Here is a 288,358-nt window from a genome sequence, read left to right as displayed (position 1 = left end):
TGATGTGAACATGAACTGAAACTCTTGACCTGTATCTGCATAATTTTATGCATTGTGCTGATGGTCTGTGACTGGCTGATTGAACAGCTGCATAAATGAGCAGATGTAAAGGTGGGTCCACTTAAAGGGACTGGTGACATTCATTAAAATACTTCAAAAATTTTATTAAATTTCCATTAATGTCTGAATTCAATTTAACACTGTTTTCAACAAACTTTTTGATTATAGGCTATGGAAGATGTACAGTTTAGGTCACTGAACCCTGTTACCTGAATAAATTCAACCCTATTAAAATATTTCAAATATCCTACCATTTTCAATATGAAGTTTCATCCTATGATAATGTGAAGTTTTCTTATTCCTTGCTTTGTTTAAAATTTTCACTTATATTGTGATACAAAATAATCACAATATAATTTTTGATACTGAATATCAATAAGGTACTGTTGTCTGAGATGGGTTAATACATTCTAAATAGTTAAATGTCTTCTTTCCTAGATTCAGTCTTTAAATTTATTTTTAAAAAGGCTTACAGTTGAAGAGTTATAAGGGCTAAATGACATTCCAGTTGTGGAATTACACATAAATTCTTCCAACCTCTTTTGTACTGTCTGAGAATGTTTTGGATCCTTTCAGCTGTAATACCATCCATTGATGCTCATTCAATTTGACATATTTATTCTAACTGCCAGATGTCATATCCTGGCTTTTTCATATCAGGATTAGTTTCATGGGTTTTTCTTGTTGTTGTTCCCAACAGTCCTCTGCTGAGTTTGCCTTATCCTGTCAGGTGCCAGAAACAGTGACAGATGCAAGTTGTGTTTTATTAAAACAACAAGCAAATAAATCCAAAATGTCAGGTAAGAACAAAGTCAGGATACAGGCAGTAATCAGGCAATGTGCTATTGGAGTAACTGAGGCAAATACAAAAGCCCCTTTCACATATGAAATCCATTAATGTATGAGGTAAACACAACACAGAAAAGATAGCAAATTTTCATTCCCACTCAGTCTTCCAGAACAGAAAAGTTACCGATAGTGTCTATTCCCACCTGACTGTATTTAATGGAATGCTACAGAGCACCAACCATACGAGACATGAGAACACTCTTGATTGATGATGTAGCCAAGAAATGATGTTGTGGTAGCATGTAACTCACATTTCTCCGTTTTTACAAATAGCTGGTTCTCCATGAGCCATGGAAGAACCATCCTGAGGTGAGTGACATGTTCCTTGCTGGAAGGGGTGTAGATGAGGATGTCATTGATATAGGTGTTGATAAACTTTCTGAGCATGTCCCAGAGGACATTATTTATGAGGCACTGGAACACTGTAGATGCACAAGATACCTCATACGGCGTAATGCAGTACTTCAAGTGGCCAGAGGCCATGCTGAGGACAGTTTTCCACTCATCCCCTTCCCAGATCCAGACAACATTGTATGCTCTCTGCAAATCAAGCTTTGTGAAGATCTTGGCTTCCTTGAGTTGTTCCAGTACTGCTGGGACTAAGGGTAGTGGATAACAATAATTGACTGTGACCTGGTTTAATCCATGATAGTCAATGCATAGTCAGAGTCCTTCTCCTTTTATTCACAAAGAAAAACATGCTGGTGCTGGTCATGTGGAATCATTGTTTCAAGGCTTCTGTGATATATTCATCCATGACTTTGGTTTCCTTAATTGTGTGAGTGTGCATTAGCCATGAGTTCAAAGATGCAGTCATAAGGTTGATAAGGAGGGAGGCTGCTAGCTTTGGTCTTGCTGTGGACTTCCTTAAAGCATATATGCAGAGCCATGGCCTCACTTTCGTTTATAAATGCCTTGAGACCTCAAGAATGGCACAGGAATAGTTTTAAGCATTAACAATAAATCTAATATAGTAATTTTTACAATTAAAGTAATTTATATAGGTAGCGGTCTGAGTGAATGACCTTGACATCCGTAACGTCACAGCAGAAGTCTATTGGTCTCATCGCCATTTCCGCTATACTAAAACACAGAAATGACTGCAACTCCAATCCTCCATTTTGAGCTAATTTATCACCATGCCACATAGATGTGTTGCTGGCTGGTGCAGCAACATGACAGAAGGTGGATTTACGTTGCATTCATGGCCCAAGAATGTTCAAACTGCAAAGATTTAGATGCATTTTGCAAGAAGTTCACAGGCACATTGAAGTGGTCTCTCCTCTGCTCTGCACATTTTACTGAAGACTCGTACGAAACCTCTGATCTGTTGAGGAGCGTTGGCTATAAGCCTGTATTGAAAGAGGGTGCAGTACCAATAATTTAAAGGAAAATAAACCAAGAAAAGGAAAGTATTTACTTTTATTTATTTATTTTTAAAAAGGAAAGTTCAGTTGCACCAGTCCTCCCGGAGTGAGCCGAGGGTTGTTGCTAAAACCCGGAATGGAACGGGACGTGACTTATCGCACGGGCAGTGACCTCCCCGCGGTTGTTGCTAAAACTGGTGATGTCCCGTTCCATCCCGGGTTTTAGTAATTGCCTGAGCCGAGCAGTAATGGCGGAGTACTCCATATGGGCAAAATAGAGAATAAGTGGAGCAGCCATCTTATTTCTAAACTGGATATTGCTGACATCTCGCCCTTATGTGGAAGAAGTTAATGAACAGAGAACTGAACGAAAAACTGAAAGTCAGATTGTTTCAAAACAATCGGCCACAAGGTCGGCCTTCAAGAAGCAAGAACGCAGACGGGTAAGCTCTGACTCTCATTTGGATATAAAACAACAAAAACACATTGTTTACCTGCATTTAGATTAATACATGTAACTTGTAGTGTGTGTTTAAGTTACCAGTATAAGATTATTTAATTTGCTTCAGAATGTGATTGTCTCAGTTCATCTGATTATTTAATTAGCCTTTTATGTTTTATAAGTGAAAATGCATGCATGTACATGTATGGTGCATAAGTTATAACACCTATCCTGTTTTAATGAGAGTCAACCCACAATCAATGAAGTCAAATCAGTCTTAGTTGAGCAAGTCGGTAATGGTATTTCTTACTTTCACCATAAATTTTTATTTATATGACTTTGGTCTATAGCTGTCAAAGGCCTCGGCCTTAAAACCAGTTACTGCAGTGACGTCATGCACTCAGGCATGGCTAGCTCAGCAGGGCAGCTCAAATGCCAACTTTGCGGTCGATTTTAACTCTCAAAAGTATATATTTTTTAATTCCCATTTATGCAGCCTACAAAAGTCAAGGATGGAGATACGATCCACTCAAAAATTTATTGAAAAATAAAGGTTCTGTGTATCTGCTTTAAGGTCCTGATGCTCTGGTGGTATTTCCGTGTTAGAGTCGGCTTCAGGATTCTCAACTGAAGTTGCTGCTACCAGGAGTGCAGAGGTATGTATCAAATCAAATCAAATCAAATCAAATCAAGTTTATTTGTACAGTGCTTTTAACAATAAACATTGTCGCAAAGCAGCTTTACAGAATTTGAACGACTTAAAACATGAGCTAATTTTATCCCTAATCTATCCCCAATGAGCAAGCCTGTGGCGACGGTGGCAAGGAAAAACTCCCTCAGACGACATGAGGAAGAAACCTCGAGAGGAACCAGACTCAAAAGGGAACCCATCCTCATTTGGGCAACAACAGACAGCCTGACTATAATATTAACAGTTTTAACAGGTATAACCCTCAACTGTCCTCATGGGGCCGTCCTTCACAGGAGTGGGGCGATAAAACTCCGACCAGACACAGGGCACCAGGATGGATCAAGCAGGTCCGAGGGGCAGAAGAGGCCAGCATCTCAATCCCAGGATCAACATGTAACTCAGAGGGACAGATGGGGGGGGGGGAAGAGAGAGAGAGAGAAAGAAAACACGTTGTTAGGTATGCCCTAAAAATGACAAGTATTAAATCTGTGTGGTAGGCTCGCAGAGACGAGAGTCTTTACATCAGGCATAACACACAATGGCATGTTAATATGGTAAAAAATATATCATGACCTGCTCTGGCTGGATGCTTGATTGGGTGATGGGAGCACACTCCTCAGCAATGATGAGATGCAGATGGGACCCTTAGGCCTGGCCAAGACAATTCAGTTACATTTCACCGGGTCTGGGACATGCGACAGAATGTCTGACGGCCGATTCCCTGCAGGCTACGATAGCCAGTCGAGGTCCCCACCGTCTCCACCAAAAGATTTCCTGTTGACTCCATGTAATTCAGAGGGACAGATTTGGGGTGGGGGGGAGAGAAAGAAAACACAGGTGGTTAGGTATGCCCAATGTCACCTGAATAAGTAGGAACAGTATACATATTGCACCGAGTACAAGCAGGGACTCCGGCAACTAACTATGACAGCATAACTAAAAGGAGAGAGCCAGAAGGTAACACAGGCATGAGGGAGCCCCGGGACATAAAGCAGCCAGCCACTACACCGTCAACAAACTCGAGTGAGCAAGCGAGTGGGGACTGACAGCATCCATACATCCTAGTTTACCAAAACACTCTATGTCTGAGGACCCTCCAGATCTACACCTTTACCTCATAAACACCATTAACAAAAGGCTTGACTAAACAGATATGTTTTCAGCCTAGACTTAAATGCTGAGACTGTGTCTGATTCCCGAACATTACTTGGAAGGCTGTTCCATAACAGTGGGGCTTTGTAAGAAAAGGCTCTGCCCCCTGATGTAGCCTTCACTATACGAGGTACCAGCAGATAGCCTGCACCTTTTGATCTAAGTAGGCGTGGTGGGTCATAGAGGAGCAGAAGTTCACTCAGGTACTGTGGTGCGAGACCATTTAGTGCTTTATAGGTCAATAGTAGTATTTTATAATCAATACGAAATTTGATTGGGAGCCAATGCAGTGTGGATAAGACAGGCGTGATGTGGTCACATTTTCTAGTTCTAGTAAGGACTCTTGCTGCGGCATTTTGAACTAACTGGAGCTTGTTTATGCACTTATTGGAACATCCAGACAGTAAGGCATTACAATAATCCAACCTGGAGGTAACGAAAGCATGGACTAGTTTTTCTGCATCATGCAATGACATTAAATTTCTTATCTTTGCAATATTTCTGAGATGAAAGAAAGCTATCCGGGTGATGTTATCAATGTGAGTTTCGAATGAAAGACTGGGGTCAATAATCACTCCGAGGTCTTTTACTGCTGCACGTGAAGAAACAGAAAGGCCATCCAGAGTTACTGTGTAATCAGAAAACTTACTTCTAGCTGTATGTGGTCCTAGCAAAAGTACTTCAGTCTTGTCAGAGTTAAGCAGAAGGAAATTAATAAGCATCCAGTGTCTAATGTCCTTAACACATTCCTCAATTTTATTAAGCTGGTGTCTCTCATCAGGTTTTGCAGAGACATACAACTGTGTGTCATCAGCATAACAGTGGAAACTAATACAATGTTTACAAATAATATCGCCCAGAGGTAACATATATAGAGAAAAAAGCAGTGGACCCAAGACAGAACCTTGTGGAACACCAAACTTTACCTCGGTACGTCTAGAAATATCACCATTTATATCAACATACTGATAACGATCAGTTAGATAAGACCTGAGCCAGGAGAGGGCCATTCCCTTAACTCCCACAACATTTTCTAGTCTATCCAGAAGAATGGAATGATCAATGGTATCAAATGCTGCACTAAGGTCAAGCAACACAAGTAGCGAGACACAGCCCTGATCAGACGCCAACAGTAGGTCGTTTACTACTTTAACCAGTGCTGTCTCTGTGCTATGATGAGGTCTAAATCCTGACTGATACATTTCATGGATGTTATTCCTATGTAAATATGAGCATAACTGCTGTGCCACAGCTTTTTCAAGGATCTTGGAGATAAAGGGGAGGTTTGATATTGGCCGATAATTGGACAGCTGACAGGGATCAAGGTCAGGTTTTTTTAATCAGGGGTTTGATAACTGCTAGTTTAAAGGATTTGGGTACATAGCCAATCATAAGAGAAGAATTTATTATTTTTAGAAGCGGTTCAATTACTCCAGGCATTATCTGTTTGAATAGATGTGTCGGTAAGGGATCTAGTATGCAAGTTGAGGCTTTTGATGTAGAGATTAATGAAAGTAATTCAGTTTCTTTTAGGGGAGGAAAACATTCTAACTGATGATCTGATACAGTTATATTGTTAACTACAAGGTCACTTTCATTGTCTAACCTTAAATTAGTAGTTTGAATTTTTTGTCGGATATTCTCAATTTTGTCATTAAAAAAATTCATGAAGTCGTTGCTACTACATACTGCAGGTGTGCATGTGTTGATAGTGGACTTATTCCTGGTTAATTTTGCTACAGTATTAAATAGGAATCTAGGATTATTTTTGTTATCTTCTATTAGGGAGGAGAAATATGTTGATCTCGCAGCACTAAGAGCTTTTCTATACTTCAGGAAGCTCTCCTTCCAAGCTAATTTGAACACTACCAATTTTGTTTGACGCCATTTACGTTCCAATTTTCGAGTGGTCTGTTTTAATGTGCGAGTGTCATCATTATACCAGGGTGCTAATTTTTTGTCTCTGACCATTTTCCTTTTTAGAGGAGCTACATTATCTAAAGTATGGCGGAATGTTGACTCTAAGCATTCAGTTGCCTGATCAAGTTCTGCAGGGGCTGACAGTGACCCAATCAAAGTTGACAGCTCTGGGAGATCATTTATAAAGCTCTGTGCAGTAGTTGATGTGAAAGTACGTCTAATACAGTAGCGTGGTGAGGTGCATATATTATTACTCAGACATATTTTGAATGAGATGAGACAATGATCTGAGATAACTTCAGACTGTGGAAGTATGACTATATTGTCTACGTTTAATCTGAATGTTAGTATTAGATCAAGGGTGTGACCACCATTATGGGTCGGTCCTATGACATTCTGCTTAATCCTGACTGAATCTAAGATGGACACAAACGCTGTTTTTAAAGGGTCTTCTGGGTTATCGAAGTGAATATTAAAATCTCCGACAACTAAAGCTTTGTCTAAGGAAATAACCAAATCTGAGATAAAATCTGCAAATTCAGAAAGAAACTCAGAATATGGCCCCGGGGGCCTGTAAATAATAAGCAATGGAATTAACTGGGTAGACTTATTTTTCGAGGCTACATACATTATATGAGTATGAAGAACTTCAAATGTATTAAATTTATAACCAGGTTTGTGTGTTACACCTAGATAATCGTTATAAATAACCGCGACGCCTCCTCCTCTGCCAGTTAGACGAGGCTGGTGTATATAACTGTATCCAGGAGGACTCGCTTCATTTAATGCTATATATTCATTTGGCTTAATCCATGTTTCTGTTAAACACAGTACATTAAACTCCTGATCAGTAATGAGTTCATTAACCATTAGCGCTTTAGATGTAAGAGATCTAATATTTAATAGCCCCACCTTTAGATCAAAGGTGCTGGCAGCAGCTGTACAGTCAGTCTGATCTAATTTTATATTGATTAGGTTACTGGAACAAACTCTCTGAAAATTTCTACCTTTTTGTTGAGCTCGGGGAACAGACACAGTCTCGATGTAGTGGGCCCTGAGTGACGACTCTGTGCAGCTAGCAGACAGTCAGTTTAGCCTGTTCGTCTGCTCCCTGGCCTTGGCTCTGGATTGTCAGAAATTAACTAGGCCTGTTCTGAGACTATGACCTATGCTGCAGGAAATGAGAGCAGCACCTTCCCGAGTGGGATGGATACCGTCCCGCCCTAACAGGCCAGCAGTGCCCTCAAAATTAGCCCAATTATCTATAAAGCCCACACTGTTTTCAGAGCACCACCTGGACAGCCAGCAGTTCAGCGACCATAACCTGCTGTAAGCTACATCGCCACGCCGCCACACATATGCAGACAGTGGTTAGTGTGGAGAGCAGTGGAGGATTTCTCTCTCAGACCAAGAGATTTGTGGGTCATGGGTGTGCATCCAGGGGAACCCCAGCATGATATGAAAGTTCTTGGTAACTGTGACATGGAGAGTGTAATGGAGGGTGCTGACTCTGAGAAGAAGGGGTGTAGTAAAATTGGTTATGGAACACCCAGGGCCACTGACAGCTTTGGCTGGGCCCGGGACAAAATGCTCTGAATGGGGCCCCCCCCCGGGTCAACCCACACACACACCCACCTCTCTTATCCCAGTCTCTACTCACGCGATTGGGGTGCTCTTGAAGGAGCAGCGATGGACAGGGGATTTCGGGCAGGGCTGGGGGCGAACATAGTATACTGTGCGTGCGTACTGTCCAGTGTGAAAAGCAGAGAAGAACACACCGCTCGAGAAACGGCGGGATATGATTGTGGGCTAATGTGAATATTCTTAGCTTCAATCAGATATATGAAACACAATGTTATTAAGCCGTTGTGGTTATGAAATGATTCAATGCCCTGTGTGTTTGATATGGTGTTCAGTGTGACTTGCTCTCCCCTCGTTTGTAACATGAATTGCGTGCCGCGCGTGCCTTGGTTGGGGTTACTTTACGGGGCTGGAAAAAGTTGGCTGTGTCTTACCTGGCTCAGCTGCCCCACTGCCTTTGCTAGTACCTGCTGCATCATCTGAATCTTTTTTAAAATATTTATGCAGTGAGCCCCTGAGTCTCTTGGTTTCTTCCTCTCTTTTTCTCTTTTCTTTTCTGTGCTCCTGACTTGTGCATGTTGGCAAATGGCATGCACGCTGATTGTCGAAGTGCTATGATCAAACGATGTCTTTTTTTTCCCCTTAAAGGTGGAGTATGAGATTTTGGAATAACAGTTCCCGCAAGCCATATTTTGAAAAGAAACACGCCCGCCCTCGCCATGCCCCCCCCCCCGCGTCTCCACCCCTCCTCCCCCTTATAAAGCCTGAGAAAGTCAGCCTTTATAATGGGTGTCTATTACGTTACACATCAGTGGAGCTCGTTAAGTTAGAGTGTAGAGAGCTTGGAAAAATAGCTCAAACTTTCTCATTTAAACTGTGTTTTCAGCCCCAATTTTCACTCTACACACATAATATTCTCAAAAGTAGTAGCCACACTTGTCCTGATTCACACAATGCATCTACCTACATGATAGGATTTACAGTTTTTGAATGAGAAGCCTGAAAGTAAGGAGAGGACAGGCGCGCAGCCCCATAGACTGCCATTATAAACTTGGCAGAAAAGTCACTTGTTTTTAACTCGCTCTAGTGACCTCATTTTTTACACTACAGACAATAAAATTACATCAGTGTGTTCAGGAGAGCCTTGTGGCGCTCACTGTGAAATAATTTTGTGAATATCTCCTTCCATTTTCGTGTAAATCCCCGTTGTTTGGAGGGAGCGCACTGAGAAAATCCTGTGACACTGTGCTCGCAGCGCGCGGGTTGGGGGAGGGGCTGCTCGCTCTCTCTCACACACACAGAAGGGACGGGCTGAAAGAGTCAGACCAAATCATTTTTGCATTGGGGTGGTAGGGGGTTCTTGATGCCTTTTTCAAAGGCAATAAAGGCAAAAGATCTAGAAATCATTTATTGAATGCAAATATAGCACATTTCTCCCCCAAATCAACACATTTTGAAATGAAATAAAATAATCGCAATTTCATGAGAGCCCAGTTCTGCCCCCTCCCCCCTTCCTGGGCCCGGGACAACATACCCGTTTGTCCCCCCCTGTCGGCGGGCCTGGGAACACCCTCTGATGGTCCCCCATGAAGGGCTTGGACATGCACGGGATTGTGGAATGGTTGGGTAGGCAGGTTTAGTTTCATGACAAGAGAGCTGTCAATGAAGTTGGCAGCTGATCCAGAGTCAGTCACCACTGAAACAGTAGCAAAAGTCTTGTAGTATGCTATCTGCACAGGTACAGCAAAAAATTTTGGTGAGTAATTATTGTTGGGGGTCACTCACCATGCTGGAACAAGAAGGATTTTTTTCTTGCTCTGTACAGTTAGGAGATGGCCTGGATTTGGGTTGGACTAGACATCAAGACACTGAGTGAGGACAGCTGCAGTAAAAACACAAATTGAGTTTGTGATGTCTTTGGCATTTCACATCTGTCAATTTAGCTTGTCTGAGTTGTCCAGGAGTTCAAGCTTGGAGATTTCTGTCACAGAAATTATTTGCGGCTTGCTCCTCTGGTTTCTTTAGTAAGTGAATGGAGTTCGCCTGGTCCACGACATTGAGTCCGCATTCCAACGAAAGAAGTTTGGCGTCATGTACATTGACTTAACAACCACATACGATACTGTTTGGCATCGCGGCTTGTACTTGAAGCTGCTCCAACTCATTCCTGACGTGAAGCTTGTGAGGTTCATCATCATTATGCTTCAAAACCGCACCTTCTACATAACAACCTCAAGCGGCGAATGTAGTAGGAAACAGAAGCACCGCAATAGCCTACCTCAGGGGTTTGTCCTGGCCCCTATACTCTTTAACATCTATATAGCAGATTATCCATCTACTATATCAAGCAAGTACCTGTACGCGGATGACCGCGCTATTGGCTACTCTGCCCAAACCTATGAAGAGATACAATCTACCCTGGAAGCTGATCTTACTTCACTTTGTAGATACCTTGCTCTCTGGCACCTCAAATTAAGTGACACCAAAACGGTATGCTCCATATACCATTTGGCCAATCGATTGGCAAAGATGGCACTAGAGATAAAGCTGGATGGTAAGAAGCTTAGGTTCAACCCTGTGCTGGTTTACCTTGGAGTCTCCCTGGAACGCAGTCTGACCTTCGGCCCCCACCTGAAGAGTATGGTGGAGAAGGCTTCAAAATGGGTCAACATCATCAGGAAGCTTGTCAGAGTCGAGTGGGGTGCCAAGTTCACTACCCTACGCACTTAAACCCTGGCCCTGGTTTATTCCATAGCAGAATATGCTGCCGCTGTCTGGTCACACAGTACACACACCAAGGCTGTTGATACAGTCCTTAACGGTGCAATGAGGCTGATTTCAGGAACGCTAAAGTCCACCCCCACGGTTATGCTAACTGTGGTGTCTGGCATCTCTCCTCCAGGTGCTTAAACTGGCCAAGAAGGCTAAAGAGGGGGGTAGCCTGGTACCCCTACCCGACCCTACAGCAGCCCCACAACACATCCAGAGACAACACTTTGCTACTAGAGCTGTAAAGCTTCAAGAACATCTACCGCTGTCTGCGTCCTGGGTGGAGAACAGGTGGCAAGAGGAGTGGAGTACTCTAGACACAAGATTCCACATGTTCATCAAGACTCCCACCGCCAAGCCCAGTGGCCATCAGCTGGATTGTAAGGCCTGGGCGCACCTGAATCGTATACGCCCATACGTATATGGCTGTTGCAGGACTTGCGCATTCCTTAAATCCACTGGTGCATGCGATAACGATACCTGCGAATGTGATTTGCCACAGACATTGCAGCACCTCATCCATGCCTGCCCAACCTTGCGACCCCCAAACGGCCTGGAAGGCCTAATAGAACTTGACACCGATACAGCGGAATGGCTCAAGAGCATCCCCGTTTGACAAGAGGTTAAACGAACAACAATGATGGAGAGCTTGAGGAGGGAGTTGAAGGATGATTGATTATCATGGTAAGCCAGTTCCGTTAGAATGTCCGGGTTCAATCCCTGATGATAGGCTGCACTGGCTCATTCCAGCCTCTGCCAGCAGTGAGGGTGCAGAACACTAATACGAACTTGGTGGCGCTCTGGTTGCCTTGTTGGCGCATGAGGAGTTGCTCTCCTACTTCCTTTTCCTCAGGGAAGGGTCAAATACTCAATGAAAGAGCTCCGGGAACTGCTCATGGGAGGTGGTATGCTCTCCTCCTTGGAGCCAGACAACTGCAGCCCAGGAGAGGGCCTTATCTGTGAGCAAGTTGATGAACTAAGCAATTTTAGTCTTCTCTGTCACTCCCTCTTAACTGGAGAAATACAAGGAACATGCCATTCCTTCTAAAAACACTTAAAAGATATTTAAGGACTGAAGACACCAAGTGATGAAGTGTTTCAGGTGTTATTTTGTCCCTTTATTCCTGCAAACCGGTCTTAAGGTGTGCAACAGTCTAGGGCTGTTACTGCCATTTTTTTTGTTTCAAAATTCACTAAACATTCTCTGTTGGGGTTGGGGGGAGGACAGGGACCCTCTTCTTCCTCATCCATGCCTTTGTAATGTGTGCAGAATGTGGTTTTGCATTGTCTTGTTGAAATATCCCTGGAAAAGATGTCATCTTGAAGGCAGCATATGTTGCTCCAAAACCTCAATGGTTTAATCCAGGGGTTTTCAAAGTGTGGGAGAGTCAGCCCCCCCTCGGAGAGCAAATAAACAACAGCGCCCCCCCACACAATTTTTGTTGTTGCTATACTTAATGTTCCATTCGTATTTTTAAAAAATGGTTGTTGTACACATTATTTTTTTCTTTTTCACATTTTAAACATCTGTGCTTTTTAAAACATCTTGTTTTACACATTTTAAACATCCCATAGCATCGTTAGCTAGCACCTCTTGGCAGACAACACACTGTGGCAGTGGAGCATCTTCAGATCCAGTCCATGAAAATCCAAACTTTAAATAATCGTGGTCATACTTCCTTCGTTTTCCAGTCCCCCAGGATTCTGCGGGCCTTTTTTGTGATTGTTGCGGGCTAAAATGTCTGATGTTGCGGGGGGTTTTCCAAAAAAATTGCGATGAAAGTTGCGGTGTTTTTTAGGTTTTTGTTGTGATTACATTGCGGGAGGAAGTGAAAGTTGCGAGAAATTGTTGCGATTTTCTCTTTTTGTGATTAAAACAGTGATATGTTAAATATTAAGTTATTACTGAAAAACTATTGATTAAAAAAACAAAGAGAAATGGTCCTATAAACAACTTTACCAATATAAAAGATTACCAGGACTACAAAAATGCAGAAAAATAGGCTTTACTTATCCAAATGCACCTGTTGGTTCAAAAGTTAAAGTGCATAGAACCTCACAGCACAACATGAAGTTACCTTAAAATATAATATAAATGCCTCAGCTTTTATGTAAGAAAAAAAACTATTAATACTAGTTCTGTGTGCAGGCAGTCTCTCCTGAAGACTAAATTAAACAATAATTATAAACTAATAAAATAAATGGCTCAGGCTTCATAGAAGAAAAAAACAATTTGAACAGAATCTCACAGTATGATGCTGAAGCTGCCTAAACAATGGAAAATAAAATACCATTTTGGCAAAAATGTTGGCATCCATTAATTTCTTGTATTAAGTAAAAAAAAAATAAAGTGCACAGTCCTTCAGTGTAAACATAACACACTTTCAGTGTTGCTAGATACTGCTGACGTTTTCCAGTCCAAAATATGTTCAAAACCCGCCAAAATGCACTTGAAATCGCCCAATCTGGCAACATGACGCGCATGCTGCTTCTCTTGAACACATGGAAGTAAGGTGGAAGGTAGTTTGTCGATGTCACCTCAAGACAACGCCAACAATTGGTCAAATTTGCGGGAAAGTTGCGGTGATTGGATATAATTGCAACACCGCCCTGAATTTGCGGGGATTGGTTGAATTTGCGCTGAAGTTGCAAATCGCAACATCCTGGAGGCTCTGTTTTTTTGCTTGGCCCAGACTTTGTCTCCTCACTCACTGTAGCTTTAGGTACTAAAAACCGATCCATTTTGTCTCTCACGTTGCGCCCCCCCTGAAGAACTCTGGCACCCCCCGGGGGGGGGGGGGGGGGGGGGGGGGCGCCCCACACTTTGAAAAGCCCTGGTTTAATCCATGTAGTGTATTTATCTTGTTGCAAGGATACACTTACATTTTAACATCTTGCCATTCTTCAATTTTTTAAGTTACATTTTCACCTTTTCTCCATTAATGCTGCCATTACAGAAGTGTAAGTTACCTTTGCCAAGGGCATTGACACAACCTCATACTATGACAGACCCTGGCTTTTGGACTTGTTACTGGTAACAGTTTGGATGGTCCTTTTCGTCTTTGGTCCAGAGCACATGGTGTCGGTTTCTTCCCAAAGAAAACTGGAATACTGATTTGTCTGAACACAATACATGTCTCCACTGTGTGATGGTCCATCCCAGATGCCTCAGAGCCCAGAGAAGTCAACAGCACTTCTGGACACAGTTAATATAAGGTTTCTTTTTGCACAGTAAAGTTGTAAATGGCATTTGTGAATGCAATTCTCATCCTTAGGCCCTTAGAAGAATAGGTCAGGTGTTAATTTCAGTTTGAATGAATTAATGATTTTTAAAAATTAATATCAATTTGAGTTATGTTGGGGTTATGCCTTTGGCTTTGCTTTGAAGCATTTGCAAATATGACACTAGGTGGCTGAAATCAGTGATGACCAAGGACTAACGGATGAGATAGTCGATTTAATGTGCAACAAGTCTTGACAAGTTTTTTTTCTTTCTCCAGAACACCCTAATACCTATTACTTTATTTTCATTATGGCATAAGTCATATGGTTATGGGACAGAAACAGCTGGGTCTGTGAGCCAAATTTACTGGCAGTGCTGCCACCTCATGGCATAATATCACGAGAGACCAGAGAATGGAGGCATAGGTTCATATTTATTTTATTTAGTTACTATAATCAAATTAAATTTCATGCAAGTCTAAGGAAAACCAGATTCATACAAAAGTCAATGTGTTGTAGATTTTGTTCTGCACCTGTTTAAGGCACTAATGACTCCAGAAATGCATCCAATCAGAGACGAGCTTGCTAGCTTGTCCAAATCGAAAACAAAATAGCGATGGCATGCACATTTCATGTGTTTTATTCTCGATGGTATTTCAAGGATTTTACATAACAATGAGGCAACGATCTGCAACTAACCAAAATAAAGGTAATACAGATCTTAGAATAGTCCTAGAATTTGAGATGGGAAAACGTAAGGTTGCATCAGCCTGTTACATTTTTTGGTTTTGGGTAAATCCAGGTAATTTAACTTTGATAATACAGGCGAGTGTAAAAAAAAGGTATCCTTAATCAATGTTTAATGTTATCAGACCTTATTTTTCACATATTCCTAGTATAATGCACAAAAATGTTTCTGTGGCAGCGGGGGCGTGGTCAAGCATCGGTCTGTGAATGGAGGGTGGAGTCAGGGAAGGTAAGTGGTGGAATCACTGCACTTGACGGGAATTAACCTGTGTTTGTGTGTCTTCCCCAGTGGCCGTGCCCTATAAGAGGAGAGGGAGAGTGGAGGAAGCTAGCTACTCCCCAACCTGGAGACTTGTGTGCGTGCGTGTGTGTATATGTGTAGTTAAGGCTGAAAAGCTATAATAAATGGGTTTTTGAGAACTCAGTTCTGGCCTGCTGTGCTTCTGTGCTCCACCCACCTAGAACACTTGCCACAGTGGTGCCGAAACCCAGGACGGAGCGCAGGAGAGAACAGCCCCATGGAGTCCTCCCCCTTCAAGGACCTGATCCATGCCCTTGCCACGGCCCAGCACAGCCAGCACCAGGTGCTGGTCGCCCTCCGGAAGGAACAGGAGCAAAGGTTCAAGGCCCTGGTGCTGGCGCAACAGGAAGATCACCAGGCATTCCGGCACCTACTCGTGTCGGCGGGGTCCACCTCCTCCACCACCGCGGGCCCTCCCCACCTCACCCAAATGAAGATGGGCCCGCACAACGACCCCGAGGCCTTCCTCACTCTCTTTGAGCAGGCAGCAGAGGCGTGGGGTTGGCCAGTGGAACAGCGCATGGCATGCCTCCTCCCCCTGCTCATGGGCGAGGCGCAGCTGGCTGCGCTACAGCTCCCCTCCGACAGCCGGCTGGTCTACGCGGACCTCCGCAGGGCCATCCTCCAGCACGTGGGTTGCACTCCGGAGCAGCAGCGGCAGCGCTTCCGCGCGCTGCGCCTGGAGGAAGTCAGCCGGCCGTTCGCGTTTGGCCAGCAACTCCGGGATGCCTGCCACTGGTGGCTGAGGGCCGACAACCGCGACGCCGAGGAAATCATCGATCTGGTGGCGCTGGAGCAGTTCGTCGCTCGACTTCCGGAAGGAACCACGGAGTGGGTCTGGTGCCCTTGCCCGGCGTCGCTGGATCAGGCCATTGAGCTGGCGGAGGACCAGATGGTGGCCGTTCCAATGGCAGGACAGCGTGTCTCCCCTTCTCCCCTCTCCTCTCTCCTTCTGTTCCTCGCCCTCACCCCATTCCCCCACCACGGAGGCGGGGGCCGGCTCCACCCCAGCCGGCCCACCGCACCCACGGTGTCCTACCATTTCCTACTTCCATGTCTGTGTCTTCCCCCCCTCAGGTGAGTGATATCTGGAACACCGGTGCAGAGAGAGAGCCTGGGCCAGTGTGCTGGCGCTGCGGGGAGCCGGGGTACCTCCAGCATCAGTGCTCGGCGATGGAGGTGGGCGCAGTGGTCCGGATCCCCGATGCGCCAGGAACCGCCCTCGATCGGGCTGGAGCGTATCGCATACCAGTGAGTATCCAAGGGGATATGTATCAGGCTTTGGTGGACTCCGGCTGTAATCAGACCTCAATCCACCAAAGCCTGGTGCAAGACGAGGCATTGGGAAGAGCACAGTTGGTGAAGGTGTTGTGTTTGCACGGGGATGTTCACAACTACCCTTTAGTGTTGGTCCACATTCTGTTTCGAGGGGAGAAATTTAGAGTACAGGCGGCGGTTAATCCTCGCCTTACCCACTCTATAATTTTGGGGACTGATTGGCCGGGATTTCGGGATTTAATGACGCACTTAGTGAAGAGTGGGTCCTGCCGTAGTTCAGCGGGGGGAGGTCCTGGTGTGGCATTGGCGGGAGCAGCTGTCACAGAGCCGTCTACATCATCACCACGTCAGAGTGAAGAGCAGCAGGCTCCTCCTCCCTCTCTCAGGGAATCCCTCACGGATTTTCCGTTAGAGCAATCGCGAGACGAGTCTCTGCGGCATGCATTTGACCAAGTGAGAGTAATCGATGGTTAAACGCTCCAGCCAAACGCCACCCCATCCTTCCCCTATTTTTCCATTATTAAGGATAGGTTATACCGAGTGACGCAGGACACTCAGACTAAGGAACAAATAACCCAACTTTTGATCCCAAAGAGCCACCGGGAATTGGTATTTCAGGCGGCTCACTTTAATCCCATGGCTGGACACTTAGGGCAGGATAAGACACTAGCCCAAATAATGGCTCGGTTCTATTGGCCAGGGATTTGCGGCGATGTCCGTAGGTGGTGTACGGCATGCCGCAAATGCCAGTTAGTAAATCCAGCGGCCATCCCAAAAGCGCCTTTGCGCCCTCTACCATTAATTGAGACCCCGTTCGAAAGAATTGGGATGGATCTCGTCGGGCCATTAGATCGGTCAACACGAGGGTATCGCTTTATTTTAGTTCTGGTGGACTATGCAATGCGATATCCGGAAGCAGTGCCGCTTCGCAACATCTCCGCACATAGTATTGCGGAGGCGCTCTTCCATGTCATCTCCCGAGTCAGATTCCCCAAAGAGATTCTGACTGATCAGGGCACTGCGTTTATGTCACGCACACTGCGCAAACTGTATGGGTCACTGGGAATCAAGCCGATCCACACCAGCATTTATCACCCACAAATGGACGGCTTAGTCGAACGGTTTAATCGCACCCTCAAAAACATAATTAAAAAATTTGTAAGCGAGGATGCACGTAACTGGGATAAATGGCTCGAGCCCCTGCTTTTCGCAGTGCAGAGGTCCCACAAGCCTCCACGGGGTTCTCCCCATTCTAATTATTATATGGGCGTAAGCCACGTGGCATCCTAGATGTGCTGCGGGAAAATTGGGAGGAGGGACCTTCCCCGAGCAAAAATGAAATTCAATACGTTATTGACCTGCGCGCAAAACTCCACACACTCACACACCTAACCCAGGAGAATTTGCAGCAGGCTCAAGAACGTCAAGTACGCCTATACAACAGGGGCACGCGCCTTAGGGAATTCACACTGGGAGACAAAGTACTTGTGTTGTTGCCCACGTCGAGCTCTAAGTTAATTGCCAGGTGGCAAGGACCCTTTGAGGTCACACGGCGAGTCGGGGACATCGACTATGAGGTGAGGTGAACGGACAGGGGTGGGGCATTACAGATATACCACCTCAATCTGTTAAAACGTTGGAGCGAGGAGGTCCCCATGGCACTGGTGTCAGTGGTTCTAGAGAAGGCAGAGCTGGGGCCGGAGGTTCAAAAGGGAAAATCGGCATCACCCACCACTCTGGTCCCCTGTGGAGCCTACCTCTCCCCAACCCAACTCGTGGAGGTCGCCCGGTTGCAAACAGAATTTTCTGACGTGTTCTCGCCCCTGCCCGGCTGCACCCACCTCATAGAACACCACCTTGAGATGCCCCCGGGGGTAGTAGTGAGCAGCCACCCTTACAGATTGCCTGAACACAAGAAAAAGGTGGTTTGGGAAGAACTCGAGGCCATGCTCGAAATGGGCATCGTCGAGGAGTCCCACAGTGACTGGAGCAGTCCGGTGGTCTTGGTTCCCAAGGCCGATGGGTCGGTCCGGTTCTGTGTGGACTATAGAAAAGTCAACGTGGTGTCTAAATTTGATGCGTACCCAATGCCTCATATTGATGAGTTGCTCGATTGACTAGGCACAGCTCGTTTTTATTTGACACTGGATTTGACAAAGGGATATTGGCAGATCCCCTTGACTCCACTATCCCATGAGAAAACAGCCTTTTCCACACCGTTTGACTTACACCAGTTCGTCACACTTCCGTTTGGGTTGTTTGGGGTGCCCGCTACATTCCAGCGGTTTATGGATAGGGTCCTCCGCCCCCATGCCACCTATGCAGCCGCATACCTAGATGACATTATTATTTATAGTAATGACTGGCCGTGGCACCTAAAACACCTGAGGGCCATCCTGGGGTTGCTGAGGCGAGCGGGGCTCACAGCCAACCCGAAGAAGTGTGTGATTGGGCAGGTGGAAGTACGGTATCTGGGCTTCCACTTGGGCAATGGGCAGGTGCGTCCCCAAATCAATAAAATGGCAGCGATTGCAGCCTGCCTGAGGTCCAAGACCAAAAAGGGGGTGAGACAGTTCCTGGGGCTGGCTGGCTACTATCGTAGGTTTATACCTAATTATTTGGACGTCACCAGCCCGCTGACTGATCTCACTAAAAAGAGGGCACCAGATCCAGTCCAGTGGATGGAGCAATGCCAGCAGGCTTTCTCTAAGGTAAAGGCTGCACTGTGTGGGGAGGCACTGTTACACTCCCCTGACTTTTCTCTCCCCTTTGTTTTACAGATGGACGCATAGGGTTGGGGGCTGTTCTGTCCCAGGAGGTGGAGGGGGAGGACCATCCAGTGCTGTACATCAGCCACAAGCTGTCGGTGTGCAAGGGCAGGTACAGTACAGCACCATAGAGAAGGAATGCCTCGCCATCAAGTGGGCAGTCATCACCCTCTGCTACTATCTGCTGGGGCGCCCTTTCACCCTCTGGTCAGACCATGCGCCCCTGCAGTGGCTCCACCATATGAAGGACACCAACGCACAGATCACCCGTTGGGATCTGGCACTCCAGCCGTTTAAGTTCGAGGTGGTCCACAGGACAGAGGCACAGATGGTTGTGGCGGACTTCCTCTCCCATCAAGGGGGGGGGAGTCAGCTGCAGGCTGGACAGCTCTCTGGCCTGAGTCGGGCGGTGGGGGTATGTAGCAGCGGGGGCGTGGTCAAGCGTCGGCCTCTGAATGGAGGGCGGATTCAGGGAAGGTAAGTGGCGGAATCACTGCACCTGATGGGAATTAACCTGTGTTTGTGTGTCTTCCCCAGTGACCGTGCTCTATAAGAGGAGAGGGAGAGCAGAGGAAGCTAGCTACTCCCCAACCTGGAGACTTGTGTGCGTGCGTGTGTGTATGTGTGTAGTTAAGGCTGAAAAGCTATAATAAACGGGTTTTTGAGAACTCAGTTCTGGCCTGCCGTGCTTCTGTGCTCCACCCACCTAGAACACTTGCCACAATTTCATTAGTGAAAAAACTACATACAATGATGCACAGTTTGTCAGGAGAAACAGACGAGGACCCAAGAGCGCAAGTTAAATGTTTGAGTTTTATTGATAACAGGGGAAAGGGAGTTGGGAGGATGTGCATAGTTCAGTGGCAGGAGGACTGAGAGGCAGGGATGGCTGGTGGGAGCATGGTAGTGATGTCTGCAGTCTCCCATCCAAGCACTGACCAGACTCAACCCTGCTTAGCTTCAGAGATCAGATGGGATCAGGCATAGTCAGAGTAGTGAGGCTGTAAGCTGACAGCACTAGGTGTTCAGGCAGTCTCCCAGAGAGCAGTTCCTCAGCAGACAGACAAGACAGCACAACAGGCAGGAGTAGGGAACAGGCTGGAACACAGAGTCACAGATCAGGTAGCAAGATAAGGGACAGAAATGCAGGGTCAGGTTACGAGGACTGAAGAGTTGACGGAGTCGACGTCTAGAAGACGATCTGACACTGAAGCTAGGGAGGACAGCAGCTTAAATACACACAGAGGAGGAGCAGGTGATGGGCAACAGCCAATGACAGCCACTGAGAGTTAATAAGAGGAAGTGTATGCGGGCGTGGCCGGTAATGCTGAGTGGAAAGGAGTGGAGATGTTACCTGACGAGAGGAAACCCACAGGTAGGACCATGACAGAACCCCCCCCCAAGGGACGGCTCCAGAAGTCCCTAGCCACAGATCCACCAAGATGGGCGGGAGGAGGGGGAATACCGGTGGAGGGTCAGAATTCCTCTGACCGGTCAGTGTCCATAGCCTCCGCACCCTCTTTACTGTTGGAAGACTCATCATCCAAGGGCCCCCGCCTAGGATTCGGTTCAGTGTCAGGCTCGGGCACTGGAGCAGGGGCAGGGTCCGGAAGTGGAGCCGCACGGTGAGAACCCCTACGTCGACCCCGTCGGATGGAGGGCTGGTCAGGGTGTAGTCGATGGAAGTCGGCGATAAGGGCCGGATCCAGAATCCTTCCAGAAGGGACCCATGCCCTCTCCTCAGGACCATAACCCTCCCAGTCTACCAAGTATTGGATGCCCCTACCCCTATGTCGCAAGCGGAGCAGTTGCCGGACCGTGTAGACTGGCCCACCATCAATGAAGCATGGAGGAGGAGGCGGCGGTGTTGCCAGGACCAGGGGGCTCTCGTGCACCGGTTTGAGTTTGGAGACATGGAAGGTGGGATGTATCCTCATGGTCTTGGGCAGCAGCAGCCGAACTGCCGTGGGACCTTCTGTACGGGAAAGGGTCCGATGTAGCGAGGCGCCAATTTGCGTGACTCCACCCGTAGTGGTAGATCTCGAGCCGACAACCATACCTTCTGGCCGACATGGTAAATGGGTGCCGGGGTCCTCCGCCGGTTAGCCCCAATAGCATAGCTGGTACTGGACTTCAGGAGTGCGGTGCGGGCCTGGGCCCACATGCGGCAGCAGTGGCGGGCGTAGGTGAGAGCAGACGGGCAGGTGGCTTCTCCCTCCTGGCTGGTAAACAGAGGTGGTTGATACCCATACACACACTGGAAGGGGGAGAGTGTGGTGGCAGAGCTGGTGAGGGAGTTGTGGGCATATTCCACCCAGAGCAGATGTTGAGCCCAGGCATGGGGGTTGCGCAAAGCCACACACCTAAGTGCCTTCTCCAGTTCCTGATTCATGTGCTCCATTTGGCCATTTGACTGTGGGTGAAATCCGGACGACAGACTGGCAGTGGCCCTGAGGAGGTGGCAGAATTCCCTCCAGAAACTGGCGGAGAACTGTGGGCCCCGGTCAGAAACGATATCCCTGGGCAGGCCGTGGACCCGAAAGACGTGTTCTAAGATGACCCGGGCAGTCTCCTTAGCAGTTGGCAGTTTAGGGAGAGGCACAAAGTGGGTCATCTTACTGAAGCGGTCCACAATGGTGAGGATGACCGTATTACCTTCCGATGGAGGAAGACCAGTAACAAAGTCCAGGGAGACATGGGACCAGGGACGCATGGGTACTGGCAGGGGCTGGAGTAACCCGGCGGGGGCTGACTGGGGGACTTGTGCTGGTTGCAAGTGGGGCAGGCTCTCACAAAATCTTGGATGTCCCTCCTCATCGATGGCCACCAGAATAGCTGAGACAGCAGATGGAGAGAGCGTGTGACCCCGGGGTGACAGGCCAGGTGGGAGTCGTGTCCCCATTGAATCACCTGAGACCTCAGGTTGGCTGGGACATAGAGACGGTTGGAGGGGCAAGCGCTGGGGCCTGGCTGGTCCCTGATGGCCTCTCGAACCTGCTCCTCGATGTCCCAGGTCAGGGCAGCAACGACACAGGGGCTTGGGAGGATGGGTGTTAATTCCTCCTTGGAAGCCTCATCCCTCTGAAACATCCAGGAGAGTGCATCCGGTTTGATGTTGCGGGAGCCAGGATGGTAGGAAAGGACAAAGTTGAAGCAGGTGAAGAATAGTGACCACCGGCGCTGGCGGGAGTTTAGCCTCCTGGCTGTCCGGATATATTCTAGGTTTTTGTGGTCTGTTCAGACCACAAACGGAACCTTAGACCCCTCCAACCAGTGGCGCCACTCCTCGAGGGCGAGCTTGACCGCCAGTAGCTCGCGATTGCTGATGTCGTAATTGCTCTCTGCTGGGGTCAGTCTTTGGGAGTAGAAGGCGCAGGGGTGCATTTTTCCATCCTCAGCTGCCCGCTGGGAAAGCACAGCCCCGACTCCCACATCCGAAGCATCTACCTCCACCACAAACTGCCGCTCGGCGTCAGGCATCCGGAGGATGGGAGCTGAAGTGAAATGGACCTTGAGGGTTTCGAAGGCTTTGTTAGCTGCTGCCGTCCATTGGAAGGGCTGTTTGATGCTGGTCAGTGCGGTGAGTGGGGCTGCCACAGTGCTGTAGCCCCGGATGAACCTCCTATAGAAGTTGGCGAACCCCAGGAACTGCTGCAGCTTCTTACGGCTCTCTGGAACCGGCCACGACGTCACTGCTGACACCTTCGCAGGGTCCATTTGTATGCTGCCCTCGGTAACCACATATCCCAGGAACAAGACAGACCGAGTGTGGAACTCGCACTTCTCTGCTTTCACAAACAACGAATTCTCAAGCAGGCGGCGCAGGACCAACTGGATGTGGTGGGTGTGTTCAGACAGGGTCTTAGAGAAGATCAAAATGTCGTCCAAGTAAATGAAAACGAACTTGTTGAGCATGTCTCTGAGGATGTCGTTTACCAGCGCCTGGAACACTGCTGGGGCATTGGTGAGACCGAATGGCATTCATAGTGTCCCGTCAGGGTGTTGAACGCAGTCTTCCATTCGTCGTCTTCTCTCACTCGCACCAGATGGTAAGAGTTCCAGAGATCTAGCTTGGTGAACACTGTGGCCCCTTGCAGTAGTTCAAAGGCGGAGGAGAGAAGTGGCAGAGGGTAGCGGTTCTTAACCGTAATGTCGTTCAAGCCCCGGTAATCTATGCATGGGCGAAGAGAACCATCCTTCTTCCCCACGAAGAAAAATCCAGCTCCGGCAGGAGAGGACGATGGACGGATTAGGCCGGCAGCCAGAGAGTCGTTTATGTAGTCTTCCATGGCCTTTCTTTCCGGGGCTGACAGGGAGTAGAGACGGCCCTTAGGGGGTGCAGTGCCTGGCAGGAGGTCGATGGCACAATCGTATGGTCGGTCTGGGGGCAACGACGTGGCCTTGGACTTGTTGAAAACCTCCCTCAGGTGGTGATAGCAGACAGGAACCTTGGATATGTCGGGGGTGGAGCTGGTGGTCTCCTGGTTGGTTGGCGGGACGGCTCCCTTCAAGCAGGTCTGATGGCAGCCCCTTCCCCACTCTCGTATGGTGCCAGTCTCCCAGTTGAGTTGGGGGTTGTGTAAGGCAAGGCAAGGCAAGGCAAGTTTATTTATATAGCACATTTCATACACAATGGCAGTTCAATGTGCTTTACAGAAGTAAAAACAAAAACAGTAAACAATAGAGAAATAAAATTACATAAAATAATTTTATTTTTATTCTAAAACAATTAATTAAATGAATTAAAAGAATTAAAAGAAAATAATAAGAATTAAACAATAGTAGAAATAAAATAATAAAATGAAGTAGTAGTTCAAATAGGAGGAGAAAAAAGAAACCAGCAGAATAGAATAAAGAATAAAATAGAATAAAGTTAAAGTTAAAGTAAATTTAAAACATACAGAGAAAGTAAAGATTATAAAAAATGTAAAGAAGACAATATTAATTATTTAACAGAAAGCATCTGAAAACAGCTTGGTCTTTAACCTAGATTTGAAGCTGCCAACAGCAGGAGCATTTTTAATGTCCTCTGGCAGTTGGTTCCATAGATGTACTGCATAGTAGCTAAAAGCTGCTTCACCATACTTTGTTTTAACAACTGGTTTTAATAGTAAATTTTTCTGTTTCGATCTAGTAGATCTGATTGGGTTAGGCCGCTGCAACATATCAGAGAGGCAATTGGGCCCTGTACCATTTAGAGATTTGTATACCAGCAGCAATGCTTTAAAGTCAATTCTGTAGCTTACTGGAAGCCAGTGAAGGGACCTTAGAATTGGAGTAATGTGCTCTGTTCTTTTTGTTCGTGTGAGAACCCTAGCCACTGCATTTTGAACCAGCTGAAGTCATTTGATGGTCTTTTTTGGCAGGCCTGTGAAAAGGCCATTGCAGTAATCAACCCTAGTAGAGATGAAGGCATGTATTAGTTTTTCCAGATCATTTTTTGACATAAGTCCTCTTAGTTTGGAAATGTTTTTTAGGTGATAAAATGCCATTTTAGTGATTGCTTTCATGTGACTGTCAAAGTTTAGCTCGCTGTCAATGAAAACACCAAGATTTTTAACCATTTCTTTAGTTTTAATCCCTTTTGTGTCAAGAATAGTGGTAATCCTGAGTCTTTCATCTTTTTTTCCAAATAGAATTACTTCTGTTTTATCTGTGTTCAGCTGAAGACAATTTTGTGACATCCAGCTATTGATTTGATCGATACACTGGTAGAGACATTCAAGGGGGGCATAATCATTAGGTGATAGAGCAAAATAAATTTGGGTGTCATCTGCATAGCAGTGATACAAAATTGAATTGTTATTGATAATTTGCCCAAGTGGGAGCATATAAAGGTTGAAAAGTAATGGTCCAAGAATCGACCCCTGGGGGACACCACAGGTCAAGGATATTGACGTTGAGGAACAATTTCCCAGGGTAACAAAGAAGCTTCTATCTTTTAAGTATGAATTTAACCAATTGATAACTTTACCAGTCAATCCAACCCAGTGTTCAAGTCGATATAGCAGTATGTTGTGATCAACAGTATCAAAAGCTGCACTGAGGTCCAGTAATACCAGGACCGATGTTTTGCCTGCATCAGTATTAAGACGTATGTCATTTATAACTTTAATCAGCACTGTTTCAGTGCTATGATTGGCACGAAATCCTGACTGAAAATTATCAAAACGGCTGTTTGATATCAAGAAGGCAGTTAATTGATTGAAGACAATTTTTTCAAGGATTTTCCCGATGAATGGTAAATTTGATATTGGCCTGTAGTTATTTAATACTGAAGGATCCAGATTATTTTTTTTTAAGTAGGGGCTTTACAACGGCTTTTTTTAGGGACACAGGAACAACGCCAGTCTCCAGGGATGTATTTATAATTTGAAGCACATCTGTAATTATAAGATGAAGAACAGACTTAAAAAAGTTGGTGGGCAGAATGTCCAATTCAGATGTTGAGGAACTGAGATTTTGTACAGTTTTTTCAAGAGTCTCATAATCAATTAAACAAAATTCTGACATTGTGTTGAAGTTATCTATCTGTGTCATTGGTGATTGCAGTTTTTCAATTTTTTGCAACTGAGATATATTATGAGGAATATTCTGCCATATTTTATCAATTTTACCTTTGAAAAAGGATGCAAACTCATTGCATTTATTAACTGAGAGAAGTTCAGGTGCTAATTGTGGTGGGGGATTAGTTAGCTTCTCTACTGTTGAAAATAGCACATGGGCATTGTTCATATTCCTGCTGATGATGTTGGAGAAGAAAGACTGTCTTGCTTTACGAATTTCATAATTATAATTACAAAGCATCACTTTATGGATTTGATAATGGATGTGAAGTTTAGATTTGCGCCATTTTCTTTCAGTCTTTCTACATTCTCTCTTTAGCAGTTTAACAGCCGGGTACTGCTTCCATGGTGCTTTCTGCTTATCATTGACTCTTTTGATTTTGAATGGAGCAATATCATCCATAATTTGGGTCATATTTAAATTAAAAATTTCCAGTAAATCATCTACAGAGTCTGACATTTTGGTTGAGTTCTGAGAGAGAGCTTGCTCAAAGAGAGCACATGTGTTTTCTTTTATGACTCTCCTACCTATAGTCATTGAGCTGTTCTGAATGTGATGAGACATAGAAACATCAAAGAAAACACAGAAATGATCAGATAAGGCCATGTCAACAACAGTATTAGAAACAGTAAGACCCTTTGTGATGACGAGGTCAAGAGTATGACCACGAGAGTGGGTCGGCCCCTGTACATGTTGTACTAGGTTGAAGTTGTCAATTATTGCAAGTAGTTCTTTGGCATAAATGTTATCAGTATTATCTACATGCAAGTTAAAATCCCCAGATATAATAAGACAATCAAACTCTAAGCAAATGACTGATAACAGTTCACCAAACTCTTCAAGAAAGACTTTGGCTGAATGTCTCGGAGGCCTATAAATAGTTATTAATAATATGTTAGGAGAGCATGTAACAAGTGCACATAAGTGTTCAAAGGACGTAAAATCACCAAGTGAGGATTGTTTACATTGAAAAGAGACTTTGAATATATTTGCGATCCCTCCACCTTTCCCTTGTCGGGTAACATTCAAAAAATTAAAATTTGGGGGAGCTGCTTCAATAAGGGTGGTAGCACTATTTGCTTGATCCAGCCAGGTTTCAGTTAGAAGCAAAAAATCAAGATTGTGTTTGCAAATAAGATCATTAATTAAAAATGACTTGGTTAAAAGTGATCTAACGTTCAGAAGAGCTAGCTTTACAGAAAGTCTAGAAGTAATATCTGCTTGTGCACTCTGATGCTGTTTTAAAACAGGAAGGAGATTAGATTGGTTCACCCCCAGGGTTAAATGTGCTCTATGTTTTCTGTTTCTTATCAACACAGGAATAGAGAATGGCATAGGCACATTGGGTCCCAGCTGGTTTTCAACACTACACCCATTTGCAGGGACCCAGAGTACATCAAACAAGACTTTCTAAATGTTCCATTTGGTTTGAGGGTGAAAGGATTGGAGATGACATGTATCTTTTGGATGGTGAAAAAGATTTGTAGCCAGCTGAAAGTCCTGGGTGAACACAATTTTGATGAACTGGGTACACTGCTTGTCGTGACAGATTTGGGCTGGAAAAAGAGAGTGTAGCCATTGGGAGCAATTTTTTCATGCTATTTGGGAAATCCATCCGAGGGGAAGTGGAGTCCTCTGTCTTTGAATGTTGGGAGTCTTGCAGGTCAGATGTCTGTGTGTTCTTGATGACGACTTGCAAAGATGATTGTTTAGGCTTTGTAACTATGTCAGTCTGTGACATCTTATCAACTGTTTTCCTCAATGCTGGCTGAGAAAAGATTGCAAGTCTGTAATGGTCTACTAAGACTTTGGCTCCAATCCAGCTGAGTTCAGTGCTATTTGGCTTGTAAAATTCTCTGCGATTCCAGAAAAGGTTAAAATTGTCTATGAAGTTCATACCAAATGAAAAACAAGTTTTTCCAAGCCAGGTGTTAAGACTGAAGAGTCGAGAAAATGCAAAACTTCCTCTCGCTGGAAGTGGGCCACTGATAAAAGATTGAATTCCAGTCTTATAGAGCTCAGAAAAAAGTTTTCTGAAATCATCTTGGACAAACAGCTGTTCTCTGAAAACATCATTTGCTCCCACATGCACAACAATATGTTTAATAGTTTTATGCTCGGACATGAGTTTCAAAATGCTGTCTTTGGTGTCAGAGATGGATACATTTGGAAGGCAACAAATAATCATCCCATAAACTTTTAATTGTCTTACAGTGGAATCACCAAGAACAAGGGTTGTGGGATCAGGTGGTGTTACGAGCTGCTTTTTGCCTCTTCCCACAGCATTTCGATCTTGGTGCGATCTCTTTTTACTATGTGTTTGTCCGCTTGAAAAATCCTCTTCCACATCCCTGAGGCATTCAAATTTGTTCCGAAGCCTTATGGGCTGTGGATTTTCCATAGGATTGTAGATCCTATTGTAATTTGTAGAACAAGCTGGTGTTGAAGTAATTACTCTTCTGTTTTTATTTTTGGGCTTACCACCCATTGTTTGCCAGTTTTCTGTACTCACATTTTGCCCAGCTTGATTGATGAATTCTTCCACTTGATCTGCAATGTCCTCGGTCTGTTGGAGTGCAATCTCTGCATTCTCAGCCACTGTTTCTGTACTCCTTTCCTGAGATATCGCTTTTAATTCATCCGTCTTTGGCAGAGCATCAATCTTTGATTCCAGAATAGAAATCCTCTGTTCTAGTTCCATGCATTTTCTGCAGGATTTTTTGCTCCCTGGCATTTTGTTTTAAAAACTAACTTATCTTATAAAGATGAAAAAAAAAAAAAAAAAAAATAGTGGAAATTAAATTAACCTCCTAAGACCCAAGCTGTTTTTTTTACATGCATTTTTTATTTCTTTTTGCTATTTGGGCTTATTAGAACCTGATTAGAATAAAAACTAAGCATCATCTTTGATAAGATGTACTTTTTGAGAAAAAGTATGTCCACATATGTGGATTCTTGTTCTGAATTTCTAAAAAGTGCTGTCCACGTATGTGACCGCTAGGCCCTAGGAGGTTAAAATTAAATTAAAAGCTTATAAAGATGAAAAATAAAATGAGAAAAAAAATAGTGGAAATTAAATGAGAAAGTAAAGTATAGAAATAAAGATCAAGAAAGCAGGAGCAAAGCAAATAAGCATCCTACTCGCTTGAGTAGGAGGAGCAGAAAAAAAAATGGAGCCACGTGTAGACGGAGCCACGGGTATCCTAGGATGAGTGGTTGGCCGGGTGAGTGTAGGAGGTGGAATTGGATGGACTCCTGGTGGTTACCTGGCAGCAGCATTGTCACGGGGGCTGTGATGTGTGTAACAGTGCCGAGACGATGTCCACCCAGCGCTCGTACAGGAACGGGTGGAGTAAGATGGTGGCACCCCACACCCAGCTGCCGTGCGAGCTCAGTGTCCATGATGTTAGCTTCGGCTCCAGAGTCCACCAGGGTGGCCAGGGCACAAGTGGTGTCGGGAAGCTGAAGGCGGAGCTGAAGCAGGGGTTTACGGATGGAGGTTAGGCGGCGCTGTCGCTCCTCGGGGGTGAGGGAGGTACGGCCGATCTCCATGGGCTCAGACTGATTATGTCGGCTTAGGGGAGTGACCGGCGGGAACTGGGCAGCGGAAGACTCACCCCGAGTGCGGGTGGCAGGTTGACTAGGACGCCCCTTCTCTCGTCTGCGGATCTGGATACGGTGATCGATGTGTACGGCGAGGGCAATGGCCTCATCGAGTGTCGGGGGTTGCTCATGGGAAACGAGCTTGTCCTTGACGTAGTCCGCCAAACTGTGGAGGAAGGCGTCCACCAGCGCCGCCATGTTCCACGAACGGCGCCTTGCCAGGGTGCGGAAGTCGATGGAGTAGTCCGCCACCGTCCGGTTGCCCTGACGGATACTCATCAGTGCTCATGACGCCTCTGTTCTTGACGAGCCCAGGTCGAACACCTTTAACATCTCTTCGGCGAAGGCACTGAAGGAGGCACAGGCCGGGGTCTGCCGGTCGAATTCAGCTGTCCCCCACAGCCGAGCCCGGCCGGTCAGGTGAGTGATGACATACCCCACCTTGGCTCCCTCCGTCGAGAAGGTCCTGGGCTGCAGAGAGAACTGGATATGGCAGCTGGCCAGGAATGGCTGGACCTGGTTTGGGTCACCATTGAAACGTTCCGGATTACATTTCAATGGTGAAGTCCATGAGTGAAGTTCTCTTGTAAAAGTCTCCTTCACTTTTCCTCACCTCCAAGTACAACTTTATATTTCCGCTATTGCTCTCTTTTCCAGTTTTTCAATGTCTGTTGGTATATTTTTCTCTTGTAAATATGTGTGAGGGCGTCACGGTGGTGTAGTGGTTAGCGCTGTCACCTCACAGCAAGAAGGTCTGGGTTCGAGCCCCGTGGCTGGCGAGGGCCTTTCTGTGCGGAGTTTGCATATTCTCCCTGTGTCCGCGTGGGTTTCCTCCGGGTGCTCCGGTTTCCCCCACAGTCCAAAGACATGCAGATTAGGTTAACTGGTGACTCTAAATTGACCGTAGGTGTGAATGTGAGTGTGAATGGTTGTCTGTGTCTATGTGTCAGCCCTGTGATGACCTGGCCTTTCGCCCGTACCCCGCCTTTCGCCCGTAGTCAGCTGGGATAGGCTCCAGCTTGCCTGCGACCCTGTAGAACAGGATAAAGTGGCTAGAGATAATGAGATGAGACTTATCTCAGTGGTTAATAAATGAGAATAGCCCAACATGTAGTCTGAGTAGACTGCTATCAATCTTGAGCAAGTCTCTTCCCTTCCTCCCTAAAGACCCTTGTGCACTGACGAGTGGATGTGACAGAAGTTGCTGGGGGAGAGTATGTTTACCTTGGAATTGCACCCGGTCTCATATGATACATCAAGAGCAATAATGATAATGTTGAAACATTGACCCTGACAGTGAACATAGATGGAATACCCTTGTTTGAAAGCAAATCTTCAACTCTCTGGCCGATCCTGGCATCTGTTAATGGGAGTTGTCCATTTGCAATCGCACAGTGGCTAGGACCTACAAAACCAAACAACGTAGCAGATTTCTTGACTGACTTCATAAAGGAAACAGAAAACCAAAGCACCAACAATTTCACCTACCAAGACAGGGTTTACAGAGTCAGGATAAAAGCCTTTGTGTGTGATGCACCTGCTCTGTCTTTCCTTAAGTGCATAACTGGCCACACCGGTTACAATTCTTGTGAGAAGTGTAAAGCACATGGGCAATACTTTGGATCTGTGCAACTGCTAGAAACAGATGCCCTGCTAAGAACAGACATAAAATTTGCTGCTCAAGATTATGAAGACCATCAACAGGGGTTATTGCCTCTTGCAGTCCAATTTCTTGGAATTCCAATGGTCAGTGCTTTTGTACTAGACTATATGCACCTTGTTTGCCTTGGTGTAATGAGACAGATGCTGTTGAATTGGAAGAAAGGTAAACAGAGCATAAAACTAGGCACTCCTAGTTTGGATAGTCTCAGCAAACCTGAAAAAAATGAGGGACAATGTACCATCACTATTCCAATGACGGCCACGTGGGCTTGATGAACTGGAGTACTGGAAAGCAACTGAGTTACGTGGGGGTTTTTTGCATGGAGGAGTTGTAGCCCTGAAGAACAACATACCAGAAGCACAATACCACCATTTCTTGGCACTTAGCATGGCCATGAGGATTCTCCTGTCAGAAGTGGCAATTACAAATTCTGAGAAGGTGGCATATGCCCGCAACCTGCTGGAATAGTTTGTGAGGGAATCGGTGAAGATATATGGCCCCGAGTTTATCACCTACAACGTCCACAGTCTGATCCACATCGCAGATGATGTCACATATCATGGTGTGCCACTCGACAAAATAAGTGCTTTCCCTTTTGAGAGCTATCTGGGTACACTAAAGTCCCTCGTCCATGGTGCAGTCAATCCAATTAGACAGGTGGTCAAGCGTCGAGATGAACAAGACCAAAGGAACAATTCAGACCTTGGACATCAGGAATCACCAGGAGTCTTGAGCAAACTGAGAGACTGAGTTTATCTGCTAGATGAAGGGAACTATGCATTAGTTCAAGAAGTGCTCAATAATGGAAGTGCTACCTGCCAAATTCTGAAAAGAGAAAGGTCTACCAGCCTCTTTGAATTCCCTGCACCATCTACACAATTTGGCATATGCCACTTCACGTCAGTCGCACATACTCATTTAAAGAGAGTTCCACTTACATGACTAAAATGCAGAGGACTTATGCTACCAGTTGGTGATGATGAAGGGGGATTTTACATTGTTGCCAATGATACATCAAGACAATTGAACCAACCGTAAGAGAGGGTTTTTTATTTATTTATTTTCAGAAGTGACAAATATTTGTTTTTATAATTAAAAAAAGCTGTGCAAACAATTTATTTTATTTATTTATTTTTGGCCAGATAGTTACTTAATACTGACCTATGGCTCCTAGTTGTGACTTATTCAGTATATGATAGGTAATATTTCCAATTCTGGCATTGTTTACTCTGATTACAATGTGATAAGGAAATGAATTATATATATATATATATATATATATATATATATATATATATATATATATATATATATATATATATATCACCTCATGATGCAATGAGGTGATAACAAATGATATACATGGGGCTTTCAAATATTGGGTTCACAGACTTTGAAAGGCATTTTAAAGTTATTTTAATGCATGTAACTGACGGACCATATAGCATGAGCAGTAATTTAAGAGTTAAATGTATATTAAGGTTGAGATAAGCTTGATAAGCATATTTTGTCTGCTAGGTTGAAGTTCTGGCAAGAGAAAAAAAAAAAGTGTCCAGTCTCCTCAGATTTGTACCCGAATTCACATGACGGGTCATCAATAGACCCTTTTCTGAAAAGATGTGCATTAAGACAGCTAAACCCAATACGCATTTATGCAAAATATAATTTGTGGTTTCCTCTGTGGTCATTTGGAAGAAACTTTTTTCTATTATGCACAAGGATTTTTGGCTTGTAAGAATATTTGGTCTGTCTCACATCTGTGGGTAGATAGTTCCAGGCTTTTATGGTGGCAAAAGAAAAGGTTTATAAAATTGTTTTTTCTGTGGAGATGGGTTATTTTAGCTAAAGCTATTACATCTATTTCAGAAGTCGAAAGCTAAGTTAAAAATCATTCATGTCTTTTTTTTTCTTTACAGAATGTCTACCTTGCCATACCAGAAGGTGGTATGGAAAGAGCGGGGTACACCTGTATCCAGGATTGTACCAGTTAACTGGATTGTGGAATCGCATGACAAAACATTCATCTCATGGTCAAATAAAGTGAATGCACAGAAGGATATCAAAAGACGAACAAAACCTGGGAACGATTGGCAGTTCTTCAAAGTGCTGAAACGGAAGCAGTTTTATGGTATGCTTTTGCTGTATTATAATGTGTTTTAAAATAAATAGGTTAATTATGTTGGTTAATATATGTAGATGATGTAATGAATTGAATAATAATAATAATAATAATAATAATAATAATAATAATAATAATAATATCCATCTCATGAATGGTTTCTTAAAGGTGTATATAAATGTTTAACAGTTCCCCCAAATAGTTAAATGTATTAGACTTAGACAACCTTTATTGTCATTCAGTATGCAACAAGTGTACACCAAACAAAATTTCGTTGCAAATTGGCTCAGCACAGAAATAAATATGAAGTGTATTAAATTCAATTATGCAGCAGCAGAAATATTATAAAGTGCAATAGTATAAAGCGACCTATGGAATTTGGAATGTTCAAGTTATAAATAGAAGTTTGGAGTTCAGCAGTCTGGTGGCCTGGGGGAAAAAGCTGTTACAGAACCTGGTGGTCCTCCACCTAATGCTGCGGAACCTCTTTCCAGAGGCCAGAGGGGAGAACAGTCCATAATGAGGGTATGAGGGGTCACTGATGATGTTTCTGGCTCAAGACATGCAACGCCTTGGTGCAATGTCCTGAATGGAGGGAAGAGAAGTCCCAATGATTTTCTCTGCTGTCCTCACCACTCTCCTCACATTCTTCCAGTCAGAGGCACTGCAGCCTCCACACCACACAGAGATGCAGCTGGTTAAAACACTCTCTATGGTGCTTCTGTAGAATGTAGTGAGGATGGGCGGGGGCAGGTGGGCTCTTCTCATCCTACGCAGGAAGTGCAGATGTTGCTGTGCCTTCTTGACCAGTGATGTGGTGTTCACAGACCAGGTGAAGTTGTCTGTGATGTGTACCCCCAGGAACTTGGTGCTATTGACCACCTCCATGGCCGTGTTGTTGAGGAGAAGTGGAGTGTGGCTGGGTTGGTTTTTCCTGAAGTCAACAATGATCTCTTTAGTTTTGTCCATGTTCAGGATCAGGTTGTTTTCCCTGCACCAGCCCACCAACTGCTCCACCTCCTCTCTATAGGCCAGGTCATTATCGTCCCTGATGAGGCCCACCGCTGTTGTATCATCCGCAAACTTCACAATGTGGTTGCTGGTAGCCTTGGGGACACAGTCATGTGTCATCAGAGTGAACAGCAGAGGGGTCAGAACACAGCCCTGAGGGGAGCCTGTGCTGAGGGTGATGACACTGGAGATGTTCTGTCCGACCAGCACTGACTGTGGTCTTTCAGTGAGGAAGTCCAGCAGCCAGTTGCATAGGTGGGTGCTGAAGCCCAGGGGACCCAGTTTGTTCACCAGATGCTGTGGAATGATGGTATTGAACACTGAACTGAAGTCCAGGAACAGCATCCGCACATGAGCGCTCTTCTCCTCCAGGTGTGCAAGGCTCAGGTGAAGAGCGGAGGAGATGGTGTCTTCAGTGGAGCGGTTTGGCCAGTAGGCAAACTGGAAGGGGTCGAACGTGGGAGGGAGCTTGGAGGTGATGTACTCCTTTACCAGCCTCTCAAAGCACTTCATCATAATAGGAGTGAGTGCGACAGGCTGGTAGTCATTGAGTGATGTGATATGAGGTTTTTTTGGCACTGGGATGATGGTGGCAGACTTGAAACATGATGGGACTTTGGCTTGATCCAGTGAGGTGTTGAAGATGTCTGTTAGAACATGAGCCAGCTGGTATGCACATTCCCTGAGCACCCGACCAGGAATATTATCAGAGCCCGGGGCCTTTCGTGTGTTGACTCTCTTCAGAGTCCTCCGCACCTCCGCTGTATCAAGACAAAGTGCCTTTTCATCTTGATGGGGAACAGCTTTCACTGCAGGAGTGTTATTTAGTGCCTCAAACCTCCCAAAGAAGTTATTGAATTTATTTAGGAAGTCCGTGTCATCATCGCACTCGTGAGGGGCTATCCTGTAGTTTGTGATAGCCCACATGCCTTTCCACATATCCCTGGTGTTGGTGGTGTCGTGGAAAAAGTCCTGGATTTTTTGACTATGAGCACACTTTGCTAATCTGATGGCACGGTTCAAATTAGCTCTCGCTGTTCTCAGCTCTCAGGATAAATGGTCAGAAGAGCCAAGGTGGGAGTGGGGGGCTGCTTTGAATGCATCCTTCATGTTGGTGTAGGCCATGTCTAATGTGTTCGCTAATGTGTTAATAATATTAAACTAATTATACTCTTGATTATGTTATGCGTACATTATGCTGGTGTGTTCTTGTATGTTTGTTTTATGACTCTTGTGATTGCCTGCTATGTTTGCATTTTATTGTTTGTGTTTTCTAGTCATGTGTACAAAAAAAGCTGTGTACGACTTGATAATATATAAATAAATTTGATTTACAAAAGTGGGATGAGGAGAGTGACAGCAGTGAATTTATGACCACTGAACCAGAAGGGAACCAATCTGGAGGGAAACAGCAGAGAAGCCACCGAAAGAAAAAAGGAGCTGACAGTTGCAATGGTAATTATAATTGAAAATGATTTAAATATTTAGTGTACATCAGTGAACCGAAATCAAAGTTTGTGCCGATTGTGTCAATATTTCACAGGGCAAACTAGTACTTAGAGCACAAAATAAGAATGACACCTTGTTGCTTTCCATTCATTAACTGTGTTTTATGGTATGGTTACCTTTCAGTCATTTTTTTTCACAATTTCCACATTACAGAGGAGGCAGTCAGTCACCTGCGGAGGCAGCTGGCCAGGTCCAAGGCAGATAAATGAGGTACATTGATTTATTGATTTGAAAGGCCATTCTTACCCTGGAATTTTATTAAAATCTTCTTCAAACACATACTTGGAGCATTTTATCTTGAAACAATAAATTAATATGGTATTTAACCTGAAAGAGCCCTTTGAAATTTTTCAGGTGAAAATGATAGCATTGAAAATTATACTGTTCTCACAAAGCATTGAAATCAGGCAAGCTAAAGTTGTGGCAAACATTCTTGCAGCTGTTTGACAGATTCTTATCTTAAGAAGTGCAACATTCATACAGTGGAAGTGGCGAACCCATTATTTTTAAGGAAGGAAGAGGGCCATAGATACCAAACCAGACAGTGTGTGTTGTTCAATGATAGATGATGATGATGACAGAGAAAAGGTGGTGTCTGAGAGTGAACTCTCAGACATGGAGGAAGCAGAGAGGCTCAAACAACTTGAGGGGGACATCTCATCCTCCGATTTGGAGATTGACCAGCCAATAAAGAGGCGCAAAATGAACAAAGGAGGAGATTGGGACAGATCTGCACTAAAGTCAAGTCAAGTTTGTTTGTATAGTGCTTTTAACAACAGACATTGTCCCAAAGCAGCTTTACAGAATCTGAATGACCCAAGACATGAAACAATTTTATCCCTAATCTATCTCCAATAAGCAAGCCTGTGGCGATGGTGGCAAGGAAAACTCCCCCAGATGACACGAGGAAGAAACCTCGAGAGGAACCAGACCCAAAAGGGAACCAATCCTCACCTGGACAACAACAGACACCATGACTATAACATTAACAGCTTTAACATGAAGTCAGTTTCGTTGATGTTATAGCTCTTCATTAATGGAAACTTGAGTGCAAAACTGTTCATGACAACCGCAGTCCCAAAGTTAGCAAGCCAACTGTAGTCCTCAGCCAGAAAAGCATTACTGTAAGTGTCCAGAGTGTCTTCCAAGTGTGACTTTCAACTGTCCATATGGGGCCGTCCTCCACAGGAGCGATGTGATGAGATTCCAACCAGACACAGGGCATCAGGATGGCTCAGGCAGGTCCGAGGAGCAGAAGAGGTCAGCACCTCGATCCCAGGATTGACATGTAACTCAGATGGGGGGGGGGAGAGAAAACACAGATTGTTAGGTATGCCCAATGTCACCTGAATAAGTAGGTACAGTATACATTTTGTGCTGAGTACAAGCAGGGACTCCGGCAAAACTAACTATGACAGCATAATTAAAAGGAGAGAACCAGAAGGTAACACAGGCATGAGGGAGCCCCAGGACATAAAGCAGCCAGCCACTACACCGTCAACAAACTCAAGTGAGCAAGCGAGTGGGGGGGACTGACAGCATCCACACATCCCAGTTTACCAAAACACTCTATGTCTGAGGACCCTCCAGATCCTCAGACATACAGTAGACCCTTTACCTCATAAACACCATTAACAAAAGGCTTGACTAAACAGATATGTTTTCAGCCTAGACTTAAATGCTGAGACTGTGTCTGATTCCCGGACACTACTTGGAAGGCTGTTCCATAACTGTGGGGCTTTGTAAGAAAAGGCTCTGCCCCCTGATGTAGCCTTCACTAGATCAAAGGTGCTGGCAGTGGCTGTACAGTCAGTATGATCTAATTTTATATTGATTAGGTTACTGGAACAAACTCTCTGAATATTTCTACTTTTTTGTTGAGCTTGGGGAACAGACACAGTCTCGACATAGTGGACCCTGAGTGATGACTCTGTGCAGCTAGCAGACAGTCAGTTTAGCCTGTTCGTCTGCTCCCTGGCCTTGGTTCTGGATTGTCAGAAATGAACTAGGCCTGTTCTGAGACTATGACCTATGCTGCAAGAAATGAGAGCAGCACCTTCCCGAGTGGGATGGATACCATCCCGCCCTAACAGGCCAGCAGTGCTCTCAAAATTAGCCCAATTATCTATAAAGCCCACACTGTTTTCAGAGCACCACCTGGACAACCAGCAGTTCAGCGACCATAACCTGCTGTCAGCTACACTGCCACATCGCATTGGGATGGGGCCAGAGCATACTACAGCATCGGACATCACCTTTGCTAATTTAAACACCTCTACAAGACTTCCGGTATAGTCTTTTGCTCCATTTCAGTCACTATCAAAAATACCCCCAAACTCGAAAACTTTAATGAGAAAACTTTGAAAGGCAAGACATGAGTGGGGGGAAACAAAAAAAGAGAAGAGAAGAGAATATACGGAAAGGGAGGGTAACGGAACAATTAAAGCCCAACAAAAAACAAATGGAGCTGACTGATGAGAAAAATGGTGAACTGCTAGCTAGCAGAGATGGTGATGAATCTAAAGACAAGCTGTTTCGGGAACTGTCAATTATCTCAAATAATATCCGTGACTTTAAAAATTATATTCACTCAGTTATTTCCAACCTCAAGGGAGAGTTAAAGAAAGACTTCAAGGACGAGCTAGCGACGCTGAGACACGAGCTAAACCAGAAGCTAACTGAATTCGGGACTAGGCTCCAGGGTCACGACCAGGCGATCACCGAGGCAGAGGAGCGCATTTCAGATATGGAAACAAGCAGCGCTGCAACTAAAGAGGCCCTGCTGAGTCTGCTGAAAGAGCAATGCAAGCTGCAAGAAAAAGTCACCGATTTGGAAAGCAGGTCCAGAAGGAACAATATCCGAGTTTACAGGTTATCAGAGGGCTCGGAAGGTGACTCGATGATAAAGTTTATGGAAAACCTGCTGACCATGGAGCTGGCTCTCCCTGATGGTATGTCCCTGCAGATTCAGCGGGCTCATAGAGCTTTGACCCAGAAACCGGGACCTGACGCTACACCTCGGTCCATTGTGATAAACTTTCAGCAGTATGATGTCAAAAAAACGGTATTGAAGTTGGTGTGGAAAAAGAAAATTCATTATAACAACAAACTGATTTTCTTTGACCATGATTATGCATACGAAGTGATGGAAAAACTCAGACCTTACAGGGGGAATTAAAAAAGTGCTGAAAGAAAAGGGCATTCATTTCCAAACCCCATTCATGAGGATCCGGATCCACTGGAGCACCGGCCCATGGACCTACGAGGATGCGCATCAAGCTGCACGGGAGCTGCGGGTACGGGGAATGGAGGTGCCCGCTGTCAGAGTGGATCCAGCCTCCAACTTGGAGGAGAGGATACTGGAGGCGTTCCCGTGGCAACGAGGGACCGACAGAGGAAAACAAATTGAGGCACGCGTGAAAGAAAAGCTCCAAGAGTTTAGGAGATCATCCCAGTGTGAAAAGTATTACAAACCTTGCAGAACAACATGTGAATGTCTCATTATCTCATCTCATTATCTCTAGCCGCTTTATCCTTCTACAGGGTCGCAGGCAAGCTGGAGCCTATCCCAGCTGACTATGGGCGAAAGGCGGGGTACACCCTGGACAAGTCGCCAGGTCATCACAGGGCTGACACATAGACACAGACAACCATTCACACTCACATTCACACCTACGGTCAATTTAGAGTCACCACTTAACCTAACCTGCATGTCTTTGGACTGTGGGGGAAACCGGAGCACCCAGAGGAAACCCACGCGGACACGGGGAGAACATGCAAACTCCACACAGAAAGGCCCTCGCCGGCCCCGGGGCTCGAACCCAGGACCTTCTTGCTGTGAGGCGACAGCGCTAACCACTACACCACCGTGCCGCCCCACATGTGAATGTGAGCTGAGAAATAAGGGAGGTGAGCTATTCCTCTTTTACTCTCTCTCTCACTACTTTAAAATATAATTTGTTGGAACTACAGTAAATCAACAACTGAACAGAATGATTAGTGTTGGACTCATTAGTGGACATGGAGCGCACCAGAAGGTCAGCCACTACACCACTAGGGGGGCCCCCAACCTTCCAGGAGGGGCTTCCCCCACCAACAGGGACCATAGAGGGACAGAGGTTCCTCAGTTACAGGAAGTTCTCATGTTTATTATGTTTGTTAAGATGAAGGTAAAAGCTTGTTCTTGTTTCATGTTCAAAACAGGGGAGGATTATTTTTTTCTGCAAGGGAAATCTTTTTTTAATAATAATAATAATAATAATAATAATAATAATAATAATAATAAATAAGTTAAATTTATATAGCGCCTTTCAAGAAACCCAAGGACGCTTTACAAATTATAGACAAAGAAAAATAAAATAAAAGTAAAAAGTCCACCAAGTAGGGGTCAAGATGTAATTCCAGTGGTGTAGCAGCCACAGTCCCACCAAAAAGGCGCATGAAAAAGAGTCCCACATCTCCAGCACAGCCGCCGCGACGCCGCCAGCAACATCGCTCGAACACCACGCAGTGGATCCACAAAGCGAGCAGAGAAGCTCCGCCACGCAGAGCGCTGGTGTGTCCCAAACCGCCTGCACAGCCGCCGCGACGCCACCGAGCAACATCGCTCGGAACATCACGCCAAGCGTTAAAGCGCAGAGCGCTGAACAACCACGATGTAAAATGAGCAGCAAGCTCACTGCAGTCCACAGCTGGGAGCGCAGGCATCGCCCACGGCGAACCAAGGCCTGGAGGGAACCAATGCCCAAACTGGGTCCGGAGCTACACCACAACCGGCGGACAAAACACTCAAACAAACATCAAACTACACAAACACACACACAAAAACAAAAAATAAAATGAAAATTGAAAAAGAAAGAATATATATATTCTTTCTTTTTCAATTTTCATTTTATTTTTTGTTTTTGTGTGTGTGTTTGTGTAGTTTGATGTTTGTTTGAGTGTTTTGTCCGCCGGTTGTGGTGTAGCTCCGGACCCAGTTTGGGCATTGGTTCCCTCCAGGCCTTGGTTCGCCGTGGGCGATGCCTGCGCTCCCAGCTGTGGACTGCAGTGAGCTTGCTGCTCATTTTACATCGTGGTTGTTCAGCGCTCTGCGCTTTAACGCTTGGCGTGATGTTCCGAGCGATGTTGCTCGGAACATATATATATATATATATATATATATATATATATATATATATATATATATATATATAAAGCCTCTGGTGAGAAGCGGCAGCCAGAATGCGCACGACGTACTCTCAACCGGAAACGGAAACGAGAAAAAAAAGTGGTTGTGAATAGTGTTTTTTGTTGAGGATAAAGCATCATACAACTCTAGATGTAATGGGATACATACAGGGACAAAACAATGAAAGTAGTGTCTTTAAATGTGAACGGGCTTCGTAGCCCAGTCAAACAGAGCAAAATCCTTCTCAAACTTAAGGCCCGGTCCCACTGCACTTACGGATGCAAAGAGGATGTAAAACGTAAAAAAATCTTTGCCATCCGTTGGAAAACGCTATGCATCCGTTGTGTACTCATTGCATACGTGCTTCATACGCTCTATCCATCGAGCATCCGTCCACTGTGATTTCATCCAAGCAAAAAATTTTGAGCTGCACAAAACTTTTAGAACGGATGAACTTTCCGCCGTGTACGATGTAAATCCGCGACATATACGAGCAACAAACGTTCTATGTCCGTTATCATCCGTTACACGTCTGCTGTATCCTCTCTGCATCCTCTGGGCATCCTCGCAACTCACATCCGCTGCAGCTGAAAACGGAAAGAGGGAGGAAAGATAAGGTACATGAAACGTCTATTCATCGTTAGTAGCACGGAAATAGAAAGGATGTAAGCGTATGCATCTCGTATATAAAGTATTCAAAACGGACAAAGCGTTTATATCTGGGATGTATCTCGTATATTTAGGATGTCTGGAGTATGTCTAGAGTATGTAGAAGGACACCTAGCGGACAATCGATATTTTGTATAAAAAGGGGGAGAAAATCATCTAGTAGTAGAGATGTATCGATGTAGCCGCCAGCACGTCTTTCCGCTTTATGCTGACAGCGTGCGTGCTGCATCCCTTTATATCCGCGGAGCAGACGCAATTCATACCCCCCGCATGCGCAGTGAACGGTCTGCATCCGATATACATCCGCGCAACATCCCCTTTGTTTCCGTTAGGCGTACGTGATGCATCCTCTTCATCCGCTATGCATCCGCTCTTTCTGCTATGCGTCCGCTTCTCAGTTATCACCGGTAACCCCTTCGGAGCTGTCATCCACTTCCATCCGCTTTCACCCGCTAGGCTTCCTATGAACATGCGTTTAACATCCCCGCTATATACTACCCACGACCGTTCTTTTCCTTTCTGTTTTCGCAAATTTTCGCCATTTTTGTCCATTTCTGGAGCGGATGAAAACGGATAGAGCCACCCCCGAAATTTTGCTCGTCCGCTGTGTCCTTTTTGCATACGTTTTGTGTCCATCGGCCAGTGGGACCGAGCCTTTAAAAGAGAAAATATAGATATTGCATTTCTGCAGGAAACTCACCTAATGGAAGCTGAGCACGAAAAACTCAAAAGACAGGGGTACTGTAAATGTCTTCTCCTCCTCAAATAGATCTAAACACACCAGAGGAGTAGCAATACTAATTTCAGGAAGGGTGATATACGAACATATGTCTACTATTAAAGATAAGGAAGGTAGATTAATGATCCGTGGAAAAGTTGATGGAAACTTGTTTACCCTCTACAACCTGTATATACCTCCTGGTTCAGAACCAAATTTCTATACCCAAGTAATTGAGAGGATAGCAACTGAAGCACAGGGGACTCTAATATGTGCAGGTGACTTAAATACTATGCTTAACCCAAATCTTGACTCAACTGGGAGAAGAATACCTCGCCCCCCAAAAATAACAAAAATTAATTTATTATTATCAGAAATAGGACTAATTGATATTTGGAGACACCTAAACCCATTAGCCAAAGACTATACCTTCTACTCATCCCCACACTCAACATATTCTAGAATTGACTATTTTTTGATATTTGAAACAGACAGTAGCAAAGTACAAGACTGCCATATTGGAGCAATGGACCTTTCAGATCACTGCCCACTCTATCTGTCCCTAAAAATGACCTATAGAAGGAAGCTTACACATTGGAAACTAAATCCCAGTGTATCCAATAACAATAGGACAGAACAGTTTGCAAAAGAAATTCAAGAATACTTGGAATTTAATGATAATGGAGAGGTCTCTCCGCCAATACTCTGGGATGCCTGTAAGGCAGTAATGAGAGGCAGAATGATTACAGTGGCATCTTTTCTTAAGAAACAAAGAGAAGTAAAACTTAAGACATTACAGACTGAACTCAAAAACCTGGAATCTGAAGATAAAGAATCAACAGACCCAAAGGTTAAAATAGAAATAAAAAAGAAAAAAAATCAGATTGAAGAGTTATACTCTCAAGAGATTCAAAAGAAATTGTTATACACAAAACAAAAATACTACGAAGGGGGCCGCAGATATTCAAAACTATTTGCATACAAACTAAGAAAACAACAGGCAGACAATGTAATATACAAGATAAGGAACCCAAAAACCAAGGTTATTCATCACCAAATTCAGGAAATAAAAGACTGTTTTAAAACGGTCCGTGTATCATCCGATCATTCAAGTATTCCATTCAATCTGGAAAACGAAAAACAAAAAAACACTCAATATTTCGTTTTCCTGTTTTTCTGTATGACCAAAAAATGAGGGATTGGTGTTTGTTTTCCTTTTTCCAACTCAAAACAGAACAAATAATAAACAGGGAAACCAAAACGAAATAATAACTCTAATTTACGATTATTGATTTTCTCTATTCCCCACGCTACATTAGCTTTCCCATGAGCCTCAGCGACAGTCCATCATCATCTCTGCGTCTATGAAACAGAAAAATTGCATGTGCATGTATATATCAAGTAATTTATTCATACATCATATATATATATATAAAATATATTAAGCTGATGATCTCTTAATTAGGGCGGCACGGTGGTGTAGTGGTTAGCGCTGTCGCCTCACAGCAAGAAGGTCCTGGGTTCGAGCCCCGGGGCCAGCGAGGGCCTTTCTGTGTGGAGTTTGCATGTTCTCCCCGTGTCCGCGTGGGTTTCCTCCGGGTGCTCCGGTTTCCCCCACAGTCCAAAGACATGCAGGTTAGGTTAACTGGTGACTCTAAATTGACCGTAGGTGTGAATGTGAGTGTGAATGGTTGTCTGTGTCTATGTGTCAGCCCTGTGATGACCTGGCGACTTGTCCAGGGTGTACCCCGCCTTTCGCCCGTAGTCAGCTGGGATAGGCTCCAGCTTGCCTGCGACCCTGTAGAAGGATAAAGCGGCTAGAGATGATGAGATGAGATGAGATGAGATCTCTTAATTATTATTATCTCAATATAATGGTAATCTGTACTCGAGTTGAGGGGGGATGGGGGGATACCATCCCCCCGGAATAAAAAATGGTCAAAATCATCCCCCCTCTAAAACGGGCATCCCCCCTCCCTTCCCTTGAGCAATTTTATCAATAAATGTGGACATTACTTCTATTTAACATTGGAATTAGAAATGCCATTCCACGTAGCTCTGCTGAAACTGAGCATACAATAAGCTACCGCGAGAGAGGGCACGCGCAAGCGAAGCGTTTGAGGAGGTGACATTCAGTTGGGGTTCCGTTATTTTTGATTTCATTCGGCATCAGTGACAGCAGCGGATTGCAGCATCATGGCCAAGCGGAGTGGACAGCAAGACCTAAGCAAGTTCGGATTTAAGATCGCAAGAAAAAACATTTCAGGAGGTAAGTCAAGAGTTACGAATATCAGTCCCACTTTCTGTGAGCCCACTATCATGCTGTAAAGTTCCCGATATGGAGCCTAATTTGTGGGCGGCGGATAACAACACAGCTATCATAATGAATGTTAGTTTGGAGTCTAGCCAGCTATCGATAGCTTACTCAGGTTCATGTTAGCTTTGATTTCTTGTATAAGGCCATTAATTTAATCAGCCTGGACGTTCGTTTGTTATTCTTCAGGCAACAAATTCTATTGACTTGATATAAAAAGATTCAGTTGTTCATTTACATTGCCTGCTGATGTTTTAATAAATTATTTACCAAACGATTTAAAAGGAGCCTACCATGACTATGAAGTTACACTTCAGATTGCACTAGTCATGGTAGGCTCCTTTTAAATCGTTTGGTAAATAATTTATTAAAACCTCAGCAGGCAATGTAAATGAACAACTGAATCTTTTCATATCAAGTCAATAGAATTTTTATTCAAAGCTGAACATTGGGAACATTGAATTAAATACAGAGGTAGGTAGGGAACCAATAAGCTAAAACAAGCAACAGTAAATTGTAAATCTTCACCTCTTCAGCTGTTGGTTCTCCTGCTTGCTCCTGCTCCTGTATTGTCTCCCACTCCGGGTCCTCCAGCTCCTGCCGCACTGTGTTGCAGTTGCTGCTGACTGTCATCTGGAATAAAGAGCAGTGGATAAGATAATTTAATTAAATATAATTATAATGTTATTTCTGATTTATTTATTATCTGAACGAGGATTTGAGCTTTGAAAAATGACCGGATTCTTTCTGTAACGTTGATTCCCGCTGTTATCTAGGTCACGTGACACCTTAACGTTGACGGTTACCAAGGAGCTGCCTTGGATACTTTGCTTCGATACATACCAGCACTTTGATACATACTGGATACAAGCTAGCAAAATGAGTTAAAAGCAGGCATCTTTGGAAAGTTTCTTTGGAAAGGGGAAAAGGGCCATTGAGGAGACAGAAGAAGAGCCTATGACGAAGAAAAAGAAAGCTGCATTTTAGCAGACACTGTCGAGTCCTACACCAATCCTGCTCTGCCTTACATGTTGTGACCGGCTCTCTAATGAGGCAATGAAGCCTTCAAAACTGCTAGTGTCGTTAATTTTAGCCTTCCTGTCTTGAATAACACTTTTTGTTGCCTGAAGAATAACAAACGAACGTCCAGGCTGATTAAATTAATGGCCTTATACAAGAAATCAAAGCTAACATGAACCTGAGTAAGCTATCGATAGCTGGCTAGACTCCAAACTAACATTCATTTTGATAGCTGTGTTGTTATCCGCCGCCCACAAATTAGGCTACATATCGGTAACTTTACAGCATGATAGTGGGCTCACAGAAAGTGGGACTGATATTCGTAACTCTTGACTTACCTCCTGAAATGTTTTTTCTTGCGATCTTAAATCCGAACTTGCTTAGGTCTTGCTGTCCACTCCGCTTGGCCATGATGCTGCAATCCGCTGCTGTCACTGACGCCGAATGAAATAAAAAAATAACGGAACCCCAACTGAATGTCACCTCCTCAAACGCTTCGCTTGCGCGCGCCCTCTCTCGCAGTAGCTTACTGTATGCTCAGTTTCAGCAGAGCTACGTGGAATGGCATTTCTAATTCCAATGTTAAATAGAAGTAATGTCCACATTTATTGATAAAATTGCTCAAGGGAAGGGAGGGGGGATGCCCGTTTTAGAGGGGGGATGATTTTGACCATTTTTTATTCGGGGGGGATGGCATCCCCCCCATCCCCCCTCAACTCGAGTATAGATTACTATTATATTGAGATAATAATAATTAAGAGATCATCAGCTTAATATATTAAATGAATAGGATGTATGAATAAATTACTTGATATATACATGCACATGCAATTTTTCTGTTTCATAGACGCAGAGATGATGATGGACTGTCGCTGAGGATCATGGGAAGGCTAATGTAGCGTGGGGAATAGAGAAAATCAATAATCATAAATTAGAGTTATTATTTCGTTTTGGTTTCCCTGTTTATTATTTGTTCTGTTTTGAGTTGGAAAAAGGAAAACAAACACCAATCCCTCATTTTTTGGTCATACAGAAGAACAGGAAAACGAAATATTGAGTGTTTTTTTTTGTTTTTCGTTTTCCAGATTAAATGGAATACTTGAATGATCGGATGATACACGGACCTAAAACCTATTATGAAAAATTATATTCACAACCTCAAGTCAGTACCGACCAGGAAATGGAGTCACTACTCGAATATTTAAATCTTCCAAAACTCACGGAAGAAGAAAATAAAATATTAGCTTCACAAATTTCAAAAGAAGAAATTTACTCGGCAATCTCAAGACTCAAAGCTAATAAATCCCCAGGCGCGGATCGATTCAGTTCAGAGTGGTATAAGAAACTGAAGGAGGTTTTGACACCTATTTTAATAAAAACATTCAACTGGGCCCTGACTAAAGGGGAAACCCCTCCGTCATGGAAAGAAGCGATTACATCAGTTATACCCAAGGGAAGTAAAGTCAAGTTAGACTGTGCAAACTACAGACCAATCAGTGTGCTTAATTTGGACTATAAATTATTTACTTCAATTATCACAAAGAGACTTGAAAAAATTCTACCCCGAATAATCAATATGGATCAAACAGGTTTTGTTCTTGTGCGTCAGACATATGATAATATTAGAAGATACCTACAAATTACCCCTCCTAGAACTGCCACCTTATTGTGGTGGAGGGGTTTGTGTGCTTGAATGATCCTAGGAGCTATGTTGTCGGGGGCATTATGCCCCTGTCAGGGTTTCCCAAGGCAGACAGGTCCTAGGTGACAGGCCAGACTAAGAGCAGTTCACCAAAAACCCTATGGAGAAAAATCCGAGGACCGTGACGTCGCCCGGGATGACGCAGCCGGGGCCCCACCCTGGAGCCAGGCCCGGGGTTGGGGCTCGTATGCGAGCGCTTGGTGGCCGGGCCTTTGCCCATGGGGCCCGGCCGGGCTCAGCCCGAAGAGGTGACGTGGGCCCGACCTCCTGTGGGTTCACCACCCACAGAGGTAGCAGTAGGGGACTGGTGCAATGTGGATTGGGTGGCAGTCGAAGGCAGGGGCCTCGACGACCTGATCCCCGGACACAGCGGCTGGCTGTTGGGACATGGAATGTCACTTCGCTGGGGGGGAAAGAGCCTGAGCTTGTGCGGGAGGTTGAGAGGTACCGGCTAGAGATAGTCGGGCTCACCTCCACGCACAGCTTGGGCTCTGGAACCCAGCTCCTCGAGAGGGGCTGGACTCTCCACTTCTCTGGAGTCGCCCGTGGTGAGCGGCGGCGGGCTGGTGTGGGCTTGCTTATAGCTCCCCAGCTCAGCCGCCATGTGTTGGAGTTTACCCCAGTGAACGAGAGGGTCGCCTCTCTGCACCTTCGGATTGGGGAGAGGGCTCTTGCTGTTGTATGTGCCGACGGCCCAAATAGCAGTATAGAGTATCCGGCCTTCTTGGAGTCCCTGGGAGAGGTACTGAGGAGTGCTCAGACTGGGGACTCCATTGTGTTACTGGGGGACTTCAATGCTCACGTGGGAGATGACAGTGACACCTGGAGGGGCGTGGTTGGGAGGAACGGCCTCCCCGATCTGAACCCGAGTGGTGTTTTGTTATTGGACTTCTGTGCTAGTCACGGTTTGTCCATAACAAACACCATGTTTGAGCATAGGGGTGTCCATAAGTGCACGTGGCACCAGGACACCTTAGGTCGGAGGTCAATGATAGACTTTGTAGTCGTTTCATCTGATCTCCGGCCCTATGTCTTGGACACTCGGGTGAAGAGAGGGGCTGAGCTGTCAACTGATCACCACCTGGTGGTGAGTTGGATCCGCTGGCGGAGGAGGAAGCTGGACAGACCTGGCAGGCCCAAACGTATGGTGAGGGTCTGCTGGGAACGTCTGGCCGAGCACTCTGTTGGGGAGCTCTTTAACTCCCACCTCCGGGAGAGCTTTTCCCAGCTTCCGAGGGAGGCGGGGGACATGGAGTCTGAGTGGACCATGTTCTCTACCTCCATTGTGGACGCAGCTGTTCAGAGCTGTGGCCGCAAGGTCTCCGGTGCCTGTCGTGGCGGCAATCCCCGAACCCGGTGGTGGACACCAGAAGTAAGGGATGCCGTCAAGCTGAAGAAGGAGTCCTATCGGGCCATGTTAACCTCCAGAACTCCCGAGGCAGCTGACGGGTATCGGCAGGCCAGGCGTGCTGCAGCTCGGGCAGTTGCGGAGGCAAAAACTCGGAACTGGGAGGAGTTCGGGGAGGCCATGGAGAAGGACTATCGGTTGGCCTCGAAGAAATTCTGGCAAACCATCCGGCGCCTCAGGAGGGGGAAGCAGTACTCTGCCAACACTGTTTACAGTGCGGGTGGGGAGCTGTTGACCTCGACTGGGGACATTGTCAGGCGGTGGAAGGAATACTTTGAGGATCTCCTCAATCCCACCATCATGTCTTCCACTGAGGAGACTGAGGCTGATGACTCAGAGGTGGACTCGTCCATTACCCAAGCCGAAGTCACTGAGGTGGTTTGCAAGCTCCTCGGTGGCAAGGCACCGGGGGTGGATGAGATCCGCCCTGAGTATCTCAAGTCTCTGGATGTTGTGGGGCTGTCTTGGTTGACACGCCTCTGCAACATCGCGTGGCGGTCAGGGACAGTGCCTCTGGAGTGGCAGACTGGGGTGGTGGTCCCTCTTTTTAAGAAAGGGGACCGGAGAGTGTGCTCCAATTATAGGGGAATCACACTTCTCAGCCTCCCAGGGAAGGTTTACTCCAGGGTACTGGAGAGGAGAATTCGACCAATAGTCGAACCTCGGATCCAGGAGGAACAATGCGGTTTTCGTCCTGGTCGCGGAACACTGGACCAGCTCTATACCCTTCATAGGGTGCTCGAGGGTTCATGGGAGTTTGCCCAACCAGTCCACATGTGCTTTGTGGATCTGGAGAAGGCATTCGACCGTGTCCCCCATAGTATTCTGTGGGGGGTGCTTTGGGAGTATGGGGTTCGGGGCTCTTTGCTAAGGGCTGTCCGGTCCCTGTACGAATGGAGCAGGAGTCTGGTTCGCATTGCCGGCAGTAAGTCAGACCTGTTCCCAGTACATGTTGGACTCCGACAGGGCTACCCTTTGTCACCGGTTCTGTTCATAATTTTTATGGACAGAATTTCTAGGCGCAGCCAGGGGCCAGAAGGAATCCTGTTTGGGAACCACAGGATTTCATCTCTGCTTTTTGCGGATGATGTTGTCCTGTTGGCTTCTTCAAACCAGGACCTTCAGCATGCACTGGGGCGGTTTGCAGTCGAGTGTGAAGCGGCTGGGATGAGAATCAGCACCTCCAAGTCCGAGGCCATGGTTCTCGACCGGAAAAGGGTGGCTTGCCCTCTCCAGGTTGGTGGAGAAGTTCTGCCTCAAGTGGAGGAGTTTAAGTATCTCGGGATCTTGTTCACGAGTGAGGGAAGGATGGAGCATGAGATCGACAGGCGGATCGGTGCAGCCTCCGCAGTGATGCGGTCGCTTTACCGGTCCGTCGTGGTGAAGAAGGAGCTGAGCCAAAAGGCGAAGCTCTCAATTTACCGGTTGATCTACGTTCCGACTCTTACCTATGGTCATGAGCTTTGGGTAATGACCGGAAGGACAAGATCGCGGATACAAGCGGCCGAAATGAGTTTCCTTTGCAGGGTGGCTGGGCGCTCCCTTAGAGATAGGGTGAGAAGCACAGTCACTCGGGAGGAGCTCGGAGTAGAGCCGCTGCTGCTCCACATCGAGAGGAATCAGCTGAGGTGGCTCGGGCATCTTTTTCGGATGCCTCCTGGACGCCTCCCTGGGGAGGTGTTCCAGGCATGTCCCCCCAGGAGGAGGCCCCGGGGAAGACCCAGGACACGCTGGAGGGAATATGTCTCTCGGCTGGCCTGGGAATGCCTCGGTGTTCTTCCCGAGGAGCTGGCCGAGGTGTCTGGGGAAAGGGAAGTTTGGGCTTCCCTGCTTAGACTGCTGCCTCCGCGACCCGGTCCCGGATAAAGTGGAAGAAGACGAGACGAGACGAGACCTACAAATTATTAGACATATAAATCAAAATAAAATACAGGCCATGTTTGTTAGTCCAGATGCGGAAAAGGAATTCGACTCTGTCAGATGGAAATTCCTATTCAACACTATGGAGAAATTCGGCTTTAATCAAGTAATTATTAACACGTTAAAAGCCCTTTATGATAAACCATCAGCTAAGCTAAAAATCAACGGGGAGCTCACAGACTCATTTTTGCTGGAAAGATCAACAAGACAGGGCTGCCCCCTAAGTCCAATCCTATTTGCAATTTTTATTGAGCCATTGGCACAATGGATCAGGCAGAACAACAAGATCGCAGATATAAACATGGCAGCAGGTGAACAAAAACTGGCCCTGTTTTCAGATGACATGCTTGTTAGTCTTTAAAACCCAGTAGAATCTCTGTCAGCGTTGATGTCTATTTTAGATGAGTATGGGTCATACTCAGGGTATAAATTAAATAAAAAAAAAAAACCAGGTCCTTAGCTTTCATTTTAATCCCCCTCAATGTCTCCGCGTCATGTACCATCTAGACTGGGACAAAAACTATATTGAATATTTGGGAATTCTCCTGCCTTTAGACATATCAGAACTAGAAGAAATTAACTATGGCCCCCTCAAAAAAGAAATTATAGGAGATATCAATAGATGGAAGATAAATCCTTACCTAAATATCAGTTCTCGTATAGATTCAGTTAAAATGAACATTTTACCAAGACTTTTATATCTATTTCACTCAATACCAATAGAAAAACCAGAATTATATTTTCGAGAGTGGGATAAAATTCTTTCCAGAGTCATATGGGCAGGGAAGAAGCCAAGAATAAAATATAAAACTCTACAATTACCAAAGGAGAAAGGTGGATTAGCACTCCCCTGTTTGAGAAATTATTATACAACCCCGATTCCAAAAAAGTTGGGACAAAGTATAAATTGTAAATAAAAACGGAATGCAATAATTTACAAATCTCAAAAACTGATATTGTATTCACAATAGAACATAGACAACATATCAAATGTCAAAAGTGAGACATTTTGAAATTTCATGCCAAATATTGGCTCATTTGAAATTTCATGACAGCAACACATCTCAAAAAAGTTGGGACAAGGGCAATAAGAGGCTGGAAAAGTTAAAGGTACAAAAAAGGAACAGCTGGAGGACCAAATTGCAACTCATTAGGTCAATTGGCAATAGGTCATTAACATGACTGGGTATAAAAAGAGCATCTTGGAGTGGCAGCGGCTCTCAGAAGTAAAGATGGGAAGAGGATCACCAATTCCCCTAATTCTGCGCCGACAAATAGTGAAGCAATATCAGAAAGGAGTTCGACAGTGTAAAATTGCAAAGAGTTTGAATATATCATCATCTACAGTGCATAATATCATCAAAAGATTCAGAGAATCTGGAAGAATCTCTGTGTGTAAGGGTCAAGGCCTGAAAACCATACTGGGTGCCCGCGATCTTCGGGCCCTTAGACGGCACTGCATCACATACAGGCATGCTTCTGTATTGGAAATCACAAAATGGGCTCAGGAATATTTCCAGAGAATATTATCTGTGAACACAATTCACCATGCCATCCACCGTTGCCAGCTAAAACTCTATAGTTTAAAGAAGAAGCCGTATCTAAACATGATCCAGAAGCGCAGATGTCTTCTCTGAGCCAAGGATCATTTAAAATGGACTGTGGCAAAGTGGAAAACTGTTCTGTGGTCAGACGAATCAAAATTTGAAGTTCTTTATGGAAATCAGGGACGCCGTGTCATTCGGACTAAAGAGGAGAAGGACGACCCAAGTTGTTATCAGCGCTCAGTTCAGAAGCCTGTATCTCTGATGGTATGGGGTTGCATTAGTGCATGTTGCATGGGCAGCTTACACATCTGGAAAGACACCATCAATGCTGAAAGGTACAGTATATCCAGGTTCTAGAGCAACATATGCTCCCATCCAGACGACGTCTCTTTCAGGGAAGACCTTGCATTTTCCAACAGGACAATGCCAAACCACATACTGCATCAATTACAGCATCATGGCTGCGTAGAAGAAGGGTCCGGGTACTGAACTGGCCAGCCTGCAGTCCAGATCTTTCACCCATAGAAAACATTTGGCGCATCATAAAATGGAAGATACGACAAAAAAGACCCAAGACAGTTGAGCAACTAGAATCCTACATTAGACAAGAATGGGTTAACATTCCTATCCCTAATCTTGAGCAACTTGTCTCCTCAGTCCCCAGACGTTTACAGACTGTTGTAAAGAGAAAAGGGGATGTCTCACAGTGGTAAACATGGCCTTGTCCCAACTTTTTTGAGATGTGTTGTTGTCATGAAATTTAAAATCACCTAATTTTTCTTTAAATGATACATTTTCTCAGTTTAAACATTTGATATGTCATCTATGTTCTATTCTGAATAAAATATGGAATTTTGAAACTTCCACATCATTGCATTCTGTTTTTATTTACAATTTGTACTTTGTCCCAACTTTTTTGGAATCGGGGTTGTAGAGCAGCTCAAATTCGGCCACTGGTGGAATGGTGTACTCCAAATTATAGATCGAAATGGAAAGAAATAGAAATGGCAATGGGAAAGGGACTAGCAGTTAATAATTTAGTTGGAGAGCCTTCATTAACTAATCATCTCTCGGACCCCAATAACCCATTGATAATGGGCTCTGTGAAAACATGGGGGGAAGTAATTAAAAAAATATCATTTGAGGAGAGGAACTGAAATGTTTAAATGGCTTGCATATGACCCAGATTTTGTATCAAACAATTATGACACAAGGTTCAAAAACTGGACAGAAAACGGACTTCCAGCATACTGCACTCTCTTAGATCAGGACAAAGTCATGAGTTTCCAGGACCTAAAAGGAAAATTTGGTCTTCAAAATCAAGATCACTTTAGATATTTACAAATTAGGGATTTCATGAGTAAGAAATTCCCAAGGGACGTTATTTCAGGGAGGGAAGAAATTCTCAACATTTTTCAAAGAGCCTACAGGAATGTCAACTTCCAAAAGATAATATCCAAATTATACTCAGCCCTTCAAAATCTCAAAAGTGATCATACTTTGGATATTAAGGAAAGATGGGAAGCAGAGGGAGGCCTCACAGTCTCACAAGAAGAGTGGGACAGGACTTGCAGACAGCAGTGGTCAGTGACAAGCTCCCCCTCCTGGAGGGAATTCAGTTGGAAAAATGTGACTCGATTCTTTCGTTCTCCGGCACAAATGACCAACTATTCTAATCAGACTGCCTGCTGGAGGTCCTGTGGGAATACCTCAGCAAATCATTTTCACATTTTCTGGGGCTGTCCCTCTGTGGCTCCATTTTGGAGAGAGATTCTAGGGGTCCTGGAGGCTGTTTTTAAAAGGAAAATGTTTTTAAATTTCAAAGTCATGTACCTGTGTGATCTGGAAGGACTTGAATATACAAAGCGGGACAAATGCCTTTTGAGAGTGTTGTTAGTGGGGTGTAAAAAGGCTTTAACCAGAAAATGGCTTAAAAAAGACAGACCAACAATAAACGAGTGGACGGATATAATTTATAATATATATGTTATGGAGAGAATTACATTTAGACTAAGGAACCAAACTCTTTTTTTTGAAGAGAACTGGTCAAAATGGCTCAGTCAAGTGTAAGACCTGATTTCATAAAGAATGCAAAGATAAGGTCAAACCCTTTAATAAGAGATTTATTTTCCCTATGTATGATGTGCTTAAGCCCTGTGATGATCTGGCGACTTGTCCAGGGTGTACCCCGCCTTTCGCCCATAGTCAGCTGGGATAGGCTCCAGCTTGCCTGCGACCCTGTAGAACAGGATAAAGTGGCTAGAGATAATGAGATGAGATGAGATGATGTGCTTATGTTGACTTTGCTGTTTTACTTAATGCATAAATCCTCCCCTTGTCATGTTATGTTGCTTGTTTTGTGCCTCGCTGGCACAAGTGTGTGTGTGTTATTTATAGAAAATGAATAAACAGTAAATTAAAAAAATAAACACCTCTACAAAGTTACTCTTAGTAACCTCAGACTGATGAAGGCATATATCATTAGCTCCTGCATAGATAACTATCTTTGAGAACCTGTGCTTGCCTAAGAACCTAAGATTACCTGCTATGTCTGGCACCCTGGCTCCCGGTATACACCTGACTAAAGTTGCTGGTGCCCCTAAAGGCTGAGCTCATTTCACATGCCGTGTGATAGAGTCCCCTATACCAGAGCTCTTTTAGGTTTCTCAGTGGGTGCATCACTAAGGAGAGCAAACCTGTTCGACACGTGACGCGGAGAGGAGTGGTGCTCCTGTGGGCAAGCCTCAGCTGTAGCTTTGGCTCTATGCTTATGCTGTCGAGTCGTCACCCATTCGCCCCGCTGTAAGGGCTCTAATGCCGGAGTTGGGGGATTACTAACTCCACCTAGGGCATCCAGACTTTCCCCTACAGAAACTACACTGTTCTCATTCTTACTGGCCTTCTCTAAAGCCTGGATACGCACTTCTAGAACTGCAATCTTCTCCATCAGAGAGCTAACTAATCTGCACTTATCACAGATAAAGCTATCACTAGTGACAGAGGAAGAATGACTAAACATCCTGCACTCAGCACACTGAACAAGCTGAAGGTGTGCCATGATGAAAAATATTCATGTACCTTTATCGAAGATTTGTTGATATTAAAGCAGATTCAATGTGGATGGCCTCCGCTTGTGGTCTTTACGTAGGAGGAGAAAAAAGAAAGCTTCCGGTATTGGCATTCTTCTGAAAAAAAGGGAGAAAAAAACGGAAAAGGAAAGCGAAAGTACAATAAAAAATGAAGAGGATTCCTGAAAATTATTTGTAGAAAAAATAAAGATTAGTGATTAACGCCAACACTCGCGGAAAAAAGACTCGTCGCAAACAACTCAGAAACCAGGAAGTGCGTAGCACAGAAAGAAAACAACTGAGCAGACGTGTCAGATGTGCCTATGAGGAAAGTCCCGGCAAGCTACATCACTCCTCAGCCCAAACCCAGTAGTATGGGTCCAACCCACACAACACCAAAGTCTGGGACGTCCAGGAGGATAGAATACACAACAACAGCGAAGACGTCAGAATGGTCACAGAAGAAGGACCAAACACCACAAAGAGAGATGGATATTGCCAGTAAGTAAAAAAAAAAGAATGGTTACATTAAGGTGTGACATAGTAATATTTATTCTTTGTATATTACATTATATTTAATTTGTATCATACAGGTTTTGAATTTAAGAATTTTAACTTTGGATCTGGTCATTTCTCTCTCAGATTATGCTAAAGTACATTGGATATGTTCATAACATTTGGGATCAATCTCAGAATATATGATCCTTTGAAGCTATAAGATATCTCATCTCATTATCTCTAGCTACTTTATCCTGTTCTACAGGGTCGCAGGCAAGCTGGAGCCTATCCCAGCTAACTACGGGCGAAAGGCGGGGTACACCCTGGACAAGTCGCCAGGTCATCACAGGGCTGACAGATAGACACAGACAACCATTCACACTCACACCTATGGTCAATTTAGAGTCACCAGTTAACCTAACCTGCATGTCTTTGGACTGTGGGGGAAACCGGAGCACCCGGAGGAAACCCACGCGGACAACATGCAAACTCCGCACAGAAAGGCCCTCGCCGGCCACGGGGCTCGAACCCAGACCTTCTTGCTGTGAGGCGACAGCGCTAACCACTACATCACCGTGCCGCCCGCTATAAGATCTCATCTCATCTCATTATCTCTTGCCGCTTTATCCTTCTACAGGGTCGCAGGCAAGCTGGAGCCTATCCCAGCTGACTACGGGCGAAAGGCGGGGTACACCCTGGACAAGTCGCCAGGTCATCACAGGGCTGACAGATAGACACAGACAACCATTCACACTCACACCTACGGTCAATTTAGAGTCACCAGTTAACCTAACCTGCATGTCTTTGGACTGTGGGGGAAACCGGAGCACCCGGAGGAAACCCACGCGGACAACATGCAAACTCCACACAGAAAGGCCCTCGCCGGCCACGGGGCTCGAACCCAGACCTTCTTGCTGTGAGGCGACAGCGCTAACCACTACACCACCGTGCCGCCCGCTATAAGATATGTAAAAGAAAATATTTGACACATTCCTGACTAGGTCAGTGTATGAGGATACTTTGTATAGAACCATATATTATAATAAATATTTGTTTATTTATGGTATTCTTTATATTTCTTTCAGCATTGGGAAGGACACTTCTTGGACAAATGTCAGAGATCAAAGATATGTTGCAGTCACTATCAACACGCCTGTCCAATTTGGAGAAGAAAGGGAAGGGTACTAGCATATCTGATGCTTTGAGAATTCTGCCACAACCACTGGAAACAAAGGAGGAGGTTGATGCCTTGGAAGAGACTGTCTCCAACAGCGAGGCAAGCCGGAGTGCAGTGGTGTGTAATTGTACTTTTATTATTCAGGAAAGAGGCATGTGAAATCTCATGAGAATATGAATCTAATGGTCACTTTAAACACATTGGAAGAGACAGAAACAAGCCACCGTCCTGTGGTCTGTAATTATATCACTATTCAGGGTCATCACATATTACACTCACATAATGTAACATTTAGTTAGAGTAAGAGTAAATAAAAGAACATGACGACCGTACATAAAAGAATTATATTCAGGTGGATATTATGTTTCAGGCTCATATGCTGTCCCAGGTTGGAGGACCAACTCCTGCCTGCCTGGCTGTCAACATCGTGAACCAAATGATGAAATGTACAGCACAACTACATTTCAACATTAGAGGGACGGGCCAGAAGGTGACATTTAAGAGTTACCGGCTCTACACGATGATCTTTGGTGAGTTGGCGCTAAACCCTTATTCGAATATTTTATCATATATAACATTTATTTCTGTTTTAGCACACACTGCAAGAATATAGTATCATAATATATATTATAATGGATGTAAGATATTTACATGAGTTAATACATGAAGAACAGGTTGATCTATTTAGTCAGCAATGAAGAATATGATTTGATGACTTTTTATGTGTTAAAGATTTATAAGATGGCAATATTAATCATGGGCATTACTTTTCAGAAGCAATCAAATTGGCCTTCCCAACAGAGAGGGCCAATTTAGATAAAGTCGTCCACACGGCCATCATGGACACACTACATTCAGCTGGAGCAAAAGTGAAGAGGCTCAAGACGGTGGTTCCTCAGAACGCAACTGCAAAGGCTGATGGCCACATAGAGACAATAAATGATGATGATCAGTGACTGAATTTTCCTTTTCAGCCATACCGCTTAGCCTTTGGAGGATACCTGCATACTTGACATTTATTTTGGAAATTGATGTGTTTATCCCAAGATATTCAGTGTAAACCCCAAAAACTGACGATGCTGTTTTATGAATGGAATGAAAGTTTGGTATGTTTTCTGTTATGTTGTTAAGAAATAAAACATTTATAAACTTATTCCATGCCTTTGAGTTCTATTTCATTAAAAGCAGATGCAGTGAAGGATGTATAAATGCCATATACAATAGTATATAAGCGCTACATAAGTGAGATATAAGAGCTATATAAGTGCTATAAAATAGCTAAGTAAGCGCAATAGAAATGCAAAAGAGGTGCTATATTTACTGTGATGAAAGTGCTATATCTGACTGCTACGAAAGTGCTACACAAGTGCAATGTTTGAGCGCTGAAAGTGGTTACACCTGTAGCTATTCTATAGCGCTATAAAAGCACCCATGAAAAGTGCTTTTATCTTGAGTTGTAAGTGCTGTTGTGCACATAGTTTTACCTCATTCCTAGCCCTAAATTGCCCCTGTTCCAACTTTTTTTTTTGGAATGTGTTGCAGGCCTGAAAGGCAGGAATGGATGTACAGTATATTAACAAATTAAATGAAGCTGATCAGACAAAACATGAAATATCTTGGGTTCATACTATCTGCAATGAAATGCAAGTAAAAGTAAATTTAGAAATCACTGCTTTCTTTTTTAATTTGCATTTTCTATACTGTTCCAACTTTTTCTGATTTGGGGTTGCACATATGGGGTGATGGTAGGTGTCCACAAACCTTTTGGCCATGTAGTATATTTATCTTGTTGCAAGGATACACTTACATTTTAACATCTTGCCATTCTTCAATTTTTAAGTTACATTTTCACCCAAAGGCCCCTAACCGTATCCAATCACCATTTACCTTACTTAAAGAAGAAAAAATTCCAGAAAAGAAACTCAGAAGTCACAATTAATACACAGAATGACTATAATTTATTTAACATATTAAATATATTATCTATGATTGTTACAAGTCAGTTATGACATACGGTACATGGCAGTCTTTAATGTGAGTAAAAAAAACAACAGATAAATATTTTTGGAATGTATAATTTTTCTATTTCAAAATAAAAAAAATGTTCAGTATCAAAAATGTGATCTATAAACACTGGCATGAGAAAAGGTGATTTGGAGCTGGTAGATTGACATAAAGATGATTCCATGTACATGCTGGCACACAATATAGGCTACTGACTGCTAATTTGTTTGTGATGCCAGTCTATTTCCCTAGTTTACACATGACATTCTAAAACACTGAAATACTACTTAGGGCTTAAAATATTTTTTTTAACCTATTTTTGTTTGTTAGTGTTTTTAGCAGCGAGCCACAGACAGAGAGACCATGACAATTCAGGCTGTCCCTTATGGCTTCTTATGCTTTATGAGCCTTTTTTTTTATTTTAAATCATGGCAAAATGTAAAGCAAGACAGTGTGTGCACAGTAACCTCAGTGCCTGTTAACAGTCTTTGTACTGGCTTTGGTTACATCTTCAGGAAATTGAAATTCTATGAGATTACAAATGCAGTAGCTTACACACAAAATTAAAACTGCACAGAGGTTACTGAGCCTTAGGGCTACAACTAGAAACCTAAAAGCTCTTGCATTTTATTTTGAAAATTGTATGGGTAAAAAGAAAAGCACAAACGCTGATTTCTCCATTATTCTCGCATAAAAACGGGCCATTTCATAGGTCATTCCTAAGTGTGAATTTAGCCATTCATTTCATAAGCACAGTGAATTAGGAGTCCCACAGTTTGCTTGGAAAAAAATACCAGTTTGGATGATGTGATCAACAGATTAAAATAATCATGAACTCAAGCATTTTAAAGAGGTTTAAACATGCATTGTTGACATTAAACCATATTTAAATATACTGCAGCAGTAATATCTTTGGTCCATGGACTTTCCTTACATCATTAAATGCTATTGTTTTATTTGAATGCTTTAACGCTCTACACTTGTGTGATGTATACAGATTACTTTTGGTTTTTGGCTTACATTAAAGGATGAACAGTCCATTTTCTGGTAGCAGCAAGTTGTTAGGTTTTTACAAAGAGAACACTTTACATTAAGGTGCACTAAACTCATATTATTTTCTGAATTATTGAACATTAACATTCCATAGACTTCAGCACTGATCTTAAGCATGTAATTTTAACCATGCCACATGTGCCACATTATTATTGCCACAGACGAAACAAAATGAAACAGAATGCAAATTAAATACAGAAAGCTAAACCTTCGCGTAATTAATCTCTCAGATCCCAATGGAACTCTCAATGAGTGTTTCATTAAAGTCCAGATAAATCAGCATCAATTAAATGGCACTGTTACTAAATGTTAACAATCAAGTTAGTAGTTGGTGTTAATATTGGCACCTAGCATTCATCCTTACTAATGAATTTGCTAAATAACTACTACAAACATTAATTAGTACATTAGTTCATATCGGTGTTTACTGTATGGGCGATGGGTTTTTTACTAATAGATGGAATGAAAACATCACAGATGTTCATTATTTAAAAAAAAATACAGTAAATACAAGTAGTGGTTGCAATATTTATGATGTATTAATGCTGAAGTTTATGGTTTGTTTAGTTTAAATAATGCAGCAAATAGTGTAGCTTAAAACTCTACAGGGCATATGGTTTCAAAAAATATATAACTATATGGTCAGGGAAGAAAACATACTTTATAAAATTATGTTTCTCAGCTGCTGCGAGTCTCCCTGACAACCCTGTAATGTGACAGTCAGTGCTATATCAGGGGACTCGGGTTGGAATTGGCGGGATATTCGTACGTATATGTAACACCCCAGGTCAGATGCATCAAACATATTCACTCCTCATTTTAGACATGAAAGAAGTCTGATCCTAATGGGGAACCTAGTGAATGACAGTGAGCTGATTTATCCTTGCTGTAGAATTTGTATTATTGAGAAGTTGTTGAGTTAGAAAACTCATGATTGGTGGCTAGTAACTAATGGGATGTGTTGGTGAGTTTCTTCATATTTTTGTATTTTAACTATGTTTAAATATATAGGGCAAGAGTGAGTGATTCAGGCCCACTGCCCACCTGATGTGTGCCTCTTTATACACTGGCTTGTATTAACTAGCCAGTTATTGCCAAGCTATTTTGGCAGGCTGGAAAACAAAACACATTAAATAACAAAATACACAGCAAACACAGATCAGGTGAAAAATGAAACAGAACCAACCACTCTCCACACTATACTTTAGCCAGATTGCTAAAATTAGCAGTAGTTGTGCCAAACAGCCTGTAGTCACAGTGACGGTGAAGCGGCTGATGACTGAGATCGATGTGTATAGTCAGAGAAAATTGGAACACAACCCAAATTATGAAATGTCCTGAAAGTAGATTGTAATAGGACTTTTTTTTTTAATCAGAGGAGGCTGAAAAAGTGAAATTCCAAAATCTCACATCTAGTTACTTTAATGTACCTTGATGTAAATTGTTACCAAAAAACCCCAACAACAAACAAACACTTTTAGCCCAACAGATTCCTGCTACCAGCACCTTTTTAAATGGAAATTCCCTATATAATAATCTGTTATTACTAGTTTACGCACTCCTGTGATTCAGCAAGTTAATTTCTCAGTGACTGTGTTCATTTCCAGGGGTCACTTATTAAATGACTGATATTTGCACAGCAGGCTCCTTTAACATGAACAACTTGGCAAAATAAATGCATTAAGAATGTGTGTGTTGTTGACCAGTACTCTCTAAAAGGCATTCTGAGTAAATTAGAAGTCTACTTCTATATCTAAGACATTCAATATGTCAGAAACCTTGAGATATCCCAGGACCTATTTTGAAATTTGATCCAATGCAAAGTATACAGGTAAATATGGAAAGCCCTAAGGCTAAGATCAACACGATGAAGCAATACGTCTAAAGGTAAATGACAAAGTGAAAGAAACGCAAAGGGAAAAACTGCATCTGTTGTGCTGTGAATGGCTTCAGCGACACAAAAGAGGTATAAAGAACAAACAGCGTACAGCTCTATTCAAGTTTGAAAACAAGGAAGTTCAGACAGCAGCTTTTCTCCATCGTAAATAAAAACACTAGCAGCTCTATAAATATGTTTATCACTACTTTTGGTAGTGAAGCACAGCTTTGCATTTGCATGAGAAGCTCAAAAGTAGGCCTCGTACAGAAGCATCAGAAACTAAGTGTACTCTGCACTTGAATTAATTATTAAGATTTTGAGTCTTTAAGGTAACCAAGGCAAAGAAAGGTAAAGATTCTAGACTGACACTGATGTACTTACAACATGATGCCTTTTCAGACAGAGGCACTTTGCTCTGGGTCTACTTCATCAAGCACTATCAATTACATCTAAGGTGGAAATTATTCTGTGAAAGGGACAATAGGAAATCACATAAAATTATTATTCTCATTTCATTAACAATGTTATATAAAATAACAACTCAGGGAACAAAAACTAAAACAATAACAAGATCAAAAACCATGAGCTTCATCTGGACTAAACACCAGGATGAATCTGGGAAGGTTGATTTTGCAATATGGATATAAATATAAAATAAATCTTGAAACTAAAGATTTAAAATCCCATTTGTGTCATGTGCAGTCCTTTGAAGGAGGGAAAGAAGAAAGGAGGGATGGGTACTCCTGCTACATTCCTAAGCACCAACCAAGACACTGCAAACTTAGGAGCAGCTTCACTGGCACTGGAGATGGTGTGTACCAGCATTTATCCCCAAATCTCTAACTTTTGGATGAGATAACTACAAGAATTCATCACAAATTAACTGAGGAGATGTAGTGTTAAACGAAACTTGTACAATAAAATAAAACTCTTCACCAAAAGCAGAAATCAGAAAGGGACTACATTGCTCAGTTTGAGCTAAATAGAGACATTTATAACAAATGCATATCCATATAGGCTATCTAAGCAATGCTGCCATATCTGTATGTACATGAACATAGCTAGAATGTATGTATAGTCTATCATATGCACACTGGTGACAGCAAAACATAAAAATCGAGCTTTCCCAATGTCTCAGATAAATGAATGAATGAATGAATGAATGAATGATTACATATAATATGGTTATGACATTATGAATTCTTAAACATAAAAATAGTTCTTGTCTGCAAATGAGAGTACAATAGACTCCAGTCATGTATGAGTATGCACTTTTCTATGTCTATGAACGCTTTGGCACTGTTTCCCTTTTAAAATTTATATTGAAAAACATGATACTGAGGAAAAAAAAAACCTGGAATACTGCCTACATGATATATGCGCAAAAAAATCCCCATAGGCAGTAAAAAGCACTCAGTCCATAAGACTTCATTTTTATAAAGCAACATAAACTCACTGATGTAACAATCCTCAAGGGTGTTTCAGGAGAACCTCATGACTTCCAAACTGAGAATGAGGTCCTTTAATGTTCAGATAAGGCTGCTGTGTACCAAATACCAGCCAAGCTCACCAAACCACTGAGTGATCAGCCTTGCCTAGAGAAACTTCTGTTATTTAAAAGTAATCTGAATTCATATGAAACAATAATAATAATAATAATAATAATAATAATAAATCTGGCCAAACCTGTGAAGTAACCTTCTAAAAAGTACACAAACAGCACACTGAAGTCCCATTCGTCACAGTTTACACAACAAAGTACCTACTGATGCCATGTAAATTTCTTTCTTCCATGCATGAATAGTCGTTACAAAATAATAATAATAATAATAATAATAATAATAGGGCTTTGACCATTTCAAAATGCTCTGTGCTAGCCAGGGCGGCTATGTGCTACGAGGCCTGCTCTGCTCTAACACGCCACTTTTTCTTTCTCCATCTTTCTCCATCTTATTCCTTGTTTCCCTTCCTGCACTTAAACCCTTTTCTCTTCCTTCATTGCACTTCGATGATAAAGTACTGGATGAGTACGGCAAACAGAATGGCCAATATGACAAAGCCGAGGAGCAGAACAGTTGCAAAGCGCTCATCGGCAAGAGACCAACTCTTCTTGGGCTGGGGATTGTGGGAGCTTGAGATTCTGGGTGGCTCAGTCGCAGGGAGGGCTGTGCTGAGGCTGCACTGACCCCATAGCTCTCCACCATCTGTGCTCCGACGACCAGCACATACACGCAGGCGATACATGCTACTCACTGTGGAGTTATGCCATGTGTATGAGGTTCCAGAACCCTTATACAGCTAGAAAAGATAAAGGAGTGTTACTCATGATATTTCTATAACCAGAAAATCCTGATTGTCTTTGAGGAAAATAGTGAAATGTAACCTGTTTATTCATATAAAGTTATAATGGGAGTCGAAGAGCATTTGGTTAATATGTTTTATGTCGAAGAGCATTTGGTTTTATAAATCCATCCATCCATCCATTCATACAGACAGCAACCTTTCCTTTTTATTTATTTTTTTAATTTCCCCTCAGTTTTCTCCCTAACTTAGTCATGGCCAGTTCTTACCCATCAGGCAGCTCTCCCCTATCACATGACAGCTACCAACCAGGGAGGGTGAAGGCTATCACATGCTTCCTCTGAGACACATGAGGCCAGCACACTGTACCATTTCGAACTGCTGCTCATGCAACTGGTGTAACACAATGGGAGGAAAGTGCTATTCTCCCACTCCCGTATACATGAACTCACAGATGCCCATGATTGGCTAGTGTCACTGTGACTGATCAGGGAGAGAGAGTATGTCACCCCTCCCACCTTGAGAGTGAGCATATCCAATTTTGCCCTCTTGGGCTCCTGGCCACGGATGGCTGTGGCATCATTGGCTGCCTTTCTTCCTGTAATACTATATTTAAATAGCAACAATACTAATATATTTTATTTTCTATATTTTCTTTCATGTTTTCTCACCATAGCATTTTATTGTTAGACTGTAATAGCATCTTTAATATTGACAGAATTAAACAACTTGTTAGAACTCCATTTTAAGTGAGTTTTGAGTAAACAAGTCTTCCATTCTTCTTGGTACAGTGAAGCACTGACATTTACAGTTTGGTCCATAAATATTTGGACAGAGACAACATTTTTCTAATTTTGGTTCTGTACATAACCACAATGAATTTTGAACAAAACAATTCAGATGCAGTTGAAGTTCAGACTTTCAGCTTTAATTCAGTGGGTTGAACAAAATGATTGCATAAAAATGTGAGGAACTAAAGCATTTTTTAAACACAATCCCTTCATTTCAGGGGCTCAAAAGTAATTGGACAAATTAAATAATTGTAAATAAAATGTTCATTTCTAATACTTGGTTGAAAACCCTTTGTTGGCAATGACTGCCTGAAGTCTTGAACTCATGGACATCACCAGATGCTGTGTTTCCTCCTTTTTAATGCTCTGCCAGGCCTTTACTGCAGCGGTTTTCAGTTGCTGTCTGTTTGTGGGCCTTTCTGTCTGAAGTTTAGTCTTTAACAAGTGAAATGCATGCTCAATTGGGTTGAGATCAGGTGACTGACTTGGCCATTCAAGAATATTCCACTTCTTTGCTTTAATAAACTCCTGGGTTGCTTTGGCTTTATGTTTTGGGTCATTGTCCATCTGTATTATGAAACGCCGACCAATCAGTTTGGCTGCATTTGGCTGGATTTGAGCACACACTGACTACGTTTACATGCACGTCCAAATCGAGCTGCTGTTGGTAATCGAGCAAAGGGTCCCAGCAGGGGTGCCAGAGAAATCCAATCCTACATGCACAAGTGAAATCGGGCTATTGTGCAAGGTGCATTGTGCACCCGAGCCACACGTGGCGCTACACGCCCCATCGTGTTGGTACACTTCCGGTTGTCATCATGAAGAAGAGCTATAGTGTTGCCAGATACTGCTGACGTTTTCCAGCCCAAAACATGTTCAAATCCGCTAAAATGCACTTAAAACCCCCAATCTGGCAACACTAGCAGTTCCGTGTTCAAGCTGTTAGGCTTGCTCTAACAGACTATGGCTACAAACTGTCCGGCGCAGACCACTGTTTTGTAAGAAAACTTATTTTGCACAATAATATTTTTCTAAAATCCATTTTTTGCTTACAAAAAAATAATTTTTTTTGCTTACAATTTAACTTATGTCTTAATAAACACACAAAAAGTTCAGTTGTTTTGTTTTTATTGACATTCTTCAGATGTTGGACATATATACACATATATACACACACAAATACAATGACTTGTTTATGTACACAATTCACAGCTATGCAACAGCTGTACAGATGTATTTGGTGATACAGTAAGTGAGCTAAATTTTAACAGTGCAAACAATGCCACAAAAAGAAAAGATTCATGCCGTTGTCATGATTCGTTGTCATGCCGACCGAGGCTGTTGTGTTTCCCGCTTGTGGTCTCATCACTCGTCACTTCCGGAAGCAGCTCGACAACTAGCTCGATAGGGTATACATGCGCAAAATAGCTCGGCAGAAATCGCTTAAACTAGGTCGTGTAGCTCGATTCCGAGAAATCAAGTTCGGTTCAATTTCAGCCGAATTAAGGTGTATACATGGCATTTTGAACTTCGATTTCAGTCGAGCAACGGCAGAAATTCGATTCTCTCTATGTGCATGTAAACGTAGTGAGTATGTCTCTCAATACCTCAGAATTGATCCAGCTGCTTCTGTCCTGTGTCACATCATCAATAAACACTAGTGACCCAGTGCCACTGGCAGCCATGCATGCCCAAGCCATCACACTGCCTCTGCCGTGTTTTACAGATGATGTGGTATGCTTTGGATCATGAGCTGTACCATGCCTTCACCATACTTTTTTCTTTCCATCATTCTGGTAGAGGTTGATCTTGGTTTCATCTGTCCAAAGAAATGTTCTTCCAGAACTGTGCTGGCTTTTTTAGATGTTGTTTAGCAAAGTCCAATCTAGCATTTTTATTCTTGAGGCTTATGAGTGGCTTGCACCGTGCAGTGAACCCTCTATATTTACTTTCATACAGTCTTCTCTTTATGGTAGATTTGGATATTGATAGGCCTACCTCCTGGAAAGTGTTGTTCACTTGGTTGGCTGTTGTGAAGGGGTTTCTCTTCACCATGGAAATTATTCTGCAATCATCCACCACTGTTGTCTTCTGTGGGCGTCCAGGTCTTTTTGCATTAATGAGTTCACCAGTGCTTTCTTTCTTTCTCAGGATGTACCAAACTGTAGATTTTGCCACTCCTAATATTGTAACAATTTCTCAGATGGGTTTTTTCTGTTTTCGCAGCTTAAGGATGGCTTGTTTCACCTGCATGGAGAGCTCCTTTGACCGCATGTTTTCTTCACAGCAAAATCTTCCAAATGCAAGCACCACACCTCAAATCAACTCCAGGCGTTTTATCTGCTTAATTGAGAATGACATAACGAAGGAATTGCCCACACCTGCCCATGAAATAGCCTTTGAGTCAATTGTCCAATTACTTTTGGTCCCTTTAAAAACAGGGTGGCACATGTTAAGGAGCTGAAACTCCTAAACCCTTCATCCAATTTTAATGTGGATACCCTCAAATGAAAGCTGAAAGTCTGGACTTTATGTCCATGTCCATTATATAACTATAACCTGAATATGTTTCAGTAAAAAGGTAAAAAAACAAAATTTGTGTCAGTGTCCAATATATATGGACCTAACTGTATATCCATGGTATACACACACTGACTACAGATGCAGTGGGTAAAGATTACATTGGAAAAAAAAAAACACGGATTGCATTAAATATGTTTATTTTGTCTGTAAATTTGTTACACTAAGGTTAGATGCTCCTGTTCATACCTGCTCCACTTCACGGCCCCTCAGCAGTTGCAGTGCATAAACAATTGGGTCTCCTCTCATTGCCTGAAGTGCCTCCCATGTGACTGTATACCTATTCCACTCGACCAGTTCAACCTTTGGAGCTATGAAATACACATAACAAGCAGAAAAGCATCTAATTCAGAAATATGTGTCAGCATACACTATGTGTTTTTCCCCACTGTGCTCTGACTTGCAAGTGACATCAAAGCAAAATAGAAACCAGGATGTCAGCCATGTTGGTGGATATACAAATGCGGGGTCAAGCAACATTCCATATAAAACAGTCACGCGTGCGAAACTCTCTTTGTTTTTCCACTGCTTTAAGCGTTCTTTTAGCTATGCCATATCTTTGTGCTGTATATGGTTGTAGTCACAACAGTACTCGTGACCATGGCACGTTCCGATTTTTTAGAATTCCGTCTGCGATTCGGAAAGACAGCAAGGAAACTCTGAGGCTTAGTATGGAGAGGAGACAAGCATGGCTGAACAACATCGGCAGGGCTGATCTAACAGAGGCTAATACCAAAACAGCTCGCGTTTGCAGTAATCACTTCATCTCAGTTGAGAGTCAAAAGCTTTCTCAATATCACTGAAGAATTTTATTTCGTGTTGCTAGAATTTTGCTATAAAATGAGCATCCTCTTGTTGTGGTTCACTCGGTCTTTGTTATAATTTTAACATATGTATTAACATTTCGCTTCTAGGAGCACCAGCAAAATTATACGATAAAAACATTCCAGACTGGGCACCCACTCAGAACATGGGCTATGTTTCATCCAAGGTCAGACTTGATTCTTCGGCAGCCAAACCAGATAGAACGTGATATCTGGGTACTTGATGGTTGGTAGAAGCATCTTATCTTCAGAAAAGTCTGACTTTTTAAAATAATATGGGTCAAAACCACACATATCTATCTTCTCTTTGTATTGAATCTTCGCTCGACCATTCAAATCGTGGTAATACTGAGAAAAATCAGCATTGATTACAGACACGCTTCCATCGGCTGCCATCCTAGTTGCTTGTATATCCACCATCATCGTGGACGCTCATGACATAGCACATTTTGATCACGTAGTTGCAAGTCATCTACAGTGGTGCTTGAAAGTTTGTGAACCCTTTAGAATTTTCTATATTTCTGCATAAATATGACCTAAAACATCATCAGATTTTCGCACAAGTCCTAAAAGTAGATAAAGAGAACCCAGTTAAACAAATGAGACAAAAATATTATACTTGGTCATTTATTTATTGAGGAAAATGATCCAATATTACATATCTGTGAGTGGCAAAAGTATGTGAACCTCTAGGATTAGCAGTTAATTTGAAGGTGAAGTTAGAGTCAGGTGTTTTCAATTAATGGGATGACAATCAGGTGTGAGTGGGCACCCTGTTTTATTTAAAGAACAGGGATCTATCAAAGTCTGACCTTCACAACACATGTTTGTGGAAGTGTATCATGGCATGAACAAAGGAGATTTCTGAGGACCTCAGAAAAAGCGTTGTTGATGCTCATCAGGCTGGAAAAGGCTATAAAATCATCTCTAAAGAGTTTGGACTCCACCAATCCATAGTCAGACAGATTGTGTACAAATGAAGGAAATTCAAGACCATTGTTACCCTCCCCAGGAGTGGCCGACCAACAAAGATCACTCCAAGAGCAAGGTATGTAATAGTCGGCGAGGTCACAAAGGACCCTAGGGTAACTTCTAAGCAACTGAAGGCCTCTCTTTCATTGGCTAATGTTAATGTTCATGAGTCCACCATCAGGAGAACACTGAACAACAATGGCGTGCGTGTCAGGGTTATAAGGAGAAAGCCACTGCTCTCCAAAAAGAACATTGCTGCTCGTCTGCAGTTTGCTAAAGATCATGTGGACAAGCCAGAAGGCAATTGGAAAAATGTTTTGAGGACGGATGAGACCAAAATAGAACTTTTTGGTTTAAATGAGAAGCGTTACGTTTGGAGAAAGGAAAACACTGCATTCCAGCATAAGAACCTTATCCCATCTGTGAAACATGGTGGTGGTAGTATCATGGTTTGGGCCTGTTTTGCTGCATCTGGGCTAGGACAGCTTGCCGTCATTGATGGAACAATGAATTCTGAAATATACCAGCAAATTCTAAAGGAAAATATCAGGACATCTGTCCATGAACTGAATCTCAAGAGAAGGTGGGTCATGCAGCGAGACAACGACCCTAGGCACAAGTCATTCTACCAAAGAATGGTTAAAGAATAAAGTTAATGTTTTGGAATGGCCAAGTCAAAGTCCTGACCTTAATCCAATGGAAATGTTGTGGAAGGACCTGAAGCGAGCAGTTCATGTGAGGAAACCCACCAATATCCCAGAGTTGAAGCTGTTCTGTATGGAGGAATGGGCTAAAATTCCTCCAAGCCAGTGTGCAGGACTGATCAACAGTTACTGGAAACGTTTAGTTGCAGTTATTGCTGCACAAGGGGGTCACACCAGATACTGAAAGCAAAGGTTCACATACTTTTGCCACTCACAGATATGTAATATTGGATCATTTTCCTCAATCAATAAATGACCAACTATAATATTTTTGTCTCGTTTGTTTAACTGGGTTCTCTTTATCTACTTTTAGGACTTGTGTGAAAATCTGATGATGTTTTAGGTCATATTAATGCAGAAATATAGAAAATTCTAAAGGGTTCACAAACTTTCAAGCACCACTGTATACAAGACATTTTAACACCAGAAAACTTGAACTGTCTTTTTGTTCATTAACTACAGGTCCACTACCAAAGATCTGGTACCAAGAGGGACTAATTGCACTTGAAGTGGGGGTTGGGGCTAGCAACACAGCGATGACACTGACATCAAAGTCTATGCATCGTACTGGCCTTTCCTCCCCCAACTTCAGAACACTGCTGAAGGTATATCCTTTGGATGAATGACGTTCATCCTTCCAGTGTCCTCCAGAGACTTGTAGAATCGACGTCAAGGTCTGCTGGAGCTGTTAGGTTCATGGTGGCCGAACCTCTTACTAACACATTTTATATCATTTTTTTCCTTTGTAACCTGTCTATATATCTTCTTTAAGCCAAGCTCTTCTTCCATGTTGTAAAGGTGCCTACATTATTATGGTGTCAAATTATGGCATTGCTTCAAACTAGAATTCAAAGCACCACTGGCTCCTGTTGGGGCCTTTTCTTGTTTTTGAATGTACAGTTGAAAAAAATTACCCTAAGGCACACAAGTATAACAAGGTAAAACAGAAAGTCAAGGCTTACGTTTGAGTTGAGGAGGTGGAGAACGGGTGGTGCTGAAAATGTAAGGCGGAGAGAGGGGGCCCACGCCTGCTGCACTGTGAGCCTGAATGCTGAACTGGTACTCGGTAGCCTCACAAAGTCGCTGCACTTTAAATGTATGACAGGGGCCACTGTAGATGCAAACCAACCTACAACACAGAAACACACATATTCTCACCATCAAAATTTGTGTTTTTCTTCATGCAAAGAAATGTGTTTCTATTGTTTTCCTTTGGCTCTAGTTATTCTGTGCATGCTCCTTCCCTTTGCAGGACAACTCGGTGTCATTAGGCATCTCAAAGACATCTTAATGTGAATTCTGAACCACCACCAACAACTCAACTAAGAATACTCAAGCTGTCACAACACAATAATCCCATCAAGCCAGGATTTTCCATCAAGGTATACCAGGAATTTTGCCGTTACAACCAAGTAGGTTAATCCTTGCGTATGATCAGACCATTACCTCACTGTGGAAAATACCAATCAGTAATGAGTAATTTCCATCTACCCATCCAGATTTATTTACCTGATCAAGTGTCCTGTTGTGACTCCCCAAAAGTTTCTCAATCCCCTCTCTCTGGACTCCCCCCACAATCATACTACAGTAACCTCTGTTTCTCTGTACAGGTGACACAACTACACTGAAAACTCTTTGGCTGTGTAATCCACTCCTGTTGCATGTTTCCTTGCTACCTCTGCTGCCACTCCTGCCATGTTTGTACCTTTGTAATACATGACAGCTATCAAACACGCAGAGCAACATTGTTGACCAGATCTAAATTAAACAACAAGTACCTATATTTGGCTATACAGCACTGCACACTGCCATGCTAGTTAGACTTTTTTTGTGCTTAGTGCACATCCTTTCCTTGCAGCCTCTCTCATCCTACAAAGACAATGAGATAAATACTGACAGTGTAAGGCTACGTTTACACTAGACCGTATCTATCTCGTTTTCTTCGCGGATGCACTGTCCGTTTACATTAAACCGCCTGGAAACGCCTGGAAACGGGAATCCGCCAGCGTCCACGTATTCAATCCAGATCGTGTCAGCTCCGGTGCTGTGTAAACATTCAAAATACGCGGATACGCTGTGCTGAGCTCTAGCTGGCGTCCTCATTGGACAACGTCACTGTGACATCCACCTTCCTGATTCGCTGGCGTTGGTCATGTGACGCGACTGCTGAAAAACGGCGCGGACTTCCGCCTTGTATCATCTTTCATTAAAGAGTATAAAAGTATGAAAATACTGCAAATACTGATGCAAATACTGCCCATTGTGTAGTTATGATTGTCTTTAGGCTTGCCATCCTTCCACTTGCAAGTAGTAAGTGATATGCACTGGGATCACACACACAGCGGCTCAGTCCCGAATCGTGGCTTGTGCACTTCACTCGCGCGCTCTGTGAGCTGCGCAGGGCCGGAGTGCGCACCCTCCAGAGGGCACTCGCTGTTCAGGGCGGAGTGATTTGGAGCGCAGGATGCCTGCGGAGCCGAGCGTATCCGCGTATTGGCGTTGCTGTGTGCACGGCTAACGGTTTTAGTGTAAACGCGAATCGTTTTAAGAACATTAATCTGATGATCCGCTGATTCGACGTAATGTAAACGTAGCCTAAGAGATTTTATGGAACAGACTCTCAAAAACAGCTTTCTAAGAAAGAAAAAACAGTAGGGCATTTGATTTTTTTTTATATATATAGAGGATATTACACGGTTGCGTGAAGATATTAAGTTTATCTTTGAGTGGTGAATGCATACATCACGAGTAAGTGAAGCGAACAAGTGATATATTTTTTAACACGAGAAGACAAACTTCATATCTTCACACCACCGTGTAATGTTCTTTATATTATATGCACACATCCACAAAAAAAGAAAAAAAACTGCGCAAGTTAATCAATCAAAGAATTTTAATTGTAAACTGGTTCGGCATTTTGACAACATGCATCAAGTCAGCGGGAAAACAATGGGAGTGACGTCACTGGAGTGAAATATTGGAAATTATTATGCATATGGGCCACTTTTTCCATGGAATAAAACCATGCATTTTCTTCCCTTCTAGTGGGTTTATTGATGGCATGCAATAATGTTATCATATCGATTATCCTCCATGTATTACGCCACTCTCCCCAATGGAGAATGAGCATGCAATATTGTTATAATATTGCACGTTGTCAAGACAACATGACATCACACATCGGAGCTCATGTGAAGATCCAGTGACAAAACTTTTCTGCTGCGCATGCACACAATCATTTCTTTGTCAGCCGGGAAAGAGAGAAGATCCAGTGCTAGGTTTAAGCACTAAATAAATAAACTGAAAACTGAAACTAAAGACGCGCTGAATATCCGAAAGGCTACCAAAACTTCATTATATATTCTTCATGCATATTTACAAGAGAAAAACATACCAGCAGACATTGAAAAACTGGAAAAGAGAAACGTCAGAGATGTAAAACTTCCGCGCTAGCGAGTGACTGTGAAAGTTTGTATACAAACATGGCTGCAAGGTTTGCTTCATTAAAAGCAGAAGATTTAGAGACAATTTTGAAAGAGAAAGACATGCTGAACACTCGAAAGGCTACTAAAACTTCACTCGATATTCTTCATGCATTTAATCTTCCACATTAAATATATGGAAAAGCTGGAAAAGAGACACATCAAAGATGTGAAACTTTTGAGCTAGCAAGTGACTGTGACAGTTTGTTCACAAACATGGCTGCAAGGTTTGCTTTGTTAAAAGTGGAAGATTTAAAGAGAAAGATGTGCTGAACACCCGAAAGGCTACCAAAACTTCCCTGGATATTCTTCACACATATTTCATCTCATCTCAACTCATTATCTCTAGCCGCTTTATCCTATTCTACAGGGTCGCAGGCAAGCTGGAGCCTATCCCAGCTGACTACGGGCGAAAGGCGGGGTACACCCTGGACAAGTCGCCAGGTCATCACAGGGCTGACACATAGACACAGACAACCATTCACACTCACATTTACACCTACGGTCAATTTAGAGTCACCAGTTAACCTAACCTGCATGTCTTTGGACTGTGGGGGAAACCGGAGCACCCGGAGGAAACCCACGCGGACACAGGGAGAATATGCAAACTCCGCACAGAAAGGCCCTCGCCAGCCACGGGGCTCGAACCCGGACCTTCTTGCTGTGAGGCGACAGCGCTAACCACTACACCACCGTGACGCCCTCACACATATTTACAAGAGAAAAATATACCAACAGACACTGAAAAACTGGAAAAGAGAGCAATAGCGGAAATACAAAGTTGTACTTGGAGGTGAGGAAAAGTGACGGAGACTTTTACAAGAGAACTTCACTCATGGACTTCACTCAGCAAAGCCCTTTTGTTTGGAACAAATGCAATATAACAATTAACTCCTACCAAAAGTAACTTTAAACTTGAACTGCCTACCTGGATATAGCTTGTAAATAAGTGTGGTTGTTGTTCAGACTTTTTGGACTTGTACCATTTTTATTGTTAGAACTTTGACTTTGTACATGTACATTCGATTGACAGAACATTTAATTACATTCGATCAGAATCAGCGTTCTTAACTTTTTGTAAAATCTATAATTGTTCCATCAAATGTGTATGTATAACAATTATAGTGGCTGTCTTTTTTTTGTGGTATATCAGATATTCAGCTACCCGTCTTCGACTCATTCAATATCATGCTAGCTGAATGAAATATATTTGATATACCACTCAAGGCCAGCCAATATATGTCACTAAATATGTCACTCAGATTCACGATGTTTTTTGTATGAAAAATGTAAGTTTTTCAACATGAGAAGTTAAACTTCATATCTTCAAGCCAACATGTGACTTTCTTTTTTATTATATAAACACATTCACAAACAAAAAGTACCCAAATCTATCAAAACAATTCATCAATATGCTCATGAGTGACGTATAGAGATTCATTTCCCAGTAAAACACTGATGGCCACACACACACACACATATATATATATATATATATATATATATATATATATATATATATATACAGTTGAACTCAAAATTATTAGCCCCCCTTAAATTTTGGAACATTTTCCCAAATATCCTCCAAATGTTTAAAGCATTGATAAAAATTGATATACACAAACAATCACCAGTACTATTCAGATGTTTGTGGTGCATTTTGGAATATGAAATTAGTTTTAGGCTGTCTTTATATGAAATATGGTAAAAATGAGTTGGTCAAAAATATTAGCCCCCATGTAGATTCTTGCTTTTAAAACACAGTTAATTAACCAATCAGCTTTTAAACAACACCTGTGCAATCAATTGGCTTCCTAGCAACACCTGTAGTCAATTGGCTCCATTCAACAGTTTAAAAGGACTCCAAGGAACAGGGCATTTGAATGAATGAGGAGGATTACTATTTGTCACAATGCCGAAGACTAAAGAAATAAGTCTTGAACTCCGACAAAAGATTGTGGAGGCTCATGACAAGGGCCAAGGCTACACTGCCATTTCGAAGAGGTTTACAGTCTCCAGAACTGCAGTTCGGTGCATCATTGCCAAGTACAAGGAGACAAATTCGGTCAAGAACAAACCTGGTCGTGGACGCAAGTGTAAGATCTCAAGAACTCTGGAAAGAAAAATTGTCAGAGATGTCCGTAAAGAGCCCCGTACATCTGCAAAGGAAATTGTTGCTGACCTGGCCTCTTCTGGAGTTTGTGTGTCAAGGCACACTGTTGTGAGGGCTCTTCATCGGAATGGGCTTCGGGGCTATCGTCCCAGAAGAACCCCCTTACTAAAACATCGTCACATCAAAGCCCGACTAAAGTTTGCCCGTGAGTACTTGAAGAAGAAAGATGAGTTTTGGAAGTCTGTGCTTTGGTCAGATGAGATGAAATTGGAGCTGTTTGGGCATATGGACATTGCCTATGTATGGCGAAGAAAGGGAGAGGCCTTCAACCCTGTGAACACAGTTCCCACAGTTAAACATGGTGGTGGCAGCATCATGCTGTGGGGCTGTTTTGCAGCCTCCGGTACAGGCAGTCTGGTTCGGGTGCATGGCACCATGAAAAAGGAAGATTACCTAAAAATACTGAAGGAAAACATGCAGAAGTCTGCTCTCACTTTGCGCTTAGGTCATCGTTGGGTCTTCCAGCAAGATAACGACCCAAAGCATACATCTAAAATAGTCCAGCAATACTTCAAGGATACCAAGACCAACGTCATACAGTGGCCTGCACAGAACCCAGATCTCAATCCAATAGAAAACCTGTGGCAAGTGCTGAAAAAGAACGTCCATGCACGAAAACCATCCAATTTGGGCCAGTTGGAACAGTTTGCAATGGAGGAATGGGCCAAAATTCCTCAGGAGACCTGTGCCAACCTAGTGAAAAACTATTCCAAGAGGTTGTTGTCAGTTGTGGGTCAAAAAGGGTACACAATTGACTACTAATGGTCAGGGGGCTAATAATTTTGAACATCTCACTTTTGCTGTTTTTGGTTGAAACTCAGTGTGATAATAAGATATCGTAATGAAACTTGTTGGACAATGTCTTCATAGTGCATTTATTTCAAGAATAAAAACATTTGTTGTCAATGGTCATTTTCATGGAGAAATCAAGAATTATGTTCAATTCCACAAGGGGGGCTAATAATTTTGAGTTCAACTGTATATATATATATATATACACAGTGGTGCTTGAAAGTTTGTGAACCCTTTAGAATTTTCTATATTTCTGTATTAATATGACCTAAAACATCATCAGATTTTCACACAAGTCCTAAAAGTAGATAAAGAGAACCCAGTTAAACAAACGTGACAAAAATATTATAGTTGGTCATTTATTGATTGAGGAAAATGATCCAATATTACATATCTGTGAGTGGCAAAAGTATGTGAACCTTTGCTTTCAGTATCTGGTGTGACCCCCTTGTGCAGCAATAACTGCAACTAAACGTTTCCAGTAACTGTTGATCAGTCCTGCACACTGGCTTGGAGGAATTTTAGCCCATTCCTCCATACAGAACAGCTTCAACTCTGGGATATTGGTGGGTTTCCTCACATGAACTGCTCGCTTCAGGTCCTTCCACAACATTTCCATTGGATTAAGGTCAGGACTTTGACTTGGCCATTCCAAAACATTAACTTTATTCTTTAACCATTCTTTGGTAGAATGACTTGTGTGCCTAGGGTCGTTGTCTCGCTGCATGACCCACCTTCTCTTGAGATTCAGTTCATGGACAGATGTCCTGATATTTTCCTTTAGAATTTGCTGGTATATTTCAGAATTCATTGTTCCATCAATGACGGCAAGCTGTCCTAGCCCAGATGCAGCAAAACAGGCCCAAACCATGATACTACCACCACCATGTTTCACAGATGGGATAAGGTTCTTATGCTGGAATGCAGTGTTTTCCTTTCTCCAAACGTAACGCTTCTCATTTAAACCAAAAAGTTCTATTTTGGTCTCATCCGTCCTCAAAACATTTTTCCAATTGCCTTCTGGCTTGTCCACATGATCTTTAGCAAACTGCAGACGAGCAGCAATGTTCTTTTTGGAGAGCAGTGGCTTTCTCCTTATAACCCTGACACGCACGCCATTGTTGTTCAGTGTTCTCCTGATGGTGGACTCATGAACATTAACATTAGCCAATGAAAGAGAGGCCTTCAGTTGCTTAGAAGTTACCCTAGGGTCCTTTGTGACCTCGCCGACTATTACATACCTTGCTCTTGGAGTGATCTTTGTTGGTCGACCACTCCTGGGGAGGGTAACAATGGTCTTGAATTTCCTTCATTTGTACACAATCTGTCTGACTATGGATTGGTGGAGTCCAAACTCTTTAGAGATGATTTTATAGCCTTTTCCAGCCTGATGAGCATCAACAACGCTTTTTCTGAGGTCCTCAGAAATCTCCTTTGTTCATGCCATGATACACTTCCACAAACATGTGTTGTGAAGGTCAGACTTTGATAGATCCCTGTTCTTTAAATAAAACAGGGTGCCCACTCGCACCTGATTGTCATCCCATTAATTGAAAACAGTTGACTCTAATTTCACCTTCAAATTAACTGCTAATCCTAGAGGTTCACATACTTTTGCCACTCACAGATATGTAATATTGGATCATTTTCCTCAATAAATAAATGACCAAGTATAATATTTTTGTCTCATTTGTTTAACTGGGTTCTCTTTATCTACTTTTAGGACTTGTGCGAAAATCTGATGATGTTTTAGGTCATATTTATGCAGAAATATAGAAAATTCTAAAGGGTTCACAAACTTTCAAGCACCACTGTGTGTATGTATATATATATATATATATATATATATATATATATATATATATATATAAGGATGTGTGGAGATACTTCTATAAAAAGCTTTTCTTGATTAAATTCCTTTTTTACCTTGGCTGAGTGGATTGGTGAGGCCATCTGAGACAGTGATATTTTAAAATCTAGGTTTACCATGAAAATTTTGGTAATATTGTAATGCCATAAAATGTCATTTCAAAGATGGTAATGAACCCCCTCAAACAAGGTAGCCTTGATGGTCCAATCAAGGTGATCACCCAGTCATGTAGGTTGCTCTGTAGCACATCATAGCATCTACAGTGCCTTGCAAAAGTATTCATACCCCTTGAACTTTTTCACATTTTTCCACCTTACAACCACAAACTTAAAAGTTTTTTATTGAGATTTTATGTGATAGACCAACACAGAGTAGCACATAATTGTGAAGTGAAACGGAAATGATAAATGGTCTTCAAAATTTTAAACAAATAAAAATCTGAAAAATGTGGTGTGCATTAATATTCAGCCCCGTTCACTGATACCTCTAAATACAATCCAGTGCAATCAATTGCCTTCAGAAGTCATCTAATTAGTTAATAGAGTCCTACTGTGTGTAATTTACTCTCAGCATAAATACACTTGTTCTGTGAAGGCCTCAAGGCTACGTTCACACTGCAGGCTGAAGTGACTCAAATCCGATCTTTTCGCCCATATGTGACCTGTATCCGATCTTTTATTGACAATATGAACAACACAGATCCGATTTTTTCAAATCCGACCCAGGCCGTTTGGATATGTGGTCCTAATTCCGATTCCTATCCGCTCTTTTCATATGCGACTTCAGTCTGAACCGCCAGGTCGCATTCATCCGACTTACACGTCATCAACAAGCCACAAACGTCACTATTCTGCGCTGAAGTAGGCGGCGGGTCTCTCAAAAAAGTTACAACAACATGGCGCATAATCACGGGCGCAGATAGAGGGTGGGACTCGTCCCACCCAGATTTAAATTCACCTCGTTCGGTCCCCCCCACTTATAGGGAGGAAAAAACGTCTATGCTGTCTTTCTTTGCATAAGGCAAACCTCACGGAAAAATCAAAAGACTAATTACCATTCGGTTTATTGAGGTGCACGGCAGTGTATACATAGTTGCAACAACTCACATAAAACAAAACAAAGACTGATATTCGGTTGGTTGAGCTGCGCAGACTGCACAGGTTGCGAGCTCGAGCTTGGTTGCTATGGTTACTAACAACAAGTTTGACAGGCATATCGGGGTTGGGGTTGGTTTGCTGGCAGCTTTGTCCCCCCCAGTTTTTTGTCCCTCCCAGTTCAAAAAAACGTATCTGCGCCCCTGCGCATGACATCAATGCGAGGGACGCTTCGGGCTGTGAAGGTTCTGAATCTTCTCAATGGAAGGACGCAGAGGTTAGGGAGCTGATTTCCATTTGGGGGGATGCAGCTATTCAAGCTAGATTGGATGAGTCATACTGCAACCGGGTGGTTTTACTTCCGTAAACACTGGCCATGCTCACTGCGTGTGACGTCGTCGTATCCTGCAATGCGCATGCGGAACACTTTTAGGTCGCTTTTCGTTCATACTGAGGATCACATACAAGTCGCATATATTTGTTAATGTGAACGACCTCACAAAAAAATCGGATTTCACAAAAAAATCGGAATTGAGCATTAAGCCTTGCAGTGTGAATGTAGCGTTAGAGAACACTGAAGAACAAACAGCTGTTAGGACTGGGGACTGTCTTGGACTGTCTTGGCCTCTAGAGGCCGCTGTTATGTTTTTCTTGTTATGTTCGTTTTGGCCTCTAGAGGCCGCCACTGCTTCTGTGTTCTGTGTTTGTTTTGACTACCATGTGCCTTTTGTTTTCATGTGTCTTGTGCCCCGCCTAGTCCTCATTATCGTCACCTGTGTTCAATTTATTTTGTGTATATATACTCCCTCAGTTCAGTCCCTAGTCACGGAGTCTTTATGCTATGCTGTCTAGTGCTAGTTTCCTCTGTCCCATGTACCTTGCCTGTGCCCTTGTGTTTTTGATATTTTTTGCTTTCTCCCTTGTACTTTTGGATCTTCTGAGCGTTTTGCATTTTTGCCTTTTCTTTTTTTTTGGACTTTGTACTATTGGATATTTTATTTTTCCCTTTGTCTTCTCAGCGTTGGATTATACTTTTTGTTTTTTTTGCCCTGGATTGTATATAGTGTAAATAAACTGTTTTTTTATATACTCTACTTTCGCCTCACGCCTCTGCACTTGAGTCATTCCCCTGGTGGCCTAGTGGGGGTTTGCTGGATCACTACACCAGCAACCTGGGTTCGATTCCCAGCAAAACCCTAACAACAGCATCATGAAGACCAAAGAACTCACCAGACAGGTCAGGGATAAAGTTCTGGAGAAGTTTAAAGCAGGGTTGGGTTATAAAAAAATATCCCAAGCTCTGAACATCTCAAGAAGCACTGTTCAATCCATCATTCAAAAATGGAAAAAGTATGGCACAACTGCAAACCTACCAAGACATGGCCGTCCACCTAAACTGACAGAGTGAGCAGGGAGAGCACTGGTGAGAGAAGCAGCCAAGAGCTCCATGATCATTCTGGAGGAGCTGCAGAAATCCACAGCTCAGGTGGGAGAATTTGTGCACAGGACAACTATAAGTTGTACACTCCACAAATCTGGCCTTTTTGGAAGAGTGGCAAGAAGAAAGCCATTGTTGAAAGACAGGCATAAGAAGCCATGTAGGGGACACAGCAAACATGTGGAAGAAGGTGCTTTGGTCAGATGAGACCATGGTTGAACTTTTTGGCCTAAATGCAAAGCGCTATGTGTGGCAGAAAACTAACACTGCTCATCACCCTGCACACACCATCCCCACTGTGAAACATGGTGGTGGCAGCATCATGCTACAGTATGGGGATGCTTTTCTTCAGCAGGGACAGGGAAGCTGGTCAGAGTTGATGGGAAGATGGATGTAGCTAAATACAGGGCAATCCTGGAAGAAAACCTGTTGGAGGCTGCAAAAGACTTGAGACTGGGAAGGAAATTCACCTTCCATCAAGACAATGACCCTAAACATACAGCCAGAGCTACAATGGAATGGTTTAGATCAAAGAATATTCATGTGTTAGAATGGCCCAGTCAAAGTCCAGACCTAAATCCCATTGAGCATCTGTGGCAAGACTTGAAAATTGCTGTTCACAGACGCTCTCCATCCAATCTGGCTGAGCTCGAGCTATTTTGCAAAGAAGAATGGGCAAAAATTTTAGTGTCTAGATGTGCAAAGCTGGTAGAGACATACCACAAAAGACTTGCAGCTGTAATTGCAGCAAAAGGTGGCTCTACAAAGTATTGACGCAGGGGGGCTGAATACTAATGCACATCACATTTTTCAGATTTTTATTTGTTTAAAATTTTGAAGACCATTTATCATTTTCATTTCACAATTATGTGCTACTCTGTGTTGGTCTATCACATAAAATCTCAATAAAAACTTTTAAGTTCATGGTTGTGAGGTGGAAAAATGTGAAAAAGTTCAAGGGGTATAAATACTTTTGCAAGGCACTGTATAACCTAAAATACACTGGTATAGTCTGCTGGTCAATAAAACAAATGGTGCTGCATGCTACATTTTACTGACTATGAAGCTGCAAGCTACCAGAGAAGCTAACATTTGACCACTGTATTAATGATTTCTCATGCATTCTACTCAGATTAGAGTCTGTAACTAGGCCAGCACCTGTCCGTGGCAGCTTGCATGTGCAAACAGTAGTGTGTGCCATGACTGTTCTGAAGCCTGTCTCCCCATTTCAGCTTCAGACTCTGAGGTCCAGCCACCACACACTCCAGCACTGGGGGTTCAGGAGGCAAAGGTTGTGTCCTGAGCTTTAGGACTGTGCTAAAGGGACCAGCACCCATGCTATTCACTGCTTGCACTCGTATCCTGGAACACAGCAAAATCATTTGGAATTGATCGAGGAAAATATTATCATCAACTATATAGTTTATACATTTATATTTTCAAATCAGTTATACCTATACGTAGTGTCCGAATGAAGATTTTCCAGTATGTGGTAGTTAGTGTTCCCTACAGACAGAGGGTGCTCCTCTCCAAAGTCTATGTTGTATCCAGAAATCTCTGCTCCATGACACTTGGGTTCTGTCCACCTTAGAGCTAAACTGGTCGAGGTACTGTGAGCTATACCAGTACCCTGGAAGTCTGTCCCAATTTCCTCCACATGCTCCACGGTTGCTGGGACTGACGCTGGGGTCTTTATTGTGGCAACATCACTGAAGAGGCCTGCCCCAACAGCATTGACTGCCTGTGTGTTGGATAAGAGAAACATAACAGGAAATTAGCTTATTACGTTCAAGTCTTTCATTCTAACACTTTTTTTCTGTTCCTAGCTATGTATTGCTATAAATATTTATACCTGTTCTGACCTCATCAAATCTCTAATTAACAATCTGAGAAATATTTATGGATAGAGTCACTCAATGTAGCTTTTAGTCCATTGAATCAAAACCTGAAACATTTTATTTTGGCAAAGAACGCCTCACTGTGGACCAAAACAACTGGTCTGAGACTGTTCAAGCCAGAGTGTCTTGGTGTGATTCCAAGCAAACTGTTCGACTGCAGTGAGAAAGCAATTTGATCCTGAATTGACCCAAATGAAAGAAGTAGACCAAACTTTTGGTGTATTTTGGGTTGCAAGCAGCATTTTTCTGTAGATACGGCATGCTTAACCAAGCCATGAGGCACAAATACCCCTTTTCCACCAAATCAGTTCCAGGGCTGGTTCGGGGGCAGTGCTTAGTTTGGAACCAGGTTTTCTGTTTCCACTGACAAAGAACTGGCTCTGGGCCAGAAAAACCGGTTCCAGGGTAGCACCAGCTCTTTGCTGGGCTAGAGGAAAGAACTGCTTATGTCAGCGGGGGGGGGGGGGGGGGGGAGTTGTTAAGACCAACAACAATAGCAAGACCGCGAGAGGGCGCCATTTTTAAATAAGCGACGAGATATCATGGATGCAGTTAAAGCAGCAGTCATCCATTATTGTTGTTGTTGTTGCTGCTTCTTCTTCTTCTCCGTGTTGTTGTTGCTTCGATGTTCGCGCCAAGGTTGATGCAAACACAGCAACGTAACTGACGTATACAGTGACGTAATGACATGGCTCCCCTTAGCACCCCGAGCTATGGAAAAGCAAACTGGTTCTCAGCTGGTTCGCAAGTTGAACGAGTTGTGAACCAGCACCGGCCCTGAACCAGCCCTGGAACTGATTTGGTGGAAAAGGGGTAAAACTGAGCTAAAGGACAGCTATACCACTGTAGAAATGTGATGTGTCCTGGATATTAGAACAAAAAAGAAAGAGAAAATAAACTGTGTATGTAATACACAAAATGTTTTAAGCTAGTTATTTATAGACCTAATCATTTATTTCGTGTCAGCTCCATGTTCTCTGTGCTTGAGTGATTTCTACATTCGCTTGGCAAAGATTTGTTTTCTTCTCTTGTTTCTGATCTGTCAGTCCTGCGCACTATGGTGCATGCACCCGAAGAGCTCTCTGGCGCATTCCGGACTGCACATGCTTCGAGTGGACTCTAGCACGCGCGCCGTTAATGTCGCGTGCCTGAACTTAATTAAGGAGCTAGATGTGCACCTATTTAAGGACTGTTCAGATGCAGTATCACTTCGAAGTATTACGCTACGTTAGTATGCATTACCGAGCCTTGTTACCTGTTTCTGATTTCCTGTTTCCTGTGCCTGTTTCTTGTTCTCGCTTTGTCTTTGATATCTTATAGTCGTTATGTTGCGAAGGAAACGCAGGACCAAACTAATAAATATTGGTGATCAGTGAGCACCTCGATATGATCAGCTGTTCGTTTAGCGACAGAATGATGTAACTGTCAGTGCATGGTCAAGGTAAACCTGTAGATGGCAGTAATGCAACACTGTGGATGCCAGCTGCTGTAAAACCCAAAAGATGAAGAAGATAACGACGATTAAGGTAAGCGTGTGCATGCGCACATGGACTTCCTCTGTCTGCTTGACTGCGCGAAGCGAGCGATCTCATGCACATCAGTTGCTAGGGAATCCCCTCAAATTAAATAACTTCCCAGCCACAGAATGGCCTGTTTTTTTTTAAGATATTACAAAAATAAACATATCACAATGGCCAAATTTCAGAGGGAACTAAATTTCACAGATTTTATGAAATCGAAAGGCCGTCTACTTTTAATTATGTGCCGTGTGAAACTTAATCCAACCAAACAGCAAATAAAGCAAAAGTATCAGTTTCGTTCTGATTTAGACCAGGCAAGCAAACTAATACAATCAGAGTGAAATGTTTGCTTGTTTAAATATGTTGAGAAAAATCTACAATTTCCATGGGATGTACTTATTTTTTCATGACTGTATGTGTGAAAGCGTACTTATGCCGCTTTTCCACTACAAACGCGGCTGAGCCGTGCCGTGCTGAGTTGGGCTGAGTCGAGCTGAGCGGGGCTGTTGGAGTTGCATTTCGACTACAACCGCGCTGAACCGTGCTGGCTGGAAGTGGGTGGACACATTGGGTGGAGTTAGCGAAAGTGGGTGGACGTCAGGTGATGTCGTTAAGCAGCGCAAACAGTGACATCAGTGAGCTTTTAAGCGGTAGTCTCACGACCAGAATAGTAAACAATAAACATGGAGGACATGGAGTCGTTAGTGTTGCTGGTCTTGGTTCTGTGGCTTGTTGTCACCGACAACGCGAACAGATGCTGGCAAGAGCGTATAGATGAGGCGAGGCGCATAAGGCTTCAGAAATTCTCGTAATTCTTCTCCTTCCGGGTTTGCGATGTTTACAGATCCCAGCGTGCTCACGGGGCGTGTGTGGGCATGTGAGGACACTCCTCCTCACCAATCAGTGCACAGGGGAGTGTCTGCTCACGCCCCCAGCCTCACTCGGCTCGCTTTGGCTCGCTTCAGCCCCACTCCAAAACGGTGCGAGTTTTAGGGGCTAAGCAGGGCTGAAGCGAGCTGAGTCGTGCTGTTTTTTGGTAGTCGAAACGCGAGCCGTGTCGGGCTGAAGTGAGCTGAAAAAGGGTAGTGGAAAAGGGCCATTAGTGTTCTTTGCAACAGACCTACCTATTGCTAGCTATTCAGTTCAACACAATTTAAAAAATTTTTATTTTTACTGGTAAAATGTAACAGTAATCTTGTGCTTATAAACACATACATTTTCTGTTTCTTCAAGACCAAGGCTGATCACTGAACAAAGCTCACTAAATAACTACTACAACTCAGGCACAGGTATGAGTGCACCTTAAACGTGGTAAAGTGAGGGGGCCCATAGTAATATTTCTGTTTAATATTTCTTTTGACATTCATTTTTCAACACTTACTTGACCTGGTTAGCTTCAGGTCCAAATGACTATTACAGTACAAATTTATATCGTAAATATGTAATATAAATGCAAACACTGTATAAATATTAGCATACTCTGTAATTGAAAAAAGTAAATATAATTGGCATGATTCGATTTGAGCCATGATACTGGGCTCATGATTCGATTTTCCCATGATTTTTTTTTTTTATAAAAAGTTAAATAAAGAAAATCTTATTACTAAAAAACCCCCCAAAAAACCAAACAAATGTATTTTCCTATTCTTTATCAGCTTAAATATTTATTTTGTTTCATTTTCTTAATAACCAACAGTAGTTATTTACTCACATTTATAAAGGTTGGAATAAAATATAACAGCCTATTAACTAAAATATTCCTTTTATTCAAAATGAAAATGTTAATAACAAATAAGGCATTTACTAACAAACTTTTATGAACATTTTTACTACCTCCATTTTTCTTCTTTTTTATTTATCTTTCAGCGGTCTGTAAAAACAGATCTCCGTTTTTTTTTGTTAAATCTATTTGTACAGTCAGTCACACAACATTCATCCATTATCTGTAACCACTTATCCTGTGCAGGGTCGCAGGCAAGCTGGAGCCTATCCCAGCTGACAATGGGTGAGAGGCGGGGTACACTCTGGACAAGTCACCAGGTCATCACAGGGCTGACACATGGAGACAAACAACCATTCACACCTACAGTCAATTCAGAGCCACCAATTAGCCTAACCTGCATGTCTTTGGGGGAAACCGGAGCACCCGGAGGAAACCCACACAGAACATGCAAATTCCACACAGAAAGGCCCCCGTCAGCCACTGGGCTCAAACCCAGAACCTTCTCGCTGTAAGGCGATATTGCAAACCACTTTCCCATTTCAGATCTACGTGTTTGTTTTCACAGCATTAGCACGATGAGTGAAGAAATGTGAATTTCCGCTATTGTACATTATTGCACCCTCTGCTTTCTAAACAACATAGTTACACCTAAGAAAAACCCAGAGATTACGCAACCTGATAATGATTGTGATTCATTTTTCATTCTATCAGTTCAATTTGTCATAAATTTGTATAGTGATTTATCATCACATGATATATTATTATATACCTAATATATCACTATTAACAAGAGTGCTCTGAGAGCACAATATCCCCTGCTGGCAACTCTGCCATAACTCTGGTAAAATGCGACTGAATTTAACTAAATTGTAATATGTGTATTACCGACATATAACAAAAAATCCTGTCAAGTTGTGTGAAATTCCTCCAAAAATTGTGAGAGGAGTTGATTTCAGAAGGTGAGTATCCTTCCCGGGACGGACGGATGGACATCGCCACGACATAATCCCCCTTTGGGCCTTTCGGCCAGCGGGGGATAATAAAAATTGTGACGGAAGTTGATTTCACACAGCAAGCACCACCTGATGAAATTGCCAAAGTACAAGTTTGTTAATAATCAAGGGCATAATTCTGGTACAGTTTGCCCAAATTAAACAAAATTTCAGTATGTGTATAACTGTCATATAACAAGGCCTTTTGCCAAGTTTGGTGAAATTCCTCCAGAAATTGTGAGAGGAGTTGATTTCAGAAGAACGTACACCCTCATGAAATTGTCAAAGTACAAGTTATTTAATCAAGGGTCAAAACTCTGGTAAAATTTTCACAAATGAAATTAAATCGCAATATGCATATTACCGTCATATAACAAGGCCTTTTGCCAAGCTTCAAGAAACTCGTCCAAAAATTGTGAGAGGAGTTGATGTCAGAAGGCGAGCACACCTTCATGAAATTGTGAAAGTACAAGGCTGTTAATCAAGGACTGTAACTCTGGTAAAATACGACCGAATTGAACAAAATAATAATATGCGTAGTACCAACATGTAACAATGCCTTTTGCCACGTTTGGTGAAATTCCTCCAAAAATTGTGAGAGGAGTTGATTTCAGAAGGAAAACACACTCTCATGAAATTGTCAAAGTAGAATTTTATTAATCAAGGGCTGTAACTCTGGTAAAATATGACCGAATTGAACAAAATTACAATATGCGTACTACTGACATATAACAAAGAATCCTGCCAAGTTTTGTGAAATTCCTCAAAAAATTGTGAGAGGAGTTGATTTCAGAAGTTTAGCACCTTTCCCGGGACGGACAGACAGACATCGCCACGACATAATTCCCCTTCAGGCTTTGCGGCCAGCGGGGGATAAAAAAATACCCAAGGACATTATGTTCTATGTTGAAATGGTAATTTTTAGTGTTGTTCCACTTTCGCAAAATATTTAAATGGGTCGTTTTGTCCAGAAGAACATACAAATTAAAGGCATTATTGTTTTTTTCTTTTTGCTGCAATAATTAGTGTAGTTCCTACCTGAACTCTGCAGTAGTAATGTGTGGCTGGCTCCAAGTCTCTCACTTCATACTGAGATGAAGAACCAGAGTACAGTAACTCCAGAGTACTTTCCTCCAGACCCCACTCCATCTGAAACTCGTACACCTCTGACCCATTACAGGCTGGGCTCTGTAGTAAGAATGATTAAAAAAAAAATCAGACTTCTACCAGTCAAAAGAAAAAACTGAAGCAGTAAGGCTACTCACCTCCCAGGTGGCCAGTACACTATTGCAAGTGCTGAGTGTAAGATTTGGGACACTGCACTGCTCTGGGGCTCCTGGTGTTGTGGAAGCCTGGCACATGTCTGACAGGGGACCCCACTGTGGGGAAAATAAATCACAGCAATAACTGATATGAAATAATCGAAAAAAAAAGAAAAATCAAACCTGCATCTTTGACCCTGATCCATGCCCTATTTAATACCAACTGGATATTTATTTAATTAATTTATTTCATTTGAATTTGTTTAAAGCGTGACTGCCTTTTGATTTCATAAAATCGGTGACATTTACTTCTCTCTGAAATTTGCTCATTGTGATAGATGTTTATTTCTGTAATATCTCACAAAATATCAGGCCATTTTGTGGCTGGGAAGTTTGAGGGGATTCCCTAGCAAATAATGTGCATGAAATCGCCCACTTCACGCAGTCAAGCAGACAAAGTCCATGTGCACGTTTACTTTGACTGTGCACTGACAAAGTTACATCATTCTGTCATGAAACGACCTGCTGATCACACTGAGATGCTTGCTGACCGCCGATATTTATTAGCTTGCGTTTCCTTTCTTTTGCAACATAATGTCTTTTCTTCTCACTTTCCGTTACTGTAGTCGGTCTTTCATGTTTCATTCGCACACTCACGTCCTGCATTTTTCTCTCCCGTTTTGAATTTGTATCCCACAATGCTTTACAAGGCGGCACGGTGGTGTAGTGGTTAGCGCTGTCGCCTCACAGCAAGAAGGTCCTGGGTTCGAGCCCCGTGGCCGGCGAGGACCTTTCTGTGTGGAGTTTGCATGTTCTCCCCGTGTCCGCGTGGGTTTCCTCCGGGTGCTCCGGTTTCCCCCACAGTCCAAAGACATGCAGGTTAGGTTAACTGGTGACTCTAAATTGACCGTAGGTGTGAATGTGAGTGTGAATGGTTGTCTGTGTCTATGTGTCAGCCCTGTGATGACCTGGCGACTTGTCCAGGGTGTACCCCGCCTTTCGCCCGTAGTCAGCTGGGATAGGCTCCAGCTTGCCTGCGACCCTGTAGAAGGATAAAGCGGCTAGAGATAATGAGATGAGATGAGACAATGCTTTACACGAATGGGGAAAGCCCACCACGTGATACATGATGTAGTATCTTGAATTGAGTCATGGTGAAGCAGGTAAAAATAGCGGAGAATTTCGGGCCATGTAGCCCTAAATTCATTAATTGTTCTATTAAAAAAACTAATAAAATTGGAAGTCTGTGATTTGAATTCAGCAGCTTTCGGTCCACTAAACGAAAATAATTGGGTGTCAGGGAAAATTCTTTTTATGACTTACACTTGAAAAATCTGAGAGGCAGTCTACCTTTAATTGCATAAAAATGAGATGGGATTCAAGAGCAGAGAATAATGTACAAATGAACAAATCAAAACAAGTAGGAATTAGTGCAGTTGAACCAGCCTCAGCTCCCTCTCACTAGTCCCATATTTAAATGTCATAAGCATATTACACCTCAGTTTCCTTGATATACATATTACTTATATGAAACACAACCTAATTTATGCAAATGTTGTGACTGACTCATGAAATGCAAAGTATTTAACAGGCTACATTCATTCTTCAGTTACTGGCAGTGGTGGCTCAGTAGACTGAGGATCTAGGTTACTGATCAGAAGCTCAGGTGTTCAAGACCCAGCACAGTTTCAGGAGACGTGAAGAAGTGGAAATACATTGTGTCATGTAGGTTTGCTGTTTTCCATTTTCTGGTAGTTCTTTGAACTCTATTTCTGGATGTTTATTCAAGTAATAACTCATATAGGTCAGTTGTCTGAGAGTGCGTCCTTGCATAGCCCAAGCGTGTGATTTACCTGGAGGCTCCTCAGCTCAGTGCAGCATCTCATGGGGTCTGCTGTACCCAAATGTGACTATTAATCAACTGAAGGACTAAATGAGCAAATAAAGAAAATAAATATCCAAATGGTGGGTAATATTCTGAAGGGAAAAAATCCTCAGAATTTCCGAGATTAAAGTTGCGCTTTTTTTAACGAGAAAATACTCAAATATTCTCTGAGATTATAAAGCCATAAATTTGAGAAAAAAAAAAACTCAGAAATTCTGAGAAAAAAACCTCAGAAATTCCAAGATTAAGAAATCACAAATTTATGAGGAAAAAAAATAAACAAACCAAAAACTATCATGCGTCCCAGATACAATGCATTCTGGGAAATGCAGTTGAAAATCTCTTAGTATTTTATTCTTTTATATTATGTGATCACAGTGGAAAGACTGTATTTCCTATAACTCTCAGCTCAGCCGTGGTGTCTGTGGTGTGATGACTTTGATCCAACCTTGCACAGTGAAGTGATCTGGTTCCCTGACACAAAAAACAAAACCCTATTTTTCCAAGTTTTTTTCTTGTAAATTTGTGACCTTTTAATCTCTGAATTTCTGAGGAGTTTTTTTCTCCTCATAAATTTGTGAGTTTTTAATCTTGGAATGACTGATCCCCCCCCCGCAAATTTATGACTTTATAATCTCAGAAAATAGCAGAGTTTTTTTTTTTTGTAAATATACTACTTTAATCTCAAATTCTGATGGTTTTTTTCCCCTCAGAATATACCCCCCCCGTTTTTTTTTCCTTCTTTTTTTTGGCAAATATAAAACTTCAGTCTCGGAAATTCTGAGGTTTTCCCCCCCTAGTAAATATACAACTACATTTTAGTAGACTATTAGATTCTCATGTGCACAATTACAGTAATCATAATTATCAATGTTATTTTCTATTTTAATTGTTGTTAGTTTCTCTGACATTCTTGATATAATCATTAATGATACTGATATTAACACTTAAAGAAAGTTTGATATTCCAAATATGATATTGCTGAATAAGGGAACTGTCAGAGGAATAATTTGCATATGACCATTTTACAATCAGATCTGACCATCCTCGACATGATGAATAAAGACAGTATTTTTACAATTCCTACTTCCTAATCGCAGATTCACACAGGGATTTATTTTTCACAATTTTACTCACAGGTAACCATGTAGTACTGCAGTAATATTGCTATACCCATATCACGCAACTCTCTAGTAATGAACCTACCCCTGCTGCATTGTAGGCTTTCACCCAGAACAGGTAAGATGTGCCAGGTAGAAGTTGGCCCACAGTGCAGTAGGGATCTGAGCCATGGAACACCTGCTGCTGAGGGTCTCCCACTGACTGAGCCATTTCCACACAGTACTGAGACACTGCTGCGCCTCCGTCACACACTGGAGGATCTGGAACAAATAAAGAGGAGTCTATTTAAATGCATAAAATTAAATGAAAGGAATATATCTAAAATGAACAGTGAGTTAAAAAAAAAGTAAATTAAATAAATAAATCAATCAACAGAAGGTAAAAACCTGCATAAATACTAAGTTAATAAAACCAAAAATGTAGATTAAACTATTTAAACTGTTTTATTTGCTAATAAAACATGGGTAACAGATAGAAGCATAAAAACACACAGATATATACATCCTGTTCCAGAGGAACTTTAGCAATGATACCCAAACACATTTGACTTAACAATTACTTCACAAATTAATTAAGGTAAAGAATAAAATTGTATCCCAAATAATAAATTTTGTAGCCAGTGTTTAACTGTCTCATGGGTTGTTTTAGTCGTTTGTGTACTGTACTTAACACAGAAGTTAAACACGAAAAGTGGACAGCAATAAAAACTAAAGAGCTCTTTTCTGATGTTTGTGAAGTCCTAAAAATCTAATGCCGCTTTTCCACTACAAACGCGGCTGAGTTGGGCTGAGCCGTGCCGTGCTGAGTCGAGCTGAGTGGGGCTGTTGGAGTTGCATTTCGACTACAACCGCGCTGAACCGTGCTGGCTGGAAGTGGGTGGACACATTGGGTGGAGTTAGCGAAAGTGGGTGGACGTCACGTGATGTCGTTAAGTGGCGCAAACAGTGACATCAGTGATCTTTTAAGCGGTAGTCTCACAACCCGGATAGTAAACAATAAACATGGAGGACATGGAGTCGTTAGTGTTGCTGGTCTTGGTTCTGTGGCTTGTTGTCACCGACAACGCCAACAGATACTGGCAAGAGCGTATAGATGAGGCGAGGCGCATAAGGCTTCAGAAATTCTCGTAATTCTTCTTCTTCCGGGTTTACGGTGTTTACAGATCCCAGCATGCTCGCGGGGCGTGTGGGCATGTGAGGACACTCCTCCTCGCCAATCAGTGCACAGGGGAGTGTCTGCTCACACCCCCAGCCTCACTCAGCTCGGTTTGGCTCGCTTCAGCCCCACTCCAAAACCGTGTGAGTTTTGGGGGCTAAGCAGGGCTGAAGCGAGCTGAGTCGTGCTGTTTTGAGGTAGTCGAAACGCGAGCCGTGTCAGGCTGAAGTGAGCTGAAGCGAGCTGAAGTGAGCTGAAAAAGGGTAGTGGAAAAGGGCCATAAGAGGCTTCACCCCAAGATAGTGAAATCTCTGAGGATGTGGCTCCCTCTGCAGGACATAAAGCTTGGCACGGTCCTGGAGGCAGAGGAGCCATCTGCACACAGAGACTCTCCGACACCTGAAGGGAACAAAGACATGCTCTTTAGTCAGGACACAAACAAATGTCCCATAAAACTCATAATTCCAAAATAGTGGAATACCCTTACCTGACTCTGACCTCCCAGACTCTCACAGTACACCCGCAGTTTGTACCATCTCCCTTCCTGCAAGCCCTCACACACATGCTGTCTGAGAGGCCCACGGTACACTACATCCCACTGGTGGTCTACACACACACAAACACACATGTGTATGAATTAGAAACATCAACCATCTGATCAGTTTTTATTTGCTAAATACTTTCTGGGTCTAATATGATAACTTGATGACTTGATGTTGGTATGATTTAAGGTCAGAAGCTTCTCTCACCACTCTGACTGAGTTCCAGTATATATAAAGTGATTGGTGAACCTCCGTCATCCTCTGGGGTCTCTGATGCGCAAGTAAGGAAAGAAAACACAACAAATAAGCAGTCAATATACAGTATCTTGCTGGGGTGGCATGATGGTTTAGTGGTTAGCACTATCGCCTTACAGCAAGAAGGTTCTGGGTTTGAGCCCAGTGGCTGGCAGGGGCCTTTCTGTGTGGAGTTTGCATGTTCTCTCTGTGTGGGTTTCTTTCAGGTGCTCTGGTTTCCCCCATATTTCAAAGACATGCAATTAGTTTAACAGGCTGCACTAAATTGTCCATGACCAAAAGCAATACAGCAGAGGAGTGGCTAGCTGGTTGTACTTGTTTAGCCAAGAAACCCTAGGAAAGGACCCAACCCAGAACACACTGAATGGGCAAAGAAGAATTAACAAGTTAGTTCAGTTCCATTATAGCCTCTGACCAGCCTCTCTTTTTTTATCCAGGCTTGTAGTACTCGAGTCCAAGACTCAGATTCGAGTCTGACTTATGCCCCAATTTTAAGGACTCGACTTGGACTTGAGCACTGATGACTCGGTCTTGGACTTGGACTCCTACATTAACTACATTCGGACTCGTAAATTGGAGATGAGGACTCAGATTTTTTTCTTTATTTTTTGTAACATGTCATAATAACGGGCGGCATGGTGGTGTAGTGGTTAGCGCTGTCGCCTCACAGCAAGAAGGTCCTGGGTTCGAGCCCCGGGGCCGGCGAGGGCCTTTCTGTGCGGAGTTTGCATGTTCTCCCCGTGTCTGCGTGGGTTTCCTCCGGGTGCTCCGGTTTCCCCCACAGTCCAAAGACATGCAGGTTAGGTTAACTGGTGACTCTAAATTGACCGTAGGTGTGAATGTGAGTGTGAATGGTTGTCTGTGTCTATGTGTCAGCCCTGTGATGACCTGGCGACTTGTCCAGGGTGTACCCCGCCTTTCGCCCGTAGTCAGCTGGGATAGGCTCCAGCTTGCCTGCGACCCTGTAGAAGGATAAAGTGGCTAGAGATAATGAGATGAGATGTCATAATAACTTGGCATAAGATATTTATATCTATATTAATTTTTATACTAATTTTGTGCAAATGTCACACCTGCGTGCCTTGGTGTGTGCATCAGATAGACTCTTGGGCACGCTCTGGATGGTGCAAACAGAAAGCAGACTCTCACGCACACGCCATAAACAACTTGCACCTGCGCAGGATTAAGGCGCAATCAGCGCGCCAATATAAAAACTGTGAAAACACACTTACTTTGCGAAGTATTGAGCTGCGTTGCTGACACATTACCGAGCCTTACTTCCTTGTTTGGTTTCCTGATCCCTGATTTCCTGTTTCTCCTCTTTGATTCTGCTGAGTCTATGATAGCCTGTTTGTACTTCACTTGACCTATTGCCTGCTTCACTGTTTTATGATTTTGCCTGCCGTTCTGGATTGTTTACCTGTCTTCACTTGTATTAATAAACACACCTTCTGCCCTTACATCCATCTCCCAAACAGCTCTGACAGAATACTTCGCACTCCCTGACAAAGAGAATGCACATTCACCTGTTCATACGTCATGTTCAGGAACAAACTAATGTTAATGGCGCTAAAACAGCCACCGTCAAAGGGTGTGGTTGGAGTATTGCTCTCGGACCCCGACTCGGATCAATAGTGGACTCAACTTGGACTCGACTTGGATCAATAGTGGACTCGACTCGGACTCGACTCAAAAATTTAATGACTTGGACTTGACTCGGACTTGAACACTGGGGACTTGGACTCAAGGTTTAGTGACTCGACTACAACACTGTTTTTATCTTTCAAAGTTCAAACAGACAAAAAAAAAAACGCAGCTTGTCTTGTAACAAGGTCAGTTCCGTGGACCAGCAGGAAAATGTGTCGGTGAATGAACAGCACTTTCCCCTCCCTGTGCATCCATAACTGAAGTGCCCTTGAGCAAGGCACCTAACCCTCAACTGCTCCCTGGGCCTGGGCTCCCACTGCTCTGGGTATGTGTGTGTTCTCTGCTCCAGATGGGTTAAATGCAGAGAAAGAATTTCTCTGTGCTCAAATGTATATGTGACAAATGAAGACTGCTGCTTCTTCTTACCCCCTAAAAGTGGAAAAGACCCCCGTTTCCTCCAGTGGAGGAAAAGCTGCTGACTTTCAAATGCACTGACACCCAAGACTCCTTCCATAAATGTTAAATAAACATCTAATTACTCAAAACTTCACCTTATCAATGATTATAGTGATGACAATTATTGTTAAACAACATTTTTATTGATTTATCATTATAATTATAGATATTATAATTAGCCTTAGATTATTTGGAGTGCGGGTGGCACCAGTAGCGAACAGTTACTATTAGAGTTATATATCAGCCAAAACTTAGGTAGACACACCAAAAAAGCAACAGAGCAAAGGATTTTGCAAGGGATTAGAGGCAGGCTGCCAGATAGCTCCGTTATGTGTAGTTGTCGATGTTGATTTTAAAAGTAGCTAAGTAAATTACATAGGGAAATGAATACTGAAGTCTGAGTAAAAAATACTGTAGCGAGTGTGCATGGAAGAAGAGTCTGGAGAGAGAAATCTTAGTTTCTCGGTCGTCAGCCTGTGCTACTTGCTCTCTGACTCGTGGTTAAAATAGCGTTGGCCTTCGAGAAGGCCTAGGGTGATAAATTTTTGGTCCCTCCCACTATAAATCAAAATCTGATTGGTTAATTCATCTGTCACTTCCTACATAAACATACACTGCCAGGGTCTTCTGTCCCAGCAATGAAGTCCAAACCAATGAGTGAGCCAGCTTTAAACCCTTCACAGCCTAGAGACAACAAACAAAAAAATCTCATTATATAACTCTGTTTTAATGTTTTCAGGACAGTAACCCTTTCATTTCTGAAGCAAATTTGATTGAAAATGAGGCCAAATTAGAAGAGAAAAATTATAATGAAATTAAGAAGGAATGAAAACAATTAAGGGGCGGCACAGTGGTGTAGTGATTAGCACTGTCACCTCACAGCAAGAAGGTCCTGGGTTTGAGCTCAGTGGCTGGCGAGGGCCTTTCTCTGTGGAGTTCGCACGTTCTCCCCTTGTCTGCCCAGGTTTCCTCCGGGTGCTCCGGTTTCCCCCACAGTCCAAAGACATGCAGGCTAGGTTAACTGGTGACTCTAAATTGACCATAGGTGTGAATGTGAATGGTTGTGTGTCTCTATATGCCAGCCCTGCGATGACCTGGCGACTTGTCCAGGGTGTACCCCGCGTCTCGCCCATAGTCAGCTGGGATAAGCTTCAGCTTGCCTGCGACCCTGCACAGGATAAGCGGCTACAGATAATGAATGGATGAAAACAATTAAAGAAACATTTGAAGTGCTGATATGTTTGGGCCTTCTCTGAAGGCCTAGAAGGCCCTGACAGTTCCCCTCTGGGTAGCACAGTGATCAGCACTGTCATCTCACAGCAAGAAGGTTCTGGGTTTGAACCTCATGGCCAACTGGGGCCTTTCTGTGTGGAGTTTGCATGTTATCCCATTGCCTGTGTGGGTTTCCTCCAGGTGCTCCAGTTTGCTCCCACAGTCCAAAGACATGTGGATTATGTCAACTGGCTACTCTAAATTGCTCAATGAGCACTTTCACATTACCCATAATGCTTTGCGCCTCAGGGGGTAACCAAAATATAAACAAACTAAAACAACATGGCATCACACACTGACAGTAACCTTTCAAATGTAAATTTCCCTAAAACCTTCGAATAAGTGTCAAAACTAACTAAACCAAAGCTTAAAGAAATCTGCAAAGCTTTTTCTGTGGACTTCGAGAAATCAATCGGTAAAAAAGCATTTGTAAATATCGTATCAAATGCTTTGAATATCTTTACTTCGGGTGACCATCAGCAGTCTTCTCCCTCTGCCAACATGGGGGTTCCAACAATGGCTTACCTGCCTTAGTAAAAAGATTGGCAGAAGAGCTGAGAAAGATCAACACTGATCATAGAAGAATCCACAGTGAAATAGTTTTTGCTGGGTGCTGGTTATAACGAGAAAGCCAAAAGAAAATACCATGCTTCATGCACGGGAACACAAGTAAGGAATTCACTCAGTCAAGTAAGTACTGTACTGTAAACACAGCAGAACTGTCATATTTCTTTTTTAAGTCTACTTTGATTTCCTCCATTCTGATTTTCTGAAAGCTCATATGCTACCAGATTACGACAATCTTTGGGCTGTTAGAGGAAGCTGTTAGGATTACAGGGTCAAATACTACATGTAAGCTTACTTACACTGCATTGTTAGCACTTTGTTTTGGGAGCTGATCCTTCAATAAAGTTGCCCTTTTCAGTTCTTTGACTTGTCCTTGTTTTTCGGTTTTCACACTTTTTATGACTAAACACAAAGACAGAGGGGTTGTAGGCTTCGTGACTTGGATCATCAGAGTTTACTCCAACAGTGTGCAGAACACAGTTGCATATTGTTTGTTGGTGTAAAATTCTGACAGCGAATACTGTCTAACCACGCTTGTCGACCCTTAGCTTCTTTAGGTATTCTATAAAACTTTAAGGCAGGATTCCTTTTACGGTTATTTGAACAAGTTTGTGCACAGCAAAAGTTGTTATTCCCCATGTGAATTCGAAGAAATGACTGAGGATATCTGACTCACTAAACAAATATAGCACCTGGTTACCCCCCAAGGCATTATGGATATGTGAAAGTAGAGAATAGATGTGAATGGAAATGTGAATGGTGTACACCGCCTCTCACTTTAAGGTCCACTGGTATTAGCTCCAGCTTCCCCTGTGACCCTGGGGGATAAGTGGTATAGATAATAGAAGGATGGGTGGAGTGTCCACAATAGAATAATTCCATCCATCCATCCATTATCTGTAGCCGCTTATCCTGTTCTACAGGGTTGCAGGCACGCTGGAGCCTATTGCAGCTGACTATGGGCGAGAGGTGGGGTACACCTTGGACAAGTCGCCAGATCATCGCAGGGCTGACACATACAGACACACAACCATTCACACCTACAGTCAATTTAGAGCCACCAATTAACCTAACCTGCATGTCTTTGGCCCGTGGGGGAAACCAGAGCACCCGGGGGAAACCCAGGCAGACACGGGGGAGAACATGCAAACTCCACACAGAAAGGCCCTTGCCAGCCACTGGGCTCAAACCCAGGACCTTCTTGCTGTGAGGCGACAGTGCTAACCACTACACCACCGTGCCGCCCACAATAATTACATGATAATACAATAATATATCAGAATGAGTGCATTAATATAAACCTGTGATTTGAATTACAGCTGGATGTACTAACAGAGCTGCTGTTATAGAAAATGAATCAGCACTGACTGGATTCAATAATTCAACAGTGCTTTGGTATAAATACAACCCCGATTCCAAAAAAGTTGGGACAAAGTACAAACTGTAAATAAAAACGGAATGCAATAATTTACAAATCTCAAAAACTGATATTGTATTCGCAATAGAACATAGACAACATATCAAATGTCGAAAGTGAGACATTTTGAAATTTCTTGCCAAATATTGGCTCATTTGAAATTTCATGACAGCAACACATCTCAAAAAAGTTGGGACAGGGGCAATAAGAGGCTGGAAAAGTTAAAGGTACAAAAAAGGAACAGCTGGAGGACCAAATTGCAACTCATTAGGTCAATTGGCTATGGACCCTTTTCACGTGACGTCACGACAAATGCGGCCGCCATTTTGGACATGTACTACCAGTAGTTTACCACAGCCAGCATTGAGGAACGGCAGCAAAGAAAATTTTTATTTTCAGCAAGACTTCCATCATGCCACTATATTGTTGTGCACCTGGATGTAGTAACCATCAACAAACAAGGCAAGGGTTATCATTTTATCGGATCCCGGTAGATGGATAGCGGCCATAAACAGAAAAGATTGGCAGCCCTCGGCATACCAGCGCTTGTGCAGTGACCACTTTGTTGGAGGTAAGACGAATAAAATTAGCCAGAAAAGGCATTACATTGCTGTTAACATTCTGTGGCGGTGAGTGTGTAACCAAATAGGCTAAAATAACCCATTGTAACCGCTTTGTTCTTCTGTAGTAGCTATTCGCTAACGACATTAGCTAGCGTTGTGTTCCTTTGCTGTTGGTAGACTGTAGGACAGATCAGAGGCAGTGTCCTACAAAAAGCGCTTAATCTGAGGGGGAGCAAGCCGGAGCGCGCTCCGGAACCTCGGGCGTTGGCTCCGGCAGCTATTTACACTGGATCCGGTGATCCGACACCTCTTTTGACTATGTAACAAAAAAACAAACAAACAAATAATTAAATAAAAAAAATGCAAGTTTATTTAGTGTTAATGTCTGATTTTGATATGTCTTGTTGGTGATTTCTCTCATGAAACGACATCCACAAAATATCTGCAGATGAACTTAATTTGCAGTGTTATTACAAAACATGCCCAGAAGCGCAGCGCCGCGCCCCCCTCTCCCCCTCTTTTTTTCCGCACCGGAGCCGCTCATCCTCTGCGCTCCGGGACCTCCCACTTTACAAATTAAGCACTGCCTACAAATAAGTGTTCAAACAAGAGTTTTCAGATCAATACCTGTGTATGGCGATGGGTTTTTAACGACATAGGTATAAAGATCATGTGGGCCGAAGTCAGGTAAAGATGAGGGCTTCGTGTACTTCCGTACGTCAGTGAACAATCCAGGCGGAAGCAGATAAACGTCGCTCTCTAAGCCTGCTAACCTCAATTTTTGCAAATACCTCTCCCTCTGCTCGCCCTGTAAATGCCCTACGTCGCTGGATAGCGAAGGTGTTTTCTGCATCTCGCTCCTTTTTCTTGTATGTTCTCCGTTTGTCGCCTTCCTCGCATTCAAACCAATTCGAGCCGAAGTCCGCTACATGTCCAAAATGGTGGTCGCGTTTACGAAGGTCATGTGACTGAAAAGGGTCTATAGGTCATTAACATGACTGGGTATAAAAAGAGCATCTTGGAGTGGCAGCGGCTCTCAGAAGTAAAGATGGGAAGAAGATCATCAATCCCCCTAATTCTGCGCCGACAAATAGTGAAGCAATATCAGAAAGGAGTTCGACAGTGTAAAATTGCAAAGAGTTTGAACATATCATCATCTACAGTGCATAATATCATCAAAAGATTCAGAGAATCTGGAAGAATCTCTGTGTGTAAGGGTCAAGGCCGGAAAACCATACTGGGTGCCCGTGATCTTCGGGCCCTTAGACGGCGCTGCATCACATACAGGCATGCTTCTGTATTGGAAATCACAAAATGGGCTCAGGAATATTTCCAGAGAACATTATCTGTGAACACAATTCACCGTGCCATCCGCCGTTGCCAGCTAAAACTCTATAGTTCAAAGAAGAAGCCGTATTTAAACATGATCCAGAAGCGCAGACGTCTTCTCTGGGCCAAGGCTCATTTAAAATGGAATGTGGCAAAGTGGAAAACTGTTCTGTGGTCAGACGAATCAAAATTTGAAGTTCTTTATGGAAATCAGGGGCGCCGTGTCATTCGGACTAAAGAGGAGAAGGACGACCCAAGTTGTTATCAGCGCTCAGTTCAGAAGCCTGCATCTCTGATGGTATGGGGTTGCATTAGTGCGTGTGGCATGGGCAGCTTACACATCTGGAAAGACACCATCAATGCTGAAAGGTATATCCAGGTTCTAGAGCAACATATGCTCCCATCCAGACGACGTCTCTTTCAGGGAAGACTGCATTTTCCAACATGACAATGCCAAACCACATACTGCATCAATTACAGCATCGTGGCTGCATAGAATAAGGGTCCGGGTACTGAACTGGCCAGCCTGCAGTCCAGATCTTTCACCCATAGAAAACATTTGGCGCATCATGAAACAGAAGATACGACAAAAAAGACCTAAGACAGTTGAGCAACTAGAATCCTACATTAGACAAGAATGGGTTAACATTCCTATCCCTAATCTTGAGCAACTTGTCTCCTCAGTCCCCAGACGTTTACAGACTGTTGTAAAGAGAAAAGGGGATGTCTCACAGTGGTAAACATGGCCTTGTCCCAACTTTTTTGAGATGTGTTGTTGTCATGAAATTTAAAATCACCTAATTTTTCTCTTTAAATGATACATTTTCTCAGTTTAAACATTTGATATGTCATCTATGTTCTATTCTGAATAAAATATGGAATTTTGAAACTTCCACATCATTGCATTCCGTTTTTATTTACAATTTGTACTTTGTCCCAACTTTTTTGGAATCGGGGTTGTATGTGACGAGTCATGGAATCTATGGACACATGTCGGCCGAAACGAATCCGAGAAAATCGCAAAAGAAGCATTAATTAATTAATTAATTAATTAATTAATGCTTTTTTTGCGATTTTCTCGGATTCGTTTCGGCCGACATGTGTCCGTGGATTCCATGACTCGTCACATATGTTAATTACTGTTCTGCACAAGTATATAGCAGTCTGGGTTTTCTAGACACAGATTAGCCTACACTCACAGGAAAAGGGTTCTTCAAGAAGTTCTACAATCATTCAGTGTAACACAGTCATTACCTCCAAGCTTGTGCACCCTAGCTTTATAAGCCTATATGCTTATAAGACTAAGAACCTTGTTCTAAGGCATTTTTATGATGTACATAAAAAGGGGCGGGGGAGGGGGGGAGAACACTGGCTGTGGTGAATTGCTTATAGATGTGAATGTGTGCCCTAAGATTGACTTGTGTCCCATTCAGAGTGTATTCCCACCTCATACCCAGTGTTCCCAAGATTAGCTCTAGATTCACTCTTACCAGTATAAAGCAGTTACTTGAGGATGAATGATGCAAAATAGTACAGTATGGTAATATTAACTAGATCTTTTATAGATCCTCATCACAATATGCCATCATAGTGCTTGCAGTTTTACTGACTGTGACTTTAATGGTGCTATGTGTAAAAATCTACAATAATTTTAGTTTCAAATATTCAAAAAATGAACTACAATTGTTAACAAAATGTGAAGAAATAACAGTTTTGATGTTATGTCAAAGGTGTCTATGGATTGTGCTGCACAGCTATCTACTGAAGTTAGCATGCTAACCAGTAAGAATGCCCATAAGAATGCCCATGATGACTCTAAGAGTAAGTCGCTACCAGTTACATACACGTTAGCCTCTGACCCAGCAAACACAAAAACGTTTATATAACGTTGTATAAACGTTTGGCTAATGTTTCAGAAATGTTACAAAATAACGTTTATAAAACTTATAACAACACATTTTTGTTATTGCACTTAAGTTTATTTCATTCCTCTTTGCAAGTTCAACAAAACCGATTTGAGAGCTGAGTTTTTTTACATAGACAATATTCACATTTACATATAAAGCCCTCATGAACAGCAAAAATGATAAAGATACTAGTATTAAAAATTTATCTAAATTTATTAAAGAAGCCTTAAAAGTTGAAATAAAAAAGCAAATTAAATCAAATAAGTTGTTTGGCCAATATGTTAAATGGCTTTAGTCCATAAAGTCTATATCCGTCTAAATTAGTCCATAAGTTGAGGCTTTCCTCATTCATCCCCCTGGTCTTCCTCTGCAGCTGCAGGATTGATCGATGAAGGAGATTTTCTAAGATAACTTCTAAGTGGACCCGGCCTTCTCGATCTTGTCCCAACAGCAACACGCTCAAAATGGCGCTACTTCCGGTCCCTGTGCCTGCGCAAAGACGTAGGTCGCGCAGGCACAGGGAACCAGCAAACAAAATGCCAGGGCCAAAAGGGCGTGTATTTTAGCAAATATAAAACGACGAATGGTCGTCTATCCAAATTATTCAAACCATACTTGATAATTACGAGACTAGAGCCACACATTTAATGATTTATCTATCTATCTATCTAGATCTACATCTAAAAAATATTTAGATCGAAGGTTTTTTTTCAACGTTTATTAAACGTTTATACAACCACTTATTTCCCATAAAATTATTCCCATGTTTTTTGATACTTTTTAAAAACATGTCATCATGTAGTGTTTATAATCACACAATTAATTGTAGAAATTTTAATATTATCTGTTTTAGCCAGAAGTCTCTGAATATGTATAACGTTTTATAAACGTTTCATAAACGTTGTGAATGAAACGTTTTAAAGAGAACGTTTATAAAGCGTCAATAAAACGTTACTCATTTACTGATTATTTTGATAATTGTAATACAATCATTATGACATCTTAATATCTAAAAATACCAAGAGATGATAAAAAATGTGCCACGGGTCAGCAAATATGACTTTATTAAATTTTCACCAACGTTTCATAAACGTTTAATAAAACCTAACCTTAATGCAACCCAAATGAAATGTTTTATAAACGTTTTGTGTTTGCTGGGGAGCAATCTATTTACAGACTGCTGAAAGCTAAGGAAAAGAGAAGCAAATAAACTGCTGCAATCTGCAGAAACATTTAGAATCCAGGCACTGAAACGTGGATTTGCAGTTACCATTTTTGGAGACGGGAAAAGAGAGAAAAAAGGAACCCTACTAGAAGAAAGTGAATCACAATGCCATGCAACAGTATTTGGACGAACTAAGGCCATTATTAAAAAATGTTCTGTTTCCGGTCCACTGGCCGGGTGAGTGCCTTTTGTGCGGTTGAAATTTTTTTTTTAACGCTGGTTTTTCGACATTTTTTTCGGGTTCGTAAATCTAAAATCAAACTTGACATTTACGCATTCCCAGGGCTTTCCACTAAGGCTCATACGTACTAGCCAGCCATGACAAATAAGTAGCCAGCCGGGAGGGAGTAAACACAAACTCCTGTGCACGCAGTTCCTAGGATTAAATGTATTTTCCACAGACCATTTATTTATTCACTTTACTCAAATACAAAGTAAAATGGCAGTAAATCTTCTCTCTTTTCTTGCGTATTGCATCATGAGGCGTTCCTGGCTTGTAAATCTCTTATTTTCGGTGCATGACACATTCACGCAACTGAGCATGCTATGAATTAACAACGACAACGATCTGCAGTGGTGGCTATACAATTAAACACTCAGCGAACATTTCTCCATTTGTGTATGAAAATACACTCCAACGACTCAGTTTGGTTTCATTTACAACCAACGGTGTCTTTTGATGCCAGCACGTAATTGAACGAGAGAAGACTGGTTTACCGGAGACAAAAATAAGTGTCATCTCTGCTTCTGTTCCGTCCGATGTCTCCTCCGACGGCCCCGACACACTACTGCCTCCGCCGAGTGCGCGCGCACACACACCGCATGTCGGGGCCGCGGATGAGTTACTCTCCCTTGATCAACGAAGTCTGCGGGGAATTTGTGGCTATTATCGGTACAAACAGCGCGAATCACAACTTAAATGAGTGCGGTTCAGTTTGACATTATTGTCAGTCCGTTAGATAAACATTTAATTTTATTAAAATTGAAAATTAATATTTAGAGCCTGTGGGCTACAAAAATAATAGTCATTAAAGTAGCCGGCTGGACCTAATTGTGTAGTCGGCTGTATGGCTGGCAGCCGGCGCTTGTGGAAAGCCCTGCATTCCGCGCAGAATATAGAATTGAATCAGCTCTGCGCATGCGCAGTGCGACACAAAAAAATGGCAGCCACCATGAAGGAAGGAGATCCGTAGTTTTCAAACATTTGCTTAAGTGTGAAATCGCAAAATGGTATTCTAGCGAACAACAAAATAGTAAAGATTCAGAAAAACAAATCATTCAGTGATCATTTTAATAGTGTAATTTCATCCGAACTAGGCCTAACGGTCAATTTAGAACTACAAAAAGTCCGTGTGTCGGACATTTTAAGTACCTTTGTAAAAGTTTTGCAAATGTTGCAGTCAGCATTTAAAATGCTAACTTAAAGTTTTTGTACAAGTTTCAGTTGATTAAACTGTCAGATTTTATTAAATGTGTCTGCTTTTGTAATAAAAAAGTACTGAAAGAAAAAGCAAACACATAAATCCCTCCCTCCCGACTGAAAATGTTTTTGCTCACCTGGTGGACAGGAAACGGATTTTTTTTAAGGATGGCCTAAGCACAAAACACAACCAAAGACTGGATTACAGACCCTACACTCACACACCTAGACATGGTAAAGAATCTTGTTTTTAGATTGTCTGCATACACTTTGAGTGAGTATAAAAGTTATAGTCCCTAGAAGCTCATGAACAGTTTTCCAGTGGCTGGGTGAAAGATCTGCAAATTAACAAGTCAGCAACTACAAGAGTATAGTCATACTTGCAATGGTAAGGTGGCACTCTTCTTTTGGGCCCAAACATAATGTAAAACTTTCAGAAACATTCAGCTATGATTATTTTGTCATAGGCAGTGGGTTTGATCAGCCGCATCATTAATAAAAATCCCTGCCATGTTACAAGTTGTAGTGGTCTTCTGCACTACAGATACGCCTGTTGCTGTGGCTGTTTCTTGCTGAAAACAGAGCTATGCAAGTTATAACGCAAACGATAGGCTTGTCAGCACACATGAAGATTATAAGATAGCAGTGCTATCTTGAGCAACATACTGATAGTTTCAGCAGTCTGGTCAAATTATATGTATTATTTCCATGCTGTTAGTTAGTAGTTAGCCATTTTTTAGTCTGATGGCCTTAAAATTAGGTTGTATGAACCCAGTAGTGGATCAATTAAAAATAGCTTTACGATATATTCAGTGAGCAATAATTCAATGAGAATGGTGGTGGTGCATCCAGAGGGAAGGAGGAGCAGGGACTGTGCATTTCCTTGTTTCTTATGATAGGTGTGGACACCCCAACTTTTTGGTGATATACTGCCCCCTATTCATTTGGAATGTGGAGTAGGAATTTGCCAAATGGCCCAATCATATACATAGCACCAGGAGCGTTTCAGGAAAACCGGATGCCAAGAGGAGCGTTGAATAAACTGATGTGAGAGTAAAACATTTACTTAAAGTTCATTCCTGTATACTTCAGCAGTGTACACGATCAAATCTTTTAGGATGTTATTTTGGTTTAAATATTTTAAATGTTTAAAGTAACCACTTGGATTTTAATACATAACTGAAAAAGCTGTGTGTACTGATGGTGCTATAAATTACAAACCCCATTTCCAGAAAAGTTGTGATATTTTACAAAATGCAATAAAAACATAAATCAGTGATTCATGTGAACCTTTATTTAACTGGCAAAAGTGCAAAGAAAATATTTCAATAGTTTTACTGACCAACTTAATTGTATTTTGTATATATCAACAAAGTGAGAATTTGATGCCTGAAATAGACCAAAAAAAAAAAGTTGGGACAGAGGCATGATTACCATTGTGTGACATCACCTTTCCTTTTAGTAACACTTTTTAATTGTATGGGATCTGAGGATATTAATTGCTACAGTTTTGCAACTGCAATTTTTGTCTATTCTTGCGTGATACAACACTTCAGCTATTCAACAGTCCATGGTCGCCGCTGTCTGATTCTCCTCTTCGCGATGCGCCAGACATTCTCAATAGGAGACAGCTCAGGACTGGCAGCAGGCCAGTCAAGCACAAGCACTCTGTGTCTATGAAGCCATGCTGTTGTAGCCTGCGCAGAATGAGGCCTGGCATTGTCCTGCTGAAATAAGCAAGGACTTCCCAGGAAGAGACGATGCCTTGATGGCAACATGTGTCTCTCTAAAATCCCTATACATGCCTCTACAACAATGGTACCTTCACATACATGCAACTCACCCATGCCGTGGTACTGATGCACTCCCATACCATCAGAGATGCTGGCTTTTGCACCTTTCTCCAATAACCAACTGGATGGTTGTGTTCACCTTTGGCACGATGGAGAACTTGGCATCCGGTTTTCCTGAAAACAAGTGAAGCTGTGGACTCATCTGACCACAGCACAAGTTTCCACTGTCTTTCAGTCCATCTGAGATGAGTTCAGGCCCAGAGAAATCAGCAGCGTTTCTGCATAGAAGTGATGATTGGCTTCCTCCTCGCGTAATACAGTTTCAGGTTGCTTTTCTGGATGCAGCGGCAGACTGTATTAAGTGACAACGATTTTCCAATACTCCTGAGCCCATGTGGCTATATTTGCCACATTAGCATAACAGCTTCTCAGGCAGCGCCGCCTGAGCGCTCAAAGGTCACTCACATTCAACAGTGGTTTATGACCTTGTCCTTTATGCACTAAGATGTCTCCGAATTCCCTGAATCTTTTCAAAATATTATATACTATAGATTTTGAAAGACTGAAAATCTTGCATTGAGAAATGTTATTTTTGAATTGACTAACAATTCTCTCATGAATTTTGGCACAAAGGAGTGAGCCACGACCGATCCTTGCTTGCAAAGACTGAGCCTTTGGCACTGCTCCTTTTATACCCAATTAACCTGCTTATTGTGGAATCTTCCAAAATGGTGTTACTTGAATATCCTGTAAACTTTTCAGCCTTATTTTGCCTCTGTCCCAATTTTTTTTGAGTGTGTTGCAGGCATCAAATTCTAACTTTGTTTATATTTACAAAATACAATTAAGTTGGTCAGTAAAACGATTGAAAATCTTTTACTAATATTTTTGTCAGTTAAATAAAAGTTCACGTGAATGAACAAATCACAGATTTTTGGTTTTAAGGCATTTTGGAAAATATCCCAACTTTTCTGGAAATGGGGTTTGTATCACTGTGGCAGCGGGGGGCGTGGTCAGGGGCCGGTTTGTGAATGGAGAGCGAAGCCGGGGAAGGTGAGCGGCAAAGTGGAAGCACCTGTTGTGAATTAATGTGCTGTGTTTGTGTGCAGTGAGAGGAAGCAGATAAAAGGGGGAGAAGAGCAGAGAGTCCTTGGTCTCCCCTGGCGTTGAAATCACATCTGTGCAGTGGCACACAAGTGTTTATTTGAGTCAGGTGAAAAGTGTGTTTGTTTTGTTAAGTTGTGGTTTTCAATAAAACCCAAACATGAACCTGATCCTGTCTGCCTGTTTTCAGTGTTGACCATAATCAGGGAAGTGTTACAATCACATACCTGCAATTTTTTTTCATCACAGAAGAATAAACCTTTATTTGTCACATGCACACTTCAAGCACTGCGTGATTCATCCTCTGCGTTTAACCCATCTGTAGCAGTGAACACACTCACACACACCCAGAGCAGTGGGCAGCCAGACTACAGCGCCCGGGGAGCAGTCAGGGGTTAAGTACCCTGCTCAAGGGCACTTCAGCCCAAGGCTGCCCCACAGGTTTTCACCATAGACATAGGTAAAAAAGATGCCATTACATTTTAGCCAAGTACTAGTAGACTTTCCTGTAATATTGGTATACAGTTTTAATACACCTGTATTTTAAATTAAGATCAGGTGTAATGTGTGTCGAGAGAACATACTATGAATAACTCTTTGTGCTGATATAACAATGGCTTACCCCAGACAACATGCAGGCTGTGTGGTTGTACAGAACCGTGCAGTGATGGTTTTCCTGGGCTGCCTGGTTGGTCTGGCAATGTTCTGTAGTCCACTACTGTGCTAGATACATTGTGACCCTCTGGTCCTGCCACAGACACCTATTTAACACAAGAAAGTGATGGACCACAAGAACTACTTAAGGAAACAGACACATTCAGATTTCATTTATACTATCTTTACGTTTTCCAGTGATGTGCGCTCAGACATTTATGTACAGTAGGTTGTACAGTTGTATGTTTACATACAACATGTTCAACTGTGTGCTGGTCTGGGGAAACTCTACACATGCTGAAATTTTGACTTTTCAATACAGTACCAGTCAAAAGTTTGGACACACCTCACCACACATTCAAAGGTTTTTCTGTATTTTGACTATTTTCTACATTGTGGAACAATACTGAAAACATCAAACCTATAAAATAACAATAAAATAACAATAAAAATAATAAAAATAATTTTTTTTGTTAGCCCTGTAATGACCTGGCCACTTGTCCAGGGTGTACCCCGCCTCTCGCCCGTAGTCAGCTGGGATAGGCTCCAGCGTGCCTGCGACCCTGTAGAAGGATAAAGCGGCTAGAGATAATGAGAGAGATGAAATTTTTTTGTTTGTTTTTGTATTTCTTTCTTGCTTGTTTGTGCAACATCGGTTCTGCAAACATCCAGTACACCCGCCAGACACTTTTAGTCATCGGTGACCAACATCAGGTATCTATTTCGAGCGACTTTCTCTTCACGCATAACAACCCAGATGGCATAGCGAGACCGCCGGGCTCTCCGTGGATTGTTGTCAGGTCTAGGAGGCGGTGCAGACGGAGGAGGGAGAAGAAGCAGAAGCGGGACTGCAGGTCCGGTGCTATGCTAAGGCTAAGAAAACAACCACACAAGCCACCTCTACCGAGCCTGTATCTCTCCAATGCCAGATCCCTGGTGCATAAAACGGATGATCTGGAATTACAACTCGCTGGAAATCGCTATGTTCGGGACTGCTGTGTTTTAATTATCACAGAAACCTGGCTTCATCCGGAAATACCCGATGCTAGCTTGCAGCTAGTAGGCCGCACTCTGCTTCGCTGGGATAGAAATGAGAACTCCGGTAAGAGCAGAGGGGGAGGGCTCTGTATTTACATGCAAGATAATTGGTGTAACAATGGAACAATTATAGATAAACACTGTTCCCCAGACCTCAAGTACATGTCTGTAAGATACCGGCCTTTTTTTCTACCGAGAGAGCTAAATGTAGTGATTGTCACAGCTGTGTATATTCCACCTGACGCCAGTGTAAACACAGCGCTCTCTCTCCTGCTGAACACCATAAACAAACAGCAGCGGGCCCACCCTGACGGTGTTCACATAATCGCAGGAGACTTTAATAAGGCCAACTTGAAGACTGTACTGCCGAAGTTTTACCAACACGTTAAGTGTTCTACTAGAGGGGAGAACACTCTGGATCATGTTTACTCCAACATCAAGTATGCGTACAGAGCCATACCCCTCCCCCACCTCGGCCAGTCAGACCATCTTTCCCTCCTGCTCTCCCCAGCCTACACCCCCCTCAGACGCAGAGCCAGGCCCACCACAAGGACTATCACAACCTGGCCTGACAACGCACTCTCCAAACTACAGGACTGCTTTAAACAGACAGATTGGGACTTATTTGAACACCAGGAGCTGGAGACATTCACAGGAACGGTGCTGGACTATATCAAGTTCTGCATCGGGAATGTGACGGTGGATAAAAACATCCGGGTCTTCCCAAACCAGAAACCCTGGATGACCAGCCAGGCCCGCTCACTCCTCAGGGCTCGCGATGCTGCCTTCAGGTCAGGTGATAGAGCTCTGTACAGAGCTGCTCGAGCTGATCTGAAAAGAGGAATAAGTAAAGCCAAGGCGGACCACAGGCTGTGCATAGAGTCCCACCTGTCCAGCAACAACACACAGGAGGTGTGGCAGGGCATTCAGGACATCACGAACTTCAGAGACTGTGATGTGTCAACAGGAGACTGGAGTGTGCCGCTAGCAGAGGAGCTAAATCGCTTCTTTGCTCGCTTTGAAACATCTCAGCAGCACTCATCTGCTCCTGCCCTGCCCCCACCACCACACAGTTCCTACACCACTCCTTTCACTGTACAGGAGCACGATGTCAGACGGGTGCTCCTGGCAGTGAACCCCAAGAAAGCTGCCGGCCCAGATGGTGTACCTGGTAAGGTGCTCAGAGCGTGCGCCCACCAGCTTGCCCCTACCTTCACCAGGATCTTTAACCTCTCCCTGGCTCAGGCAGTCATCCCACCCTGCCTAAAATCTACAACAATAATCCCAGTGCCGAAGAAGTCTCCCGTCACCAGCCTGAATGATTACCGTCCTGTGGCCCTCACCCTGGTAATCATGAAGTGCTTCGAGAGACTAGTTCTTCAGCACATCAAGGACCACCTCCCCCCAGACTTCGACCCCTACCAGTTCGCATATCGCACAAACAGATCAACAGAGGACGCCATTGCCGTAGCTCTCCACTCTGCGCTAAGTCACCTGGAGCAGCAGCAGAGCTACGTCCGTATACTCTTTGTGGATTACAGTTCAGCTTTTAATACAATAATCCCGGATATCCCTATTAGAAAACTGGACACTCTCGGCCTCCACCCTCTCACATGTGCCTGGTTAAAGGACTTTCTTACTAACCGGCCCCAGACTGTGAGCCTTGGCCCCCACTTCTCCTCCACCCGCACGTTGAGCACCGGCTCTCCACAGGGCTGTGTGCTGAGCCCCCTCCTGTACTGCCTCTACACCCATGACTGTAGTCCGACCCACAACAACAACAACCTCATCGTCAAGTTTGCTGACGACACCACAGTGGTCGGACTCATCTCAAAGGGAGATGAGGCAGCCTACAGAGAGGAGGTCCTGAAGTTGGCAGCCTGGTGTTCAGAAAATAACCTCGCTCTGAATACCAAGAAAACCAAAGAGCTCACTGTTGACTTCAGGAAGCACAGCACTGACCTAGCCCCCCCTCTACATCAACAACGTGTATGTGGAGAGGGTCCACACCTTCCGGTTTCTCAGTGTCCTCATCGCTGCTGACATCTCCTGGTCAGCAAACATTACAGCAGTCATTAAGAAGGCTCAGCAGTGGCTACACTTCCTGAGAGTCCTCAGGAAGTACAACTTAAGCTCCAACCTGCTGCTGACCTTCTACCGCTCATCCATCGAGAGCATGCTGACGTACTGTATTACAGTATGGTATGGCAGCTGCACTGCTGTAGACAGGGAGAGGCTGCAGAGGGTAGTTAAGGCAGCACAGAAGATCATTGGCTGCCCTCTCCCCTCCCTGATGGACATTTACACCTCCCGCTGCCTTAGCAGAGCTAAGAATATTATCAAGGACAGATCCCACCCTGGCTTTGATCTGTTCGACCTGTTGCCCTCAGGGAGGGGCTACAGGTGCATCAGGACAAAGACAAATCAATTAAAAAACAGCTTCTTTCCAAAAGCCATAACCACCCTGAACTCGGATATGCTCTGACTTTATAGTCTATTTATTTTACTATTTTACTAATTTATAATGTGCAGTACTTTATAAGGTGACTCTCTATGCAATACTCTTATAATGTGCAATACCACACTCCATAATGTGAAACGCAACACATTCACCTCAGGACTGTGCACCTTACACACAACACATACACCTCAGGACTGTGCACCTTACACACAACACATACACCTCAGGACTGTGCACCTTACACACAGCACATACACCTCAAGTCTGTGCACCTTACCTTACAATACTTAATAATGTGTAATAATTTATCTTATAATGTGACTCTCTCGTGCAATAATTTATAATGTGACTGTCTCTGTGCAATACTTTATATGTGCAATACCTCACTCCATAATGTGTAACACAACACATACACCTCAGACTGTGCACCTTACCCCCCTTACACCCCCCTTTTTTTTCCTTCTCCCCCCCCTCTGTCTCTCTCTCTACACGCTGTTTGCACTGTTATTGGAGATGCTTTAATCTCATTGTACATGTGTATAGTGACAATAAAGGCATTCTATTCTATTCTATTCTATATGGAAAATATATGGAATTATGTGGTTAAGAAAATAGTGTTAAAAAAAGAAAATATGTTAGATTCTTCAAAGTTGCCACCGTTTACCTTGATGATGCTTTGCACACTATTGGCATTATCTTACCCAGCTTCACGAGGTAGTCACCTGAATGCTTTTCAATTAACAGGTGTGTCTCATCAAAAGTTAATTAGTGGAATTTAATTAGTGGAATAGTAAATAATAAAAATACACATACATGTCAACTAGGGCTGAACGATCTATCGTTTTCGACCGAAAATCGCGATCTCAGACAACACAATTTTGGGATCGTCAAAGCCGCGGTTTTTCTCAGTGCTCCTAAACTGACCCATGTTTTGTTTCGTCAATAAATTGTCCTCATTTTTTACACTACAGACAAAAAAAAAATGACGTTCAGGAAAGTCTTGTGGCACTCAGTGTGAAAGAATTTTGTGAATATCTCCATCTGTTTTCGTGTAAATCCCCGTTGTTTGGAGGGAGCACTGTGAGGAAAAAGTGCGCTTTCTCTGTCTCTGTGTCTGAGCGCGTGGGTGGGGGAGGGGCTGCTCGCTCTCTCTCACACACACAGGAGGGAGGGGCCCTGCAATAGCGATTGCTACAGCCACTGCATCACTCTTCTTTCCCACAGGGGAATTGTTGGCTCTAGTTATAATTTATAATGCTTATGTACAATCTTTTACAAAAGTGCAATATTTTGATGCTGCTGAGCCATTGATCAACCTTTTTTTATCTCTGATATGTTGTAGATGGGAAAAGTAAAAGAAGCAAAAGTTTACTTAAGAAAGATGGCTCTCTTTTTATTATTTTAAGTTATTATAACTTGTTCCTCAGGCACTCAATGTTAATAAACAGGCCTACATTTGAAATCTGTTGACCTCAGTTTTCATTCTTGCATTAGCTTTATGGAATTCATTGTATTAATTAATTTGCACTGAAACTTGATTTAAAGAAAAAAAATCGTGGTTGAAATCGAAATCGCAATATCTGCCAGAAAAATCGCAATTCAATTTTTTCTTAAAATTGTTCAGCCCTAATGTCAACCTATACGGATTGTCCGGAAATTATACGGATTTTAGCTCATTTTAAGGGCGTACGGGCGTAGAAAAACAAAGTCTTACGGATTTTCAGTACTTTCTGACCTAAATTTATTTTGTGTATCTTACTTGAACATCGTCAGCTGATCATCGCAAAAACATACAAAAGCTCGATTTATAGACAAAGAACAGCGTGTATGCAGGGGCAGATAACCCAGACTATGTGAAACCGGATGTTTATTCCTCAAGCCTCGTGCAGTATCGTGACTGCGAGACTTCGCTCGTTCCGGTCATGCACACAATCTGCATTTAAACGCGCCAAACGGTCATTGTTCGAATGATTTTCTCATTGTGCAGAGCGACCACCTGAGAGATTTTGAATAGCGTCTGCTGAGTGAAAGAATGGGAACACCGAGAAAGAAAATGAGATACGGCGGGCGGTAGCTTCCTGAATGGAAGGAGACATTTAATGGTGTCATTGTTCAGGCGAAAAATGAGGAGTACGCGCACTGCACAGTTTGTGTGCGAGATATAAAAGTTGTGGCGTCTGGAGTTTACGACGTGAGGGAACACATGAGGTCCAAACTACATCAGCGAAATTTGCACCAGAAACAGAATCAGCCGCAAATGACGATGTTTGCAAAGCCTAAGACCGATGATCAACCAACAAGTGTAATAAGAGTAGAAGTTACGATCTAATTTTATTGCTCAGCACAATTTGCCGCTAGCCGTTGCGGACCACCTGACAGAACTGTTGCCGCGAATTTGCATGGACAGTACGATTGCGAAATCTATCAGCTGTAGGCGCACCAAAACAATGCAAATAATCAAAAAGAGCTTGGCCCCCGAAGCTACACTACCGATCATCCAGCACTGCCGGACATCGCCATTTTCCTTGATGATCGACGAATCCAATGACAAAAAGACGGACAAGCGACTGGCCGTTTTGGTGCAGATCTTCGACATAAACAGAGGGGCGAAATCAAGAATCATAGATATGCCCGTGTGCAATATCGGCACGGACGAGGCGATTTTCGACATGCTGGACGAAGTTCTCAGGCAAGTTATATTTACTTATTTATTTATTTATTAAGTTTGGTGCGATTCGAAGGCTATAAGGATTTTATGTTGATTTTATGGATTTCTTCCTCTGATACTACAGGTGGATGCCCAAAGGGGTTAACATGTATGAATACAGTAAATAGCCCTATTCCACAACTGTAGTAATCCATATTATGTCAAGAACTGCTCAACTAACTAAAGCAGGGGTGGGCAATTATTTTTTCCATGGGGCCACATGAGAAACAGACAATTTTGCGGAGGGCCGGACCAAAAGGCTGAACTAAATTCCGCATAATATTAATTGTATTTCTTTATATAAAGCAGTAAATAACATTGTTTTTACAAGCTGCTAAGACTGGTAAGAGTATGGAAAAAATGAGGTTGCCTTACAAAAAATGTCATTTATTCAATCAAATTTCCCAAAATAATGGTTAACAAAATGTGAAAGTTTGTACCTTTTTTCAGTCACATTCACCCCAAAGCACAATAAAGACATCACAATATTGTCTTTCTACTCCAAATATCAAGCAAGGTACATCATATTATAAGAATGATGCCCACATTTGTAGTCTAATCACTTCATTTGGTGTTTTTCAGTTTTTTATTTGTTCAGTGAGAGAAATCTAGTCTCTGTTGGTCTTTAACAAGTGCATCAAAGTCAGGTTGAATGTCTGAGGTGGAGATGCGAAGCACAGCTGACAGATGATCATCGGTGAGAGAGGATCTATACCTGGATTTGTTAAACTTCATCACTGAAAATGTTTGTTCACATGTGTAGGTAGAGCCAAAGAGAACAAACATCTTCTGAGCATGTCTCCTCATGTTTGGAAACTTCTCCTCCTTGAGAGAAGAGTAAAAATCCAGCAGTGTTCCTGACTTAAAGTGCTCTGCCAGTATCGCATCAGGCTACAGGTCAATGAGTTCCAGCTGAACATCACTGGGTGCATTATCCACATCACAAGTAAAGGGACAGGAAATCATCTGCATTTCACCCTCCATTGTTCTGAAATCTTTAAATCGCCTTAAAAACTCACCATGCAGCGCTCCTAACATAGTTGAGTACCTGCAGAGGTGGTCAGCTGATGGTGTGACTTCCTTCAGGGTTTGCATGTGAGTGAGATCATTGCTCTCCAGTTGCCTTGAAAGAAACTGCAACTTTGTCATGAATGCCTTCACCAGGCTGTGCATTTTGTGGACAAAAAGGCCCTTGCCTTGCAGTTTGGTGTTCAGTGCAGTCATCAATGCAGTCACATCAACAGCAAATGCAAAATCTGCCATCCAGTCCTCATTTGAGAGCTCTGGGATGCCTTTGCCTTTCTTCTCACAAAGCTCTCGGATCTCTGTTTTCAGGTCCCAAAATCTTTGTAGCAGTTTGCCCAGGCTGAGCCATCTGACAGCTGTGTGGTACCGTAGCTGACGTCACTGTGTTCAGTCTCGTACTCCTCTAACAGTGCAACAAACTGCCTGTGATTTAGTGCTCGTGCCCTGATGAAGTTTACTGTTTTTGTAACAACATCAATTACATGGTTAATTTTTAGCACTGACTTGCACAACACATGCTGATGTAAAATACAATGCAAAAATACCACTTTCTGATCTGCGTTGATTTCATTCACTTTATCTTGCAGACGTTTCAAAAGTCCGACATTTTTACCCATCATATTTGGACAACCGTCCGTTGTGACTCCTGCCAGTCTGTCCCATTTCAGTTCCAGTTTGTCCATGCATGCATTTACCTCCGTGAATAAATCGCTCCCTGTCGTCGTCCCTTTCAGTGAGCGCATTGCTGCCAGCTCCTCCGTAATCTTAAAGTCCGTTATCCCACGGACGAATATGAGTAACTGGGCTGTGTCACAGACATCACAGCTCTCGTCCAAAGCCAAGGAAAAAAAGTCAAAACTTGCCACTTCATGTTGCAGCTGAAGCTCCAGATTTCCCGCAATGTCCTCGATCCTTCTGGTCAGGGTTCGCCTGGACAGCGGGACTTGCTCAAATGCTTGTTTTTTTCAGGACATATTAGCGCTGCAGAGTCCACCAAGCACTCTTTCACAAATTCCCCCTCCGAGAATGACTTACTGTTTTTAGCGATTTTGTGGGAAAGCACAAAGCTGGTCTTGGTTGCTGCATCTACCTTTCTTCTTTTTACGGACATTTTGGGGGCTAAAGTCTTCTTGTGACCTGCTCGCAACGTCAATTTGGTGTAGGTATCAGATCTACAGATTGGCTCGGGCTCCGGTGCCTGCTGGTGACGTCACACTATGTGATTGGCTGGACCGTTTGAAGGATGACGTACAAGTTTGTGGTTGGTCTGGACAAATTATGGAAGTAGTTATCGCAGGATTAGGTTTTGTGGGATTTCATGTCACGTTCATGTCGCACGCATTGCGTTTTTGTTGAACACAACTTCAAAATAAAAGCAATGCACATTCAGTCCATGCATGGGGTAAAATTAGAAAATACGTTTATTTTGTAATTTCTAATTAACCTTACGCCGGCCGGTCAGAATGAACCAAAGGGCCGGATGCGGCCCGCGGGCCGTAAAATGCCCAGGTCTGAACTAAAGAGAAGTAACACTCCATCATTATTTTAAGACATGAAGTGTCTTTTAATTAATAAAAATAAAGAAATACGAGTGAATTAGAAGCTGTGTCCAAACTTTTGACTGGTATATGTGTGTATACATACAATATATGTGTGTGTGTGTGTGTGTATATTCTATCCACATTCGCTGGATATGAGTCATCGCGTGCTCCGATTGGCTACTCTACTACTAGGCTATCAGCTCATATACCATGAGAAGAGAAAAACAAAATGGTGGAGCATGTTGCTGAACCAACTGAGGACGAAATAAAAACTCTACTCGAAAACAAAACCACAAAAAATTATCAAGTATTTAAAAGAAACAGAAATAGCTGAAAGAATAGAGCCCCCACAAATGTATCCTATTCCACACTCCAGCCCAGTCAGTAGCAGTAATGCAACTTTAAGTTGGTTTGCCAACCACCAAAAAACCCTAAAGAAGAGGAAAAACCCCCAAAATACAAAAAAAGCAACAAAATATGGAATAAAAGCCTTTGATGGTAAGAGCGTATCTTTTTTTTATTTTTTAAGAATTATTATTATAGCATTTTTCACAAATTGCTGCTGTCATTTCACCGGTTTGTTTATATTCTAAGCGGAAATGATTTCGTCAGACATTTTGTATCAAGTTTTTATTTACTGAATTTGCAAAAAATAAAAATGCTCTGTTTCTCCAAATCCAGTGAATGTGGATAGAATAAAACAGTTATTCCACTCAATCTCTTCGTACATGGCTTATCACTATGCCGCTCGTCGGCTATCAGCTCAGGTATGACTCGATTTTGTGGAATAACTGTTAAATATATATAGAGGAAATTACATGGTTGTGTGAAGATATGAAGTTTATCATAGCTTCCCATGGGGAAGCCATGGCCTTATGGTTAGAGCCACAGCTTTGGGACCAAAAGGTTGCTGGTTCAATTCCCTAGACCAGCAGGAATGGCTAAATTGCCTTTGACCAAGGTACTTAACCCCTGGCTACTCTGGGTATATTGTATGTTGCTCTCGATAGGAGTATCTGCTAAATGCCAGTAATGTAATATAGTTTTGAATGGTCAATGTATACATTGTGAGTGAGCGAACAAGTGAGATATTTTTCAACATGAGAAGATAAACTTCATAGCTTCACACCACCATGTACTGTTCTTTATATTACAGCGACACATCCACAGAAAAACTATGCAAGTTAATCAAAAGAATTTTAATTTTGAACCGCTTTGTCATTTTAACAACGCACGTCTAGTCAGCGGGAAACCACTAGGAGTGACGCCACCTGAGTGAAATATCATGAAATATGTCACTCAGATCCATGATGTATTTTGTATGAAAAATGCGAGTTTTTCGACACAAGAAGATAAACTTCAAGCCAATGTGTGATTTTCTTTTTATTATATAGACACATTCACAAACAAAATGTCCCCACATTTATCAAAACAATTCATCAATATCTTCACGAGTGACATATAGAGAAATATGGCTTTGGTTCTCCATGTCCCAGATGTAGCTTGTATGAAAAATACGAGTGATGTATTTCCCAGTAAAACACTCATGTCCATACAATATAATGTTATATCTTCACTAAGAAGGTTTTAGACATATTTACACACAATTACAGTTTTTACCACTGCATTTGTTAAGTTGGCTCCTTATCCCACATGATCTGAGGAGGAAGATAGCCTAGGCAAGACTAAAATGTAATTACAAGAGAAAGAAAATCCATGTTGCTTTGCTAAAATAAATTTATGGTTTCTTAAAGTATGCTACAAGTAGAAAAAGAAAACATATTTTTCCAGACAGCCTCACAGTTAACACACCTTTCACACACCCAAGGTTACTTTACAAATTAAAGCTGTATATGCTTTGTTTCACATATGGAGGTTTTAGTTAAAATAAAACCTGGGTGCATTCATGCCATTGATATGGCTCATTTGTATGGATGATAACACATCTATTTCACGAGTATGGACAAAAATAACCAGGCTTAGACTGTTTCTCAGAGAACCCAGGTACAGTCTCACTGCAGTGAGAACACAATTCAACTCTGATTCAACCTAACTGCAGGAAATGAACCAAACACACCGGGTATTTTCAGTTGCAGGTGGCATTTTATGTGAGCTGCTAAAAATAAAAATGGCAAACTGAGCCAGAGGATATAGCTGGAGCGCTGTAGAAGGAAGTCGTGTAGGTTGTGAAAAACACTATTGTTTTTAAATTATGTAAACATTTTATCTATCTTTTAACATTTTCCATTGTCACATTTTTCATTCCTCAGCCAGCATTTTCTAGTCCACTTTATTCTGTGCAGCATTCAACTGAATCTGTTCAAATTGAAATCAAATCAAAATAATTTTCACTCTAATACGAACTTGTCAAATGGACGTTTGGCTGAGAATGTGACTTGACAAAAAACAGTTTAACATTAAAGGTGACATATAATATCTCTTTTCCACAAGTTGACACAGTTCCCTAAGGTCTTAATGAAATTTCTGTGAGATGTTTTGGTCAAAATATCACAAGCATAAAGCACCACAGTTCCCTTTCCACTCTGTTTAAACAGCCTGGTTCAAAACGTTTAATGTGATTGCCTGTTCCTCTAAATGATAATGAGACACTACTCACTCCACCCCCCTCTTCCACCGGCCAATCAGGTTGCACTTTCTTTATAAATTTTCATTCGCAAAGCCAGTTAGCAAGCCATGAGTGGAGATACTCAGATAAAGGGGTGGCATAATTCTAATGACTCCCCTTGTGACATAGACAGGGAACCAAATCTGAACGACTTATTGAAGCACATGTTTTCTGAAACAGGAAGCCCAAAAGAAACTGACTGGGTGTTTTATTGCAGAGTTTGCTGGTTGGTAGGCACTCCAGATACCCAAATGTATGTGCACAAGCACTGAAAAAGTAAGGTTTTTTTCATAACATGTCCCCTTTAAATTCTTATTAAAAGAAACAGCTTTTCTGAATCATGACATCACATTCCACTCCATTCACCCAAATTAAATTAGTTTCTGCCACCACTCACCCTGAATCGATAGGAGGTGTATCGCCTGAGCTCCTTCACTACACATGACTGCTCCTCTCCTCTATGCTTCAGCTGAAAGCCACATCCCTGTACAGAAAAAAAAAACATCCTGTCAACATCGTTTCTTAAATATTTTACAAACAACATGACTATGTTGCTAGTCACTTGCTGGCCTTTACCCAGGAAAACAGAAAATAAAAAAGTCATAACAAGGGTTGTTTTGACTGTCTTTTAACCTTTAGCATGCTTTGTGTGGTAGAGCAGGATTAGTCCACAAAGCAATGTGTGTGAAGAAAGTATGAGAAGTAGCCTCAAACGTGTATCTAATTATCCACACTCCACCATGTTCACAATGTACACTGCACATGTGTGCTGGAAGTGAAGAACTAAAGTTAGGGTCAAGTATTACATTGCAAATACCAACTGTACTGGTCTGTCAGTACATATCAATAGCAAGTTTTATTCCTTTGTTCACATGATGGTCCAATTAGGGCCTTTTTCGTCTGACAGATAGAGGAGGCTGTCCAACAAAGTCAGACATTGGGTAAGGGGGGGATTAGGCACAGAAGCACTCAAGAGGGCAAAGGTAATGCTCTATATGATGCTACCACCATCATGCTTCACTGTGCTGATGGTGTTCTCAGGGTGATGAGCAACATTGGGTTTCTGCCAAGCGTAAGCCAAACATTGGCACTCTTCCATAAAATTCAGCTGTGTGCAGTGTTAGGGATCTGGTTGTTCTGTAAACAGCTTCTCTAATCTGAGTTATGGATCTCCAGCTCCTCCAGAGCTAGCCTTGACCCCTTGGCGGCTTCTCTGGCGAATGGTGGACGGAATTTCAATGAATGGCCTCCTCTAGACCGAGTTGATTTTGCGCCATATTCTTAAAAAAAATTGTTTAATATTGCTCTGCGGGATTGGGATTTTGTTTTGATAACCAAACCCTGAATGATATTTTATAGCTCCTTAGGTGTCACTCTACTGTTTGTTTAGATATGTGTCCTTCCAGGCACTCCATTTAACTAATTATCTGACTTCTGATGGAAACTGGTTGCACCAGAACTAATTTAGGGGTTTCACAGCAACGGGTGTGAATACTTTTGCAATCACAACTTTTATTGTAAATAATTTAACATGCTATTCAGTATTATGGGATAGTGCGTAGATTTGTGGCATATAATCCCAGTTAAGTTCATTTCAGTTCCAGGCCGTAACACTATAAAATGTTGAAAAGTTCAAGGGAGTGAATACTATTAAACGCTAAATGTATGTGTGTATTGTGTGCCATCTAACTCCAATAGAAATACAGTGCTTTCTGCACACTCACTGATCCAATCTCTTCCATCTCCAGAATGTAAGAGAGTGTGTCTCGGCTGGCTGTCCCACAAGGGGTGCTCCACTCTAGACTCAGCCATGTTACGCCAGCCTCCATGAGACGAGGTGGAGGTGGAGGAGCAGGAGGAGACATGACACAGCTGGCTGTGCAACAACTCAGAACAGCACTGAAGGCACTGGAGAGAGCAAATACATGAACATCCTTCTTGTTGAAAAGATAATTAGGCATCTGAATCCTCATTCTAGACCAGGACTAAAAAAAAATCTAGTTTGCAAAACCATTTAATATAAAAAGCTGAATTTTTAAACATCATGAATTTCATTCTGTAACTTATCCCAAAATGATCAAGAACAATGTAATTGAAGGAGCACGAAATTAATTTCACTTAGATCTATTGGGCAGATACTTACCTCATTCCTATATCATTTTTAGCAGCAAGTCTGAAGGCATATTTTGTTGAAGGCATGAGGTGCACAACTTTGTACTGCTTGGCAAGGCCACTGTAAATCTCCTTAAATGCACTTTGTTTTCCCTGCTAATCATACCAAATACACATTCATATATACTCAGCACACAGACATGACCTGAGAAAAACAGGATTTATTATGGAAAAGGAAATATACTTGTTTCATGTCGATCCCTACCTCATGATATTCCAAGCAAAAGCCAGTGATTTTTGAGCCATTGTCATTGGGTGACTGAGACAGACAAGAATGAAGAAGCCGAGAATGAGCTGATGCAAACTGATAAGATTTTTAAATTATATTAAGGAACTACTGTTACTGTTAAAGGAATAGAAAACTAAGGTGTGGCTCTGCTTGTAATAAGTGAAACTGTAAGGCATACTCTCCACTGAAGGCTTATGGAGCTCTTGGTGCGCTGGATAAGTCGGGGGACTGCAGGAGTGTCTGGGACGCTGCACATTGTAGTGAAAGTTACACTCTCTGATGGGGCTCCCTTCATTGACCTACATGCCACACACACCCTTACACACACAGAGACAGCATCAGTACAGCATACTATGTGAATGACTTTATACACACATGTATAAACATAAAGCAGAAAATATCTGTTTAGAACTCTATTTTCATAACGTATCATATGAACAGAAACTTTATATGTAATCCAAGCAATTTCATTTATTTGCTAGACACTTTAACTCAAAGCAAGTTTAAACTAATACATGATACAACCCAAGAATAAAGCCACTGCATTTAAGTTTATGGATTATTTATTAAAAAAAAAAAAGTCTACATGTGCACCAAGCAGCATAGTTTTAAGGCAGTACATAAGTATGGAGGATCAAATTCAGATTACATCACAAAATATTTAAAACATTCATAGTTCAGTTTGTCATTCAATATGTCAAACACAGATTAAGCTCTCTCTTATTGTTATGGTTCATTATTAAAATGCCACTGCTGCCAAACAAACACAAAGTACAAATACAAAAAGAGACAGAGACAATATGAGTCACAACTTTACTGTAAAGAACATTCTATTTCGATTTTTTTTTCAATGGACCTTGCTTGAAGGAAATGTTACACCCATAAACTGCCTCCCTGTGTCTCAATCATGGGTGTAGAACTTCCTGTTAATGTTGGATCCAGTTTCTGATTGGCGATGGTGAGGGTGAAGTGTTACTCTTCTGATCTAAAGTTGCAAAGTTTTGATCGATGGTTACTACACACTACTTGTCACAAAAGTGCCTGTGGTGCACACAGAATTCTACACAGCACTAACTGCTCTCAGTGTATGATTTAGGATCAAATTTACACCTGCATCAAACTTGCTTTTAACTGATGTAACTGACTGCTGGTATTTGAACTCCCAACCTCCCAATTAACCCTTTGGGGTCGAGAGCTTCGCCGGCAAAGCTCGGCAGGTTTAGAATGAATAGGTCATGTATTTAGATAAATATATTCTCGAGTTTTTATCATACAAGCATGATAAACATATTGACAGAAACTTTATACGTTACACTTTCCTATGTGCCCACTGCCAAAAAAAAATTTTTTTAAATTACCTAAATTAGATGAAATATAAAACTTGTCACCTTACTCAGTCACACAGGAGTCAGAGTGCTGAGTGCGCACTTAGGCATTCATAAAAGACTATTCACATGGTAATGGGCATGATAATCACTTTCACTGTTTCGGTTTTGATTGGTTTCTCTTTCGTGGTGGTAATGCCCACCGTAAACAGGATAAAATACGTCAGCCATAGTTTAGGCTGTCTGTTTGGAGGTAAAACTTCTTGTGAGATGGCACCCAGATTTTATGCTCAAGAGGCGCTTTGGATGATTCAGGACAGTGATTCAATTTCAGGACAGCGATTCAATTCAATCTTGAGAACTGCGACACCGATGATCAGCGGTGCTTTTTTTACTTCGACTTGATCCAGCCGAAGATCAACTCGAGTAAGTGTAAATATTTCTTCTATTTATTATTAGCAGATCAGTTGATATGCGTGCACTGTAGTGCATACACAGGAAAAATGACTGAGTAATTTTTCCAGAGTTAAAAGTATTTTCCTCAAAAATAGTTCATTTTGCTCTATTTTGAGTTTAGAGAGTAAAATTTGGAGTTGGAACAAAATTACAGAGTAATTGTGTAACTGAGTAACAGAGGTAGTTGTGGCTCTGAACTGAGTAAAACAGTACAAGAGTTAATTTCAAGACACACTGAATAGAGTCAAATACCACTTGACCTGATGGGATTAATAGTTGTCAGTGGGAGGGGTTTTCACTCTTCTCATTGAATGGAATTTTTTACTCTTCTCACTGAATACCCCTCCCACTGCCAACCCTTTATCCCAAACCAACAGGACATACATTTTTTGATGGCCAGTTAATTGCAAAATCAATGTGTTACGACTTGGACTTTGTTGGCCTCTAGAGGCCGCTATCATTTCTTTTTTGTTGTCATGTTTGTTTTGACTGCTAGAGGCCGCTATTGCTTCTGTGTGTTGTGTTTTGTTTTTCCTTGTGCCTTGTGCCCCGCCTAGTCCTCATTATTGTCACCTGTGTTCTATTTAGTTTGTGTATTTATACTCCCTCAGTTTGGCCTCTAGTCACAGAGTCTTTTTGCTATGCTGTTTAGTGCTAGTTACCTCTGTCCCGTGTGCCTTGCCTTTGTCCTTGTGTTCTTTGTATTTTTGCTTTCTTTTGGACTTTGTGGATTTTGTTTTTGACTTTTTGGATCTTCTGAGCGTTTGGATTTTTACCCCTTCTTTTCTGGTTATTGGCTTTTGTATTGACTTTGAACTTTTGGATTTTTTATTTTTTCCCTTATATCTTCTGAGCGTTTTGGATTATACTTTTTGGATTTTTTGCATTGTAAATAAACTGTTTTTTGCTACTCTACTTTCGCCTCACGCCTCTGCACCTGAGTCATTCCCCTGGTGGCCTAGTGGGGGTTTGCTGGATCACTACACCAGCGACCCGGGTTTGATTCCCAGCAAAACCCTAACAGAAAGACTCCCTCATGACCGACTCAGCAGAGGCTTCGTCAACTGTCTACCCAGCCAACCTTCAGGGAATTATGGCTGCTTTAACGCGCTTCGGAGCTACCATGGACACTCATGGATGTACACTTGCAAGCCAATGTGAGGCCCTTGCTCGTCACGAGGTACTGCTTCAGCAAATTGGGAAAACCCTGGCACAGCTGACTCCTCTGCCTCCATCTGCTCCCACTCCAGTGTCTCCTGCCACGCTGTCTCTTCCACCTCGCGAACCCTGCCTTCCTGCACCACAGAGGTATGACGGCAAGCACAGTGAGTGCCGAGAGTTCCTCACCCAGTGCCAACTCACCTTTGAGCTCCAGCCTACCACCTACACTACGGATCGCCGCAAGATTGCCTTTGTGATAACCTTGTTAGCTGGTAAGGCACGAGCTTGGGCAACAGCCATCTGACAGGGACCCGAGTGCTCTGATTTCAAGCTGTTTACGGAGGAGATGCTTCGTGTCTTCGACCAGGCGGACATCAGTAAGGATGCAGCCAGGAAGCTCATGTCCATCCGACAGGGAGGAAGCGTGGCAGACTACGCCATCTCGTTCCGGACGCTTGCAGCAGTAAGTGGATGGAATGAGACTGCCCTTGTTTGAGCCTTCCACCATGGTCTGTCTGACCCCATCAAGGACGGTCTGGCCTCTATCGGATGCTCAAGTGACCTCGAAACACTGATCTCACATGCCATTCATCTTGACAACAGGATTAGAGAGTGCCGCCAAGTCCAGAGCTTCTCCGGCCTCACCGCCTCAACCTGGAGCCCGTCTACCTCCTCCAGCGACTGTCTGGAGCCCATGCAAGTGGGCCGTACCCGTCTTTTCACGTCTGAGAGGGAGCGCAGAAGGAGGGACAAGTGCTGCATCTACTGTGGCAAGCCTGGCCACTTCCGAGCATCATGTCCCGAACTCTCAGGAAAAGGACCGCTCCGTCCAGCCGAGGGAGGGTTGTGACGGGGCCTGCGCTCTCTCCCGAACTTCCTGGCCAAGGAGTCTACATCCCGGTCTCCATCTCCTGGGGTGAGTCCGTCCACTCTTGCCAGGCCTTGTTAGACTCCGGGGCGGCTGGAAACTTTATGGATGTTCACTTCACCCAAAGAATCAATGTCCCGACTGCACCTCTTGAAGTCCCACTGTCTGTGTCTGCCCTGGATGGCCAAGCCTTAGGTGACGGGAGAGTCACCCAAGTTACTTCTCCAGTCTCAAGGTCACAAAGAAGAAATATCCCTGCACCTTATTCATTCGCCAGAGTTCCCAGTCATTCTAGGCCTTCCCTGGCTTACCTGCCACAATCCTCGTATAGACTGGGTAACAAGCCAGGTTGTGGAATGGGGTCCTGCATGCTATGCCTCTTGTCTGCTCTCCAGCTCTCCTGTGTCTTCTGCCGAGCCTCCTGATCTCACCGAGTTATCTCAAGTTCCCACAGAGTACTGGGATCTTAAAGAAGTTTTCAGCAAGAGCAGGGCTGCCGTTCTTCTTCCGCACCGTGCCTACGACTGTGCCATCGACTTGCTTCCTGGGGCTACCCCTCCTCGCGGCAGACTGTTTTCCCTCTCTCAGCCAGAACGCAAGGCCATGGAGGAGTACATCAAGGACGCTCTGGCCTCTGGGTTCATTCGACCCTCCACTTCACCCGCTGGTGCCGGCTTCTTCTTCGTCGGCAAGAAGGATGGGGGGCTCCGGCCGTGTATTGATTACAGGGGCCTCAACAAGATCACTGTGCGTAACCGCTATCCCCTTCCGCTGATGTCCACAGCGTTCGATCTGCTCCAAGGCGCTACTATCTTCACCAAGCTGGACTTACGGAATGCATACCACCTCATCCGCATCCGACAGGGAGATGACTGGAAGACTGCCTTTAACACCCCGTCAGGGCACTATGAATACCAAGTGATGCCCTTCAGACTCACCAATGCGCCAGCTGTCTTTCAGGCCCTTATCAACGACGTCTTGAGAGACATGATCAACCTATATGTCTTTGTTTACCTCGACGACATTCTGATTTTCTCCAAGACCTTGCAGGAGCATCGCCACCACGTCCGCCAGGTTCTCCAAAAGCTGCTACAGAACAATCTGTTTGCCAAAGCCCAGAAATGTGAGTTCCATGTCCCCGAGGTCTCCTTTCTGGGTTTTATTGTATGAACGGGACAACTCCAGATGGATCCAGCCAAGACCCTGGCCGTCCGGGACTGGCCCACTCCCAAGTCCATTAAAGAAGTTCAGCAGTTCTTAGGGTTTGCTAACTTCTACCACAAGTTTGTCAGGAACTTCAGTTCTGTAGCAGCGCCCATTTCGGATCTCACCAGAAAGACAGGTGGATCCTTTGTCTGGTCTCCTCAGGCGGAAAAGGCATTCAGGGACCTCAAGCAACGCTTCTGCATGGCACCCATTCTGGTCCTCCCGGACACTTCGCAACCATTCGTCGTCAAGGTAAACGCCTCGGACAGTGGCGTCGGCGCGGTCCTCTCTCAACGTTCAGATGGAAGGTTGCACCCCTGCGCATACTTCTCCCACTGCCTGAGCCTTGCGGAGTCCCGGTATGATGTGGGGGATCGGGAACTGCTCGCAGTTAAACTGGCCCTTGAGGAGTGGAGGCACTGGTTGGAGGGAGCACAACATCCATTCCTGGTTTGGACGGACCACAAGAACCTGGAGTACCTCCAGCAAGCCAAGAGACTTAATCCACGACAGGCTAGGTGGGCCTTGTTCTTTAGCCGATTTAACTTCACCCTATCGTACCACCCTGGCTCTAAGAACACCAAACCGGACGCGCTTTCCAGGCTATTCTCGTCCAACAACAGGGAAAGTGAAGTTGGACCTATCATCCCTGTGTCCCGGATTGTGGCCCCTGTCCGCTGGGGTGTTGAGGAGGCCGTCCGACAAGCCCAACGCCAGGACCCCAGCCCTGGGACGGGGCCACCGGGCCTCTTGTACGTCCCTCGTCAAGCCCGGGCCAAGGTTCTCCAGTGGGGTCACTCGTCTCGACTCCTGCCGGGTCCGCGGTGGGCTCCAATACCTAGTGGACTGGGAGGGCTATGGCCCTGAGGAGCGCTATTGGGTCCCCGCCCGGGACAATTTAGATAAAGAACTTTGTCAGGACTTCCATTTGGCCCATCCTGAGCACCCTGGGAACGTCAGGAGATGCTCCTTGGGGGGGGGGTCCTGTTAGGACTTGGACTTTGTTGGCCTCTAGAGGCCGCTATTGTTTCTGTGTGTTGTGTTTTGTTTTTCCATGTGCCTTGTGCCCCGCCTAGTCCTCATTATTGTCACCTGTGTTCTATTTAGTTTGTGTATTTGTACTCCCTCAGTTTGGCCTCTAGTCACGGAGTCTTTTTGCTATGCTGTTTAGTGCTAGTTACCTCTGTCCCATGTGCCTTGCCTATGTCCTTGTGTTCTTTGTATTTTTGCTTTCTTTTGGACTTTGTGGATTTTGTTTTTGACTTTTTGGATCTTCTGAGTGTTTGGATTTTTACCCCTTGTTTTCTGGTTATTGGCTTTTGTATTGACTTTGAACTTTTGGATTTTTTATTTTTTCCCTTATATCTTCTGAGCGTTTTGGATTATCTCATCTCATCTCATTATCTCTAGCCGCTTTATCCTTCTACAGGGTCGCAGGCAAGCTGGAGCCTATCCCAGCTGACTACGGGCGAAAGGCGGGGTACACCCTGGACAAGTCGCCAGGTCATCACAGGGCTGACACATAGACACAGACAACCATTCACACTCACACCTACGGTCAATTTAGAGTCACCAGTTAACCTAACCTGCATGTCTTTGAACTGTGGGGGAAACCGGAGCACCCGGAGGAAACCCACGCGGACACGGGGAGAACATGCAAACTCCACACAGAAAGGCCCTCGCCGGCCCCGGGGCTCGAACCCAGGACCTTCTTGCTGTGAGGCGACAGCGCTAACCACTACACCACCGTGCCGCCCCGTTTTGGATTATACTTTTTGGATTTTTTGCATTGTAAATAAACTGTTTTTTGCTACTCTACTTTCGCCTCACGCCTCTGCACATGAGTCATTCCCCTGGTGGCCTAGTGGGGGTTTGCTGGATCACTACACCAGCGACCTGGGTTTGATTCCCAGCAAAACCCTAACACAATGGAGCAGATTTAAGTTTTTGTACTTGATACATTCCTAAGACTGAACAGAATCAAGTGATCAAAACGGTTCGTCACAATGGGAAATGTTTTTTCACACATTCAAACACAGTTCTAAAACTGCTTTTTACAACATCTTTATTTATCTGTTATTTTTTAAAAGTACAATCATGACATACATATTACTGTAGCTGAACTTGTGCTGAATACAAAAAAGTCATCTGACTTTGAAAATACTGCTTAGATTTGTTGAAATTGACAACAAAATCAGAGCATGCCAAAATCATTAGAGTGCCAGAAAATGCCCTCAGACCCCAGAGGGTTAACTCAGAACCCAGCTCTGAATTACGGCTTTCGATGAAATTGAAAAGAATAAATCATGAGGATGTACATGTCTCACCTGGCGTAATAGTGTGTAGCAGGTCTGAGCTCTCCCAATGTACATGTAGTGTCTTTCCCTCTGGAAAAACATTCAACATTACAAAGGATGCAAGGAATCTGGACAAAAACATCTGCTTAACAAATGAAGGCTTAGGCCATATTCTTGTCATTATGATACAAGTATAAAATAAGGCATATTGCAGTGTTATGTCTATTTTTGGGATTTTTGTGAACATCAGCACAGAGCAGCATCGTTGTAAGAAGGGGTTGGATTTAAATGAATACATTAATAAGAGCACACCTCTACATAGACATGCTACTGCGATATCCAATCTGTTCATATCTGTTCCTGTCGTTTCTTTTTTCAGAAGCCAAGTGACAAAGTAACATTTTCCAAATGAGACACAATTAGACTTAACTTATTTATAACCAGCTGGTTGACAGAATTAATTAGTTGACTGTGATTTCATTAATTGTACAGTATAATGAAAATGTTAATGAAATGTTAATTTCATTAATTATATGGGTAATTTCCTGTTCATTTATTCACAGTTCACAACATAATTCATTATTTGCACCTTCTTTATTTCAGTTACTCACTCCTGGTGTGTTTAAATATACCTCATTTATGCAAAGTGGAATGAGATTAATAACGAATAATAAAAAACCTGGTTGTAAGAAATGGGATGTTTTTGCACTGTGTCTGTGCTAAGACAGGGTTTCTGCCATGAGCAATAAAAGCACACTTTTGAACCACTTTGTCAGCACATATGAACAAAATTTTAATGCTAATTTTAAAACGAGGACCAAAGGAAAAAACAAACAAACAAACAAACAAACAAACAAACAAAAAACCGCCTTTACTGTGATATGAGAATGTCCCCATAGCATTCACACACACACTGGCAGTTACTATGAGCTGGAATAAGGGAGTTAAAGCTAAAATACAGGCATACTATATGGTCAAAAGTTTGTGGACATCTGACCATCATGCCCATATGTGTTTTTCCCCAAACTGTTTCCACGAAGATGGAAGCACATAATTGTATAGAATATCTCTGTATGCTTTAGCATTAAAATTTCCCTTCACTGGAACTAAGAAGCCCAAACTTGTTCCAGCATGTCAATGTCCCTATGCACAAAGCGAGCTCCATGAAGACATGCTTTGCCAAGGCTGAATTAGAAGAACTCGAGTGGCCTGTACTGAACCCTGACCTCAACCCCACTGGAACATCTTTGGGATGAACCTGACCTCACTCATGCTATTGTAGTTGAATGACCAAATCCCCACAGCCATACTCCAAAATCAAGTGGAAAGTCTTCCCAGAAGAGTGGAGGTTATTATAACAGAAAGGGGGACTGAATCTGGAATGGGATGTTCAGCAAGAACATATGGATGTGATGGTCAGGTGTGCACAAGCATTTGGCCATATAGTGTACTTAAAACTTCTACTTCGTATTTGTGTGTAATCCTGTATTGTGGAAGCAAGATATACTCACTGGTACACAAGTTTGAAATCTCCCTCTGTGCCACTCTGAGACAAGGCCAGCTCGTAGCTGAGCGGCAGGGCAGGGTGTGAGTGTAAGTGTGTATCCGCTTCTGACAGTACAGGGAGTGGAGGACGCCAGGAGAGAACTGCAGAATGTGACATGACACTGCCCACCTGAAAGGGACAGACAGAAAGCGAGGATGAAGGATTATAATAGAACTATAGCATCTGAAATCTGACTAGTAGGCTGTCATCTACATAAGTGCAAAAACACTCACTGCTGGTTTGCATACAGCAGATAGGAGTTCCTGCACTCGGCTCATTTCCTCTTCTGCATCTGTAGCTGTAACAAGTCCATTATACAAAATGTCATATCCCATTATCTTGTTTTAAATTTATATTAGCAATAAAAACTATTTGCCTTTAATAGGGTATATTATATAATTAATATCCCACAAAACCCTGTACATGTTTATGTATCCTACTGATGGAAAGTGTATGTGTGTGGAATAATGAGTGACTGGAAATAAGTGATGTAGGTCATGTGACACTGACTAAATTTATGTTTCTCCTTCCGATTTCCAAAGATCAGTCTGTTTCTCGCATCATGTTACTGTCAAGTCAAAACTGACCACAATAGGTCTGTATGATATAATGATTTAACTGTCTCTACACAACATTACACTGCCATGATGCTGAAAAGTACAGCACAACATTTAGTTGTTCAGCTTGTCTGTCTGACCAGTCGTTTTCTCCTGCCCAAATGAACCAGACCAACTAGGAAAACATACTAGAGTTCAAGTCTGTCTCTTAAACATTAAAATGCAACTCTAATGCTTAAAAGGCCTCAGCAGAAAAGATGCCATTTAAATTGATTTTAATGTCTGCATGATATTTGGTTACAATATAAACAACCAGTCTCCAGTTATTTTTCATCCTCTGAAATAAGAGAGCTGTGTATAAAACAGCTATGATCCCTATATAGTTCACTCAACTCTCAATAAATAAAAGATAATTAAATTAAAGCTGACCTTTTTCATTTAATTCCATAATCACTGTTTCACTTTAGTACAGAACAACAAAAATGTGTAATTATTATGGCATGAGCTGTATGTCAACATGTATGCATGTGAATAATTCACCTTTAACCTCATAGTCACTTGAAGGGGAGCCTCTATTCCGGACTGAGTGTTTAAGACGTGGCGGTGTTGGAGAAGAAGCCATGCCTGTCCGGACTTTGCCATGTCCGTTGTGGGTGAAGGGCATGCCGTTAGCAGCACTCAGATGTCCACCTTTCAGCCTCCGCTGTAGCTGCTCCTGCATTTTCACTGCACGTTCTTCACGGATGGGTACTGACACACTGTGGCACATCATGTCTAGGTTCATACAGATAGACAGTAAGATAGACAGACACACATCTCCGGGATGAACAAATCATAAATCGAGTAGTTAGGTCACCAAGCAAGTAAGAGCTCCAGTGTGCTGCCAAGTCCCATGTTCTGGGAAACAAAAGTGATTAAGCTAAAAAGGGTTAGCTAATGCACACTGCCTGGCCTATCTATAGCTAATACACACACACACACACATACATACATATATATATATATATATATATATATATATATATATATATATATACACACACACAGCGGCACAATGGTGTAGTGGTTAGCACTGTCGCCTCACAGCAAGAAGGTTCTGGGTTTGAGGCCAGTGGCCAATAGGGGCCTTTCTGCATGGAGTTTGCATGTTCTCCCTGTGTCTGTGTGGGCTTCCTCCGGGTGCTCCGGTTTCCCCCACAGTCCAAAGACATGCAGGTTAGGCTAATTGGTGGCTCTAAATTGACCGTAGGTGTGAATGTGAGTGTGAAATGGTTGTTTGTCTCTGTTTCAGCCCTGCAGTGACCTGGTGACTTGTCCAGGGTGTACCCCGCCTCTCGCCCATAGTCAGCTGGGATAGGCTCCAGCTTGCCTGTGACCCTGTACAGGATAAGCAGCTACAGATGATGGATGGATGGAGTTCTTCTGTCGATTTTTTACGATTTGACTTCACCAAGAGTTTAAGTGATCTCTGATCATGGTCAGTCAAGATTTTTTTCCAACCACATTTCTTCTCTGAAGTTGACAGTTCACCACATTCCTTCCAGGTTTTAATAATGCATCAGACAATTCTTAACCCAATTCCAGTCATTTCAGTAATCTCCTTAGTTGTTTTCTTTGCTTGATGCAGGCCAATTTTTTGACCCTTATGAAACACAGCAAGATCTTTTCCATGATCATGGGATGCGTTTTCTGACATGGTTGTTAAAGAAATGAGAAGCTACTCACTGCATCAGTTAGGGTTAAAAGGACTGCTACCAGCTGAAACATATCACTGCAGCAATTATCCAAACCAAGGCTGAATTATTTTCTTATTTAAATCCAAATGGCAAATTTTTTTCTGGCCAGGCTGTGTACATTAATAACATTAATAATGGTGAGTCAGTCAGCTAGTTAAGTGCATTAAGACTTAGAGGAACAAGATACAACCCCGATTCCAAAAATGTTGGGACAAAGTACAAATTGTAAATAAAAACGGAATGCAATGATGTGGAAGTTTCAAAATTCCATATTTTATTCAGAATAGAACATAGATCTCATCTCATCTCATTATCTCTAGCCGCTTTATCCTTCTACAGGGTCGCAGGCAAGCTGGAGCCTATCCCAGCTGACTACGGGCGAAAGGCGGGGTACACCCTGGACAAGTCGCCAGGTCATCACAGGGCTGACACATAGACACAGACAACCATTCACACTCACATTCACACCTACGGTCAATTTAGAGTCACCAGTTAACCTAACCTGCATGTCTTTGGACTGTGGGGGAAACCGGAGCACCCGGAGGAAACCCACGCGGACACGGGGAGAACATGCAAACTCCACACAGAAAGGCCCTCGCCGGCCCCGGGGCTCGAACCCAGGACCTTCTTGCTGTGAGGCGACAGCGCTAACCACTACACCACCGTGCCGCCTAGAACATAGATGACATATCAAATGTTTAAACTGAGAAAATGTATCATTTAAAGAGAAAAATTAGGTGATTTTAAATTTCATGACAACACATCTCAAAAAAGTTGGGACAAGGGAATGTTTACCACTGTAAGACATCCCCTTTTCTCTTTATAACAGTCTGTAAACGTCTGGGGACTGAGGAGACAAGTTGCTCAAGTTTAGGGATAGGAATGTTAACCCATTCTTGTCTAATGTAGGATTCTAGTTGCTCAACTGTCTTAGGCCTTTTTTGTCGTATCTTCCGTTTTATGATGCGCCAAATGTTTTCTATGGGTGAAAGATCTGGACTGCAGGCTGTCCAGTTCAGTACCTGGACCCTTCTTCTACGCAGCCATGATGCTGTAATTGATGCAGTATGTGGTTTGGCATTGTCATGTTGGAAAATGCAAGGTCTTCCCTGAAAGAGACGTCATCTGGATGGGAGCATATGCTGCTCTAGAACCTGGATATACCTTTCAGCATTGATGGTGTCTTTCCAGATGTGTAAGCTGCCCATGCCACACGCACTAATGCAACCCCATACCATCAGAGATGCAGGCTTCTGAACTGAGCAATGATAACAACTTGGGTCGTCCTTCTCCTCTTTAATCCAAATGACACGGCGTCCCTGATTTCCATAAAGAACTTCAAATTTTGATTCGTCTGACCACAGAACAGTTTTCCACTTTGCCACAGTCCATTTTAAATGAGCCTTGGCCCAGAGAAGACGTCTGCGCTTCTGGATCATGTTTAGATACGGCTTCTTCTTTGAACTATAGAGTTTTAGCTGGCAATGGCGGATGGCACGGTGAATTGTGTTCACAGATAATGTTCTCTGGAAATATTCCTGAGCCCATTTTGTGATTTCCAATACAGAAGCATGCCTGTATGTGATGCAGTGCCGTCTAAGTGCCCGAAGATCACGGGCACCCAGTATGGTTTTCCGGCCTTGACCCTTACGCACAGAGATTCTTCCAGATTCTCTGAATCTTTTGATGATATTATGCACTGTAGATGATGATATGTTCAAACTCTTTGCAATTTTACACTGTCGAACTCCTTTCTGATATTGCTCCACTATTTGTCGGCGCAGAATTAGGGGGATTAGTGATCCTCTTCCCATCTTTACTTCTGAGAGCCGCTGCCACCCCAAGATGCTCTTTTTATACCCAGTCATGTTAATGACCTATTGCCAATTGACCTAATGAGTTGCAATTTGGTCCTCCAGCTGTTCCTTTTTTGTACCTTTAACTTTTCGAACCTCTTAATGCCCCTGTCCCAACTTTTTTGAGATGTGTTGCTGTCATGAAATTTCAAATGAGCCAATATTTGGCATGAAATTTCAAAATGTCTCACTTTCGACATTTGATATGTTGTCTATGTTCTATTGTGAATACAATATCAGTTTTTGAGATTTGTAAATGATTGCATTCCGTTTTTATTTACAATTTGTACTTTGTCCCAACTTTTTTGGAATCGGGGTTGTAAATATTTGATCATTATCCTCTTCTCACAAAGTTTCTGAAGTAGTACATCATGTTTATATAATTCACAAAAAGTCAGCAAGTTACTGGTGAAAGTTTCAGCTATGAGATTTGGGGTTCTATCCTCGCATTACTCAGAAAAGTCAACTGAGCCTACTTGTCTATTGGGCAACTGATTTGTCTATCCATGAACAAAATTATGTCTTTCCTTGTCAGGTTACCTCCTGCCTACCACTGATCATAAAAGTGCCAAAATAAAAATAAAAATCATGAAAATACAGGTCATAAGCTTTCGTTAATATTTATGTTAAAAATCAGAAATCAGAAAAAAGTCATCTCCGTGACTTTGACCATGGTATAGTTGTTGGTGGCAGATGGGCTGATTTAAGTATTCCAGAAACTGCTGATCCCCTGTGATATTTTTACGCACGACAATCTCTAGAGTTCATACAGAATTGTGTGAAACTTTGAATGGAGCGAAAAACAAAAAACATCCAGTGAGCGTCAGTTCTGTGGGCAGAAACACCTTGTTTATGAGAGAGTAGGACAAGGGCCAGGCTTGTCTGAGCTAGTCTGAGGTTTCAGTAGGTATAGGCTCACCAAAACTGAACAGGTAAAGATTGAAAAATATAGCCTTCCTGTCAGCACAAACTAGTCTGGCTATTCATCTCTAATGTGAACATTAACTGAAGCTCTTGAAAGGCATCTGCATGATTTCATGCACTCTGCTGCTGCCACATGACTGGCTGACTGGATAACTGTAGGTATCCTATAAAGGTGTTTCTAATAAAGTGGACAGTGAGTGTATATGTCGCACCCAAACACACCAACACACATTGCAGTCTTAAAAACTGGGTCTGTAGAATCATAATTTAGAGCACAGCAATCTTAAGAGGAGCTCAATAATTCATTCATCGCTGTATACTGGTCAGGATTGTGGTGGATCCGGGGCCTATCCTGGGAACACTAGGCATGAGACAGGAATACAACCTAGAAGAGATGCCACTCCAGCATCGGGAAGTCAATAATATTTAACTTTTTCTGCCATGGGTCAACCACAAGCTTGCTAAAGAGGCAGTCTGTACTTTAGTGCATATTTAGTATATACAGTAAAAAAAAAAGAAGAAACCTTTATTCATCACATGCACACTTGAAGCACAGTAAAATTCATCCTCTGCATTTAACCCATCTGAAGCAGTGAACACACACACCCAGAGCAGTGGGCAGCCCAGAGCACCCAGGGAGCAGTCAGGGGTTCAGTACCTTGCTCAAGGGCACCTCAGCCCAAGGCTGCCCCACATCAACCTAACTGCATGTCTTTGGATTAGAGGGAAACCGGAGCAAACCCGCACAGACACGGGGAGAACATGCAAACTCCACACAGAAAGGCCCTCGCCGGCTGCTGGGTTCGAACCCAGAACCTTCTCGCTGTGAGGCGACCATGCTAACCACTACACCACCATTCTGCTGAAGTAAATATACAATATGTATTAAGTGTGTGTGGGACTGTGTGCTCCTGCTCACCTTGCTCAGTGTAGACAGGAAGTGCAGGCAGCTGGTGAATATAGTGAGGAGAGAGTTCGGTAGGGTAAAAGTGTGGGTGGTGCAGCATGGCTGGTTGTGGCTGTGGGGTGTACAGTGGTAGATGTGGAGGTACAGGGGGTAAAGAGGGATGAAACTCCATCGTATGAGGCAGAACCAGCACCTTCCACATGCCGTTCTCTTCCACCACCTGCAGGGGACACACAAGACCACAAAACATTTCTTGGATTTATTAGTCCCCAATCAATATCTCTGTTTGAAATGTCTTAATTATAAATATTATTTAATTGCATTCATTTTATGGTGTAATAAATCGGGATGAGGATGGGAACAATGGACAGTACCTGAGATATGTAACCTGGAGGCACAAAAATGGGAGGCACGGTGCCATTAGGGGACACCATGGGCACCTGTGCTGGACCTGAACAAACACAGAATGTGGCATTCTATTAAATACCACTGACAAAACCTGAATTAGGCATATCAGACGCTCGCTGTCCGTGCTGTGAAAATTGTGCATGCAGACGCTCATCTAAGTTTCCAAATCTGTCATTGCTTAACTCTTGAATATTTTCTGTCGTGAATACTATCATTAAAAAGTTTATAATCTCATCATCTCTAGCCGCTTTATCCTGTTCTACAGGGTCGCAGGCAAGCTGGAGTCTATCCCAGCTGACTACGGGCGAAAGGCGGGGTACACCCTGGACAAGTTGTCAGGTCATCACAGGGCTGACACATAGACACAGACAACCATTCACACTCACATTCACACCTACAGTCAATTTAGAGTCACCAGTTAACCTAACCTGCATGTCTTTGGACTGTGGGGGAAACCGGAGCACCCGGAGGAAACCCACGCGGACACGGGGAGAACATGCAAACTCCGCACAGAAAGGCCCTCGCCGGCCATGGGGCTCGAACCCGGACTTTCTTGCTGTGAGGCGACAGCGCTAACCACTACACCACCGTGACGCCCAGTTTATAATCTCTGCTTTCCAAATAAATTTATCTCGTTAAGATCTGTTCAGTACTTTGGGAGTAATGGCAGGTTGAAGTTGGTATAACAAAGTACACTCTCTGCTCGCGTGATGTCGGGAAACTGCCGGTGATTTTTGAGTCACGGGAAAGCAGTCAGGCTCTCTCTCTTCTGATCGGTTTATGACTGGATTACTCATGAATACCAACTGGATAACTTTTATAGGGATGTTCTCTCACTCTCACTGTTTCTGATAAAGTATTCAGCAAAATTTCCCGTCAGCTAGTTTTGATGTTCTGATTCACGGGAGACTTTGAAGTGAGTTTTCATAGCTTTACCTACTTATTTTTTCAAATCAAACTGATTCATGTAAATAAATAACTATTTTAGAATATAACTGTAGTTGTTTTGATGAAAAATGGAGATCTTAGTAGTCAGAATGATATTTAAAAAAACCGTAAGTCAGAAATGCGAGTGTCAATTTCAGTTCAATTAATTGGAATTGTTTATTGGATAAGGCTCACACAGTTTTTTCAAGATTAGCCTTAAAAGCTGTGAATATTAACTGATATAATCATTTATATTCTTTCATATGAACACTAGGAGGCCCTAATTTGAAATACAAAGCCCTACAGAGCACAAAGAGGGTATTAGAAATAATATTTTATTACTTTTTTGTTTTGATAGAGAATGGTAGATGTGAATGACATTCAATGCTTATTGATGCGTATTTTATCATTAACACTGATTTCTCCTTCTTTGTGATGTATAAATGAGAGTTAAGATCAGCTTTATATTGCACAGATAAAGCCATTTGGTGAAACTTTGAACAACAAAGTGTACAGATTTAATGTTTTTACCTAATTACCATATTTAATACTAATTAAATACTAATTTGCATCATTGGTTTTTACTAATTTTTAAACTTTGTATTCAGTATACAACCATCTATGTGCCTGCCAATTTCCATGTAAATATCTTGAAAAATAGAAAAGTTATTAAGAAAAAACATTTGATCTCATTGGTTCATGAGGCCCATTTTGGACCATGTTATCCTAATACATAATATTACGGCAGTTTTCTAAAAATTAAGCCTTTTTTTTCAATCTTTGATTTGTAATATCTCAAGAACAGATAAACATATTTTAATTCTATAAAATGTATGTTGTTCAGCATTCAGTTTTGAATTCAATCACTACGTTTACATGCACATAGAGAGAATCAAATTTCTGCCGTTGCTCGACTGAAATCGAAGTTCAAAATGCCATGTATACACCTTAATTCGGCTGAAATTGAACCGAACTTGATTTCTCGGAATCGAGCTACACGACCTAGTTTATGCGATTTCTGCCGAGCTACTTTGTGCATGTATACCCTATCGAGCTAGTTGTCGAGCTACTTCCGGGAGTGACGAGTGACGAGACCACAAGCGGGAAACACAACAGCCTCGGTCAGCATGACAACGAATCATGACAACGGCATGAATCTTTTCTTTTTGTGGCATTGTTTGCACTGTTAAAATTTAGCTCACTTACTGTATCACCAAATACATCTGTACAGCTGTTGCATAGCTGTGAATTGTGTACATAAACAAGTCATTGTATTTGTGTGTGTGTGTGTGTGTGTGTGTGTGTGTGTATATATATATATATATATATATATATATATATATATATATATATATATGTCCAACATCTGAAGAATGTCAATAAAAACAAAACAATTGAACTTTTTGTGTGTTTATTAAGACACAAGTTAAATTGTAAGCAAAAAATATATATATATTTTTTGTAAGCAAAAAATGGACTTTAGAAAAATATTATTGTGCAAAATAAGTTGTCTTACAAAACAGTGGCCTGCGCCGGACAGTTTGTAGCCATAGTCTGTTAGAGCAAGCCTAACAGCTTGAACACGGAACTGCTAGTGTTGCCAGATTGGGGGTTTTAAGTGCATTTTAGCGGATTTGAACATGTTTTGGGCTGGAAAACGTCAGCAGTATCTGGCAACACTATAGCTCTTCTTCATGACGACAACCGGAAGTGTACCAACACGATGGGGCGTGTAGCGCCACGTGTGGCTCGGGTGCACAATGCACCTTGCACAATAGCCCGATTTCACTTGTGCATGTAGGATTGGATTTCTCTGGCACCCCTGCTGGGACCCTTTGCTCGATTACCAACAGCAGCTCGATTTGGACGTGCATGTAAACGTAGTCAGTGAGACTAGTCTCAAGCAATTTGGATTGAATTTGAATTTTCACCTGATATACCTACTTGCAAGTAGGTACCTATTCATGCATATACCATTCATGAATATGCATGGGTGTGTATGTGGTGGTGGTGTGTGTATGCGTTTACCTGTAATGCACTGAATCTGACCATCGTCTGTGCGTACAGTAAATGTCTCTCCTGGATTGACCTGTACCAGGACCATCTGGAAAAGACACAAGCAAACAATAGAAAAAAAACCACTCAGACGAGTTGCACCATGATGTGAGCCATGTGATGTGAAATAACAGTTCATGCCTGAAACACATATTCAGAGCTCAGCCACACTTGTTTATGTTCACTGCCAAACAAAAAACACTTTTTGCTACTGTGTATGAAACTCCATGGTCATTATAAAGGGTTTTGGAAAGAGTTGTGTAAGCTCTGTAATGTTTGATGTGATTACTTTTGATGTGTTCTACATTTATTTTTTTGTATTTATAAGTATCACCCCCCCAGTAAATTCTTTTAGGTTCATTAGTGAGGTCTGAAATTCCACATATCCTACAGAAGGTAGTGTTGGGTGATATATTAATGATACGGCATCAAAACTGAAAAAGATTGTGCTTTAACGAGTATTCTTTTTAGAAAGCATTTTCAGTATTCTTATACAGGAGCCTATTGCTGCCATTACAGAAAAATAAAACGGATCAGTACTCCGTTGTCATGTGAAAACTTTATTGGAATAACAAGATGTTTTTAATGTTTTAACAAAACATTTACGTTATTACGACATATGAACCTATCACGTTATAACAACATACTATTACTCTTCTTATAATGTGATAAATTATTGTTATAACAAAAAATATTTCACATTACAGCATGATAATTTATATTGTTTGTCTATAACGTGAAACTCATGTTTGTTTGTTTGTTTTATTAGGATCCCCATTAGCTGCAGCAAAACTGCAGCTATTCTTCCTGCGGTCCGACACATACTTTACAGTCCATTACAACAGAAAATTAAAAACAGACCAGTAAAGGTACCATAATAGAAAAAGAAAAATAAAAGAAATGAAACTAACAAAATTATACCACAAAATGTACTTTTGATTATTGATAATACGTTCAATACAATGCATATCCAGACATTCTACAACTAGCATCAACGTATTCTCTATTTATTACTTACTAGTTGTTATTCCTTGCTGTATAATTTTATTCTATATTTTTAGAGTTCTATATTTATTTAATAATTCAATTAATAATTCAAATAAGTTTTATATGTATCTATTTAAGAGATGTTTCTTCACTAACAATTTGAAATCTTTTTTCCTAATAGTTTGCTCAAAGTGTTTGGGGAGTAAGTTCCATGCATACATGGCTCTGTACATCACCGTTCTTTTACTGTAGTTTGTTTTTATTTTTGGCGGTGAAAAGTTTCCTCTTGCTGCATGTCTCGTAGTGTAGTTATGATTGTCTGAACTCTAGTATATTTTCCTGTGTAGAACTTGAGGGATTCTGGATATGGATACATTTCTTACAAATATTAATAACGAGTGAGTGACTTCCGGTTGCGCAATGTAGGGGATGGCCACGCACAAAGACAGCTCCTACATTTTTTGTCATCTTATTTGCACAATCCGTAGATTCATCCCAGTTTGCCACACTAATTGGGCACAGATAATCTATACTTTGGTTTAAATCGAGTTAGAGCCTAATGTCGAGATCTCAGCGTCAACTGAAAGAAAGTGCTGCGACTCAGGCAGTTTCTGCAGCTAAGATGGCGGATACACTAACTGTTAATAGCCTAGTGCAGGAACTGGAGAAAAGCAGGGAAAGTCTGGCTGCGGAACTGAAGATACTGTATATCTTTCAACATCTTTGGAAACCTCCCTCACTCCTATACGGACATCTCTGGATACCATAAGAGCTGCCTTGGACTCGCATAACCAAAAGATAGCAACCATAGAGAACACACTTACTACCCATAGCGATGAGTTAGCCGAGCTAACAATGAGACTGGATCAACCTGAAAAGGCGAACGCTGCATTAGCATCCAAAGCAGAGGACCTTGAGAATCGATCCAGACGACAGAACCTAAGAATCGTTGGCCTACCAGAGGGGGCTGAAGGAGGCTCACCTCTAGACTTCGTCTCGCAGCTCCTGCATGAAGTAATCGGAGAGGAGATATTTCCAAAGCCACCGGAGCTTGACAGAGCACATCGTACACCAGCACCAAAGCCAACCCAGGGGCAACGTTCACGGGCGCTCATTGTTAGATTCCATCAATTTCAGGACAAGGAGCATGTTCTTCATTAGGCCAGATCGCAGAAAGGGGATATAAAGTTCAATGACAACAGGATCCTGTTCTTCCCTGATATGAGTGCAGGTTTGGCCAAGCAACGGGCAGCATTCAGAGATATCAAGGCTAAACTCCACAAAGCTGGAATTATGTTTGCACTTCGCCACCCAGCTCGCCTGTGCATTACCATTGATGGGAATAAACATCACTTCGACACCCCAGAGGCGGCAGAAACGTTCTACAAGCAAGTTAAAACCTCTGTGACCAATACTGCTGAAGATGATTAGTGCCTGTGGACATGGATCAGAGACGGTTTGTTGTGACTAAAGAGGTCTGTGTTTCTCAATATTTGTCAGGTATGTTCCGGAGAAATGCTATGGCCTTAAAGTGCCATATTACATTTTCTAACACTAGGCGGACTGTTTGCTAACATGACGTTGGTCTCAGCAACAAGTGACTAATTCATTTTTATGTTAAGGAGACTGACTTGGACTTCTGAAAAATTAACGGTGAATTTTGTATTTAGGTAAACTAGGGAAACTTGTAATTGTATCATGTGCATGTTTAATAGAATGTGTTCAATTATGCAGGAGCTCTCTTGAGCTCTCTTCCAATGGCACTTCCAACACTTAACGCAACTTTTGTGTCTAACCAAAACTTAAAAGTTTAAGTTTTGGTTAGACACAAAAGTTGCGTTAAGTGTTGGAAGTGCCATTGGAAGAGGGACCTGCAGCTCGCTTCAAAGGAAGGACGAGCATAGGACTTTAAACCTAGCAGATTGTTCTAATGCTGCTACTTAATTCTATGTTACCTTTTGCTTTTCTTTTTTTTTTCTTCTGGGTTGGAGATTGGGTGGTGGGGGGTTACATTGGTCTCAATCATAATACTTATACTGTTAAGCAAAGCAAGATTTCACATGAAACATTATCTATGGAATTTAATGTGTTTTTCCAAAGATTATATCACTAGAATCCCATGATTAATACAAATACTGGTTATGGGTTGGAAAAGCTACATGTCAAATTCATGTCATGGAATGTTAGAGGGTTAAATGGTCCTGTTAAGAGGGCAAAAGTGTTCCAGCATATCAAACTGCACAGGGCAGATATTATTTTTCTTCAGGAAACCCACCTTAAATTGAGTGATCATACAAGGCTTAGGCGCCCATGGGTAGGACAAGTATTTCATTCTTTATTTAACTCAAAAGCTAGGGGGACAACTATCTTGATTTCTAAAAAGCTACAGTTAATTCCCGAAAACATAATACCTGACAGTAATGGGTGCTTCATTATTGTCTCGGGAAGACTCTTTCATTTACCAGTCACACTAGTGTGTGTATGCTCCCAATGTTGATGATGATAAATTTATGACCACACTTTTATCTTTAATCCCAAATATAGACACATTATTTAATTTCTGGGGGAGATCTAAATTGTATTTTGGACACTCAGTTGGATCGCTCCAGCTCTAGGGTGACAAATCTATCAGAAATGGCGATGACATTGAAATCATTCATGGACGACTGTGGAGGTTGCGATCCTTGGAGATATTTACATCAAAACACTAAGGCGTATTCGTTCTTCTCACATGTACACCACATGTATTCAAGGATAGACTATCTCTTTATTGATAAGATATTGCTGCCGTCTGTGCACTCTTCTGAATATTCAGCAATAGTAATTTCAGATCATGCTCCTCTCTTGCTTGACCTCAGATTTGACTCTCTGGCAGCTGGAAATCCACAGTAGAGACTTAACACCTTTTTACTGTCTATAGATACTTTCTGCACTTCAATAACTCAAGTAGTAGAGGAATTTTTAAGTTTTAACAATTCAGATGAGACTAGTCCATCATTACTATGGGAAGCCTTGAAAGCTGCTATCAGAGGAAGAATAATTTCTTATTCTTCTTATCATAATAGGCTGCACAGAAAGATACAAACCGATATAATTGAAATGATATCTGAAATTGATAGACAATATGCTATAGCTCCCACTCCAGAGTTATACCAACAAAAAGTGAACCTCCAAACCCAGTTTGATCTTTCTTCTACAGAAAAGGCAGAGCAAACAATACTGAGGTCGAAAGGGAAACTTTATGAATATGGCAATGAAGCCAGTCGCCTGCTGGCTTTCCAGCTCAAACAACAAGCAGCATCACGACATATCCTACAGATCTATGATAATTCTAATAGTATTACAACATGTCCCTTAACCCTTTGGTGACTGACCCCTTGAAAATCGTTCCTCCAGGAACGATGACGTTTCAGTTGTCAAGACAACGGAAAAACTAAAATACAAAACAGAAAGATACGTCACAATGCTCTTGTGCACAAAACAAAATGCTCTTGTATTTTAGTTTTTCCATTGTCTTGACAACTGAAACGTCATCGTTCCTGGAGGAACCATTTTCAAGGGGTCAGTAACCAAAGGGTTAAAAGTTAATGCCACCTTCAAGTCATACTACTCCAAACTCTATACATCTGAGCCCCCCACACAGATATAAGCATGGACACATTTCTAAATAGCATAGATATGCCAACCGTTGATATACTAACACAAATATCACTAGACCAACCAATTACACTGGAAGAAATATTTTGGAATATAAAGGAAATGGGGTGGCACGGTGGTGTAGTGGTTAGCACTGTCGCCTCACAGCAAGAAAGTCCGGGTTCGAGCCCCGTGGCTGGCAAGGGCCTTTCTGTGCGGAGTTTGCATGTTCTCCCCGTGTCCGCGTAGGTTTCCTCCGGGTGCTCCGGTTTCCCCCACAGTCCAAAGACATGCAGGTTAGGTTAACTGGTGACTCTAAATTGACTGTAGGTGTGAGTGTGAATGGTTGTTTGTGTCTATGTGTCAGCCCTATGATGACCTGGCGACTTGTCCAGGGTGTACCCCGCCTTTCACCCGTAGTCAGCTGGGATAGGCTCCAGCTTGCCTGCGACCCTGTAGAACAGGATAAAGCGGCTAGAGATAATGAGATGAGATAAAGGAAATGAATAATGGTAAAACCCCTGGACCAGACGGATTCCTGTCTGAATTCTATAAAAAATTCTCAGTACAGCTAGCTCCATTACTACTAGACATGTTTAATCATTCTCTATCCCTGGGGACTTTGCCAAACACTTTAACAGAGGCCACTATTTCAGTCATTCTCAAAAAAGACAAAAACCCTGCAGAATGCAGTTCCTACAGACCCATCTCTCTTTTAAACATTGATGTTAAAATACTTGCAAAAATTCTGGCAAAAAAGTTAGAACCATGCCTCCCCTCCATCATTTCTGAGGATCAGACCGGCTTCATTAGAGGGCATCATTTGTTCTCAAATATACGCCGTCTGATAAATATAATTTCTGCACCATCTACAGCAACAAAGCCTGAAGTAGTACTCTCATTAGATGCAGAAAAAGCCTTTGACAGGGTTGAATTGGGGTACTTGTTTAAATTGCTGGGAAAATTTGGGTTTGGTCAAAAATTTATTTCTTGGGTGCGCTTGCTTTATACCTCATCTCAAGCTCGTGTCCATACAAACAACCAGTGCTCATCATATTTTTCACTGATCCGTGCAACCCGTCAAGGCTGTCCGCTATCACTTTTATTATTTGCGCTAGTCACTGAACCCTTAGCCATAAAACTGAGAACATCAGCGCATCTGCAGGGCATACGGCGAGGAAATATGGAACATTATATCTCCCTGTATGCAGATGATCTTTTACTTTACATCACAGACCCAGTCATTTGTGCTAACAGAATAATTCAGATCTTGGATGATTTTGGCACTTTTTCAGGGTACAAAATCAATCTCCAAAAAACAGTGTGTTTCCCAATTAATGCTTTAGCAAAACAGCTTAAACAGGGACAGATACCCTTCCATCTCACTTCAGACAGCTTCAGATATTTGGGGATTAACATTACCCATTCATTTCAGGATCTACATAAACTTAACTTTGATAAGCTACTAACCAAGGTGAAAGCAGATCTACAAAAATGGACCAAGTTGCCACTGTCATTGGCAGGCAGAGTGCAGACCATAAAAATGAATATCTTGCCCAGGTTTTTGTTTCTTTTTCAATGTCTTCCGCTCTTCCTGACAAAAACATTCTTCCAACGGCTTGACAAAATTATTCTTCCATTTTTATGGGCAGGAAAGGTGGCAAGAATAAGGAGGAGTGCTCTGCAGGCAGTGAGATGGGAGGGGGGACTGGGCCTCCCTAATTTTATTTTTTATTACTGGGCAGCAAATATACATAAAATACTCAGCTGGAGATATTGTCTTTCAACAATGGCTTTCTTCTTGCCACTCTTCCAAAAAGGCCAGATTTGTGGAGTGTACGACTTATAGTTGTCCTGTCCACAGATTCTCCCACCTGAGCTGTGGATTTCTGCAGCTCCTCCAGAGTGATCATGGGCCTCTTGGCTGCTTCTCTCACCAGTGCTCTCCTTGCTCGCTCTGTCAGTTTAGGTGGACGGCCATGTCTTGGTAGGTTTGCAGTTGTGCCATGCTTTTTCCATTTTTGAATGATGGATTGAACAGTGCTCCTTGAGATGTTCAGAGCTTGGGATATTTTTTTATAACCTAACCCTGCTTTAAACTTCTCCAGAACTTTATCCCTGACCTGTCTGGTGAGTTCTTTGGTCTTCATGATGCTGTTTGTTCTTCAGTGTTCTCTAACAAACCACTGAGGCCTTCACAGAACAAGTGTATATATGCTGAGAGTAAATTACACACAGTAGGACTCTATTAACTAATTAGATGACTTCTGAAGGCAACTGATTGCACTGGATTGTATTTAGAGGTATCAGAGTACAGGGGGCTGAATACTAATGCACACCACATTTTTCAGATTTGTATTTGTTTAAAATTTTGAAGACCATTTATCATTTTCATTTCACTTCACAATTATGTGCTACTCTGTGTTGGTCTATCACATAAAATCTCAGTAAAAAAACTTTTAAGTTCGTGGTTGTAAAAATGTGAAAAAGTTCAAGGGGTATGAATACTTTTTCAAGGCACTGTATATGGTTGAGTCATCAGCATACATTCCTATATTTGCATTTTTCAGAACAAGTGGTACATCATTAGTGAAAATGGTGTACGGTCCCAAACAACTCTCCTGGGGTACTCCACATGACACAGCCTTCTCATCAGAACCACAACCATTAAAGAAAACTGTTTGTGTCCTATCAGTTAAATAACTCCTTAAAAAGGATAAAGAGGACATCTCAAACCCATAACATTCTAGTTTTTCCAACAATAAGCTGTGGTCAATTAGGTCAAATGCTGCAGAGAAATCCAGCATAACAGTATCAACTAGTTTCTTTTTATCCATTTCCCTTAGCCAGTCATCTGTCATTTGAATTAGAGCTGATGTTGTGGAGTGACCCTTATGATATGCATGTTGAAAATCTGTTATTAAATTATTCAAGGACAGGTAGTTTGTAATTTGCTCAAATATTACACATTCCATTATTTTACTTAGTACAGGTTAAAGCTAATTGGACAACTGTTTGCTTCTGAAAATTGCAGTTTCTTGTTTTTTGGTAGTGGACATATCTTGGCTCGCTTCCATCGTAGTGGACACAGACAGTTGGCAAAACACATGTTTATGATGTGACAGATGGGAGGTGCAATTTCCTCTGCGACCAATTTTAAAATCTTACCATCAAGGTTGTCAATGCCTGATGGTTTATTTTTACAGGTTCTTATTATATTTTCTATTGTCTTTATACATACTTTATCACATTTAAAAGTACACTGTTTGTCTTTCATAATTTTATTTTTAATCAATAGGTTAGATATATTAATACTGTCAATAGGGGACATATTATTCTTTAAATTATTAACTTTATTTATGAAATATTTATTAAGATGGTTAGCAATGTCTGATGGTTGACTGAGGAAGTTGCCATCCACCTCTAAAAATGATGGTGTTTGAAGAGAATTTTTGCCCATTAATTCATTATGTTTTCCATACTTTTTTACTATCATTTTTAATATCCATAATCCTTTTTTCATAATATAATCTCTTTTTTATTCTATTTAATTTGGTAACACAGTTTCTTAATTTACGATATATTATCCAGTCAGACTCATATCCCGTTAGCATTGCTGTTTTCTTTGCTTGATCACTTTGTTTCATTTGCTCTTTGGTTTCGTGATCTAACCAAGGTGTACGGTTGTTTCTGACTGTAAATTTCGTGAGGGGGACATGTCTGTCAACTACTGGCAACAGAAAATCTTCAAATTTGTTCAGAGCTTCGTTTGGGTTACATTCTTTTAAAATTTCCTCCCAGCTTATGTTCTTCACCTCCTCTTTATAACATTCAGCTTTAAACATTTTATATGATCTTTTGAAAATTATTTTGGGTCCAGTTTTTGGAATTTTTGCCTTCCTTACGACTGCTACCAATAGGCACCGAGAAAGTTGTGAAACATTGTTCAGGACCATTTGTGAAAATGTGATCAATACATGTTGAAATCTTGGTGCCATTGTTTCTAAGACATATCCTTGTGGGCAGGGCCGTTGACAGCTTTGGCTGGGCCCGGGACAAAATAATCTGAGTGGGCCCCCCCCCAAATAATCTGAGTGCCCCCCCCACACACACACACATACGTGCGCACGCACATCGCCACACAGCAACCACCCACACCCAACCCCTCTTTTCACAGTCTCCATTCACTCCAACCCTTAAATAACAGGTATTCCAAGCCCATTATAACAGTCAACCATTTTATTTCAACATTTCAACATATTTACAGTTTGAACATTTCCTTAGTCTGCAACTATTCAGGTGCGAAATGCAATGCGCCGAACTTTTGCTGTGGCAAAGTCGTCAATATGAATGGTGCGTCGCGCGTGCTGGGGTTACATTACGGGGCTGGAAAAAAGTTATCTGTGTCTTACCTGGCTAAGCTGCCCCACTGCCTTCACCACCTGCTGCATCATCTGAATCTTTTCTAAAATATCTATGCAGTGAGCCAGGCCCGGCGCCATTGGGCGGGCCTTAGGGGGCCGTGCCCGCCCTGAGACTCATGTGGGCCCGCCCTGCTGGAACCCAGAGCAGAGACTTTTTTTTCATAGGAGACAGGTCACTGAAGAAATCGTCCATAGAAATGAATGGGGACAGTTCGTAACGGCAGCAAACATTCTAATCAACCGTCTCTGACGGCAGTACGGGTCTGCAAATATCCCGCCTGTTCCGCTGCCAACAACCAATCATATGTCGATCTGAACCAACAGCTTTCCAATCATCTTGCAGCTTCGTGCTCCGCTGTCCCTCTCCTGCCGTTATAGAAGTACTGCGCCTGCGCAGTGTCAAAATAATCCACGAGAAAAGTGGATTTTAAAGCTTTTTCTGAGTCATGAGAACCAACCTAACACTCAAGTATAATCAACTTTTCATGGCGATTTCAATCATATGCTCTTCGCGACCGTTAGTTTTCACAGAGTCCAGTATTGATATCTCCCCATTCATGTTCAGAGGGTCTGGTCTCACTAATCCGAAAAAGATGCCTGAAAGTGGCCGGCGAGTGATAGCACTTGCATGGCCTGATAGGAGCCCGTCACAGCTTCTTCTTCTTTGTTTTTTTTTCCCCCTCAAAAAAAAAAAAACGTAAACTACAAGTCAAAGTTTTTCAGTATAACAATAATAAAGAAAAATGTGCTCAATTTAAAATGTATTGAAACTATTCGAAATCGGCTGATCGGTTCATTCATTATTATCCGTGAGTACAGAAACACTAGTAATAATTTCCGGATCATTGCTATAAACGTGGACTAATATTTCTTGGGAACCAATGGGTTAATGTAATGGAATGAACCAACCGACCAATCGCATTTTTCCTTCAAATGGTATCTGGGTAAATCAGCAGCTGTCTCAGCCAATCACATTTTATTGCTGGACGGGATCATATCACGTCATCTTCCGGTAGATACCCGAAATCAGTTTTGTGTATTGTGAGGCCAGCGGAGCAAAAAAAAAAAAAAACTTTTAATATGCTGAGCAATGTTTGATACATTTTGGAAAGTTGTTTTGGTTGCTTTATAGGTTTCTTAGAATATTTAACTCGTCACGTCTGTGCTGCTCTCCTGGGTTGCTAGAAACAGTTGTGTTGCCCTGGCTTGGCGTATAAAATGTGTGCCCCCCCCCCAAAGCAATTCAAGGCCCGTCCGTCAGTCCGTGTCTGGCGCCGGGTCTGCAGTGAGCCCCTGAGGCTCTTGGCTTCTTCATCTCTTTTTCTCTTTTCTTTGCTCCTGACTTGTGCATGTTGGCAAACGGGCTCGCACGCTTATTGTCGAAGCGTTATGATGGAATAGTGCCGTGTTATTTGGCGCCTTAATCAAAGACCAAACCATTTCTGCATTAGGGGTGGTAGGTGGGTTCTTGAATCTATTTTCGAAGACAATAAAGGCAAAAGAACCAGAAATCATTAATTGAATGCAAATATAGCACATTTTTCTCCCCCAAATCAACACATTTTGAAATGAAACAGAATGATTAATGGCATCTTCATGAGGGACCAGTTCTGGGCCCCCCCTCATGCCTGGGCCCGGGACAAAATACCCGGTTGTCCCCCCCTGTCGACGGCCCTGCTTGTGGGTTTACTTATGACCTGGTGAAGACCACAAGCAGTAAAAGTAGTTAACAGTTTGGATTTTTTGGACAGTTTTGAGAAAACCAATCAGTATTAAAGTCACCAGTTAAATATATTTCTTGACCCATCACACTGATATAGGCTACCATTTGATATATATGTATTATCAAGGTACATAGTGTTGGCACTTGGCTGTCTGTAGCAGCAGCCCACTAACATCGGTTTTAGATGAGGCAGATGTATCTACAGCCAAAGTACTTCAATTCCATAATTCATCAAGTCTTCTCTAACTTTTATAGGTATACATTCTTGAATGAAAAATGCTACACCACCACCAAATGCATTTCTGTCTCTTCTATATATATTGTATCCATGGATGTTTAAAGCACTGTCTTCACATGTGGAGTCTGTGTGTTTCCGATATTGCTAGTATTTGAATATTATCCTTATAGAGAATTTCAGCTATTTCATGTAATTTGTTTCTGATGCTATTTATGTTTACATGTACAATTTTTAATCCTTTGTTCGGTAATTCGTGATTATTTGTATAAGTTTCAGCCATAGGGTGTGAGAGAGAGAGATCTGAGAGAAAAAACCCTGTTTTTCTCTGTTTGGATGAGAACAGATACCTGTAAACTGTAATAATATCTCCTTATAATGTGAAACATTTCATGTTATAACAGTATAAATTATCTTGTTAAAACGTGAATAACATCTTTTCACAATAAATGTTTCACATTATAATGTCGGCATGTAAAAATATATCGTGTGATGAGAAACTGTGATACAAATTTATGACAATTTTCATCGAGGCAATAAATAATGAACTGCGACTATTCTTAGGCTGAGTAATCTCTGACTTTTTCCGAACTACACTGAGCAGAGGATGCAATAACTTACAATAGAGGGAATGCATGTGACGTCACCATAGGTGGAAGTAACACAGCTTGAATGCCGCAAAAACACATAGAAAACAGAGCTATAATGACTAAGAGCATTTGTGCAACTGACTGTGAAAATAGATTCAACAAGAAATCAGAGCTCTGTCTTTACAGACTGCTGAAAGCTAAAGAAAAGAGAAGCAAATAGAGGTAGTTGTTGATTATATTTTACTCAAATCTTTACAAATGTTTGTAAATAATTGTTGTTGAAACAAAAGTATTTTATTTAACAAAAGGAATATTTGAGTTGTTTAAGAATAGGTAAATAAATGTTGCATTTTCTTGTAATAGAATTTTCTTCATTTATTTTTCAAAAATAACATTGGAAAATTGAATCATGAACCCAATATCATGAATTGAAACGAATCGTGAATTGGGTAAATTGTTACATGCCTAAGGCCCTGGTCACACGACAGCTCACGATGGGTTTGCGAATTCTTGGTGAAGAAAAACTGGTAGCATCGCCACCAATCGTGTGATGCATGGTGAATGTTCTCTGAGCTTCGTGAATTGTCGCAAAATGTGGCCAAAGAGTCAAAAAAAATTTGGTGGCGATGTTTTTGTCAGCAAACTAAGCAGTGAATCCTCGTGGGTGGGTTTGGGAATACTTCCCAAAGTGAGGGGAAGCATTGCCACCAAAACACCTCAATTTCATCGATACCCCATCGCAAAGCACTGTGAGCTGTAGCGTTACCGTAGCCGAACATAACATGATTGTGGCAGCGGGGGCGTGGTCAAGCGTCAGTCTGTGAATGGAGGGCGGAGTCAGGGAAGGTAAGTGGCAGAATCACTACACCTGATGTTAGTTAACCTGTGTTTGTGTGTCTTCCCCAGTGACCGCGCCCTATAAAAGGAGAGACAGAGCAGAGGAAGGGAGCTCTGTCCCCAACCAGACGACTTGTGTGTGTGCGTGCGTGTGTGGCTGGGAGAGTGTAAAGTAGACACTGAAAAGTGCCAATAAAGAGTTTTTTTGGAACTCAGTTCTGGCCTGCCGTACTTCTGTGCTCCACCCACCCGCTCTAATTCCTACAGTGATAATGATCCGTTTTTCGTTTTCTGGCATTCCAGCAATACACTCATGCACTCTTAAGCTTATTTATGTCCTAAATCCGTATTTAAAGTGTTTCTTACACACAGGTGATACTTGAATATACAAGTAGCACTAAAATCTGATTTTGTGTGTTTTGCTGTTTATACTGCTGAAATTCTTTCCAACTCAAGTCAGATAAGTAAAAAAAAAAATCTGATTAGTGCTGTGTCTCAACAATAACTGACTGCATTAGTACTCACACTCACAGGTACCTAATAGATAAAGAAAGCCTTTCTTTCAATAATATATTTTGTAGCAGTGTTGTAGTCGAGTCACTAAACCTCGAGTCCGAGTCCAGTCTTGAGTCCCCAGTGTTCAAGTCCGAGTCAAGTCCAAGTCATTAAAGAAAATTTCGAGTCGAGTCCGAATCGAGTCTACTATTGATCCAAGTTGAGTCTGAGAACAAGACTCCAACCGCACCATCTGATGGTGGCTGTTGCTGCCTTTATGTGAAACCGTCTCTGCCACTGTGTTGGATTAACATTACTGCTCAGGCCTCAACGTTAACTTTTGACACCTTTTGCCCTGCAGGGCAAATGGCCTCAAAATTTTTTTTGTCCCCCTTGAATTTCCTTTTGCCCTAAAATTTTGCGGTATTTTGGCAAGTTTTCAAGTACACAGTTCAAGGCAATACTGATATGTTTTCTAGGGGTATAACTGAGTTATTTAAACAAAAGTACATGTTAAAAAAAAAACATTTACTTTTAAAAACATTTATTTCTGCAACAGAAGCACAAGACAAGCCCTGAAAACATGAAACATAAATCAATATCATATACGTAAGACTTACATATGGTACTAGTACGTAATACGTCTTTTTATGTAGAGTTTAGGACACAAAACACACTTTGTTTTGCCTATAACAATGACTAGCAATATTGCAAAGATGAATTATAAAACTAAAAACATTTTAAAACAGGAGTTTGTACTGCAGTACTGTCTTATCATTCAGTTTGCCATTGCACTTAGGAGGAAATTAAATAACCTGTTCTCCTCATCACATGCATGATGGGCCAATGCCAAATGATAAATGGGGTAAGATAGATTTATCTATGGGATAATTCACTATGGAAATGATATATATTTACTTTAGAGGGTGTGGTTTACTATTTGAGACACAAAAACGTCTTTCCATTCATTGAATGTACTTACCACTAGCTTTTATTACCTTGCCTGGGACGGAGTCCACCAGGGGGCGAGGTATTGTTTTCGGTGGGGTTTCTTTGTTTTCTTGTTAATGATATTACGGGAAAACGGCTGGACCAATCTTCATGAAACTTTCAGGATAGATGGGCATTGGTCTCAAATACAACCTCCAACATTTTGAGGGTCATCCGATCAAGGTCACCAAAAAGGTCAAAATTGTTTTTGTTGTGTCTACTGCCTCATATAGACCCCTTTCACATGACGTCACCGCGCCGCGAGATTTTGTTAGGCGCCATATTGGAAGACCAAGTACATGCACTCACAATATAAAACAAAGTACGAGCGAGAGTAAAGTGACACGATGGATGATAATTCGGGTTATGTGAGTACATTACCAGCTGCAAGGGCACGGTATGTGGAGAAACTGGCTGTGATTGATGGGTTTGACCCATATGATAAGACTCGCGGCAAGGGAGAATGGAAACATAAGGAGGACCGGACACCAACTCTGCCATCTGTTTGCTACCCAGACATTGTAAACTATTTGTTGTTTACACCCAGTGCCTACACTCAGTGTTCGAACTATGCCGATATTTTCGGGGGGTCCCTTTTTTCCCTTGGGGGGGGGTGCTTGCGCTTGTCTCGGAGCGCGGATCTCCAAACACATGAGAAGCCTATCTTACGCACATATCACGCGGACTCCACACCTCCACACACGCATCGCGTCTGAAGTCATAACTCATCAGGGGAAATCGTGTCCACATTGGCATGTTCAAAAAACAACCTCGCGTCAACAATGATACCACACGCAAGAAAAAAAAAAAACAGTCAGGCTACTCAACAACCAACCTGGCAGCAGCGAGCAAGCCCCAAACCATCCTAAATTATTATTATTGTTATTATTATTAAATTGTAGAAGTCTGGGAGGCTTGCTCCTCATACAGTTATCAACTTGGGGCCAATTTAGCATGTTTTAAATCTGAATTTCTTGCGTTTGCTTACCTCAAATGTCCACAGATCATGCACAGACTTATCCATTATATCCACAGTTTTTTGCCAAGTCTCACACAGGTTTCTTTCAAGTCTACTGTTGGGCCAATAAATCATAAATAAAACAGCTCAGATTTGTTTGTTTAAGTCGTTTGCCACTCCACTTTATTCTCGTGGGTTCACATACCGCTGCCGTTATTTTCCCCTAATCACGAGTTTGTTGGTCTTCCAAAATGGCGCAGGGTCTGTTTACTTCCAGTTTCGGGTGACGTCAGTGAAAGGGGTCTATAGAGGCGCCAAGGAGGTTATGTTTTCGGTAGCGTTGGTTTGTTTGTTTGTTGGTTGGTTTGTCTGTTAGCAACATTACGGAAAAAATAATGAACGGATTGCTCTGAAATTTTTTCCAGAGGTGTGACTGGGCACAAGTAACAATCCATTAAATTTTGGAGGTGATCCGGATCACCTTCTGGATCCCAGATTTTTTTAAAAGATTAATTTTTTTCCCATTGAAATGAATGGGCGTGCAACGCAAAAAACAGATTTTTCCTTCTGTAGGCCAAACCGTAATGTGTAAAGTCATGAAACTTGGTACACTGATAGAGGATTGGACCCTGATTGATTTCATCAAGTTTCATGTTGGTACGTCTCACGCTCTAGCACCACCAACTGATCATAGTCTTACATGCATTCATGCACGTAACTTTTGATACGTATGTCCGATTTTCATAAGTCTGGTGCCGTTGGAATCCTTGGAGCTAGACGATTCCAACGCACCCTATGACGTCATTCTCCGCCGAATCAGATTTTCCGACACAGTAACATGACATGCTGTGTCTTTGTCTTATTAACGTCAAGACAGTGAGGGAATGACTGTTTATAGCTGTTATATTATAATATAGGTGACATTCAACAACATAAAATATACTGTATCTATCAACACTATTGTACACTTTGCTCCTCCTACTCAAGCGAGTAGGACGCTTCTTTGCTTTGTTCCTGCTTTCTTGATCTTTATTTCTATACTTTACTTTCTCATTTAATTTCCACTATTTTTTCATTTTATTTTTCATCTTTATAAGCTTTTAATTTAATTTTAATTTAATTTCCACTATTTTTTCATTTTATTTTTCATCTTTATAAGATAAGTTAGCTTTTAAAACAAAATGCCAGGGGGCAAAAAATCCTGCAGAAAATGCATGGAACTAGAACAGAGGATTTCTATCCTGGAATCAAAGATTGATGCTCTGCCAAAGACGGATGAATTAAAAGCGATATCTCAGGAAAGGAGTACAGAAACAGTGGCTGAGATTGCAGAGATTGCACTCCGACAGACCGATGGCATTGCAGATCGAGTGGATGAATTCATCGATCAAGCTGGGCAAAATGTGAGTACAGAAAACTGGCAAATGATGGGTGGCAAGCCCAAAAATAAAAACAGAAGAGTAATTACGTCAACACCAGCTCGTTCTACAAATTACAATAGGATTTACAATCCTATGGAAAATTCACAGCCCATAAGGCTTCAGAACAAATTTGAATGCCTCAGGGATGTGGAAGAGGATTTTTCAAGCGGACAAACACATCGTAAAAAGAGATCGCACCAAGATCGAAGAGCTGTGGGAAGAGGCAAAAAGCAGCTCGTAACACCACCTGATCCCACAACCCTTGTTCTTGGTGATTCCACTGTAAGACATTTAAAAGGTCATGGGATGATTATTTGCTGCCTTCCAAATGCATCCATCTCTGACACTAAAGACAGCATTTTGAAACTCATGTCCGAGCATAAAACTATCAAACGTATTGTTGTGCATGTGGGAGCAAATGATGTTTTCAGAGAACAGCTGTTTGTCCAAGATGATTTCAGAAAACTTTTTTCTGATCTCTATAAGACTGGAATACAATCTTTTATTAGTGGCCCACTCCCAGCGAGAGGAAATTTTGCATTTTCTCGACTCTTCAGTCTTAACACCTGGCTTGGAAAAACTTGTTTTTCATTTGGTATGAACTTCATAGACAATTTTAACCTTTTCTGGAATCGCAGAGAATTCTTCAAGCCAAATAGCACTGAACTCAGCTGGATTGGAGCCAAAGTCTTAGTAGACCATTACAGACTTGCAATCTTTTCTCAGCCAGCATTGAGGAAAACAGTTGATAAGATGTCACAGACTGACATAGTTACAAAAAACAATACCTCTGCAAAGCCAAAACAATCATCTTTGCAAGTCGTCATCAAGGACACACAGACATCTGACCTGCCAGACTGCCAAGATTCAAAGACAGACTGCCAAAAATCAGAGACAAAATGCCATACAAAGAACTCACCAATTTCTCGCTCTTCTGACTTCACTGCACTATCTCCGTCTCCCACCCGCATGGATTTCCCTAATAGTATGCAAAGATTGCTCCCAATGGCTACACTCTCTTTTTCCAGCCCAAATCTGTCGCGACAAGCAGTGTACCCAGTTCATCAAAACTGCATTCGCCCAGGACTTTCAGCTGGCTACAAATCTTTTTCACCATCTAAAAGATACATGTCATCTCCAATCCTTTCACCCTCAAACCAAATGGAACATTTAGAAAGTCTTGTTTGATGTACTCTGGGTCCCTGCAAATGCGTGTAGTTTTGAAAACCAGCTGGGACCCAATATGCCTATGCCATTCTCTATTCCTGTGTTGATAAGAAATAGAAAACATAGAGCACATTTAACCCAGGGGGTAAACCAATCTAATCTCCTTCCTGTTTTAAAACAACATCAGAGTGCACAAGCAGATATTACTTCTAGACTTTCTGTAAAGCTAGCTCTTCTGAACGTTAGATCACTTTCAAACAAGTCATTTTTAATTAATGATCTTATCTGCAAACACAATCTTGATTTTTTGCTTCTAACTGAAACTTGGCTGGATCAAGCAAATAGTGCTACCACCCTTATTGAAGCAGCTCCCCCAAATTTTAATTTTTTGAATGTTACCCGACAAGGGAAAGGTGGAGGGATCGCAAATATATTCAAAGTCTCTTTTCAATGTAAACAATCCTCACTTGGTGATTTTACATCCTTTGAACACTTATGTGCACTTGTTACATGCTCTCCTAACATATTATTATTAACTATTTATAGGCCTCCGAGACATTCAGCCAAAGTCTTTCTTGAAGAGTTTGGTGAACTGTTGTCAGTCATTTGCTTAGAGTTTGATTGTCTTATTATATCTGGGGATTTTAACTTACATGTAGATAATACTGAAAACACTTATGCCAAAGAACTACTTGCACTTATTGACAACTTCAACCTAGTACAACATGTACAGGGGCCGACCCACTCTCGTGGTCATACCCTTGACCTCGTCATCACAAAGGGTCTTACTGTTTCTACTACTGTTGTTGATCTGGCCTTATCTGATCATTTTTGTGTTTTCTCTGATGTTTCTGTCTCCTCACATTCAGAACAGCTCTACGACTATGGGTAGGAGAGTCATAAAAGACAACACATGTGTTCTCTTTGAGCAAGCTCTCTCTCTCAGAATTCAACCAAAATGTCAGACTCTGTTGATGATTTACTGGAAATTTTTAATTTAAATATGGCCCAAATTATGGATGATATTGCTCCATTCAAAATCAAAAGAGTCAATGATAAGCAGAAAGCACCATGGAAGCAGTACCCGGCTGTTAAACTGCTAAAGAGAGAATGTAGAAAGACTGAAAGAAAATGGCGCAAATCTAAACTTCACATCCATTATCAAATCCATAAAGAGATGCTTTGTAATTATAATTATGAAATTCGTAAAGCAAGACAGTCTTTCTTCTCCAACATCATCAACAGGAATATGAACAATGCCCGTGTGCTATTTTCAACAGTAGAGAAGCTAACTAATCCCCCACCACAATTAGCACCTGAACTTCTCTCAGTTAATAAATGCAATGAGTTTGCATCCTTCTTCAAAGGTAAAATTGATAAAATACGGCAGAATATTGCTCATAATATATCTCAGTTGCAAAAAATTGAAAAACTGCAATCACCAATGACACAGATAGATAACTTCAACACAATGTCAGAATTTTGTTTAATTGATTATGAGACTCTTGAAAAAACTGTACAAAATCTCAGTTCCACAACATCTGAATTGGACATTCTGCCCACCAACTTTTTTAAGTCTGTTCTTCATCTTATAATTACAGATGTGCTTCAAATTATAAATACATCCCTAGAGACTGGCGTTGTTCCTGTGTCCCTAAAAAAAGCCGTTGTAAAGCCCCTACTTAAAAAAAATAATCTGGATCCTTCAGTATTAAATAACTACAGGCCAATATCAAATTTACCATTCATCGGGAAAATCCTTGAAAAAATTGTCTTCAATCAATTAACTGCCTTCTTGATATCAAACAGCCGTTTTGATAATTTTCAGTCAGGATTTCGTACCAGTCATAGCACTGAAACAGCGCTGATTAAAGTTATAAATGACATACGTCTTAATACTGATGCAGGCAAAACATCGGTCCTGGTATTACTGGACCTCAGTGCAGCTTTTGATACTGTTGATCACAACATACTGCTATATCGACTTGAACACTGGGTTGGACTGACTGGTAAAGTTATCAGTTGGTTAAATTCATACTTAAAAGATAGAAGCTTCTTTGTTACCATGGGAAATTGTTCCTCAACGTCAATGTCCTTGACCTGTGGTGTCCCCCAAGGGTCGATTCTTGGACCATTACTATTCAACCTTTATATGCTCCCACTTGGGCAAATTATCAATAACAATCCAATTTTGTATCACTGCTATGCAGATGACACCCAAATTTATTTTGCTCTATCACCTAATGATTATGCCCCCCTTGAATGTCTCTACCAGTGTATCGATCAAATCAACAACTGAATGTCACAAAATTTTCTTCAGCTGAACACAGATAAAACAGAAGTAATTCTATTTGGAAAAAAAGATGAAAGACTCAGGATTACCACTACTCTTGACACAAAAGGGATTAAAACTAAAGAAATGGTTAAAAATCTTGGTGTTTTCATTGACAGCGAGCTAAACTTTGACAGTCACATGAAAGCAATCACTAAAACGGCATTTTATCACCTAAAAAACATTTCCAAACTAAGAGGACTTATGTCAAAAAATGATCTGGAAAAACTGATACATGCCTTCATCTCTAGTAGGGTTGATTACTGCAATGGCCTTTTCACAGGCCTGCCAAAAAAGACCATCAAACGACTTCAGCTGGTTCAAAATGCTAGGGTTCTCACACGAACAAAAAGAACAGAGCACATTACTCCAATTCTAAGGTCCCTTCACTGGCTTCCAGTAAGCTACAGAATTGACTTTAAAGCATTGCTGCTGGTGTACAAATCTCTAAATGGTACAGGGCCCAATTACCTCTCTGATATGTTGCAGCGGCCTAACCCAATCAGATCTACCAGATCGCAACAGAAAAATTTACTATTAAAACCTGTTGTTAAAACAAAGTATGGTGAAGCAGCTTTTAGCTACTATGCAGTACATCTATGGAACCAACTGCCAGAGGACATTAAAAATGCTCCTGCTGTTGGCAGCTTCAAATCTAGGTTAAAGACCAAGCTGTTTTCAGATGCTTTCTGTTAAATAATTAATATTGTCTTCTTTACATGTTTTATAATCTTTACTTTTACAGTCTCTGCATATTTCAAATTTTACTTAACTTTTATTCTATTTTATTCTGCTGTTTTTTTTGCCCCCTATTTGAACTTCTACTTCATTTTATTATTTTATTTCTACTATTGTTTAATTCTTATTATATTTTTTCCCATTTATTTTATGTAATTTTATTCTCTATTGTTTACTGTTTTGCTTTTACTTCTGTAAAGCACATTGAACTGCCACTGTGTATGAAATGTGCTATATAAATAAACTTGCCTTGCCTATTGTAGGTTGAAGATAAAGGACTGTAATTATTGATAGATTACTGTGGTATAAGAGGAATAAAATGCTTGCTATTGTTGTTGTTTGTTTGTTGTGATGTGCTGTTACTGGACATGCCATGTCACACCACAAAAACATTGATTATTTTCTTATAACAGCCCAGTCATGTTTCATTTCATGCATAATATTGTGTAAAAGGAAGGGTCTGCCACAGGAACAGATCTATGTGTACAAAACTACATTATTTTACAACAACAACAATAATAATAATAATCTCCCTATTCTAATAGCTTTTATCAAAATTCCAGCATGGGGGCAGAGATGCAGTTTTATCCAGCCAAGGCGAGATCTGTCTCAGTGAAAACACTCGTCCACACACTCCAAGGGCACGTGTTTGTTTCCCCTGGCCTGTGAATTGTGTGCACAAAGCCCTGGCTCCATTTGACAAATTATGCCTCCATGGGAAACGTACACCAGCCTGGATGTTACCTCGGTCTCCACACACATGCACGCACACTGAGAATCAGAAGAACCATGTCACAGAATATATCACTGACAAAAGAAAAAATATTATTAAAATTATGATAAAAAAGAAACCAAAATACGGTGCACAAACATTTTACAAGGTAAGGAACATAAAATGAATGGAATAGAGAGAGAGAGAGAGAGAGAGAGAGAGAGAGAGAGAGAGAGAAAATGGGGGATGAAGCAGACAGGGGAAGAATGTGAGGAATGCAAGATACAGACGGTGGAAGAGGGGTAGAAGTATGCACGGAATGCTCCAACCAGCCCCCAAAGCCATTGCCATCCCCAGGAGCCAAAACCCAAAAGGTGAGGAAAGATGGAGGGAGGGATGGAGAGAGGGGGCAAGGAGGGAAGGAGGTGGAAAGGAAAAAGCAAAGTTATTAAATATAACCCTAAAATAATTTTTACAATATTTAGCATTAGTACCACAGCCCTGCTGAATTCTCTAATCTGATTGGTCAGAAGGTGCTGACTGAGTTTCAAGAACAGCGGCTCTGCCAGTGACAGTGCTGACTGTAATTCAAATCCTTATTCATATTCATAATGCACTTGTTCTCATGTTATCATTTCTCAACTAACAACTCACAGGGATTTGTATAGCAAACACGCTACAGAATCTAATATAAACAGATTAACAATGTGGGGTTTGTTAACAAAAAAAACCTCATCTTTGCTGTGGTGGATTTTTTTTTTTGTCTTGGAAGATGTTTATTTTAACATCTTAGAAAGGAGTCTTATGTGTCAGCACTTTGTAACAATCATCAGTAAAGCTGCTCCTTTACGTTTTGGGCTATGGAAAAGTGTTCGGGAAAACAGATTTGCAGTTTCTTGATCTAATTAACTTACCCTGTGCCTGAAATCACTCACTACTCACTATATAGTGGACTATATAGTGAGCTCGCCATTTTGTAGTGCTGTCCGAATGTATAGTGAGAATTATTACACCCTATATAGTCCACTCAAAGTATCCCACAATACATCGTGAAAAGTAATGTACAACCAATGGTCACTAACCAAGCAATATATACCATCATGCATTGCAGTCGTGCTGAAAGAAAAAAACAAGATCAACTGTGAGCTACTGCTCACTTACATATACCCCTGCTCTCGCTTATATCTCGCAACCAATTGAAGGAATAGGACACTTATTATGAATGTTGACTTCAACAAATAATTAACCCTGAAACAAGTAAGTAAAGAGCAGTGCTCTCCCCAGGGATTTCAAATAGCATCCTGGTAAACTGTCATTTTGAAATAGCATTTTACTTCTTGAAATAGCATCAAAATCCACCCTATATTTTTCGTAAACACATTCAGTCGGTAAGCAGGAAGTCGATGTGCGACAGACCTGAAAACGGTATACACGGTATAGAACCCCAAGCTGAAGCTCGGTACCAAATATCAAGCAGTTGTGAGTTGTAGTTGCTGAGAAACGTCTTATGAAAATTTTGTAAATCCACCCTATATGTTTCATAAATACAGTCAGTCGGTAAACAGGAAGTCGATGTGGGACAGACTTGAAAACAGTATACATGGTATAGAACCCCAAGCTGAAGTTTGGTACCAAGTGGCTGTGATTTGTGGTTGCTGAGAAAAAAGGTGTTTTGGACGGACGGAGATACAGACGGACGGACGGATAGAGGCAAACCAGTATACCCCCCTCCTTCGGAGCAGGGGTATAAAAAGTGTGTTGGGGTGAATGGACGAAGGAAGAAACACATTATAAACGGACATTCAAGTACAATTAAAAATAATAAGAGATCAGAAAATAAGCTAAAATAGAATAAGACGGATAAAATACAAGAATAAAAGTTACAGTGCAGAGCAAGGAATTAATCAAAAGCCTCAAATTTGATTTAATAAAAGGCAGCGGCAAAGAAGAAAGTATTCAGCCTTGGTTTAAAAGAACTGAAAGATGCAGCAGACACAAAGTACTTTGTATTTATTAATGTGGGAAATATGCTCAGCATAATATGGATTTATCACAAAAATACGTGCATGTATTTATTGTTTTGAAAACCCACCAGCTGACTGATCTGGCATGTTTTAATTGTGTGACAGTAATGACGTAAATAACAGTGCGATGGAGTAGTGTCTGAAAGTATTTTTTCATTTTACGAATGAGCTCACTATATAGTAATTCCCTATATAGTGAGTAAGGAGTAGCGAATGAGTGAGTGATTCTGGACACAGGGATAGGGAGAGAAAGAGAGGCTGTTGAAAGAACATTTGTTTATAAATGGGACAATGTCAGCATTAGCTATGTTGTTTTGTGGATGTTCATGACATCATTATTCAAAAACATTTTAATAGTTTGCAAATCACTGTGGTATAAGAGGAATAAAACACTGTGTGATGTGCTGTTATTGGAAAATAATCAACTTCAGGATGGTAACAGTAATCCCACTTCACCTCAGGTGGTCTCACACCACCGGGTCATTGATTATTTTCCTATAACAGCACATGGCCAAGTGTTTTATTCCTTACAAAATCTGCAGAGGTGACACACTGCTGATTTGTAGCGTAAAGATATGCAACACTTTTGAAGCATTTTGAAATGTTTTTATGTAATGTACAGCAGTGTTTCTCAACCAATGGGCCACGAATTTTTTTTTTTTTAAGTTGAAGCTAATTTTTACTTGTAGTAAAGTACAATTGTTGGGCTGCATCCGACGTCACATCCGCCTCATTAAGTTACAGTCACACTACAGCTCGCGATGCTTTGTGATGGATTACTGATGAAAATGAGGCATTTTGGTGGCGATGTATGGCGATATACATGTGAGCCAAAAGTTGTGGTCACACAGCACGCAAACACTTGACTGTCATGCCTTTGTGCACTTGAGTCTGGCACAACTTGAGCAGCCACGCTCGCTCACGGAGCGTGTTGTGTGCGCGCTTGGGACCCAGTCGTTATGGGAAACACCTGATATTGATTTGAGCACAATCAGCACGTGCAGATACAGATGCTGTTTTCATAGAGGCTTTGCAAAGCATAATTATCACCGTCACATTTGTTTCTAGCCATGTTTATAACGCTATTTAAATACTCTGCTTTATGATTCTGCTTTCTGTTTTTCTTTCGTTTTTGTAAATATCACGCCTGCTAATAAACACTCTTCCTGTGCTTAGATTCATCTACTGCTGTCTATCTTGTAGTGTCTTGATCTTTAACCCAGCCACATATAAAAGGCTGTACGCCTCCATGCTCTTCCAGGTTTTTATCTGTGTGTCTGTATAGAACGATGTCTGCAGCACCAGGTAGTTTGAGGTGTTGGGGAACTCAATAGATGGATAATTTTCCAACTCATAGGAAAACTCCTTCTTTACTAGCATGTAAGGATCTATCCCATTGAGTGGTTTCTATATCCACTTCTTTTGAATGCACTTCTTGGTTTTAATAACTTGCTTGTTTGTGTTAATGGACCAGACTCCACTTTTGGATCATTAATCCCTTTTGACTGAGAATGCCCTGTATGCATGGTTTTATGTTGGCTTCTGGTACATCCATACAGTTTTAAATACAACACCTACAATTAAAAACAGTTTGTTTTTATTGCATTTATTTAAGTCCTGGGCTCCCATCGGTAACAGGGAGTGATGTTGCATCCCATTAATACACTTTACTATAGATTATTAGATTCTATTAGAATAGATGAGCTAAAATAATTGGGGATTTATTTAATGGGCCCGGACTCGTTACAAGTATGAACAGGTGGGGCTTAAAGTACTACAAACTTTCTTAAAGATTTCTATTTTATGACTTCTACATTATCGAGTCAGTACAAAAACATTTTAGAGTTCCAAACATTTGTTTTCCAGCACAAAATTAAATGTTACAGAAAAAAAGGTTTGTATCTGAGCAGCGTATTACATAAAAGAGCACTTTTCAGATTAAAAAAGAAAACATAATGAAGGCTACTGGGTTTTGGTGCAAAATTAAGAAGCAAGTGTAACAAAGTGTCCAAAAGAACTGTGGCTGGTTCTGCAAGATGCTCAGTAAAACCTGCAGCTCATTTCCTTATAAAACTGCACTCACTGTACCTGAGACTACTATATTTAATCTTTTTCACAGCACTGTAGTTCTAATAAGACCTATTTAATTTCAAAATATTCAAATATTCTTTTCCCAGACTACTTATTTTCATATTTTTTTTTACATTATACAGTAATAGTATCCTAAATACAAGTATACTAACACTTTACTAACATTTTATTTCAACCCGCCACATAAATTCTATTCAAATGACAGGGATCCTGCTGGTGCTCATCATGCTCATCATTGACAAATATAATCCATCTGTGACCAAGAGAAAATTGTCATATTTATCATGCCATCTTTTATAGAAATCCCTCCACAAATCCCTCCGTTTGACAAAATTCAACCCCAATGAAGAGATGGTGGGAAGCCAGAGTGTAAACAATGAGCACGTGCTTGTGACCAGTAAAAACTGACTACACATAATGACCGAATGGGCACCAAGCTTTTGACCAACCGCAGTGCGTCTTACTCGGCCTGGTGTGGTGGTGTAATTATCCATGAACCAAACAATAGTGCAGCCTAAGCTGGTGAAGCTTTCTGGGCAGGGCTTCTTCAAGCACTGAAGATTTAAGGGTTGAAACAGGCATGGGGGAGGTGCACTCAGAGCCCCTATCGTCCCCGAGTACATCGGTCAGTGACTACGTTTACATGCACATCCAAATCGAGCTGCTGTCGGTAATCGAGCTGAAGGTCCCAGCAGGGTGCCAGAGAAATCCAATCCTACATGCACACAATGAAATCGGGCTATTGTGTGAGGTGCATTGTGCACCCGAGCCACAGGTGGTGCTACACGCCCCATCGTGTTGGTACACTTCCGGTTGTCGTCATGAAGAAGAGCTATTCAAGAGTGTAAACAAAGTTATCAGTTCCGTGTTCTCCATTGCGCGTTTTTCTCCCGTCCATGAATTTTAATATATTCAACTCCTTAAGCTGAATGAGCATGAGCTCTGTCTCCTCATTGCTCCAGAAGTGCACGTTTCTGCTTGCCTGTGGCAGTGGGGGCGTGGTCAAGCGCCGGTCTGTGACAGGAGGGCGGAGCCAGGGAAGGTGAGTGGCAGAATCACTACACCTGACGGTAATTAACCTGTGTTTGTGTGTCTTCCCAGTAACCGCGCCCTATTTAAGGAGGCAGAGGGAGAGCAGAGGGGAGAGCTCATCCCAGGACTAGAACACAGCGCGCGCGCGTGTTTTTTTCTCTCAAGAATAAAAGTAGGCTGTTAAACTGAAAAGTCTGACAATAAAAAGCCTATTAGTACCAGAAGCTTTGTCCTGCCGTCCTCTGTGCTCCACCCACACTTCAGAGAGCTCTACATTGCCATTTTCTCTTCTTCGTTTGTTCCTCCTGACCTCTTCTGCTGCTCGCTACTACTGTTGTCATGCCGACCGAGGCTGTTGTGTTTCCCGCTTGTGGTCTCGTCACTCGTCACTTCCGGAAGTAGCTCGACAACTAGCTCGATAGGGTATACATGCACTAAGTAGCTCGGCAGAAATCGCATAAACTAGGTCGTGTAGCTCGATCCCGAGAAATCAAGTTCGGTTCAATTTCAGCCGAATTAAGGTGTATACATGGCATTTTGAACTTCGATTTCAGTCGAGCAACGGCAGAAATTCGATTCTCTCTATGTGCATGTAAACGTAGTGAGTGTCAGTAATACAGGGGTTGCACAGGGCGCCCAAACTCAAGTCTTTCTTATCAGAGGCTGGAGTGGAGCCCAAATTTTATAGGTAATGGAGAGGCCTGTGTCTGTATTTGACAATATATGAATTGTGCCAGCTTGGTTGGTATAAACCTGTCTTAAGTCTTAATGATCAGTCGGTAACGAAGAAAAAATACAGACTAAGAAAAAGTGATGAATACTTATTGGACTTTATTTTTCAAGGAAAAAAGTGGAGAATATTTTTCAGAACCCGGGGGAACGCTGCAAATGATAAAACATTCTTCTGCTTTGAGTAAATAACAAAACATTCTGATTGCTATTCATAAAAAACAATAAAAATCCATTATCTATAGCCACTTATCCTGTGTAAGGTTGCAGGCAAGCTGGAACCTATCCCAGCTGACTATAGGCGAGAGGCGGGGTACACCCTGGACAAGTCGCCAGGTTATCTCAGGACTGACACATAGAGACAAACAACCATTCACACTCACGGTCAATTTAGAGCCACCAATTAGCCTAACCTGCATGTCTTTGGACTGTGGGGGAAACCGGAGCACCCGGAGGAAACCCACGCGGACACGGGGGGAACATGCAAACTCCACACAGAAAGGTCCTCGCTGGCCGCTGGGCTCGAACCCAGGACCTTCTTGCTGTGAGGTGACAGTTCTAACCACTGTGCTGCTGTGTGTGTATATTAGGGCTGTAACGATACACCCAACTCACGATTCGATTCGTATCGCGATTTTTGACCCACGATTCGATACGCCCACGATTTTTAAAAAAATATTTTTTTAAAGTAGTAAACTTACTTACATTAACTTACTTACATTTACTTACTTACATTAACTATTTAATAACAAATAATTCAGACCACTTCAGAGAATGAGTAATATGTATGCAAAAATGAACAAATGTATATCCAAAGATTGTTTTATTTCTCAAAATAATACTGTTGAGCCGGAAGCTCTGTTTTTTTCGGTTCTGAAAAAGTCATTTTTCCAAATCGTGTAAATCCGTTAAGATTTTTTTTGGGGGGGTGGCTCTCACTGTCTCACTCTCATAGGGCCAATGATTTTCTGTGATCGCGGAAAACAGATGGAAATTACGGAATTTTTATGGTGAAACATTGATCGCGTGTCAAAATGTAACTGCCGCAGAAGGTTTCCGCCCAAGCAGACATGCTTTCAGTGTTGCCAGATATTGCTACCGTTTTCCACCCCAAAATATGTTCAAAACCAGCCAAAAAGCACCTAAACCTGCCCAATCTGGCAACACTGCATGCCTTTCCGGTCAAGTGATTGTGATTGGCTTGTGGCACACCTAGCCAGCCAATGAGCTGCTTGTTTACAGATTCGCTCCCCACGTCGCAACCAGAATGGCGACCGCTTAAAAGAAATGAATGCTCTGCCAGTGGCGAGTGTGGACGTTGCGTGACTCGCAGAAGATTGTCGCAGGTCGGCGAAAAAACGACTTACTAATGGATATAAAAAAATAAAAGTAATTTAAGTAAGTTTAAAATGTAATTTAAATAAAAAGTAAAGTATTCATAAATTGAAGTTTGGAAGCGCCTCTGTTTTTGGGCTGAGGAGAAGTTTGAAAGGGTGTACCGCGATTCTGCCTTCTTGTATCGCGATACGGACCATGGCTCTGCGTATCGTGATTTTGATTTCGATACGCATATCGTTACAGCTCTAGTGTGTGTATATATATATATATATATATATATATATATATATATATATATATATATATAAAAAAAACTATCATACAGTGGTGCTTGAAAGTTTGTGAACCCTTTAGAATTTTCTATATTTCTGCATAAATATGACCTAAAACATCATCAGATTTTTACACAAGTCCTAAAAATAGATAAAGAGAACCCAGTTAAACAAATGAGACAAAAATATTATACATGGTCATTTATTTATTGAGGAAAATGAGCCAATATTACATATCTGTGAGTGGCAAAATTATATGAACCTTTGCTTTCAGTATCTGGTGTGACGTCCTTGTGCAGCAATAACTGCAACTAAACATTTCCGGTAACTGTTGATCAGTCCTGCACACCGGCTTGGAGAAATTTTAGCCCATTCCTCCATACAGAACAGCTTTAACTCTGGGATGTTGGTGGGTTTCCTCACATGAACTGCTCGCTTCAGGTCCTTCCACAACATTTCCATTGGATTAAAGTGCATATCACGGGTAAATTCAGGAGCAAGATCAATGTAATTCTCCTATTTTATATTAAACTTTGGTCAAATATCTGTCACAAGGTAAAAAAAAAAAAATTGCATTTTGTGCAATTTTTTTACCTTGTGCAATACCAGAAAAATTCAGATGAAATCAAGCCATATGAGGCGAATTCGTCTGCGTCTGAAAAAACTTGGCATTTGGATTTCCCAGCAAACATTGATTTTCGTGACGTCACGTGCGGGATGCCTCCTTCCGAATCCCATGTCAGCGTTGGTTTGTTTATGAGAAAACGACCTGGTGGTTTTCTGCAAATTTCTTCAACGTTATCACGTAATTATTAAAATGGTTAACAGATGTACAGTGGGGCAAAAAAGTATTTAGTCAGCCACCAATTGTGCAAGTTCTCATAAGTTTCATCATAAGTACACTTCAACTATGAGAGACAGAATGGGGGGGAAAGAATCCAGGAAATCACACTGTAGGATTTTTAATGAATTAATTAGTAAATTCCTCGGTAAAATAAGTATTTGGTCACCTACAAACAAGCAAGATTTCTTGCTCTCACAGACCTGTAACAACTTCTTTAGGAGGCTCCTCTGTCCTCCACTCATTACCTGTATTAATGGCACCTGTTTGAACTTGTTATCAGTATAAAAGACACCTGTCCACAACCTCAAAACAGTCACACTCCAAACTCCACTATGGCCAAGACCAAAGAGCTGTCAAAGGACACCAAAAACAAAATTTTAGACCTGTACCAGGCTGGGAAGACTGAATCTGCAATAGATAAGCAGCTTGGTGTGAAGAAATCAACTGTGGGAGCAATTATTAGAAAATGGAAGACATACAAGACCACTGATAATCTCCCTTGATCTGGGGCTCCACGCAAGATCTCACCCCGTGGGGTCAAAATGATCACAAGAACGGTGAGCAAAAATTCCAGAACCACACAGGGGGACCTAGTGAATGACCTGCAGAGAGCTGGGACCAAAGTAACAAAGGCTACCATCAGTAACACACTACGCCGCCAGGGACTCAAATCCTGCAGGGCCAGATGTGTCCCCCTGCTTAAGCCAGTACATGTCCAGGCCCATCTGAAGTTTGCTAGAGAGCATTTGGATGATCCAGAAGAGGATTGGGAGAATGTCATATGGTCAGATGAAACCAAAATAGAACTTTTTGGTAAAAACTCAACTTGTCGTGTTTGGAGGAGAAAGTATGCTGAGTTGCATCCAAAGAACACCATACCTACTGTGAGGCATGGGGGTGGAAACCTCATGCTTTGGGGCTGTTTTTCTGCAAAGGGACCAGGACGACTGATCCATGTAAAGGAAAGAATGAATGGGGCCATGTATCGTGAGATTTAGAGTAAAAACCTCCTTCCATCAGCAAGGGCATTGAAGATGAAACGTGGCTGGGTTTTTCAGCATGACAATGATCCCAAACACACCGCCCGGGCAACGAAGGAATGGCTTCGTAAAAAGTATTTCAAGGTCCTGGAGTGGCCTAGCCAGTCTCCAGATCTCAACCCCATAGAAAATCTTTGGAGGGAGTTGAAAGTCCGTGTTGCCCAGCAACAGCCCCAAAACATCACTGCTCTAGAGGAGATCTGCATGGAGGAATGGGCCAAAATACCAGCAACAGTGTGTGAAAACCTTGTGAAGACTTACAGAAAACGTTTGACCTCTGTCATTGCCAACAAAGGGTATATAACAAAGTATTGAGATGAACTTTTGTTATTGACCAAATACTTATTTTCCACCATAATTTGCAAATAAATTCTTTAAAAATCAGACAGTGTTATTTTCTGGATATTTTTTTCTCAGGGGCGGCACGGTGGTGTAGTGGTTAGCGCTGTCGCCTCACAGCAAGAAGGTCCAGGTTCGAGCCCCGTGGCCGGCGAGGGCCTTTCTGTGTGGAGTTTGCATGTTGTCCGCGTGGGTTTGCTCCGGTTTCCCCCACAGTCCAAAGACATGCAGGTTAACTGGTGACTCTAAATTGACCGTAGGTGTGAGTATGAATGGTTGTCTATGTGTCAGCCCTGTGATGACCTGGCGACTTGTCCAGGGTGTACCCCACCTTTTGCCCGTAGTCAGCTGGGATAGGCTCCAGCTTGCCTGCGACCCTGTAGAACAGGACAAAGCGGCTAGAGATAATGAGATGAGATTTTTTTCTCATTTTGTCTCTCATAGTTGAGGTATACTGTACCTATGATGAAAATTACAGGCCTCTCTCATCTTTTTAAGTGGGAGAACTTGCACAATTGGTGACTGACTAAATACTTTTTTGCCCCACTGTATCGTTGGAGAGTGTAGCAACACCAATCATGATGCAATTAGTACTCATCGTTTTCCAAAAGACCGGACAATGAGAGAGAAATGGGAGCACTTCATGCGAGGCATCCGGAAGCCGAGGACCAAAGCAAAGCAGAGAAAAAGACCAAGAAAATTGGCAATTCACAAGTCAACTGTTGCCAGGGTAAGAAATAAGAGAGACTATACTCTAAATTAGGTGTTCCTGTGTTTGTGTGGTACTCGGATAATGTTATTTATTGACACACACAAAAGTAAACAACACGAAAGAGCTGGGCGATAATACACTTACTTCACATGGATCAAGGGATATGCGTGTCAGGGCTTGAGATCTTGGGACCTGTCAAACACATTAAATGTATATACAAACCTGCTTAGCCGATTCCATGTGTGTAGCTTATGAAATGTTTCTCCTACAGTAGCCAGTATTCTTCTAAATGAAGAAATATATAAATACATAATAGTAATTAGAAAAAATATGATTTATATAACAATAGATAGATGAGCATTGATACATGAATCCATGGGTTTAGAAGCTCGGGCAACAATTCCATATTTCAATGCAAAATCGCTAGCTGCTAAACTTGGTCTACACAGACTGTGCACTGAATCCATGCAAGCTCTCGGAGCCTGCTGGCGGATCCGCACGTGACGTCACGAATCTGGCTCCAGACTCCCTTGGGATTTTTCTAGACACGTTTTGTTATTTTATTTTTTTCTGCTGTAGACAGATGGCCTTGTGTAAAATTAACCTTCTGTATGAGTGTGTAAAGGGACATACTTTCATAAAAAAAAACCACGAAATTGGTCCAGGATATGCACTTTAAGGTCAGGACTTTGACTTGGCCATTCCAAAACATTAACTTTATTCTTATTTAACCATTCTTTTGTAGAACGACTTGTGTGCTTAGGGTCGTTGTCTTGCTGCATGACCCACCTTCTCTTGAGATTCAGTTCATGGACAGATGTCCTGACATTTTCCTTTAGAATTCGCTGGTATAATTCAGAATTCATTGTTCCATCAATGATGGAAAGCCGTCCTGACCCAGATGCAGCAAAGCAGGCCCAAACCATGATATTACCACCACCATGTTTCATAGATGGGATAAGGTTCTTATGCTGAAATGCAGTGTTTTCCTTTCTCCAAACATAATGCTTCTCATTTAAACCAAAAAGTTATATTTTGGTCTCATCCATCCACAAAACACTTTTCCAATAGCCTTCTGGCTTGTCCACATGATCTTTAGCAAACTGCAGATGAGCAGCAATGTTCTTTTTGGAGAGCAGTGGCTTTCTCCTTACAACCCTGCCATGCACACCATTGTAGTTCAGTGTTCTCCTGATGGTGGACTCATGAACATTAACATTAGCCAATGTGAGAGAGGCCTTCAGTTGTTTAGAAGTTACCCTGGGGTCCTTTGTGACCTCGCCGACTATTAAACACCTTGCTCTTGGAGTGATCTTTGTTGGTCGACCACTCCTGGGGAGGGTAACAATGGTCTTGAATTTCCTCCATTTGTACACAGTCTGTGTGACTATGGATTGGTGGAGTCCAAACTCTTTAGAGATGGTTTTATAACCTTTTTCAGCCTGATGAACATCAACAACACTTTTTCTGAGGTCCTCAGAAATCTCCTTTGTTCGTGCCATGATACACTTCCATAAACATGTGTTGTGAAGATCAGACTTTGATAGAGCCCTGTCCTTTAAATAAAACAGGGTGCCCACTCACACCTGATTATCATCCCATTGATTGAAAACACCTGACTCTAATTTCACCTTCAAATTAACTGCTAATCCTAGAGGTTCACATAATTTTGCCACTCACAGATATGTAATATTGGCTCATTTTCCTCAATAAATAAATGACCAAGTATAATATTTTTGTCGCATTCATTTAACTGGGTTCTCTTTATCTACTTTTAGGACTTGTGTGAAAATCTGAAGATGTTTTAGGTCATATTTATGCAGAAATATAGAAAATTCTAAAGGGTTCACAAACTTTCAAGCACCACTGTGTAAAAAAAAAAATATATATATATATATATATATATATATATATATATATATATATATATATAAAGAGCATGCACCTGTTCCCGATTGGAGCACAATCACAGCAAAACTAGAAGAAGACTTTGTCACATGCACACTCAAGCACAGCGAAATTCATCCTCTGCATTTAACCCATCTGAAGCAGTGAACACATGCATGCACACACAAGTGAGCAGACACACATCCCCAGAGCAGTGGGCAGCTATGCTATAGCACTCGGCGAGCAGTTGGGGGTTAGGTGCCTTGCTCAAGTAGTCTGGCTAACGCGACTTCAAAGCTCTGCGAGCATTTGGTCTGGCAAAGATATTAAGCCCAACCGTTTCCCAAAGCACGTGGTTGACCCGCCTCCCTGAAATGCCTTAGTTTGCTACTGGTCGAAGCCAGAAAAGGCTGTGATGAAGCTTAAACCAATCACATCACTCTTTCCTCTGACGTATGTGACGCGACGGAAACTGCTTGAGTAACAGGAAGAAGATAAATACCTCCAGGGCTGCTCTTTGCTCCGTTTTCAATGAGAACTTCCCGTTGAATGCTTTCAATACAGCATCTACTGCTGTGTCAAAGGCTTGCCGCTGCTCCATGTTCGTGATGTGAATGAAGCGCTTCCGGCATAGATTCTGTAAACAATCTATGGCTTCCGGTCGTAGTTCTACTACGTCACTGCCTTGAACACGCCTCTACCCAGGGCCGTTGGAGATGCTCAAAGTTCATTGGCTCCCGATTTCTCGGGAGCTTGGAAGAGCTGTAGATAGCTTGCCTGGCCAGACTAAGCTCGCAACAGGCCCTCGTGTTATGTCACGCTTAGGATGGGCGGGCCCAGGCTATTGCTCAAGGGCACTTCAGCCCAAGGCCACCCCATATTAACCTAACCGCATGTCTTTGGACTGTGCTGGAAACTGGAGCACCCAGAGGAAACCCACACAGACATGCAAACTCCACACAGAAAGGCCCCCATCAGCTGCTGGGTTTGAACCCAGAACCTTCTTGCTGTGAAGCAATAGTGCTAACCACTACACCACCATGCCACCACGATCAATGTCAATATCAATGTCACTCTCAATGTTCCAAAACTATCAATTGTCCAACAAGCCAGTGGACTAATAAAACTGTTTAACTAGCTTTATATGAAACTGCCGTGAATATTTTTCATAAAATGTATTAGTAACTAAGCCCATGCTATTTTTTAAAAAGCAAATAAAAAATAAACACTGGATAAAAACCCATCTATCTTATGTGAGTAAAGATACAAATTTCGCTGTCCAGTGGTCAGGTGTTTATAAGATATGTTTCTTTGCACTTACGATCGCATTCCCTGTAGTGCAGGGGTCATCAAACTACAGCCCGCGGGCCGACTCCAGCCTGCCACCCCCCTTTGACCGGCCCCCAGCCCCTCTGCCCCCCACCACTTGAACCGGCCCTATGGGGCAATCCCCAAAAGTGGTTATGGCCTATTTTTTTTTAAATTGCTTTTTGGCAAATAATAACATGTCTGCATCTTGTATTTTGTTGATTTTATCAATTAAAATTGATATTTAGTTATAAAAAGAACTATTCATATTTTCCGAATTTTCATCATATGCTCGCGATCAAGCAGTGACAGGCAGCACATGCGCAGAGAACTGTCAGTGTTCAGGACAGCAAAATGGCCAGCGGTCAGCGAAAAGCTGACAGAGAGTGCAGAGTTTTTAAAGAACAGTGGACCACCGATTATTTTTTCATTCAGTGTAAGGACCATGCAGTTTGTCTTGTATGTAAAGAAAGTGTGTCGGTTTTCAAAGAATATAATCTGCGTCATCACTACGAAACCCGCCACAAAGAGTATGCTAGTTTGCGAGGGCAAACAAGAGAAGACAGGATTTGGAGGATGAAATGCGGACTGGCTGCACAACAGAATGTATTCCTTCGCCAAACCCAGATCAACCAGGCTGCTGTCCGAGCTAGCTATAAGGTAGCTCACCTACTAGCTACCCATGGAAAGCCATTTACTGATGGGGACTTTGTTAAAGTATGCATGCTTGCTGTGGCCGAGGAGGTGTGTCCCGACAAGAAGGATGCGCTCAACACGATGAGTCTCTCCGCACCTACTATGACCAGGCGAACCGAAGATTTGGGGGACAATGTGTATGACCAGCTGAATGAGAAAGCGTCAGAATTCGAGTTTTTTGCTTTGGCCATGGATGAGAGCAATGACGTTGTAGGTACCGCCTGTCTTGTCTTTCAGGACTACAACTCCCATCACCAGCTTCCGCGTTGACCTACGTCACGCCTGGGAGGGATCACCTACGTCACATCCTCTGTGAAGCCATAAGTAACTGAACACGTTTCCGCTCTTCCTCTTTTCCGTCTGGACCAGCCGTCTGCAGGCACAAAGAGATCCGCTCCGCCGAGCAAACCCAGATAAAGACTTGCAAGATCCACGATTTAGCGCATTTTCTTTTACCTTTGGCCACGGTAAACTCTAGAATCGCGTGATTTTGACTCAGACTGAGATATAACCGGTTTAATTTGTTCCTTCATTTGTTCCGACTGCAGCCCAAGCAGTTAATTTAAAGTTAGAAGCGACCGGCTCTTTCTAGCAAAGCGCTGTGCACATTGTTTGATCAGAGACTCCTTTTCATTACGAGCGACCACGCGTCAGACCAAGAAATTCTCTGCGCTTCACGGAGGCCTCCACAACTGTGAAACTCCAAAAGTCTCGGAACATCTATTAATCTCGCGTAGAGGCGAGATACTGAAGTAAGATTGGCATTTTTGGGCAAATTAGTCTTAGGAATTAGTTTATGAAGTAGTGTGAATTTAAACTCAGGAACTGTTTAAGTATGCACACTGATTTTTTGTGTTCCATAATTGTTCTATGTTCTCTCAGTCGTTTGTTTAATAGATAGGTTTTGCATACTTCTCTATTCCTTTCTAACACTTTTAATCTCAGTATTACACATATTTTGACCTCATCAAGATTTCAGTGAATTTAGTAATGTTATGAGCTAGTGGGTTAGCTACAAGCTAACTCTTTTGTTCTACTTAGAAATACGTGGTGACCCCACCTCCACACATACATATCTTAGTTAGCAACCAAAGCTAATTCTTTTGTTCTACTTAGGCCCTGTCCACACGGCAACGGATTCAGGTGAATCTGATAAAATTGTTTATTGTTTCGGCCTGGCGTCCACACGGCACCGGCGCTTTGGGTGCCCCAAAACGATATTTTTTGAGAACGGGTTCCAGAGTGGAAAAATCTGGCAACGGCGCCGTTGCAAAGTCGTCTGGATGAGTAGAACGGATTTGTTTACGATGACGTCACAACCACATGACTAGAACAAGCAGCACTCTCGCTGTTTTGTATGAACCACTACATTGCATTCACTTTTGTATACAGCTTTTCTTTTAAATAAACAAGTAACTGAACCATTTCTTGAATTTCTTTTTTTTTATTGGATAAGAGTGCTTTTCAAAATGTTCACACACAATATAAAAAGTTATATAAATTATATAAAAATGCTTGTCAAAATGTTCACACACAATAAGAAAATTAAGTTATATAAAACTATGCACACTAATAAAACTAATTTGTACACACAGAAGGCACGATTTCCTCGCGTAGTCGCAGCCATCTTCTTCTTCTTGTTGTGTGTTTATTCCTGTGAGTACTTCACGCCGGGTAGAAGAAGGGGTTTATGCGCATGCGTCCTACTTCTTCCATTGTTCTGGTGTCTCCGATGGGACCGTCTTACAGCGCACGTAGAGGTGTGGCATGTGTATTGCATCGTTTTCAGCAAGCGTTGCGTTGCCTTTTGTACCTGATATTTTACTGATCCGTTGCCCATGTGGACGCGATATTTTTTTAATAAAATCTCGTTGCCGTTGTCGTGTGGATGTAGCCTTAGCCCATGTTTACATTAGACTGTATCAGCGGATCATCAGATTAACGTTTTAAAAACGATTAGTGTGCACACAGCAACACCAATACACAATTTGCGTGCACATAGCAACGCCAATACACGGATACGCTCGGCTCCGCAGGCATCCTGCGCTCCAAATCACTCCGCCCTGAACAGCGAGTGCCCTCTGGAGGGTGCGCACTCCAGCCCTGCGCAGCTCACACAGTGCGCGAGTGAAGTGCACAAGCCACGATTCGGGACTGAGCCGCTGTGTGTGTGATCCCAGCGCATATCACTTACTACTTGCAAGTGGAAGGATGGCAAGCCTAAAGACAATCATAACTACACAATGGGCAGTATTTGCATCAGTATTTGCAGTATTTTCATACTTTTATACTCTTTAATGAAAGGTGATACAAGGCGGAAGTCCGTGCCGTTTTTCAGCAGTCGCGTCACATGACCAACGCCAGCGAATCAGGAAGGTGGATGTCACAGTGACGTTGTCCAATGAGACGCCAGCTAGAGCTCAGCACAGCGTATCCGCGTATTCTGAATGTTTACACAGCACCGGAGCTGACACGATCTGGATTGAATACGTGGACGCTGGCGGATTCCCGTTTCCCGGCGTTTCCAGGCGGTTTAATGTAAACGGACAGTGCATCCGCGAAGAAAACGAGACAGATACGGTCTAATGTAAACGTAGCCTTAGAAACACGTGGTCACCTTCCCCCACAACACAAACACACTTTAGGTAGCATTCCAAGCCCTGATTCAATTCAAGTCCATATATATCAATGACGACCATTTGAATGTATTTCAACTGCTAATATTTAATTTTTTTATCACATACACACACACAAAAACACACCTTAGCTAGCATCCCACGCTAGCCTTTTGTTAAGCCATAAGGCCTCCCATACACACCCACACCTTTTGTTCTTAACTCCACGAGGTAGGATTCTTGGGCCTTAGCTAGCAACACAAAGCTAATCCCTCCTCCACACGTGGCTGCACACACACACAAATACACACACACATACCTCACTGTTTGCTGAAGATTTCAACTGCTATTATTCATTTTTATCTTTGTTATAATAAATTCAATTAATTATTGAAACTGTGTGTTTATTTGTTGTCCCGATATTTTTGAAGTTACCCAATCTCAAAGGATTCCAAGGTGCATATAGGTTGTGTAATATGGTAAGTGATCATAATAATTTGGAATATACCATAATTTAGCTGTTTGATAATTTATTATTAAGCATCAAAATTAAAGGTATTATTTAATGAGACTGATTTAATGATTTAATGAGACTGATTTAATGAGATTGATCACTTAATTACCAATTGCACCTACATAAATTGGTGCCCCGTGTGAGGCGATTGGTGTTGACTTCTTGAATATTGTTGCAACAACAGATAAACTATCAGTTTGATTCAGCAGTTGCCAAGGTATATCCCCAGGTGTGTTAGACGGTTAACAATAGCGTGATAACCATATCACAAATACTAATAACCTATTCATAACTTAGGATAAGAGATAGCATTGTCAAACAAAACAAACTTTATCAACTGATTAATTAATTACATAGTTAATATTAATTAATAAAAATTAATTAATAAATTAACTCATTGATTAATTAATTATCCAATATCCAACCTAAGCAAAATGGCATCCCCTCGTGTCTCAGAAATTGAAGACAACACTCAAGACGTGTCTCTCTTTGACGTCATCGCAGACCTTATTCACTGCTCTGCCTCTGAAAGGGCAAACATTAGGGACATGAGTAAGCATGAATGCCAAATTAACATAGATAACTCAATAAAACATATGGGAGATCCAAAGAGAACAGCTATTAGTATCCAAGAGGCACTAGGTAAGCTATTCCTGTTACACTTCCGAGATACTGATTTAGAAATCAGACACCTCCGAGGAGAGGTTAAAAGGCTGACCACCAGCAACGCCGAGCTGGCAGCCGACGTCAATGATTTATATGGGGAGTGTGAGCTTTTGAAAAACTCCCTTGATGATTGCGTCGAAAGGCTAGATAAAGCCGAAAAGGCTGCTAAAAGGGCTGCCAAGGAGCAGACCCCCCAAGAAGGGCGCGAGGGGTGCGAAAGACCCCCAACTATGCGCCGAAGCTCAGAGCAGGAAGAGGCGTCCGAACCGGACACCGTGGATTACCTGGTCGAGAACCAGACATCCTGCCAAACTCCATCAACTCGCTACACGACTCCTTCATCGTTTAGCCAGGGTGGAGCCGTACTGCGCTCATCCCGAGCCCAGAACCATAGCACACCCAGGTCGGTGCGCTACAGTATCCCTGATCCGTCTTCGGATGAATCAGACTATGACTCTTGTGCGGAACGGGAGCAATTCCAGAGTAGCTCAGATAGTGAGTACTCGGGAGAACGAAGGAGGCTGCACAAGGACGTGCACCAAGCCCTCCGCATATGGCAAATTGACCTACTTGTCAAAGATATTGAGCGATTCGATCCCGACAATAAAAGAACCAAAGTAAATGATTATTTACGAGAAATAGACCGATGTCTGATGGACCTGCCGAAAGCCACAACGCGAGAGAAACTTAAGCTGATCTGGAAAACCTCCAGTAGCAGCGTTCGTGCCTTTTTAGAGACACTACCCCCAAACGTTCGCGATAGTTATTCAAAACTTCGCAATTACATGAGGGAAGAATATGCGCCGTACACAGATGAAACCTCCGCGACATTGTGTGCCATACAAATCAGACAAAAACGGTCTGAGGCGCCTCGTGAGTATTATAAACGGCTATGTACTGCCTATTTCCAGGGTAGTAACGAACCAGGCCTGAAAGAAGATAGAGGCTTCAAATCCCTCTTCTTACACAACCTCCATCCCTGCGTGTGGACTCAAGTCACACTGACGTGTCGACAAGGTTGCTACTTGATGAGGGAAATTAGGCAACTAGCCCAAATGACCTGGGAGACCATCGTCAAACCCACAGACAGAAACGATGATGACCCCAGAGTCCTTAGTCTCCAGGGTGCAGACGGGCCCCCGCTAACCCTAGAAGGAGGTGAAGCTCCAAAAGGGGGACCCACCCGGAGAAATCCCGGTCCGAACCGCCCCTTGCCGGGCCATCACCAGGGTAAGCGGAAGAATCGGCAAGGTAAGGCCAGGAGGGACAGAGGGGAAGGCCATAGTGACCTTGGCAACTGCCCCTCATATGAAAAGGGTCATAAGGAACAAGGCGGTTGGCAGCAAGATCACCATCCCCGCTCTGGCCAGAAACGGCAGGAGCGCTCCGATCGTAGCTCCAAACGTAGGGGTAGAAGTGACCGACACAGCGATTCAGACCAACCTGGCGAGTTCCGCTCAGAGCTGGATTCTTTGAAAGCCCAGTTGGCTGAGGTTAAGGGACTGTTACAGAAGAGGTCAAACCCCTCAACAGATAAGACAAAAGAGCCCAAGAAGGGAGACGAAGACCACCCGCTGGCATGACTAGGCCAGGAACCGCGAGTATATCTCGTGAAATGGGGAGATCTCTGTGAAACCGCAGGCGATTATCAGGATGTAGAGCCCCCCCTGGTGGTGAAGGCAAACCCACAAAACGCACCTCTGATGCAGTTCTTAGGCGATCTAGTTAGAAGGGGCAACACTAAGCGCATTTACACCCCCGTGGTGGTCGAGGGTACAATCACCCTCCACGCCCTTCTAGATACTGGATCCGAGATCACGCTCATGTGTGCTAAAGTCTTCGCCACCATCTCTCAGACACAGCTCTCACAGGGTGACCCAATCCCAACCAAACCCTGCAACATAAACTTGGTCAGCTTCACGCGAAACAAAGCCCCAGTAACAAAAATGGCATGGTTGAAACTCACATTCCAAGGCATGTCAATCATACATCCCACTTACATCTGCTCTGTGGGTATGGAAGAACTACTGATTGGCCAAGACCTACTCGACAGGTTGGCGCCACTCATTGATTGTCGTCGCAGTCAACTGTGGGCCCAAATCACGACCCCACAGTCGTTGGGTCCCACAAAACATGAACAAGCCCATTGCGACGAGATTAGTGCAGACACCGACCAACCAAGCGCCACGGGAGACCAAATTTCCGATGAACTTCGGTTCATGTCTTTGTACACCGAGTCTGGTGTCGAAACACCCGACATCGTGAATACCCATAGTGGCCATAATTCTTTGGAAAACCACGCCTCTTTCCTCTGCTCCTTGAGTAACTCAACCTCAGCTATGTACTGCCCTACCCTATCAGGTGAAGTGCGAGTCAATGGGACCACGGTCCCCAATGCAGCTATGACGCTTTGGTCTGAGAAATCAGACATCAGCCAGACTTTGTTTGACACGCTGTGTCAAAGCCGTTCTTGTCCCGTATTCGGGCAGAAGAGCCACCGACTTCTTTCTGCCGAACAACCCCAAACCTCTGTTAAGGCTGTTGGCGTCTGTGCCGTAACCATGGCAATCGGAACAAGAGAGTTCCTCCATTTCTTGAGCGTGGTCCCTCAACTCTCCAATCCACTTTTCATTGGAGCAGACATTCTGGTTAGGCTAGGAGCCCAGATAGACATGGTAAACCAAGTAATCTGGACTCAAGCCAACATCAACAACCACCCACTCCTCGCTGACCTTGAGCGCATGTGCTTGGGACAGACCATCCCTCAGGCATGCCAGGTAGCTAGTGAGTTTGACGTTGTTATTCCTGCTAGGACGGCCGGTTTTCCCCTTAAGTTGGTCATTCTGAGGGGTCAAGAGCTTCCAACTTCAGAGGCTTTCTTCCAACCTCTGCCCCTATTTCTGGAACGTAACCTAACAGTTTGTGGCACTCCTCTGCTTGAACTGAACCATCGTTCGTCTTACCTCCTGGTGCAAAACTTGACAAACACCTCTCTCACCGTGCCTGCTCGCCACCCCCTAGGTCTGCTGATAGACAGATCATTCCATGACATTGAACTAACAATTCCAGTCATAGGCGAACTGCCTCTTTCTTTGGTCGGACTAGAAGACAGTAGAAACACTTTCTTTACTGTCCCCAATAACATGATTCATATCGAGCCACACGACATGCTGTGCGATGACAGAGTTTTCATGGCCAAAGTTGACACAGCAGAGGGCATGATGGTATATGCCCTCTCCTCTCAGCCGGGTGAAAATACCCCTGCGTCAGATGCTGTAGATTCCTCATTAGGCGAACCATACCCAGGGTTCGAACTGGAGGTCCAACAACAGCTTACTAAGGCTGATAGCCTAACCTTGGACACTCAAAGACAACAACTCCACCAATTGTTTTATGATTTCAAGGACACTTGGTCACGGGACTCTAACGACTGCGGAGTCACAGACCTTCACACCGTACAAATCCCCACTGACCCAGATGCACAACCAACGTTTGTGCGCCAGTACAAAATCCCTTTAGCTGCTTATGACTCTATCCAAGGGATCATAAACACTTTGCTGGAGAAGCAGATCATTCGAGAATGTAATTCCACCTACAATTCTCCCTTGTGGCCCGTGCTGAAGCCTAACGGCAAATGGCGCCTCACCATTGACTACAGGCAGCTGAATAAGCAAGTCCCCTTGTCAAGGTGGCCAATGATCCATCTAGACCAAGAACTCACCAAGGTGAGAGACACTAAGTTTTTCTCCACCGCCGACGTGGCCAGTGGATTCTGGACAATGAAAATCGATCCTAAAGACCAGTATAAACTAGCGTTCTCCTTCGCAAATCAGCAGTTTACCTGGAACCGATGCCCTTTTGGGTACTCCAACTCACCAGCGGAATTCAACATATTCCTACACAAGGCCATGAGCAGTGTTGGGCACGTTACTTTCAAAAAGTAATTAGTTATAGTTACTAGTTACTTTTACCAAAAAGTAACTGAGTTAGTAACGGAGTTATTTTGTCATAAAAGTAACTAATTACGGCGGCACGGTGGTGTAGTGGTTAGCGCTGTCGCCTCACAGCAAGAAGGTCCTGGGTTCGAGCCCCGGGGCCGGCGAGGGCCTTTCTGTGTGGAGTTTGCATGTTCTCCCCGTGTCCACGTGGGTTTCCTCCAGGTGCTCCGGTTTCCCCCACAGTCCAAAGACATGCAGGTTAGGTTAACTGGTGGCTCTAAATTGACCGTAGGTGTGAGTGTGAATGGTTGTCTGTGTCTATGTGTCAGCCCTGTGATGACCTGGCGACTTGTCCAGGGTGTACCCCGCCTTTCGCCCGTAGTCAGCTGGGATAGGCTCCAGCTTGCCTGCGACCCTGTAGAAGGATAAAGCGGCTAGAGATAATGAGATGAGATGAGTAACTAATTACCAGGGAAAGTAATTATTCCGTTACATTTTGTTCCCCCTCAAAAAAAATCAAATTCAATTAGTGTAATCATAATAAAAGTGAATGTTAAATGTGTTTAATGACTGAAATGGACACTTAACAGAACCAATTAGTAATGTTATCTACACTATATTAATATTTTTGTGGGACAATGTGAGATAAGACATCTATCAAATGTAATATATTTTTGCAGTTATTAAAATTATGTTACTCATTACTGGCCACTGACGAGGACAAATGCTTTGTTCCTCGACATAATGTGCATTGCACGTAAACACTCTTGCCTTTTATTTCAAGTAATGAAAAGTAATGGCTGTATTTCCAATGTGAAAACGCAGTGCTGGGCTGACCGCTCGCCATCGCTGTGTCTTCCGATTGAAAGAGCGCGCAGTAGTGCAGTAGGCGTGGCCTACCTACATATGTTGTCCAAATCTACTCTGATTGGCTTACTGTGCCGTTGTCTCGCGTCTCCCCACCCCACACGAAAGCAGAGTAAAGAAAGGCTGAACGAGCAGCGTGCCAGATGAGAACAGCTTTAATAAAGTAACGCATAGTATTTTATTGTAAGTAACGGGAACGGCGTTATAACGATGTAAAAAGTAATTAGTTAGATTACTCGTTACTAAAAAAAGTAACGCCGTTAGTAACGCCGTTTATTCTAACGCCGTTATTCCCATCACTGGCCATGAGTGATGCTGCTGCTCGCGGAAACTTGATTTATGTTGACGACATCCTGATCAGATCGCAAACGTTCGAAGCTCATTTAATCGAAATTCAACATGCCCTTACTCAGCTTGCTAATGCTGGAGCCAAGCTCTCCATTACTAAGGGCCAGTGGTGTCGCACAAAAGTTGAATACGTTGGCCTGCTCGTGTGGCCTGATGGTATCGAACCCCAGTCAGGGAGAATCCAAGCCATCCAAGACATTAAAGCCCCCACTAATGTGTCAGAACTTAGGAGGTTCCTAGGCATCTGCAATTACTCCAGGCAGTTTATTGAGGACTACGCAGAAATTGCGAGACCACTCACAGAGCTTCTCTGAAAGGATAAGGAATTTCAATGGGACAGTCCTCAAGAACATGCTTTCAGAGAAATGAAGCAGAAATTGTGCTCCGCCCCCTGCCTCGCTTATCCAGACAAGGACAAAGCATTTTACCTTGAAGCCAGCTTCTCCACTCACTGCTTAAGTGCTGCCTTATCACAGCAGTATGATAAGGACAGGCGAGTCGTCGCATACACTAGCCGTTCACTTAGTAGTGTGGAGCTTAAATTCTCAAACTGCAAGAAAGCCCTGTTAACCACTGTTTGGGCCGTTGAACATTTCCGCAGCTACACTGGTGGTCAGAAAGTAGTGATAGAGACATCTCACCAACCTGTCTCTTTCTTAAACAGTCAGAGGCTAAGAGACGGAAGGGTGTCCAATAGCCGCATCGCGGCGTGGATGATGGCCTTACAGGGCTACAACATTGAGGTGAAGTATGCCCAAAACCATAAAATGGCATTGGGCCAAGGCTTAGCCGACTGCTAGCACTGTGATTGCGGGCAGGAGACAGGAGAGAATCCTGTCCTCGTAACTACACCTTCCCTTCCGTCAGACCACCACTACTATGACGATAACTCATGTAAAGACCTTCCCATGGTCTACGTAGATGGTTGTTCCTCACGCCATGAGAATGGACTGCAAGCCGGCGTTGGTATTGTTTGGACAGTAGGCCCTCTGAAAGGACAATACCAGTACCAAATCGGAGCCAGGACAAGCCAATACGCAGAGATAGCAGCAGTGCTCATCGCTTTGCAACAAGCTAGCGAAGTGGGGATTGGGCAACTAGCCATCTGCTCTGATTCCAACTATGCCCGTCACAGCTTCATTTCTCACTTCCCCACATGGAAAATGAATGACATGAAAAATGAATGACATGAAAAATGCTAGAGGAAAAGTAGTGAAACACTCTGAACTTTTCCTGGCATGTGACAAACTGGTGGCAGGCCAGGGAATGACCGTGTACTGGAAAAAGGTGAAAGAGCACTCTCAAGTCCCTGGACCTGATAAAATTGGCAACGATGAGACTGATCGCCTCGCCAAAGCAGGAGCTGTGGACGGCCCCCCCGGGAGTTCCAGGAGGGATGGCTCCCTGAGAGACCGTGTCACGTCGTGAACGCCATTACTCGCCAACATGCTAGAGAAAGGCGCGAAGACCCTGAACCCCAGTCGTTGACCGTCTATTTAGGTAGACAACCAGGCGACGCAGATCTGCTAACTATGCAGGATGAGGACCCAACTATCAGCCAGATTCGCAACTTTGTTACAGACCCAAGGGCATTCCCCATATCAGAAGTGGCGCTACAACAATCAAAAGACCTAAAACACCTCTATAACCTCCAGCACTGCCTGAAGCTCGAGAAAGGGCTCCTGGTGTACGTGCCTCGTGGCCAAGGACCACCCCGCTGGGTCGTTCCTATGAACCACAGGGGGGTTGTCTTGCAATATGCTCATGACAGCCCATGTGGAGGCCATAGAAGCGCTAGGGCCACCTACAAGACCCTTCAGCCAATAGTCTATTGGCCTTTTATGATCAAAGACATAACTGAGTATGTCAAGGGATGCCTGGTCTGTTGTCAATTTCGCCCATCCAAACCGCTAAATAGAGCTCCCCTGCAAGGTCGCGGAATTACCTTTCCCTGGTCCAACCTCCAAATGGACTGGATCGGTCCAGTCCCAAAATCTTCCCGGGGTAACAAATACCTCCTCACCGTCACATGCGCTTTCACAAAATGGATAGAATGTCTCCCAGCCCCTAATGATACCACAGAGACTACTGCTCTCCTTCTCATGAACCATGTGTTCAGCCGCTGGGGCCTTCCTCTATCCATCGACTCAGACAAAGGCACCCATTTCACTGCTGGTGTAATGGCTGCGCTGTGGAACATGTTAGGCATTGAGGCGAAATTCCATATCGCGTACCACCCTCAATCCTCTGGTCAGGTTGAACGAGCCAATCAAACCATTGTGAGCATGCTGCGAAAGTATGTCACCTACCATGGTAAAGATTGGGATGTGAAACTTCCCTTGGTGCTAATGGCCATTAGGTCCACCCCTCATCGCACCACTGGAGTCACACCCTTCGAGATGATGACTGGGCGGGAAATGGTTCTCCCACTGCATCTCCTGTACAGACCAGAGGACATGAGCGTCGCAACTGCATACACCGCACATCAATATGTTGCCGACCTACAACGCCACCTACAATCCACCTTTGCATGGGCCCAAAAAAATCTCGAAACGAGCGTGAAAGGACAAAAGGCCTACTACGACCGAAAAGCCTCCCATCACGAATATCAAATAGGCGACAAAGTCCTCTACTTCAACTTCACCAAGCCAGTAGGAGTCTCAAAGAAGTTCCTACCACACTGGTCGGGACCTTTCGAGATCGTAGGAAAACTGTCCCGCGTCACGTATCGCATTAGGACATCCAGGCCTAATCAAACGCCCTCCTACCGATGGGTTCATAGCAATCAAATCAAACCTTTTGAACAGTCCTCATTCCAAAAGGGGGTGGACGATAGTTAGGCCCATCCTGTCCACCCAGCTTGTACGTCTCACTCACCCATAAGCGTACACTAACACTCCCAGTCACATTTACCAACCCAATAAAATAAAAACCCTTCTGTATGTTACAGAATGGACTCCCTCGGGATTCTGTGCATCCTCCTCACCCTACAACTGAGTCAATCAAGTGAGGTGGTGGAGCCTGGCCCCCCAGCTGGCATCATCCTGCAGGAGGCTCCTGGGCTCCTTCTTACGAACTGTCGCATTCACACTCAAAGAGTATACACCCGACTAGACCCATGGGACGTATACCGTAAACACCTCAAGTCACTACCACAATCGATCGATGATAACGGACCAAATGGCGAGATCTGGAATACAGTTGAGCACGCTAAACGCACCATCAGCCACATGTAAGAGCAGTTACAAAAATTCTTAGTCACCAAGGAAGAGCTGAGCGGCAAAACACGTCAGAAAAGGTTCCTCGGGGGTTTACTTACCGCTGCATCTGCCATTGGGTCCTTGTTCTCTGTTGGTCTCTCTGCAGCCAACTCAGTCAGTCTGAGTATGGTGAAAAGAGAAGTTAGCATTCTGAAAGAGGAAATGCCAGAGATCCGAGAGAAACTGCTTTCTCAACAAGAGGAGCTGCAGGGCTTAGGCAAAACCCTGCAGGGAACTATACTAACCGTTAACATGCATTCTGCTCTAATCCATAACACTGTGCATGCCGTAGACAAATTGGCCGAGATAATCAAGAGCGAGATCAAATACGTCCGAGTAGTAAGGGATTTAATGCAAGACCTGCTTAGAGAAATTAGCAACTCAATCAGTACCCTGAGTAGTGGTAAGATCCCACCGTATCTGATACCCCTTTACATGGTAGATAAAATACTAAAATCCGCTACTACTACTAACGTGTATTCATCGCAAATACACCTGGCCTATAGTCTTGGCAGTGGTATCCCATTTTTGTGAGTCCACAAGACTTAAAGATAGGTTTTATGTTAAATCTACCCATCATTGAGAAAACCAACATATATAGACTCAAGTCTGTCCTCAACGTGGGTTTCTGGAAAAACAATGTCCGTATACACATACAGACACCACCCATGGTAGCATTCCATGACGACAACCCCTCTGTCTACTTTATTCCCAACCTAGAAATGTGCACCGCCACTAAAGACATCCACTGGGTCTGCCCAAGCAACCCATTCATTAGAGACACTACAGATCGCCTGTGTGGTTTGAGGGCACAAGCGCCCGAACAAAAGTGTGTAGGCCAAATGTCCGTAAAGGACAAGGACATGGAAACTAGAGTAGAGAGAGCTGGTAATCGGTGGGTTGTTAACACTCCAAAAACTGAAGTCTTGATGTCATACGACCAGCACGACACAGCCACCAGAATGAAAATCCCAAACCAAACGGTGTTCCTTAGTGTACCACAGGGAGCCACCATTCACGTAGGTGATATCACCCTACACCATCTTAGCACCGACAGGTACGATTCTGAGATTGAGATAATAGACGCATTTCAAGGTTATGATCTTGAGATCAATAACACCCTCCAACAGCAACTACTGGTTGAAGGGACCAAAACGGTGAAATTTAGTTTAGATCAGACTGGAATTTCGACTATGGTCTCCCGATACTGGATCAGAGAGTCATCTGATCTAGGATCTACCATAAGTCTGATTGCTTTGGGACTTCTTCTCAGTGGCTGGGTCTTAACCGCTGGCATCGCATACATGCTATACAAATACATAACAACACTACATGCCAAGCTGGATAAGATGGTCTGCGTCCCTGACAGCTTTAGCTGCAGTAGCGCACGCTTTTTGGCCAGACCACCCGCTGCTATTACTTCTCCAGAAGATTAGGCTTACTAACCCAAGCACTAATACTTCTTTCCTTTCCCTCATTCCTTCTCTTTTCTTGTTTTTTTTTGCATAAGAAATGAAGTATATATGTAGTGTAGTGTTTGATGTTTCTTTATAGATGTGGTTTTGACCTAGTTAGATAGGGTGATTATATGCCCAAAATGCCTATAGCCTGATTATATGCCCATATGCCTCTGCCTCCAACTGTCTTATGCCGCTTTTCCACTACAAACGCGGCTGAGTCGGGCTGAGCCGTGCCGTGCTGAGTCGAGCTGAGTGGGGCTGTTGGAGTTGCATTTCGACTACAACCGCGCTGAACCGTGCTGGCTGGAAGTGGGTGGACACATTGGGTGGAGTTAGCGAAAGTGGGTGGACGTCACGTGATGTCGTTAAGCGGCGCAAACAGTGACATCAGTGATCTTTTAAGCGGTAGTCTCACGACCCGGATAGTAAACAATAAACATGGAGGACATGGAGTCGTTAGTGTTGTTGGTCTTGGTTCTGTGGCTTGTTGTCACCGACAACGCCAACAGATACTGGCAAGAGCGTATAGATGAGGCGAGGCGCATAAGGCTTCAGAAATTCTCGTAATTCTTCTTCTTCCGGGTTTACGGTGTTTACAGATCCCAGCGTGCTCGTGTGTGGGCATGTGAGGACACTCCTCCTCACCAATCAGTGCACAGGGGAGTGTCTGCTCACGCCCCCAGCCTCACTCAGCTTGGTTTGGCTCGCTTCAGCCCCACTCCAAAACCGTGCGAGTTTTGGGTGCTAAGCAGGGCTGAAGCGAGCTGAGTCGTGCTGTTTTGAGGTAGTCGAAACACGAGCCATGTCGGGCTGAAGTGAGCTGAAGTGAGCTGAAAAAGGGTAGTGGAAAAGGGCCATTACTGGAACTCCTGAGTTTACACAGTTTTCACAGGACACCATGGACTGTACAGAGCAAGGCTACCTCAAGGACTATGGACACGTGAACTGTACGGTACTGTGCTCTCAGTGCTACGGCTCCATCATACCCCTGAGACCAAAAGGGGGAAATGTAGGTACCGCCTGTCTCGTCTTTCAGGACTACAACTCCCATCACCAGCTTCCGCGTTGACCTACGTCACGCCTGGGAGGGATCACCTACGTCACATCCTCTGTGACGCCATAAGTAACTGAACACGTTTCCGCTCTTCCTCTTTTCCGTCTGGACCAGCCGTCTGCAGGCACAAAGAGATCCGCTCCGCTGAGCAAACCCAGATAAAGACGTCTTTCTTGCAAGATCCACGATTTAGCGCGTTTTCTTTTACCTTTGGCCACGGTAAACTCTAGAATCGCGCGATTTTGACTCAGACTGTGATATAACCGGTTTCATTTGTTCCTTATAAGTATGTACGACTGCAGCCCAAGCAGTTAATTTAAAGTTAGAAGCGACCGGCTCTTTCTAACAAAGCGCTGTGCACATTGTTTGATCAGAGACTCCTTTTCATTACGAGCGACCACGCGTCAGACCAAGAAATTCTCTGCGTTTCACGGAGGCCTCCACAACTGTGAAACTCCAAAAGTCTTGGAACATCTTCTCATAATCTCGTGTAGAGGCGAGATACTGAAGTAAGATTGGCATTTCTGGGCAAATTAGTCTTAGGAATTAGCTTATGAAGTAGTGTGAATTTAAACTCAGGAACTGTTTAAGTGTGCACACTGATTTTTTGTGTTCCATAATTGTTCTATGTTCTCTCAGTCGTTTGTTTAATTGATAGGTTTTGCATGCTTCTCTATTCCTTTCTAACACTTTTAATCTCAGTATTGCACATATTTTGACCTCATCAAGATTTCAGTGAATTTAGTAATGTTATGAGCTAGTGGGTTAGCTACAAGCTAACTCTTTTGTTCTACTTAGAAACACGTGGTGACCCTGCCTCCACACATACATATCTTAGTTAGCAACCAAAGCTAATTCTTTTGTTCTACTTAGAAACACGTGGTCACCTTCCCCCACAACACAAACACACTTTAGGTAGCATTCCAAGCCCTGATTCAATTAAAACCCATATATATCAATGACGACCATTTGAATGTATTTCAACTGCTAATATTTAATTTTTTTATCACACACACACACACACACACACACACCTTAGCTAGCATCCCACACTAGCCTTTTGTTAAGCCATAAGGCCTCCCATACACACCCACACACACCTTTTGTTCTTAACTCCACGAGCTAGGATTCTTAGGCCTTAGCTAGCAACACAAAGCTAATCCCTCCTCCACACGTGGCTGCACACATACACAAATACCTCACTGTTTGCTGAAGATTTCAACTGCTATTATTCATTTTTATCTTTGTTATAATAAATTCAATTAATTATTGAAACTGTGTGTTTATTTGTTGTCCCAATATTTCTGAAGTTACCCAATCTCAAAGGGTTCCAAGGTGCATATAGGTTGTGTAATATGGTAAGTGATCATAATAATTTGGAATATACCATAATTCAGCTGTTTGATAATTTATTATTAAGCATCAAAATTAAAGGTATTATTTAATGAGACTGATTTAATGATTTAATGAGACTGATTTAATGAGATTGATCACTTAATTACCAATTGCACCTACAACGTGCAGGACACAGCACAACTGCTGTGATCTACTGATCTCATCTCATCTCATTATCTCTAGCCGCTTTATCCTTCTACAGGGTCGCAGGCAAGCTGGAGCCTATCCCAGCTGACTACGGGCGAAAGGCAGGGTACACCCTGGACAAGTCGCCAGGTCATCACAGGGCCCTTTATTAAGTGCTGCACACAATTATTATTCATATTATTAATAATATCAACAGGCCTACCTACAATTTATAATTTTTCACTCACCTTTGCCAGTGTCAATCACCTCAACTAGGCAGATGTTTCTTACCTTGACAGCTTTGATGTTATTTTTATTAGAAAATAAATAAATGGAATATCTGTGGTATTTCAAATTAAAACAAAGTGTGAAGACTTGATTACCACTTTTGCAAACCACTAGTAAAGATAAACAAATATGTGCCAGGAATCAAGTGTTGATATAGTAGTGTGGATATAGTAGTGGGGATGGCTGTGCCAGGCTAGTAATCTCTACTACACAATGAGGCCTGCTGGTGGTCATATTTGTCTGGGTCATACAATTCTATGTTATATAGCTGACCCGACCCCGGCCCCCCATCACAGTCAGGAACGACAATGTGGCCCCCAGAGAAAAAAGTTTGGTGACCTCTGCTGTAGTGGAACACATTCGTTGTTCATCGTATGGTCAAGCCTTCAAAAATCAAGTCGATGCACTACCATATTCTCTTAAGCACAGGGCTCTGCTCCACGCATGCAAAAGAGGAGCTCCGCTAATACTATCCTAAATACTATTATACTAAAATTATACTAACATTTTATATTATTTCAACCCACCCATATAAATTCAATTCAAATGATAAAACATTATTCTGCTTTCAGTAAATCACAAAACATTCTGATTGAAATTCATGAAGACTATGATTTCCATGGTTTTCCCCAAAGCGTTTTAGCGTATCGGGCCCGATACGCTTGCTCTGCCTGCCGATACGCTTAGTCGCTTTAGTTAAAATCCGATACGCTTAGATTTATACCGATACGTTAAATTTCCTACCCACAAGTAACTAGATACCTAGGAGAGCAAATAACAGATCCATTTACATATTGATTGATATTTGTGTTAAACAAGCGGTCTTTTTTTCCAATGTTTGTGTTGATTCTGTCAAAGTAATATGTCCCTGTGGTATAATGTAAACAAACTGTAATCGGTTGGCTATGTCAAGATCACGTTTTCAAACCGTCCAATAATAATATCGAAAGAAAACGTCAGACATCCCGGAAGTTTCCGATTCATTATAAGCGATCTCATTGGCTGCCAATGTTGTCTCCCACCAGAAGGAAAAAGCCGACTGATTTTAATCACAAAAGTTTGACCTAGTCGATTATTATTATGGCTTCGATCAAAGATTGGTTAACTAAACGTCAACAAACCCACGTGAGTGATGGCGCACAAAACCAGACAACTGTCACAATGAAAACGCAGTCAATTTTGATCACAGCGACTGGCTCAAAAAGCACAACTATTCTGTCCACCGCCACGACGATGACAACTGGCACTACAGTGTCTACACCAGCATTCTCTCAGTGCCAGAGCACTATGAGAAATTCGCTCCAAGAAGCACCCAGAGATCCAAAAAAAAAAGGAAATCAGGATTCGAAGCTGCCTGGGTCAAGGATAACCCCTGGCTACAGAGCACTTCAGATGGCACAGGTAAGTAACTATTACATTAAATTAATACTTTAACCATAACGTAAGAATGTTATTTTTGATGGCACTCATTGTTATTAATAGTGAAATTATAACTTGCTAGCCAGGATGTCTTGACACAAACGTTATCATATCTAGTGATGGAGGCAGGTTATAGTCAGATTACTGAATAATACTTATTTAGTTTTGTTAAATAATTACTGAAAATCATTAACACCTTGCATTCAAATGGACCCCCTGTTATATTAGTGTTCATATGTTTTATTTTAAATCTCGTTTTTGCAGGAGTGTCTTGCACTCTATGCATAAAGCATAAAGTCAAGACTAGGAGTGAGTTGGGCATATGGGCATCAAAGCCCTGAACAAGCATAACCAAACAAGCAGTGAAGAGGCATGCCAAGTCACAGATGCACATGGATGCTGTCTTCAGAGAGAAGTAGTCTCTCTCCAACAACCTCACAGACGCTGTCGGGCTTGTAGTATCATTGGAGCATAGAGCTTTTCTTGGTGCCTTGCGCTGCCTTCACTGGCTATGCAAGAGAGAGATCGCGTACACAACAAAATATAAGGCTCTCGTTGGGCTATGACTACCTATCCCATTTAAACAAGGTAATCAATAAAATCAAATTGGTCAAGGAGCTTGAATTGATTTATGAAATATAATTAAAGATCATTTTATTATGCTTATATAATGATAAAAATCAATACAATACATCCTGATTAGGCGGCACGGTGGTGTAGTGGTTAGCGCTGTTGCCTCACAGCAAGAAGGTCCTGGGTTCGAGCCCCGGGGCCGGCGAGGGCCTTTCTGTGCGGAGTTTGCATGTTCTTCCCGTGTCCGCATGGGTTTCCTCCGGGTGCTCCGGTTTCCCCCACAGTCCAAAGACATGCAGGTTAGGTTAACTGGTGACTCTAAATTGACCGTAGGTGTGAATGTGAGTGTGAATGGTTGTCTGTGTCTATGTGTCAGCCCTGTGATGACCTGGCAACTTGTCCAGGGTGTACCCCGCCTTTCGCCCGTAGTCAGCTGGGATAGGCTCCAGCTTGCCTGCGACCCTGTAGAAGGATAAAGCGGCTAGAGATAATGAGATGAGATGAGACATCCTGATTATAAATTCAAAGTATATGATTATTCTATTGTAATTTGTAGGGTGACGATGCCAGCTACACCTCAATGAGGACGATCACTGAGATGGTGGCATCAATAGGCCATGTTATTCGTTCTGACAAGTTGCAACAACTTAGGTTCTTTGTGATCAGCAGGAGGTCATGATGATCGATTCTCTTCATTGGATTGCATAAGCTGGAGCAAACCACTGTTCATATTTTCATGCACATTGTTACAACACTACTTGATCATAGATAATTAAGGGATCCCCATAGATTTTCAATCTATCATATACCCAGGCTTTCGTCTAAACGGGGGAACAGGGGCGCTGTGCCCTCTTACTCTCGGCGTGCGCCCCCTTACCGACTCCGTGAAAACATCCCAGCAACACTATGTGACAATGTGTCTGATCATCAAATACGTTATAATTGCTCCAAAAATATTCCAATCAGGCGGCACGGTGGTGTAGTGGTTAGCGCTGTCGCCTCACAGCAAGAAGGTCCTGGGTTCGAGCCCCGGGGCCGGCGAGGGCCTTTCTGTGTGGAGTTTGCATGTTCTCCCCGTGTCCGCGTGGGTTTCCTCCGGGTGCTCCGGTTTCTCCCACAGTCCAAAGACATGCAGGTTAGGTTAACTGGTGACTCTAAATTGACCGTAGGTGTGAATGTGAGTGTGAATGGTTGTCTGTGTCTATGTGTCAGCCCTGTGATGACCTGGCGACTTGTCCAGGGTGTACCCCGCCTTTCGCCCGTAGTCAGCTGGGATAGGCTCCAGCTTGCCTGCGACCCTGTAGAAGGATAAAGCGGCTAGAGATGAGAATGATATTCCAATCATAGTAGATACACCGCCAGACGGTGCAAAAACAATCCGAATTGACGTTTTCCAGACTGAGGCGCCATGTTGTTTAGTTGTTTACTTGTCGCGGCTGCTCTCGCAAGATTTGACATGGGTTACATACAAGGTCAGCTGACTTGTAGAGCGAGATTTCTCGAGACTGAATGACCTTTCACCCACTGGCGCGAGAGCTTTTGACAGAAGTAGTTCGCGAGTTGTTTTTGTTGACACTTGGGCATTTAAAGATGTCATCCCGCAGCACGAAACGGAAGAAAGCCAAAGACTGTCCGGAGCAGAAGAAGATTACTTCTTTCTTTTTCAATGTTGACAGACAATTTGTTACAATTTCCCTCTCAGATAGCCTCAGAATGTCCCATTGGAGCATTTTTCAAAGGCTTTGCACGGCGAGGGGGGGGGGGGACACAACCGGCACCATCTCCCCCCCCCGCTTCGCTCCCTCGCCATGGTGAGCGCCCTCATACTAAATTTTTCTAGAAAAAACCCTGATATACCCAAGTAATCTATAACAAAACAGTTTAACTTGCATGTTGAACTTTAAGATGAAATTTCAAATGTGTATACATTAATACTATTTAGGTCAGAAATCATTGAAACACTGGTAAAATCTATCCTATAAATCATGTATCTAAAACCTCTCAGAGACCCTGAAAATGCACCTGAGAGCATCCATTTTCAAAAAATTTTCCAGGGGGGCATGCCCCCCCCTAGTTTCGCGTTGCCGCTCGCTTTCGCTCCGTTGGCACTCAATTGTCTGTGTATCATCATGCCAGAATTTAGGGCTTTAATTTTTTGCTGGGGAAAACACTGGATTTCATATACAGTGCCTTGCAAAAGTATTCATACCCCTTGAACTTTTTCACATTTTTCCACCTTACAACCACAAACTTAAAAGTTTTTTATTGAGATTTTATGTGATAGACCAACACAGAGTAGCACATAATTGTGAAGTGAAACGAAAATGATAAATGGTCTTCAAAATTTTAAACAAATAAAAATCTGAAAAATGTGATGCGCATTAGTATTCAGCCCCCCTGCGTCAATATTTTGTAGAGCCACCTTTTGCTGCAATTACAGCTGCAAGTCTTTTGTGGTATGTCTCTACCAGCTTTGCACATCTAGACACTGAAATTTTTGCCCATTCTTCTTTGCAAAATAGCTCGAGCTCAGCCAGATTGGATGGAGAGCGTCTGTGAACAGCAATTTTCAAGTCTTGCTACAGATGCTCAATGGGATTTAGGTCTGGACTTTGACTGGGCCATTCTAACACATGAATATTCTTTGATCTAAACCATTCCATTGTAGCTCTGGCTGTATGTTTAGGGTCATTGTCTTGCTGGAAGGTGAATCTCCTTCCCAGTCTCAAGTCTTTTGCAGCCTCCAACAGGTTTTCTTCCAGGATTGCCCTGTATTTAACTCCATCCATCTTCCTATCAACTCTGACCAGCTTCCCTGTCCCTGCTGCATGTTTCACAGTGGGGATGGTGTGTGCAGGGTGATGAGCAGTGTTAGTTTTCCGCCACACATAGCGCTTTGCATTTAGGCCAAAAGGTTCAACTTTGGTCTCATCTGATCAAAGCACCTTCTTCCACGTGTTTGCTGTGTCCCCTACATGGCTTCTTATGCCTGTCTTTCAACAATGGCTTTCTTCTTGCCACTCTTCCAAAAAGGCCAGATTTGTGAAGTGTACAACTTATAGTTGTCCTGTGCACAGATTCTCCCACCTGAGCTGTGGATTTCTGCAGCTCCTCCAGAGTGATCATGGGCCTCGTGGCTGCTTCTCTCACCAGTGCTCTCCTTGCTCGCTCTGTCAGTTTAGGTGGACGGCCATGTCTTGGTAGGTTTGCAGTTGTGCCATACTTTTTCCATTTTTGAATGATGGATTGAACAGTGCTTCTTGAGATGTTCAGAGCTTGAGATATTTTTTTTTTATAACCTAACCCTGCTTTAAACTTCTCCAGAACTTTATCCCTGACCTGTCTGGTGAGTTCTTTGGTCTTCATGATGCTGTTTGTTCTTCAGTGTTCTCTAACAAACCACTGAGGCCTTCACAGAACAAGTGTATTTATGCTGAGAGTAAATTACGCACAGTCGGACTCTATTAACTAATTAGATGACTTCTGAAGGCAATTGATTGCACTGGATTGTATTTAGAGGTATTAGAGTACAGGGGGCTGAATACTAATGCACACCACATTTTTCAGATTTTTATTTGTTTAAAATTTTGAAGACCATTTATCATTTTCGTTTCACTTCACAATTATGTGCTACTCTGTGTTGGTCTATCACATAAAATCTCAATAAAAAACTTTTAAGTTCATGGTTGTAAGGTGGAAAAATGTCAAAAAGTTCAAGGGGTATGAATACTTTTGCAAGGCACTGTAATTGCATTAGGTTTTCTTGACTAATGAAGTGAACAAGTTTTAACTTGTGGAAGATTTTTGTATTCTAATGGATGATAAATAGCAAAGAACCACTGGCTTAAACCCTGCTGTTTTATACAGATGCTTTATATCTAGATTTTGAAAGGTGAACATTACTAATGACATGAGAGAATACTGTACATACAATAAATATGGTGAACAATATGGCTGCTTAATACAAGGGTACTTCAAAAAGTTCTCGACCTCACCCAGAAAACGTCACAGGAAAAAGACTGTTCTTGCATTATTTTGCAACACAGTCTCCTTGAATTTCAATACACTTGGTCCACTGATGTTCAAGCTTCGCTATCCCTTCGCAGAAGAAGGTCATATCTTGAGGCTCCAGATCCTCCTCAACAGCACGGATGACTTCATCATCATTCTGAAAATGGTGACCGTGCGAGTGGGATTTCAGTTTGGGAAACAGATAGAAGTCAGATGGTGCCAGCTCGGGTGAGTAAGGTGCCTGGGGCAACAGTTCAAAGTCACATTTGGCTGCTCTGCCACTGCCACCTGTGCTGTGTGGACGGGCGCATCGTACTGGAGCAACAGCACGCCAGCTCGAAGCTTTCCTTTCCTTTTTTATTTGATTGCTTCTTTCATTTGAGTTTTTGTGGACAGTGATATAAGGCTTTATAGTATACAGTTATGTCCCAAAATGGGAGTAACACCCTTTGTTTCCGGGTGAGACCAAGAACTTTTTGAAGTACCCTTGTACACTGATTGTTAATTGCAGTATTACATGAATAAAAGTGCCTTTGTGTTTTGCTCTGTGATTGTGTTACAACAAATTGTGGCACTGACACACACAAAAAAATGCATTTTAGTTAAATTAATACAGGTGAATATTTAACACATAATTAACTTCACTGGTTTATTTATACATACGACAGTAGTATTAGTATTAGGTTTACTTTATTGTTTTATATAGTTTATAATTTATTGTGTTGTCTATTGTCTGTATTTATTGTATGAATAGACATTGCACTATCTGTCGCTGTGTTTCTTTGTCCTGTAGTCTGTTACCCTGATTCTGGAGGCACTCCATTTTGTTCCTAATGTTACATCTGAGGAATGAGAGGAATGACAAAGCTGACCTGACTTGATGTGACGTGACACTGCAATCATCTATCAACTTTGTGTCATTAGTGCGTCAGTGCAGACTTCAAAAGAAAGGACTATTTCCCTGCTATCAAACTATGCTCCACTGGATCAGATCTTACTAGCTGTAAGGACTTGTGTGTGCACTGTACTGTGACTCACAGCAAAAACAAAGCTAACACTGATAAATGACTCCAACAGGAACGCTATTCAAGAGTTAAGTAGGAGTGTTTGCACAACAGTTAAGGCAAGTTTGCCAAACTGGAGTGACATGCAAGGTTGGTCCAATCTCGTACCAAAAACCACAAACGACGTCAAGCAGCTCCTTCATCTGTGCCAAAACAAAAGAAAACAATCCCACAATATGCTTGGGCTGAAGAAGCCGTTTTAAAGGCGCAGGGTAAATATTTGGACTTTTTCCTATTTCAATAAGAGGATGTGAAATAGGAAGAGACAGTTGGTTCTCAGCAGATCCCATATGCACACAGACAAAAAAAAAAAAAAAAACTAAGTTGATCTTTAGGATTCTGAATTTGTCAAAGAGTACAAAGTGCTGTAAAGCAGGTACATGGGGGGGGGGGGGGGGGGGGGACACCATCTTTCCCACACCATTATATGATTTTATGTGATTTCAAAGCAGACCAGAGCTAGTCAGTGTGATGTCTGCAAGAAAAAAAAACAGAGCTTCTGGTAAAATGTGTGTGGGAGTGTTGGGAAGTTCGCTCACTGCCTGGGTTGAGTCACATATCATAGTCAGTGAGGCTTAATTAGGATGAATAATCACATATCCTTAATGCCTTTCAGCAACGTTCTGGTACATGCGTCTAATGAACTGGTAATTGCCTCTATACTTTAACTTCCTCAGGTACATTTTTCCGCTGCATTGGACGTTTTTGTTGGAGGAGGAGGCATGATGTACTTAATGGAAAAGTACAAGGTCTGAAAGCTGAAAAGGTGACGTTGGATCTCCTTCCGCTCCTGTCAAGACTGATGGACACCGTGGTGAGATGCAGTGACCTGAACTGTTCAAGGCTAATCTGACGGTCGCTCTCAAGGAGATAAAGTTGCTCAAAAGCCACGTCTGAACCGGAGCTCTCGTTCCTGCTCTTTGTGTGGCCTTTGAGCTCCCAACAAGCTTTGATCTCGAGGCCAAACGATGGGAAAGCAGGCATGGAATGTGGCTTTCTTTTTCAAGGGGAGGCATAAATGAATAAAAGATTTCCCCACACTTCTTCTTCTTCTGGCTCTATAACAGTGTGCATTTTCACATGGAATGGACGCACTGGGTCACAATCACATACACTTATTTAATACACTGTATGTAACTTTATAGCATTTGCTAATGTTGGATATTATACTGAATTTAAGCAAATAAAATACATGCTTTAAATGTGACAATGTGTCGAAGCATTATATTCTCTATATTCTTAATACGCATCTATTTTGCACAAATTTAATTTATTTGGTAACTGAAATTGTACTTTATACTGTTTTATCTTCTAATCCACAAAAAGCTTCAGTAAAAATGACTCACATTAAAACTCAAATAATTGTTTTCTCTAAACAGATAACACTACTGTAATAACACTACTGTATTTTACAGAACTTCTGCAGAACAATAAACACTACAGCATACCAAATATTGCTTCACACACTGATGAGAGTAACTGTGAAAAAAGAAACACATGCTGGGAACAGCACACATGTGCCCCCCCACCACCACCACACACACACACACACACACACTCTGACACACTCCCATCAGCAGAGGCTATCAGGACCGAGTTCCGGATGTGTACACTTCCAGCCCCTTTCCCTCCCCCTTTTCGCCTCCTCTTCCTGGAAATTCTGCTGGCAGAGCGTGGCTGTGAGGAATGCAGACACTTCACTCCTCTCCTCTCTCGGCTCAACTTGCCTAAACCAAAAGCCCTCACAGGACCTAAAGTTTTTGTCTCAAAGCTGTTAAAATAGCTACATCTTAAAAATGTTTTTGTTAGTCTGTTCAGGGATCTCCTTGGGTGAAAAAAAGATATTAGATTGATGAGTGTGACATCAAAAGTATGCAAAAAATATACATAATGAGAACAGCACTCAAAAATCACAAACATAACCATGCACATACACTACCGTTCAAAAGTTTGGGGTCACTCGGACAATTTTGTGTTTTCCATGAAAAGTCACACTTTTATTTACCACCATAAGTTGTAAAATGAATAGAAAATATAGTCAAGACATTTTTTCTGGCCATTTTGAGCATTTAATCGACCCCACAAATGTGATGCTCCAGAAACTCAATCTGCTCAAAGGAAGGTCAGTTTTATAGCTTCTCTAAAGAGCTAAACTGTTTTCAGCTGTGCTAACATGATTGTACAAGGGTTTTCTAATCATCCATTAGCCTTCTGAGGCAATGAGCAAACACATTGTACCATTAGAACACTGGAGTGATAGTTGCTGGAAATGGGCCTCTATACACCTATGGAGATATTGCACCAAAAACCAGACATTTGCAGCTAGAATAGTCATTTACCACATTAGCAATGTATAGAGTGTATTTCTGATTAGTTTAAAGTGATCTTCATTGAAAAGAACAGTGCTTTTCTTTCAAAAATAAGAAAATTTCAAAGTGACCCCAAACTTTTGAACAGTAGTGTACATACTCAAATCCCTCCAATCAACACAAAGGAGATACGAGTAAGTTCAGCTGTTAATAATTAACATCAACTTCACACTGTACGATTTTTATCCTGGCAATGTTTACAGCAAACAATGGCACTCTGAAATATACTGTAATGCAGACAACAATACCACACTGGAAAAGAAATCTTTGATAATAAGCTGAGATCAGTCTGAGAATGTGATTTAATGCCATTACGACTAAAAACAGATGATGGTATTTTTTTTTTTTTATTAAGTCATCACAATGGCAAACATAAGTGAAACACACTAATGGACGGACAAAAATATCTTTATTACCTTAAGATCACTTTGAACAAGGCTTGTGCGATATTGATTATTTTCTAATTGTGATTTTCCATTTTAAAGTATTGGGATAAATGATTTACTCGTCCAGAATCGTTAACCCTAAAAGACGGGGAAAGCTAGCTACCGTTTTCACCGTTTTAGGCAGATTACAGGAATATGTAATAATATTACCAGCTGTGCAGTCTGAAATTTGCCAATCGTGAAAATTTAGCTGGACGCTGGATATCTTAAGTGATTCTGCAGTACAATGCAAGAAACAGTAAAAAAAAAAAAATTACACATCACAGCTGATTTTAAGAAATCAGCTGTCTAATAGTTTGATGGTGATGCTGCTCAGCATTCAGGAGGAGACTGTCAGACAAAAAAAAAATCCATAAACCATATTTAATCACTTTTAATTTACCATAACCATTAACATTATTTCTAATATATAAGATCTGATACTTTGTTGTAGGTCTCTAAATCTTTTTGGGTCAAAATCTTTAGCTATGTCCAAATGATTACATTTTAGTTTTAAAATGAAATTAACTTCCATCCAGATGAATGCTTTAGCTCCATATCAGAAATAACCTCCATCCAGACTAACACACCTGAAAATGCATATCACATGACCATGATGGTACATGGTGCATTAGTACACATGGCATGGGCAGCTTGCACATCTGGGAAGGCACCATTAATGCTGAATTATATACGCAGGTTTTGGAGCAATATGCTGCCATCCAGACGACATATTTTTCAGGGAAGGCCTTGCTTATTTCAGCAAGACAATGCCAACCTGCATTCTGTACGTATTACAACTGCATTTCTCCATAGTAAAAGAGTCCAGGTGCTAAACTGGCCTGCCTGCAGTTAAGATCTGTTTCCCATTGTAAATATTTGGGGCATTATAGAATGAAAAATACAACAGACAGCCTAAATTGCTGAGCAGCTGAAATTGTATATCAGGCAAGAATGGGACAATATTTCACTTTCAAAACTACAGGAATTGGTCTCCTCAGTTCCCAAATGTTTACAGAGTATTGTTAAAAGAAGAAGTGATACAACACAGTGGTAAACATGCCCCTGTCCCAACTTTTTTGACTAACACAAGCTGACTTTCAACAATGTTTCTGTTTATTTTGCCCTGTTTTCTGCATGATGTGACTGGGATCTCGCTAACTGATGATGTAAGAAGAACATGATGTAAGAAGAACAATTATCTCAAATCACAGGTACGTCATTAGAAGATCTTTAACATACACTATACGGCCAAAAATGTGTGGATATCTGACCATCACACTCATATGTGGTTCTTCCCCAAACTGTTTCCACAAAGTTGGAAGCACACAATTGTCTTTGGGGTTTGTAGCATTAAGATTTCCCTTCACTGAAACTAAGAGGCCCAAACCTGTTCCAGCATGACAGTGCCCCTGTGCAAAAAGCTAGATCCTTGAAGACATGGTGAACCAAGTTTGGAGCGGAAGAATTCAAGTGGTCTGAGCAGAGCCTTGTCCTCAACCCCACTGAACATCTTTGGGATGAACTGGAATGCTGCTCACACCAAGCCCCCTCACCTGAAATCAGTACCTAACTTACCAATGCTCTTATGACTAAATGATCCCCACAGCCATGCTCCAAAATCTGATATGGATATGATGATATGGTAGTGTATAATCTGACAAAGAACACGTTATCATACAAGCTGTTATAGATTTTGGCCAAGCCCCCTCACCTGAAATCAGTACCTAACTTACCAATGCTCTTATGACTAAATGATCCCCACAGCCATGCTCCAAAATCTGATATGGATATGATGATATGGTAGTGTATAATCTGACAAAGAACACGTTATCATACAAGCTGTTATAGATTTTGGCCAAGATTTTATCGGGATCATCTCATACAGCGTTACAGTAATTTTAAAAGACTGCTGTAAGTGCAGTCTACAACCAAATAAAGCCTGAAGAGGTCAGGTTAGACGGCTTTATACAACATTTCCATCTAACAGGATGAACAAGTTCACTGCTCTGATACAGCACAGAGCAGTGAACTTGTTCATCCTGTTAGATGGAAATGACCATATGATATGACTTAGCTTTGCAAACTATAAATTTCGCTTTATTGCATTTTTCCTGAACCTCAGTTTGGTGGAGAAGTGCTATTAGAGTAGCCATCCAGGTCTAGAGCAATAACCAGAGCAACAGGATATACCTCTATGAATGGACACTCTTTATAAAAAACAAGTGAACCTCAGACTAGCAAACTCCATCCCCCCCCCAAAAAAAAATAACACTGATAGTGATGGTTAGATTAATCTGCACATTTTCTGGTGCAATGTGCATCAATGGTGCAAGGCTGTCACTTGTCTACGTCTGAAGACACAAGGGGTTTCATGCCAATATGTTAATTAAGTTAAAGAAGAAGAAAAACAACAACAACTTTATTCATCACATGCTTGTGAAATTCCTCTTTGCATTTAACCTATCTGAAGCAGTGAACACACACATGCACACACACGTGAGCAATGAGCACACACACATACCCAGACCAGTGGGCAGCCAATCTAACAGCGCCCAGGGAGCAGTTGGGAGTTAGGTGCCTCGCTCAAGGGCACCTCAGCCAAAGGCTGTCCCATATTAACCTAACCGTATGTCTTTGAACTGTGGGGGAAACCGGAGCACCTGGAAAAAACCCACACAGACACGGGGAGAACATGCAAACTCCATACAGAAAGGCCCCCGCCGGCCGCTGGGCTCGAACCCAGAACCTTTTTGCTGTGAGGCGACTGCTAACCACTTACACCACCATGCCACCCTCATGAAAAAATGGTTTCATTTGGGATTAATAAGAAAACAATATTATGGTGATCTGTTTAAAAACGTTACAGTGTAAAATAAATGATTCCCACCCACCAACTAGCTCTCACCTATCATACAGTAGCTACCACTCAGGAAGAGTGAGGGCTAACATGTGCTTACTCCAAGAAAAGTAAAACCAACCAAATGCATCTTTTTTAACTGCTGCTAATGCTGCATCATATTCATGAGCTCATATACATACCCACAGTCAGCTAGTGTCACTGTGATTGACAGGGGAAGGAGAATATGCCAACCATATCACTTGCCAGCTTGAGTCACATGACCCACATCTCCTGATTACTAACTCAACTCAGCTGTTCACTTTTACCGACAAACTTTAAAATGTCAACAACAAGCGTCAGTTCACTGCAGAGTTTTAGCCAGTCATGATGCCAAGCGTACAGATTTGATCAGCATCTGGTTTTGACTTCATCCTGCATAGTTTAGGGAGTTAGACCTTGCCTGGTGTTATCTGTTTGCTGATCATCTGACCCTGTGCCTGTTTATCACTCCGAGTTTGCTTTGGCTTTCTGGACTGTCTGCCTTGGTCTTTTAATAAACCCTGCATTTAGGTCCAAATCCTGTGAAATCTTATTACAATGAGAAACAGAGTCTGAAGACATGAATCTTTAACAAAATAAAAGTAAAATCTGTACTATAGTGCAGCAAAGAGCATGAAGCATATACATGCAGTATGATAATGTGCATTATCTTAAGTTTCTTATTTAACCTACTGTATACTGGAACTGAGCCACTGTTAGCATTTGTTTCTGTGTGTCTATTCTGAGCTGATAATAGAAGAAGAGCTCACTATCTGAAGATCTTGGCCTCCTCGTTCTGGGTCACTCACCTGCTGCATGCCATCTCGGCTGAGCATGTGCGGGTGAAGGGGCATTTCAGCCAACATGGGCGTGGCCTCCAAAAGTGGGAGGTGCTGATCTGTCATCATAGCTGAAGAGAGCGTTCATTGACATCAACTCCTATGAGATGATAAAGAAAAGAAAGTTGATTCATACCTGGAACATTTAGGATACCATCACAACACTCCAGTCATATTTTAAAAGCTTTAATTGAGGCAAACATGATTAGAACTTTGAAGACCTGAGTAGCAAATAATGTCATTTGCAAATCAGTGTGCTCTCAAAAAAAATAGGTTAAGACTGCAATATTGAGCATTTAACTATTAATACTATTTCATGTGAGCAGAATAATTACATTTGCATACATTAACATTACAGAGGATCTTCTGAATGGAAAAGCTTTCACATGGTGCAGCTAGTACTATGTATAGTTCTCAAAGCTGCAGGCTTTCCTGAACTGAAGTGTTTTGTTTTGTTTTTAACTTTTTTGCTTATATCTCAATGACAAGTAAACTGCTAGCATTTTAAAAGCTAGAAATAAAGAAGAAAAATCAATTTAAAGATTCCATGTCTATTCCAGCCCTGTGATGACCTGGTGACTTGTCCAGGGTGTACCCCGCCTCTCGCCCATAGTCAGCTGGGATAGGCTCCAGCTTACCCGCGACCCTGCACAGGATAAGCGGTTACAGATAACGGATGGATGGATGTCTATTCCACTGACACATCAACTGATTATTTACATAATAAATAAATTAAATTTTAGATAGATAGATAGATAGATAGATAGATAGATAGATAGATAGATAGATAGATAGATAGATAGAGCACTGTGCAAAAGGCACCCAATTTTTTTCATACAAACTTTGTTATAGATTTCTATTTTATGACTTCCACATTATCGAGTCAGTACAAAAACATTTTAGAGTTCCAAACATATTTTTTCCAGCACAAAATTAAGCATTACAGAAAAAAAAAAATTTTAAGCCATTTTTGGTCGAAGCCCTGTGATGACCTGGCGACTTGTCCAGGGTGTACCCCGCCTTTCGCCCATAGTCAGCTGGGATAGGCTCCAGCTTGCCTGCGACCCTGTAGAACAGGATAAAGCGGCTAGAGATAATGAGATGAGATGTCTATTCCAGCCCTGTGATGACCTGGTGACTTGTCCAGGGTGTACCCCGCCTCTCGCCCATAGTCAGCTGGGATAGGCTCCAGCTTACCCGCGACCCTGCACAGGATAAGCGGTTACAGATAACGGATGGATGGATGTCTATTCCACTGACACATCAACTGATTATTTACATAATAAATAAATTAAATTTTAGATAGATAGATAGATAGATAGATAGATAGATAGATAGATAGATAGATAGATAGATAGATAGATAGATAGATAGATAGATAGATAGATAGATAGATAGATAGATAGAGCACTGTGCAAAAGGCACCCAATTTTTTTCATACAAACTTTGTTAGAGATTTCTATTTTATGACTTCCACATTATCGAGTCAGTACAAAAACATTTTAGAGTTCCAAACATATTTTTTCCAGCACAAAATTAAGCATTACAGAAAAAAAAAACATTTTTAAGCCATTTTTGGTCAAAGCCCTGTGATGACCTGGCGACTTGTCCAGGGTGTACCCCGCCTTTCGCCCGTAGTCAGCTGGGATAGGCTCCAGCTTGCCTGCGACCCTGTAGAACAGGATAAAGCGGCTAGAGATAATGAGATGAGATGAGATTTTTGGTCGACAGTATTTCTTTACATGTGCCTAAGTAGGGCTGTGCGATATGGGAAAAAATGAATATCCCATACCGTTACATTTTCTCCATTTCACGATATACGATATATATCTCGATATATTTAAATCTCCTCTAAAGGACCCCATGAAATCTAACTTTTACTCTACTGTTTTCACGACAATCCCTGCAGATTAAATAACATTCTTGGTTAACTTTACAGGTGGTTTTCAACAACACATTTTAAATTTTCATGTTAGTGATTAATCACAATTGAGTTGAAATAAGACTATTTTTACTCAACAAAGATGTGGCACAAACTGCAAAAACAATCTTGAAAATTGCAACAAAGGGGCAGTACAATACAGAGCTGCTCAGAGCTCAAATCAATAAAGTGCAAGCTCAACACTGAGAAAGACATTTAGCCTAAATAAGAAAAGGGCTCTTTCATTAAATTATTTTTAAAAATAGAGGTAGATCTCCAAGCTACAGTGGTGCTTGAAAGTTTGTGGACCCTTTAGAATTTTCTATATTTCTGCATAAATATGATCGAAAACATCATCAGATTTTCACACAAGTCCTAAATGTAGATAAAGAGAACCCAGTTAAACAAATGAGACAAAAATATTATAATTGGTCATTTATTTATTGAGGAAAATGATCCAATATTACATATCTGTGAGTGGCAAAAGTATGTGAACCTTTGCTTTCAGTATCTGGTATGACCCCCTTGTGCAGCAATAACCACAACTAAACGTTTCCAGTAACTGTTTATCAGTCCTGCACACTGGCTTGGAGGAATTTTAGACCATTCCTCCCTACAGAACAGCTTCAACTCTGGGATGCTGGTGGGTTTCTTCACATGAACTGCTCACTTCAAATCAAATCAAATCAAGTTTATTTGTATAGCGCTTTTAACAATAAACATTGTCGCAAAGCAGCTTTACAGAATTTGAACGACTTAAAACATGAGCTAATTTTATCCCTAATCTATCCCCAATGAGCAAGCCTGTGGCGACGGTGGCAAGGAAAAACTCCCTCAGACGACATGAGGAAGAAACCTCGAGAGGAACCAGACTCAAAAGGGAACCCATCCTCATTTGGGCAACAACAGACAGCCTGACTATAATATTAACAGTTTTAACAGGTATAACCCTCAACTGTCCTCATGGGGCCGTCCTTCACAGGAGCGGTGCGATAAAACTCCGACCAGACACAGGGCACCAGGATGGATCAAGCAGGTCCGAGGGGCAGAAGAGGCCAGCATCTCAATCCCAGGATCAACATGTAACTCAGAGGGACAGATTGGGGAGGGGGGGAAGAGAGAGAGAAAGAAAACACGTTGTTAGGTATGCCCTAAAAATGACAAGTATTAACTCTGTGTGGTAGGCTCGCAGAGACGAGAGTCTTTACATCAGGCATAACACACAACAATGGCATGTTAATATGGTAAAATATATTATGACCTGCTCTGGCTGGATGCTTGATTGGGTGATGGGAGCACACTCCTCAGCAATGATGAGATGCAGATGGGACCCTTAGGGCTGGCCAAGACAATTCAGTTATATTTCACCGGGTCTGGGACATGCGACAGAATGTCTGACAGCCGATTCCCTGCAGGCTACGATAGCCAGTCGAGGTCTCCACCCTCTCCACCAAAAGATTTCCTTTTGACTCCATGTAACTCAGAGGGACAGATTTGGGGTGGGGGGGAGGGAAAGAAAACACAGGTGGTTAGGTATGCCCAATGTCACCTGAATAAGTAGGAACAGTATACATATTGCACCGAGTACAAGCAGGGACTCCGGCAACTAACTATGACAGCATAACTAAAAGGAGAGAGCCAGAAGGTAACACAGGCATGAGGGAGCCCCGGGACATAAAGCAGCCAGCCACTACACCGTCAACAAACTCGAGTGAGCAAGCGAGTGGGGACTGACAGCATCCATACATCCCAGTTTACCAAAACACTCTATGTCTGAGGACCCTCCAGATCTACTCCTTTACCTCATAAACACCATTAACAAAAGGCTTGACTAAACAGATATGTTTTCAGCCTAGACTTAAATGCTGAGACTGTGTCTGATTCCCGAACATTACTTGGAAGGCTGTTCCATAACAGTGGGGCTTTGTAAGAAAAGGCTCTGCCCCCTGATGTAGCCTTCACTATACGAGGTACCAGCAGATAGCCTGCACCTTTTGATCTAAGTAGGCGTGGCGGGTCATAGAGGAGCAGAAGTTCACTCAGGTACTGTGGTGCGAGACCATTTAGTGCTTTAAAGGTCAATAGTAGTATTTTATAATCAATACGAAATTTGATTGGGAGCCAATGCAGTGTGGATAAGACAGGCGTGATGTGGTCATATTTTCTAGTTCTAGTAAGGACTCTTGCTGCTGCATTTTGAACTAACTGGAGCTTGTTTATGCACTTATTGGAACATCCAGATAGTAAGGCATTACAATAATCCAACCTGGAGGTAACGAAAGCATGGACTAGTTTTTCTGCATCATGCAATGACATTAAATTTCTTATCTTTGCAATATTTCTGAGATGAAAGAAAGCTATCCGGGTGATGTTATCAATGTGAGTTTCGAATGAAAGACTGGGGTCAATAATCACTCAGAGGTCTTTTACTGCTGCACGTGAAGAAACAGAAAGGCCATCCAGAGTTACTGTGTAATCAGAAAACTTACTTCTAGCTGTATGTGGTCCTCGTACAAGTACTTCAGTCTTGTCAGAGTTAAGCAGAAGGAAATTAATAAGCATCCAGTGTCTAATGTCCTTAACACATTCCTCAATTCTATTAAGCTGGTGTCTCTCATCAGGTTTTGCAGAGACATACAACTGTGTGTCATCAGCATAACAGTGGAAACTAATACAATGTTTACGAATAATATCGCCCAGAGGTAACATATATAGAGAAAAAAGCAGTGGACCCAAGACAGAACCTTGTGGAACACCAAACTTTACCTCGGTACGTCTAGAAATATCACCATTTATATCAACATACTGATAACGATCAGTTAGATAAGACCTGAGCCAGGAGAGGGCCATTCCCTTAACTCCCACAACATCTTCTAGTCTATCCAGAAGAATAGAATGATCAATGGTATCAAATGCTGCACTAAGGTCAAGCAACACAAGTAGCGAGACACAGCCCTGATCAGACGCCAACAGTAGGTCGTTTACTACTTTAACCAGAGCTGTCTCTGTGCTATGATGAGGTCTAAATCCTGACTGATACATTTCATGGATGTTATTCCTATGTAAATATGAGCATAACTGCTGTGCCACAGCTTTTTCAAGGATCTTGGAGATAAAGGGGAGGGTTGATATTGGCCGATAATTGGACAGCTGACAGGGATCAAGGTCAGGTTTTTTAATCAGGGGTTTGATAACTGCTAGTTTAAAGGATTTGGGTACATAGCCAATCATAAGAGAAGAATTTATTATTTTTAGAAGCGGTTCAATTACTCCAGGCTTTATCTGTTTGAATAGATGTGTCGGTAAGGGATCCAGTACACAAGTTGAGGCTTTTGATGTAGAGATTCATCTCTCATCTCATTATCTCTAGCCGCTTTATCCTTCTACAGGGTCGCAGGCAAGCTGGAGCCTATCCCAGCTGACTACGGGCGAAAGGCGGGGTACACCCTGGACAAGTCGCCAGGTCATCACAGGGCTGACACATAGACACAGACAACCATTCACACTCACATTCACACCTACGGTCAATTTAGAGTCACCAGTTAACCTAACCTGCATGTCTTTGGACTGTGGGGGAAACCGGAGCACCCGGAGGAAACCCACGCGGACACGGGGAGAACATGCAAACTCCACACAGAAAGGCCCTCGCCGGCCCCGGGGCTCGAACCCAGGACCTTCTTGCTGTGAGGCGACAGCGCTAACCACTACACCACCGTGCCGCCCCATGTAGAGATTAATGAAAGTAATTCAGTTTCTTTTAGGGGAGGAAAACATTCTAACTGATGATCTGATACAGTTATATTGTTAACTACAAGGTCACTTTCATTGTCTAACCTTAAATTAGTAGTTTGAATTTTTTGTCGGATATTCTCAATTTTGTCATTAAAAAAATTCATGAAGTCGTTGCTACTACATACTGCAGGTGTGCATGTGTTGATAGTGGACTTATTCCTCGTTAATTTTGCTACAGTATTAAATAGGAATCTAGGATTATTTTTGTTATCTTCTATTAGGGAGGAGAAATATGTTGATCTCGCAGCACTAAGAGCTTTTCTATACTTCAGGAAGCTCTCCTTCCAAGCTAATTTGAACACTACCAATTTTGTTTGACGCCATTTACGTTCCAATTTTCGAGTGGTCTGTTTTAATGTGCAAGTGTCATCATTATACCAGGGTGCTAATTTTTTGTCTCTGACCATTTTCCTTTTTAGATGAGCTACATTATCTAAAGTATGGCGGAATGTTGACTCTAAGCATTCAGTTGCCTGATCAAGTTCTGCAGGGGCTGACAGTGACCCAATCGAAGTTGACAGCTCTGGGAGATCATTTATAAAGCTCTGTGCAGTAGTTGACGTGAAAGTACGTTTAATACAGTAGCGTGGTGAGGTGCATATATTATTACTCAGACATATTTTGAATGAGATGAGACAATGATCTGAGATAACTTCAGATTGTGGAAGTATGACTATATTGTCTACGTTTAATCTGAATGTTAGTATTAGATCAAGGGTGTGACCACCATTATGGGTCGGTCCTATGACATTCTGCTTAATCCCGACTGAATCTAAGATGGACACAAACACTGTTTTTAAAGGGTCTTCTGGGTTATCGAAGTGAATATTAAAATCTCCGACAACTAAAGCTTTGTCTAAGGAAATAACCAGATCTGAGATAAAATCTGCAAATTCAGAAAGAAATTCAGAATATGGCCCCGGGGGCCTGTAAATAATAAGCAATGGAATTAACTGGGTAGACTTATTTTTCGAGGCTACATACATTATATGAGTATGAAGAACTTCAAATGTATTAAATTTATAACCAGGTTTGTATGTTACACCTAGATAATCGTTATAAATAACCGCGACGCCTCCTCCTCTGCCAGTAAGACGAGGCTGGTGTATATAACTGTATCCAGGAGGACTCGCTTCATTTAATGCTATATATTCATTTGGCTTAATCCATGTTTCTGTTAAACACAGTACATTAAACTCCTGATCAGTAATGAGTTCATTAACCATTAGCGCTTTAGATGTAAGAGATCTAATATTTAATAGCCCCACCTTTAGATCAAAGGTGCTGGCAGCAGCTGTACAGTCAGTATGATCTAATTTTATATTGATTAGGTTACTGGAACAAACTCTGAAAATTTCTACCTTTTTGTTGAGCTCGGGGAACAGCCACAGTCTCGATGTAGTGGGCCCTGAGTGACGACTCTGTGCAGCTAGCAGACAGTCGGTTTAGCCTGTTCGTCTGCTCCCTGGCCTTGGCTCTGGATTGTCAGAAATTAACTAGGCCTGTTCTGAGACTATGACCTATGCTGCAGGAAATGAGAGCAGCACCTTTCCGAGTGGGATGGATACCGTCCCGCCCTAACAGGCCAGCAGTGCCCTCAAAATTAGCCCAATTATCTATAAAGCCCACACTGTTTTCAGAGCACCACCTGGACAGCCAGCAGTTCAGCCACCATAACCTGCTGTAAGCTACAACGCCACGCCGCATTGGGATGGGGACATCGCCTTCGCTAATTTAAACACCTCTACAAAGTTACTCTTAGTAACCTCAGACTGACGAAGGCGTATATCATTAGCTCCTGCATGGATAACTATCTTTGAGAACCTGTGCTTGCCTAGGACCCTAAGATTACCTGCTATGTCCGGCGCCCTGGCTCCCGGTATACACCTGACTAAAGCTGCTGGTGCCCCTAAAGGCTGAGCTAATTTCACGTGCCGTATGATAGAGTCCCCTATAACCAGAGCTCTTTCAGGTTTCTCAGTGGGTGCATCACTAAGGAGAACAAACCTGTTCGACACGTGACGTGGAGAGGAGTGGTGCTCCCGTGGGCGAGCCTCAGCGGTAGCTTTGGCTCTACGCTTATGCCGCCGAGCCGTCACCCATTCGCCCCGCTGTAAGGGCTCTAATGCCGGAGTTGGGGGATTGCTAACTCCACCTAGGGCGTCCAGACTTTCCCTAACAGAAACTACACTGTTCTCACGCTCACTAACCTGCTCTAAAGCCTGGACACACGCTTCTAGCACTGTAATCTTCTCCGTCAGAGAGCTAACTAATCTGCACTTATCACAAGTAAAGCTAACAGAGCTATCGCTAGTGACGGAGGAAGAATGACTAAACATCCTGCACTCAGCACACTGAACAGGCTGCAGGTGTGCCATGATGAAAAGATTCACGTACCTTAAATGAAGATCTGTTGATATTAAAGCAGATCAGATGTGGATGGCCTCCACTTGTGGACTTAACACAGGAGGAGAGAAAAAGAAAGCTTCCGGTCTCGGCGTTCTTCCAAAAAAAGAAAGAGAAAAAAACGGGAAAAAAACGGAAAAAGGAAAGCGAAAGTGAAAAGTACAAAAATGAAAGCAACAGTACAATAAAAATGAAGAGGATACTGGAAATTTATTTGTAGAAAAAAAGTTTAAAAAGGATTAGTAATTAACGCCGGCACTCGCGGGAAAAAGGACTTGGCGCGAACAACTCAGGAAGCAGGAAGTGCGTAAACCAGGAAGTCAGAGTCAGACTCACTTCAGGTACTTTCACAATATTTCGATTAGATTAAGGTCAGAACTCTGACTTGACCATTCCAAAACATTAATTTTATTCTTCTTTAACCATTCTTTGGTAGAACGACTTGTGTGCTTAGGGTTGTTGTCTTGCTGCATGACCCACCTTCTGTTGAGATTCAATTCATGGACAGATGTCCTGACATTTCCCTTTAGAATTTGCTGATATAATTCAGAATTCATTGTTCCATCAATGATGGCAAGCCGTCCTGGCCCAGATGCAGCAAAACAGGCCCAAACCATGATACTACCACCACCATGTTTCACAGATGGGATAAGGTTATTATGCTGGAATGCAGTGTTCTCCTTTCTCCAAACATAAGGCTTCTCATTTAAACCAAAAAGTTGCATTTTGGTCTCATCCATCCACAAAACTTTTTTCCAACAGACTTCTGGCTTGTCCACTTGATTTTTAACAAACTGCAGATGAGCAGCAATGTTCTTTTTGGAGAGCAGTGGCTTTCTCCTTGCAACCCTGCCATGCACACATTGTTGTTCAATGTTCTCCTGATGGTGGACTCATGAACATTAACATTAGCCACTGTGAGACAGGCCTTCAGTTGCTTATGGCCCTTTTCCACTACCCTTTTTCAGCTCACTTCAGCTCGCTTCAGCTCACTTCAGCCCGACACGGCTCGCGTTTCGACTACCAAAAAACAGCACGACTCAGCTCGCTTCAGCCCTGCTTAGCCCCTAAAACTCGCACCGTTTTGGAGTGGGGCTGAAGCGAGCCAAACCGTGCCGAGTGAGGCTGGGGGCGTGAGCAGACACTCCCCTGTGCACTGATTGGTGAGGAGGAGTGTCCTCACATGCCCACACACGCCCCGCGAGCACGCTGGGATCTGTAAACACCGTAAACCCGGAAGAAGAAGAATTACGAATTACGAGAATTATGAAGCCTTATGCGCCTCGCCTCATCTATACGCTCTTGCCAGTATCTGTTGGCGTTGTCGGTGACAACAAGCCACAGCACCAAGACCAACAACACTAACGACTCCATGTCCTCCATGTTTATTGTTTACTATCCGGGTCGTGAGACTACTGCTTAAAAGATCACTGATGTCACTGTTTGCGCCGCCTAACGACATCACGTGACGTCCACCCACTTTCGTTAACTCCACCCAATGTGTCCACCCACTTCCAGCCAGCACGGTTCAGCGCGGTTGTAGTCGAAATGCAACTCCAACAGCCCCACTCAGCTCGACTCAGCACGGCACGGCTCAGCCCAACTCAGCCGCGTTTGTAGTGGAAAAGCGGCATTAGAAGTTACCCTGGGGTCCTTTGTGACCTCGCCAACTATTACATGCCTTGCTCTTGGAGTGATCTTTGTTGGTCAATCACTTCTGGGGAGGGTAACAATGGTCTTGAATTGCCTCCATTTGTACACAATCTGTCTGACTGTGGATTGGTGGAGTCCAAACTCTTTAGACATGGTTTTGTCACCTTTTCCAGCCTGATGAGCATCAACAACGCTTTTTCTGAGGTCCTCAGAAATCTCCCTTGTTCGTGCCATGATACACTTCCACAAACATGTTGTGAAGATCAGACTTTGATAGATCCCTGTTCTTTAAAGAAAACAGGGTGCCCACTCACACCTGATTGTCATCCCACTGATTGAAAACACCTGACTCTAATTTCACCTTCAAATTAACTGCTAATCCTAGAGGTTCACATACTTTTGCCACTCACAGATATGTAATATTGGATCATTTTCCTCAATAAATAAATGACCAATTATAATATTTTTGTCTCATTTGTTTAACTGGGTTCTCTTTATCTACTTTGAGGACTTATGTGAAAATTTGATGATGTTTTAAGTGATATTTATGCAGAAATATAGAAAATTCTAAAGGGTTCACAAACTTTCAAGCACCACTGTATTAACCTGACTACTGAGAACCACTGGAACATTCACAATAGAGAGAGAGATTGAGAGAGAGAAGGAGAGAAGAGAGAGATCTGCAAAACATAATTTTTCTCTTTGCACACTTTTGAACTGAATGTTTTCTGGCTCTGCCTCTCAGATGTGTATAATTCCGGTATTGCCTTCTCTGTAAAATGTCTGTGACCAGGCAACTCATATTTGGGATCGAGTGTGTTTAGTAATTTTTGGAAGCCTGTTTTTTCCACTATACTAATTGGGATCATGTCTTCGGCAATGAAGTTAGTGATTGCATCCGTTATAGCTCTCCATCTCTGACTCGTTTTCTCATATGGGGTGGCTCTGGAGAACGAGGCCGCTATGGTCATTTGTTTAGCTTGTGGGGGGAGGTTTAGCTCGTGGGCAAGTAGTTTGGAGTTTAAGAAACTCTTCATACTGTACCGGGTGAGTTTTCAGGTGATGGAACATATTTGTAGTGCTGCTGCCTTTCGTGATGACAGTTTTTTTGCACACTTTACAAATTGGCATTTGCTGTTCCATGTCCTCCTCACGATATCCAAAAAAATGCCAGATGACTGACCCCTTATTAGTTCTTTTAGGAACCAATTTGTCCGCTTCCATTTTTAATTTGTCACTGTAATTGACAAAGCTTACACGGTAGCCTATGCAACACCAGCGATTGCACAAACTGAGTCAGCGCTGTAAACCGAAACTAGAAAATCTTCCCGCAAGTTCCTTTCAGCACCTAGATATCGCCCGGAATTAGTTGGCGAGTGTGTGACGTTATTGGTTTTTTTACCCTTAGGCAGCCTCTCACGTTACTGCCTGAGGGACAGGGAGAAAACCACCGGAAAATGTTTTAAACAAACACAACAAACACGAAACAAACGCAAGTCGGAAGATGACCATAAAATACTCAATAGTTACGATATAATAATTTTATGTATCTCACACAGAATTTTCGGAGATATATCGAGTATATTCGATATATTGCACAGCCCTATGCCTAAGACTTTTGCTCAGTACTGTAGATCCCAAAGAAGACACGTCAGCTGCCTGGCTAGCTAGCTCATACTGATTTGTACATGGGCATTCCCATTAAAGGTGCTTTTAGTGAAACTGGCGTCCCTTCTATCTATACTGCTTATCCATCAGGGTGAGTTCCAGCCAATCCCAGTTGCCTTTGGGCGAAAGGCAGTATCTCCGTGTCACCAATCTAACACAGACAACAATCCACACTCACAGGCAATTTAGAGTAGCCAGTTGACCTAATTTGGATTGTTGGAGGAAACCCACATAGGCACAAGGAGAACATGTAAACTCCACACAGAAAGACCCCAGTCAGCCACAAGGTTCAAATACGGAACTGTCCTGCTGTGAGCCAACAGTGCTAACCACTGCACCACTGTGCCACACCATTCAAACAATTTTTTAAATTGTCCTCTGTACAGAATGTGTATACACTCTTCCCTGTTTTGATACTGATGTGACAACACAGCTGCATCGTGGACATTTTGACACATTTATTAAACTGGTTTCTTGCCAAAGCTTATCTTGACAGGGAGACAGCCAAGGCAATGCAAGAAAGTAGTCTAAATAAATACATGGCCACATAATTTTGGTAAAATATATGTGACTTGCAGATTTTTTTTGGGCTGTTTGCCAGAATTCAGCTACAGCAAAATCTTACAGGTTTATCCAGCCTACTATGACTGGATGCATATAACAAGGAATCTGAAATACCATTCAGTATCATATTCTTCAGACACTCAATAGACTTCATAAATGTGAACACTGTGCATACAGATGCATTAAAAATAGGTTTAATTCACTCCTGAACTTTTGTTTCTCTGAATAATATATGAGGGTCTTCCAAGAATCCGTCATAAATGACCAATTTTCCAGCTCAAGAGAAGGGGCAAAACAATATTCCACATTGTGATCTGTGTTTGAAACAAGTCTAGCTTTTATTCAGCGATTGAGAACTCTGGAAAAGTGATGCTGAACTTTTTCCTTCATATCTGAACATATTTGACCTCAACACAGTCTTCTGCAAAAGTTGATGGGACTGCAGTGATGTGCTCTCTTTCTTTCCGTTGCTCCAAACTTCATGCTACACTTCCCATCTGGAGTCAATAACTCCACACACTCCTCAGCACAAATTCAGCCCAGGCTGTAAACAGGAAACACAAGGAACATGTGTGATGAGACAGAAAACTCTGCACAATGCCAGAGCACAAAATGACCTGTGCTTGTACACAGTGGAGAGTTCAGACCACACACACTTCCCTCATGGGTATCATACTGTAACCAATCTACCGGCCTATAGGATGCTGCGTGAGACAGTGTGTTCCAGGAGAGATGGAGAAAATGCCTGAGCAGTAAGGTTTGTAAGTCTTATTAGTCTTATCAATGTCCAATGTCTAATTATTTAAGCTTATTGTTCAGTTATTCATCTTATATGAATAAGGGGGCAGCCATGGCCTGAAGGTTAAAGAAACAATTTTGGGCCCAAAGGGTCGCCGGTTCAGTTCCTGGGACTGGCAGGAAAAACGTGAGGGGAGTTGAGTGAATGAACAGCACTTCCCCCTCCCACCTGTATCATGGCTGAAGTGCCCTTGAGCAAGGCACCTAACCCCCACCTGCTCCCCAGGCACTGTGATTCTTGATCCCAGAGCAGCTGCCCACTGCTCTGGGTATGTATGTGTGCATATGTGTGTTCATTGCTTCAGATGGGTTAACTGCAGAGGAGGAATTTCACTATGCTTGTGTACATGTGACAATAAAGGCTTATTTTTCTTCTATAGTTACCTGATATTAAGCACACAGTATTATACAGTAATTATTATACATGATACAGTCCCTACATTAAAACTAATAGGAAAGGTGTATATAGACATGACAGAGAGGAATACGAGTTTAATGGATTAAATCTGTAGTATGTAAGGAACAAATTACAGCACAGTGTGTTCTTATAGGAAAATACAACAACAGCACAGTGATGTGATGCGACCCAACATGAAGCAGAGTTGTTACCATGAAGCTGATTATTTTCCATTAACTGCACATCTTGAAATACTTTTATTTCACTTATGCCACAGGGAATTGTTTTTAATTATTAAAGAACTACACTTTTTATTCATTTAAAGGAACAGTCCACCGTACTTCCATAATGAAATATGCTCTTATCTGAATTGAGACGAGCTGCTCCATACCTCTCCGAGCTTTGCGCGACCTCCCAGTCAGTCAGACGCAGTCAGACGCGCTGTCACTCCTGTTAACAATGTAGCTAGGCTCAGCATGGCCAATGGTATTTTTTGGGGCTGTAGTTAGATGCGACCAAACTCTTCCGCGTTTTTCCTGTTTACATAGGTTTATATGACCAGTGACATGAAACAAGTTCAGTTACACAAATTGAAACGTAGCGATTTTCTATGCTATGGAAAGTCCGCACTATAATGACAGGCGTACTAACACCTTCTGCGCGCTTCGGCAGCGCATTGATACCTTCACCTCTTGGAGCTCAGATATCAATGCGCTGCCGAAGCGCGCAGAAGGTGTTAGTACGCCTGTCATTATAGTGCGGACTTTCCATAGCATAGAAAATCGCTACATTTCAATTTGTGTAACTGAACTTGTTTCATGTCACTGCTCATATAAACCTATGTAAACAGGAAAAACGCGGAAGAGTTTGGTCGCATCTAACTACAGCCCCAAAAAATACCATTGGCCATGCTGAGCCTAGCTACATTGCTAACAGGAGTGACAGCGCGTCTGACTGCGTCTGACTGACTGGGAGGTCGCGCAAAGCTCGGAGAGGTACGGAGCAGCTCGTCTCAATTCAGATAAGAGCATATTTCATTATGGAAGTACGGTGGACTGTTCCTTTAAAGTTCTGTTTGTAGTGCTGTATACCATCCACAAAACAAATCAGTTCCTGGTATCACTTACATTATAGCAGCTATAAACAGTCTTTCCCTATAAAACCTCTCCTGTTTCTCTCAAAGATAATTTTAAAAAAATACACCATGTCATTTTCCTGAGAAGCTATAAAAACACAAAATCCTCCGGGAACTTTCCTGTGCCGGAATATGGAAAGTTAGAGCTTTACCTCTGGCTGGTACAAAGTGCTGACACTGGAGACCCCTTCTGAACATGCAAAATTGCTATTATAGAAACAATAACATATTAGAAGGAGTGCATTAATATAAATCTGTGCTTTGTCTTACAGTCGGAAAAACTGCTCGAGTCGTGCTGTTATACAGGGTGTTTCAAAAAATTTGATATTATTTGAGATGTAAATATCCCAGAAACGACATAGTCTAGGCAAATGAAACTGAACAGGCATAATGTTGAGCAATATAAAATGTATTCCTCAAAATTTGAATGAGAAATTCAAGGTATGTGAATTCCATCAACGATTTCACAAATTTTCAATATGTGTGCCGCCTGAGACACAGACACACACAGACAGCCTTCCTCTTTGAACTTTTCGTGCCATATCCAAATCTGCATTGCAGTTGTTGCATTTTTAGAGAATTCTCTCATAAATGCACGCTGCAGTCTTGTTCGACTTTGTTCAAGCGTACTCTAACACACAAAACGCCTTTTCTTTTCCAGTGAATGCCATTTCTATACCTAAAAAGATAAAAACAAAAAACATTAAACATACAATTTTGACCTGTTTCCACACATGCTGTTAAAATTGAATGAGAATTGGCAAAGTTATTAGACTGTGAAATGATATATTTTTTTTTTTGAAACACCCTGTACACATTCACACAATCAACACCTTCTGACCAATCAGAATCGAGAATTCAACAGCAATGGGGTATAAGAGGAAATTTTAATGACATGTTAATATCACTGAAAAAATGACTGCACAGTTTTACGTTAATTTACTAGCAATAAGGTTGCTAAAAAAGTACTGTAAAAAATTACAATAGACAAGTGCAAACATATTTACAGTAACGTAAGTAACACATAATCCAGTACATTTGTAAGATATGGATGATATTATAGTGCTTTATTGTAAACACGTTTACACTTGTTTATTGTAAATTATTTACAGTACTTGACTGGCTACCCTGCTGATGGCAAATTACTGCAAAATTTTCAGTTTTTTTTTAACAGCATACCGGTATATACATTCTCCATGCTGAAAGTCAAATTTTGAAACCTTATATGATTTTCAATGTAAGAAATATTCCATCAAGTGTTACATTACCCATTGCTCTGTAATGTCATTTTATTATTCCTATAATATCAATGATTAATTACTGTTCCACAAAGTTTAGGAAAATGTTATACTCAGTTGTGCACTTGGTATTTGACCTTAATACTGGTATTTGGCCTTCAGTTAGGGCTTCATATTAACTGTATTCCTTTTTTTATCATGTGAATAATAAATACTATTAATGCCTGTGTGTCTCTTTATCTTTCTGTTTCTCTCAAGCTCGACCAGAAGTGGTGAGAGCTTAGTGTGGGATTGTGGGTGAAGAGCCCTGGCAGTGCCAGGCACCCCTTAGCCAAGGGCACCGGTGCCACACAATAACTCTTTGACATCAGCAGGCATTGGGTCCTTCCATTTGCCTCTGTTTAACAGCTGCTCTTGAATGAAGCACCTCAAGCCCTGGTCAATCCTACATAGATGTGCCAATGCTAATTCAATTGCTAATACCATTATATTATTGTGGTCTTGTATTTTTTGATGAGTGATATGTTTCAAAGTAAAATGACTTGACGGATTCAAATATATGTATTATGTGGATTTTTTTTTTGCTTTGTTTTTATATAATAATACATTTTAATTTCAAGTGAACCATTTGTTTACTTGCCATTGTTCACTAGCTTTCTGGCTTCTGTAAAATCACATAAAGACATTTTTAATTAGATTTAGCAAAGAGTGAACCAACTTACCTGTCTGTGTGGGGTGACGATATAATATCAATACTATTATAACATCTGAATACACTTCTATTTTACACTTCTGAAAGTGGTTGTATCGTAAAGGATCCTGATGACATTTTCTCCACAATCGTACAAACCAAGTGTCTTCCATAACCAATTTTCAGCACAATGTTTTCATTTCCCACTTTTTACATGTCATATGTCACACTATAATACACTGCATGGGATGAACTGGAACGCCAGCTACACACCAGGCTTCCTCACTTGACATCAGTGCCTCATCTCACTAGACCTCTTACGGCTAAATGAGCAAATCCCCACAGCCATGCTCCAAAATCTACTGGAAAGTCTTCCCAGAAGAGTGGAGGTTATTATAACAGCAAAGGGGGACTAAATTTGGAATGCAGTGTGGGAAATAAGGCCAGGATGGCGGACATTTACCAGTAATTTTCACGTTTGTCCGTCTGTATATCAAAAGCATCGGACCGGATGGCCAATAAAAAATAATTTGAATGTGTCCGTCTGTAATTCAAAAGCAACAAACCCATGAAAAATTGTAAAGATATGGGTCTAACCTACTTCTAATTTTCTTCCAAATGTTACGCTGGGCAAATACATTATGTTGTAACATGGCCTGTGAAACGGGGGCCCCTGCGAGCCCGACTTTAAAAATTCATAACTCGGCCACCGATGGTCCTCGCCCCGCCAAAATTTACAGGCACATCCCTCTCCCTGAGACCTTTCAAACCAGTACAGACACGGCCCAATCTGACATCAGCAGTGAGCGCGGCCTGATCTGACATCAGCAGCGAGCGCATGAGCCCTTACTCCAGGCGCTCATGCGTGGGGATTTAAAAATTCATAACTCGGCCACTGAGGGTCCTAGCCCCGTCAAAATTTGCAGGTGCCTGCCATTCCCCAAGCGCTTTCAAACCAGCCCAGGCACTGCCTGGTAGGGCCCTGCCTCAGCCTGTTATCCGCCCTCGAGATCTTTGCATGAGTGCTGCTCGCCGAAAACTTTAATATGAGCCATGGCTCATGCCAGTCTTTAAAAATTCATAACTCGGCCACCGAAGGTCCTAACCATGCCAAAATTTACAGGCTCCTTCCTCTCCCCGAGACCTTTCGAACAAGCCTAGGCTTGGTTCAATCCAACGTCAGGAGTGAGTGTGGATTGCGGAAAGCTTTAGCACGAGCCATGCCTCCAGCCACTTGCGTGCGCAGGGATTTAAAAATTCATAACTCTGCCACCGAAGGTCCTAGCCCCGCCAAAAGTTATAGGCACCTCCCTCTCCCCCAAGTGGCACACTAAATAAGACAATAATAATACACTCAGCATTCACTGTTGTTTTTATTGCATGATGCAGTTGAACAAGTGTTTTAGGGTTGACAGTATCTGATTGATCCAGTTGGTTGATTAAGAGCTCAGTTTGCATGAAACTTTGCAGTACAGTATTATGTTAAGTGCCAAACTGCCAATCAGTGGTTATGCTGTTGTTATGATGTGCATTTTTTTTATTCATAAAAAGAATGACAGTTATAGTCATATGCTTTATAGGATGTAGATTTTATTTCAATAGTTTTTATTTTTTCTATGGGTTAAATGCAGAGGATGAATTTCACTGTGCTTGAAGTGTGCATGTGACAAATAAAGGTTTCTTCTTCTTCTATTTAAGTTCTATTCCAGCAGATTTTAGTCTGAATGGCAAATGATATGATCATGTCTAGTTTTGAGTAATTTTAAAAGTAATTTTGTTGCAAAGTTACTTGGAATCTCGTCCAGGGCTGAACGATATGGACAAAATTTCATATCTCGATATTCATGCCAGATATCTCGATATCGATACGATACGATATGACTATGGGTTCAGTGAAAACCAAGCATTTTTCAGAAAAATAAAAACATCATAATACAAAAAAATGTGGAAAGTGCAGTTTTATTTTTAAGAACTCACTGCCAGTCATCAACATTAACATAAATTATAATTACATAAATTATTTATAACGCTTGTCCAGCATCCGAACCATTTTTTAAAGCCCTCTTTCGAGACTGTGTACACAGGTACCATGTCTTTTGCAATGTGGTATGTTATAGCGTCTGTAATTTCTTTATGTCTGGTGGACGTCGACTCGTAAGGTGTAATGCTACTGCACGCATCAGCAATCAAACTTTGCTTTGGCTTATTTTGGGATGACTGAGAAGTCCCCGGTGTTTCTCTCATTGTCATACACTCTTCGTGCAGCACACAATGGTGTTGTTTCAGGTGGTGAAACATGTTTGTTGTGCTACCTTGCTTCGTCGCAATTTTTGCTAAGCACGACCTGCACAACACCCTCACTCTGGTTAACATTGTCCTTTTTGAATCCAAAATACCTCCAAATAATGGAGGATGATTTAATGTTTTGGCACCAAGTCAGATTCTGCACCGCCACCGGCCGCATTATCTTCCGCACTCATTTTCTTTCTTTCTTTTTAATTTCCCCACTGTGTCTGTAGTGTGTGAGCGTCGGTCTCCGTCTCCCTCACTCCCGCCCTCATATGTTTGTCATTGGTTGGCTTCAGCTGTCGATCCACAGCAAGCATGAAATAAGGTTTGTGGTTGGCTGGCCTTAGCGGTGCATTCAAGGGCAATCGTAAAAATGATGTTTGTTGTGACTGCCAGAGCTGTACATGCAGGGTGAGCACGGGGAGGGGAAATCTATATCGTCTATATCGTTGCTTTTTCGATATTAATATCTTGAATGTTCATATCTAGATATAGATACGATAACGATATATCGTTCAGCCCTAATCTCGTCCTCAATATTTTAAGTCTATTATGGAAGAATAGTTGTATTATTAATTACTAAATTTCTTATAGACTTATTATAAACATAGTATAAACTAGAACTCGACGCCAGCGGCGTCGATGGGGATGCCTTCGCCCGGTAGACTACATGCCTTATTAAGTTGTGATTTGGGGATGGACATTTGACCTCACAGTAATCTTGACCTGGTGAAATTACTTGTATCAGCCTTGGAGATATTGTGTTCACAAGGTTTTCGGACAGACATTTGACCTCACAGTGACCTTGACCTTAGACCTTTTGATCTCAAAATCTAATCAGTTTATCTTTGTCCCCAAATGCACAAATGGTGAAAGTTTGGTGAAATTCCTTTCATTTGCCTTGGAGATATTGTGTTCACAAGGTTTTCGGACAGACATTTGACCTCACAGTGACCTTGACCTTAGACCTTTTGATCTCAAAATCTAATCAGTTCATGTTTGTCCCAAAGCGCACAAATGGTGAAAGTTTGGTGAAATTCCTTTCATTATCCTTTGAGATATCGTGTTCACAAGGTTTCAGGACGGACGCATGCACGGACGCACGCACGGACAGACGGACAACCTGAAAACATAATGCCTCCTGCACCTTACGGTGGCAGAGGCATAAAAATAGTCATTGCTGACATAATGTTTCATGAGTGTTATTATAGCACCTATATATGAGTACCAGTAAGTTGTAACCAACTAGAACATCCTTCAACCCCCATACTTTTTTCTAGACATGGAACTAACCTGCGTGTGCTACTGTTACTGTTTGGGTATAACTTTAAGCATGTTTTTCTTGAATCTTCTGACATTTTCTTGTAAATTATATTCAATTTGTAGTGTGATTAACAACTCATGTCTAGTGTAATCTGGCCTTTGAAGATCACAAAAATGTGCCTGGAAATAGCTGAGAAGCAATCTCCAGGCATCTAAAGTCCTTCAGCTTCCGGGGCCCAAAGACGGGCCCCAGACCCCCAGCCGCACTGTTCTGGGCCTTTGGCCCATCATTCGGACAGGCTGAAATTTGGACAGACAGACAACAACTTGGACAGACAGACAACAACTCCTGTTACAGTCTGCTTAAAATTCCTTATTTCCCACAATGTGGAATGGGACGTTCAACATACGTATATGAGTGTGGCAGTTAGGTGTCCAAATACTTACAATGTACATTCACTAGTGACAGAAGGTAGTATGTGTAAAGATGTGTGCAATTTGTTTTTTTTTGTTCCACTCCTGCTCTCTTCTGGTGGAATTCCTTGTACAATCATTTTATTATCCTTTTAAGCTAAAGTTTAAATAAAATCCTTACACTGTAACATTGTGGATTTAATTATGGCCTGCACTGTGCAAACAAGTGCATTTGCTGTCACATCACTGTTCCACTAAGCGAATTTAGACTGATCTAGACTTGTTCTTGATGCTACTGAGGCTGGAGTTGAACTTGATGGAAGAACTTCCCAGTTGCTGCTATAGACACAGAAGATGACATCCAAACAAGACTGAGCTTTAAAAAGGGCTCTGCTGACTGGCATGAGCTTCCATGCTGTGCGTTCTCGGTTTCAGAAGCAACTATTTCAAGCTGGGCTGCCAGGTCATCCACACGAGTGTAATACAATGCACAGATTTATTTACTTTGTACATTTATGGCACTGGTTTATCTCTTTTTGTCATGAACAGTGTAGCCTTAAAACACTGAAACTGGAAATTTCATTTGTAGCCTGTGTATGGCTGTTAACTGAAGTGAGGTTTGACAGATCCTTTGCTTTTGTTGATCAGCATTTAACTGCACTAATAAAACAGCCTGAAATAGTGATGCTTTGAATTGGTCCCAGACGACTAGTCAGCTACTATTTTTGAATTACTGGTCAAATACTAAAAATGAATAAAATCATACAAAGCCTAGTTCATAGCACTTTTTCTGAAATAGGCTACAGTGTGGCTATGTCACAGGGAGGGAATGAGGGAAGCAGGAAAAATTAGATCAGAGTTTGAAAATGCCCCCAGGGCATCCAGCATGAGGCCAGCCTTTGTGAAAGGTGTGACACAAGGCACCGGGCACTGAGGAAACCAAACCCTTATAAGACAAAAGACGCTCAAATGGGGAATCTCAATTTCCTGTGACCGCTCCTTTCACCTTCCTTGTACCCTCTTCTGGAATACATCATTCATCATGTCCAAAAATAACACAACTTTTTAACTAGGTGGAAATAAAGTTCTAACCAATGTCTCATGGTTATGGTGTGTAATTATAACGGTGTGGTCAAACATACACAGTGTCTGTCTATCCTTTTCTCTGACCAAACACACTCAGGTACAGTTTTCCTCATATCAGACTTGTGAGAGGCCTCACAGTCCTGCAAAACAAAATAACAGGGTACACAGCAAAACCCACAGCTCTGAACGAACACCTATAGTACACATCCATCTGGACCTAAATGCACACTGGAAGAGCTAATACACCCCTGTAGGTATCAATTCAACCTGCAAGCCTTCATTCGTTCAGCAGTGGAGATTTTACTGGGTGTCGAAACCTTGCCTTTGAACTAAGACAATAACAGAACAGACTTTACCTCCGTCTGAGGAATGATTTATTACTCACACAGTCCTAACCCACTGCTGAAATTGATTTGGGAGACAAAATGATAATTATTGCTTAATCTTATATGTGTAAGTTAGTAGTTTGAGTCCCACTGCCTTGACTCCACCAGCAGGATTTACTCAGGAAATGTGGGAGCAGAACAAACCGAAACTGGCTCCTACCTGTTGATCCACCAATAAAAGAGAGACATGGAGTACCCGAGCCTCCCACTGACGTTTTAAATACAGAAAGGGAATGCAAAGAACATCTATAAAATCCTGAGTTTTTTTAGACATTTGAAAACAGATGTGTGGACTTGAAAATGTACTAGATGTCTACGGTATATTTCTATATGTAGGGGAATGACATTGAAATCTATAGATATACTGTATGAACATGATGGGGCAAAGCAAGAAAATATGACATTATAATACTGATATCATGAAAAATTTAATCAGGGTAAAATTCTTTGAGGTTTCATGAGTATTTTTTTTATAATAAATGCAAGTTTTGATTGAAAGCAGCATATTTTAATGTAAAAAAAAACTTTAGTGTTTAAAATTTTTGCCCATCCTTTTGTGTTAAATAACTGCATTTAGTAAATATACAACATACAGATTTATTATATAGATGGGAGTGTTTTATTAGGAACCATGCCACTGGTATTTTTCATATGAACCACATCTGGGACATTGAGTAACATATTTTCCAATATCCTCAAGCGTGAGGAAATCGATGAGTTGTTTTGATAAATTTGGGTACTTTTTGTTTGTGAATGTGTCTATGTAATAAAAAGAAAATCACACATTGGCTTAAAGATATAAAGTTTATCTTTTCATGTTGAAAAACTTGCATTTTTCAGACGAAATACATCACAGATCTCATCTCATCCTTCTACAGGGTCGCAGGCAAGCTGGAGCCTATCCCAGCTGACTACGGGCGAAAGGCGGGGTACACCCTGGACAAGTCGCCAGGTCATCACAGGGCTGACACATAGACACAGACAACCATTCACACTCACATTCACACCTACGGTCAATTTAGAGTCACCAGTTAACCTAACCTGCATGTCTTTGGACTGTGGGGGAAACTGGAGCACCCGGAGGAAACCCACGTGGACACGGGGAGAACATGCAAACTCCACACAGAAAGGCCCTCGCCGGCCCCGGGGCTCGAACCCAGGACCTTCTTGCTGTGAGGCGACAGCGCTAACCACTACACCACCGTGCCGCCCCCATCACAGATCTAAGTGACATATTTAAATAATATTGGCTGGTGTTGAGTGGTCTATCAGATATATTCTATTCAGCTAGCATGATACTTAGGTTAACTGGTGACTCTAAATTGACCGTAGGTGTGAGTGTGAATGGTTGTCTGTGTCTATGTGTCGGCCCTGTGATGACCTGGCGACTTGTCCAGGGTGTACCCCGCCTTTCGCCCGTAGTCAGCTGGGATAGGCTCCAGCTTGCCTGCGACCCTGTAAAACAGGATAAAGTGGCTAGAGATAATGAGACGAGATGAACTTGCGATTTTTTTTGTGTGGATGTGTCCATAATATAAAGAACATTACACAGTGGTGCAAAGATATTAAGTTTATCTTCTTGTGTTGAAAATATTTTCGCTCATTCACTTCACTCACTCGTGAATATATTCACCACTTAAAGATAAACTTCATATCTTTGCACAACTGTGTAATATCCTCTCTCTTTCTCTCTCTGTACACACACACACACACACACACACACACACACACACACATATACAGTGGTGCTTGAAAGTTTGTGAACCCTTTAGAATTTTCTATATTTCTACATAAATATGACCTAAAACATCATCAGATTTTCACACAAGCCCTAAAAGTAGATAAAGAGAACCCAGTTAAACAAATGACACAAAAAATATTATACTTGGTCATTTATTTATTGAGGAAAATGATCCAATATTACATATCTGTGAGTGGCAAAAGTATGTGAACCTTTGCTTTCAGTATCTGGTGTGACCCCCTTGTGCAGCAATAACTGCAACTAAACGTTTCCGGTAACTGTTGATCAGTCCTGCACACCGGCTTGGAGGAATTTTAGCCCATTCCTCCGTACAGAACAGATTCAACTCTGGGATGTTGGTGGGATGTTGGTCAGGACTTTGACTTGGCCATTCCAAAACATTAACTTTATTCTTCTTTAACCATTCTTTGGTAGAGCGACTTGTGTGCTTAGGGTTGTCTTGCTGCATGACCCACCTTCTCTTGAGATTCAGGTCATGGACAGATGTCCTGACATTTTCCTTTAGAATTCACTGGTATAATTCAGAATTCATTGTTCCATCAATGATGGCAAGCTGTCCTGGCCCAGATGCAGCAAAACAGGCCCAAACCATGATACTGCTACCACCATGTTTCACAGATGGGATAAGGTTCTTATACTGGAATGCAGTGTTTTCCTTTTTCCAAACATTTCTCATTTAAACCAAAAAGTTCTATTTTGGTCTCATCTGTCCACAAACATTTTTCCAATAGCTTCCTGGCTTGTCCACGTGATCTTTAGCAAACTGCAGACGAGCAGCAATGTTCTTTTTGGAGAGCAGTGGCTTTTGTCCTTGCAACCCTGCCATGCACACCATTGTTGTTCAGTGTTCTCCTGATGGTGGACTCATGAACATTAACATTAGCCAATGTGAGAGAGGCCTTCAGTTGCTTAGAAGTTACCCTGGGGTCTTTTGTGACCTCGCCGACTATTCCACGTCTTGCTCTTGGAGTGATCTTTGTTGGTCGACCACTCCTGGGGAGGGTAACAATGGTCTTGAATTTCCTCCATTTGTACACAATCTGCCTGACTGTGGATTGGTGGAGTCCAAACTCTTTAGAGATGGTTTGGTAACCTTTTCCAGCCTGATGAGCATCAACAATGCTTTTTCTGAGGTCCTCAGAAATCTCCTTTGTTCGTGCCATGATACACTTCCACAAACATGTGTTGTGAAGATCAGACTTTAATAGATCCCTGTTCTTTAAATAAAACAGGGTGCCCACTTACACCTGATTGTCATCCCACTGATTGAAAACACATGACTCTAATTTCACCTTCAAATGAACTGCTAATCCTTGAGGTTCATATACTTTTGCCACTCACAGATATGTAATATTGGATCATTTTCCTCAATAAATAAATGATCAAGTATAATATTTTTGTCTCATTTGTTTAACTGAGTTCTCTTTATCTAAAATTCTAAAGGGTTTACAAACTTTCAAGCACCACTGTGTGTGTGTGTGTGTGTGTGTATATATATATATATATATATATATATATATATATATATATATATATGAGAGAGAGAGATACAGTCCTGTGGAAAAGTCTTCAAAAATGTAAATATGCCTTCAAAAGTAATGAAATTAAATGTTTCTACATTAAAAAAATACTATAAAGAGCAGTAAACAGGAATATATGAAACAACGTTTATATTTCGTGTGACAAAATTTTGTCTCATGTACAGTGAGTGCAGTTTTATAAGGATATGAGCTGTAGGTTTTACTGAGCATCTTGCAGAACCAGCCACAGTTCTTCTGGACACTTTGTCATATTTGCTTCTTATTTTTGCAGGAAAACCCAGCAGCCTTCATTATGTTTTTTGTCTGAAAAGTGTCCCTTATGTAATATACTACTTTCTTTACTGTGACATACAAACTTTTTTTTTTCCTATAACATTTAATTTTATGCTGGAAAACTAATGTTTGGAACTCTAAAATGTTTCTGTCCTGACTCGAAAATGTAGAACTCCATCCATCCATTAGTTTATCCTGTACAGGGTTGTAGGCAAGCTGGAGCATATCCCAGCTGATATGGGCAAGAGGCGGGGTACACCCTGGGCAAATTGCCAGATCATCACAGGGCTGACACACAGACACAAACAACCATTCACACCTACGGTCAATTTAGAGCCACCAATTAGCCTAACCTGCATGTCTTTGGCCTGTGGGGGAAACCGGAGCACCCAGAGGAAACCCACACACACACAGGGAGAAAACGCAAACTCCACACAGAAAGGCCCTTGTCAGCCACTGGGCTCAAACCCAGGACCTTCTTGCTGTGAGGCGACAGTGTTAACCACTACACAACCATAATATAGAAGTCATCAAATAAAAATCTATAACAAAGTTTGTACTAAAAAAATAAAATAGAGTGCCTAAGAATTTTGCATAGTACTGAATATATAATAAAAGATAATAAACTATAAGGACACTTGGGTAGCATGCTGACCTCTGCAAAGCCACATATTATCAACATCAGCATCAAATCACTTGAACCTAGGATAATACTAAGGCTGGACACCAAATTTCATCAGAATCCATTCACTACTTTTTGAGTTACATTGAGAACAGACAAAAAAAAAAATCCTGGATCCGCATACATATCAAGATTTGCATCAAAATCTAATAATTGTTCCTTGGCCCATGGTAGTGCTGCACGATATCAGAAAAATATGCGATATTCGATAACATGACTGAATATCTCGATATCGATATGTATCACGATAATTAAATATATAATGTTTTTCTTACCTCTACTCGCCGTTCTGCCCTGTATCTAGCATTTAAAAAAAACACCCAATGCATCGCTTCCATTCCAACATTATTTTTTATTGGAAAAACATGGCTACACCTGCAATGGTGTCCATCAATCATCTTTAAATCTCTTAATTTTTGTGAGCGCAGCAGAAAATGTCTTAAGTTGAAGTAAACAAAAAACTGAAAACTACATTACATTAACATAAAGCATTCAAAATGGCAATTTCAGCGGCTCCCGGGAGATGAAGGTGAGCGACACAGATTCACCATAAACTCAAACACAATCTGTTAATAACACATGCGGGTGAGAGAGCAGTGGTGTGTGTGTGTGTGTGTGTGTGTGTGTGTGTGTGTGTGTGTGTGTGAGAGAGAGAGAGAGAGAGAGAGAGAGAGCGGTAGCATGTGTGAGTGAGCGAGCGGTAGTGTGTGTGTGTGTGAGAGAGAGAGAGAGAGAGAGAGAGAGAGAGAGAGAGAGAGAGCGGTAGTGTGTGTGAGTGAGTGAGCGAGCGGTAGTGTGTGTGTGAGAGAGAGAGTGAGAGGGGTAGTGTGTGTGAGTGAGCGAGCGGTAGTGTGTGAGAGTGAGAGGTAGTGTGTGTGTGTGAGAGAGAGAGCACGGTTTTATGTTTTTATGCTTCTGTACAGCAGTGTTTGTCCCAGTGAGCCGCCCCACCACTGTTTTACAGGTACATGTCTTGCAAAGTACCTGAGTTTGCAGTACATCACCCCTCCTGAATCCAAAGTACTTCCAAATAGCAGACGTGCATTTTTTTTTTTTGGAAACCAGTTCCTCCTCACACAAGTTTGTCTCACCACACTTGCTCCCGCCTTCCGCCATCACCACGAGGCTTTTACTTGTTTTGCAATAGGGGGCGGAGTTATCCCGCGGCGCTTGTTGACATTCAAATGTGATTGGACGGCACAGAAAAATGTGCCTTTTATCGAAATTTAAGTAATTTTTGCGGTATGTGTATCGCAAACTATGATATCGCGATATTGATACTTTTTCGATATATTGTGCAGCCCTAGCCCATGGCTTACTTTTCCTCAAAATTTCATCAAAATCTGTTCATGATTTTTTGAGTTACGTTGGGAACAGACAGACAAACAAACAAACGGAGGTGAAAACATTACCTCCTCCAACACAGTTGGCAGAAGTAATAACTAACTATTGAGGTATTTCACCCACGTGACCAAGTCACGTGACACAGCCATTTTGGACGGCACGCTTAAGTCCTTCAGTGCAAGGTGGTATGAGATGGTGGAGACCTTTGCACATTTTAACAAGAAAGTAAGCTGTGATTCGTGTTAAATTGGATCTGTCTTTTATCACAAACATACCCAGCCTTGGTATGGAGCCCTGTTTATTTATTTCTGTGTCCCGTTTCTTTCTAGCCTCTGTTATTGCGTTTTATGTCTGATGTCTGCTACATGCAACCCTAGACAAATTAACACTGCCTTGTTTCACTGCTCAGATGGGTTAACAAACACTGACCCATTTACTTTTTGCTATATATTTTATCAAAATTGCGTTAACTGATAAACTAACCTGAAATGATCACTGCAAAGTCTGGAGTACTCTGTTGGCTCCCAATCCTGTCTCTTCACAGCTGCAATCCATTTGGCCCTCTTGTCTGGGTCAGTAGGAAACCGGTAGTGATGTGTCGGTCGCGAACGATCCGGTTCAAAGAGCCGGCTCTTTGAAGTGAACGACGGGAGCCGGCTCTTCGGTGGAAGCCGAGTTGGGGAGCCGAATTAGTTTTTTTGTCCTTAGGTGCCTCAGAGATAGCCTGGGAAATCCCATGCTGCTTTGCACAATCGTTCCAATCTGAAAAGACAGCATGGAAACTATGGTCTAAAGGCTCGCCTGAGTTAGGGAGCCAATCAGAGAGTGGGGAGGGGTGGAAAGACGGTGACGCATAGTACTCGACAAACGGAAGCTTGTAGTTTATTTGGGACTGTTTATGGATCACATTTAACATGGCAGCGAGTGATACGAACCAAACTTTCGATCAAGCTTTAGACACTGTTCTGAATAGTTTAGAGCGAAAGTTTGTTTTAAAAAAAGAACAGCGTTTGGCGTTTCAGTCTTTCTTCGCCTCTTCGTCTTCTTCGTCGCTCTAACTACGTCACCGGGTACAACTGCCATGATTGGCCATGGGCTACGTATACGCCAAATGATAGACATACGCAACGTCCAATAAACGGCCGTTGACAATCGTAAACCACACCTCCCCTACGAGAAATTCAATAGGCGGATTCCAGACCATATTTCACTTGTGATATGGTCTGGTGTTAACCAGACTACCTCAGAGAGAGAGAGACTTTCACAAAAAAAGTTGCTGTCCGATTGCGTCTTTGTGTTGTCTATTACCATTCAAAGGAAAAAAGTAGCATGGTGTACGCCTACTTTTTTTGGTTGGGGGGGTTGATGTCATTCACAGCTGCGAAAATACGAAAATTGGTGTAATGCTTAAAGCTGTGGAGCGCAGGGGAGAGGAGTCTGTGAGGCACCTGAGGAGGGGAAAATCAGCTGTGTATTTTATATTGGTAATATAACACAGTTTTGCATTATGTTTGTGAGAAAATAATTTATTAATTGGTAAGTAAGTTTTATTTCTATAGCTAGAACATTGTTACACTGCTATACTTTACAAAGCTTTACAATGGCTACAAAAACTAAAAAATAAAATGGAAAACATCCTATTGATAAAATATAAATAATAATTTTATTAATTAATTAGTTAATTGCAGCAATTAAATCAAAAATAAAATCTCAGGAGCCGTTTGGGAGCCGAAAGAGCCGGCTCCTTATAGTAAGAAGAGCCAAAAGAGCCGGCTCCCGAAAAAGAGCCGAAATTCCCATCACTAGAAACCGGTAAAAGGAGCGTCCTGCACGCTGTCCCTGTCTGTTGTGGCAGCCCACAGCACAACAAGCAAACACCATGGTTATTTATAGAGTGCTTACTGACAAATTAATCTATTCTAGGTGTCTGTAACACGTTTTTTTTTCAAGCTGGTTCTACCTCTCTGTCTGCAGCATTAGTATGTAGCTTGACGTTCAAAATGGCGGACACCGGGGCGTCACGTGACCCTGTGACGTCAGGTGAAATACCTCAATTCAACTCAGTGTTTTACTTAAAAAAAACTGTTTTACTGGCAATGTCTACCATGTCTACTAAAAGTATCATGATATGATAGTTCTGTCAAAAAGAAATCAGCAGTATCAGAGCTCACTGCAACCAGTAACTGAGTGGATATTGAAATCTAGAGCAGCACCTACAATTATTGACAGTCCATAATTATCAACACTTTTTCAGATTTACCAATAAAAAACTATTTTACAAAGGTGAGTTTCAGTTACAACAGTTATTACTGGTTAATTAATCAACCAGAAGGCCCCCCCACCCTTTGATCTTGTCGTCTGATGACACAGCTCGTTACCTGAGATGGAATTTTTTTCTAGCACGATCAGCAATCTGAGGAAAACCCAGACATTATCATCGCAGGTAAGCATGGTGGAAAGATTATGGACATGTTTTTACTTATCAAATTCACCGATATTTCATGATATCTTTGTTGAAACCTACTTGTTTCTTACTCTTTCATTTGATAGTCGGCATTTTGTATCTAAACGCGCATTTGAGAAGTCACGTGATGTTTCGATAATAGTGATCACTTTCACCGGTGTCCACCATTATCAACACCCTGTGGAATTAAGTGACATTTGCGACTGTTATGGATTGATCTTTGTGTAATATTGTTGAAGTAGATTAAGTACTTTAAAAAAATAAAAGTGCTGTGATTTATGATAATTTTTTTTCTGATTCATAACAGAATGGAATGCTTATAGAGTATTTGGAATCCTATTGCAATGAATAGAATTAGACCAGAATTAAATTCCTAGCATATAAAAAATTACACGATTGAAATATTCAGATTTTTCTATTCCATTCAGAAAATATTTTTTGCAGTTTGATGTAAATATCTACCACATATTACAATATCAGTAAACATTTTATATTTTGATTCAAAGATCAAATTAACAAAATGTGATCTACGAAAATACTTAGCAAGTGGGTAGAAAGTGGAACAAAAAGATTTTCTGACACAGCTTAAACATTGTCAGTTCATTTGTTTATAAACATTAGAATTACGTCCTCATTTACATAAGCACCAACATCGATATATTTATATAAAACATATTCTGTACTAAATATAAGTCTATGCAAAACAAATGTTAAATAAAAACTATGTTTTGTTAACTTAATACCATATACCGGTTATTATTATTTTTTTAAATAAATAATCATCTGGACGTCAATAATTGTGGAACGGTGTCGATAACTGTGGACAAAGGTGTCGATAATTGTGGAACGGTGTCATATGATCTGATACGCTAAGCAATCGGGAATCAACTAATTTTTTTTTACAGTGGAAGTTTGAGTAACTATTCATGCACAATTTACATATTGAAAGTCTTTTCTACTTTTGCAATGGCCAAAAGATCGCTTAGGTGTCGATAACTCTAGTTTTGTACAGGTTGTCTTTTTCTCCTCTTTTTCTTTGTAAAATTATATATATATATATATATATATATATATATATATATATATATATATATACACACACACACTACCGTTCAAAAGTTTGGGGTCTTTTTGAAAGAAAAGCACTGTTCTTTCCAATGAAGATCACTTTAAACTAATCAGAAATACACTCTATACATTGCTAATGTGGTAAATGACTATTCTAGCTGCAAATGTCTGGTTTTTGGTGCAATATCTACATAGGTGTATAGACCCTTTTCAGTCACGTGACCTTTGTAAACGCGACCGCCATTTTGGACATATAGTGGACTTCGGCTCGAATCAGTTTGAATGCGAGGAAGGCGACAAACGAAAAACATAAAAGAAAAAGGAGCGAGATGCAGAAAACACCTTCACTATCCAGCGACGTAGGGCATTTACAGGGCGAGCAGAGGGAGAGATATTTGCAAAAATTGAGGTTAGCAGGCTTAGAGAATGACGTTTACCTGCTTCCACCAGGATTGTTCACTGACGTACGGAAATACACGAAGCCCTCGTCTTTACCTGACTTCGGCCCACATGATCTGTATACCTATGTCGTTAAAAACCCATCGCCATACACATACACGCCAACGTCCGAGGTTCCGGAGTGCGCTCCAGCTTGCTCCAGGAGTGCTCCGGCCGAGGTTCCCCTCAAATTAAGCAGCGCGCGCCGGCTTGCTCCAGGAGTGCTCCGGCCGAGGTTCCGGAGCGCGCTCCGGCTTGCTCCGGAGCAAGCCGGAGCGCGCTGCTTAATTTGAGGGCAACCTCGGCCGGAGTGTGCTCCGGAACCTCGGCCGGAGCACTCCTGGAGCAAGCCGGCGCGCGCTGCTTAATTTGAGGGGAACCTCGGCCGGAGCACTCCTGGAGCAAGCCGGAGCGTGCTGCTTAATTTGAGGGCAACCTCAGCCGGAGTGTGCTCCGGAACCTCGGCCGGAGCACTCCTGGAGCAAGCCGGCGCGCGCTGCTTAATTTGAGGGGAACCTCGGCCGGAGCACTCCTGGAGCAAGCCGGAGCGTGCTGCTTAATTTGAGGGCAACCTCGGCCGGAGTGTGCTCCGGAACCTCGGCCGGAGCACTCCGGGAGCAAGCCGGCGCGCGCTGCTTAATTTGAGGGGAACCTCGGCCGGAGCACTCCGGGAGCAAGCCGGCGCGCGCTGCTTAATTTGAGGGGAACCTCGGCCGGAGCACTCTGGGAGCAAGCCAGCGCGCGCTGCTTAATTTGAGGGAGAGCAAGCCGGAGCGCGCTCCGGAACCTCGGACGTCGGCTCCGGCAGCTATTTATACTGGATCCGGTGTAAATAGCTGCCGGATCATAATTACAGTAAACTAGTAAATACAGTAAAGGAAAAACTTGAGACTGAAAGGTTTTAACAGTCATCCAAATGACTGAACGTAAACATTGCTACAGTAACATACCAGCTACTTGTTGACATTAGCTAGTCAACAATAGCTACTACAGAAGAACAAAGAGGTTACAATGGGTTATTTTAGCCTATTTGGTTACACACTCGCCGCCACAGAATGTTAACAGCAATGTAATGCCTTTTCTGGCTAATTTTATTCGTCTTACCTCCAACAAAGTGGTCACTACACAAGCGTTGGTATGCCGAGGGCTGCCAATCTGTTAATGGCCGCTATCCATCTTCTCCGTCGGGATCCGATAAAATGATAAACCTTGCCTTGTTTGTTGATGGTTACTACATCCAGGTGCACAACAATATAGTGGCATGATGGAAATCTTGCTGAAAGTAAAAACTTTCTTTGCTGCCGTTCCTCAATGTTGGCTGTGGTAAACTACTGGTAGTACACGTCCAAAATGGCGGCCGCGTTTGTCGTGACGTCACGTGAAAAGGGTCCATAGAGGCCCATTTCCAGCAACTATCACTCCAGTGTTCTAATGGTACAATGTGTTTGCTCATTGCCTCAGAAGGCTAATGGATGATTAGAAAACCCTTGTACAATCATGTTAGCACAGCTGAAAACAGTTGAGCTCTTTAGAGAAGCTATAAAACTGACCTTCCTTTGAGCAGATTGAGTTTCTGGAGCATCACATTTGTGGGGTCGATTAAATGCTCAAAATGGCCAGAAAAATGTCTTGACTTTCTATTCATTTTACAACTTATGGTGGTAAATAAAAGTGTGACTTTTCATGGAAAACACAAAATTGTCTGAGTGACCCCAAACTTTTGAATGGTAGTGTATATATGTGTGTGTGTGTGTGTGTAACAAATATAATCTAAAGTTTTTCTTAACAATTTGGCTCCAACGTTTCATTGGTGATTTCTTAGCAAAACTTGTGCTAGGGATTATGAAGATTGATTGATTGACTCAAGTATCATAATCTGAATCAAATCAAAATCGCTGACTGATGCCCTGGTTGTTCCTATTAGTCCCTCGAGCAAGACCCTTAACCCTTTGATAAAAGTGTCACCTTGTGTAAAAGCCTGTGGTAAATTATTAAAAGCAAATGTTGTGTGAAATAGTTGTGGACCCAGAACAGTAAACAAACACATGTAGTTCACTTGATTTTATAAAGAGAATGCCTCCTTTTCAACAGACTGTAGGCTCCTTCGAGCTAAACAACTAAACACACTACTAGTTTAGAAGTGTTTACTTGGCCACTAACAGAAACAAATACGTGTGGCTTCTTCCAGTGAATAAAAGAAATACAGAGGCGCCACGTACTCGGATTTAATCTGGCGACAACACAACACCCTTAGCACTACTGCTGCTCGATATCATTCCAGAGGAAAACTAGCTAGCGGTTTTTAATGTTCTAAATATTTCTTTCCACTGTTGTTAAAAACAAAAAGATTTCGTTATAAGTGAAGCACAACCAGTCTCGAGTCAAAGTAAAATCTGCCTTGATGAATCGTTTTGTTTCTTTGTTTTGTTTTATTTAATTTCCCCCCCCCTAAGTCTTCAGATCCAGGCGGAAGTTGGGAAAATGATGAGGGTCAGTTAATGACGAACAGGGCGTAGTCTGAGTCGGTGAGTGACCATAAGGCGGGAGTGAGTAGTCTGGAAATGGAAATTGGACAGGACCCCGCACACGTTGCTTCAAAGCAGCGCCGTTTCCATGCATGAGTGTGAGTGATGTGAGGAAGCAAATAGTCATTGCCTACCGCAATAGTGCCGAAACGGAGAAGACATGGACGACGCAGCTCGCATGTGATTATACGAGCTGGTGAAGAATTGCAAATCGATTGTAATCCGTCCCCGAGATCCTCGTTATTCCGCACAACTGCTTATTTGTGTTCATCCCCACCACAACCTGCACTTGGCTGAAAGAGGGAACATCTGAGGTGAATTCCCGATCTCGCGGTTCTACATCGCCATCAGGCTCGGCGGGCGCATGCGCAATGCAAGCGAAATTCCGTAAGCCTGACCAGGGACTTCCCATAGTGGGAGGAAGGAAGAAGGAGTTTGAAGCAAAAACGCGGGTGTCTGAATGCACATTATTCCCTGATTTATCTTAGCCCACAGTATTCATCAGCGGTTAACAGGACGACTGGATCCCATCATGGTGTCTCTGTAACTGTGTTCTATGCAGTGTGATGTTGACTGTCATGTTCTTCTTAATAACACACTTCGTGTCTGGGGGCAAAATGTATGGAATCCCGTCTCCGCCACTTGGAGGGGGAGATGAAGTCACAATATTTGTCATAATAATGAGAACATTTCCTCAAAACTATGACTTAATTTCTTATCTTATTATTATGAGAATGTAAGTCATGATTATGAGATACTAGGTCATAATTATGAGACAGTTCGTTATTATGAGATAGCAAATCATAATTATGAGATACTAGGTCATAATTATGAGACAGTTCATTATTATGAGATAGAAAATCATAATTATCATAGCAACTCATAATTATGAGATACCAAGATGTTAGTAAGTTGGCGGAGCTCTTGGCTCTTGAACATCAGACTACGATGCCAGGTTACAGTCATGAGCAATTTCCAGTGGACCCACAATATCCCACTGGACATAGCAAGAGCTCCGGTGTCTCCGTAGATTGCTGTTGGCCCCAACAAGCAGCGCAGGCGGTGGAGGGAGCGCAAGCAGAAGCAGGGTTGCTAAGCAGGCCTGCTAGCCAGGCTAAGGTTAAGGAAGCAGCTAAGGAAGCAGCCACTCAAACCCCCATTACCCAGCATCTTCCTGACCAACACAAGGTCCATCATTCACAAGATCGACGAGCTGGAATTACATCTTGCAGTAAACCCCTCCGTTCGCGATTGCTGTGTGCTGATCATCACAGAGACCTGGCTACATCAACTGATCCTGGATGCTACAGTACAGCTAGCGGGCCGCACTGCTCATCGCTACGACAGAAATGGAGACTCTGGTAAGAGCAGAGGAGGGGGACTGTGTGTCTATGTTCACGATAAATGGTGTACAAACAGTAAGATCACACCCACCCATTGCTTTCCTGACATAGAAGCAATGACAGTCATTTGCAGACCCTTCTATCTGCCCAGAGAGCTGACAGTGGTGCTCATTACTGCTGTTTATAGTCTACCAGATGCTAACCTTAACATAGCTCTTGCCCACCTACATGACACTGTTAATAGACAGCAGCAAGCTCATCCTGAGGGAGTACAAATCATTGCTGGGGATTTTAACCAAGCATGCTTAAAGACTGTCCTTCCCAAATTTGTACAGTATGTACAGTGCTCCACCAGAGAGATTAACACACTGGACCTTGTCTATTCTGATCTGAAGCATGCTTACAGAGCAGTCCCCCTCCCACATCTGGGTCTGTCTGACCATCTCTCACTGCTCCTCATCCCTGCTTACACTCCCCTCAGGAAGAAAACTAAGCCGGTCATAAAGACTGTAAAAACCTGGCTGGAGGGTGCACTCTCCAAGCTGCAGGACTGCTTCGCTGTCACAGAATGGAATATCCTTGAACAACAGGACTTACAGGGCTTTACTGACACTGTTCTGTCTTGCATCAAGTTTTATATGGATAATGTCATGGTTGCCAAGCACATTCGTGTTTATCCAAACAGAAAGCCCTGTATGACAAGCGAAGTTCAGTCACTCCTGAGGGCCCGTAACTCCACCTTCAGGACAGGTGACAAGGCCCTGTACAGCACAGCAAGAGCAGACTTAAGGAGGGGCATTAAAGGTGCAAAGGAGGCCTACAAGAAGAAGGTGGAGGACCATTTGTCAAACAACAACCCACGTAAAGTGTGGCAGGAACTAAAACACCTCACAAACTATAAAGACAACACCTTTGTGACCATCAGTGTCAACACCTCACTGGTAGAGGAATTAAACCATTTCTTTGCCCACTTTGAGGCAACGAGGCCAAACACAGTCACACATACCCCACAGACTGCAAGCTCACACACACTCACTCTCCAGGAACATCAAGTGAGTCATGTGTTCAGGTCTGTGAACACAATGAAAGCTGCTGGACCAGATGGAGTACCTGGTGAAGTACTCAAATCCTGTGCCTACCAACTCTCAGCAGTCTTCACTAAGATCTTTAATCTCTCCCTGACACACGCCACTGTCCCACCTTGTCTCAAGTCGGCTACTATAATCCCCATCCCCAAAAACTCAACCGCCAGCAATCTCAGTGACTATAGACCCATTGCCTTTGCACCAGTAGTCGCTAAATGCTTTGAGAGACTGATGTCACATCACATTAAAGACTGCCTCCCTCTTGCCTTTGACCCATATCAATTCACATACAGAACAAACTGATCTACTGATGATGCCATCTCCACAGCCCTCCACACTGCTCTGAGCCACCTGGAACAGCCAGGGACCACCGTAAGGATGCTCTTTGTCGATTACAGCTCAGCTTTTAATACCATCATCCCTGACATCCTTGTGGATAAGCCGGCTGCCCTGGACTTTCCCCCAGCTACTTGTGCCTGGATCAAAGACTTTCTTACAAACCGCCCATAGACTGTCAAGATCGGCACTCACAGCTCCTCCACCCTCACGCTCAGCACCGGCTCTCCACAAGGCTGTGTGCTGAGCCCTCTCCTGTATGCCATCTACACCCATGACTGTACTCCCACCCACCCCACCAACACAATAATTAAATTTGCGGATGACACAACCTTGGTGGGGTTCATAATCGGAGGGGACGAGTCAGCCTACAGGGACGAGGTGCAGCAGCTGGCAGAGTGGTGTGCCAAAAACAACCTGGCTCTCAACACCAAGAAAACAAAGGAGGTGGTCATGGACTTAAGGAGGCACAAAGTTGACCCCACTCCCCTCTACATCAACAGAGAGTGCATGGAGAGAGTCTGCACCTTTAAATTCCTGGGGACTCATATCTCTGAGGACCTCTCCTGGTCAGCTAACACAACAGCCGTGGTGAGGAAGGCCCAACAGTGAATCCACTTCCTGAGAGTGCTCAGAAGGAACAGACTGGAGGAGAGGCTGTTAGTGACCTTCTACAGCTTTCCCATCGAGAGTGTATTGGCTTTCTCCATGACTGTGTGGTATACTGGCTGCACAGCGGCTGACAAGAAAAAGCTGCAGAGGGTGATAAGGTCAGCTGAAAAGACGATTGGCTGTCCTCTGCCCTCCCTGGATGACTTGCTAGCTCTCGATGCCTCTCCAGAACTAGGAAGATCATTCGCGACCACCTCCATCCTGGACACCACCTGCTCAGCCTGCTGCCCTCTGGAAGGAGGTACAGGAGCATAAAGAGCAGAACAAACAGATTGAAAAACAGCTTCTTTCCATGGGCTGTCAGCACACTTAATACACACATGGGTCGCTAAAATGCTCTTTTGCTTACTTTTATGAAGGGCAATAACTTTTAACTACCTCGATTTTGCTTATTTATTTAATCTATTTTTTATGACATGACCAAATATTCTTGTTTTTATGTGTTCTTATGTATGTTCTTGTTCTTATGTGTTTTTAATACACCTTCAGTTGTGGCACGTCAATTTCGTTGTATGGGTGACTGTGCAATGACAATAAAGGCTATCTTATCTTAAGTCATAATTATGAGATAGTTCATTATTATTCAAAAGCAAATCATAATCATGAGACAATCGGTAATAATTAAAGGCGTCACGCAGTGGCAATAAAAGTTGCATTATTCTGCACCAGAATGCTTTCAAGATTCGAAATAAATTGACCGTCGATTTTTCAAAAGCTTCCCACGGTTGTAATCGGTCCTTATTTGATCATGCCCATCACTTGAAATTTTCCGCGTTCGCAGCGCCCCCTGTCGGTCAATGGAACAGCTGCGTGACGTCATACCAGTAACCACTCGGTGCAGTTGCAATGACGGACACACCAGAAAATAGGAGCGATGCTGAGGAAATTAGCTTTGATTTTACCGATACAGAAGAAGAAAATGGCCCACAAGTAGAGATTTTGACAGCTGAATGTCCTGGTGGTATCCAGCCTTACAGATTTGAACCTGAGTGCTCATCTTCAGAAGAAAATGAGGACAGTTCTGATGACAGAAACGAAGATGAGAATGAAGACCGGCGACTTGAAGACTTGTTTTAGTTGGTTTCTCTGACTAAATCACTACTTGTGTGTATTTTTAAAGACCATTTTCACTTGAATTAGAATGCTGTGTGATTAATCTATGATTATGTGTAATACTGATAGCTGTAGGGGGTGAAAGTATAGCTAGAAAGATTGAATTCTAGCAACTTGACAGCTTGCGATCTCGCGAAATGCAGTGGGCCTTCTGATACAGTAGACCCCTTGATATTCCAGTTTTCATCATTTTCCTTTTATTGCGGTTGATTTTAACTTGATATTCAGTATGTTATAGGCTGGGAGTATTGAGCTTTGTATTGTATTGTTTAGTAAACGTACAATCGTCAGTAATAAGTGATAATAAAGCCGCAAGCGGCCTTGACGGGCCCTCGCGCCAGCGGCCAGGGGGGGCGGGGGCATGCGTCCCCGCGAAATACCGTAAAGAGTCTGCTTGCCAAGTTTGACCAATCAGAAGCTGCAATATCATTTGTGCCATAACCAGCACCCCCAGGGGTGAAAGTGCACAAAATTTGGCGGATATGTCAGGAGAGCTATGAAGAGTTTGCGTATGAAGTTTGATGACAATTGAGTAAATAGAAGATGAGAGATAGATTTTTGAAGAATAAATTTTTTGGTTTTTCCCATGTCAGAAGGTGGCGCTATGCTGTACATGAGCGATTATGAGTTGGAGAAATAAGTGTCTACAACAGCAACGCACTATCACAAGGTAGTGGTGTGAAGGAAAAGCATTATGGAATTATTTACCAAAAACCCGTTTTGGAGAAATTGCGTCGGCCAAAAACAGCGCCCCCCATGGACGAAAATTCCCAAAATGTGGTATACATGACATGGGCGGTAGTAAGAGGGTGGCCGTGAAGTTTGACCAAATTTGAGGAAAGATTGGATTGTTTGCCCAAAAATAGCGCCCCCAGTGGCGAAATATCACAGAAAATGGGGAACATGTCAGAAGCCCAATGAGGGATTTGCGTGTGAAGTATGAGCAGTTTTGAGCAATTAGAAGATTTGTTATGAATTTTTAAGCATGTAAAATTTTGCATTAAAAATTGATTGACGTATAACTTCTGAGCGGTTTAAGCTACGTGAAACTTATTTAGTAACTTTTGTCAGCCATGTCTGTAGATGATGTGTATCAATTTTGGTGACATTCCTATGAACAGTCTAGGAGGAGTTGCGCCGTCTTCGTGGCCATGCATTTCGCACAAAAGTGAAATTACCTCACTTCCTGTTGGGCGTGGCTAATGCATTGGCATTACATTTTTGTCCGGCTTAGTGAGATACATATGCGCACCAAATGGCATGCCACTCCTACAAACTACATGGCAACCAGGCACCTTAAAGCGGGAGGCCAAAATCACAACGAGTTAGGGGGCGCTATAGAGGCCCTGAGGCCCGGCTGGATCTGGGCTTTTGGTTCTCAGTAGCGGTGGCAGTCTAAGAAAAAGGAGCCAAATTTCGTGTGTTGTCGACCATGGCAAGCGCTCCAATAAGGGTCTTGAAAAGAGTTTGCTTGCCAAGTTTGACAAATCAGAAGCTGCAATATCATTTCCGCCATAACCAGCACCCCCAGGGGCGAAAGTGCACAAAATTTGGCGGACATGTCAGGTGAGCTATGAAGAGTTTGCGTATGAAGTTTGATGACAATTGAGTAAATAGAAGATGAGATATAGATTTTTGAAGAATAAATTTTTTGGTTTTTCCCATGTCAGAAGGTGGCGCTATGCTGTACATGAGCGATTATGAGTTGGAAAAATAAGTGTCTACAACAGGAACGCACTATCACAAGGTAGTGGTGTGAAGGAAAAGCATTATGGAATTATTTACCAAAAACCCGTTTTGGAGCAATTGCGTCGGCCAAAAACAGCGCCCCCCATGGACGAAAATTCCCAAAATGCGGTATACATGACATGGGAGGTAGTAAGAGGGTGGCCGTGAAGTTTGACCAAATTTGAGGAAAGATTGGATTTTTTGCCCAAAAATAGCGCCCCCAGTGGCGAAATATCACAGAAATTGGGTAACATGTCAGAAGCCCAATGAGTGATTTGCGTGTGAAGTATGAGCAGTTTTGAGCAATTAGAAGATTTGTTATGAATTTTTTAGCATGTAAAATTTTGAAGTGAAAATTGATTGACGTATAACTTCTGAACGTTTTATCCCACGTGAAACATATTTAGTAACTTTTGTCAGCCATGTCTGTAGATGATGTGTATCAATTTTGGTGACATTCCCATGAACGGTCTAGGAGGAGTTGCGCCGTCTTCGTGGCCATGCATTTCGCACAAAAGTAAAATTACCTCACTTCCTGTTGGGCGTGGCTATGCATTCATAGAACTTTTTTTGTTCGTCTCAGTAAGATACATATGTGAACCAAATTTCGTTCCTCTACGACAAACTATATGGCAACCAGGAGCCTTCGAAAGAAGGCAAAATTTTCAAGGCGTTAGGGGGCGCTATAGAGGCCCAGAGCCCCGCCCAGATCTGGGGTTTTGGATCTGAGTAGCGTAGGGGATGCCGATAAAATGATCCAAAATATGCGCGTTTTCGTCCACAGGAAGTGCCCCAAAAAAGGCCGAACAGCGACCGCGACTAAGGAATAATAATAATAATAATAATAATAATAAGAAGAATAATAATAATTAAAGCCGCAAGCGGCCTTGACGGGCCCTCGCGCCAGCGGCCAGGGGGGGCGGGGGCATGCGTCCCCGCGAAATACCGTAAAGAGTCTGCTTGCCAAGTTTGACCAATCAGAAGCTGCAATATCATTTGTGCCATAACCAGCACCCCCAGGGGTGAAAGTGCACAAAATTTGGCGGATATGTCAGGAGAGCTATGAAGAGTTTGCGTATGAAGTTTGAAGACAATTGAGTAAATAGAAGATGAGAGATAGATTTTTGAAGAATAAATTTTTTGGTTTTTCCCATGTCAGAAGGTGGCGCTATGCTGTACATGAGCGATTATGAGTTGGAGAAATAAGTGTCTACAACAGCAACGCACTATCACAAGGTAGTGGTGTGAAGGAAAAGCATTATGGAGTTATTTACCAAAAACCCGTTTTGGAGAAATTGCGTCGGCCAAAAACAGCGCCCCCCATGGACGAAAATTCCCAAAATGTGGTATACATGACATGGGCGGTAGTAAGAGGGTGGCCGTGAAGTTTGACCAAATTTGAGGAAAGATTGGATTGTTTGCCCAAAAATAGCGCCCCCAGTGGCGAAATATCACAGAAAATGGGGAACATGTCAGAAGCCCAATGAGGGATTTGCGTGTGAAGTATGAGCAGTTTTGAGCAATTAGAAGATTTGTTATGAATTTTTAAGCATGTAAAATTTTGCATTAAAAATTGATTGACGTATAACTTCTGAGCGGTTTAAGCTACGTGAAACTTATTTAGTAACTTTTGTCAGCCATGTCTGTAGATGATGTGTATCAATTTTGGTGACATTCCTATGAACAGTCTAGGAGGAGTTGCGCCGTCTTCGTGGCCATGCATTTCGCACAAAAGTGAAATTACCTCACTTCCTGTTGGGCGTGGCTAATGCATTGGCATTACATTTTTGTCCGGCTTAGTGAGATACATATGCGTACCAAATGGCATGCCACTCCTACAAACTACATGGCAACCAGGCACCTTAAAGCGGGAGGCCAAAATCACAACGAGTTAGGGGGCGCTATAGAGGCCCTGAGGCCCGGCTGGATCTGGGCTTTTGGTTCTCAGTAGCGGTGGCAGTCTAAGAAAAAGGAGCCAAATTTCGTGCGTTGTCGACCATGGCAAGCGCCCCAATAAGGGTCTTGAAAAGAGTTTGCTTGCCAAGTTTGACAAATCAGAAGCTGCAATATCATTTCCGCCATAACCAGCACCCCCAGGGGCGAAAGTGCACAAAATTTGGCGGACATGTCAGGTGAGCTATGAAGAGTTTGCGTATGAAGTTTGATGACAATTGAGTAAATAGAAGATGAGATATAGATTTTTGAAGAATAAATTTTTTGGTTTTTCCCATGTCAGAAGGTGGCGCTATGCTGTACATGAGCGATTATGAGTTGGAAAAATAAGTGTCTACAACAGGAACGCACTATCACAAGGTAGTGGTGTGAAGGAAAAGCATTATGGAATTATTTACCAAAAACCCGTTTTGGAGCAATTGCGTCGGCCAAAAACAGCGCCCCCCATGGACGAAAATTCCCAAAATGCGGTATACATGACATGGGAGGTAGTAAGAGGGTGGCCGTGAAGTTTGACCAAATTTGAGGAAAGATTGGATTTTTTGCCCAAAAATAGCGCCCCCAGTGGCGAAATATCACAGAAATTGGGTAACATGTCAGAAGCCCAATGAGTGATTTGCGTGTGAAGTATGAGCAGTTTTGAGCAATTAGAAGATTTGTTATGAATTTTTTAGCATGTAAAATTTTGAAGTGAAAATTGATTGACGTATAACTTCTGAACGTTTTATCCTACGTGAAACGTATTTAGTAACTTTTGTCAGCCATGTCTGTAGATGATGTGTATCAATTTTGGTGACATTCCCATGAACGGTCTAGGAGGAGTTGCGCCGTCTTCGTGGCCATGCATTTCGCACAAAAGTAAAATTACCTCACTTCCTGTTGGGCGTGGCTATGCATTCATAGAACTTTTTTTGTTCGTGTCAGTAAGATACATATGTGAACCAAATTTCGTTCCTCTACGACAAACTATATGGCAACCAGGAGCCTTCGAAAAAAGGCAAAATTTTCAAGGCGTTAGGGGGCGCTATAGAGGCCCAGAGCCCCGCCCAGATCTGGGGTTTTGGATCTGAGTAGCGTAGGGGATGCCGATAAAATGATCCAAAATATGCGCGTTTTCGTCCACAGGAAGTGCCCCAAAAAAGGCCGAACAGCGACCGCGACTAAGGAATAATAATAATAATAATAATAATAATAATAATAATAATAATAATAAAAAACCGAACAAGATCAATAGGGCCTTCGCCCTATAGGGCTCGGGCCCTAATAAAAAACCGAACAAGATCAATAGGGCCTTCGCCCTTTCGGGCTCGGGCCCTAATTATTAGTTAAAGGCAGCTCTGTGGCGTAAATCTTTCAATTAATCTTCTGTCATCCATTTGCTAACATTATGTGCCACATGTGTTATCAAGACAACACTTCATGTGACAAAGAAAGATATGACAAATACATAAATGTATGAAAATCATTTTGTACAATTAATGATTGATACATAGAAACACTTAAAACGTGTGTGGCAGCGGGGGCGTGGTCAAGCGCCGGTCTGTGACAGGAGGGGGGAGCCAGGGAAGGCAAGTGGCAGAAATCACTACACCTGACGGTAATTAACCTGTGTTTTGTGTGTTTTCCCAGTAACCGCACCCTATTTAAGGAGGCAGAGCAGAGAAGAGCTCATCCCGGGACAAGAACACAGTGTGTGTGTTTCGCTATCAGATTAAAACTGGCGGTTATACTGAAAAGTCTGGCAATAAAAAGCCTATTTGTATCTGAAGCGTTGTCCTGCCGTCCTCTGTGCTCCACCCACACTTCAGAGAGCTCTACAGTGGTGCCAAAACCCGGGACAAGGTGGAGCACCAACCTCGCAGCCCCATGGAATCCTCCCCGTTCGCGGACCTGGTCCACGCCCTCGCCACGGCTCAGCAAAGCCAGCACCAGGCGCTCGTCACGCTCCAAAAGGAGCAAGAGCGGCGCTTCAAAGCCCTGGTGCTGGCCCAGCAGGAAGATCGCGAGGCGCTCCGGCATCTCCTCGCGTCGGCGGGGTCCACCAGCGCCCCGGCCGCGGGCCCGTCTCCCCTCACCGTGACCAAGATGGGCCCGCAGGACGACCCCGAGGCGTTTCTCACATTGTTCGAGCAGGTCGCCGAAGCCTCGGGGTGGCCGATGGAGCAGCGCGCGGCGCGCCTCCTCCCCCTCCTGACGGGAGAGGCGCAGCTGGCCGCGCTATAACTCCCCGCCAACCGCCGCGGAGGACGGCCCGGTGAAGGTCCGCGTAGGCCAGCCGGCGGTTGGCGGGGAGTTATAGCGCGGCCAGCTGCGCCTCTCCCGTCAGGAGGGGGAGGAGGCGCGCCACGCGCTGCTCCATCGGCCACCCCGAGGCTTCGGCGACCTGCTCGAACAATGTGAGAAACGCCTCGGGGTCGTCCTGCGGGCCCATCTTGGTCACGGTGAGGGGAGACGGGCCCGCGGCCGGGGCGCTGGTGGACCCCGCCGACGCGAGGAGATGCCGGAGCGCCTCACGATCTTCCTGCTGGGCCAGCACCAGGGCTTCGAAGCGCCGCTCTTGCTCCTTTCGGAGCGTGACGAGCGCCTGGTGCTGGCTTTGCTGAGCCGTGGCGAGGGCGTGGACCAGGTCCGCGAACGGGGAGGATTCCATGGGGCTGCGAGGTTGGTGCTCCACCTTGTCCCGGGTTTTGGCACCACTGTAGAGCTCTCTGAAGTGTGGGTGGAGCACAGAGGACGGCAGGACAACGCTTCAGATACAAATAGGCTTTTTATTGCCAGACTTTTCAGTATAACCGCCAGTTTTAATCTGATAGCGAAACACACACACTGTGTTCTTGTCCCGGGATGAGCTCTTCTCTGCTCTGCCTCCTTAAATAGGGCGCGGTTACTGGGAAAACACACAAAACACAGGTTAATTACCGTCAGGTGTAGTGATTTCTGCCACTCGCCTTCCCTGGCTCCGCCCTCCTGTCACAGACCGGCGCTTGACCACGCCCCCGCTGCCACAATGTGTTTTAAAAAAAAATAATTTTTTTCTATCAATACCTAGCCATGACCTTGAAATCAGATCCATTGATAACAAAAGTCACAAATAGTGTTCAGTGTTCGTTGTTACAGCCAAACACAACACACCGATTAGGCATTTTGTATCACAGAATATTAATACATCATTTCATAGTGTTTTGAGTGTTCAAAACTATCCACAAACTGAATAAATCCACAAAATCCGCAATGTAAACAACTCTGGTAAACGCACGCTATAGAGAAAACATGGGGACAGGCCAGCATCACCCAAGGGAGGTTACTGGTATGACGTCACACACAAGTTGACCTAGTTAACGGCTGGCTGCCTAAATTTGGCTGTGCGCGTCAACTTTAAATGCTTGTAGCGGGCGCATCGTGACACTGAGATCGCGGGAAACCGAGGGGCTTGAATAACCCACCAAACCCGACATTTTGACACATGATATAGCCTGACTGCTGAAATTACCGCACGAGGCCTTTAAGAGATAGTTCATTATTATGCAATAGCAAATCATAATTATGAGACAATTATCTCAGTACTACGAGATATTAAGTCATAATTATGAGAGACCTTCTCATTATTATGTAGCTGGAAACAGGCTTCCATAAAAAATTGGTAAGGAGATGTGGGCAAATATTCCAGATTTATTTTGGCTGTATCTCAATACTTACCCCCTCCCCCTGACCACTACCACCACTCAAATCACCACCCCCTTTATGACAGGTTAATTTCTAATTTATTAATTCTGTTATATATCAATTGTTATTATTTTTCCTTTAAAAAAAAAAAGATGAACCTTATGGTGGCTTTGCCTAGTAGGAACACCACTCCTCTCCGCGTCACGTGTCGAACAGGTTTGCTCTCCTTAGTGATGCACCCACTGAGAAACCTGAAAGAGCTCTGGTTATAGGGGACTCTATCATACGGCACGTGAAATTAGCTCAGCCTTTAGGGGCACCAGCAGCTTTAGTCAGGTGTATACCAGGAGCCAGACATAGCAGGTAATCTTAGGGTCCTAGGCAAGCACAGGTTCTCAAAGATAGTTATCCATGCAGGAGCTAATGATATACGCCTTCGTCAGTCTGAGTTTACTTTGTAGAGGTGTTTAAATTAGCGAAGGTGATGTCCGATGCTGTAGTATGCTCTGGCCCCATCCCAATGCGGCGTGGCAATGTAGCTTACAACAGGTTATGGTCACTGAACTGCTGGTTCTCCAGGTGGTGCTCTGAAAACAGTGTGGGCTTTATAGATAATTGGGCTAATTTTGAGGGCACTGCTGGCCTGTTAGGGTGGGATGGTATCCATCCCACTTGGGAAGCTGCTGCTCTCATTTCCTGCAGCATAGGTCATAGTCTCAGAACAGGCCTAGTTAATTTCTGGCAATCCAGAGCCAAGGCCAGGGAGCAGACGAACAGGCTAAACCGACTGTCTGCTAGCTGCACAGAGTCATCACTCAGGGTCCACTATGTCGAGACTGTGTCTGTTCCCCGAGCTCAACAAAAAAGTAAAAATATTCAGAGAGTTTGTTCCAGTAACCTAATCAATATAAAATTAGATCATACTAACTGTACAGCTGCTGCCAGTACCTTTGATCTAAAGGTGGGGCTATTAAATATTAGATCTCTTACATCTAAAGCGCTAATGGTTAATGAACTTATTACTGATCAGGAGTTTAATATACTTTGTTTATCTGAAACTTGGATTAAGCCAAATGAATATATAGCATTAAATTAAGCGAGTCCTCCTGGATACAGTTATATACACCAGCCTCGTCAAACTGGCAGAGGAGGAGGCGTTGCGATTATTTATAATGATTATCTAGGTGTAACACACAAACCTGGTTATAAATTTAATATATTTGAAGGTCTTCATACTAATATAATGTATGTAGCCTCAAAAAGTAAGTCTACCCAGTTAATTCCGTTACTTATTATTTACAGGCCCCTGGGGCCATATTCTGAGTTTCTTTCTGAATTTGCAGATTTTATCTCAGACCTGGTTATTGTTGGAGATTTTAATATTCACTTCAATAACCCAGAAGACCTTTTGAAAACAGTGTTTGCGTCCATTTTAGATTCAGTAGGGATTAATCAGAATGTCATAGGACCGACCCATAATGGTGGTCACACCCTCGATCTAATACTAACATTCGGGTTAAACGTAGAAAATATAGTCATACTTCCACGATCTGAAGTTATCTCAGATCATTATCTCATCTCATTCAAAATATGTCTGAGTAATAATATATGCACCTCACCACACTACTGTATTAAATGTACATTCACGTCAACTACTGCACAGAGCTTTATACTCGTGATTGGGTCACTGTCAGCCCCTGCAGAACTTGATCAGGCAACTGAATGCTTAGAGTCAACGTTCCGCCATACTTTCGATAATGTTTCGAAAAACGGTCAGAGAGAAAAAATTAGCACCCTGGTATAATGATGACACTCGCACTTTAAAACAGACCACTCGAAAATTGGAACGTAAATGGCGTCAAACAAAATTGGTAGTGTTCAAATTACCATGGAAGGAAAGCTTCCTGAAGTATAGAAAAGCTCTTCGTGCTGCTAGATCAACACATCTCTCCTCCCTAATAGAAGATAACAAAAATAATCCTAGATTCCTATTTAATACTGTAGCAAAATTAACCAGGAATAAGTCCGCTATAGACACATGCACACCTGCAGTATGTAGTAGCAACGACTTCATGAATTTTTTTAATGACAAAATTGAGAATATCCGACAAAAAATTCAAACTACTAATTTAAGGTCAGACAATTTATGTGACCCTGTAGTTAACAATATAACTGTATCAGATCAGCAATTAGAATGTTTTACTTCCCTTAGAAAAATTGAATTACTTTCATTAATCTCAGCATCAAAAGCCTCAACTTGTGTACTAGATCCCTTACCTACACGTCTATTCAAAGAGATAATACCTGAAGTAATTGAACCGCTTCTAAAAATAATAAATTATTTTCTTAGGATCAGCCATGTACCCAAATCCTTTAAACTAGCAGTTATCAAAACCCTGATTAAAAAACCTGACCTTGATCCCTGTCAGCTGTCCAATTATCGGCCAATATCAAACCTCCCCTTTATCTCCAAGATCCTTGGAAAAACTGTGGCACAGCAGTTATGCTCATATTTACATAGGAATAACATCCATGAAATGTATCAGTCAGGATTTAGACCTCATCATAGTACAGAGACAGCTCTGGTTAAAGTAGTAAACGACCTACTGCTGGCATCTGATCAGGGCGGTGTCTCGCTGTTTGTGTTGCTTGACCTCAGTGCAGCATTTGATACCACTCCATTCTTCTGGATAGACTAGAAAATGTTGTGGCAGTTAAGGGAACGTCCCTCTCCTGGCTCAGGTCTTATTTAACTGATCGCTATCAGTATGTTGATGTAAATGGTGATTTTTCTAGACGTACTGAAGTAAAGTTTGGTGTTCCACAAGGTTCTGTCTTGGGTCCACTGCTTTTTTCTTTATATATGTTACCTCTGGGTGATATTATTTGTAAACATTGTATTAGTTTCCACTGTTATGCTGATGACATACAGTTGTATGTTTCTGCAAAACCTGATGAGAGACACCAGCTTAATAGAATTGAGGAATGTGTGAAGGACATTAGACACTGGATGCTTATTAACTTCCTTCTGCTTAACTCTGACAAGACTGAAGTACTTGTATGAGGACCACATGCAGCTAGAAGTAAGTTTTCTAATTACACAGTAACTCTGGATGGCCTTTCTGTTTCTTCACGTGCAGCAGTAAAAGACCTCGGAGTTATTGTTGACCCCAGTCTTTCATTCAAAACTCACATTGATAACATTACCTGGATAGCTTTCTTTCATCTCAGAAATATTGCTAAAATAAGAATCGTTTGAGGGAGTTTTTCCTTGCCACCGTAGCCACAGGCTTGTTCATTGGGGATAGATTAGGGATAAAATTAGCTCATGTTTTAAGTCGTTCAAATTCTGTAAAGCTGCTTTGCGACAATGTTTATTGCAATATAATAAATAAACTTTATTTATAAATAAAGTTTATAATTAAGTTACATTAAATTTATTAAATAAATTATTAACTTAATTAAATAAATTAAGTTATAAATAAACTTGACTTGACTTGACTTAATGTTTCAAGTTTTTTATTGTCATGTGCACAAATAGCCTTAAGTGTCAGTATGCAATGAACATCTTCATTGCAAGTTCTTTCTCTCGCAGCAACAGCACGACAGACACAAACATAAATTATCTACATGAGTGGCCAGTGGCACAGTATTAATACTTTGCACAGTTATTTATTTTGGAGTGTTGAGATCGTACCAGAAGTTCATGTGGCTTAAAGTGTCCACAATATCACCATTAGTACCATACTGTGTGCAGCCTGCCCTTACTGTATGTGTTAATTCAGTCTGAGTATTAATTAAGCACTATCACATGAGAGGGAGCGCTGTACTGAATACCAGCAAAGCTGTGATTTGGTCGTAAGCACAGGCCAAGTGCCATAGCTAATCACAGCCATATTGATATTCAGTAGCTACAACAGCACGACCTCAAGTGTCATATTGTTTTTATACAACAGTTCTATAAACAAGAAATTAATACTGAGTGACATTTTGGACACAATATGGCCAAATGTGCAGTTTATTTTTTTGCTCTGATCATGGAAATACAGTACTATGTACTAAACTGCACTAAAGTCTTAGGCACCCAATTCTTTTCTCATACAAACTCTGTTAGAGATTTCTATTTTATGACTTCTACATTATCGAGTCAGTCCAAAACATTTTAGAGTTCCAAACGTTTGTTTTCCAGCACAAAATTAAACATTACAGAAAAAAGGTTTGTATCTGAGCAGCGTATTACATAAGAGAACACTTTTCAGATTAAAAAAGAAAACATAATGAAGGCTACTGGGTTTTGCTGCAAAATTAAGAAGCAAGTGTGACAAAGTGTCCAGAAGAACTGTGGCTGGTTCTGCAAGATGCTCAGTAAAACCTACAGCTCATTTCCTTATAAAACTCCACACATTGGACCAGAGACTACTATTTTTTTTAAAGCAAGCAAAGAGTTGTCTCACACCAAATATTGACTTTGTTTCATTTATTATGGCTTACTGCTGTTTATAGTATTTGTTTAATGTTGAAACATTTCATTTCATTATTTTTAAGCCATTTTTGGTCTACAGCATTTCTTTACATGTTCCTAAGACTTTTGCTCAGTACTGTGGATCCCAAAGAAGACATGTCAGCTGCCTGGCTAGCTTGCTCATTGATTTTTACATGGATGCTCCTATTAAAGGTGCTTCTAGTGAAGCTGGCCTTCTTCCTTTTCATCTTCATGTGATGAGCTTTCTTATTTTAAGTCAAAAGTTATATTCCTGAAAAATCTCATTTGCCACGCCCACTCACAATGTTGTTAACATTACTGTAGTAGCCGTTTCGAACTAGGAAGTGGGGTTTACGTGCAGGACACAGACGAAAACTCTTGGAACGCTGCTCGTCCAATCAAATTAGTGGACTGGAACTAACTGTTGTATAAATTATGGACATGTGGGACAGGCAACTTGATAGAGTTCCTCACAAGTGGTTTGAGGTCAAAGAAAGCCAAAGGGCTAAAGTGTTTGGTTTAATGAATCACTCCATTGTTAGAATAATGAACAAAACTTTTAGTTTGCGTTTTATTTGTCTTGTTTTTCAAAAAAAAGCATCATGCTAGCCAAGTCAACTATTTTCCACAGTGTGAGCTGTGACAAGTAATCATTTATTTACCACATTAAAAATCTTAAATATGCTATCTTAAATTACTCTCACAATATTTTTTGTTATTTCAAGCAATGGATAAGCCTACCTGACTCTTTGTGCAGAGTACATTAACAAACTACAGACTATATTGACCATCTGCTAGTCTTCATGCTACGAAGCCACAACATTATAATAAACTAATTGCAGTACTATCAGCTACTCTTACTAAATAGTATGATATACTATCTTGTTCAAATTAATTTTAGTACATATATTTAAGAAAACATTTGCGAATAGATCACTAATACTAGCAGTTTGTTGTTCTCGTATTATTTAGTAGAGTAGTACGCGGTTTAAGATGTAGACAAATATACCCTTCAAATATATCTTTTCATGCAGTTACCATTTCAGGCACTAGAGGACGGTATAATACCATCAGAACTGAAGGACGCTGCACTAGTGGCCGTCCGCTGTAGAGATACTGTATAACTTTGTGGACAGAGGTGCAGGTCTCAACAAAATTTCCAACCCAACGTAGATTGGCCCAACTACATCTCAGAAACCACACAAAAAGACTTAAAGCCCCCCCCCCCCCCCCCCAAAAAAAAAAGGCAATAGAAAATGGAGATGATCTTTTCTTCATTTTCCCAACGTTTATATGGGAAACAAGTTCACTGTGGTGCACAAACTTTTTTGATTTGTGTATCTGGAGTATGCCTTTTTTTTGTCATCACCTAGTACAGACAGTATCCAGTCCATAATCCCCCTTTGCCTTTCCCAACCTTTTGACAATGTCTTACTATAGAAATAATTCACCAGAAGAGAGGAATGCTGATTTTGCAACACCACCATCTCCAGGTACATCCTGAGTTTGGGTTACTCTTTGTCCAGAGTTAGGCATTTCCTACAGTACCCATGTCTCAAATGACATGGTAGGTACGTGGCAATTCTAATTTGCCACTAGATGTGAATAAGTCTGTTTGCATGGTATAAAAAAGTGTCTAGCACTACACCACTGCACTTGCAAAGTAATGTTTTAAAATTAAGCATGAGCTCCCGAGATGAACAATAGTGTTCTTAGAGCAAATGCTCAAAAATATGTTTCAATTTTTTTAAGAAATGTCTTTTGTATATAAATATGCCTTGCTGCATTTGTACAGTACATACACAATATATTAACATTTGCAATCATTAATATACAGTAGATACATGACAAAATATAACTACATCCCTAATCATTAATCATATGAATATATAATAAAACAAAGAAGCAGATTAGCCTAACAATGGTAATCTGTCATTGCCTTACAGATTTAAAACAGCATCATTAATACAGTGTAGACATTATTTTATAAGCAGGCTGCAGGTCTGTGTATTAGTCCATTTATAGTAAGCCTGTGTAGTCTCTAACTAAGTCTTTTTGCTAATGTAGAAAGAGAAAGCACAATAAAACAGTTAAGCTACATTTCACTTCTTGAATCACAATAATACTGATCCCCTGACCTTGTCCTTCAGGTTTAGCCTGAGTTTCTATAATAAGCAACAGTCACTTCACTTTAATTCCCTAAGGCACCAGTTTGCACAACTGAATTCTTCTGAAATGTTAAGGTTACAGTTTAGCTTAATGGCAGGGTTAATGCCATTGCTTATGAATTAATTTCCTATGACATCAAACAAAATCCAACCACATCATACATGCTCATTGCTTGCTCGTTCATTTATTCAGTAGGCACAGTCATCTTCAGCCCTACCCACAATTGATTGAGCTACTGCAATTCTCCAGCTTGCTCTTCTGTAGAGGATGGGCAGATGATGGCAAACTGCGTTTGCGCTTCATGTTCAAGGAAGTCAGTGATGCCTTGCGAAACGTCGTGAGCCTGTGACGGAAGTTCTCACCTGAAAAGAAGTAAAGCAAGGGGTCAAAGCAGGAGTTGGCAGCAGCCAGGCACAGTGTGATCACCACGGATTTCTGAATGGAGTTGATCTCATCACATGAGGCACCCTGCTTCTTAAAGTGGAGGTGCACTGTGCGCTGCACATGGTAGGGCATGAAGCTGACCAAGAAGGCTAGCATGACAACGACGATCATGCGGATTGCCTTGGTACGTGTGTTTTGCTGCTTCTTCAATGCATTGGAATTGCCCAACAGTGCCCGCACAATGCCAACATAGCAAACCAGGATGACCAGGAAGGGCACAATGAAACCCACCACCAGTGAGACGTAATTGAGCATCACCAGCTTTGTTAGGCTGCCTGATTCCTCCGGCGGCTCAAAGCATTTGGTTTTGTTGGTCTTTGGGTCAATGTGTTGACCAGACATCAGGAACGGTGAGCTGGTGGAACAGATGAAGACCCAAATGCAGGCACAGACAACTCGCGCCCGCCGCTCAGTGACCATGCGCAGGTTCTGCACAGGGAAGACAATGGCCAGGAAGCGTGTAAAGCTCATGGCCATCATGAAGAAAATGCTGCAGTAGAGGTTAACATAGAGTGCATACGAGCTGATGCGGCAGATAAAGTCACCCAGTATCCAGTTGCCCTTTAGCACATAGTAGAGAACGCGGAAAGGCAATGTGCACACACACAGTAGGTCCGCCACTGCCAGATTAAGCATGTACACATGGAAGGCAGAGGATTGGCGGTAGGTCCGGATGAGCACCACCAGTGCAAAGCCATTACCCACCAGGCCGAAAATGGTAATAATGGAGTAGGCAGTGGAATAGACCTGGTTACGGAAGTCATCAATGGAGGGGCAGGAAATCTCAGTGGTGTTGTTTGCCATTTTCTGGGTTCTTTAAAAAAACAAACAAACAAACAAACAAAAAAAAACATAAATGGCACTGAAACACACAAGATTGCACACAATTTATACACTTGAGACATTACAGTATTGACACTTAAGTAATTATGTATGAATGTGATGGGGAAGTTAAACTCTATGCACGTTAGGCTATAGTTTCAAGCTATAAAATGTGTCGACTTTAAGTAAGACAGCTAATTTAAAAACACACAAATAGTATTTGGGGTAGCTTTGCCACTGCATAGCTCCAGGGTACCAGGTTCCATCCTGAGTTCGGGTTACTGCCTGAAGGGGCGTTTCTCCCTGGGTCTGTGTGATTTTCCTCAAGGTTGTCCGGTTTCCTCCCATCTCCGAAAGAGATAGCAGTAGGTGGACTGGTTTATGCCAAATTGCTATGAATAAGTGTGGCTGCATGGTCCCTGAAATGGACTAGAGCAGGGGTTTTCAAAGTGTGGGAGAGTCAGCCCCCCCTCAGAGAGCAAATAAACAACAGCGCCCCCCCCCCCCCCCCCCAATTTTTGTTGTTGCTATACTTAATGTTCCATTCGTATTAAAAAAAATGGTTGTTGTACACATTTTTATTTTTTTCTTTTACACATTTTAAACATCTGTGCTTTTTAAAACATCTTTTTTTTACACATTTTAAACATCTGTGCTTTTCTTTTTAAAACATCTTGTTTTACACATTTTAAACATCTCATAGCATCGTTAGCTAGCACCTCTTGGCAGACAACACACTGTGGCAGTGGAGCATCTTCAGATCCAGTCCATGAAAATCCAAACTTTAAATAATCGTGGTCATACTTCCTTCTTTTTTCAGTCCCCCCAGGATTCCGCGGGCCTTTTTTGTGATTGTTGCGGACTAAAATGTCTGATGTTGCGGGGGGGCTTTCCAAAAAAATTGCGATGAAGGTTGCGGTGTTTTTTAGGTTTTTGTTGCGATTACATTGCAGGAGGAAGTGAAAGTTGCGAGAAATTGTTGCGATTTTCTCTTTTTGTGATTAAAACTGAGTGATATGTTAAATATTAAGTTATTACCGAAAAACTATTGATTAAAAAAACAAAGACACTGAGAAATGGTCCTATAAACAACTTTACCAATATAAAAGATTACCAGGACTACAAAAATGCAGAAAAATAGGCTTTACTTATTCAAATGCACCTGTTGGTTCAAAAGTTAAAGTGCAGAGAACCTCACAGCACAACATGAAGTTACCTTAAAATATAATATAAATGCCTCAGCTTTCATGTAAGAAAAAAAAATATTAATACTAGTACTGTGTGCAGGCAGTCTCTCCTGAAGACTAAATTAAACAATAATTATAAACTAATAAAATAAATGGCTCAGGCTTCATAGAAGGAAAAAACAATTTGAACAGAATCTCACAGTATGATGCTGAAGCTGCCTAAACAATGGAAAATAAAATACCATTTTGGCAAAAATGTTGGCATCCATTAATTTCTTGTATTAAGTAAAAAAATAATGTAAAGTGCACACAGTCCTTCACTGTAAACATACACTTTCAGTAACATAATTTAAGCCTATATAAACACTGACTTGCACATCATGCAGTGTTGCCAGATACTGCTGACGTTTTCCAGTCCAAAATATGTTCAAAACCCGCCAAAATGCACTTAAAACTGCCCAATCTGGCAACACTGCACGCATGCTGCTTCTCTTGAACGTATACACGGAAGTAAGGCGGAAGGTAGTTTGTCGACGTCACCTCAAGACGACGCCCACGATTGGTCAAATTTGCAGGAAGGTTGCGGTGATTGGATATAATTGCAACACCGCCCTGAATTCACGGGGATTGGTTGAATTTGCAAATCACAACATCGCGAAATCCTGGAGGGTCTGGTTTTTTGCTTGGCCCAGACTCTGTCTCCTTACTCACTGTAGCTTTAGGTACTAAAAATCGATCCATTTTGTCTCTGGCAAAGGCTAGCTGAAGTTCGCTATATGTCCGCAATAGTAACTTATTCTGGTTTATGTTTCCTCACGTTGCGCCCCCCCCGAAGAACTCTGGCGCCCACCAGAGGAGGCGCGCCCCACACTTTGAAAAGCCCTGGACTAGAGTCCCATTCTGGGTTCAATTCAATTCAATTTTATTTATATAGCAGTTTTAACAATCAGGGTTCGTACACATTTTAACCAACAAATTTCCATGACTTTTCCATGAGTTGGCCACAAGTTTCCATGACTACGCATAACCTCTAAAATGTCAATATTAGGTGTGCTGTATGTATACTTTTGACCCTGTGTTGATTTCAGAAAACCCAAAGTAAATTAAAACTTGTGCACCAAATTCTAATGTTGTTTTTTTAAAAATTAAAGATGTATGCTGTACATTCTGCCACAGAAAAAGAACAGTTCAAAGAAATTACTGAAAGCCCAAATATTGCCATGACATTCATATCCAAGAGGACATTCATGTCACTGTATGTAAACTTCTGACCACAACTGTATATATATGCCAAATATTATGTAAACCATAGTTAGTACAAAGTAAAAGTGTTTAATAGAAGCGACGATGCAACCAAAATGTGCACACCCTTAGAACAAAATTAAAAGGAATTTTCCACATTATAATCATTTAAGTTTATTCATTCAGTAACTACAGTGAAACTAATAGGAAAGGTGTGTTGTAGTAGGGGTTCACGAATGTGAGCCTAGACATTTAACCCTTTGGTGACTGACCCCTTGAAAATGGTTCCTCCAGGAACGATGACGTTTCAGTTGTCAAGACAACGGAAAAACTAAAATACAAAAACAGAAAGATACGTCACAATGCTCTTGTGCACAAAACAAAATGCTCTTGTATTTGTATTTGTATTTTAGTTTTTCCGTTGTCTTGACAACTGAAACGTCATGGTTCCTGGAGGAACCATTTTCAAGGGGTCAGTCACCAAAGTTAATGGATTAATAGGGGTTTTCTTGAGTTACATTCTTTCTGCTTCTCTTATTTGGTGCTGCATTCACCTCATTCCTTCTCACTTATTTTGTTTGAGCTGAAGACTGGAGTCCATTGTTTGCGTTGTTATTTGATCAACATGTTCAAACATCAAATACGCATGTTCGGAATAAACAGGATATAAATGTTATGGCTGCTTTCACAATCTCGCATTCTCATTCGCTTCTTTACCTTGTTATGAAGATAGTCCAAATGTGCAAAGATATGCACACTTGCGTTCACCGCACGCAACTCTTGTGGCTATCTGACTATCGGGAAACATGGCCTGGAACAACTGGGCTGTATCCTCACACGACTTGAAGGAATAGTGAGCTTTGATTACCTTTAGCGCCCAGAATATCTCCGCAGTAAGCGAGTCATTTCTAGTCACAGCACTTGAAAGCGTTCCTTGTCTCAAAGACGAAGTGGCAGTAATGCAGGTAGATGTCGGCGTGGATGTGGGTGTCGTCGTGTGAGGTTGAAAAAAACTGGCGATTGAGTTTGCTTGGCGGGCAGCGACTACAGCTTGGTGCTTAGCGCCTTTGGCATGGCTAGTAAGAGCTGCTTCTCCCATGTTAGCTATGTCGAATATTTTACTGCACAAGACACATTTGGCTCTTCCAGGGTCCTCTACCCTCTCCAACCACGATTTGTATTTTTCGGCATGAAGCCAGACATTATTAAATGTACATTTCCCTGGCATTGTGTACTTTGTCTCTTGGCATAGTACAAGCCACGCGATCTGATCTAAAGACTGAGGGAAGTTTACATTGCATCTAGGCAACGCACATCACACGTGATATGAACAGTGGCCGGAGAGGGGGAAAAAGCGGATCAGTAATGATCTCCGCACTGGCCGGTTAATCAAATCAACACGCACAATTTTCTTATAATAAGTTGTTTACAATATACAATAACCAATTTTAAATCACATTGTATGTTCACAAAGGAAGGCGGATAAATTCCATAACTTTTCCAGGGTGCTCGTGTTTCCAGGAGTATTCCAGTCCTGGAAAATGACATAAATCACATTCCATAACTTTTCCAGGTTTTCCATGACCGTACGAACCCTGAACAATGAACATTGTCACAAAACAGCTTTACAAGAATATGTAAGTTATGGATATAAATTTTACATTTATGAATAGATCATTTTCATTTCCCACTCACAGTATGCCCAAGATACAGCTGTTACTGAAGAATGAATGAATGAAGGAATGGTATCTGGATTAAACATTTTAACCATTTCTGTAACTGAACCGGTTTCACTAAATTGCTACTAGGTGTGAATGAGCATGTGAATGTATGTTTACATGGTGTCCTATGGTTGGCCCTAAACAAGGGTGTTTTATCAATCAGTGTTTTATATGAGTAGTTTTGGTTACTCTTCAATTTTAAGAAGGAACCACCCTTCATTATGTGGTGTATATACTTGTAATTTTCTGCATTTCTTAAATAACATAATCATTTGCACAGACTGGCGATTTGGCCAGGATGTACCACGCCTCTCACCCAAAGTCAGCTGGGATTGGTGCCAGTTTCACCCACAACCCTGATGGATAAGTGGGATAGGTAATAAATGGATGGAGCGATAGATGGATGGATGATCATTTGCATGCCCTTACTTATTATTATCATATTTTTTCTCAACACTACAAATAGGCTACCACAAGTCTGCAAGGTAATCAAAATAATTAAACAACTTACTGTAGTATGAATGCGATGAAGAATAACATGTAGATGTTTAAACTGATCTTGAGGTCATTGGGTTATTTCTGTACTGTAAACGCTGTAGATTTAATGTAGGCTAAGTGTGAGGCAATGGATTCTGCACAGAGGTAGTCACTATTCACCATCACGGCCTTCTTATGCTCTGATATCACAGGAAGTGCATTTTCGGAAACTAAACTGTTTGTTTCGTTTCAACCTGAGATTCTTAATTAATCATTGCATGTTACATATTAGGCTAGAGTTAAATTGACTTGTATGCCAGACCCATTCATAACGATGTAAGTGCATCTGTATAGCCCAACTCTTTTCAAACTGGCAAAATAAACATGTTCTTGCATGCAGGTAACATTCTATGGAAAAGTAAAGAATGAGAAACGGTTACCAGGAATGTTGGATCTCTTATCCAGGTAGTCCGTGGTGTGGCTGTAGCAGCTGATCAGAAAGGCTTTGCTCCTCAGTGCAAAATAAACGAGGTTCGGGTCTGATCGCGTCTGATTAAACGCGATGTTGAAAGATAAGCGCGTGTTTAATGCCACTCCGTTTCTCAGCGCGCGCAGTGAATGTGAACCTGCAGCATAGTGCGCGCACGGATAACAATGTCGGTCTGCGCGCGCACACTCTTGGTAAACAATAAAGTGAACCACGTGCTTCATGCAGTCATTCGTGTTGTCCAAACTTTAACCAGAACTCCTCTCAGTGAAGCACTGTTTAACAAGTGCTCTGTCAACAGGAGTGACTTCGCCTGAAGACGTATTAGTTAAGGGTTGGACATTCAACAAACCTACGTTTAAGGCATACAGTAAATCCTCTAATACTGGCCTGTATTCCATTACTGGCCGGGACTCTAATATTGGCCGGTCTCGCTGTCGGAGGAGGTAAATAATGGCCGGACTCTAATACAGGCCGGGGCTATAACCAACGATGTTTCTGAGATCATAGTGGCCTTACACAATCGTTCCGATCTGAAAGACAATTGTGATCAGTGGCGCCGCCAGGCGTATGGTCGTACGCACTAGGCGTACCTTGGGGAGAGAGATTTTTTTTTTTTTTTAATTATAATTGTTACCTGAATGCTTTGGCAATGCAACATAATTTGAGAGAGAGAGAGAGAGACGTGTGTGTGCCGGCGCATTTGTGTGCTTCAGGAGTGGGCGGGGTGTGCGTGACCAAGAAAGCTCATTGGTCAATGCAGATATACTTTTCTTGCACCACTGAGATTCTCTCCAGTTTTGAGAAACGGAGACAGACAATCGTCAGTAGTCAGAGCTTGTGCGAGAATTTATTGAGAAGCGAGTCAAAAATGAGTAAACGAACCCTGAAACAAACGAGCTTGTTTCAGACTTTTACGAAAAAGTCCAAAAGCAGTGATCCAGGGGTGTCATCTGCTTGCCAGTCCTCTCCAGTATCAGCTAGTAACACGGCACCGGCAGCTTCCACTCCTCCGCAACCTAGCAGCAGTACGCTGCAGCTGGATGCTAGCTCAGTTCCTTTGAGAGAATTGCCTTCATCTACCTCTGAGTTTGAAACTAGCCATACATCCAGTGAATTTCATATAAGAACACCTACATCTCCCCATGATCAGAAGTAGATGGTTGCTCCACCTTGCTGACAAATGAGCCATCAGATAGCTTTACTAATGAGCCACGAGTCAGCCCGCTATCACTGACATCAGATTTATCAGACATAGGTAAACTTCAACCAGATGCCTTAAAATGTGCACCGGACTCTGTAAAGCTCAATGTCCTACAGAACCGCTTCAAACCAGACAGAGGGTGGGTGGCTCCTTCTACTCTGATTTTCGGTAAACTCAGAAAAATACCCGAGGAGTTTTTCAACGAGTCTATGTACCCCACGTTGCGCTACAGTGTGTGTCAGAGTCGTGCGTGCGGTAGTGCTGAGCAAGTTCACTAGATTCTAATCGAGGCTATAAAGAGTTTATTGTCGTGTGTAGTTCACATATGTTGTTCAAATATCAGCCTGTGTTCATGGAAGGCTATTGTTCAATTTCAAGTTAAAGTTCTATCGTTGTTTTGTGTATAAGCCTATAGATCGACTCTTCATAGAAACTGCAGCACGCAAGCGTTTTTTTTTTTTTTGGGGGGGGGGGGGGGGATTACACCACTAGTGCGTACCTTACAGTTCAACCCTGCAGGCGCCCCTGATTGTGATTACCGGTAGGTCTGGTGGTAACCAGGCAACCAAGCATCAACCTATTTTATAGGTTCAAATAGACACAAAATCTCGTTTTTATTCATTCCACTGGTAGTCTGTTTTGCTCAAATTGAAATAGAGGCCTGCCTCTAATTCTGGCCTCCTTCCAATAATGGCCTGGACCAAGATGCACTTGAGTGAAATAAAGGCCCCGGCCTATATTAGAGGATTTACGGGTATGTACTTTTTCTTAATGTAGCCTATGGGAGCACTGCACTTTTATTTTGATAGGGCAGCTGGCCCCTTGTTTTCCCTGTTGGTCTCACGTAGAGTTTAAGGGCCCGTTTACACGAGGACGCTGTCGGGTAAAAACGACTAAATATTTTATCAGAAGTGCCTTTCGTTTACACAGGGACGGCGTTTCCGAGGCTGAAAAACGGATAAAATTGAAAACGCCTTCCAGAGTGGATAAGTTAAAAACAGCCCCCGTTGCATATCCGTCTAAACTACCCAATACGCAAAACTCTGCTCGGATCTGCTCATGTCGGGTACGCGTTTACGTCATACATATGTCATATACTGCACATGCCAGCCCGGGAAGTAAGAAAGTAAGTAAAAAAGTAAGAGCATGTCTGATTACATCGATCCAACAGACCTTCAAGCTGCTCTGTGTTTTAATGCAGTAGATGTGTTTTCCTGCTCACTCGCCCAGCTGGAGCTCCTCAGTTTGGTGTCGCCAAGTTACACGCACGCGCGTGCCGCCTATTCAAGCCGCTCGTGAAACCATTTTTTTAAAAATAAATTCATACATACTCAGTATTAATTAATTTAATATGTATGTGATAATTATATGTGATTAATGCATAATTAGTATTTACCCGCCATCATGTCATCATTCATATGGACCGCAATGGAAATAAGTTTTAAACTTTCTTGCGTTATCCATGTACAACTAGTGTATATTTTCCATATTGTATTTATTATATCATGTATATACATTGGTTTACTAAATAAACAAAAAAAATAAAAAATAAAAATAAACCCGAGACTGAAAACAAAACTAGCAGCCGAACGGATTTATTTTGCTGAGATGGACACTGCCTTTTCTCTTCTTCACCGAAACAAGAGTGAGTGTTACTTAATAAAGGCAGATTAAGAGAGTTTCGGTTTGGTCCTGCTCCTCCCTCGAGCACTACAGTACCTCAGCCGGACCGGTGTTCTGTAAAGTTATCCTAGCAAGTTCTCATACAGACCGTTTTATTATTCAAAACAAGTCATTACAAATTATTTGACTCGGCCAAAGACTCGACCAATACGCACAAAACATAAAAATCGGCAAATGCGTGAAATTCTCACCGATTTTCTATCAGCCCAGCTGATCAGTGGGACAAAACTACTGTTGAATTTTCCTACCCTCCTGGATTTCGCGCATGCGTAGTAGGCTTGGTAGGATAACTTGACAGAACAGCAGCGCAGATGTGCAGATCAGACAAGACAGAAGACGTTGCGCATGCGTGCAGACATAGCGGAGACATTTATGTGTCACCGTATAGACGCAGATTTCCTCCTTGAAAACAGTCGTATAGACGCGGAAAAAAGTGAGAACGAAAACGGACTTTCGCGTTTTTGTTTTATACCGTCCCCGTGTAAAGTGGGCCTAAAACGTCATGACTTTAGCTCACCTGGGAAGAGACGCCGAGTTGATGCTGAGCACCTGCGGTGGTATATGTTGTGTTTCCTCTCCGTGGTTGTTATTTTTGTCTTTTTTTTTTTATAAAGAAGCTGGTGGTGTGAGCCCAGCTGGTTGTGTGTGTAGTGACTTCAGTGCCTGGACAAGCAAACGGAAGGTAAAGTTGCGTCTGTTTGCATTCGGTCCATGCATTTGTTTCATGTAAATGTTTGCAAGTTTATTGACCGCGCTTAATTTAATCACAGTATTGCCAGTGGTCCATGGCTGGAAGCCTGTGTGTGGGTAACAGGTCATGCGATTTGACGAGCAAACGGAAGGTAACGTCATGTCTGACTTTAGCCAAATTTAAACAATGTTTTCTTGTTGATTTTAATTATTGAATTTATCACAGTATTACTGATGGTGGACCCAGCTGGAACCTGACCTATGAGTAAAATTCGTTTCTGTGTAGCTGTCCAAGCGGGAGGTAATGTTGCCTTTGTTTTGTAATACATCTCGTGAAAGTACTACGGTGCCCAGTGTTGTGGGAGTGGTTAATGTTTTTTTTTATGCAAGTGGGTAACCATAGTATTTTCCTAATGGCAACTTTCTTGTTAAAAACATGCAGGAACACATCACCATTGGTGCTACAGCAACGGTAGATGGGGCACCACTGTTTTTCCTTATTAAGTTTTAATCAATTTTCTTTTGTTGGTTTAATACTCTGGGCAATTAGGAAATTGAGCTTTGGTGATCCTGTGTGTCGTGACTAGGTATTAGGTTTGTGCATTTAAAGTGTGCAGCCTATGGGCTGTAGTTCCATTCTTTTAGTAGTATTTAGGCTATCATTGGGGGAAACCAAATTAAGTATTTTTAGAGTAGTACGTGTGCAGGTGTGTTGTTACCATTTAACAAATTAGACTGTGCCCATGTGGCAGTAACTTTTTTTTTTCTTTTTTGGGGTTTGTGGTTTTTGTATTTTTTTTCTTGTGCTTTGTTGATTTGTTTGCTGTGTATTGTCTTTTGGTTTTCCTCTCATGAACACCTATATTATTTATACCATACATTATTTTTGCTATTTGCACATTCCTGTTGCCAATAGGCACATTGTCACCTTATCCTCTGTCTATGTGGCTGAGAGCCTAGTGCCCATGAGTAGTCTTGTTTTAAATTAAAAAGAGAAATTAAAATAAAAGCTTTTTATATGACTGACAGTTGTATTTCAGTTATTTATGTTGAACTGTTGTGGGGAAGTAAATCCAGGTGCCTTATTGTAGGGTTCTCTCATCCTTGAAACTGAGAGTGGCGTAGTCACTTTTGTTATAGCAGTGGCCAGGTTCCCGTCTCAACAACCCATCCCGTACATGCTCGATAAATTGATCCCGGACTAAAGCATCCGAGTCTAAAATGCCTCTGGGATTGTTACGCTTTATAGCCTCCATCAAGCCCAACAAGGCATGAGAGAACTCACGAATGGACTCCCCCTCTAATTGTTTACGCTGGAAAAACTGCTTTTGGAGAAAAATAAACGATTTAGAACATCCATAGGTATCAGTCAAAACTTGAAATATTCTGTCTGGATCATTTCGCTCTATGGAAGGGCGGAACTTTCTCTCGTTTTTTGCTTCGCCATCTAAGAGGTCATACAAAAACAAAGCCTGCTCTGCCCGGGACATGTGTCGTACTTCCAGAGATCTACGGGCCTCCTCCACCCACTCCTCTACTGGTAGTGTCTGTCTTTCCCAGAAAACTAGGACATTTTCTCTCCCTTGGCAAATATATGTAACATTCAGATCTATGAGATACATTAGCAATACCAGCCCCTGAAGAACCACCCCCATCATTCCCACTAGAGCTAGCATAAGCATCAGAAATACCAGCCCTGGAAGTACCAACCTGACCAAAAGTAGCACGCAAGTGGTCATTATCAGCCTGCAGCTGTTGAATGCGTTCATTTAAAAGTCTAAAATGTTCATCAGGGTTCACTTCTGTATCACTATTACTCATGACTGATTACCAACAACAATTAAGCAAAAAAACCAAAAAGCACTAGTTCAGAGGCACAAAATTTCAGCTTAGCCGAAAAAGCAGATCTTTTTAACCTTGCTGGTCGTCTGCAGGGCTGGTCACTTGGAGGGCCTTTCGTTGACTGGAGGCAACCACTGTTTTTCTCCCAAAAAAAAAAAAAAACACATACAAAACCAACTTAACTCTGAAACTTCATGACAGTTGCACTCGGCTATCCTGCCGACTACGCCAAATGTGGCCACTGCTATAACAAAAGTGACTACACCACTCAGTTTCAAGGATGAGAGAACCCTACAATAAGGCACCTGGATTTACTTCCCCACAACAGTTCAACATAAATAACTGAAATACAACTGTCATATAAAAAGCTTTTAATTTCTCTTTTTAATTTAAAACAAGACTACTCATGGGCACTAGGCTCTCAGCCACATAGAGGATAAGGTGACAATGTGCCTATTGGCAACAGGAATGTGCAAATAGCAAAAATAATGTATGGTATAAATAATATAGGTGTTCATGAGGGGAAAACCAAAAGACAATACACAGCAAACATATTAATCAACAAAGCACAAGAAAAAAATAAACAAAATACAAAAACCACAAACCCAAAAAAAGAAAGTTACTGCTACATGGGCACAGTCTAATTTGTTAAATGGTAACACAACACACCTGCACGCACTTACTACTATAAAAATACTTAATTTGGTTTCCCCCAATGATAGCCTAAATACTACTAAAAGAATGGAACTACAGCCCATAGGCTGCACACTTTAAATGCACAAACCTAATACCTAGTCATGACACACAGGATCACCAAAGCTCAATTTCCTAATTGCCCAGAGTATTAAACCAACAAAAAGAAAATTGATTAAAACTCAATAAGGAAAAAAGTGGTGCCCCATCTACCGTTGCTGTAGCACCAATGGTGATGTGTTCCTGCATGTTTTTAACAAGAAAGTTACCATTAGGAAAATACTATGGTTACCCACTTGCATAAAAAAAACATTAACCACTCCCACAACACTGGGCACCGTAGTACTTTCACGAGATGTATTACAAAACAAAGGCAACATTACCTCCCGCTTGGACAGCTACACAGAAACGAATTTTACTCATAGGTCAGGTTCCAGCTGCGTCCACCATCAGTAATACTTTGATAAATTCAATAATTAAAATCAACAAGAAAACATTGTTTAAATTTGGCTAAAGTCAGACATGACGTTACCTTCTGTTTGCTCGTCAAATCGCATGAGCTGTTACCCACACACAGGCTTCCAGCTGTAGACTACTGGCAATACTGTGATTAAATTAAGTGAGGTCAATAAACTTGCGAACATTTACATGGACCGAATGCAAACAGACGCAACTTTACCTTCCGTTTGCTTGTCCAGGCACTGAAGTCACTACACACACAACCAGCTGGGCTCACACCACCAGCTTCTTTATAAAAAAGACAAAAATAACAACCACGGAGAGGAAACACATGTACCACCGCAGGTGCTCAGCATCAACGCGGCGTCTCTTCGCAGGTGAGCTAAAGTCATGACGTTTTAAACTCTACGTGAGACCAACAGGGAAAACAAGGGGCCAGCTGCCCTATCAAAATAAAAGTGCAGTGCTCCCATAGGCTACGTTGATTTATTATTATTTTAGCATGACTTAGTCATGTAATTATTTTACAATAGTATGTAGTTAATGGGGGGTGGCATGGTGGTGTAGTGGTTAGCGCTGTCGCCTCACAGCAAGAAGGTCCGGGTTCGAGCCCCGTGGCCGGCGAGGGCCTTTCTGTGCGGAGTTTGCATGTTCTCCCCGTGTCCGCGTGGGTTTCCTCCGGGTGCTCCGGTTTCCCCCACAGTCCAAAGACATGCAGGTTAGGTTAACTGGTGACTCTCTAAATTGACCGTAGGTGTGAGTGTGAATGGGTGTCTGTGTCAGCCCTGTGATGACCTGGCGACTTGTCCAGGGTGTAACCCACTGTAGCTTTCCCTAGGTGTGGGTGGAGCACAGAGGACGGCAGGACAGAGATCAGGTTCAACAAATCGCTTTATTGCTTCCACTTTTCAGGGAACACAATCTGTTTAAACCAGACACACGCACACACACACATCAGGTGTCTGGTTCGGGAGAGATCTCCTCTGCTCTCGCTCTCCCTCCCTAAATAGGGCGCGGTCCCTGGGAAGACACACAAACAGGTTAATTGCTCTCAGGTGATGTGATTCTGCCACTTACCTTCCCTAACTCCGCCCTCCTGTCACAGACCGGTGCTTGACCACGCCCCCGCTGCCACATACCCCCACCGCCCGACTCAGGCCGGGCAGCCGTCCGGCCTGCAGCCGACTCCCCCCCCCCCCTTGACGGGAGAGGAAGTCAGCCACGACCATCTGCGCCCCCGGCCTGTGGACCACCTTGAAATTAAAGGGTTGGAGCGCCAGATACCAACGGGTGATCCGCGCGTTGGCATCTTTCATGCGGTGGAGCCACTGGAGGGGCGCGTGGTCCGAACAGAGGGTGAAAGAGCGCCCCAGCAGGTAGTACCGGAGGGCGAGGACCGCCCATTTGATCGCCAGGCACTCCTTTTCGATCGTGCTGTAGCGCCCCTCACGCACCGACAGCTTCCGGCTGATGTATAGGACCGGGCGATCCTCCCCCTCCACCTGCTGGGACAAAACGGCCCCCAGCCCTCTGTCCGACGCATCCGTCTGTAACATAAAAGGGAGAGAGAAGTCAGGGGAGTGTAAAAGTGGCCCCCCACACAGTGCAGCCTTTACCTCCGAGAAAGCCCGCTGGCACTGCTCCGTCCACTGGACCGGATCTGGCGCCCCCTTTTTAGTGAGGTCAGTCAGCGGGCTGGTGACGTCCGAATAATTAGGTATAAACCTACGATAGTAGCCAGCCAGCCCCAGGAACTGTCTCACCCCCTTTTTGGTCTTGGGCCTCGGGCAGGCTGCAATCGCTGCTGTCTTATTAATTTGGGGACGCACCTGCCCGTTGCCCAAGTGGAAGCCCAGATACCGTACTTCCACCCGCCCAATCGCACACTTCTTTGGGTTGGCCGTGAGTCCCGCCCGTCTCAGCGACCTAAGGACGGCCCTCAGGTGTTGCAGGTGCCGCTGCCAGTCGTTACTATAAACGATAATGTCGTCCAGGTAGGCGGCCGCATAGGTGGCGTGGGGCCGGAGGACCCGGTCCATCAGCCGCTGAAACGTAGCGGGCGCCCCAAACAGCCCAAACGGAAGTGTGACGAACTGGTGTAAGCCGAACGGTGTGGAAAAGGCCGTTTTCTCCCGGGATAATGGAGTCAAGGGGATCTGCCAATATCCCTTCGTTAAATCCAGTGTCGAGTAAAAGCGAGCCGTGCCTAGTCGATCGAGCAGCTCATCAATACGAGGCATTGGGTACGCGTCGAATTTAGACACCGCGTTGACTTTTCTATAGTCCACACAGAACCGGACCGAGCCGTCGGCCTTGGGAACCAAGACCACTGGGCTGCTCCAGTCGCTGTGGGACTCCTCGACGATGCCCATTTCGAGCATGGCCTGAAGTTCTTCCCGAACCACCTTTTTTTTGTGTTCGGGTAGTCTATAAGGGCGGCTACGCACTACCACCCCCGGGGGTGTCTCTATGTGGTGTTCTATGAGGTTAGTGCGACCGGGCAGGGGCGAGAACACATCCGAAAACTCGGCCTGCAACTGGGCGACCTCCGTGAGTTGGGTCGGGGAGAGGTGGTCTCCACAGGGGACCGGAGAGGTACGCGATGCCAAATTCCCTTTTTGAACCTCCGGCCCCAGCTCCGCCTTCTCCGGAACTACCGACACCAACGCCACGGGGACCTCCTCGTTCCAGAGTTTGAGCAGATTGAGGTGGTAAATCTGTAGCGCCCCACCCCTGTCTGTTCGCCTCACCTCATAGTCGACGTCCCCGACTCGCCGTGTGACCTCAAAGGGTCCTTGCCACTTGGCGATTAATTTGGAGCTCGACGTGGGCAAGAGTACGAGTACTTTATCTCCCGGTGTGAACTCTCTAAGGCGCGTACCCTTGTTGTACAGGCGGGCTTGCCGTTCCTGGGCCTGCCGCAAATTCTCCTGAGTTAGGTGGGTGAGCGTGTGGAGTTTTGCGCGCAGGTCCATAACGTACTGAATTTCATTCTTACTTTGTGAAGGTCCCTCCTCCCAATTTTCCCGCAGCACGTCCAGGATGCCGCGCGGCTTACGCCCATATAATAATTCAAACGGGGAGAACCCCGTGGAGGCTTGAGGGACCTCTCGCACTGAGAACAGCAAGGGTTCGAGCCACTTATCCCAATTACGTGCGTCCTCACTTACGAATTTCTTAATAATATTTTTGAGGGTGCGGTTGAACCGTTCTACTAAACCGTCCGTCTGTGGGTGATACACACTGGTGCGGATCGGCTTAATCCCCAATAACCCATACAGTTCGCGTAGTGTTCGTGACATAAACGTAGTGCCTTGATCAGTCAGAATCTCTTTCGGGATTCCAACTCGGGAGATGACGCGGAAGAGTGCCTCTGCAATACTGCGTGCTGAGATATTGCGCAGAGGCACTGCTTCCGGGTATCGCGTTGCATAGTCCACTAGAACTAATATAAAGCGGTACCCTCGTGCTGACCGATCTAATGGCCCGACGAGATCCATCCCAATTCTTTCAAACGGGGTCTCGATTAACGGTAGAGGGCGCAATGGCGCTTTTGGAATGGCCGCTGGATTTACTAACTGGCATTCGCGGCATGCCGTACACCACCTACGGACATCGCCGCGAATCCCCGGCCAATAGAATCGGGCCATTATTCGGGCTAGTGTTTTATCCTGCCCTAAGTGTCCAGCCATGGGATTAAAGTGAGCCGCCTGGAATACCAATTCCCGGCGGCTCTTTGGAATCAAAAGCTGCGTGACTCGCTCTTTAGTTTGAGTGTCCTGCGTCACTCGGTATAATCTATCCTTCATAATTGCGAAGTAGGGGAAGGACGGGGTGGCGTTCGGCGGGAGCGTTTGACCATCGATTACTCTCACTTGGTCAAACGCATGCCGCAGAGTCTCGTCTCGCGACTGCTCCAATGGGAAATCCGCGAGGGATTCCCCAATAGAGAGAGGAGGAGCCGGTGGCTCCTCACCCTGACGCGGAGATGACGTAGACGGCTCTGTGACAGCTGCTCCCGCCAAAACGACACCGGGACCTCCCCCTGTCAACTGGCAGGACCCACTCTCTACTAGGCGCGTCATTAAACCCCGAAATCCCGGCCAATCAGTCCCCAAAATTAACGAGTGGGTAAGGCGAGGATTAACCGCCGCCTTCACTATAAATTTTTCCCCTCTGAAAATAATGTGGACCGACACCAAAGGGTAGCTGTGAACATCCCCGTGCACACACAAAACCTTCACCCCTTGTGCTCCCCCCAATGCCTCGTTTTGAACCAGGCTTTGGCGAATTGAGGTCTGATTACAACCAGAATCCACCAATGCCTGATATGTAGCCCCTTGGATACTCACCGGTATGCGATACGCTCCGGCCCGATCGAGGGCGGCCTCTGGCGCGTCGGGGATCCGAACCACCGCGCCCACTTCCATTGCTGTGCACTGCTGTTGAAGGTGGTCCGGTTCCCCGCAGCGCCAGCAAACCGGCCCGGGCTTCCCCTCTGCACCGGTGCTCTGGGGCTCACTCACCTGAGGTGGGGGAGAGACAGACACAGAAGGGAGAAACGGGAGGGCACCGCGGGTGCGGCGGGCCGGCAGGGGTGGTGCCGGCCCCCGCCTCCGCGGTGGGGGAATGGGGCGAGGACGGGACACAGAAGGAGGGGAGAGAGAGGGAGAAAGAGAAGAGGAGAGAAGAGATGTCGACATCTGCTGTCCTGCCGCCGAGACAGCCGCCAGACGATCCTCCGCCAGCTCGACTGCCTGATCCAGCGACGCCGGGCGGTGGCACTGGACCCACTCCGCGGCTCCTGCTGGTAAGCGGGCGATGAACTGTTCCAGTACCACCTGATCGACGATTCCCGCGGCGTCGCGATCTTCGGCCCTCAGCCACCGCCAGCAGGCGTCCCGGAGCTGCTGGCCGAACGCGAACGGGCTGCCGACTTCCTCCATCCGCAGCGCGCGGAAGCGCTGGCGCTGCTGCTCCGGCGTGCGCCCCACGCGCTGAAGGACAGCCCGGCGAAGGTCGGCGTAGGCCAGCCAGCGATCGGCGGGGAGCTGTAGTGCAGCCAGCTGCGCCTCTCCCGTCAGGAGGGGGAGGAGGCGCGCCGCGCGCTGCTCCATCGGCCACCCCGAGGCTTCAGCGACCTGCTCGAATAACGTGAAGAAAGCCTCGGGGTCATCCTGCGGGCCCATCTTAGTTAAGGTGAGGGGAGACGGGCCCGCGGCCGGAGCGCTGGTGGGCCCCGCCGACGCGAGGAGACGCCGGAATGCCTTGCGATCTTCTTGCTGGGCCAGCACCAGGGCATCGAAGCGCCGCTCTTGTTCCTTTCGGAGTGTGTCGAGCGCCTGGTGCTGGCTTTGCTGAGCCGTGGCGAGGGCGTGGACCAGGTCGGTGAACGGGGAGGATTCCATGGGGCTGCTGGGTTGGTGCTCCATTTCCCGGGTTTCGGCACCACTGTAGCTTTCCCTAGGTGTGGGTGGAGCACAGAGGACGGCAGGACAGAGATCAGGTTCAACAAATCGCTTTATTGCTTCCACTTTTCAGGGAACACAATCTGTTTAAACCAGACACACGCACACACACACATCAGGTGTCTGGTTCGGGAGAGATCTCCTCTGCTCTCGCTCTCCCTCCCTAAATAGGGCGCGGTCCCTGGGAAGACACACAAACAGGTTAATTGCTCTCAGGTGATGTGATTCTGCCACTTACCTTCCCTAACTCCGCCCTCCTGTCACAGACCGGTGCTTGACCACGCCCCCGCTGCCACACCCACCTTTTGCCCATAGTCAGCTGGGATAGGCTCCAGCTTGCCTGCGACCCTGTAGAACAGGATAAAGCGGCTAGAGATATGTAGTTAATGGCAGGACGCTGCGCTAGTCTGATATTAACTGTAACCAAGGACGCGTTATCCTAATGGGCTTCATGGGCAGCTGCCCGGGGCCTCGGAGGTAGCGAGATCGGAAAATATGAAACGATATTTTCAAAAGTTTTTGATCATATTGATATTCGCCACCCGTAAGGAAGCCCACCTTGTCCTGTCGCATAAATCACCCGTCATTGTCAATATGATCACTGTCCACCATGTCTTCACACGCTACGCCAGCTTGAGTTCAATGATTTAATTAATTACTTCGCTTTCCAGAAAAGTAGGAAAGTGCCCTTGTAAGTTGATTCATGGCTGTCAAACTGAATGCACAAAGCTGTGTGCCACTGCTGTTTGGGACATTACGTGTGTGAAAGGATGAAATGTTTCACATAGCTTAACATTTTGAGATTTATTTCTGAGAAGCAAGATATTTTTCTTTCTTTGTTATCGCTCTTTGTTTTCACAAGTTAAAAGTCTCCTGGATTCCAAAATGAAAACGAACGGTTATATACCAAATGAATGTTCTTGTTCTGAGTACTAAAGAAACTGTTGTAGGCCTAGGTTATGTTCTTGACATGTTGTTCATTGACTCACTCATTCAAAGGCTTCTTGAGGCTAAACTTTAGTTAACCAGACTTGTTAACCGTGATGTCGGATGGATTTTTTCACCATGCAATTGCCTATTTCACCATTTGCTTTTTCTCGATTAAATAGGTGTTGATGGATATAAAGTTTTATCGTTCAATAGTATTTCTAATTGTGCCACTGTCATTGGCACGTCTGAGGGGGTGAATTTGCTGAGCGCAGTTGACAACAGGCGGGGGTGGGGCCTCGGGGGTGTGTCTGCCCAGGGCCTCGGCAAGGGTTAACATGGCCCTGACTGTAGCATATCCCACATTGCATATTATTTTATCTTCTGCATTACATAGCTTCTGCACTTCACCTACCCACTCAAATTTTTACACATGTTCACATTTTTCATCTTATTTTCACATAACTTTACTGCTCATTACTATATAGAGTGGCGGCTACAATTATCGACACCTTAATGATCTTTGGCGATTGCAAAAGCAGAAAAGACCTTCAATGCATAAATTGTGCATGAATAATTACTTGAAGTTCCACTGGGGGGAAAAAAAAAAAAAAGAATTGATTCCTGATTACTTAGCGTATCAGATCCAGTGAAAAGTATATGGCAAACCAGGCACCGGATTTGGAACACTATGACACCCTGAACTATTTAATATTTGGGACTTCTAAATACACTAGAGCGATGCTGAAGGCATGCGAAAGTACAGATGCCTACCAATATTTTGAGGCAGGTTTTGTGTCAGAATTTTATGGGGAATTTCTGATAAAGAAAAATACCTTATTATGACAAAGGTAAGCTCAAACATGTATTTCTAATAGTGATAAACAAGCCAGGGCCTAGATATAGCATATTTTATGGTGTTGAGCCTCATCTACATTATCAGTACATAGCAAACATGCTGCTTGTCCAGCCAAGCATTAGATCTAATAAAATATATCACATTCAATGCCAACAATGCAGATATACATTTTAACGTTGTACAGCGCTTTCATATTAACCTGATATAAAATGTTCTCCACACACACACGAATGTTTTGTTGGTGTCCCATTTAACTGCAGCTTTTCTTGTCTTTCTGGGTTCACCGGGAAATGGTGAAAAGTTAAACCAGGCTTATCTCCACATCTGTTATTACATCCAAAAGCACTACAGGTCTCTGGTGTTGTTATTTTAGATGTAACTTCTACAAGCTTATCTGTAGATGTTTACTGAATTGGGCCTACAATCATTTGCATACACTTGTGCTGATCGTTATCCAGCACAACACTCACCAGGCAACATGGCCATGTAAACAAATCTGCAACTGTGATGATATCATGTGAAAGGCCTCCCCTCCTACCGTGGAGTTGAGCCCATGCATTCAAAGGCTAAGATAGCTAAGCACTAGCTAGAATGATTTAGTTATCTGTCTAGAAAAATGGCATTTCATCTAACCTTACTCTGTCTTGTAGTTACAATCACTAGGCAGGCTTTCCTTTTTATTTCCCGCTGGCTTTTAGCTGACAGGAGAGTGGAGTCCTCCATGTTTGCCCACGGCAACTTGCTTTGGTTAAAAGTAGGTCAGACACGCTCCATGTGATATTGTTGCTCACTTTCTTTGGCAATTTTCGGAATCGTAAAATGCGAGACACATTTTATCTCAGCAAAACAGTGACACATAGGATACATGGTGTGTGCAGCAGTGAAACAACATCTTGAAACTCCAACAGCAATATAAATAGAACATTTTGCCCAGAATTCAACTTTGCAGTCAACACCTTTAAACAAAAATCAGATATTTGCTGGATATTTGTTGATTGCATTTTTTTTTTCCAGTGTCTTGGGATCTCTTCAGTTTCTTCAGATTACCCCTTGGCCTTCTAGTTGCTTCACTGACTGACACAGTTCTCTCCAGATCACTGTGTTTTGGTGGATGGCCTCCTTTAGGCAAAGCTGTGGTTAATAACTGTCATTCACTTAATTTTTTTTGCACCATTTTGTGTAAACACTAGAGATTGATGTGTGTAAAATTATCAGTAGATCAGCAGTTTCTTGACCTGTATCTGTATGCTTTTATGCATTGTGCTGCTGCCACATGATTGTCTGATTAGATCACTGCATAAATGAGCAGGTGTACAGATGTTCCTAATAAAATGGACAGTGATTGTATGTAATGTTTGTGTTTGGATCTCGTCATTTTATAGACACTGTCCAGTGCCCCTTCACTTCATCCCATCTCAGTCAAACCAGCAAGTGCCCAGTTCAGCCAGTGTTTTTTTTTTTTTGGGGGGGGGGTTGGAGAGGGACACAACACACACAACACAAGAGAAGCATTAAAACCAGAATTAACACTGCCAGTGATTTTCCAAGGTGGATTAATGTACTATATTAATGAGGATGAAACTGGGTACAGAATTTGTGGTGTTGCTCCTGGACAGGTATGTAAAGGCAATCCGTATAACACTTTGAATTATTTGACTGGCTGGCTTTCCAGTGACAACTCCAGTGAATAAGTCTTTTCCATTACAAAGAAAAAATACGACAACGGTGAGACTGAACATCCTCATAAATCTCATCTCATTATCTCTAGCCGCTTTATCCTGTTCTACAGGGTAGAACAGGATAAAGGCAAGCTGGAGCCTATCCCAGCTGACTACGGGCGAAAGGTGGGTTACACCCTGGACAAGTCGCCAGGTCATCACAGGGCTGACTCATAGACACAGACAACCATTTACACTCACATTCACACCTACGGTCAATTTAGAGTCACCAGTTAACCTAACCTGCATGGCTTTGGACTGTGGGGGAAACCGGAGCACCCAGAGGAAACCCACGCGGACACGGGGAGAACATGCAAACTCCGCACAGAAAGGCCCTCGCCAGCCACAGGGCTCGAACCCGGACCTTCTTGCTGTGAGGCGACAGCGCTAACCACTACACCACCGTGCCGCCCGCTAGTAATGCTAACATGCTAATTATCAGACCTTAGAGCCCATAGGAGATTATCCATCCATCCATCTATCCATTATCTGTAACCGCTTATCCTGTCTTACACGGCTGCAGGCAAGCTGGAGCCTATCCCAGCTGACTATGGGCGAGAGGCAGGGTACACCCTGGACAAGTCGGCAGGTCATCGCAGGGCTGACACATAGAGACAAACAACAATTCACACTCACATCTATGGTCAATTTAGAGCCACCAATTAGCATAACCTGCATGTCTTTGGACTGTGGGGGAAAACGGAGCACCCGGAGGAAACCCACACAGACATGAGGAGAACATGCAAACTCCACACAGAAAGGCCATCGGCCACTGGGCTGGAACCCAGAACCTTCTTGCTGTAGGGCGATAGTGCTAACCACTACACCACCATGCCGCCACATTCATGAATATCCTCTTAAATTATTGAGTTGAATTTGAGGGTTTGTAGTGTTGTAAACAGTTGAATATCCATCACGGTGGTGTCGTGGTTAGCACTGTCGCCCTACAGCAAGAAGGTTCTGGGATATATATTGGCGCTGTGTGAGACGGCTGCCTCTCCAGTAGCTCTGTAGTTTTTAGCTCTTTAAACCTCTTTTTTCCACCCTTTTACTTTTCTGCTCTTCTTATGAAGACATAGTGTGTTTTTTTCTCATATCACATGGATATTTTTAACTTTAACACGCAACCAGGAGCCAGTTTTCTCACTTATTCGAGAGAGGAGCTGCTGGCCCTGAAAACAATGGGGCGAGCCGGGATACGACACCCCATCCCGGCAGAGCTGAGAAGGAAACCCAAGGGCTTCAAAGCTGGGGCTAAGCTAAAGGCTAGGCTAGCGGACAACTGGCGGTGCTACAAACCATCCATTCCCTCCATTATCATGGGGAATGTGAACTCGCTGCCGAACAAGGTCGACAAGCTAGCCGCACTGAACAACCAGCAGATTTACTGGGAGAGGAGCTTATTTATCTTTATGGAGACATGGCTAACACACCTTGTACCAGATGCTAATGTGGACCTGTGGGGATTCACTGCTGTGAGAGCCAACAGAGACACTAAAGCATGCGGGAAAGGCAAAGGTGGGGGACTCATCATTTATGTGAACAACTGCTGGTGTTACCCGGGACATATCTCCATAAAGACAGTCTTATGTTGCCCAGACTTGGAGCTGCTAGCCATTAGCCTGCAGCCATATTATCTGCCGAGGGAGTTCAGTCATGTGATCACCATCTGTGTTTACATCCCTCCGAGGGCAGACGCAGCTGCTGCACGTGAGAGGATTCACTCTGTCACAGCAAGGCTGCAGACACAGCACCCTGAGGCATTTATGATCATTTCTGGGGACTTTAATCACGCTACTTTGGACTCTACTTTGGCTGCTTTTTACCAGGTTGTGGACTATCCAACAAGGAACAACAGGACAATTGACTTGCTGTATGCTAATGTGAGGGATGCATACAGAATCACACCCCTCCCCCCACTAGGGAAGTCTGACCGCAACCTGGTTTGTCTACAGCCAAAGTACACCCCCCTGGTCCAAAGGCAGCCTGCAACAACTAGCTCCATCAGGAGGTGGTCCCCTGAAATGGAAGATGCCCTCAGAGACTGTTATGACACCACGGACTGGGATGTGCTGCTTAGCCCACACTGTGAGGACATAGAGGGGCTGACACACTCCTCCTCATCATCATCATTCACTGGTTTTCTGCATCTACAGTCATGGAAGCGTCCTGCAGCTGCATTCAGTATTTCTTCATCTTCTTCCACTGCGTCTCGCATCCTGCAAGTTCCCTTAGCTCTCTGAGTTTCTTTTCTGTTGCAGGGGGACCTTGTCCTCTGTGCTTGAGGTCTGCCTTCAGCATGCTGAGCAGATTTACACAATGCCTTCCTTTATGGGCCTTGTATCTGCTGGAGCCTAATACTGCAAATTCCAAAGCTTTTTGTGCAGGTGTGTCTTGTGGCATTCTAAGGACGCGTCCAAACATAGACCACCTGAGTTGATCGACTTTTACGGAGAGAGGTGTTGTGTTGCAGATTCTGTATAAGGTGTCGTTTGTTACCATACTCTTAGGCCACTGATGACCTGTGGTAGCATGCAGGTGTTTACCGTGGCAGATGTCAAGCTTCTCTATTACTGCATTTGGTGTTGCCCAGCTGTTGCAGTTATATAGCATGATGGAGACACAAGTATTGTATAGTTGTAGCTTCTTTGCCAAAGGAATCCTAGATTTTCAGATCCAAATCTTCCAGAATGATCGAAATGCAATGTTACCCATGATGCAACGTGCCTCTACATCAGCAGAGCTACAGAGGAGGAACCCAGGATTTTACTTTTCCTCCATTCCTCTTCTCCTCGTAGTGATTTGTTGTTCTCATCCTTCTCTGATTTATCAGCCAGGTAGACATGAGTGAACTCTGTTTTACCTTTGTTCATGAACAGGTTTGAGTCCTTTAGGTTTTTGGCAGCAAGAGGTAGAAGCCTTTCTAGTGGATCTTTTTCTTCATCTAGGAAATCCACATCATCTGCATACTCCATTTCTAGGGGCATGCCCAGTTTAGAGAAGGGTGGATTAGGTCTCGTAGAAGATCTCCATATAGTTTCTAGTGCAGCTGCAAGGTAGCAGGTGAACAGCACTGGGGACAGGCTGTCTCCTTGTGGCGAACCGATGGTTGTTTCAAAGTCTGCCGAGTGTGTTGATCTGACTCGTACCTTCAGCTTAGTACCTGACAGCAGTAGCCTTACCAGTCGCACTTCATCGTTGCTGCACCCAGCCTGGTTTAACACTTCTCGGATTTTCAAACGTTTTATAGTGTCAAAGGCATGTGACATGTCTATGCCCATTTTGTGGAAGTCCCAGTGTTTGGACATGACAACAGAGACGAGCATGCATTGGGCCCACACAATGTCTGCACAAATACGTCTCCTTTTGAATCCACTCTGATATGGCCCGGTGAAGTTGTCAATTTTGTCTCTGATGCAGTGGAGTGCGACAGTGGACAAAATCTTCCGGATACTGTTCAAGAGGGCAATAGGACACAGGTTTGCAGGTGGACCAGGTGTTTTTTGGGGTTTGGGCAGAGCAATGAGTGTTCCTTCACCGATGGTTTCTACTGGATGGTGGTGTATGAAGGCATAGTTCAAGATGGATGTGAGAACTGGGGATATAATGTCGCTCCCATATTTGAATAATTCATTGCTGACTCCATCAGGTCCTGGTGAACACCCATTTCTCAAGGATTTTATGGCCTTCTTGACTTCGTCCTCTGTAATTGGGGCTACAAGAGGCCTAGGGTTACCTTGGAAAGGTTCTAGTTTTTCTCCGTTTGGGTCAGTGAATTGCTGTAGGAACCAGTCTCTTATTGCATCTGCCTTGCCCTTGTCCGTGGCAATAAAGTGACCTTCAGCATTGTGAACTGAGAGTGATGGAGAAGTTCCAACTCTGAGGGCACGGGTTGCCCTGAACATTTTGCTGCAGGCATTTGTGGAAGACACCAGATGTCTACTAAGCCATCTGCTCTTTTTTTCTCAAGTTCTTTCAGTCATTTCTTTCAGTCGTTTCTTTCAGACACTTTGGTCTTTGCTCTTCCCTGTTTGGTATATGCATAGTCTCAGGGCTTTTTGTTTCTCTGACAGCTCTGCAACTTGGGGGTCTTCAGTATGTTGTTTGTGCTTGTTGCTCTTAAGCACTCCTAGGGTGTTGGGAGAAGATATATGCATGCACTTCAATAAGGTATCCAATGCTTTATTTGGGTTGTTGTCATAGTGTGCATTGGCCACTTGATTTTGTAGGTCTTCCCTATATTGTACTTGGATGGTGGGGTCAGTTGTGAGCCTTGCGAGGTCATATCTGACCTGGCCTTTCTCTCTCTTCTGTTTATGGACTAGGTAGGCGTTTTCCATTCGGATACGTGTTACTACCGGCTTGTGGTCCGAATTGAGGTCTGTAACTCCATAAGTGTGGGAGTTTTTCAGGAGTGGTTTGCAGTTCAGTTTGCATAGCACAAAATCTATCTGGTCGAAGACTGCAATTGTGGATTTTGAGTCTGCTGTTCTCTTGGGCAATATGGTAGCAATATGTCCAACCCAAGATGTACGGTGGCGGGCAGGATGTTTAAATGCTGTGTTGGTGGCGAATAGACTGTGGGCACTGATAAAAAATGCTAGTGCTTTGCCATTGTCATTTCTTTTACCCATTCCATATGAGCCTATGCACAGATTTAATCCTGCATCGTGATCTGTCTTGCTTAGTTTCCCAAGTTTGGCGTTGAAATCGCCACATACAAACAACAGCCATCTTGAAGGGATTTTGATAGCATTACTTACAGTAGTTCATCATACAGTGATTCCACAAGAAATGGATTTTCTTGGGCTCCTTTTGTTGTTGGGCCATAAACATTTACAATGTGGCATTTGGCAGTCTTGCCATTTCTTAGTGGAAGGGACAGGTCCATTGTGGTAATGCGGTCACTAATGCGCCCATAGTTGAGGACGTGGTTTTGTAGCCTTGGTCCTGTTACAAAGCCCAACCAGTGGTGGATGGTCTTTTTCTGTTCCATAAGGGTCAGTTTGTGACCTGTTTGAAGTTGTTGTTCAGATTGACTGATTACTTTTGTCTCTTGGATGCATGCAATATCGATGTTGTAATATTCACAGTCTGTTCCTAGTGTCTGTCTCTTCGTGGCTGATGTCAGACCTCGCACATTCCATGTAGCAAAAGCAAACTCTGTGGGAAGTGACGGTGCCCGTTTTGGTTTGGTCCCCAAAACGACTCTGGTCTGAATGACTTCTTCAACCGGTTCAACCAGCCCACGTCCCCCCCCACCCTCCCCCTCACTGCAGCTATCTCTCCTTCTTCCCTCAACACACCTCCCCCCAGTCATTGCAGCAGCCCCCTCCTCCTCCTCCCCCACCTCAACACAGACTCCTTCATGCATTACTGCAGACCAGGTCAGAGGTCAACTGAGGAAGCTTCACCCCAGGAAAGCAGCAGGCCCGGACAAGGTGTGTCCCCGACTACTGAAGACTTGCGCTGCTGAACTGGGTGAGCCACTCCAATGCATCTTTAACCTCAGCCTGCAGCTGGGGAGAGTGCCCACCCTCTGGAAGACATCATGTATCATTCCAGTTCCCAAGAAGAACCGGCCCAGCGAGTTGAATGACTTCCGAATGGTGGCACTCACTTCACATCTGATGAAGACATTGGAACGGCTCTTCCTCAGCCTCCTCAGACCCCAGGTGCAACATGCCCAGGACTGTCTGCAGTTTGCATACTGGGTAGGTGTTGGTGTGGAAGATGCCATCCTCTATCTGCTACACCGAGCCCACTCGCATCTGGATAAGGGAAATGGCACAGTGAGGATCCTCTTCTTGGACTTCGAGTGCCTTCAACACCATCCAGCCCCTTATGCTTCAGGACAAACTGAACAGGATGCGAGTGGACCCCTGCCTGGTCATCTGGATCTCCAGCTACCTCACCCACAGGCCACAGTACATCAGGCTGAAGGACATCATGTCTGACACTGTGATTAGCAGCACTGGAGCACCCCAGGGCATGGTGCTGGCCCCTCTCCTCTTCACCCTGTACACTGCGGACTTCTGCTACAACTTGGAGCTGTGTCACATTCAGAAGTTCGCCAATGACACAGCCATCATGGGGTGTATCAGGGATGACAGAGAGGAGGAGTGTAGGAGCCTGGTGAGGGACTTTGCCATTTGGTGCAACAGGAACCATCTTCAGCTCAACACCTCAAAGACCAAGGAGCTGGTCATTGACTTTGGGAGGTCCAGACCAAGGTCACGACCAGTTCTGATCGAGGGAGTCAAGGTGGAGGCTGTGGATTCCTACAAGTACCTCAGGCTGTGGCTGAACAGCAAGCTGGACTGGACTTGCAACACCAACCAATTGTACAGGAAGGGACAGAGCAGGCTATACTTCCTGAGGAGGCTGCGGTCCTTTAACATCTGCAGGAAACTCCTGTGGATGTTCTATCAGTCCGTGGTTGCCAGTGTCCTGTTTTACACCGTGGTGTGCTGGGGGGCAGCACATCCAAGAAAGACACATCCAGGCTGGACAAACTGATCAGGCAGGCCGGCTCTGTGGTCGGTGTGAAGCTGGACTCTCTGGTGATGGTGGCAGAGAAAAGGACTATGGGCAAACTACTGAACATCATGGACAATGCCAGTCACACTGCAAAAAATAAAAATCTTAGGAAGTTTATTTGTCTATTTTCAAGTCAAAACATCTAGCCACCCTTATTATAAGACATAATTGCCCAACAAGCAAAACCTCATTTAGCTAGAAAGGCTAGTTTTTAGACAGTCCATTTTGAAAATCTTGTATAGACAAAATGTCTTGAAAAAGTCTTATTTGGAGCACCTTTGAAAATAAAACAAGTTTTTTTTTAAACAAGTAAGTACATTTTGGACATTTGTCAAATGCGGTTGATCTTGTTTCAAGAAAAAAAAAAGTACTGTATGCTTGTTTTGGGAATAAATGAACTTTACTGAAATCTTTGAATCTAGTGCCCCAAAATACATTGTCATGGCTCAGGTGGATAAGGCGCCATACCATAAATCCGGGAACTTGGGTTTGATTCCGACTTGAGGTCATTTCCCAATCTCTCTCCTGCTCATTTCCTGTCTCTACACTGTCCTATCCAATAAAGGTGGAAAAGGCCCCAAAAAAATCTTTTAAAAAATGACTTGAATGGCTAAATATAAGAAGTACGATCTTGTTATAAGAACTATTTTGATTATTTTGAGTTAATCAGATCTCGCATAATAAGTTCCCCAATCTTATTTTGGAATTATTTCATCTAAAAACAGGTTAGATTTTTCATCTTACTTTAAGAAATCTTACCAAGTCAAATTTGACTAGTTCCATTGGCAGATTTTTTTTCACCTGATTCAAGCAAATATGCTTTGTTTTAATCTTTTATTTCTTATTTTTGAAAGGCCATTTTTTGCAGTGCACCCTCTGCACACCGTCATCAGCAACCAGAGGAGCCTGTTCAGTGACAGAATGCTCCCTCCCAAGTGCAGGACTAACAGGCTTAAAAACTCCTTTGTCCCTCACACCATCAGTGCGTTTACATGCACATCCAAATCGAGCTACTGTCGGTAATCGAGCTAAGGGTCCCAGCAGGGGTGCCAGAGAAATCCAATCCTACATGCACACAAGGAAATCGAGCTATTGTGTGAGGTACATTGTGCACCCGAGCCACAGGTGGCGCTACACGCCCCATCATGTTGGTACACTTCCGGTTGTCATCATGAAGAAGAGCTATGCAAGAGTATAAACAAAGTTATCAGCAGTGTTGCCAGATACTGCTGATGTTTTCCAGCCCAAAACATGTTCAAATCCGCCAAAATGCACTTAAAACCGCCCAATCTGGCAACACTGGCAGTTCCGTGTTCACAAGTTCCATGCTCAAGCTGTTAGGCTTGCTCTAACAGACTG

At 42.7% G+C, this 288,358-nt stretch overlaps 2 protein-coding genes across 6 annotated transcripts; both read right to left on the bottom strand.

The window, feature by feature from the left end:
- Positions 1-58,801: 58,801 nt before the first annotated feature.
- On the bottom strand, positions 58,802-240,344 carry LOC132890578 (fibronectin type-III domain-containing protein 3a-like). Of its 3 annotated transcripts, XM_060927579.1 has the most exons (28): positions 234,841-235,049; positions 233,980-234,208; positions 206,164-206,293; positions 172,335-172,382; positions 140,498-140,573; positions 137,509-137,585; positions 137,147-137,354; positions 132,252-132,485; positions 131,388-131,452; positions 131,120-131,283; positions 129,639-129,698; positions 122,474-122,612; positions 122,272-122,325; positions 122,038-122,162; positions 121,619-121,802; positions 120,292-120,378; positions 108,464-108,602; positions 93,094-93,156; positions 92,832-92,950; positions 92,638-92,743; positions 91,274-91,449; positions 88,186-88,299; positions 87,959-88,108; positions 82,242-82,528; positions 81,946-82,149; positions 70,901-71,067; positions 67,628-67,749; positions 58,802-64,064 (listed from the first exon to the last, which is right to left on the bottom strand). In XM_060927579.1, the coding sequence occupies exons 3-28, from the start codon at positions 206,260-206,262 to the stop codon at positions 63,762-63,764; spliced, it is 3,570 nt and encodes a 1,189-aa protein (XP_060783562.1). In that variant the 5' UTR covers positions 206,263-206,293; positions 233,980-234,208; positions 234,841-235,049; the 3' UTR covers positions 58,802-63,761. The 3 variants fall into 3 exon arrangements, with proteins under 3 accessions (XP_060783562.1, XP_060783560.1, XP_060783563.1); XM_060927577.1 differs by lacking the exons at positions 233,980-234,208; positions 234,841-235,049 and adding an exon at positions 240,126-240,344; XM_060927580.1 differs by lacking the exons at positions 172,335-172,382; positions 233,980-234,208; positions 234,841-235,049 and adding an exon at positions 240,126-240,344.
- A 17,267-nt stretch (positions 240,345-257,611) lies between these two features.
- On the bottom strand, positions 257,612-268,400 carry cysltr1 (cysteinyl leukotriene receptor 1). 3 transcript variants are annotated; one of them, XM_060926887.1, is made up of 2 exons: positions 268,321-268,400; positions 257,612-259,794 (listed from the first exon to the last, which is right to left on the bottom strand). In XM_060926887.1, the coding sequence occupies exon 2, from the start codon at positions 259,782-259,784 to the stop codon at positions 258,750-258,752; it is 1,035 nt and encodes a 344-aa protein (XP_060782870.1). In that variant the 5' UTR covers positions 259,785-259,794; positions 268,321-268,400; the 3' UTR covers positions 257,612-258,749. The 3 variants fall into 3 exon arrangements, with proteins under 3 accessions (XP_060782870.1, XP_060782869.1, XP_060782868.1); XM_060926886.1 differs by lacking the exon at positions 268,321-268,400 and adding an exon at positions 264,870-265,539 and having other exon boundaries at positions 257,612-259,842; XM_060926885.1 differs by lacking the exon at positions 268,321-268,400 and adding an exon at positions 264,870-265,538.
- Positions 268,401-288,358: the final 19,958 nt, after the last annotated feature.

Source organism: Neoarius graeffei, chromosome 8 (genome assembly GCF_027579695.1).
Source record: "Neoarius graeffei isolate fNeoGra1 chromosome 8, fNeoGra1.pri, whole genome shotgun sequence".
Lineage (NCBI taxonomy): Eukaryota > Metazoa > Chordata > Actinopteri > Siluriformes > Ariidae > Neoarius > Neoarius graeffei.
Note: the sequence above shows the minus strand (reverse complement) of the source record. Positions and strands in the feature narration are given on the sequence as shown.

Excerpts from the sequence above, each read along its gene's own strand:
- LOC132890578 (XM_060927577.1), bottom strand. The coding sequence starts at position 206,262 with ATGATGACAGATCAGCACCTCCCACTTTTGGAGGCCACGCCCATGTTG. Across the intron at positions 122,613-129,638 it reads GCTACACACTATTACGCCAG|GGTGTGTGTGGCATGTAGGT; the intron begins GTGAGACATGTA and ends TGTGTGTGTAAG. Across the intron at positions 92,744-92,831 it reads GTCTGGGAGGTCAGAGTCAG|GTGTCGGAGAGTCTCTGTGT; the intron begins GTAAGGGTATTC and ends TGTTCCCTTCAG.
- cysltr1 (XM_060926887.1), bottom strand. The coding sequence starts at position 259,784 with ATGGCAAACAACACCACTGAGATTTCCTGCCCCTCCATTGATGACTTC.